At 42.6% G+C, this 281,603-nt stretch overlaps 23 protein-coding genes, 1 long non-coding RNA gene and 1 pseudogene across 47 annotated transcripts; 1 reads left to right on the forward strand and 24 right to left on the reverse strand.

Moving 5' to 3' along the window:
* Nucleotides 1–17,253: 17,253 nt before the first annotated feature.
* Nucleotides 17,254–32,576, reverse strand: hira (histone cell cycle regulator a). The gene is made up of 25 exons (XM_028995840.1): nucleotides 31,994–32,576; nucleotides 31,513–31,575; nucleotides 31,316–31,426; nucleotides 31,125–31,215; nucleotides 30,885–30,979; nucleotides 30,693–30,788; nucleotides 30,235–30,395; nucleotides 29,753–29,920; nucleotides 28,781–28,894; nucleotides 28,176–28,246; nucleotides 27,913–28,018; nucleotides 27,512–27,727; nucleotides 27,071–27,156; nucleotides 26,108–26,275; nucleotides 25,856–26,002; nucleotides 25,079–25,283; nucleotides 24,887–24,985; nucleotides 24,363–24,511; nucleotides 23,468–23,629; nucleotides 22,462–22,520; nucleotides 22,204–22,309; nucleotides 21,713–21,835; nucleotides 21,215–21,378; nucleotides 19,316–19,404; nucleotides 17,254–18,043 (listed from the first exon to the last, which is right to left on the reverse strand). The coding sequence occupies exons 1-25, from the start codon at nucleotides 32,028–32,030 to the stop codon at nucleotides 17,927–17,929; spliced, it is 3,003 nt and encodes a 1,000-aa protein (XP_028851673.1). The 5' UTR covers nucleotides 32,031–32,576; the 3' UTR covers nucleotides 17,254–17,926.
* Nucleotides 32,577–35,407: 2,831 nt separating this feature from the next.
* gak (cyclin G associated kinase) lies at nucleotides 35,408–57,262 on the reverse strand. Of its 2 annotated transcripts, XM_028997289.1 has the most exons (29): nucleotides 56,878–57,262; nucleotides 53,730–53,791; nucleotides 53,577–53,636; nucleotides 53,369–53,483; nucleotides 51,354–51,496; nucleotides 51,124–51,249; nucleotides 47,084–47,173; nucleotides 46,868–47,003; nucleotides 46,681–46,793; nucleotides 44,791–44,866; nucleotides 43,167–43,290; nucleotides 42,319–42,324; nucleotides 41,670–41,719; nucleotides 41,334–41,482; nucleotides 41,134–41,256; nucleotides 40,892–41,025; nucleotides 40,024–40,218; nucleotides 39,784–39,901; nucleotides 39,577–39,656; nucleotides 39,287–39,480; nucleotides 39,033–39,191; nucleotides 38,407–38,820; nucleotides 37,644–37,811; nucleotides 37,356–37,505; nucleotides 36,898–36,984; nucleotides 36,552–36,800; nucleotides 36,170–36,321; nucleotides 35,882–36,058; nucleotides 35,408–35,790 (listed from the first exon to the last, which is right to left on the reverse strand). In XM_028997289.1, exons 1-29 carry the CDS (start codon nucleotides 57,017–57,019, stop codon nucleotides 35,689–35,691), a joined length of 3,894 nt encoding a protein of 1,297 aa, XP_028853122.1. In that variant the 5' UTR covers nucleotides 57,020–57,262; the 3' UTR covers nucleotides 35,408–35,688. The 2 variants fall into 2 exon arrangements, with proteins under 2 accessions (XP_028853122.1, XP_028853123.1); XM_028997290.1 differs by lacking the exon at nucleotides 42,319–42,324.
* A 1,638-nt stretch (nucleotides 57,263–58,900) lies between these two features.
* Nucleotides 58,901–88,529, reverse strand: sh2b3 (SH2B adaptor protein 3). Of its 7 annotated transcripts, none has more exons than XM_028997291.1 (9): nucleotides 88,471–88,529; nucleotides 84,188–84,319; nucleotides 80,980–81,936; nucleotides 67,823–67,924; nucleotides 66,986–67,080; nucleotides 65,005–65,096; nucleotides 64,612–64,826; nucleotides 63,159–63,330; nucleotides 58,901–61,569 (listed from the first exon to the last, which is right to left on the reverse strand). In XM_028997291.1, the coding sequence occupies exons 3-9, from the start codon at nucleotides 81,907–81,909 to the stop codon at nucleotides 61,190–61,192; spliced, it is 1,986 nt and encodes a 661-aa protein (XP_028853124.1). In that variant the 5' UTR covers nucleotides 81,910–81,936; nucleotides 84,188–84,319; nucleotides 88,471–88,529; the 3' UTR covers nucleotides 58,901–61,189. The 7 variants fall into 7 exon arrangements, with proteins under 7 accessions (XP_028853124.1, XP_028853125.1, XP_028853127.1 ...); XM_028997292.1 differs by having other exon boundaries at nucleotides 88,345–88,471; XM_028997294.1 differs by lacking the exon at nucleotides 88,471–88,529 and adding an exon at nucleotides 88,261–88,336.
* Nucleotides 88,530–91,064: 2,535 nt separating this feature from the next.
* LOC114799600 (sesquipedalian-1) lies at nucleotides 91,065–95,439 on the reverse strand. Of its 2 annotated transcripts, XM_028996385.1 has the most exons (4): nucleotides 95,340–95,439; nucleotides 94,501–94,591; nucleotides 93,357–94,150; nucleotides 91,065–93,040 (listed from the first exon to the last, which is right to left on the reverse strand). In XM_028996385.1, coding segments are annotated over exons 3-4 (768 nt in total). In that variant the 5' UTR covers nucleotides 94,124–94,150; nucleotides 94,501–94,591; nucleotides 95,340–95,439; the 3' UTR covers nucleotides 91,065–93,039. The 2 variants fall into 2 exon arrangements, with proteins under 2 accessions (XP_028852218.1, XP_028852217.1); XM_028996384.1 differs by having other exon boundaries at nucleotides 91,065–94,150.
* Nucleotides 95,440–96,873: 1,434 nt separating this feature from the next.
* ddr2l (discoidin domain receptor family, member 2, like) lies at nucleotides 96,874–113,716 on the reverse strand. 5 transcript variants are annotated; one of them, XM_028996878.1, is made up of 17 exons: nucleotides 113,619–113,716; nucleotides 109,582–109,686; nucleotides 109,330–109,432; nucleotides 108,829–109,057; nucleotides 108,013–108,160; nucleotides 106,392–106,497; nucleotides 105,361–105,547; nucleotides 105,088–105,268; nucleotides 104,335–104,424; nucleotides 103,953–104,095; nucleotides 103,644–103,851; nucleotides 102,565–102,809; nucleotides 102,355–102,482; nucleotides 101,593–101,790; nucleotides 100,977–101,211; nucleotides 99,030–99,179; nucleotides 96,874–98,789 (listed from the first exon to the last, which is right to left on the reverse strand). In XM_028996878.1, exons 2-17 carry the CDS (start codon nucleotides 109,637–109,639, stop codon nucleotides 98,655–98,657), a joined length of 2,544 nt encoding a protein of 847 aa, XP_028852711.1. In that variant the 5' UTR covers nucleotides 109,640–109,686; nucleotides 113,619–113,716; the 3' UTR covers nucleotides 96,874–98,654. The 5 variants fall into 5 exon arrangements, 3 of the variants coding, with proteins under 3 accessions (XP_028852711.1, XP_028852710.1, XP_028852712.1); XM_028996877.1 differs by having other exon boundaries at nucleotides 105,022–105,268; XR_003751293.1 differs by having other exon boundaries at nucleotides 98,649–98,789; nucleotides 98,907–99,179; nucleotides 105,022–105,268.
* Nucleotides 113,717–123,630: 9,914 nt separating this feature from the next.
* ier3 (immediate early response 3) lies at nucleotides 123,631–124,671 on the reverse strand. Its single transcript, XM_028996688.1, has one exon. The coding sequence runs from the start codon at nucleotides 124,616–124,618 to the stop codon at nucleotides 124,112–124,114; it is 507 nt and encodes a 168-aa protein (XP_028852521.1). The 5' UTR covers nucleotides 124,619–124,671; the 3' UTR covers nucleotides 123,631–124,111.
* A 3,497-nt stretch (nucleotides 124,672–128,168) lies between these two features.
* LOC114799850 (radiation-inducible immediate-early gene IEX-1-like) lies at nucleotides 128,169–129,242 on the reverse strand. The gene has a single exon (XM_028996748.1). The coding sequence runs from the start codon at nucleotides 129,093–129,095 to the stop codon at nucleotides 128,688–128,690; it is 408 nt and encodes a 135-aa protein (XP_028852581.1). The 5' UTR covers nucleotides 129,096–129,242; the 3' UTR covers nucleotides 128,169–128,687.
* Nucleotides 129,243–133,500: 4,258 nt separating this feature from the next.
* tor4ab (torsin family 4, member Ab) lies at nucleotides 133,501–137,089 on the reverse strand. 3 transcript variants are annotated; one of them, XM_028996590.1, is made up of 3 exons: nucleotides 135,655–137,089; nucleotides 134,478–134,858; nucleotides 133,501–134,313 (listed from the first exon to the last, which is right to left on the reverse strand). In XM_028996590.1, exons 2-3 carry the CDS (start codon nucleotides 134,856–134,858, stop codon nucleotides 133,501–133,503), a joined length of 1,194 nt encoding a protein of 397 aa, XP_028852423.1. In that variant the 5' UTR covers nucleotides 135,655–137,089. The 3 variants fall into 3 exon arrangements, with proteins under 3 accessions (XP_028852423.1, XP_028852421.1, XP_028852420.1); XM_028996588.1 differs by having other exon boundaries at nucleotides 136,266–137,084; XM_028996587.1 differs by lacking the exon at nucleotides 135,655–137,089 and adding an exon at nucleotides 134,962–135,637.
* A 3,028-nt stretch (nucleotides 137,090–140,117) lies between these two features.
* LOC114799905 (RING finger protein 223) lies at nucleotides 140,118–142,893 on the reverse strand. Its single transcript, XM_028996857.1, has 2 exons — nucleotides 142,145–142,893; nucleotides 140,118–141,320 (listed from the first exon to the last, which is right to left on the reverse strand). The coding sequence occupies exon 2, from the start codon at nucleotides 141,266–141,268 to the stop codon at nucleotides 140,699–140,701; it is 570 nt and encodes a 189-aa protein (XP_028852690.1). The 5' UTR covers nucleotides 141,269–141,320; nucleotides 142,145–142,893; the 3' UTR covers nucleotides 140,118–140,698.
* A 152-nt stretch (nucleotides 142,894–143,045) lies between these two features.
* Nucleotides 143,046–150,186, reverse strand: wdr31 (WD repeat domain 31). 2 transcript variants are annotated; one of them, XM_028996856.1, is made up of 10 exons: nucleotides 150,081–150,186; nucleotides 148,655–148,804; nucleotides 147,704–147,833; nucleotides 147,393–147,467; nucleotides 147,136–147,280; nucleotides 146,942–147,042; nucleotides 146,714–146,781; nucleotides 146,459–146,600; nucleotides 145,997–146,159; nucleotides 143,046–145,358 (listed from the first exon to the last, which is right to left on the reverse strand). In XM_028996856.1, the coding sequence occupies exons 2-10, from the start codon at nucleotides 148,699–148,701 to the stop codon at nucleotides 145,198–145,200; spliced, it is 1,032 nt and encodes a 343-aa protein (XP_028852689.1). In that variant the 5' UTR covers nucleotides 148,702–148,804; nucleotides 150,081–150,186; the 3' UTR covers nucleotides 143,046–145,197. The 2 variants fall into 2 exon arrangements, with proteins under 2 accessions (XP_028852689.1, XP_028852688.1); XM_028996855.1 differs by having other exon boundaries at nucleotides 149,870–150,163.
* Nucleotides 150,187–150,359: 173 nt separating this feature from the next.
* Nucleotides 150,360–155,752, reverse strand: poli (polymerase (DNA directed) iota). Of its 2 annotated transcripts, none has more exons than XM_028996212.1 (10): nucleotides 155,618–155,752; nucleotides 155,383–155,502; nucleotides 155,134–155,298; nucleotides 153,952–154,095; nucleotides 153,645–153,881; nucleotides 153,257–153,435; nucleotides 153,060–153,151; nucleotides 152,834–152,967; nucleotides 152,091–152,281; nucleotides 150,360–151,023 (listed from the first exon to the last, which is right to left on the reverse strand). In XM_028996212.1, exons 1-10 carry the CDS (start codon nucleotides 155,673–155,675, stop codon nucleotides 150,427–150,429), a joined length of 1,917 nt encoding a protein of 638 aa, XP_028852045.1. In that variant the 5' UTR covers nucleotides 155,676–155,752; the 3' UTR covers nucleotides 150,360–150,426. The 2 variants fall into 2 exon arrangements, with proteins under 2 accessions (XP_028852045.1, XP_028852046.1); XM_028996213.1 differs by having other exon boundaries at nucleotides 150,852–151,018.
* Nucleotides 155,753–158,926: 3,174 nt separating this feature from the next.
* LOC114799059 (UDP-glucuronosyltransferase 2A1-like) lies at nucleotides 158,927–164,363 on the reverse strand. 2 transcript variants are annotated; one of them, XM_028995217.1, is made up of 8 exons: nucleotides 164,334–164,363; nucleotides 162,107–162,148; nucleotides 161,238–161,989; nucleotides 160,846–160,994; nucleotides 160,590–160,721; nucleotides 160,134–160,221; nucleotides 159,842–160,061; nucleotides 158,927–159,238 (listed from the first exon to the last, which is right to left on the reverse strand). In XM_028995217.1, the coding sequence occupies exons 3-8, from the start codon at nucleotides 161,953–161,955 to the stop codon at nucleotides 158,956–158,958; spliced, it is 1,590 nt and encodes a 529-aa protein (XP_028851050.1). In that variant the 5' UTR covers nucleotides 161,956–161,989; nucleotides 162,107–162,148; nucleotides 164,334–164,363; the 3' UTR covers nucleotides 158,927–158,955. The 2 variants fall into 2 exon arrangements, with proteins under 2 accessions (XP_028851050.1, XP_028851049.1); XM_028995216.1 differs by lacking the exon at nucleotides 164,334–164,363 and having other exon boundaries at nucleotides 161,238–162,153.
* A 752-nt stretch (nucleotides 164,364–165,115) lies between these two features.
* tal2 (T-cell acute lymphocytic leukemia 2) lies at nucleotides 165,116–166,352 on the reverse strand. The gene is made up of 2 exons (XM_028996756.1): nucleotides 166,205–166,352; nucleotides 165,116–165,987 (listed from the first exon to the last, which is right to left on the reverse strand). The coding sequence occupies exon 2, from the start codon at nucleotides 165,978–165,980 to the stop codon at nucleotides 165,648–165,650; it is 333 nt and encodes a 110-aa protein (XP_028852589.1). The 5' UTR covers nucleotides 165,981–165,987; nucleotides 166,205–166,352; the 3' UTR covers nucleotides 165,116–165,647.
* Nucleotides 166,353–168,583: 2,231 nt separating this feature from the next.
* shoc1 (shortage in chiasmata 1) lies at nucleotides 168,584–179,170 on the reverse strand. Of its 3 annotated transcripts, XR_003751266.1 has the most exons (13): nucleotides 176,070–176,140; nucleotides 175,161–175,795; nucleotides 174,731–174,912; nucleotides 174,110–174,173; nucleotides 173,871–173,937; nucleotides 171,840–172,015; nucleotides 171,604–171,715; nucleotides 171,370–171,481; nucleotides 170,796–170,883; nucleotides 170,601–170,732; nucleotides 170,367–170,516; nucleotides 169,551–170,124; nucleotides 168,584–168,858 (listed from the first exon to the last, which is right to left on the reverse strand). XR_003751266.1 is itself a non-coding variant. In XM_028996581.1 (11 exons), the coding sequence occupies exons 1-11, from the start codon at nucleotides 179,134–179,136 to the stop codon at nucleotides 176,026–176,028; spliced, it is 1,659 nt and encodes a 552-aa protein (XP_028852414.1). In that variant the 5' UTR covers nucleotides 179,137–179,170; the 3' UTR covers nucleotides 175,887–176,025. The 3 variants fall into 3 exon arrangements, 2 of the variants coding, with proteins under 2 accessions (XP_028852415.1, XP_028852414.1); XM_028996581.1 differs by lacking the exons at nucleotides 168,584–168,858; nucleotides 169,551–170,124; nucleotides 170,367–170,516; ... (7 more) ...; nucleotides 174,731–174,912; nucleotides 175,161–175,795 and adding exons at nucleotides 176,369–176,665; nucleotides 176,799–176,828; nucleotides 176,919–177,161; ... (5 more) ...; nucleotides 178,637–178,802; nucleotides 178,971–179,170 and having other exon boundaries at nucleotides 175,887–176,216; XM_028996582.1 differs by lacking the exons at nucleotides 168,584–168,858; nucleotides 169,551–170,124; nucleotides 170,367–170,516; nucleotides 170,601–170,732; nucleotides 170,796–170,883 and having other exon boundaries at nucleotides 171,283–171,481.
* Nucleotides 173,246–173,382, forward strand: LOC114800198 (uncharacterized; annotated as a pseudogene).
* Nucleotides 179,171–200,625: 21,455 nt separating the features above from the next.
* Nucleotides 200,626–205,146, reverse strand: LOC114799919 (mitogen-activated protein kinase kinase kinase kinase 1-like). Of its 2 annotated transcripts, XR_003751295.1 has the most exons (15): nucleotides 205,022–205,146; nucleotides 204,792–204,846; nucleotides 204,420–204,521; nucleotides 204,182–204,327; nucleotides 203,976–204,037; nucleotides 203,809–203,864; nucleotides 203,642–203,732; nucleotides 203,478–203,547; nucleotides 203,261–203,392; nucleotides 203,020–203,082; nucleotides 202,654–202,735; nucleotides 202,379–202,570; nucleotides 201,833–202,289; nucleotides 201,209–201,327; nucleotides 200,626–200,727 (listed from the first exon to the last, which is right to left on the reverse strand). XR_003751295.1 is itself a non-coding variant. In XM_028996892.1 (13 exons), the coding sequence occupies exons 1-13, from the start codon at nucleotides 205,036–205,038 to the stop codon at nucleotides 201,984–201,986; spliced, it is 1,374 nt and encodes a 457-aa protein (XP_028852725.1). In that variant the 5' UTR covers nucleotides 205,039–205,146; the 3' UTR covers nucleotides 201,672–201,983. The 2 variants fall into 2 exon arrangements, 1 of the variants encoding a protein (XP_028852725.1); XM_028996892.1 differs by lacking the exons at nucleotides 200,626–200,727; nucleotides 201,209–201,327 and having other exon boundaries at nucleotides 201,672–202,289.
* A 16,884-nt stretch (nucleotides 205,147–222,030) lies between these two features.
* Nucleotides 222,031–223,495, reverse strand: LOC114799822 (uncharacterized). Its single transcript, XR_003751281.1, has 4 exons — nucleotides 223,436–223,495; nucleotides 222,888–223,346; nucleotides 222,532–222,650; nucleotides 222,031–222,066 (listed from the first exon to the last, which is right to left on the reverse strand). It is a non-coding gene; the product is annotated as an uncharacterized LOC114799822 (long non-coding RNA).
* A 6,660-nt stretch (nucleotides 223,496–230,155) lies between these two features.
* Nucleotides 230,156–232,415, reverse strand: LOC114799603 (uncharacterized). The gene is made up of 5 exons (XM_028996390.1): nucleotides 232,338–232,415; nucleotides 232,151–232,246; nucleotides 231,292–231,825; nucleotides 231,018–231,203; nucleotides 230,156–230,907 (listed from the first exon to the last, which is right to left on the reverse strand). The coding sequence occupies exons 1-5, from the start codon at nucleotides 232,351–232,353 to the stop codon at nucleotides 230,156–230,158; spliced, it is 1,584 nt and encodes a 527-aa protein (XP_028852223.1). The 5' UTR covers nucleotides 232,354–232,415.
* A 1,988-nt stretch (nucleotides 232,416–234,403) lies between these two features.
* On the reverse strand, nucleotides 234,404–235,474 carry LOC114799979 (calmodulin-regulated spectrin-associated protein 1-B-like). The gene is made up of 3 exons (XM_028997008.1): nucleotides 235,372–235,474; nucleotides 235,152–235,270; nucleotides 234,404–235,047 (listed from the first exon to the last, which is right to left on the reverse strand). The coding sequence occupies exons 1-3, from the start codon at nucleotides 235,385–235,387 to the stop codon at nucleotides 234,745–234,747; spliced, it is 438 nt and encodes a 145-aa protein (XP_028852841.1). The 5' UTR covers nucleotides 235,388–235,474; the 3' UTR covers nucleotides 234,404–234,744.
* Nucleotides 235,475–237,187: 1,713 nt separating this feature from the next.
* Nucleotides 237,188–240,610, reverse strand: LOC114799605 (mitogen-activated protein kinase kinase kinase kinase 5-like). The gene is made up of 13 exons (XM_028996391.1): nucleotides 240,597–240,610; nucleotides 240,367–240,421; nucleotides 239,995–240,096; nucleotides 239,737–239,882; nucleotides 239,553–239,614; nucleotides 239,386–239,441; nucleotides 239,219–239,309; nucleotides 239,055–239,124; nucleotides 238,838–238,969; nucleotides 238,597–238,659; nucleotides 238,231–238,312; nucleotides 237,956–238,147; nucleotides 237,188–237,866 (listed from the first exon to the last, which is right to left on the reverse strand). Exons 1-13 carry the CDS (start codon nucleotides 240,608–240,610, stop codon nucleotides 237,561–237,563), a joined length of 1,371 nt encoding a protein of 456 aa, XP_028852224.1. The 3' UTR covers nucleotides 237,188–237,560.
* Nucleotides 240,611–252,863: 12,253 nt separating this feature from the next.
* On the reverse strand, nucleotides 252,864–255,544 carry LOC114799606 (calmodulin-regulated spectrin-associated protein 1-B-like). The gene is made up of 5 exons (XM_028996392.1): nucleotides 255,450–255,544; nucleotides 253,483–253,571; nucleotides 253,264–253,382; nucleotides 253,045–253,159; nucleotides 252,864–252,991 (listed from the first exon to the last, which is right to left on the reverse strand). The coding sequence occupies exons 1-5, from the start codon at nucleotides 255,542–255,544 to the stop codon at nucleotides 252,864–252,866; spliced, it is 546 nt and encodes a 181-aa protein (XP_028852225.1).
* LOC114799745 (mitogen-activated protein kinase kinase kinase kinase 1-like) lies at nucleotides 254,761–257,153 on the reverse strand. 3 transcript variants are annotated; one of them, XR_003751265.1, is made up of 7 exons: nucleotides 257,060–257,153; nucleotides 256,819–256,881; nucleotides 256,453–256,534; nucleotides 256,178–256,369; nucleotides 255,633–256,088; nucleotides 255,277–255,390; nucleotides 254,761–254,796 (listed from the first exon to the last, which is right to left on the reverse strand). XR_003751265.1 is itself a non-coding variant. In XM_028996577.1 (5 exons), exons 1-5 carry the CDS (start codon nucleotides 257,101–257,103, stop codon nucleotides 255,783–255,785), a joined length of 687 nt encoding a protein of 228 aa, XP_028852410.1. In that variant the 5' UTR covers nucleotides 257,104–257,153; the 3' UTR covers nucleotides 255,425–255,782. The 3 variants fall into 3 exon arrangements, 1 of the variants encoding a protein (XP_028852410.1); XR_003751264.1 differs by having other exon boundaries at nucleotides 255,277–255,395; XM_028996577.1 differs by lacking the exons at nucleotides 254,761–254,796; nucleotides 255,277–255,390 and having other exon boundaries at nucleotides 255,425–256,088.
* Nucleotides 257,154–266,064: 8,911 nt separating this feature from the next.
* LOC114799608 (paraneoplastic antigen Ma1 homolog) lies at nucleotides 266,065–268,042 on the reverse strand. Its single transcript, XM_028996394.1, has 2 exons — nucleotides 267,155–268,042; nucleotides 266,065–266,193 (listed from the first exon to the last, which is right to left on the reverse strand). Exons 1-2 carry the CDS (start codon nucleotides 268,040–268,042, stop codon nucleotides 266,065–266,067), a joined length of 1,017 nt encoding a protein of 338 aa, XP_028852227.1.
* A 4,431-nt stretch (nucleotides 268,043–272,473) lies between these two features.
* On the reverse strand, nucleotides 272,474–275,271 carry LOC114799609 (calmodulin-regulated spectrin-associated protein 1-B-like). The gene is made up of 4 exons (XM_028996395.1): nucleotides 275,177–275,271; nucleotides 273,225–273,313; nucleotides 273,006–273,124; nucleotides 272,474–272,901 (listed from the first exon to the last, which is right to left on the reverse strand). Exons 1-4 carry the CDS (start codon nucleotides 275,269–275,271, stop codon nucleotides 272,599–272,601), a joined length of 606 nt encoding a protein of 201 aa, XP_028852228.1. The 3' UTR covers nucleotides 272,474–272,598.
* Nucleotides 274,183–276,837, reverse strand: LOC114799589 (mitogen-activated protein kinase kinase kinase kinase 1-like). 2 transcript variants are annotated; one of them, XM_028996368.1, is made up of 7 exons: nucleotides 276,787–276,837; nucleotides 276,546–276,608; nucleotides 276,180–276,261; nucleotides 275,905–276,096; nucleotides 275,360–275,815; nucleotides 275,004–275,117; nucleotides 274,183–274,523 (listed from the first exon to the last, which is right to left on the reverse strand). In XM_028996368.1, the coding sequence occupies exons 1-5, from the start codon at nucleotides 276,828–276,830 to the stop codon at nucleotides 275,510–275,512; spliced, it is 687 nt and encodes a 228-aa protein (XP_028852201.1). In that variant the 5' UTR covers nucleotides 276,831–276,837; the 3' UTR covers nucleotides 274,183–274,523; nucleotides 275,004–275,117; nucleotides 275,360–275,509. The 2 variants fall into 2 exon arrangements, with proteins under 2 accessions (XP_028852201.1, XP_028852200.1); XM_028996367.1 differs by having other exon boundaries at nucleotides 275,004–275,122.
* Nucleotides 276,838–281,603: the final 4,766 nt, after the last annotated feature.

Consider the following 281,603-nt stretch of genomic DNA (forward strand, 5'->3'; position numbering starts at 1 on the left):
TGGTGATAGGTGCTTTGGCCATTCTGCTTCGCCATTCAGACAGCAGAAGCTCATACGACTGGATCTGGAATTTCTCCTCTTTTGTCCTCATAAGGGTAAAGGTTACACAACCTCGTGTCTGCACCAAACATTGTGGTTGAATGGTGTTGATGCCATAATTTCTCGCTCATTTCTATAAGCATCTCTCCTCCTCATTAACATTTAAACCTACAGACACTGAAACTGTGCACTCTGCTGGAAATCTTATTGTGGCTGTAATCCTGTATTAGAGGTGCACTATAACCTCCTGTATTAGAGGAGCACAAAGCAAAAAATCACTCACAGGTCTGCCTGAGAACACATTTACATTTACATTTACGGCATTTGGCAGACGCCCTTATCCAGAGCGACTTACAACGTGCTTTCAAGTTACCATCGATGAAGAGATCAATTCCGGTTCACTAGGACCCCAACTATGAATACATCTATTTAATTCACTCTGTTGTAGATTCTGTACACAAAGTTTGACAAGAAAATTACAATTTAATCTAAATATTCTTTAAAGAGGAAGGTCTTGAGCTGCCGTTTGAAGGTGCTCAGTGACTGAGCTGTTCTGACCTCGAGGGGAAGTTCATTCCACCACCGAGGGGCCAAGACGGAGAAGAGTCTGGATGAATGTTTTCCTTTTACCTTCAGAGATGGAGGGACCAGGCGAGCAGTACTGGAGGCTCGGAGTAGACGAGGTGCAGTGCGAGGTGTAATGAGGGCTGTGAGGTAGGATGGTGCTGCTCCATGTTTGGCTTTGTAGGCCAGCATCAGTATTTTGAACCTGATGCGTGCAGCTACTGGGAGCCAGTGAAGGGAACGTAGCAGAGGGGTGGTATGGGAGAATTTGGGAAGGTTGAAGATCAGTCGTGCTGCTGCATTTTGTATGAGTTGTAGAGGTCGGATGGTACATAGAGGTAGACCAGCTAGAAGGGAGTTGCAGTAGTCCAGTCGTGAGATTACTAAGGACTGAACCAGTAGTTGGGTGGCCTGGGTTGACAGGTAAGGGCGGATTCGTCTGATATTGTAGAGAAGGAATCTACATGAGCGGGAAAGATTGCTGATGTGAGTTGAGAAGGAGAGTTGGTTGTCTATTGTTACGCCAAGGTTGCGGGCTGTTGCAGAAGGAGAGAGCTGCGAGTTGTCTAGGTAAATAGCAAGATCCTGATGTGGTGAAGAATCTGCTGGAATGAATATTAGTTCAGTTTTGGTGGGATTGAGTTGGAGGTGATGGGCTGCCATCCAAGACGAGATGTCTGTTAGACATGCAGAGATTTTGGAAGCAGCATGTAGATCAGAGGGAGGAAAGGAGAAGAGGAGTTGTGTGTCGTCAGCATAGCAGTGGTAGGATAATCCATGTGAGGAAATGACCTCACCAAGTGATCTCGTGTAGAGGGAGAAAAGGAGAGGACCTAGCACCGAGCCTTGAGGGACACCAGTGGAGAGTCTACGTGAGGTAGAGGTGGATCCTTTCCAAGTCACTTGGTAAGATCGCTCATCAAGGTAGGAAGCAAACCACTGCCATGCTGAGCCCCGAATTCCAAGCCTCTTCAGGATTGACAAGAGAGTCATGAATAAAGAATTACCAAGACCTCCCCAAACAGCAACTTCTCCCAATAATCCAAGAACAGTTTGGTGAAGAACAATTCCTTTAACAACATGATGGAACAGCGTTAGGCCAAAGTTATGAATAAGTTACTTGGGGGAAAAAAACTGAAATTTTGGGTCCATGGATTGACACTCTCCAGATCTGACAAAGTAAAAGTGCTGATTATGTAGGAATGGGTTGTAATCAGTCAGGATTTTGGCCCAGAAGTTGCCATGGTGAATTGCAGAGGTCTTGAAAAACAAAAAAAAGGGCCAACGCTGCAAATATTGCATAAACTTGATGTAATTGTCAATCAAAGCCTTTCAAACTTATATGATGCTTGTAATTATACATAAATACGTCACAGAAACAACTAACAAAAAGATCAAAAAACACTGAAGCAGCAATCGGGTGAAAACCAGTATTTGCATCATTCTCAAAACTTTTGGCCATGACTGTAAATAAGAACCAGAACCTTGCACCAGCACCAGTGTAGTGGACATTGGTTGTGTGTGTTGTACCCACACATGACTTGCATTATGTGTACTACTGTGCTACTGTGTGTTTTCAGTGTTTCTGGTCAATATGCCGTGCTTTTAAAAACAATTTATTAAATAAGATTGTAAAACAAAAATAAATGCTGCACCAAATTCTTGAGAAGACTGAGTTCTTGACAAGACATAAGCAAAAAGGATTTCTTGACATACTCATTAATCTACAGAATTAGCTGCATTTTTTGTGTAGGTAACCTGCAAAAGGAATGCTTTTTCCCACTCATATGAACAATCACGTCAACATGAGCTATTAAAAGTGAAGTGATTGTCACTTGTGATACACAGCAGTACAGAACACGGTGCACACAGTGAAATTTGTCCTCTGCATTTAACCCATCACCCTGTGTGAGCAGTGAGCAGCCATGACAGGCGCCCGTGGAGCAGTGTGTGGGGACGGTGCTTTGCTCAGTGGCACCTCAGTGGCACCTTGGCAGTTCAGGTTTCGAACCGGCAAACTTCTGATTACAGGGCCGCTTCCTTAACCGCTAGGCCACCACTGCCCCTGTGTTACACCATCACCCAGCTAGTGCCGGTTCACTTGATTATTGTGGAGCATCACTGTCGCTCTTTAGGCTTGAGTGATCAGGAGAAGGCATTCTTTTCTCTCGTTTAATCACATTACTATATTTCTGTCGCGGCCACCAGAATCAGAATGTTGGAGGAGATGAGGAACCCCAGTGCAGTGGAACGCAAGGAGGCAGGTTAGTTCCCTCCGAGTTACTCTGCGAACGTGACCCTGCGTCGAGAGGCAATGATGCACTGAACCGTGTACGCTGGTCCCCCGTCGACGATGCGTGGTGGCGGCGAATCCGGTGGATGAACCGAGGATCGGACAAAGGGCTTCAGCTAGCTGACATGGAATTCCAGAAGGACACGGATGGTAGGAGGGAGCTGGAGATCGTAGGGGAGGGAGTTGTTCCGGCTGAGGATCCGAAACTGTAAGTAATAGACTCAGTCCTGAGACGGAGGTCCTGGGTGGACAGCCACACTCTCTGTCCCACTCGGAAGTGCAGTCGGCGGTCGTGCTGGGCTGACTTCCTGTGGGTGGTGCTGAGGAGGGCCGACCGCGTTGTTCTCCAGGCGTTTTGGCAGCCACGGATCGTCTGACGGGCCGAAGAGACCCCACCTGCGGGCACCCGGCAAATGAAGGAGAGGGTCTGTTGACGTCCTGGATGGCCTGAGAGGACAGAGAAGTGGCCCCAATGCAGTAGATCAGACCAGCAGGTGTTGGGGACGTACAGGCACCCTGGTAGGGTGTTAGCCGGGCCAGGGTCTGACGTCTGGGCCACCCAGACCTTAGTCTCCAGGGACCACCGGAGAGGACCTAGGATGCGGTGAGGTGGGAGAATGGGCTTGGGGTCGGGAGCGTGCTGTCGGGACAGTGAGTCTGCCTTTTGATTTTTGGAACCGGGACGGTAAGATAGCTGGACGTTAAAGGCTTGGTGAGAGCAGTAAGGGGTGCTGAAACTGTACTGTAGCCATGAATGAAGCAACGATAGAAATTTGCAAACTCAAGAAACCGTTGCAGCTGTTTCAGCGTCGTGGGTAGGGGCCACGATGCCACTGCTTCCAGCATCTTGGGCTCCATGGCCACACCCTGGGGCGAGATGGTGGAGCGCTGGTGGAGGGTGCATTTTTCCAACTTACAGTTCAGTCGGTGGGCGAGCAATCTCTTCAGGACTGCTCTCACATGTTGGATGTGGGATTCCAAGGTGGGTGAGTAAATAAGAACATCATCCAGATAGGCATACACCCACCGTCCCAGCATGACCTGGAGAGCATCGCTAATGAACTGCTGAAAGACGGCGGGTGCATTGCACAGTCCAAAGGGGATGACCAAGGATTCGAAGTGACCAGTGGGGGTGATAAAGGCTGTCTTCCACTCGTCGCCCTCTCGGATGCGGATGAGGTTATAGGTAGAGCGTAGATCCAGCTTGGTGAAATATTTTGCCCCCGAGAGGGCGTCAAGGGCAGTGTTAGTCATGGGCAATGGTGTTTGGTTTTTGATGGTGATTTTGTTGAGGCCACAATAGTCCACGCAGGGTCTCAGACCACCATCCTTCTTGGAAACAAAGAAGAACCCTGTCGCGGCCGGGGAGGTCGATGGGTGCCAGCCGTCTGGACTGCCTACTTCCTTTGTCTTCCCCAGACGAGAGGCACTGGGGGCATGACGTCAGAAACAGCTTCCGAGTCTTTTCTCTCCTCCCATTTTTCTCCCGCATCAGGTGATGTCTCTGAAACTTGGTTTAGGCTGTACTGTATTTTTCTATCTTTTCCTCTCTCATTTTGGTTTTCTCTGTAACATTGGTACCTTTTTACATACAATATTCACATTTAACTGCAATAATAATTTACTGGTGTTAATAAATTAGAAACTGTTCATCTTTTAACCTCTATTGTGCCATGCCTCTTTTTGTCAGGAAACATCAAGTTGGAGTGGTTTGAATACAGTGCTTTTGTGTGTAGAGAGAGAGAGTTTTTTACTCCATTCTCCCTAGTTTTTTACAATCTCGTCGCTGATTTTTGGGGCCAGTCCTTCATAATATATCATCCCTGAGGGCGTGGGCATCCAGCGGAGTTTTTGCAGCCAGGGTCCGGAATGAAGCGGTGAATTGGCTGACAGACGAGGAACCCTCGCGCAGATGATATAACTTCGATGCGACGTCTTCCACACCGTCCGGATGGCAAAATGTGTTCTTTAACTCCTCCACGAACGAGGGGTATGTCAACGCGGGGCAATCTGTGATCGGGAGCTGGGGTAACGGTGAGGCTGCAACTCGAAAATCAGAGACAGAGTGGTTAGGAGTGCCTCGCCGCTCCCCTCGGTCCCGTTCCAACACTCCGGGAGGGGCAGACTGGGTTCAGGAGTCGCGGGGGGGAGAAGACCCTGCGCAGCGTTTGCCACTTCATGCTCCCGGTGCACGTCAGACTCGCGTCCGAGTTACTCTACGAACGTGAACCAGCGTAAGCCGCAACACCACACGGATGTTGTTGTTCGCGTTAGGGTACAATAGAGGACGGGACAGGACGAGAGGAAAGAGTTCAGGAGAAAAGGAGTCGATCAGGGCAGGAACGATCTTACAAAGTGGCGAGGAGAGAGGAGCCGAGTCGTGATGACGCATCTAACCAATTTATAGGATTCGCGTTTCCTCATTTCCATGTTACTCCCAGTCACATGATGGAATCATGTGACAATTTCAGTTTCTGTTTCCTGTATCTCCCACAGTATTGCCTCACTACGAAACAAGCATGTCTCCCCTGAATCCTAAAGCCTGTTACTTACCAGCCAATCAAAAAAATGGCAATAGCAGCATTGTATCTGGGTAAAATGCAACATAACCGTCATTGAAAATGCATCCTGGAATGAAATGAAACATTCAGAAAATGTTGTTGACCCCAATCACAGGCCCTCTGAGCATCACTTCAAGCAGGGAGAAACTTATGTTCTATTTTAATGTGACAAATTCACAACTTGTTTGCCACAAACAATGACAACTTGACTGCTGAGAATGTTGCCTAGATAATTATCATTACTTTTTCAATGCTGAGTGTCTGTAACATATTCTCTGCACCTTCTTTGCTACTTTCTCATTGCCATTTCTTTGTCCTCCTTTTCATAAAGAAAACAATGTTTATAAAACGAAGAAAATAAGTAAAAACATTAAATTAAACAATTTGACATAATTTACATTTATGGCAGTTAAAAAAAAGTGCTCTTTCTTCATTTTTGGTTACCTCACCCGTAGCCCCTCCTCCTGGATGAAACCAACCAACAACAAAACAATATACAAATTAAACCTTCAATATCATAAACAGAAAAAACTAAAACACAAAAATACACACCCCAGAATATTTTCCAGCATATGCTAAAAACACAAAAAATAAAAGTTCTTGTCAGTTCTTGAATATCAGCAACTCTGCTCCCCCAGCACCATTGTGGAATCTGACCACAGGTCTGTGTAAGCTATTGCCACAGTGAGCTCCCTCTGGACCACTCAAGCTAACTGTGCTGCTACCAGGGCTGCACAGAGCTCCAAGCAGGTAATGGAGAGTGAACTTTTCGGGGCTACTCGGGACCGAGCCAGGATGAATGACGGGTGCACTCTACCCTTGGGGTCTGTGGTCCTCGTGTAGGCTACAGCTCTGTATGCTTGTCTGGAGGCATCTGTGAAGACACGTACTTCAGAAGTGACACCATCCATGAGAAGGACATTGGTGCATGGAAAGTTATGGAAAGGTAGGGACTTGAACTCAGCCTCCCAACTGGACAAATCATGTAGTAATTTCATGGACAAGTCGGTGTTGTCGCAACCTCGCCGTTTGTCCCACAATTGTTGGATGATGAGCTTTGCACAGGTAGCTGTAAAGGGTAGCAGGTAGCTGTAAGGGTCATACTGGGTTGCCAGGACTTTATAGAAGTTCCTCAGGGTTGGGGCTTCATAGACCACAGGACGATGTTTGTAGCTTAAGGAGTCTGACTTCCAATTCCAGCTAGACCAGCAGATAGGATCTATCTTGGGAAAACCACAGTTTCCCTTTCGACCCTCCCCTCGGAAGGTAAGTGGTGGAGGATGGTAGGGTCGTTACAGGCCCATTGCCTCAGCTTGAACCTGAGGCAATCCCTGAGCCTGTCCACCAGAAGCTTGGCCTCCTCTGGTGAGCAAACACTCTGCAATCAGTTGTTGGCATAGAAACCATTCCCTTCAGAGAATCTCAGGTTGTTGTCTGGATGGCTGTGGTCAGCATAGATGGCACAGCAAGGACTGCAAGTTGTGCCAAAGGGCAGGACCTGCTTTTTGAATATTTTTTGGGCTTCATCCGTCTTCAGATCACATCACAGGAACCTTAACAGAGGGCACTCAAAGAGTGGGATGAAACTCTTCCGTTGTTGATGTTTGCTGTTTGTGATACCACACAAGAATCGCTCGGTTTTAGTCCTGCTGATCTTAATTATGGACCCTCGATTAGGGGACCACTAAAGGTGTTACGTGAGCATTGTCAGTCAGGACAACCTCAATCAAACAATATATTGGAATATGTTTGTTCTTTTCAGAGAAAGACCCGATGTTTTCACAGTGCTGCCCATAGCGCACTGTCGTCAGCTCAGAGTAAAATGAAAAAGCGTCATGATCGCAAATTCGTACCACGATCTTTTCAGCAGGGAGATCAATTCTAGTTTTGTTACCTATCGTTGGCTCTGCACTTCAAGCAAAATATACTGGTCTATATGTCACTGAAGCTTAGCGACACTGATTATGTGTTTCGTACTCCTGATAGAAGAAGGAAGATGTGGGTATGTAATTTAAATATGTTTAAACCATATGTGTTGAAGGAATCGCTGACAAATCATGTTGTACCAATGGCCTATGGGACCATGCACCGATTAGGCAACATGCTTATTGCATCAACCCTACCAAGAGCGCTGTGATGCAGGCTGAAGTCGATTATTTGGTTAGCCATGGACTTGCCGTGCCTTGTGAGAGTGCATGGAGTTCTCCATGCATATTGGTTCCTAAAACAGACAACTCATTCAGGTTCTGTACTGATTACCGGAAGATGAATGCAGTGACAAAGCCTGATTCCTTTCCGCTGCCTCAGATGGAGATCTGTGTGGATAAGGTTGGCTCCGCTCGCTTTGTCAATTAGCTTGACCTCTTAAAGGGCTACTGGCAGGTGCCTCTAACGCCCAGAGCTGCAGAGATTTCGGCCTTGTAACCTCCCACAATTTGTTGCAAAATACTGTGATGCCATTTGGTCTGAGAAACGTGCCTGCTACTTTTCAACGTTTAATGAATAAAGTTTTAGCCAATGTGACAAACTGTGAAGCTTATCTCGACAATGTTATTGTGTATTCCAGAACTTGGCCTGAACATGTGGAGACGCTGCGTACCGTATTTACACGATTAGAGTCCGTGTGTCTTACCTGGAACTAATCAAAATGTGAATTCGGTAAAGCCACAGTTACCTATCTGGGAAAACAGGTGGGTCAGAGGTAAGTTCGTCCACTTGAGGCCAAGGTTTTAGCTATCTCGGACTTTCCTACACCTACCACTCGAAGGAAGTTGCGTAGATTTTTGGGGATGGTTGGTTATTATCAAGGGTTTTGTTGCAACTCCTCAAATGTTACTTTTCCGCTTTACTAACTTACTTAAGAAAGACAATGAGTTTATAAGGTCTGAGGATTGTCAACAGGCTTTCCAACATTCAAAGGCATTGTTATGTAGTGAACCTGTATTGATGTCGCCAGATTTTCAAAAAACCTTTTAAACTTGAGATAGATGCAAGTACCACTGGAGCTGGTGCAGTACTTTTGCAGAAGAATACCGAAGGAATTGATCACCCCATTTGCTACTTCTCGCAAAAGTTTCTAAAACATCAGCTAAACTATAACACTATTGAGAAGGAGACACTAGCACTACTTTTGGCACTTCAATATTTTGAGGTTTACATCGGGTCCACAATTATTCCTGTTGTCATGATCACTGATCATGACATGTTCACCAACTAACGCATCCTTCGATGGTCCTTGTACTTCCAGGGGTTTTCCCTAGAGATATGCTACAAGAGAGGACTGGACAATGTTTTGGCAGATACCTTATCATGTGCTTATTCGAGTTTATTTTTTTTATGAAGAAAAAAATCCACGTCCTTTGGGCCGTAGAATGATTTGGGGTGCTCTGTGTTGTGGGTGTTTCCTTTTTAGGCTGTCTGTTGGGCGGAAATTTGGATCATGGTTCCGCCCGCCAATTCCTTCGTCAACTGGCAGCCAATCAACACACAGCACCATTCCAACCACCACTCGAGGCTTGTTGTTGTGGAGCCGGAGGAGGAAGCAAGAGGAGAGTTTTGAAGTTTTGGATTATTGTAGAGTTGCAGATAAGCCTTTGTTTTGTGTTAGTGATTAGAGTGGTTAGTTGTGGCTTTATTGTGTATTTGTATTGTCTCTCTTTTCATGGTGTATTTTTCCAACTAAACCATCTACAGTGGGGCAGTGGTTACCTAGCTGTTAAGGAAGTGGTCCTGTAATCAGAAGGTTGCTGGTTCGAATCCCAACCCGCCATGGTGCCACTGTGGTGCCACTGAGAAAAGCACCTACACACTGTTCCCCGGGCGCCAGTCATGTTGGCACTTGCTGCACCAAAAGAGGGGAGGAGAGGAGAAAGACTATCACCAGTCGACCATGCACTTATACAGTCATTTACCAATAACTCCACATGGCGTGCATAATTTTCTAAATGTCCACAAACGGGATGTCTAAAGAAAAGTCCTGGAGCCTTTACAATATACCCCAACATTCAGTCAACTCTGTCACGTCCATGCGGGCATGACACGGCGGGTGCACGGAGAGTAGGACAAAGAGTGACGAGGAATGAAGGACGCTTTCATCTGACATCACGAAACAGGGGTTTAATAGTGAATCACAGGACAGGGGAGACATCCGAGACGTTGACATGGGTGAACACGGAATATAACATTAAAGACCTGACGGCGAACAGAAACGAACAGGGCAGCTTTATACATTTGACACAGGTGAGAACGATTAGGGAACATATCACATGACAACAGGATCCCGGACCGGAGTAACCCCTTTTCGGACCGGATCATGACAGAATCCCCCCTCTTATGGCGGGCCAGACAAAGCAGTCCATGAAGGGGGGAGGGAAGTCCAAACACAGAGTCTGAATGGTTCGAGTGGACAAGAGGAATCGAATGGAATCGATTCGCGTGAACAAGGATAGAAAGGATGAGATGAACAGAGAGGAATGATAAATGACTGAATGAATGAGTGGTCCGGTATTCCAGATGGACGATTGGCGGTTCTCCAGCGCAGACGGCTTTGGGCCAGTTTGGTACCAGAGCCCGGACCGGAGTAACCCCTTTTCGGACCGGATCGTGACAAACTCCCTGATTCAATCTCTTGGGTCAATCTCTTGATTGTTGCATAGTTCATTCTACATCCAGCCAAGGCTAATCTACTGTTCCTTCCTGTAACTTACTGTAGCTCGTTGGCTAAGATATAGTAAGTTAGTTAGGTCTAATCATCCTTTGTCCTTGCTTCTTTGCAACATTTTAAAGCAAATACGCAGAGGTGTATCTTTCCAGAGGATTTTAAAAACAGGAGTCTAAAGACCTTAACCAGTCAGTTGATGGTTACCTTGGGATCATCGCAAATAAACAGTCTTGGTAAAACCGTAATTTTTATTGAGGCAACCTTTCCCATGAGACTTCCATCTGGCCAGATCATCTTCTACCCTCTTTAAAAGTGGGATGTTGTTTAATTTAATTATGTCTGCCTGCCTAGATTAAATGTTAATACCAAAATATGATATACTTCCAGATTGTAGTGGGACGAAAGAACAATTCTGGAAGGAACAATTAATCAGAAGGAACCACGATTTCTAACGAATAGTCTGATATTCTTGAGTAAGAGTTTATTAAGACTTCATGTTCCACATTCCTGCATTTAATGCCTGCTAGTGTTTTTGCAACCAGTGAAGGGGAAAGTGGACAAAAGTTAGGGCCACCAAGGTTACACTTAACTGTCACGGTGGGGCTGGATATGGCGATGAAGGAGGACACATACGCACGATTACACGCAACAGGGGTTTAATACAAACTACACAGGACAAGGGAACATCAACATGCACAATGACCCGACGGCGAACAGACACAAACAGGATAGCTTTGTACAATTATATAAATATACACCAGATGAACACGATCAGGGAACATTACACGAGACTAACATGGAACTCCGGTCCAAACTCCGGATCCGGAGTAACTCCTGCCGGTCCAGATCATGACAGTAATCCCCCCTCAAAGGCACTACCTCCTGGGAGTGCCCCACAAAACGGTCCATGAAAGGGGGGGGGTGAGTCCATAAGGACGAGTGGCGGCTGTCCTGCACCGGCGGCGTCAGGCCTGGGCCAAAGCACGGCTTGTCCATGGGGGACCGGCATCCTGTCTGCCGTCCGCAGGCACCTGTCACTCCGGTCAGTCTCCGGCACGCCCCGCTGGAAAGTTCGCCGCCTTCCTTGTCTCGGTTAACGCCGGGAGCACCTGAACTGCGTGACCGGTCTCCGCGACCCCACGGTAGCTTTCGTAGGCCATCAAAGTCTGGTCACACGGATTCGTCGGTACTCCTCGCCTCCGGAATCGCCAGGGGGAACATGGACAGCGTGACAGATCCTCTCGACCCCATGGAGTAACAAGCACCTTCCCACCCAGATACCTATCATCCTAACGGCTCACATCCTCGCACCCGTACAATGGACCCTACTCCAGACTGTAACAACAGAACATGCCAACAAGCCTCCTCCAACCGGACCCACGTCCCCATGGTCGTCCGACCACAGGTCCTGCACTGGGGACACCACAACTCTGTCGCTGGGCACCCCGGTCAACAGCGGACCCAAGAGATAATCCAGCGGGTGTTCTGGTGCCCAGAGCAGCCTGCCCGGTCTCACCCCATTTCCTGGTGAAAACATCTCATCCTCGAAGAGCTAGCCCGGAACCAACAAATCTCATCTGTCCCCCTTTGAATGCCTCCACCAGCCAGGCAACACACCAGGATTCAGGTTTGATAGGGAAAAGGTAGAAAACTGCTTCCCTGAAACATGAACAGAGATGTGTCAAGTGAATTTTTTTTACTTGATTCCTTGACAACGCAACTGTTCTATGTGTAAGTGAGCTGTCGCCAGGTTCCTCGTCGGTCTTGAGAGAACAAATGGAGAGGGACACTGACTGAAAATAGACTCTCTGAGTGAGTTAGTTCTGAGCACCGCCATGCTGGCATGTTCCGGGTCCTTCGAATTTGCATTGCTGTAAACTGTACGTTAGAAGACAATGTAGGAAGTGATTAACCCAATCACAGTGTAGCATGAAGCGGTGAGGTGAATCTCACCTCGACTATACAAACATGTGAAACTGATAATAGGAACACCCACCAATGATCACGTTCACGATGGCACTCAGTAGGGGAGTGGTAAATGACTGAGGGAACTCAATGACTGTGTCAATGTGAAGCAGGGACGTAGCAGTCCAGTCTTCACCTGCGCCTCCATCAATGTAAGCCAAAGTAACAATACTAGTGGTCTCATGAATAAAGGTACAGGTCTATTTACAGTGTGGTACTGTCCTCAAAATGTAAACAAAAGGCCATCATAGGCATCAATAAATATACATATTTACCATCCAATATACAATATATAAACCATACAGAGAACACTTACACATTAACAAAATATCAAGAGCACACAAACCCTCACCCCCTACATCAAACGCACATTTCCCAAGCTATCCTATAAAGGCACCATTCTCCAAAGGTGCATTTTGGTTGAAGCGTCTGTGAGCAAGGGGTGTTTTTAAAAATGCTATCAAAACTAGCATTCATTACATTTCTTTGGGGATTTGACCCTGTTTGAGAGTTAATTGCTTGGCCATGCCCAAAACGTAATAGCAAACCTCACACAATATAGGGTAATAATGTTTGATATACAGTACAGGCCAAAAGTTTGGACACACCTTCTCATTCAATGTGTTTCTTTATTCTCATGACCATTTACATTGGTAGATTCTCACCGAAGGCATCAAAACTATGAATGAACACATGTGGAGTTATGTACTTAACAAATAACTGAAAACATGTTTTATATTCTAGTTTATATTCTTTGCTCTGATAACTGCTTTGCACACTCTTGGCATTCTCTCGATGAGCTTCAAGAGGTCCTCACCTGAAATGGTTTTCCAACAGTCTTGAAGGAGTTCAATACCAGAGGTATTTAGCACTTGTTGGCCTCTTTGCCTTCACTCTGCGGTCAAGCTCACCTCAAACCATCCAGGTCTCCACTTTTTGTACATAACTCCTCATGTGTTCATTCATAGTTTTGATGCCTTCAGTGAGAATCTACTTATTTTCATGGTCATGAAAATAAAGAAAAAACATTGAATGAGAAGGTGTCCAATCCTTTTGCCTGTACTGTACAGGTTGTCAGTATGCTTCAGTACGATTCACATTAATTGCCGAAAAAATGGCTGAAATGAATAAATAAATAAATTCCTCTTCAAGACAACATCAAATAAATTTTTGTGTGTCCAACCATCTGGATGCAAAGGCAAAAAAGTAGATTTTCGGACTAGAATAATAATTTTTTTTGGGAAGTGACCATGCAGAAAGTAAAACCCTTCAAATCCCAAATAACAAAAAGAAAGTCTCTAGCGCCTTCTCCACGTTCATCCCTTCATTGCTTACTAGATTTATTGGATTCTATCTCATTCTATCTCTCACACCAAATTCACTGACACTTCGCATCACAGCAAAAGCATGAATCATAACTTCAACTGGATAAAGAATAGCGGGGTTATTGCACTGTGGCGGAGCAACAGTGCAGAGGGGAACGCTGATCCTGCTTTTCGGTTGTATGAGGAAACGTCCTGGTGGACAATGATGGACTAAATGAAGGAAAGCACGCGTCTTCCTCCGGCAGCTGCCGGAACGTGGGGAACGTGTTAGCGAAAGCACAGTTGGCACCTGGACACCCCGGGCCTGCCCCGTTTCCTTCCCGGTGTTCAGTCACAGCCCCCAGAGAGCGAGCAAGAGGAGGAGACGGAGGGGGTCCAGGCATCTGATCTTGCTCCAGCTGGGGTCTTTTTCTTTTTCTGTGGACTGCGCTTCGACTCCCAGGTGTTCAGCCTCTGGTGCGAGGAGCACATTGGAGCACCGAATTAAGATGGTTGTTTTGGCCAGAGGATGTTTCCCGAGGATTAGGAAATAGAGACGCCTAAATGGTTCCATGGCACTGCAGGACAGCAGCTGAGGGATTCTTCTTCACTACCTACATGACCAAAATGTTATCAATCAATCGCAGTGCTAATAAGTTGCTTGAGGGGAATAAAGAAAACATAAAAAGGTCATTTTTGCAATTCCAGTCTGAAGTGCTGATTTTGATGCACAATCGCTCTAATTAAACTCTAATGTCTAATGACTGATAGGAGACCGGATGCAAACAGAGGAAAAGTGGGACATGTTACCGGTGCAAACCTAATCCTAAAATACCATATTTTGTCCTTTATTTGACAGGATATCAGTTAAGGCCAGAAAAGATGCAGTCTTATGCTCTGTGTTGTAGGAAATAAGAACACTATTGCTGATTATTGGTGCAAGAACTTTTTACTGTCCATCCTTTGCCAAAAGAACATGTTGTCTTTCTCTCCACGATGTTGCTACCTTTTCCCTTATCCCTAGCTTTTTAACTTCACAGAGGAGTTTACTGCTTCCATGTACATCTCCCATTTAGCATTTGGCACTTAGCTGATGACCTTGTACAGAGTGACATACAATCAGTAGTTACAGGGACAGGGAACCAATGGTAGGAAAAGAATTACATTTATTACAAGACATACAACCATGTTCACATTTCCAGAGTGTACATATGTAGTGTGACTTCAAACATCTTGATCGATTATGACTAGCCCTTCGGCTAGTTTAGTAGGCTAAATGGATATGTGATTAAAAAAAAAAAAAGAAATCAGCAAAAATTGCAGAAAAGAAAACTTGGAAAATGTGGATCTTCAATGTGAACAATTTCTGAATGTCCAACCGTTCCATATTCATCTCTACAAGTAATAATGTGCATGTATAAACACCATGGGACCATGCAGTAAGAATGTATTACGTCATTAAAAGTGCAAAAAAAAGTGGACCTTGTGATGATGCTAGAAGAAACAGGTAGACAAGTAGCTTTATCCACAGAAAAAAAAATATTGAAGCCACTGCACTGTATAGTCGTTAACAAAGATCCAATTTCTGGAGATGGTTCTCTGCTGGACGCACTGGAGGACTTCACAAATTAGATGGCATCCTAAAGAAGGAAAATTAAGAACTCAGCGAATCGCCCCAAATTTCTTGTTAGAATTTTTTTTATTATTAATTTTGTACATGTTTATGTCTTTCTTCTGAGTGCCATGAGTCCTGACGTTAGTGATGAGAGGTATTATGTTTGAGGGAGAAGACATACCCTTGTCCACATTAATGCTTCGCAAGATGCCTTTCTAGCAGAGCCACCTACAGAGCTATGCAGTGGATTACAGCCAAAGGTGAAGTCACGTTCAGATATGTGGAGGTGGTGCAGCATCTCAGATTTCATTTAAAAGCACCTTCAAAAGATACCTTCATATCTGTTTAGCTTAGCCTTCTAATAGTTGTGTTTTAATCTTGCTTTATTTTATTAATTTTTGATCAAGATTTGTAATGTTTTAACTTCTCATTTGTTGTGTTTTGCACCTTGTAAATCCATTTGCATGAAAGGTGCTATGTATGAGGGGATATACACCTCTAGCAAGCAGGGAGAATGACCTGTTGGGGTTTTTTTTTGCTCTTTACTTCTCAAATAAATTTTTTCCCCATTGCTTTTCTATAAAAAGATAGATTTTGTTTCTTAAATTACTGTGCTCAGATGAAGTCCTCATGAAAGCCCCGCTGACACTGTCTTGCCATTTGGATATTGATCATGTTTGATACTTACAGACCTTTTGCTTTCACCTCCTGTGAGGCTTAAAGCTCCATCTTGTAGCTGCTGTAATGGGTTCAGAACAGGACCTGACAGGGTTTTGTTTCTACCAGGGGGATCTGCGCTTTTTTTTCGGTCCAGAGCAATCTGGTGCATCCCTGACAAAGGCAATGGCCGGTGCAACCGTGTTTACCCATCATGACAGCGACGATGCCGCTCCGCCCGCCAGGTGAAGAGGATTGTCGGTCCAAGGCCCGATCCTGGCCATCTCATTTTGTCCACTGACACTAGTGATAAAAGCCTGGAGGGGACATCTGTCGGCCCTCGGACCAAACGCTGCGGGGTGCTTTCCCCCTTTGCCACTGAGCGGTTAGAGGTTTTGAAAGTGAGTATGCCAATACCTGCCAACCTCTTCTCCCCTTTACATGACCTTCAGAATGACGTCTTTGTGTTTAAAGCTTGCTGTGCGGTGGCGGCTGAGGAGGCAAATTCCCACCCTTTTCTCCCTTTCTGTACAACATCAAGCGGATTCTGTTCCACGGCAGACTGTGCTGTTGGTTTTTATTGATCTCATAGGGTGCCGTACCACCTCAGCTATTTGTACGGCTGTTGTGGTGGATGAAAGTTAAGGTTCTTGGGTGCTGGGTGAAGTGGGAATGCTTGAAGATAAAACTAAAAGCCCCAAGTGAGCCCCAAGCAGGCCTTTATTCTGAGGCATGTCTGATTCAATCTAAGTGCAGCAGCATAAGTACAATGTACAAAAGAATGTTGTTTTAGAATCAAGACCGTTTCTGAATTGTATTACACTAATTCACAAGACGTTTTCTGTCATCAACTATATTTTTGTCAATGGGCAAGTGGACATTAGAATAGCATTCTTAAAAGCAGTGTTTTTTGTTTTTTTTTTTAAAACCTTTTTCTTGTTTTGCTAATTGAAATTCTGATGGCAAAGTAGGACTTGTTTAATTTTTTGACATAGCTACTTCTGGCAAGCTTGAAAAAATGAATAATTCAAAGAGTGCCCTACAAAGTATGTGTTCCTCAAAGTAGGAGCACACGCACACGCACACGCACACACACACTTATTGACAGGTGAGTCAGTGCCGGCTGACCTTGTCATGAAGACCTTTCCTTGTGTAGAAATATTCAATATGGCCAGTTTCTGTGCAGCCAATTGTGACTCTCTACTGCCCCCTTGTGTTAACAGTATAGAACAGTTGCCCAGAAATAAGTGTCCCACGGCACCCTCAAACAGAATTAATATAGCTTTTATTCCATCCTTCTTTAAGGCTGAACTATGCCCTTTCTTTGGCATTATTCCATAAGGTACCATTACACAGCAAACTGTGCGATAAGGGTTGATAAACTGTCATTAGATGGCACAACAATTTACAGCCATTTTATAAAATAATAATAATTTAGTAAGTTAGTATCAACAAAAGAAATGCTTAAAATCTCATTCCAGTAACTTAAAGTATTACTTGATTAATTAAAACTTTACCGTAAGGGTTGAGAATTCAATGATACCAGATACAAAATATTAACAAAGAAAAAAAAAAAAAAATCAAATGCATTGAGCATCAGTCAAATTATTTATTCCCCCTATGTGTCCTGCCCTTTATTTTATAGAAAATGGAAAAAAAGAAATTGCCTTATACAAACATTTACAAATGTCTACCAGAGAGAGGCTGTACAAAGGGAAAAGGGTAGGGTCAAGTCTTTACGCTGGGGAGTCTTTCCCCGCAAAACATGGCTGTGTCCATCCATAGTGCCTCTCTCCTCTCACCTTCAGTTGAGTGAGAGCTCAAACAAAACAAAAAAAAAAGCCATAACAAAAAAAAACTAAATAGCAGATTTCTACATGCGGCCATACCAGTGTAGGGCCAGACAGATGTCAAGGAGAAAAGCGGGATGAAGAAGGGCACCTTGTCCACCTCGTAAAATCATTAACACAGAAAAAGGACATTAATGGCACCACAATTTAAAACATAATATTAGACAAATTATTTATTTATTATTAGAAAAGAAAAACACTTCATAGGTTTGCACTTTTCCTACTAGTGTCTCATTATTTCATCACCAGAATTTGGTTAAAGCAGTTTGTGTCCATCCTATGGACCATGTTTCCTTCGGGGAACTGTCTGCTATGAGGGGGAGGCTGGCGTTCCCAGGGATCAGCAGGGGGAACAGCGTGCCACTGGCTGGCGGACTGACTGGCCTTTAGGGAGGATGTACAGGGGGCTAGAGAAGTACTATTTGTTGCGAAGAAGCTCCAGTTGGTCTTGGTACTCGGTGAAGAGCCTCTGGAAACGGAGGTTCTGTCCAATTACAGGCAGCACTTCCATCAACAAGTCTCTCTTCCGAAGCCCCTGCAAAACAGCGTTAAAATGTCATGTTATGTTTCTCACCCAGTCAGTGGTATAAAGCAGTAAGTAGTAAAATGTAGATGGTCCAACCGTATCTACAACCACATCTAAACTAGAGTAGAGAGATTGCTTAGAGAACGACAAACAAACAGAATATATAGCAGGAAATAGGCAATGAGGCACTGGGTTAATGAAGCTAAACCAGCAAACATCTTTCGTTTTCGTTTCGTCTTCCATATAAATCAGTCCTGGCTGAGTACTTGGTTTGAAAATTCTTAAAAATACATCCTATCTTCTGTAGACGTCCTACTAAGTCAACAGAGGAGTGGGTAAGTGTGGAGGTGAAAGGTAGAGTATGTGTATGTGTGTGTGTGTGTGTGTGTGTGTACGCGTGTGTGTGTGTGTGTACGCGTGTGTGTGTGTGTGTGTGTGTGTGTGTGTTCACCTGGTGTCAGCCAATACTGCGTTAAACCTCTGACCCTAGCCTCCCTGTCCAGCACTTAGTTTCTGAAGGTTTTGCTGACCCAATCAAAATGCTGCACAAGCCAAAGAAATTATCAATTATGGCAGGCACTACATCTAAATCTCTGTTCCTCCAAATCTCCAAAGTTTAAGACACTTACACAAGAGTAATTTCTACCATCATACATCAGTCTCTGAACACGTTCCTGTCTCTGAGGTATGCTGGACCTCATGTCTTAGTTTTCAGTGTAACACACTACCCCAAAAGGCAGCTGTATGCCTTTTTAATATTATCTAATAAATTCAATTTGGCATATGTGGAGACTAATTGAGTACTGACTACTGAAAGACTAACTAACAGTGTTCTTCCAAAGACAAATTGGATATTTCAGATATTATTTTCAGACTTGAAGGACTCAGAATTTCCAGTATAAATAACATGTGGTACCATTCTCAACATAACAGTGCCGCCCGCTCATGTTGTAGTCATGTAGTCAGCAGATGCATCAGTGTTGGTGGGATCCATATCACAAATTCGTATCAATGTTGGCCAACAGCTCTCATGTCTCCTGAAACTGTCTACTGAAGGAAGTATACAAGATGCTACACACAACAACCACTGGACTACAGCATCATACATTGTGTGGACAGTAGGCCAGTGTGCACAAATTACAATTGTGAACATAAAAACAAAACAATGTTCTGACCCATTTTCATTTCATATACTTGTTCCACTTGTCTCATCTAAATTTGGACGTGCACCTCAGCCTACATTTTCATGGTGTGAATGCATTTGAAAATCAAAAGGCTTACCAGCACATTGGGCTCCCAGGCGCTGCCGCTGGATTTATGGACTGGTCCCAGTAAGTCTTTACAGAGCTCACGCAACCTCTGCTCATAACCTGCAATGCCATGCAACACAGACCACTCAAGCACATTTACGTTCACTCTCACAAGGTTACAGACTCACAGCTAAATAGGATTATTTAAGTTCAAATATATGATTAGCAATTTCAACACTCAAAGCCTGCACCTTAATACACGGAGGCAGCGGACACAACACGCTTCCTGCACATTTGTTGCTTTTCGGGAAGAAGTTCTCAGGTTTCACCAAAAAAATTGTGATCCTGGTCCCCAAGACCGAAACCACAAATAAAGCCCAATGTCCAAAATGACAGTCGTGGCCAAAGGTTTTGAAAATGACACAAATACTGTTATTCACAAAGTTTGCTGCTTTTGTTTTTAGATCTTTTGTCACTTGTTTCTGTGGTATATTGAAGTAGAATTACAAGCATTTTATTGACAATTACATCACATTTATGCAAAGAGTAAATATTTGCGGTGTAGTAGTACTTGTACTTTTGTATATTGCAACAGCAATAAAGGGTTCTTATCATCATCATCATCATCAACCTATGGGCCAAATCTGGACTGATGGCAACCCATTCCTTCATAATCAGTGCTTTGAGTTTGTCAGAATTTGTGGGGTTTTGTTTGTGGTCAATCCTCAAGAGACAGGTGGACAAATTCTTAATTGGATTAAGGTCCGGGGAGTTTCCTGAACGTGGACCTAAAATTTCAATGTTTTGTTCCCCGAGCCACTTGGTTATCAGTGCCACATCATGCTGGAAAAGCCATTGTTCTTCACCGAACTGGACTTGGATGGTTGGGAGAAGTTGCTGTTGGAGGATGTTTTGGTACCATACCATTCATTGATTTGTTCTTAGGCAAAATTGTGAGTAAGAATGGTCTCTGAATGCTTTACTGTTGGCACGAGACAGGACTGATGGTAGCCCTCACCTTTTCTTATCCAGACAATAATTTTCCCAGATGCCCCAAACAATCAGAAAGGGGCTTCATCAGAGAACTTTACTTCATCCCTGTACTTTTTACAGAATATCAGTATGTCCTTGATGTTTTTCTTGGAGAGAAGAGACTTCTTTGCTGCCCTTCTTGACACCAGGTCATCCTCCAAAAGTCCTCTCCTCACTGTGCATGCAGATGCCCTCACACCTGCCTGCTGCCATTTCTGAGCAAGCTCTGCACTGGTGGCACCATGATACAGAAGCTGAATCCTCTTTAGGAGACGGTCCTTCTTGCTGGACTTTCTTGGGTGCCCTGAAGCCTTCTTCACAACCTCTCTCTTTGAAGTTTTTGATGATCTGATAAATGGTTGATTTAGGTGCAATCTTAGTAGTTATGACTACTTGTGTTCCCTTACAGGTAAGCATGGTCACAGAGGAAGAACAATGCACAAAGACCAAGGATCACCCTCCTTTTAAAGCATCCAGTCTCAATCAGCGTGACAGAATGATCTCCAGCCTTGTGCTCCTCAACTCTCACTTGTGTTAGAGAGGATCACTGAAATTATCTCAGCAGGGCTGAAATGCAGTGGAATTCATTTTATGGGATTAAGTTCTTTTTCATGGCAAAGAGGGACTTTGCAATTCATCTGATCAAACTTCATAACATTCTGGAGTTTATGTAAATTGGCACAATAAAAAATGGAAGCAGCAACTTTGACAGTATGTGTCATTCTCAATATTTTGGCCATGACCGTAGTAATCAGTCATCTAGTATACGGGTTTATTTGCCATCGGAGCTATAGGAAAACTCAACCTTAGTCTTTGTCCTCAATTCAAAAAAGTAATAGGAAAAGCTCATACTTATTACACAAGTTTTTTTTTTTTTTTTTTTTTTGCACAGTCTCACCCTCATTGACCAGGAAGCGGGTGTATATGATAAGCCAGTGCCGGTACTCAGTGCTTGAGCTCAGGGTGAGCGAGGAGGAGAGCTGGTTCTCCAAGAATGCCAAGGTCATGCCCTGCTGCAAGTGGTGGGGTGTAGAGGAGAGCCTGGTGGCCAGTCGACCCGCACTGCGAACACAACGACAAAATGGTAAAATTTATTCACAATAGAATGAGTTTAAAATGTATCAACTAAAATTAATCATTACATTAACATTCTATATTACTATAAACTACACAAACACAATTTTTATATATTTAGGTTATTTTGGGTTTATTATGAGTGTTCTATAATAGTGATTTCTATAGCTGAACAGCAATATGAGGGTGAACATTTTTAGTCACCATACCAGGTGAGTTCTTATGAAAATATTTGATATTGGAATTTTGTACACTTAACACTTGAATATCACGGTGCCTAAACTGACAGTAAATGATTTAAGAATCAGGAAAACTCCTCTACCTGATATTGCGGCCCTGCATAATGGATAGGGGTCCTGTAGTGCCCATTGCATCCTGGGAGGTCAGGCAGTTCCTGAAGTCTGCACACTGCACCAAGGAATCCTGCTTATCAGCGATCAGGTTCCTGAGAGGGGAACACCGCATTTAAAAAGCAGGGTTAATACACCAAATAATATAAACACTCGTTCTTCTTAAAACTAAATAACCTAATGACAGCTAAAACTCCTAATGACAGCTGTAAATGAACAGTTAATTGTGTTCTTTGTGAAACTGTGCATGCCACTGAACATTAAAGCTGCATCAAAAGAATATTTACTTTAATAGTGGCTTACTTTACACAAATGAAATGAATGATAGTAAGATTCAGGTTGACTTGGATTATCATTGATTTGGATAATGAATAAACATCTCTTGGGAGTCTTATTCATATTTTCAGTAAGAGATTTGAATGGCTTATTTAGCCTATTCAAGCCTCTAAGAGCCTGACTGTACCAAGTCTCCAAGGAAGAGTTGAAGCAGTAGGATTTGCCATTGGAGAGGCCGATGACAGGAACTCCCTGCTGGGTGAGCAGCGTTTGGGTGATGGTGATGTCTGCACCTGCCAGAGAAAGATGAGGAAAAGGAAAAGAAAAAAGAAAATCGGAAATTCAGGAACCATCTGGAATATTGGTGGAGTGCAGAGCAATGCAAAGATGCAATTCCTCACATAAACATGGACTGACAAATAAGAAAAAAAAATTGTGTTCTCACCTGAAAGCACTGTATGCAGTGACTCATTTTTGACCAGCGCAATCTGCTTCTGTACATCCCTGTTCATAAAGAAATGAACCATGAATAACAAGTAGAATAAAATGTAGCAACATAGCAGTAACAAACACTGGCCAATAAAATAACTAAAATAAATGAAACTGATCTGTAGACTTGTATTTTAAATCGATAAATATATCATGATAGATTAACGTCGTTTCGATAATGACTTTTCCGACCCTCGCTCCTGTGACTACTCTCGCACTGCAAAGTTGCTCAAGTTTGTTGTGGCTGGAACAAATTAAATATGCATACCAGCACACTACTTGTCACCACTTGTGGATAATATCCCACATAACAATTCTGCATAGCTCAAGACTACACTTTTGCTGTAGACTTGTTCTCAAGCCAGCAATTCCTCAAAGCTTTTAGGTACAGTGTGTGCAACAAAACTTCACGGTTTTCAGGCCTCTGTAATTTGGAAAGCCCTTGGGAAAGGGTTTTAAATGTCCAAAATTACATGTACAATCAATTACCAGTTTATGCAAAACTGTATTCATTTCATATAACAGAATACTTGGTGCAGACACATTTTGGACCAGATCTCCGTGCTCTTGAGCGCTCACCATCCACCATATAAAGTGGCTCTTTAACAGACCCTTAAAGTCACCCATAAAACTGCCCTGTGAATTTAAGTGCCAATTTTAAAAAAGTAAATCAATAGCAATATTTTGCAGTATTTTGTACAATCCATTTTACCCTCTGTTTTAAAACACCCAGTGATATTGCCAGAACCGTACTATTTCTTTAGAGATTTATGACCAATATCTCTACATATCTCTATCATGTTTTTTTTTTTTTTGAAGATTAGATAGAGGCACCAATCGCTTTTATAAAAAAATTGTGAAAAATAATAATACAATTTATTTACCCAGTGCCCCAAACCAGTTGTGTCTGCAGCATTGTGGCTTAATGGACTTAATGTAAGCTGAGAAATTGAAGTCCTCACCAGACAGACAGTGTGGCTGCAGCAGTCAGTGCCATGACATAAAAGCCAGAGCAGTGCAGGCTGGACACTGGTGCTGGGAGAAGGATGGAAGGGATCAGCTTCCGTCCACATGCAGAAAAGATGGCGAGCGTTCGGTCTTCACAGGACACTGCTAGAAGATCACTACAGACATGGAGAGAGAGAGACCCAACGCAGTGAATTCTCAACATGCATCAGCTTTTGAATGAACTGAATCAAAAGTTAAATACAGCAAACCTTCCACAACATAATTGTCCTGTTAATGATTATTAACATAATAATTAGACCTCCATGATGAGGCAATGAATTTTACAACCAATTTGCCTTTTAATGCAGCCCAATGGAGGCAAGGCTTACAAGAACTCCCATGATAAATAAAAGGGAGGGGGAAAGATGGATCTTTCTAAAATTTACACTCTGATATACTGATCATGTAGAAAATATATTTCTACAGCTGTTTCAGTATTTTATTATGATATAGCCAAAAAACAAACAAACATAATTTGCATGAGAAGAGTTCATTCCAGTCTCAGGAATACAATAGCTCTATATTGGTATAATTCTTACCCATTCCCTTAACCCATCCCCATAATTGCACTCTCCACAATTAAATTATTTTATTTGTTGTTAACCATATTCATACATAAAGAAGATTCATTACACAAATGATATTGCAATAAAAAATTGTTATTTTTATAGCAGCTATTATGAGATGCTCCCAGTCTGATTTATCATCATCCAATCATTTTTTGAATGGGTTACCGTTTTTCAGAATCTATTTTTAAGAAAGCAATTTTGTGTATGGCCGTCTCACACATGAACAGCTACTCTGATAGAGAGCAGAGCCACGACCCCACCCTTTCACTCAGAAACTGACCAGCTTCCTGTGGCAATGGTGATACGACTAGGCAGCAGGGCATCCCATTCTCGGCCATCCCTACAGCAGCGAAGCTGGCTGAGACGTGACCCGGACACTGTAGACACTTCATTCTCCACCTCTAAATATACAGAGGGCTCTGCACACACCTGAACATAACAGCGTGTATTAAGTCAAAAGAACATGTTTGTGCATACAGACAAGATTATATTTGTGCAAAGATTGTACCTAAGCCTAACCTAATTGGTCAGTTTGGACTGGACTTCAGCATTGACTTTTTGAACAAATCCCAATTACCAGTCTTTTTTTTTTTTTTTTTTTTTTAACAATTCAGACAAGCATGAAGGATTTTCACAGTAAGTGGAAAAATACAATGATCCTCATAACAGCATTCCGTGTGTGTATAATATACCTTTTCTTCTACCACAATAAATACCTAAGTACTGTTACATTTTATATCCATTATAATTAATAAAAGAATGCAAACTGATTAGAGAAAAATTATGTAGTCAGAAGCCACCGACCTGTGAGGTGAAGGACTTCTGTACAGAAGGTGTGGGGAGACGGAGCAGTGCCGCCGGAGCTGCCACTCGCGAGGGTTCCTTCTCAGAGATTACCGGGGTCTGTGTGAGCCGGAAACAAAACAACCTGAGTGTAAGGTAGCAGGAGGTAAAAATGAGCACTGAATGAGCAGACAGTTAAATCTCCATAGTTACCGGCTGAAGAGACTGAGGCATGGGCATCATCAGCTTGGCATCTTTCCTGGGTCGTCCTTTTTTCCTCTTCTCCACCACCTCTCCCCCATCAATTTCAGTCTTTCTCTTGGGGATGGCGAGAGCTTTTGAAGCAATCTTGTCCTCACTGTCACTACTTGTATCTTCCTTGAGTTTCGAGTCTTTTAAAGTGCTGATGTCTTTGACTCTTAATATAAAAAAATTAATAAATAAATAAATAAATAATAATAAAAAAATAATAATTTAATGGCAATTTAATTGACCATTTACAAATAGATCTTTGGCAATAAACCTAAATGCATGAGAGGGGACTAAAATACTAGTGGACATTCAAAATACATCTAGTATATAGTTTACTGGTGGGATTGGTGCAGATAGACTTTTATGAGACAAATTAAAGTATTTCCTGCAAAAAAGTTGACAAAGTACTTTAAAACTAGACTAAAATTATGAACGGAAAAAATAAAGGCCATTTCAAAGAATAAAGAAAGTCTAAATCAAAAATAGCTCACAAAATTAACATATGCGAGTTGTTTTCACAGTAGGGACTAACAGTTGAATAATAAGTGAGTTTTTCCTGCTGCATGGTTATGGGTGTGTAATGTAGCAGTTGTAATTGTTGCAGATGTTGTGATTTATGTTAAATGCACCTTAAATTGCAGCTTTACATAATCTGATGTTGTGATAATTAATATCTGCTTAACTCCACAGGTTGGTGGATACATTTCTGGCTAACAATCAAGATAACAAAATGAATACCTGTCGAGAGGAGATACCCCAGCGGGTGACGAGGATATTGAAACTCCTGGCGTGGCCTTTGACCTCTCAGTGAATCGTGAATCTAAAGCTTTCATTGGTTCGATCTTGGTGGCTGAGGTGAACAAGTTTACAGATGATGTGCCAAGACTGAAATAAGAATTTTCAGAAAGAACAATGATAAGAAACAGAAAAGTTAGATGTATCTTCATGGTGACAATGCATATTGCACACAGAGATACAAGATTAAGGTACCCATCCTTGTTTTCCTCCAAGGTTTTTCCTGGTGATGGATCCTGTCCTGGCCGTAGTCCCAGAGAGTTTGCAGTGTTGGAGTCTGATGATAGTTGAGGGGTGAGCTGGGTGGACATAGAAGAGCCAGGCATGATGGGAACACTGTTGAACAGGGCAGGAGAAAAATCCCTGCAGAAACAACAGGAAAAGTGAAATTCTGAAAACAAAAAGCAAATTTCCACACATGATTAGTCAGAATAAAGCAAAATAATGAGTTCTTCAGCTACACTGACAAGTTTGTAAGACTGCAATGCCATTCCTCCGCATGCAAAAAAAATCTAAAAATCATTAAATGAGGAAACAAATGAGAAAACAAAATTTAGAGGCATAGCAAACATGACCGCAGATTTACATGGATCAAACCTCCAACCCCTATAACCTTTCAATTATACATAATACTGTGCCAGTGAACCAGATTGTTTTAAGAACATGAATTAAAATTTTGCATTTATGACAGCTATGGAACGCTGACGCTGTCGCACAAGAAACAGGGAATGACAACATGCCCAGACCTTAGGATCAAAATAGGAACTATTCTTAATACATGAAGAATAGCAGCCACCAGTGGCTGAAATGAGGCATCTGTTTCTGAAGTCAATTTAAGTGGCTCTTCAGTCAGTTAGATGACATACCAAACCCCAAATGCTGCTAAAAATGGTTTCATTCATTTCATTTGAATGTTCAAGAAAATAATGTGTAATAAGCACACATTTTAGGGTACATTAACTTCATACAGAAACAGTTCAATTTCAGAAGGCTGGTGGAGCTACAGTGCTTGAATAAAGGAAGAAAAAAAAAGTAGACTGTATGCAAGTATTTCTGGCACTTGTATTCAGGTCAGCTACGTCTTTACAGCAGGTGTGCTGCATTAAAAGCACAATGCTGTATTGTGCCTTTAGTGTGTGGAGTGTGTTTATGCCTTACCCTGTGTCAAGCTGTGCAATGCACAAGGGAGTGATCCTCCTTCTGCCATCTGCTGTTCGAGTTTCCACCTGTTTTTTCAGCAAATTCTGCAGGGAGAAAAGACAAAAGGGACTAACAAACAAAGCACAAACTCACAACCCCCAATAACAGCACATCAACAAGTGGTCTAATAAAACCGTGGGAACGGCATCGATGCTGGGCTTCACAATAATGGTCCGGCCCTTCTAGGCAGTTAGAGTAATCATTTCATATAACATCCACTAAAAATGGTTATCATGGCATTTCACAACAAATAACACTGTATTTATGAGTGATACACACAGGGGACATTGATTGGTTCCATTATATGAATATTATAAGATTCAAATACCTAATAATAAAAAAAGGTTTCAATTTAAATAAATAAATCTGATTCATGGGAGAAACAAATGTGGAAAATACCTTTCGAATGTCCTCAAGGGACTCTCCATTGACTACATTGGTGAGTTTTGGCGTTTGGCTCTCATGACCTGGACCAGAGACTGCGTTGGCATGCTCTGCACCTTGCCGTTCCTGCTGGTACTTCAGCATCTCTGGGTTCTCTATGACTGTTGTGGAGAGCTGGGTCTCCATGGTGATGGCCAAGCTCTTGCCATAGATGTTCTGGTGTATGGTGTTCTACAAAGAAGGAAATTCAAAAATTATAAATAAAACACCTTAAAAAAAAATCAAGCTCTGATGACCTGAGGTAAGGGCAAAAATCAAAAAAAAAAAAATGGCAGGTGAAAGAAAATGAACTGAATAGATGGAAAGGAAGAGACCATATACATTATGTGTGGGCCCTAATTTTTTTTCTTCTTTACCTTCTCCTCCTCACTCAGAGGGTCCCCAAGTTCATCCTGAGAGAAATCCAAAAATGCCACAGTGCCATCCATGGAGCACACTAGGATTCCCAAGCCATTCAGAATCCTGAATGACAAATATCGCATTTGGATTAAATGCTTTGTTGCATAAAATATCTAAAAAACATCTTACTGGCTAGATATCACTTCAGTCACATTCCCCCAGCAATATTTTTATATTTGTACAACATTATTTCATTTATTATTTCAATTCAGACACTCACCATGTAATATCCATGATGGATTTGTCAAACAGGTCGTGGATCACTACCAAGGGTCTTTTTAGCGAGGTCAGCTGAAAGGTCATTCACCCATCCATACATTACACACACACACACACACACACACACTTAAAATAAACATCTTTCCATTTAAATGATTCTAAAATCCAAGGAAACTAATTACGGGAAATTTGTGTTCCCCGTACTAGTGCACAAACATTCCTGGTGGATGAGAGGAACTTATGGAACAAGGACAAAAAAAAAAAAAATACCCTCTGAGGATAGAATTTCAACTGACTGAATTATGACACTGCAAAAGAAGGGCAACCTCAAACAGTTGCTTGTTGAATCCCTCTACCGCAGTGTTTGAGGTAGCACATTTTCAATCGCATCAGCATTAGCACTTGCTGTTCAGCACAAACGTCATAAGAAATCACTCTAGAATTTGATTGAAAGTCCTCCACTTGATTGAGTCACAAAAACGATCAGTAGATTTGTCTACTCTATACTGACTGAACATTTTATAGTCTTTGAGTCATGACATCGCATATCTGTAGCTGCTAACAGTCTGAACTTAGGAAAAGAATGAGTCTGAAGTCGTGTCTTACCCACACAGACAAAGAGCGGTCTTTACTCCCCACCGCGCAGCAGCAGTACGGGCAGCTGCCTTTCTGCGAGCTCCCGTTCTTCTGTTTCTTTTTAAAGATCTTGGGATTAAATTTCTGCAACAACAGAGCATAGCATAAAGTGTGGTTTGGTGACACCGAACACAAGCACAAAAAACAGAACTGGGATCCTAAAGTGAACATAGATTAAAGTAAGGCCAGGATCTCACGATATGATAAACAGGTCACAATATGATTATAATTTGTGATACTATACACACTATATTGTTCACTGAAAATGTAAAAACCGAGCTGAAATTCAAGATGCTGTGTACGATCTGTCATGTTATGCAATTTCACTCTGCCTATAATTTTAAGTAGCCAGCGGCACAGCGCCATCTACAGGAGTGGAGGTTGTAGTTGCACGCTGATTCTCATCTCTGCTGACCTCACTAAAGCAAAACGCTCGACAGCACCACCCGGTGGACTACATTTAAAATACAGATGTCCCTGTATCGATACACATCACCACGTAAAATATTTTTTACTGATATTTTAACAATCCTAGTTTAACATACTAGCATGCTAACAGTGCCACCAGAGGCACAATTTTTTACATTATTTGTTCCAGAAAGCTGTTGGTTATGCAATCGTTGGCTATACAGTATTTGGCGACTGTGCACAAAGTTAGGAAAAAAAAGTTCAATTTCATCATATCCATTCATAAAATACTAGCAACAGGCTAATTTAGTAAAAAATGGCACTAAATAGTTATGCTAATTAATTACTCACTCAATCTTAAAACTAATTTTATACTTTGTACATATATTCAGTGGTAATTTCATTTATTAATTTACTTACGTGCATGTTTTGCACAAGACAAGGTTTACAAAAAATGTAGATATGGACATATCTTCCACTATAAATAAAATAATAATAGTACACCAAAAAAAAGTAGAGCTGTTCAGTACTGACCACAACTGTGACTGCTTTCCTGTGACCAACAAAGTCCATGTTGGTCTTCCATCCATCCCTTTCAATAATCTGAGCTGTAGGTCCTGAGTTATTCATAGCGTGGGCAGAGACAATGTACTGACCATCCGGGGACCAGCTAAGGCGCAGAACATGAGTCGTTCCACCACACTGAAGAGGTAAATTAAGTCATTTGATTTTTAAAAATCAAATAAAACCTAACACTTCTATTACTTGTTCTTGTGCACTCAGAACAAATCATTAAATAAAATATATTATTTCACAGTATGCACATTAGCCTAAGGTATACATCATTACACCTGAAGATTAAAACACTCAAAAATATTAAATGTGTGAAGGTCAAAACCAGCAAATAGCTGGCTGATTCAGTCAAGTACAGTGCACACTACTTTAATTAAGTTAATCCTTAAATCCAGACATCCGTGCAACTCATGTGACGCTGAGGATTTACCCTGGAGTCTCACCTCATTGAAAGGCTTGGTGATGTTGGTCTCGAGCTGCCAGTCCATGGTCCTCCAGACCTTCAGGCTGTGATCATCAGCCTGGGAGGCAATGTACTTCCCTACAGGGTCCCAGGTGAGTCCTTTTACAAGCCCAGTATGTCCCTTCAGTGATGTAACAATTTCTGGGGAGAAATTATAAATGAAAGATCATGTTGCTTCATGCAGTCTTTCTAGAAAGAACCAAAGTGTGCTGCTTCCTCAAGGAGATCACGCTGCAAGCCCTAGCAACAGCATATGATTGGCCCATTGATGTTTTCTGAATCTCTGGAATGCAACTTCCCTCCCTTTTTCCCCAGCCAGTTTGCTATTCGGCATCAAAGACTAATTAGAAGACTGGATTAGCTTGCGTTTAAATGTAAAAAAAAAAAAAAAAAAGAAGAATAAATACAAGTTTTTTTTGTTTTGTTTATTTTCCCTACCTGGGAATTTGCGAGCGTTCCATATGACAATGGTGTTATCCACACTGCAGGAGGCCAACCACATGTCATGAGGAGACCAAGCAACGTCCATTACATCTGAACCCACGTGAAACAAAGCGTCAGCATCCATTTTTCACATTTATAACCCCATTGAAAAAAATATAAAACTTCATGAGCCATTTCAGGACTTGCCTCCTGTGTGATTTCGAAGAATTGTCACACATCGCCACTGTTCCACATTAGCCAACTTACTGCTGGACCCAAAGACAGTGCTGGGACCTATAAAGCTGTTTAAGAAGACAAAATGAACATTGACATTTGCCTATTTAAAAGAAAAAAGCATTTTACAAATTACATGCTGAATGCGCAGAAATGCTCAGAATCAAGGGGTTAGCAAGATTTACAAGGCAGAAAAAAAGCGCGCTGACGTACGCTGCTCGTTTCCAAACCATGACGAGCTTGTCGTCTCCCCCTGAGGCCAGGTAAAGTCCATTGTTTGACCAGCGGACACAGTTTACGCAGGCTGCAGGAAGGACGAATACAGGTAATCAACTAAAATGCCTGATGTCAAGACTAACACCAACAAAACACAAAGAGAAAAAAAAAAGTGCGTGGACGCATACCTAAGTGATTGTCCATTTGGCAAAGCATCTTGGGGACGTTCTCGTTCTTCTCGTCCTCCTCTCGGAGCACAGGGGCCATATTCCATATGACCACCTTCCCCGAATCGTCCCCTGTTGAAACATGCAAAGCACCATGAACCGTGGGCTGGATTTATAGCGCCCACATTCACATATAAAATGGTCCCGAATCCAATTACCTTGACCACCTGTAGCAAACTTGGTTCCATCCGGGTGGATGTCGACTGAAAATATTGGTTTGCCTGAACAAAAAAAAAAAAAAAAAAAAAAAAACACGGCAAAGTTAGCGGAGCAATCTTGCTAAATAAGGTAAGAAATGTTTCCCGATGTTCCGCAGCCATGTAAAGAATGATGATAATAGTGCGGGGAAAAAAAAAAAAAAAAAAGTCTCCGTTCGCGCTACATTGTTGCTGCTACGTTACTTCTGGGTCTGGACGGAACCCGCCTCGGTGGTTTGGCCTTTGCTCCAGTCCCAGTAATTCAAGACGCGCCGCCTGTCCGCAACTTCAAAATGGGTCCCGGGGTCCCCGGGCTCCTCTAACGTCGACCGAGGATGCCCCCTTCCACCCTCCGTCCCTCCCCAAAAAAAGAAAACAGCCCAACAAAAGCGCGAGTTGAAGCTCGGATTCCAGCACAACGCCGCGCCGCGCCGCTCCTCACCATTGTGATTGACCCAACTCGGCTTCAGCAGCTTCATTTCTGCCCGCCGCCGCGAGGGCTTTTTCGGTGCCGGAGTCGGTGCGAGACTTCGGGGCTCTCAGTGGAACTCCATTACTCTCCTCCTCCTCCTCCGCCTCCGCCTCCTCCAACCGGGGGTCTGTGAGGACAGTCGGTAGCGCAGGAGCCGCGACGGCGGCGGCGGCAGCAGCAGCGGCGTCGGCGGCGGCGCAGGAAGTATCCGCTCCGTCCGAGTTCCTCCAAAAACAAGAGTGCAGGAGCACAGATCCGCGCCCGCCCGCCCCGCCGGCCGCAATAAAGGTCCGCGGACCGGGCCGCCGGTCCACTTGTCGCGTCGGTTCGTCGGGCTGGAACCTGGCTCATAAGCGGGCTGGCTATCCGCAACAACAAAATATAGAACGCGTGAAATTATTCCCTCGATGAATAAATAATTACCGAGGGAAGAATAATAATTCCAATTAAAATTAAAAATAAAAAAAGAAAAGAAAAAGTTGAGACTTTTCGCGTGGACTCGCCAGCGCAGCCGAACGTTAATCGGCGCCCGGAGCGGCCGCTTCTGTCCCGAAAACGTCTTTTAAAAGTCGGAAGATTATTTTGACGCGGCGGCGGAAGCGCGTCGGCTTTTGTTTTGACAACCCGGAGCGGAAGTCGCGTGCTCGGCGGAGCCCGCCCGCGTCTTTGTGCTTCTCTTCCTCACATGATCCTCGCCTTTTTCCTTATATGATCGGAATACTTTGTTTCCGAGATGATTATAAAAAAACACGAGGTGACTGGAAGATGGCCGCACCTGTAGGGCTTTAAAAAAAACGTGCTTAGTTTTGTTATGTAGTTTAGACCACATAGGCTAATCCTTTGTTAGCTAGCGTGCTAGTTATGCGTTTTTTATTTGGTATATTAATTCAACATATTTTGTAATAGGCGTGATTTGGTTCACTGGCAGCGGGTAACCGGCCGTGTGCGGTGGTGTTTGTCGGTGATGTCTTTGAGCTACTGCGCAATCTGAGAATTGTGATGAATGGGCGATGCCCATCGCTCCCTGAGGCGACACCACCAAGCCCGGCCGAGCTCACCTCGGAACTCCCGGCTCGACACACCCTGCCATTTCGTAATGGGACTTCGCTGCCCGTTTTGCTACAGTGTGAGGACATTGTCAAGTTTAGTTTCGACGTGCGAATTTGGATTGACGGTGACACTTCCTCCCATAATCATGCTTCTAGAATGGAGCCCTACAGACCGTTCTCATGATGAAGATGAATGTACCAAATATGCATGAAAATGACTACATTTTAGGCATTATTTAGTTCACCAGTTTTCAATACAGTACATAGTATCACTAGAGGGCTTACAATCAGCAGTTACAGGGACAGTCCCCCTTGGAGCAACTTAAGGTTAAGTGTCTTGCTCGGGGACACAATGGTAGTAAATGGGATTTGAACCTGGGTCTTCTGGTTCATAGGTGAGTGTGTTACCCACTAGGTTACAACCACCCATATCAGAAGGTTGTAGGTTCAAATCCTGATCTACCAATGTGCCACTGAGCAAACCACCATCCCCACCTTCTATAACTGCTCTGTGTTTCACAATGACAATCACTTCGCTTTCACATTGAGAACAGCTGATCCCAACATCAGACACTTATTCAGTTATGTCTTCTCAAAGGTTTGCCGGTTCCACTGAGGTCCCCTTGATGAAGGCACCATCCCGACACACTGCTTACTAAGGGTGATGCAGGGGTCACATTTCACTGGGAGCTGTCACATATGACATCTAATCACTTTCTCTTACCATGTGGTAAGAACATTAATAAGATAATGACAAGGCAAACAGATTTTTGTCATTTATTAATCATATCACACATGGGAAATGCAATAGAAAAAGAGGGGGGGGGGGGTTACATAAAAGTACTGGTGACCAAAAGTTTGATTCTTTTCAGTCTTACGTCCTATGCCCGGCCAGTTCATTTACTGTAAAATACAGTACACCTACAAATCACTGATTCTCAGTTAAGAGCAATACCAGCATTACAATCCCTTATAGTTTGCCAATATTTTTTTTTACTTAAAAAAAAAAAAGGCTCCAAACTTAATTTCTTCCCCAGAAACATAGGTCTTGGAAAAATATTTGCATCCTGATGGATGTAAAGTCTTCTTGCTGCCACTCAGAACACTTGCAGGTTGAGAAGTCTTGACTGATATGTTCTGAAATGGTTTGTGATGGTGCAATAGTGTCTTTAAATTGCACATTGATCACTGAATGTAACAGTATTGCTGAATTACTCCAAAGCACAGACACCTTGCCATGAGAATGTTATACTGCTCATTCCAAAGGATGGTCTTGTTATGAAAATCCAACATGCTTCCCGGAATGTCTAGTCTTCAGTAACACTGGATTTGCAGAATATTTAATCATGCTTCAAATAAATTTGAACAAATTTGAACATTAATCCTGATCAATGTTGTACCACTCCATTTGCATTGATGAAATTCAACCCTCTTTAACCCACTTCATTTTCATTCGACAGCCAAGACATTTTACAATCCCAACCCTGATTCAAACAATTACAAACATTAATTCGCTAGTTGTTCTGAATTTGTTTAAGCCTTTTTTTCTTTAAAATTGATTTAAATCACTTTGATGAAGCTGAAATGTGAGTGGTGCGCGGTGAAACTGACTTCGATCTTAAACTAGGTTGAGAATGAGAACATACACAAGAGTTTACATACAGTCCCAACAGACCTTATAAAAAGCACATTCATGTTAGTGGAAGCTTTGGAATGACTTCAGCTCTGCAAAGTGGCAGGTTTGCAAAATTAGCCTTTTGCCTCTTTTAAAGACATTCAATTGATATATTATTTTAGTTTTTTTTCTTTTCCATTTTAATAATAAACAGCTACGTGTACTTATGCTCTTTTCAAAAATAAATAAGAAAATAGAAGTTTGTGATTGGTCCATGAGGTAAAAGGTTAAAAAAAAAAAAAAAAAGCACTGGAAGGGAAAGATTATTTTGAAGAAAAAAAAAAAAAAAAAATCAACTACACATAAAAATAGCGAACGTGTAAGGTAAGGTTTGAAGTGAAAAGATTTCGGGTGGAAAAGAAAACTGAAGACGTGAGAGAAAATACTCAAGAGGTTGCATCTGCACCCGCCTACCATCTACGCCAAGAAAGCGCTATTTACAATGATTTTCTCAAATTCCAAAGACATAGCAGTGAATAGGAATAGGAATGATTCCCGCCTCCCCTCACATTCCTAGTCCAACAGCAATGCAACAGTGCAAGACGCTTGCTGTGGCAGGCTGAGTGTGTGTGTACTGAAACCAGTCACACACCTTCTCGCTATAGTGTGATCCCCTAATACAGAGGTAATGACGCAGCAGGTTGTCCACAGTCCCAGGAGTGTAACTCACGGTAGTAGTTTATTCATCACAGACTTGCAGAGTTTATTACCAATCAAATGTGTCTGCACTTCTCAGGGTTCCTGAAGCCTGTTTAGATCATTTTATGATTTTCCTCAGACATCTCTAAATGATATAATCCCTTCTGTATCAAGTCTTCCCCACCTTCTTCAGCCTTTCCCAGATAAGGTGGCAGTTTCAGATGTTTTCTGATTCCTCTGGGTCAACAACAGGGGAGACCATGTCCCTGTGTGTAAGTGCCTCTAATATTTGGTTGGTTCCATCAGAAAAGGGCTTTGAATCCTTGGTTCTCAAACTCTGACCAAGCGTCATTCAGTTCCATGAAGATCATTTTAGCATATTCTTCATAGGGCTGACCAGTCGCCTGAGCAGAAAGATTTTAGTATTAACAACATTCCAATTATAAATTACAATGGTTGTGCAGTGTCTCGTAACCTGCCATTACTGCGTCTTACCTTGTCAGGGTGGACCACCAGCACAGCTTTCCTGTATACCCTCTTGACCTGATCAGGGGTTACAAGGTCAGCCATACCTACAGGCTTCCAGCGCGTCTCGCCCTCCCACAGCACAGTGTGCAGAGTGGACAGGAGAGCCCGAATGTTTCGCTCTTTCCCCTCAATCCAGTCCAGGATCTGACAAAAATATACATTATGACAAAAGGTTAAAAAAAAAAAAAAAAAAAAAAGTATAAACAAATGGGGAAAAATATCTTCATGATGGCCCAGAGGGGAGGAAACATTTACCTGGAGTTTCTGAGGATCCATGTCTTTGGACATCTCCTGCTTCCTCATCTCAGCTATGGTCCTGGGACCTTTCTTCTCAGTCTTAGAGCCAGAGAAGCCATGGTTTGAGAGAAGATCACCAAAGTCATCTTCCTTTACTTTGGGCTTTGGGCCTGGACAAAAAAGACAAAGTAATTACTAAATCTTACTCTTGAGATCAAACAGAGATCACTTAGCACAGACCGGTGGATCTTACCGGTGGTTCACTTTCCCACCGAAAAGAAAGTTTCAAAAGTTGAACCAACGAAAAGAATCACCCTCCTAGAACTAATGCGTAGGTCATGTGGATAGACAGTTGGCAAATAGAAACTTCAAATACAACACATCTTGATGCTGCTCTTACCAAAGCCAGGGCCTCGAAGACCCCTGTCCTCTCGCCCTCCAATCACACTAAAGTTAGGGGTGTAGTTAGGTTTGGGGGGCTGGGTTGCAGCTTTTGGTGCCTGAGGCTTTGTAGCAGCACTGGGAGGAATCCAGGGTTTGTCTGAGGCCACTGGGTTTCGGCTTTGCTGCCACTGCTGGCCTCCAGTCTTAGAAGCAGGAGCAGGACCAGACTTGAAAGTAGAACCAGAGAAAGTGCCCCCAGAAGGTCCTGAAGAAAAATATTGGCCTCAGTATATGCCGGAACCTCAGATAATCACAATAATAATAATAATAATAATAAAAAAAAAACTTTTTTGATGTGTTACCAGGCATGGTGGATCCCAGGTTTCCAAGGTCTGCAAATGGATCGAAGCTTTGAGACTTGGTCTTTGAGAAGGAGGACCCCCCTGCAGCTGAACGTGTCATTTGAAAATTAAGAAAAGTATTACTCAGTGTTTTATGAAGGAGATTCAGTAATTATTAGGGGTGAAAATATCGATACAGCAATATATCGCAATATTTTACATGGTGATATTGTATCGATACAGGCACATCAAATATTGTTTTTTTTTTTTTTATTCAATTCTGCGTTAAAGTTGTTTTGGCCGAATTATTAATGTAATCTGATCCACACAGACTGTACACAGCATCCTCTATAGCAGCTGGAATATGTACAGTATCACAATATATCATGATATAATCATATCGTGACCATGTATCATGATACGTATTGTCAGGTCCTTGCCAATACGCATCCCTAGTAATTATGTTTGAGGAGTTGTACCAGAAAAAGAAGGTTTGCTGGAGGTGGCAGTCACACTTGCAGCTGTGCTGCTGCTGCTGCTGCTCCCAGTGGCCCAGCTTTCCCATCCACTCAACAAGTCAGGCTGGCTTGCTGATGAAGTCATCCTAGGAGGCTCTTTGGCCATCTTATCTGTGTATTACAATGAAAACATAATGCTTTCAGGCACTTTTTATAGTCTATATACAATTTTACATCAGAATCAATCAGAAATTGGTGGCATCTTGTTTTATACTGAATTTTAAACTGTACACCCCAAAGGCAACTTACTAAGGTTATAAAGGCTTGGGTTGGAGGAGGATGGAGGGTTGGTGCTGCTGGATGTAGTGCTGGTTGCGGTGCTCTGTGAACCAAGGAGATCTCCAAAAAGGTCCGGTCCAGAGGATTGTTGTGGGGGGACACTGGAGCCCATTCCAAACGGATCAAAGAAGTCATTCACTGGAGAAAAAAAAAAAAAAAAAAAGGAGGACACAAACATTGAGTCAAATCAAGCAATTCAACATTTTTAAACATGATTCATTTAAAATGTATTAAAATATATCAAATATTTTGACTAAATAATTATTAATACGTATTATAAATGAGTAAATAAATAAATGAGTATATTTCATACATCATACCATATCAAGTTGCCACTTGGCATTTTGAATAGCTCAGGGGACTTTTGATAATGACAATCTGATACACTTCTATAAGTACACTTTATTGTATTATTTAGGGTGGCATGGAAACAAGAAATCTAGAAAATATGTTAAATGAAAATGTCAAATGTAAACTCATTCATTCAAATAGGGTGGTAGTAGCCTAGTGGGTAACACACTCGCCTATGAACCAGAAGACCCAGGTTCAAATCCCGCTTACTACCATTGTGTCCCTGAGCAAGACACTTAACCCTAAGTTGCTCCAGGGAGACTGACCCTGTAACTACTGATTGTAAGTCGCTCTGGATAAGGGCGTCTGATAAATGCTGTAAATGTAAATGTAAATGCATTGATGCACTAAAACAATTAAACACCCTTGTTCCTTTTCTTACTATTGTGAGGCTGGGGTGCTGGCTCTGTGTTGCTGGATGTGCTAAAGAACAAGTCACCACCACCATGATGGTCTCCAATCAGGTCGCTGCTGCTGCTGTGATGCGTACTGGGTGCAGAGGCGAAGAGGTCGTTCAGAAGGTCGCTGTTACTGGAACTGGTCTTCATACCACCCTCAACCCCAGACAGTGGCCCAGGTGGGGGACAGGACCCATCCGAGTTGAGGCCCAGCAGGTCTGCTGTATCACTGGGCTGGGTGTCTGCATCAAACAGGGGCTCGCTGGGATCCCGAGACAGGGGTTCACCTGGAGGGCCAGAGTACGAGTAGGAGTCCTCTTCTGAATGGTCACTCAAGTTGTCTAGACTCTCAGGCTGGCCTGACACACTGTCTGATGCATCCTGATGACCACTACCATCTAAAACATGATTAACAGACAAAATGGTCAAATTCTGTTATTATATCTATACTGGAAAATTTTACTTATATTTTGATGTTAATGATGTTAATGATTAAATGATTATTTCAAACAGAACACACAAAATATATGAGTATTTTCCAATAAATCAATCTCTTCTTAGTGTGATCAATAATGGACCCAGTCTTAAAATTAGAAGATGAGAATAATACCATCCCAGTCTAAAGTCTGGAAGAAGTTATTGGCATTTGTGTCGGTGCTCTGAGGGGACTCTGGCTCAGTGGTGGAGCACTCTGGTGTCTGCTCCATCTGAGGAGACTCAGGTTCATAGTAGGCTGTTGACCCTGGTTGCCTGGGTAACTCTGGTTTGCCTGAGTGAAAACCACATAAAAAAATTTATATATATATATATATACACACACACACACACACACACACACACACACACACACAACCTAACCCTCACCAAACTTTGCAAGGATCTCCTGCTGCTCATCACGACTAGAGAAAAGGATCTTGGGATTCAGGCCTTTGGTGGAGAAATTGTCCCAGGGCAGACTTTTGTTGCTTGGACGATCCCGAGGCTCTACCTCTACATCCAAGTTTACCTGGAAGAGGTCGGGATACTTCTCCTGGATGTCACAGGCATCCAGATCATATCTGAGACACGCACAAGATATATGACAGTTCAGTTACTTCACCAATTCTAAAACTACTCTAGAACATACAAAATGTATACAATGAATCCAAGCCTACTTTGCAAACTTCACTGTGGTGGCATTTCGAGGGACAAAGCCTGTGTGAAACTGGATCTGAAACATCTTCATAGAAGCCATCTACAATAATGCAGAAAGTCTAATTATAAGTCATACAAAAATGACTCAGCACAATGAAGATACTGTATGTTTCACAAAAGCTTTTCTGATAATGACAACAAACATGTCTTTGTGCTTCATTTAATACCTTGGCTTGCAGTCGACCACCCAGTGTGGAACGGGCGTGGTAGATGACAATAAGAACATCTCCCTGTACTGTGATATTCAGAGGGATCTCGGCTCGCCCGTCCTCAGTCTTAAAGTCCCTGAAAAAAGGTAAAAAGTTAGTAATATCTCTTACAGACTTCATTTCCCCCGGGCGGTCTTTAAATGTTGAAGTGTGTTAATAATATTCATGAGCATATGAAACCCATTTTGAAGGACCCACTTCATTCTGTCGTACTCCTGAGAGGTGGTGGCCACGCGCTCATCTCCCACATACACCTCACAGAAGGGCCGACAGCCATTGCGCTGCTTATTGAAGAGAGGTACAGGAGTCATGATGATGGCCCGGATGAGGATGGGTTTGCTGTGGGGGATGATTGGCTCCTCAGCCATCATATCGCACATGTACTCAATGTACCTGGAGTTATGACAGAAAAAAATATATATTTAACAAATAAATTCAAATCATGTCACATTAATAACTTTTACTTACGTTTAGATTATATAACAATGAAAATCAAGAATCAGAAAATATTAGACAACCGAGGAATCTTAAAATGTAGCTCAAATAAAAATGTGTTGCTCAAGTTGGGTTTTTTAGCTTCAGAGCACTTTGTGAGATTATTTAAAATTAATACGAGTTCTCCTAGCCTGTCTATGGTCCTGCGGTGGCTAGAAATGGTGATTTGGTCATTCTGCTTCGCAATTCAGAGAGTGGCAGCTCAGACGGTCGGATCTGGAATTTGGATTTTTTTTATTCTGGAAAAAAGGCGACACAACTTCCTGTTGGTAAATGGTGTTGATGACGTAATTCCCTCGACTTCTATAGGCTGCTCTCCTCCTCGTACCACCTCTGACCTCCACATTAGAATTTAAAGCTACAGACACAGAAACGGCGCATCCTGGGAAAATCTCATTCGACACAAAGTCTGAATTTCAGAAAGAGACTTCAGATACAGTTTTATTGGACCACTAGGACCGATATAGAACCAAAAAATAAAATCATGTCAGGGGACCTTTAAAGAGCAGAGCAAACATTTCAGAAGAAATGAAGATCTCTCTCTCCCTCTGGCTGGCTATCACCACAGTACCTCTTATGAGAGGGAGCGATACCCGGTGGGCAGCGCTTCATGCTGAACATGTACACGGCTGCTTCCGCCGTGCTGAAAAGACGACAGAAGCAGAGGAACGAGCAAACGGCTACTGCTGAAGCTGCCCGGCCATCCTGAAAAATATATATAAAACGTGTGCATAACCCTTCCACAAAACCAGACCCACTCTGCTCTATTGTAAGAGTAATAATGAGCAGTACAACCATTAAACCTCAACGTACGAGGCAGTGGACGATGCAGATGTTCCTCTGGTCCTGTTTAAGCCACTGGTGCATATTTTTGCATATGCTGTACAGGTTCCTCAGGGTAGGAGCACGCCTGGCCTGCCAGCCACACTCGGACACCTTCACAGGAAAAAGAGGTTCAGACACAATATGGTGTAAATCTAAGCCCCAGAGCATGAGTTCAAAAGAAGACGCACCCGATTATGGAACCTAGAAGATCGGTACGATCGTTTGGAGAGGTTGTAGACAGCATAGTGTCCGGCATGACGTGAGTCCAGGAACAGGCGTACTTCTTCTATATTGTTCTTAATGGCCGATTCCACTCCTTCAGCTGGGAACGACATAACTGTGTGCATACACACACAGAAACACACTTAACACACAAACTCAAGAGATCAAAGAGTTTAATTAAAAAAAAAAAAAAACTCATTCTCAAAATCCACATCTATGCTATGTTTCATTTCATCCTAGTAAAACAGAAATTGATTTTAAAGTGGTATAACAGGAACAAGAAAAAAAGAGAACAAACATACCTCCTATTCTGGAGGTAATGTAGGAAATGTCCAGATCTCCTTTGGCGTAACTGCAAATGTAAACATTTTTATACGTTATTAGGACATGTACATTTAAAAATGATGTAGTTTAAATTAGGGCTGGGCAAAGCTGCTCAACATAACACAATATATATTTTTACATTTATAATATTCAATTTTCAACTTAGTTAAATCAAAAAGTAGTTTAAGGACTAATAATAATGACATTGTATAAATTAACATTATTTAGCGTATTATTTATATTCCTTTTTATTTTCACTGAATTTAAACAACATTTGTGCTCATCTAAACTAATCATAGACAAATCATATTTTACTTTGTTGCCCAGCTCTAGTTTTTTTTATTTTTTAACCTAATATATTAAACATGAATTCACTAACTCCTACACCTACTTCAATTCAAGCAAAAACACAACTCGGACATAGACAAACGGTTTTAGTGTAGGTGCGTTGCATTTATTTCAGGTGAAGGCTGAAGCAGCATCAAGCCGTGGACATAACTTAGCCTTGGTGTGAGTAAAGGGGGCGGACAAACACACACACACACACACACACACACACACACAAAATTTATATATGGCACACTGAAAGCAATAGCAAAACACACACGTGGGGTGTCCCATAGTTACCTGGGGCTAGAGGACGAAGTTATAAAACCATAAGATGAGTATCAGGAACAGAATGAATAGAACAAAAAAAAACAACAACAAAAGAAACATGAACAACCAAACACAAAAGGTATGGAACGTGGTAAACAGGTGGGGAGGGAAGAAAATATAAATGTGGGTAACGGGGTTTCAGAACATAAAATGGTATGAAATCTTGCAGATGACTGCATCTCACAGAGAGATGATGGTTATATAAAAATCACCAATAACTGTGCGTGTCTCTCGAAGTAGAGACTTTCTTTATCTTTGCCATTCATGCCGGTGAATGACACTGTCAGTAAAGGCAGCGACACAACAAAATAGCTTAAGGGAAACAGAAGTGTGAGCAGCAGGGGTGGATAAGGCCTTTTAGAGCAGATTACGAGCGGCCAGAAGACAACTCTCAACTGAGGTACGCGGACGGGCGCCTTTCCTGGCAGCTACAACATTCAAGGAGCCAAAGCAGGTCGCAGATGGCAAGGTAACACATGTCAGTATCCAGGGGGAGCCACACACGCGTCCAGAGGCAAACTTAAAGTGACGGCCAGAAGGCCGATTCGCGGCCCTGTTCTTCTGTGTGTGTGCGTTCAGAGCACATACAGTACAGTACAGTACAGGACATTCTATTGCTGGAGATGCACGAGAAAATACATACGTTGTTCCCATTTATTTGAATTTAGAAATGGATGGTTTTCCCACTAGGTACCTTTACCACTAGTGCACCTGGCTCACAATCAAAGTGCACTACTGAAAAAATTACAATAAATTTACATCCTGCTGAAGCAAATACACAGCTTTACAAAGAGGAGGGGGGGGGGTTGCTCACCCACCTTGCAACAGATTGGATGACCTTTGAGGAGGTATCTTTGATGTTTGTCAGGAACCGCTCTGTCCCTCCTTTCAAGATGTCTAGGAAACCCCCACCTGACTGGTCACTGTCCAGCCCATACACTCCTAAAGCAAAGAGCAAACATGTGAGGAAAGCAACAAATACTGAACGTAATCATGCCAGGGTTAGATCTTTTTAATATTAACTCAATAGTGACCATTTTTCAACATCTACGCTGGAAACCCTGCTGGGAACTACAGCTCACAGAACTGAAGAGCTGTAATTTGTCACTTCCCCAAAATCGATTTGCCGTAATGAACGCCAGATGGTTGAGCACAGACCAAAAATTAGGAAGAAAAATAAATAAATAAAAAAATGCTTGAAGTGCCTTCTTCACTGCTAGACTTGAACAGCAGGTTTAACACGATTTAAGTGCTGAAAAGAAAGAAGAGAGAAGGAACGGCAGCGGAGAAAGGCGGTGATGCCCCGGCGCCACAGGGATCAGGTCAGGTTGGCCATATGGACGGCAGGTAAGGCGTCTGCCTCGTTCACGCTCCGGCCGGAGCCCTCGGACTAACCAGATTACCGGCGCGCGTGACTACTCCAGCTGTTCCTCGTTAGCCTTCAGCCTGGTAACCACGGTCCTGCCGACTGGAAGTGAAGTGATTTTCAGCACAGCACGCGGTGAACACAACGAAATGTGTCCTCTGCTTTTAACCATCGCCCTGCCCTTGGTGAGCAGTGGGCAGCCATGACAGGCGCCCGGGGAGCAGTGTGTGGGGGGCGGTGCTTTGCTCAGTGGCACCTCGGCGGTTCGGGATTCGAACCTCAGTATGGATTAGAGGTGTTGAAATGAACCGTATAATCGATGCAGAAGTGGACGATTCTGCATGGATTACATCGTACTGATATAAAAAGGTATAAAAGTAGTCCCGGTAGTGACTGTGGTGGCCTGATCTACAGAGTACGGCGCTGCTCGGGGAGGAGTTTCACGGTGGTGGCCTTGTTCTTGCACCGCAGTCAAAGTTGAAGTTTGCTAGACCGCTGCGCGCTGTGACGTATTTTCGCGCAACCAATGGAAACGAAGCTGGCTAGTGTTCTCTCTGCTCTTCCGAAGTACACACACCAAGCAGGAATTGAGGGAAAGCCAATCTCTGAGTGTGCAGAGATCTACAACACAACATCATCTTACCGGGAGTTTAGAAAACCACACAGATTTCCGCGGTGCTGCTGTGCTCGTTCTGAGGGCGGCTTTAGATCGTGTAGTGGAGGAAGCTCAGGTGAAGCATGCAGAGAAAGGTGTTCTACCGGTACATGCGACTGTTACACGGTGAGTTTTTCTGCTCATTGTAGCAAATCAAAGCGTCCACACAGTGTACTCATGTGAAAACGTAGATCATTTATGGGATGCATTGCAAAGCATCGATATTGAGGCACTGATAACCATAATCATAATCAAATCATGAGACCAGGGAAGGTTCACACCTCTAGCATGGATATATAAAGTATTTGAAGATCCTTCATGTAAATATTCCCCAAGATACAAGCTTCTAAACACAGAAACACACACACAGGCGGCCGCACGTACATGAAGTAAACACACATACACGTGGGCATGCACTCACCTGCATTATGGATGTTGTTGATCTGGGCCGGCAGTTGGGCCGCATTGTTGCCGTAGCCGCCGTTCTGCTCCAGCAGCTGTAGGGATTCATAGCCATCGTAAGCAGGCTTGAGGCAGTAATACGGGCTCAGCAGACTCATCGGGCCAGGCGGCAGAGGAACCAAACGCGCGAGTCGAGGTCCGATGTTACATTTCCTGCCGCGCCGTCAGGGCGAACCGGGGGGAGAAACCTTCACTACTGTGGACAGAATTCACCCAGCCCTCGTCTAGCAAGGGGGGTGGACATAATCTTCCTAATCCTGAGGGAAACCCTCGCTTAACCCAGATCAGCCGAAATCCGCCTGTGCCTATAGAACGGCAGCCAGTGGGACGCGGCCACGCTACGATCACTCACCCACAACACGCCGGCTAGTGCTGCTAATGCCGCCGGTATAAACCGCTACAGTAGCGACTGCGACCAAAGACAATTATCCCTGTACTGCCTCAGCACGCTGCGTTCAGCACGCTGCGTTCAGCTCGCCGAACTGGGCTACTTCGCAGCCAGACGCGAATAGCACGACTTCGAACAACCGCAACTACTCCATCACTATTTCCTAATTCTCTGCTCTAATTCTTGACACTTGTTCACAGTCCAGTCTATTTTCTTCTCTTTCCTGTCTCCAATACATTACTCCCTGCCTCCCTCCCTCCCTCTCTCGTTTTGTACTGATGCCCCCTCCCTCCGCTATGTGACATCAGTGGCCATTAGACCGGGAATGAGTTGCAGAGTGACTCAAGCGGCCATCAGAAGCTCCTTTGTTCCAGAGAGAGAGAGAGAGAGATGCTGGCAAGGAAGAAGTGAAGAAAGGAGAGAGAAATGGAGGAATGGAGAGGGGGCTCTCAATGGAGAACGTTGTCACCCCGAGATGACTGCTGCTCCTCGAGCCTAAAGGACTGGTTTGTTCAGGGTCGGAGAGGACCAATAAAGCCTCATTGAAAATGAACCAGTGCAACAAACTCAATATGCTACTGAGACTCGACCGTTCCCTCGATCGGCCTGCCAGTCAAAACAAGAGGATGCTACAATACCAACCAAGCATGTTCAAAATCGAGGATTCACCCAGACTTTGCTCAAAGATCTCAAATAAAACATAAAAACAGATCCAGCAGGGGTGTTGAAATTCATCTTATAATCGATGCATCGCGATGCAGATTCTGCACTGATGCAGTGCAGAACGTAATCGATTAGATCATGATGATATATAAGTAGTGACCATGATGATATAAGCAGTGCTGGTAGTGTCTGTGGCTGCCTGATCTGTGTACAGCGCCGCTCCGGGTCGGAGTTTCATTCTATGCAGCGTGGCACTCGGCGAGGGAAATTTGTTGAACTTTGACCGCCGTGTGCCGTGACGTAGTCCGTTCAAATCAAAGTGGGCTAGTGTCTGGTCTGCTCATTCGAAACACGCACAAAGCGGGAATGGAACGCTGATCTCATTAGTCTCTCATCTTTTTCAAAGATCTAACTGGGAGTTTAGAAAACCACGCCTGAGCTCAACTTGCATTGAAAACCTCGCAGCGAGTGCAGCGCATGCCGCGTTCATTCTGAAAGCGGCTTCACATGAGCAGAAAAGCTGTCGCCGTTCAGTCCGTCTGTGGCGTCAGGTGAGCGTGGACTGAAAGGCGACAGCTTTTCTGCTCATTGGAGCAAATAAAAGAGTCCACAATGGTGAAAGAGACCTTAAATCTAGTACTTGAAAACATCATGTGAAGTAATGTAGAAAACTTTATGGGCTGAATCGCGATGCATCGTCAATCGAGGTATTAATAATCGTCATCATAAGACCAGTGAAGGTTCACACCTCTAAGATCCAGTAATGCGTTGTATTTGAAGTAGTGTGGCGAGCGTTACCTCTGTGATGGGGGATTTAGGATTGACATTTCGGGCAGCAGCAATCTCCTGAAGCTGGTTCACCACCTCGTTGATGGACAAACGTTCCTCTGGGTTGATCTTCAACATGGAACCTTTTGTGACAGTAGTAACCATTGAACTACACAAAACTCTAAATCAAAAGAGCAGAACGCTGAAGGATACTCACGAATGAGATCATGAAACACCGTGTATTTGGCGTCATTCTGTGGGATGGAGTATTTGCCGTTGACAATCTGGAGCTTGGCACCTTCCTCAAAGGGGTGCTGCTTGAAGCACAGCAGGTACAGAATGCAGCCCAAGGCCTGTTGGTGACGCGTCGTGGTGTCAAGCCGAGAACATTTAAATTGCCAATGTCACACTGCAGTGCAGAAAGGGAGCTCACCCAGATGTCCTGCTTCTCGTTAATCGGAAAGTTGGAGTAAAGGTCTATCATCTCAGGCGTCCTGTATGCAGGAGTAGTGTTTCTGGTGATCTGGGAGGAAAGTAAAAGTCATCCATTTGTATGGAAAATTACTGAACGGTGTGACGCGGCGGCAACATAACCGCGAAAAGGAAAGGACGGTTAAATTTGCTATTTTTCATGTTGCCACAGCAACGTGCTCCAGGCTTCCAATTCACAGGTGGCAATAGACTCATTCAAAAGGGTCTGACAGAAAACAGCAAGCGCTGATTCAATTAATCACCGCATGGTCAGGAAATGATCAGCCAGCCTAATGTGATTAATACGACCTCCTCCGGCCATTGAGCCTCCAACTTCAATAACAAGTAGCGGTAACTTCAGCTCCAGGATTTAAACAAGTTAAAACAAGAACGAATGAAGGGATGACATGGCATCATTTTTACCGTAATCTTTATTGTTATCGACTAAAGCCTGCCACTTTTTAAATAAAAGATGTTAAATTCCCAAGTTTGTGTGTATAGAGAAAATACTGATGATGTTTTAATAAAAGTCATATGAAAAACTGCAATGAAGCTCAAACTTTTTGCTAATGATCATTAAGCAGACAGTAAACTATATTTTGGATTCCAAACAATAAGACACACACACAAATTTTAACAAAACAATGCCTGTTAACTAGAATCTAGTCACATGCCACAAACATTTGGTGCCATGTGTGCTTTTTTTTTTTTTTATTTCATTATGTTGTTGTTTTCGAATACCTACTATTCCTCTTCAGAGACCTGGCAACACTGCACATGCCACTCATAACCAAAGCAAGCAGTCAGCGGAGACACACGCAAGCAGGACACAGGATGACACGCAAATCCGTGAAGCGCTCCATATTTTTTAAGGGGCAGTGGTGGCCACTGCGGTTAAGAGACAGGCAGGCCAAGCGGTTAAGGAAGTGGCCCTGTAATCAGAAGGTTGCCGGTTCAAATCCCGATCCGCCAAGGTGCCACTGAGCAAAGCACCGTCCCCACACACTGCTCCCCGGGCGCTTGTCATGGCTGCCCACTGCTCACTCAGGGTGATGGGTTAAATGCAGAGGACAAATTTCCCTGTGTGCACCGTGTGCTGTGCATCACATGTGACAATAACTTCACTTTTAAGCACATATAGCAGGTTTGTGCTATTTCAAAAGCTATTCATTCATTTGTTCGTTCCTGGACATTTAGAATTTTGTTTTCTTATCAAATATCTAAAAGCCAGCTCACATAGCCAGCGTTTCATGTAGGGGTGGGTGATACACCAACTATACCCAAAACATTCCGCAATATAATTTGCAATATAGTAAAATTATTAGGATTCCTGAGTACAAACGCTCAGTGTAAAACAGACAGTAGTGTGTGGGGACGGTACCTTGCTCATTGGCACCTCTGCAGTTTATACTATTTTACTATTTATAATAGTAAAAGCATGCATGTCTGCATACTGCACTCTTTACATGTCCAGTGCAGCAGCGTGTTAAAGTGAGCAGGACTGATATAATCAATCAGGGACGGTCCTCGCCCATTTGATGCCCTGGCCGAACACCCGCTCTTACATGGAAATCTTTTATTTCTGAAACCAATAAAAAAAAAAAAATCCTGGATGTAAGCCTCGATGGAGTCGACTATTCGAAAAAGGAGATTCTTCAGCATTGTGTTTTACTTTGTGAGCCGGTTATTACATGCCAGCCGCCCACTCCCTCTGAATAGAAAACCAATCGGTGGCCATGCAATCATGATGCCAGGGCAGCATGGGTGGACACACGTGCAAAATAAATTAAATTGCAGATGCCCATGATGCCGCCTCTACCATGATGTCGCCCTGGGCAACCGCCCATGTTGCCCATAGCAAAAACTGCCACTGGATGTTATCATGCCAACCTATGGCATAAGAAATTTTAACAGTTTATTATTAGTAAGCTTATTATCTTGTAAAAGAATCCCTTATCTTGTAAAAGAATCAAGAATCGTGGATTTAAAAAAAAATTATTGGGACAATTAAAAACTAACAAAAGTTTACGTAAACAAGCCCCGTCCCCTGAAATCATTCACACATTTTTCTTCTGAATTTATTGAAAGATAATTCCTATAATAGCAAATGTAGAGTGTCTACTACACTTCTGTCTATTACAATCTGTAGTCTCACTTTCCAAGGTTTCTCCTAAGCCCCTCCAGGCTTCCACGGGTATGTCATCCAGACCAACAGCCTTTCCATTCTTCCTCATTTTCCTTCCTCCCTCCTATCCTTTATCACTCAAACCTGCTGCACATCTTTCCCAGCTTGGTCCATATGCTGAGCCAGAGGGTACAGATCCTCTTCTCCCTGCTTAGTGCACAGCCTCTCACACAACACGCCTGACTGTCCCACTTCTTCTGGATGCCGTCTTCCGCACCACTTCCGCAGTAGTTGTCCAACTGCAGTAGGGCTGCCACTATCGACTATTCAAATATTGAGTATTCCATTCCAATTGATTAATCGGATAAAATGTACTTTTGCGTTTTAAACAATATTGATCATGCATTATGTAACATGACAGGCCTGTTTAAATGACCAAGCAATTGGCTGTTATTCCTCATTTTTATTAACTCGAGTGTCAACTTACAACAAATAATTACACAGTAACATGAACTTACTGTGGGGGGGGGGAATTCATTTATTTCACAAATTAAGCCTATTTGTTAGTGTAACAGATATGTCAGCATGTCAATATAAGCAGAACTATGATTTCCTCTATGTTCCAGCAGCAGAGAACAAACACCCTTTAAGGGTGCTGAGATGGCTGGAAGAGCTTTGCCCGGATTGGGTATCTTGCTGTCTCTCTGTGTCCGTGGACGCGGGAGGGAAGGAGAGATGAGGGGTGGATGACGAGAGCCTAGTCGTGGCCTAAAAATGCCTAGTCACTGCTATCACATAACACAGGCTACTAATAAATCATACCAATAATCACAAATAGCATGCGTTCTAGCTAGCACTAGTCGGAGATCGGCACTAGTCGGAATCAACTTTTACTCCCTGACTTTACTGCGCCCTGCATTTTATCACTTTCTCAGTGATGTGACAGCCTCATTCTCAGGAACTCCTAAAAGTTCTGGCTATGTAGATATTTATTCTTTTGATATACGTGTCCTGTTTGTTCCTTGTATTGCTGTAACTGGAGCAGTGTCATCTCATCTTTCTGTATACTGGACTGTACTGTACATAGCTAGGATGACAAAGCGTACTTTGACTTCATGGACAAACCGCCACCCTATGCTGTATATCTACGCTCTCCCCGCTCATTGCCTCGCAGTCTCCTTCAAAACGTCTCCTCTTGCAAAGGATAAAATCATCCTTCCCAATAACATCTACCTCATTTCTCCCCACGGGAGAACCATATGAAACCTCCTGCAATACTTCCTTCTCTCCAGCATATCAGCCCCTACCCTTCCTTCTCTCCTCCTTCCTTCATACACGCCTGCCCTCGCCCGCTTATCATGACTGGATCAGTTGGGAATATATATAAGAATTAATTCATTTTTGTGCCACTAAAGTGTAGCCATACATGCCGCTGCCTTCTGTATTTTTTTGGAAAACACAAAATTGCACAAATATCCAGCGTGTTTTGCTTTGGTGAGCGCTGATACTGACGGGTTATCTTTATGTCCGAACAGTCAAGTCGCGTCAAAGTATCGGACTGTATAGTGTGCGCACATAAAACATGAGCGTTGCCTTTTTATCACATGCGATTAAATCGAACAATTTGTGTGTTCACCAAATGACAAGAAACACATGAATATGCCCGGCTTCAAAGAAAATTACAAATAGGACAATAAAATAAAATCACTAAAAATCACTGTATTTTTACTTTTGATACATAATAGTATTAAACTTTTACTCAAGTGCATCCATTTTCTTAAAATGCCATAGAGAACCTGGAGTGCGGCACAATCCTGTGTCCTGTGGACACTGTGTCAATCCACTGCATGCTGTGCTGCCTAACTTAATATTCTTACCTCATCCTCCACCATGGATCTCTTCTGGGCAGACCAGCTGTAGTCTGGGTAATGCACTATCGTCGTAGCACTGCCAAAGTCGCATAACTTTATAGTGCCCTGGTTGCTGATCAACAGGTTCTCAATCTAGAAAGCACAAACACACATGCAGTCGCAGGAGGGATAAAATGTAGCAAGCAGGTCAGTAGCGTTGGTGAGAGGGGTGGAGGTGACATTAGTGAACACCTAACCTTAAGGTCCCTGTGGACAATGGGAGGTTTTTGTTTGTGCATGTGCTGAACGGCCCGACATGACTGGTAGAAGACCTTCAGAACTGTGTCACATGACATGGACCCCTTCAGCTCCACCCTCTTGATAAAGTCCACCAGCTGGCCTATAGGAAATAATGAGGGGTGGGAAGTCAGAGAGCAAAGTCAGAACTTTGCTAATCATGCAGAAAAACTCAAAATTCAGCAAAAAAAAAAAAAAAAAAAGTATGTCAGAAGAACTTCCTGCAAATCGAAGTATACTCTTCATAATCTGTACACAGGGAGCACATTAATGTGACTAGAAGAATACAGAGTATTCCACATTACACACAGGAAGGGGAAAAAAACTGCCTGCCTAACACTGTAATGCTGTACTACTCCATTATGTCACATACTATTAACCGTGCATGGAATGCATACAATCCTGCTTGAAAACCGGACTGACCACACATGCACTGCAGTAACAATAAATCAGCAAGAGAATTCATCTAGAATTCAGAGGCAGAGAACAAAGCAAATTTCAAATTTGGAGAGTTCAAAGCTGAGGAGCAAAAATGCATTATGCCAATAAATAATGGTAAAGCCTTAAATTATGCCCAAGACTCACCCAATACTAATGTTGTTTTAATCAAGAGATATTAAATCAGCGAATCTTTATAAAGTGATGGAAACTATGAGATGAGATGCAACATCCTGTTGCTGGTCATGTGACAATAACTATATTTAAAGATAGTGCTGCACAATTAATCAAATTGCAATCGTAATTGCGATGTCAGTCTGTGCGATTACATGAACGCAAAAAGATGCGATTTAAATGATTAGTGCATGGATTGAATCGGCAACATATCACTCATTCTCTCAAAGTATGCGAGCTGACTGAAGTCTCACTTCAGTCGAATGTGACGTGTTTGGTCACATGACTTTCAATTCATGACTCACATAGACATATGGGTAGACGTACGTCAACATCGCCGCCATATTGCGATAGGCTCTGCTGTGGAGTGAAGCATATACATGTCTATGGAGAGAAGTGCATAAAAATGCCTCACTCTTGTGCTGCTTGGGGCTGTACAAACTGCTGTACGCTCCAAACCAGATCCCGGGGGATTACAATATTGAGCTCAATAATTGCAATATGCCTTTTTTCCCCCCAAATCGTGCAGCCCTATTTAAAGATATCATGTAATATTATTGACGAATAAAAATTATACTAAATTTGGTTTCACAAAATTAAAATGTCTCAATTTAATCTACAAAACTGAAACCAGACGTTATTTGGATGCTCTTGCTTAACAATGAAGTGGGCAAAAAACAGAACGTGGGCAGAAACGCGGCCATTGAGTCCATAAGATAATATATTAATAAAAATAATAATAATAAAAAGAAGAAGATATCCTTGTTTTAATTATTAAATGGTTTTGACCAAAAGGGAACTAAGTTTTGTGCACTATGCGCTTCTACTATATTGACTGGGTTAAACAAAAAAAAAATTAGTATGGATGTGACTAAGACTAATAAAACTAAAATGACAGATGGACATAAAGACTACACTAAAACTAAAATTAAGACAGGGGTAGTTAATACCTAGCCAGAGTGTCATAAGGGCATAATTAAGTGACAAATGAGCACCACTGTGAGCACTACATAATGACAGTCAGTGCAGTGACTGATAAAAACCTCACACTCTGATAGAGATAATGCCAGGTTCCACGGTAGCCTGAAAACTACCTAAATGAACTGTGGGTTGGACGCTGCCATATATTGAAATCAATAACATTGCTTTTAAGAGTTGACAAAAGTCGAGTATTCATGCTTATTCCTAAACCCCAAAAACTGCAGCCAACCCATTCCCCAATGACACTGCATTGTATCTGAGCAGAGCATGGTACGAAATATATGAAAAACCAAAATATCAGCCGTACTGGTCGCTTCAGTACACCTTTAGGAAACTGCCCTTATCTACCTCAGCCACAAGTGCAGCATGGGGGCATCAGTACCTTTACACAGCTCTGTGAGGATGAGGAACTCTGCCTGGCCAGTGTCAGACTCCTCCTTGCTTATAGACGCTGCGGAGCAGAACTGCACCATGTTGGGGTGACCAGACAGCTTTTTCTGCATTCATTTGAAGAAAGAGGTGGTTAGCACAGTGCAAACACACCCCTGCTGGTAAGAAACAAGCTGCTAATTTCAAGACAATGGATTTACCATAAAGCAAACTTCTTGAATAATGTCTTTATTCTTCTCCTCTTCATTAGACAGAAGCCTCTGCAGATAAAAACACAGACAGCAAATGCTTATAACACAATAAAAACATGCTTCTTCATCATTGACTTTAAATGTACGGGTGATAGAACATACCTTCAAAGCATATTCTTTACTACTCCCTATATCCTGGGCTTCATACACAAACGCGAATCCACCTGAAAAGTCAATATAGTTATACAATACTGCATACTATAACACAGAACTTTGTTACATTTTCTATAAATTTACAAACTGGTGCAACGTTGTATTGCAATATACATTTGAAAATTACACAGTTTGCGCCTAAATGGATGTAAACAATGAGCTCAACACAACATGGAATGAAACCCTACACATATTCTAAAAAGTTTAACCAAATTGCCAGAAAAATGTGAGCTCCACACGGCTAAATAGTCTGAACCACGGCGCACCACCATAACTAAACACACTATTGTTACCAATAAACCCTGCACACATTATAAACTTTTTTTTTTGTAATAAATCAATAAGAAAATATGTTGTAAGAACAAAAAAATCTGAACTAAATGCTTCCAGCTATTTTCCTGACATAAACCCACCTATCTGCAAATACAATGCAAGAAAGGAGATTTTATAGGCATTATAGCTCATAAATACCATTTTAAATATTGCTATTATTAGCCTACATTAGGTGTGGTCAAGCATCTGTAACTTTAGAACTTTAAACATCAACACATTTCAAGTTTTAGTAAGACATGAGACTAAATAGTCAAAGATTGATTCATATTAAAATCATTCTTAGCATAATTTGTTCTTATAACCAATCAAATGATCCTTGAAATGTCACAGTCCAAACAGATGAGTACGGTATGCAGCGCAGCAGCCCACGAAGCACAGCGCAAACAGGATCAGATTAGCTCACTGAGAGGAAACCAGTTTGCCCAGGACTATCGGAACATTACGCCTCACACACAGGGCTGAAAGTAGGTGGGGCGGGGCGGGGTCCTCAGGTGGCGTTAACATCCCAGTCACCATAAAAACTGGTAAATCTACGACAAACAGTATTCAATGCGCTGCGTTTTTTGGAATGAAACTGTTCTTTTAAGTTCTTTCACAGACACTGCTGAACACTGAGAAGAAAGAAGTCTATCCCACGAGGAGCGGAGCCAGATAATCAGATGTAGTCTCAAATTATTACAGGATGCTCCAGTAGATAATCCTCCTGAGGCTATGAGGCACATCAGAAACAGATTTCAGTAGACGTCCTCAGCAGAATGAATAGATCACGTGGGGAAAAAATCTCATCTTAACATTTTGGCAAATGTACATACATAATTCAAAATATGCAAATATGTTTAACCTCATATGTATATCTATAGATATCTATCTGGATTTGTTTACTTGACGCATGTTCACTAATGTTCACGAAAGATAGTCTGGTTATTAGGGTTGTTAGGAAATTTTGATACTGCTATATATCACAATAGTTTACGTGGTGATATATCGATACAGGGACAATTTTTTGTATACAAATTTCTGTTATATTGTTTTTGATGAATTATTAACGAAATTTGATCCACACAGATCGTACACAGTACAGATCTTGTATATCAGCTCTGTATTATGATATAATCGCATCGTGACCCACGTATCGTGATACACATCATAATCATATTGTGAGAACCTTCCTAATACACACCCCTACTGGTTAGATTATAAAGCAAAACCATTGGGGATCAGGGTCCCCAAGTCTCAAAGCATTTCACAAAATAAACAGTCAAGCAAAGCTGACTGAGCGTAACAACCCAAGTTGTTCATTAACACTGCTGGAACTACGTATGGTTTCTACAAAGGGAAATACTCTCCCCATCATGCTGAGTAAATTCCACTCTGGACTTTGGAGCATGTGTGACTCACGCATGAACTGTTATTTCTTAACATTTCCTTAGGTGATGAAATGCCTTTCCTCCCCAACGTATTCAATAACTACACACGCGGTTATAATAAAACTGAAGTGAATTTTGTTCAAGGGTTCAGAAATTTTATGCAGATGCAGCGTATTCTGCATATAGTGCATAGCTACAAGGAAAAGCACTGTAGGCTGCTTATGCTGGTGAAAAATTAACATGAAATAACGACCACTGCATGGATGCCTACAGGAAAATGGATGGAAGATAACTTTCTTTCAGTACAACCATGATTTTTTATATATATATATAATTTTTTTTTTTTTTTACATAAAATTACAGAATAAAAGAGCCAAGCCTAATGCCACCAGAGCAAGAGCAGTATTTATGGCACAATGCAGCAATAATATTTTTCTTTTAACGGGTATCAACCACTGATCAGCTGGTTTTGGGTAAAACTGGACATGAAAGGGAGTATTGTACACTATATATGAGGCCAATAAATTAAAGAGACTTAAGGCCTCCATAAAAATATTTTAAAAATATTAATGAAAGACTATTGACATATGTATTGACGCATGATCTAATGAAATGAATGATCTAACTGGAAGTGTCAAATGTCATGTTGGTGTTGTAACGTGCAGCACAAGATGGAGCTCATCCGATGAGAGACGGTGCTGCTTTTCGAGGAAAAAGTCGGGCTGGGCTTTTCATATCCTGTTGATTCGGCTTACGGTAAGCAATGTTACTTTAAAATCAGCTTTTACGGTTAGATTTCGACTGAACTCTTGGCAAAAACTACCTGCAAGCCGAGCAAGGAGTGGTGGCCATCAGATAAAACACACTCTTAAACCAAAACCACACATGTTGCATGGCAGCATTATGTAAAAGTGTGTGATATATGTGTGCGTGTGTGTGTGTGTGTGTGTGTATGTGATGCTATGTCACTGCTACGTTCACTGAGAGTGATAGGGTCTTCACTTGAATTTAAATACTCTCCTGAAAGACGCCCTGCTCCAGAATTCCTTACTTTTCCCAGGTCGGGATGCGACGTCAGCACCTGTCCGTCGACTCCTCTGTTGATGTGTTTTGCTAACCGGTGCTAGGCGGACTAGCACGTCGAGGCTGCTAGCCAGCCGGTTCCTCGCGGCCCGGTCGTTTTAAACTTTCACTACCGACGGAAAGCGTGGGGACGAACTAAATTCGCGCAGACAGCGTGTATTCCAGCGAACCGACGGGGCATTTTGTACGTCAGTCGGCAGCCGCCGGCTGTCGGTCGTGGTTAGCTCTCCGGCTAACGCGGCTAGCTGACAGGTTCGCCGCGACGACGAGAATGCGAACAGCCGAGAGAGACGCGTACACGGGAGGGTTCTCACCTTCCGCGATGACGCGCTTGATTCTCAGCTTCATGTCCCCAAGCTCCACGGTCTGCCCCACGAAGTCGTTCTGGTCCCGGCTCGCGGCTCCGCCAGAGCCGGGCCCCGCCAGGAAATCGAGCGCCGACTGGAAGAGGGACATTTCGCCCGGAGCGCTCAGTGCAAATCGAACCAGCGGCGTTCAGCAAGTCCCCGGTCCGCCTCTCGCACACCGTCCGCGGCTGTGATCACGGGCCGCTCAGCAAGCGACGGCATTTAATTGATTCTCCCTCGGCGCCGCCATCCTCTTCCTGGTGGTGTAGGGTGACCATAGTCTGTCGGAGCGTTTCCGTGAGCGCCTGACGTAGCAGTGATGCCATCCGAGATGTTTCCACTGCCGAGGCGAGCAGAGAGCCAATGACAGCGCCGCACTCTCAACTTTTCTCCCACAGTTTAACCTGTTCTTTTATCCTACATCTGCCGCCCATTACATGCTATTTAGTCGAGAGTTCAGTGGTTCTGCACAACGTCAGCCTGTTTTAGTAATTTTACACTAGGCAGTTTTATTCCTAATAATTCAGCAAACAAAGACACAACAAGGGAGTGTATAAACTGTTAACTGGGGATATACATTGCAGCCATGTACATTAACAATGATCTCCTGGTCGGCACCACTAGAGGGAGCCAGAGTGCAGCCAGTGGTACCACGCCTTGAGAACCAAGGAATTATGTCACTCCTTCGGCAGCATAGCATACCAACAGGGTGGAGTCAATTACCCTAACAGGGACACACAGCTTTTTCCAAATATCTTTTAAATATTTTAAACAAACTGACCACTTTAAATGTAAGCATAATATAATTATATAGTTATCTCAAAGTCTGTTACATATATTTGGCAGCAAATAAACATTTTGTTGATGTGACAAGGACCAAATTGTGATAGCAAAAAAAACAAAATTCCACTCTTCTGGAATGTACCAAAAGATGACATAGAATAAAAAATTGTGAAAGTGAAGTGGTTGTCATTGTGAAACACTGCAGCACAGCAAACGGTGACACAACAAAATGTGTCCTCTGCGTTTACTCATCACCCTTAGTGCGCATTGGGCAGCAGTGTGTGGGGATGGTACCTTGGCTGCTCGGGATTTTAACCTGCAACCTTCCAATTATGGGTCTGCTTCCTTACCCGGTAGGCCGCCCACTGCCCCACTGTGACAGGGTCAAGGCTCGCTGATGCATATGAGGAGCATCAGCTGTAGCTCAGATTCCTGAAGAAGGTCAACAATGTCAGTCACCTCATATGTCAGTGCTTGTACAGTTAAATATAAGTAGAGAACATAGTTCACAATTGCCTTGTACAACCCTCTCATCAGTGGTCATCGGTAGTTCTGACCTCAGTTGGAATGTTTTCATAAGTTGTTATAAATGGTGGACCACTCTTCATCAAGCATGACACTGACTTGTTTAATCAATACTGCTTTAACAGCTTCCCAAAGACCACCATCAGTATGTATACTAGTATAATTTCTTCCCTATCATCTCAGCAGGGGTCCTTGTGTCAGACACTAAACTTTCAGATCACAATATTTACCTTTAGATTTCCTAACTCAAAATGTCATGATGTGGTGATGAATGATTTTAAGGATTGGAATGCCAGACCATTATACAAACAGGGACCTTAATGACATTGCATTAAAATACTGTAACATAGAGTCCCTTTGCAGCTACAACAGCTTCCATTGTTCTTGTAAGACATAAGATTTTGGCCTGTTTCTGTAGGAATTTATGCACATTTATCAGAACAGATATGGTCAGGCACTGATGCTGAATGATCTCTGATTCAATTCATTTGCCATGGTCCCCAGCAGTTACAGACCCCCGCTCTGTGATCTTACATGGTCTTTCGCTTTGTGGCTGTTGTTCCTACACACTTCCACTTGCCAATAATAGCACTTATATTTGATCAAACAATTATCACAATAATATTTTCTAACATCTTTTCACCACTAGAGGGAAGCATGGACCAAAAAATAAGGTCTGAAATGGTTTTGAGAAATTTATTTTTAAAATTACAGATATACAGTTGGTATAATTTAAATGCATAAAACTATGTAAAGTATTACATATTTGTCTAGACAAAAAGCTTTCTTTTGTTGGTTAAACAAGCCATGGATGAGCAGTTTTTACAGTGGTAATCTAGAATAGACAGTATAGGCTTTCCAAGACTCCAGAGTGTATAATGAGCAAATTAACACAGCTGAAGCATCTAGCTCTTCTACAACACCAGCCAGTAGTGAAATGAGCATTACATTACATTTTTGTGTTAAAAAATGCATTTTAAAAAATACCACTTTTTAGCATCTCAAAAATATATATCATTTTTTATTATTTTGCAAAAAGTGTTCATTGATCTAAATGACATTCTGGGTCGATTATAAAATGTGCTGCATTAGGAAAAATAAAACCCTGATAACACATAATTGTCATCAAGTGCAGAATCTGATTGACAATTAATGACCGACATTTGGAATGTAATTGTAAAAATAATCCTGAATCCACAGCCACCCCTACATGCTAATTTGTGGGTCAACAGTTCTTTGCATTGTGAAACAATGAAAATGAGGTAGTAATACACAGGTACAGTTAGCAAGTTTATCCAGAAAACAGCTGCAAACCTTTGTTAATGCATACGAAGGGGCTGTGAACCGAACAAAAATTCGGAGTGTCACAAAAGAAATAAGAATATGTAGTTAGTTTTTTTTGTTGTTGTTTTTTTTTTTTTTGCTGTAAAAAAAGCTGGTAACCTGTTGCTTCCAGACAAAACTTCAAAAGCACAGAAAAGGCCAGATGGTTTCTGGGGCTACAAAATATTTGACCAAAAAAAAAAAAAAAAGAAGCAAAGTTAAATGCTTTTGTTCGAGTCATTCTGGCACTGAATTTGCATAACTTGACCAACAGCCGTCATTCTCAGACAGCCACAGAACTCTTTCTTTGCCTGATTGCATCTCTTTGTTCAACACAAATTCAACACTACTCACGCAAAAAAAAAAAGCCTAATGCCAAAAATAAGTCAAATTGCGTACAACAGCAGCATATGTGAGGCTTGAGCAACATATTTCTCCACTGTTGCTTCCTTCTCAAGCAAGATTAGGGGGTTGAAGTACAGTTTCCCCTCATCAAAATAGATAAATAAAACCATTGAATCTTGACCTTAATGAAGAATCCTTATTAGATCTGGATTATGTATTGCTAAGAGAAATTAGTTTGGAGGAAAGCCCCCTCTTGTCAAAAGCCTGAAAGCTAAAAAAAAAAAAAAAAGGATGCCTGCATCAATTTTCATGGGTTTATTATTAATTTTTAAAAACTTTTTATAGAGGACACAGAGAGTGGTTTCAAGTTCTGCTCTGTGTACAGCAATTCTTAATTAGAGATAAAGATGAATGCTATGAATTGGTTGTGGGCCGCCATGAACAGTTATTGAGATGGCGCATGGCATGGGTGGAGTAATGTTATATTTTGCAGCAGTGTTAGTGTTCAGCGACAGAAACAGACATTTGCTGTTACATATACATACATATTCAAAAGACTAGTGCCTGAAGCAACTTTTGGCTATAATTTAACAAAGATACAATGAAGAAGTCCATAACAATGAAACAAAAATTTTCAACAAGACTTGTTGCAGCCTGAAAGTTAAATAAACTTCGTTATTACTTCTTAAATAATCCATCAATATGGCTTAATAGTTTTTTTATGCTCATTTGCAATGTTTATTCTAATTGCCACTACTGCCCTGGCTTGACAGAAATCGCTTAATTGGCTTAAACAGACGCCAAGGCAAATCAAGTTCAGTCTTGTTTTGCTTTGGGTCTCTCTGAATTAACTTTTAAAAAAGGAACCTGTGTATTACTACAGTTGAAATTTAGATACACTTTAAAGCTAAGTGTATATGTATATTCACATTAACGTCTGTCTGTGAAGAGAAGTGGGGTGCTAAGCACTGGATTCGGGCTCTTGTTCATCTACACCCACTTCAAAAGACCTCAAATATGCATGTATTACTATATTAAGTGAGGCTAATATTAATAATACTATTAATAAAGCTAATAATTAATTGCAAAAACAGAAAAAAAATACATTCATGGAGACACCATGTCGATATCAGACAAGGGTAATATACCATGTCTGGCAGATTCTCATTCATTCAACTATACACACATACACACCACACACACACACACTGGCTCTCGCTCCATCTTATGCCAATCCTTGTGGGCTTCATTCCCCACATGAGGGTACGGGCTGGTCTCAAGTGCTTCTCCCAGCCCCCACCTGTCAGAGGAACATATACTGGTTCTCAATAGCTCTCTTGCGCCCCCTGTCCGGAGGTTCCAGTTCATAGTCAGAGTCTCTCTGATGGCGGAGAGGGGGCAGGGGGTTGGGGTGGCGCTGCAGCATTGGCCGGCGGCCCACCGATTCACTGCGCCGCAGTGGCGGTGGAGCCGGCAGCCGCTCAGGTAAGGCTGGGGGATGTGGTGGAGGCTGGTGCGTTGAGGAGATGGTGCTGGAGGAGGGCGTGGATGTGCTGGTGGTGGTGGGGTTGAAGGAAGAGGGAAGCAGGCGTGGACCGCAGGCTGTCGCACAGAGAGCCAGGCTGGGCTCTGAGCTCCAGCGGTGCAGAGAGAAAGGCACAGGCACAGCTGCTGAACAACTACCTACACACAGAAAAGAGGTGTAACACAAATAGAACAGTCAACACTCACCAAATATACGCGTGAATATGTGTGTTCGACACAGACAAAGTGGACTTAAAATCTGTTGGAGGTTGCTGTAACAGAGCTGAGGCCTGTTTACCAGAACTAAACACTCCAAAACAGCCACATAATGGTAACTTATTAATGATTTTATTGTTTTCCTAGGGAATGAACAATATGTTAGTTCTGTAATTGCACCATCCGGCTAGGGACAAGCTGGCGTTGTTTGTTAATGGGAAAGGACTGTGGGGAATTTTAAATAATTCCAGAGTGCAGGGGAAGGGGCGGACCTAATAGTTTACAAAGTGGCCTTGAGGTGGGGGAGGTTTATTGGTAAAAGATAAAAATGATTTAATGTGATGCTATGTATTCGAAATGTTTTTAAAATGCAAAGTAATTCATTATTGGGTGAATGAGCAATTTGATTATTATGAATTTTTTTTATTTTTGAATGTAATTTTTTTTTAAGATATTTATTGTCTGTATAAATGGTTTGGTTCAGGACCATAAAGGCTGGCCCAAGTTTTCAGTCGATATAAAAGCAAATGGGAGGTTAGACTTGACAATTATTATTTAGATTTTCAAAACTGTATTCATTGAAGTTTTTGGTTTAAATGTTGATCAACTGAGTCTGCCTCCAATCGGCATCCACCCCTGTGTCGTCTTCCCTGCCACCATCACTGCTCAGCTGTCCTGCACAGGGGGACCTTCGTGCCACACAAATTACATTAAATGAAAGAAGCACGATAAAGAATGACTGCATCATTTCTAGAACACTTGTTTCTTCAAACTCAGAAATAACTGGTAATCACTGTAATAATAGGATTGCATGTTCAGGCCATGGATCCATGGCTAAAAGTATAAATTCTGTGTGTATAGTAAACAGAGCACATGCTTGATTGCAAATTCTCAGTTCTCTCTGAAGTTCTCAGAAGCTTTTGAAACCACAAGCCAAGAACAGGGAAACAGCACATCCTGAGCAGCTACATCTGCCCAGTTAACAGGCAGCTTGCCCATACATTCTCATGCTCCACAGTCACACGACAACACATAAAAACAACAAATGCACGACACGTGACAACAACGAGACATCACTTCGGTGACACAGCACTGTTAGGGTCTGGCCTGCTTCCACTTTCTATCGCCCACAGTCTATCAACCTTCAGGATCAGCCAGCCAACTGTGTGCCACCTGAACGCCACTCAACTTTTTTTATTGATACAGTAAGAAATTTGAGCAAACAATGGGCTGAGTATTAATTGACATGCACCGATTTTATTCTTTGTTTATTTATAAAATAATTATCAAGAACATGAACTATAATGCAAGCTTCTTGAAAAGTAATAAACTTGGAATAAAAAATTATGCTTGAATGATGGATGTTTTAATGCTGACCAAAAAATTTAAACTAAAACTTGGGCAAATTCAACTTCCACAGAAAAAAAAACAAGCATTTCCCTTATCTGATCTAAGACTGTTTCTGTTCGCTGTGACTGGACTGCAAATGAACATGGGTGACCTTCTCTGTGTTTTCGTCAGTGTGCCCGTACCTGATGAGGCTGAGGCAGCTGCCACGTAGCTGGACAGCGTGACGTCACAAGCCGTCCCACATTCCAGAGGAATGGGGTAGAGGCGGAAGTGACTGAGCATGTCCATGACCGAGGTGAAGCGCAGATGCTGAACACGACATTGTCCCCACTCCGTCAGAGACAAGCGTAGGTGCTGCACATCAAGGCAGAGACAGGCAGCATTAAATAAATTTAAATATGAAATGTGATCATTTTTATTATAAACAGTTACAATCTGCTTACAAATTAGACGCTAGTACTTACTTCATAAAACTAAAAAAAAAAGAAAGTGAAGTGATTGTCATATGTGATACACAGCAGCACAGCACACAGTGCACACAGTGAAATTTGTCCTCTGCATTTAACCCATCACCCTGAGTGAGCAGTGGGCAGCCATGACAGGCATGGGGGACAGTGCTTTTGCTCAGTGGCACCTCAGTGGCACGTTGGCAGATCAGGATTCGAACAGTCAACCTTCTGATTATGGGCCCGCTTCCTTATTCACTAGGCCAACATTGCCCCAAGTTACTAGTTACTTAAGTTTTTTTTTGTTTTTTTTTTAAAGGGTAACACCATTCCTTCCATATTACCATTAAAATATGAGTAAACAGCACATGCAACCAAACTTACAAAACAATCTGAGGTCTATTCATTTGTGTGTATGTATGATATAAATAATGATTCATTCCTATATAGTTAGCGACACTATACTCCTACAATATATAAAAGTACAGTAATTATAATAATAAAGTCAGTCATTCTAGTAAGAGGACCATCCAATCTAGCTGTTTTTTTTTACCAAAAGGTTCATAGTAAGTAGTTGACTAAATCAGCCTGTCTATGGTCCTGCTGGAAATGGCGATAGGTGTAAAGAGTGCTTTGGTCATTCTGCTTCATGGTTCAGAGAGAGGCAGCTCAGACAGTCGGATCTGGAATTTGTCCTGTGATGTCCTCATAAGCGGCAAAGGTTACCTGCCGTTTCTCATGCTTTTTACGCCCAGAGAATTTCTATAGGCCATTTTCCTCTTTGTCCCACTTCTCTCCTCCTCATTAGCATTTACATTTACAGCATTTACCAGACGCCCTTATCCAGAGCGACTTACAATCAGTATTTACAGGGACAGTCCCCCCCTGGAGCAACTTAAGGTTAAGTGTCTTGCTCAGGGACACAATGGTAGTAAGTGGGATTTGAACCCGGGTCTTCTGGTTCACAGGCAAGTGTCTTACCCACTAGGCTACTACCACCTTGTCAGTAGCATTTAAAGCTACTGACACCGAAATGGCACATTTCAAGGAAATCTCATCGTGGGACTGGCTAAAACACATTGGTAGTAAGTGGGGTTTAAACCTGTGGTTTTGTGGCCTTCTGGTCTTCCACCTATAAGCTACAAGCTTTCAATTCAATAAAAGGAAAGTGGCTTGGCACTTCACACACCTTGGCCTTGCCCTGGTAGTTGAATGTGAGGACGTAGTCTCCACGCCGGGTCTCACTCTGTCGCACTAAGAACACTCCATGCCCCTCCTGTCCTGAGTTTTGCACCAGGTGAGCAGCCTTCACCCTGGAGATCGGGCCATGGAACCAAGGGTGCGACATCAGAAAGTGATCTGTTTTATGATACACCTGCTCTGACAAGGAGATTGTGGGAGAGGCTGCAAAGGACAAAAAACATTTTAGTAAACCAACAATTCAAGAGTTTACATCCAGCAAGAGCAAAAACTCATTCACTATTAATTCATCTACTGAGGTGTGAAACTGGTTCAGTGTAGCACAGGGCAAAGCAAGATGACCCCAGGATGATTCTGATATGAAGCTCCCCTCAACACGCACCCTGGCTTGCAGACTCTGAGCTCCCTCTCCTGGCCCCTGCTGTGGAATCTCCCAGAGGGACATTTAGCAGCGCCAAATCCACACTGTCGGACCTGAGGGAGACAGACACATGCACAAATGTCATGCATGGGATGCACTGAGACACGCAGGGAAAAAGCTGATCCATTTAATCAAACAAAGGATGCAGGAGAAGATGTCAACAATGAATCATTTTATAATACTTTGGTATTACAACTTGAGTTTTCAATGGTCCAGGGGGGGTAAATGGTGTAAATGGTGATACAGATACGGACTATGCTGCATAAACGCTGTATATGAAGTGAAAGGGAAAGTGAAGTGGTGAGCGGTGGGCAGCCATGACAGGCGCCTGGGGAGCAGTGTGTGGGGACGGTGCTTTGCTCAGTGCCACCTCAGTGGTACCTCTGCAGCTCGGGATTCAAACTGGCAACCTTCTGATTACGGGGCCCCTTCCTTACCCGCTAGGCCACAACTGCCCTCATATGGGACTCGCATCCTGTAATGTAAATGTGTCCAAGCTGAGGCTGCCCAGTTCCTGCTATACCTGCTAACCTCACCTGTGCACTGGGAGGCTCTGCCAGAGAACTAGAAGAACTAAACATTTTGCCCCCCTGTTGGCTTGCTGTAGTGGAGGGGAAGGGAGTACACAGTGTTGGCCTCATGGGATAATATACAATAATACCAACTAGTTTTTTTGTTGCGCCCCCTGGATGGATGGCGCCCAGAGCATTCGCCTATATTGCCTATGCCACGGGCCGGCCCTGATTATTGGACACAGTAAACATACCGGTCGTACATACGCTTCATCATATTTCCTCTTCTTCGCTTTAAATGTTATAGTTATTAAATAAATGGTTCTAGACTAGTATACAGCTGTTGGTCAGAACAGGGACATGGTGTAAACGTGCGAACAGGACAGTAAAGGTTGACACCACAGGGAGGTCTACAGGAAGTCAGAATAAGCGAGGGAGCCGCAGAAAGAAAGGAAGCCAAGCCCTCGAGGAAGAAACAGCGAGGGAAGGAGGGAGGAAAAGAAAAAGGAGAAAAGCCAAAAGAGAGGGGGGCAGGGAGAGCAGGGTGTAGAGGAAGCGGCCGGAAGGGTTAGGCTGGGAAGTCGGGCTTGTAGTTCTTGGAAAAGCTAAATGTTATTGTATGTGATACCCCCAACACACAGACACAGAAAGAGAGAGACGAAAAGGAGGGCAGATGAGATCCTGCTGAATTGCTGACTTCAATTCTCAGTAATCTGAATAACAGGAAGGCATCTCTCTCTCTCTCTCTCTCTCTCTCTTCATACTTGCAAAGATGTTACTTTACATCACGCAGAGGAAATGAAACTCCATACAGACACACATGAAGGAGCTCATGGCATGCATATATTCACACACTCAACACACACACCCACCCACCCAACACCAGACCTGCCTCTCCTGTGTCTGGACCTGTGGTTTAGAAATTAAACGTTGTTTTCATAATCCGTTTGAGTGATTAGCTGTATGAGGCCGGTACACTAACAAATGACTAAATGTCTCCAAGGTGTGTGAGTGTTACCTTGTGCACTGAATATTTCTCACAGTGATGCTTATCTGCAAAAGATGATGCTCAACTACAAAAAATATTTCATTACAAACATTTTACCGAGGTTTCCACATAAACATAAGAGCGCGCGTCTGTGTGTGGTGGTGTATACGGCCCCACAGGGTCTGTAGGCTCAAACATGGCTCTCAGTGAGAACGTCTGGCTTCAGAACAGAGCACGTCTGAGGAGAGGAAGCCTGACCGAGAATTCCAGACATCTGCAGAAATGCGAAAGGTCCTGAGATTCCCCTACTGAGGCCTCCCCCACACTTCCGCCTTCTCAGAGATCACACAAACTTTTATCCACAGATGGGATCGCTGCGTGTGTATACACACGTTCATAGGTGCAGACAGTCCACATATGCTCATAATAAATGATCACTTACCTATTATTAATACATTCTTTGATTTCTGTGGTCCAAGAGCTGACCTGCTGGTCGTCATCCGTCTCAAATATTAAACTGCCTGGATAGCGATTAACCTGCAAAGATTTGACAACCGAATTTTCAACCAAACAGAGCAGTTAGAATAGACAGAGGCAGTCCCACCACCTTCAAAGCGACAGGGTCGGTGCAGAACTGTCACACAGAACAGCAATCCATTATTATTCCATTCTGAACATGCGAAAGCGCTGCATGATGCCGCTTTGTCTCTGTGGTGAAACATACCAAGCAGTAACGAGAACTGCTGATCCTGACTATTTCATGGCACGTTTGCACTTCTACTGCAGATCGTAGTTTCTACGGATGTAGAAACGGTTCAATTCTGGACACGACATATCATAAAGCCAGACTTTACTGTGGCGTTGCATATTCTGTATTATGGTTGTCCATACTTAAATCCTTGCTGTTGCTCACTAGCAACACTGATCTGCTGAAATTATGGGCCGAGTAATATATTTGACCTTAAACTGCAACAGCAACAATGCAACATGTAGTGATCTTAAACTGCCTCGGACACCCTAAATATATTGTGTGTATTGCTGCTGATTGGCATGCGTTTTGAGAGATTTCTATATATTTACTTTCGCAGCATTTGGCAGACGCTCTTATCCAGAGCGATTTACAGAAGTGCTTTAAATATCAATCATTGAAATATCTGGTTTGTATATTTTATTTTACATACATATGATTTTTTAAAATGTAATATTGCACTGCTGTCTAATACATTTCATGGACGCGCCATTGTGTACACTGTGTAAAAACTTTCTACGTGTTGCTCACCTTTAAAACGAAAGTGTTCATGTTGTCAGGCATCTCAAGGCGGTTGCAGCGACGAATCTCCAGGATGTCTGTGCAACGTAAGGTCAGCTTTGGACTTGAACCCTGTGGAGTAGAGGTCATCAGGTTAGAGCTTTCAGATTTGGAGCTCAGACGTTCAGCACTGATGCAAAAGGGGGGAAAAAAAAGTATTAAAAAATCATCAACTGTGCCATGAACCAAACAATGCAATTTACAGCACAAACACACATTCTTTCCTCCTCAAAATTAAAATCATGATTATCACCTACGATTTCATCAAATGCCCCATTTTTGTATATATCGCACAGATCAGAAAAACTTAACTGATTGCTACTTAATTTTTTTAATAAGAACATAGATAAATTAAGATTTAGCATTTTTTGGTAAAAAAAAAAAAAAAAAAAAAGCTTGATTCAACCCATAGACCTTCTTTCCTCCCCACATTCATCTGAATCAAAAGCCGTGGCTGGTTTTTCACTCATACCGAAAGTCACATGTTGTAACGTGTTCCTGATTAATAAAGATTATAGCCAATACGAAACATCAAACTGCGGATTCTCCTACGCAAGCAGTTACTTTTCACAGTGTTCCCCATTTCCGCCGGTGAGCCGTGCATGAAACAGACTCCCATGTGTCCCCCAGCTGGGCGCGTTGCAGGATCCGGCGGAACAAAGCCCCCCTTCGCCTTCCCAAATGTGTATTACTACTGGGATTACTACACAGAACGCCTCCGTGTGGAAATAGAGGGGGGAACACATTCCAACCCATGATCCCTAGCCTTTCACCTCCGCCCACACGCTCTCAGACTACACACACAAGGACAGAAGAAGAAAAGCATGTCAGATGAGACAGGAAATGGGAGAACAGACCAAGAGACATACTAAAAAGAAAGGTTAATATCCAGAACAAAAAACAACATCAAGGAGTGGTGCAAGGAATCTTTATGTTGGATGGTTGCTCTTTCCCAAAAAGGCTCACAATTTTTTGAAAAATGTACAAGTAGTAAAACCAAGTCAAGCAACAAAGTAATTGTGAATTAAAAAAAAAAAAAAAGAAAAAAAAGATGGATGTATGGAAAGTGACGTATGCATTAAAATGTTTTTTTTTTTTTTTTTTTTTTCTCCCAGGCATGCTTTAGACAGGCCGAGTGTAAGGAATTCCTGTGATCCCATTGGTCAGGTTTCAAAACAAGTCCATCCATCCACTCCATCCTCCCAACCCTCCCTCTTCTCTGTCCTCCTGAGTGGAGTGAATACCGCACATTCATTCTTAGAACACTTTGCCAAACTGTGTTGATCGTTAAAAAAAAAAAAAAATCCCCTCACTCAAACACCCAACACACACACACACACACACACACACACACACACAGCACAGCGCTGTGCCAAACCAAAACACACTGCCCTCAACACCATGCCATTTCTGCAGGTCTCTACATAATTGCTGTTAAATCCGCGGCTCCTAACTAAGAACACTGGTTCCAACCGTTCCTGTGATGCACAATGGGGTCTTAATGCTCGGTCATTGCAGCAGAAGTTGAGTAGATTAACACCATCACCACCAACAGCATACATAATGAAAAACAAACAGTTTTGGGGGGAAATTTTTATATACACACACATGCATACACACACACACACACACACACACACATATATATATTGCTGAGGTGACTTCAGCAAGATGTCAAAGTGGTAGATGAGTGATATGGAACACACCAAGGTGTTTCTCTTTTAAACATATGAGAAAACCTTCAAGCAGCTATTTGAAAAAAATTGCTCATTTTAAAATCTTATTGCTTTAAAAAAAAATTGATAAGTAAAACAATGCAGACTCATATAAAAAAAAAAAAAAAGACCAGAAACCGATGTGCGCCCAACCTGACTTCAAAGACAAATCGGATCGGGATTCATGCAGATTAATAAAGTCAGCGTACAACAAAGCATACCATGATCCAGCTTCCTCTTCGTCGCTGCTTATGCGGCAGCATGAGACCGCTCCTGGTGCTTCATGCAGAAGAATCTCATTTAAATGCATTGCTCAGGCACCTCAGCACAGATGGAGGCAGAGGGTACATTACAGCGCAGAGCACGGCTGAAGCCGGATAAATGAAACTGCAGAATTCCAGCGGGTCACTATCACACCATGGAAGGAGGCCTCCGGTCCTCATTCCTGACATGTTTACCATATTTGGTTGGAATTTCCTCGTTTCAGGACAAGACCCATTTTCATTTGAATACACAATAAACCCGAGGTTAGCCAGCCTATATTGAACCTGTCTTAATCACATCGAGAACTTTCTTTCTCGTTTATGATGGAACATTATGATTATAATGGACCTAAAACCTAATCTGAAATTATGGTTAAAAAAATTTATTATTATTTATTAACATTCATTTATTTTAAATATATGCCCTTCCCCATTCATTTATATGTAAATATAACAACATGACCAAGGTTTTTATATTTATATCTCTCTCTCACTCTCTCTCTCTCAATGGCTGGTGCACTAAAAGACATCAAACACCTTACACTCAGTACAGTGAGTGCAGTGAGTGCAGTGATGCTGTTCCTGTGCCTCATTTACATTTGTTTTAACACAAAGGTCACTGTAATGCCACATTCAGTTCAGCAGTCCACATGATCTTTTCATGCACATGGAAACCCAAAATCCAGTTTGGTTGAGGGTGGTAAACATCACTTTCCAGACAGACCCCCAGGTGATGCTCAAGCACCTGCCCTTTTGGTCTAGGCCTAGATACTAGGTCATGGCATAAATTAATGCATGGCAGTAATTGAAAGAGGTTGTTTTTGCCATTGTGATACATTGCAGTACAGCACACGGTGACACAACGAAATGTGTCCTCTGCATTTAACAATCACCCTCTGTGATCAGTGGGCAGCCATGACCTTGGCCTGAACCGGTTTGAATTTGTCTCGGCCCTGTTTGGTCTGTGCCGTGTGTGTTTTTTCCTTATAAGGTGACGGAAGTGCCGGGATGGAGCTGTGCACCTGATTACTTGCTGCTCTTCTAACCTCCTTCCCTTACCCCACACCAGCCCAGCCCCGCTGGTAAAAACTCACCTTTTCTCTGCAGCTTTTAGTTAGAGCAGAGTAAGGATCGGTGTTTATTGTAATTTCTATTACTTTTTTTGTTTAATGCCCTGTGGTTATGTTTTATTGCTTTTTGTCCTTTTATTATTTTATGTTTAAATGTTTTATGCTTACTTGCATTTGTTCTTAGCTGTCCATTTTATGTACACATTACCTTGTACAGCACCTTGGTACACTGGTTGTTTAAAGGTGCTCTAGAAATAAATTGAACTTGAACGAAACCTTAAACCTTAACTTGTATTTGAAAACATCATTTGAACTCATGTAAAAAATGTACGGGATTCATCGATAATCTTTATTATCGAAGTGAGATTAGTCAAGGTTCACACATTGTGATGAAAAACCCAGACAGTCCTAAAAACAATCAAAAAGACAACATAAAAGATATCGTCTGGACACCCGAGCTTAAGCCAAAAATCGGCTTAATAGGCTTTCACTTAGGTCCACGGATTTCTTATGTCTCTTTATGTCACTTCTGGTACAAAACGTGCATGCTCCATGAGTTCTTTGATTGGGCGGGGGAGTGCGAGCGGTCTGCTTTGATGAGGCAGAGGAGTGAACCTCGAAAGCAAAGTACAGTGCTGTCTGTTTAACAGTAACATTAGGATTCACACTCTACGTACAGGACATAGTGATTCGCTACGTGACACATGGAAGAAGCAGAGATAAATCGAGTATATTCTATATCGCCCGCCCCTGTTTTGGAACTTAACTCTACATATACAATCCAAGACCAGAATCAGAATCCACATAACCAGTGGTGAAAGTAGTTTCACACTCCCACACACAAACACACTATGAGCCTTGACCATTTAAAAATGACTTGATAGACTTGACACAGAAACCTTGACATGTTTGAATGTGAGCGGTTCTCACAGATATTTCATTGAGGGAAATTCATTGAGACGCTCGCTCGCTCGTGCGCAAGCAAAATAAATCATTTCCCTTTGTTACGCCTCGCCACTTTTGCTTTTAGTCATACTTTCAGATGTATGTTTCACCATTAGTCAGACTTCTTTATTATAGTTCTACTAAATTGCCAATACCATCAAGGGAAAACAAGCATTTTTATTCATTTTCCATGGAAGCTTTATTCCATGAAAGATATTTGTAACAACATTTATTGGTTTAAAAAGATCCTGGACAAAACATTAACCTGATAATGAAGTGAAAGTGAAGTGATTGTCATTGTGAAACTGCAGCACAGCACACGGTGACACAACAAAATGTGTCCGGGGGGACGGTGCTTTGCTCAGTGGCACCTTGCAGGTTTGGGATTCAAAACTGGAATCGGCAAGCTTCCGATTATGGGCCTGTTACCTTACCTGCTAAACCAAACCACTAGGCTGGGTTATAAATTGGTTTCATTGATCAGTTCGATTTTCTCCTTTAACACTATCTAAAATAAAAGCACGATTCAGGTCATACAGGTTACATTTCATAAAGATATGATGGCCATATGAGTTCATCCATATGCTAAAACCAGTCAACGGCTAATATGAGAGGGGAGTGCTGGCCTGGCGGGTAAGGAGGCGGACTCGTAACAGAAAGGCTGCAAATTCAAATCCCAAGACCACTAAGGTGCCACTGAGGTCCCCGCTACTTGTGCTACTGGTCACAAACCATTACACACCAAGAAAAATGGGAGCTAGTTTCTCTCGAAGATGCAGCACATACCTTCAGCCATGGTTTCATCAGACCACAGGCAGACTATAAGACACTTTGTATCCTGCAGGTGTCCTGTAGGTGTCTTGGCATCTTCCCTGACCACTTGGTTTTTCACCAGTTTTGGAGGCATGTCCAATTCTTGGCAACATCACTATTGATCCTTCACTTTCTGAGCTTCACTGTGTTGCAGAGATACATTTCAACAACGCGGTCCCTTTAATCTCACGCTCACTAATAAACAGTGTAATGGATGGCAGGTATGTACCCAATGAAAAGGCACTTCAGCGAACCGTGCAGACTTCAGCTTATTGTACGTTTTTTTTTGTTTTCAACCGAATTGTACAGGTTATAGGTCACATAGGTCAAAAGGGGAAAAAATACTTGCAGTTTTAACAGCGGTGTGTACTTTTTACATTGCAGCAAATATATAATGCATTAGAAATTGCAGGATTACAAGAAACTGCACGAAAAAAAAAAGCTTATACAACAAAACCACCCGTTTTTAGCAACGTCATCATTGCAAGTTTGCTCGAGATTATCTGCCCTTTGATCAGTCTATTTCTCACCAGCCATTCCTGGAATCACACGTTCATTCAGAAGCATGTCAAAGTACCACCAGACAAAAAGATAAACCTTTGACGAACTACAAGCGTAGAGCCACAGGCTGATTCATACTGGTAAAAGATGGTTTGATACGTCTTTCGGCGTCCTTCCCTTCTCCTCGTTTATTTTTAAACCCTCTTTTGTGGTCCTTGGCCCAAGTCTGCAGCGTGAAATAGTTAGCGCCGATCAGTATGACCTTTAGGGCTGCTCTCGAAAGCACAACCGCGGTTTCACACAACGTGTGGAGTTTGCGCTGGTGAGAAAATAAAACAGAAAAAGGCAAGGAGAGCGATGAAAAAAAAAAAAAAAAAAAGTGCTTCCTGTTTCTGTCTTTCTTGGTAACTATGAGTCTCAGGTATCTGGTACGGGTAAAGTTGAGATGTTGGCAATGTTGGAGAGCAGAGGGGAGGGAGCTGTTAAAGAGACGTTCATGTGTATGGGATAGGCCTGGAGATAGCAATGTTCATGTAAAAAGGGTCTAAAATCTGACCGCCAGGATTCGGTGGGGAATGTTTGCGCTTCTGTGTGCTTTTTGATGTTCTTAAAATCTGTTTCTTTTTCCTGTAGGTATATTAGAACAATCTCGGCAAGTCTACCCTGAACAGGATTCGAAAGCTCCCAGCAAGCAGCGAAACAGGCATAAAGACCATATATATACATACACACACACATATATAAAATATTCATATATGATATACATATGTGTTATATATATATATATGAGAGAGAGAGACAGAGAGAGAGAGAGGTGTGCTGTGCTGTGCGTGCCTACATGCTCAAGCCCCGGTTTTATATATACACACACACACACACACACACACACACACATATATATATATAAAATATTCATATATGATATACATATGTGTTATATATGAGAGAGAGAGAGAGAGAGAGAGAGAGAGGTGTGCTGTGCGTGTCTACATGCTCAAGCCCCAACAGCGCGAGCGGAATCCGTCTTCACATAGGTCGAGCATGCATCCTGTTTACGGGCAAGAGACGGTGAACCACAGCACAAGCAGTAACACAGAGAGGCTGAGGGAGAGATAGAGGGAAGACGAGCGGCACGGAGGGAGAGAGACTGAGCCTAGGGGCTTTCCGTGGGTGGCTTGGCGAGGTCAGGTGCTGCCGTGCTGCGGTTGCAGGCCTGTGCACAGAAATCAGCAATGCCCACATATTTTATGTACATGCTTAGGTAATGGCGCTATACCTACAGACACAACACAACACATTTACCCACGTACATGCACAGTCATGCATTCGTCTGTCTGCACGGCAAGCCACTTCAAACCTGCTTTTGGTTCTTCTAAAGAACTACAGAACTGTGCTCAATAGACGCTAACAGAGCCAACTCAGCCCGGCAGAAATGTGTCTTTCGATGAACAACTTCAAGCAACCACAAAGCCTATCTGGTGAATCTGTGTTGTGGCGACTGGTCCTGTAATCCATTTAAAACAGAACACTGACAGAAGCTCCATCAAACCTGACAACAGCATCGGAACAAAATGGCTGACCAAAGTTCCACGGGCAAAGTAACAAAGGAGGGCAAAGATGAAAGATGCTGGATAACTGAAAACAGAGCATTTTTCGTTGAAACTGCGGTGTTTAGTATTTTTGGCCCATTCAGAAAAAAATTTCAATAAAAAAAAAAAAAAAAAAGTCCACTAGCTTTTATTTAGTTCATGGGAAGCACAGGTTTCCAGTCATGACTATCTACATGTGTGTGGATGTTAGAAGTGCTGCAGGGAGAAAACGCCGACATCAAGCGACACCCTTTTATTTAATGCAATACATACCTCATTTGGTAATGATCAGGGTGATTTCGAAAATATGAAAGCTCTATGCTCAAAACCATGTCTATATTAAAAGCTAGTTAGCCTCACTCATACTGAATGTGTACGTCCTTGTTTTGTAGTGTTTGCTAGCATTTTCATTTATTACAGCATAAATAAACATAATTTGTTAAATTTGTCACTTGCCATCTCATTACACTGAAGTACAAATGATTTCAACATATCCATGTTACCATTGCAGTCATGCCTTGTACAGAAGCTTCCCATGTCATCATCTCAAGGTCCCCCGATCGCGCTTGCGCTAGTACAGTAAGCCTTGCAGTTCTCAATTACAGTTATTACTTATTGCTATAGGAGTGAACACGGGTGTGAAGTGTTTAACCAAACTATTAACCATTAAACCACAAAGCACTGAGGAACAGGGACGCAACGATTTAGTTTGTTGTTTGTTGAAGAGCCTTTTCGTTTTGGGTGGGGGTATCGGACAGCAGAAGGGCACAAAACATTTCCACAGTTATCAAAAAGTGGAAAAAATACGGGACAACAGCGACATTAATAAAAAAAAAAAAAAACTGAAGAAGACATGGTTTAGTATGCACTTTGGTACAGTATGTTCTTGATCCAGAGGAGGTAAAAGAACACATATGTAACTTACTTTCTTCTTTATTAAACAGTGTCTTTCTAAAAGTATAGTCTTTAAAAAAAGCATTTTAAGACTATTACGAAAGTAATTACTAATAAAGACAAAAGGGGGCGGGGCTTCTGTTTTACTGACATCACATTCTTCTTTCATTTTGAAAAGATATTACTTATTACTTACTATGTTAGTAGAGCCATTTGTGCAATCAGTCCATGATCATGTGACATCCAGGAAGAACATTTCAATTGCGCATACCAAACTAAGACAGTTCAGTACAAATACATGTACAGCTACAGCCCTAAAAGTGACACAGTGGAAGTCTGCGACTAAATATTTTTTACAACAAAAAAAATTAACACTTATAACCTTTGCCAGTAACAGTCACACAATGCCATTGTTTTGATGTACAGATTTCACAGATTTTCTAAAACCATGCGAGTGCTTTGAACCAACTACCCACATGTGGAGGGTCTTAGTTTTGGGGTTTGATGGGGTTGAAGTGCCTCGGTAATGCAGAACAGATGGTAGGAAGCGGTTTGTCAGAATTAGAATTAGAAATATTTTCCATCACAAGGGTTGTAATGAGTGAAAAAAACAATAAACCCCTACAAAACAAGTGCTCAGAAAATGACTAAACCAAGCAGGTGGAACGAAGCACACAAAATCCAATATATATGAAATGTGATTTATGGCACATTTTTAAATGAAGAGACAAATAATAACAGAAAAACTTTCACTAGAAATACATCCCATTCTGCATCCTTTATGGCTAAAAGCCTGGCAGTCACTTTATTTTTATTACATGTGATGCAGAGAACACGAGTCTGACATTGCAGATAGTTTTTTAAGTAAAAACTTAAATCAATTCAAATCTGTAAATCAGTGAACCATCTACAGTCTACATGAAAGGATGCGGCTGTTGGATGATGGTCAAATTGTGATCACAACATCTCAAACGACAGCCGGGTGCATGGGCCTGATGTATCATGGGATGCATGTATTATATGAAGGAGAGTCAAATGATCCGGAAAACACCGTTGGGAAACCGAATTGGCTGACGGCAAGAGGATCACATACCGTGACGCACTCCAAAAGTTGCTCAGGAATGGTTCAAGGCGCATACCTGACCATCAGATTCCACAGATCTCATTCCAAATTGGCATCTATGGGAGCTTTTGGAAATAGTCTCTTTCATGAAAGCTCTACAATGCTATTCATAGGAAGGACCGCCAGTTAACATCTTGGTACCAGATATCACAGGACTTCTTCATAGCTCTGTAGCTGGAGCAGTTTTGGTGGCACAAAAAAAAAAAACTACACAGTATTACAAGATGCCAAACCAAAAGATTAAAGCAAATAAAACAGATTAATAGATTTTTCAAATTGTTGATCACTACCCTTCAGTTCTTCACATCATTTGAGATACTTGACACCCTGACCCACCTAATACCATCATATAAATTATTGATTTTTTTTTTGTGTATCTTAAAAATGCATTGCTTTGGCTTTTGTATATGCCGACAATATCCAAACTACAAAATAATCGGTCATGGAACTACGCAGCTTTTCACTCTGTTGGCCTTCTACTAACAAGCTTCATACGGCACCCACCTGGGATGCATTTCAAGACGTTCTCACATATGCTTAGCACTTGCTGACTATTTTTACTTCACTCTCCCACCCGATTCCCCAAACCACTGGGGTGCCTGGAGTGGTCAGGTCATCTGATGAACCACGCAGGTCATCTGATGGCTCAAGCAAATGAGAAGCAGACGGAAATGGCACTTTTTGGCTCAATGTTTTGCCTGCCATGCTCTTTAAAATGTGCCTTCATTTAATAAACAGCCATTAGTGTCACACAAAACACAACTCCACATGTGGACACATCTGTTCAAAAGCTCAAAGGCATGGACTCATTAGACCAAATAACAGATCTGAACTGATCTGACGTCCACTCCCTGTTTTTCTTGACCCAAGCAAGTCTCTAATTTGCGGTGCCTGTGTCAAAGTGAAGGGCTACATCAATGCTCTGCGCTCTCCTCAACGCTGTCACTCAGCAGCTGAACTAAAGACACTCGGTTGAAGGGGGAAGCACAAAAAAAGTGGAATTTGCCTGGCTTTATAAAATGTATTTGAACAACCAAAATCATACCATTTTACTCAAATTTTGACTCCAAGCAAATGGGCTTGATCAGTTCAAATGACACCCTCTAAAGAGAAAAGACTGTGTATTCCTATCCTTTGCTATGTCATCGTAAAGTTTAAATTGCTGTTATTAGCAGGTCAAGTCATGTATGGAGATGTACAGTACAGGCCAAAACTTCGGACACACCTTCTCATTCAATGTGTTTTCTTTATTTTCATGACCATTTACGTTGGTAGATTCTCACTGAAGGCATCAAAACTATGAATGTGGAGTTATGTACTTAACAAAAAAGGTGAAATAACTGAAAACATGTTTTATATTCTATTGAAATGGGTCTTCCCAGAGGTGTTTAGCACTTGTTGGCCCCTTTGCCTTCACTCTGCGGTCCAGATCACCCCAAACCATCTGGACTGGGTTCAGGTCCGGTGACTGTGGAGGCCAGGTCTCCACTTTTTGTTAAGTACATAACTCCACATGTGTTCATTCATAGTTTTAATGCCTTCAGTGAGAATCTACCAACGTGGTCATGAAAATAAAGAAAGAACACATTGAATAAGAAGATGTGTCCAAACTTTTGGCCTGTACCGTATGTGAATGGCAGATCATAAAGTAATTTATTGATTTAATTGATGTGGGGGGGAAATGGTTGTGTGGCAGATGGAGCAATTACAGTTTAATTAACTGCAGCTTGTTTTATACTAGTATAAAAGACCCATAATGTGTTCGGTTGTCAAATGGGTGTACGCTTGGTGCCAGTCTACATTTACATTTACGCCATTTATCAGACGCCCTTATCCAGAGCGACTTACAAATCAGTAGTTACAGGGACAGTCCCCCCCTGGAGAAACTCAGGGTTAAGTGTCTTGCTCAGGGACACAATGGTAGTAAGTGGGATTTGAACCTGGGTCTTCTGGTTCATAGGCGAGTGTGTTACACACTAGGCTACTACCACCACTGTAAGTCTAAGAGGTGTGAGTCTTCACTGGCCTCATGATTCAATTAGATTACGATTATCGATGCATCCCATCAATGTTTCTACATTACTCCACATGATGGCCTTGTTTATACGGACGTCTGAGACAGGCGTTTTTCTGGCGTTCATGGAGTCAGGTGAGCACAGACTGAACGGGACTGTTTTTTTGCTCAATGGAGCAAACCAAAGAGTCACGAGGGCGTTAACGCTGCATTCAAAGTTTATTTCCAATAATTTCTACAGAAATCTCGACTAAAAATAAATAGGGAAGAATGTACGGCAGTGAAATGACAATTGAATGCAGCTGCAAAGCACAGCAAAACGCATTAGCCGTTCAGAGGGAGTTAATTTCGAATGTCCATGTGAACAAGGCCAAAATCCTACCTCCACTGTATCCACACCCACCATGTTTTTAAACTAGAATTTTTTGCCACTGCCAGAAAATTAATAAATAAATCACCAAGCAACGTCATTATTACATAATCGATCATATTCTGCACTGCATTGATGCAGGATTGTCAATGTCTGTATTGCGAAGAGTCTGTAATAATTTCAAAATCCCCTACAGCCCAATTTGCCAAAAAATTGTCAATACTGCACACATCCGTTTTGTCTAGCTAGCGTCAGCAGCAAATGTGAATATTGCATGAATAGAATGACAACTTTTTTTTCTCTGCAGGAATTGGATGAGCCGCACTTAGTAACTTCTTATGCCACCAACATGATTCTACCGATATAAGGAGGGAAGGAGGAAAAAACTGGGAACTTTAATATACTGTGAAAACATACAGTGACAAATACAAAAAACTAAAAATCAAAAAAAAAAAAAATTCTGATGATCTTTCAGGACAGCAACACCTCTTCAAGCACCTATTAAAAGTTACACAGATATTCCTGTGAAATCTGACAAAAGATAATCTAGCACATTTATCTGCTGTGCACATGCAGTCTTTAAAAGTTAGGACTTCCCTGCAGCAAACTTTCTCACGCACAAAAAAAATTATCAGCCAGAGCGCAGCTTCCTCCTTCTGCGAAGTGACCCGACTGGCGGTGCTATTGTAGTTCAGGCATACAAGCCAAAGTTAGATTTCTCAATTTCTGCAGACAGGGTGCAAAAACGTGCAGAAAAGATTCCCTGCAAGCAAGTGCACACAGCGCCATCGCACAAATAACAACACAGGCTAAGCAAAAGGTGTGTCATGTGTGTATCATGTGTGCAAGTAAGCCAAACAGTGTCAGTAAAGAAAACATGAAAGGGTGTGTGTGTGTGTGTGTGTGTGTGCGCCATGCTCTACTGTGTCCCTTCCTTTTAAGGCTATTCTCTGGAACTCTGCACCGCCTTGCCAAGATTCCTTAACTGCGAATCAAAGTTCAGCAGTGATTCCTGAATGCAAAATCCAACCTTTACTTGCAGATAATTATGAGGCCAAGGACAAGTGGATGAACAGCGCAGATCAGCACATTAAAGAAAAGCTCTTCAACATGCAACCGCACACAATCAAGACCAGACCTGGGCTACAGCACAAAAGCACAGTTCCAAAAATGTATCAACGAGCCAGTGAACTTGGCCTAAAAACAATACCACAATCATTTTTCCCCCCATTTAAAACAGGAAGTGAACTGTGCAAAATGTGTGACTGACCGATCCACGATAGACATCTCCACCCCCAGGCCAACTTGGAGGAAAATCAAAGCATTTTTAAAAAGGGACTCAAAAGGTGAGCTACGACATATATAGCATTTTACCCTCGACTAAAAATTGAAGCATGAGGGTGCAACTTGAAATCACAGATGCATGTGAGTTAATAAGGGCCTCAAGCCTCAAGTTAATGAGGGCGTTAATGTGGGCGTGTCCCTATGGAAGATAAACAGCCGGTAAATGCTGAATCTGAGCATTGTGACATCTCGCATTTAAATGCTGATCTGTCCCCGGACTGCTACGCAAGCTTGACTTGTGGTGTGCTGACTGTGCACACCTATGCACTCACATCTTATTTTGGCTGTTTTGTTGCAACCTGGCTTGGCATAGACATTGTTTCTGGCCATCTTTCTAACGTACTCTTATGAACCGAATGGCCGTAAATATTGCCAATAGCCACGAACTCACAGTATTCAAATTGGTGACCTCAAGAATGCATACATTTAAAAAAATAAATAAATAGTCTGTAAGGTTGTGTAAAGTTCAAAAGATATCATTCTTACCTTAGGGGGATCATAAAGTTCCAGCTGGTATCGTTCAGCTGTAGGACTGTCTTTGGTCCTCCGTACCAACAGGCGGCAGCGCTGCCAGCTTGGCTGTTTGTCAGAGGTAGTGTCGTCCACCACCAAGTACTTAAGCTGGCCTTCTTTACACGGACCCCTCAGTTCTGGTCTCTTAACAAAACTTATCTTATTTGCCAGTCTGTCAATGATGTTCACTGTCATCTTTGTGTTTGCCGTCACATGTGACGGGGCAGAGGCTGTGGACTCCGGACAAGGATTGTGGACCGCTGCCGGAAAAGATCCTTCCACAGTCCCCGGGCTGTCCCCATTGCCTTTGGATGGATCGTCCTGCCTTTTCTTGAACAAGTGCCTCACACTCCGACGGATCTGGCGGACGGAAAAGTGAAAGACTTCATGACTGGGTGGAGGGGAGTACCGTCCAGACACGGGGTGGCGCACCACGGGCAGCTCCTCCTGACTGTGACAACGGAGGCATGGTGTGGTGTCGGCAGGCGGGCAGTGCAGAGGACACTCCTGCTCCACCGCCACGGCCACCGGCTCGGCCTTGGGCCCCAGCACGGCTGAAGAGCCAGGCCGAGGTGCTCTCCGGTAGTCCCGGGTGAAGGAGGCAAGGCGCAATCGCCCGGTCACACCAGGCCCCTGAGATGAGGCCAGCAGGGCATGAGGAGAGCTTGGGTTCTGTTTGGCCACCTCACTGCAGAAGTGCTGCTGGAAGAGGTCGCTGAAATGCTTGGAGAAGCTGTCTGGTGGGACCACATCTTGGTCGGCACGTTCGGAGGCGAAACGTTGATAGTGCTTGGCAAGCTCATGGGCGGTAGCAATGGCATGCAACTCACAGAACTCCCTCCAGCCACAGGATTGCAGAGTGGAAGTTGTGGTCGTTGCCTGATGGATAGTGTTGCCATTCATTGCATTAACCAGCACAGCTGAGAAACCCTACGAGAAGAGGAGAGTGATCACAAGGTTACATCATAAATGTAAAACCAAAAGGAACATTTCAATAAATTAAAAAAAAAAAAAAAAGAAAAGACACAGTAAAGTACACAGGCAATGCATGTGCTTGGTAAAATGTAATTTTATCACAACAATGAATAAAAAAGGAAAGAAATCTTGTGTAAAAAATCTGTATAAATTAACCACCAAAACTCATTACATTTTGCAATGCTGAAGCAAGCACTCCAAAAAAATAATGCACACTGCAGCAAATTATCCGACGTATGACGCTTGCACTTTAAAATCTTTCGTTCACGTCATAAATAATGTGTGCATCATGTGAAGAACCTCTGAGAACAACATTTATACCTATTGGTATACATTAGGTGAAATGAGCGTATTAAACACGTAACAGCGGTCTTGTAATACCACTGTTTACCTGAAGAGGCAATAGTGAGAAACTGTATTATCATGTCGGACTTTTAGGTGCCTTCAGTCCAACCTGGGCATCATGTGCAGTCCCTTATAATTCTACACGAGCACTTCAAAAGAATTTAAACGAAGCATAAAATAATTACTTACACTCTGAATCTCATCCTTTTTTTTCCCTTCTTCTTGATCGACATTTGCTTTTCAGAAACAACCTTTGAAGACCAGTTGTGACATGATGGGCCTTCATATGCGCATATCTGATTTGCAGTCTGACCTATATCTGAACACTTATATAACATGTTCTTCCAGGACACCAACATTTTGAAGAAAATAGTTTGTAATGTGTGTGCATGTGATAGAATGATGACCGATTGTGTCTTGTGTCTCATTCAGCATGGTCCCATGACCGTTACAGCAACTTAAAGACTGCACATTAATTAAGTCCGATATTAGTTAACCCCAATTCATACTCAAAAACATGTCTGGTGAGCAGTACAGTTTTCAAATGCAGCATGCAAAGAAAGCAAAGGCAACGCCTCGACGTTTCTAATGACGTCGTTTCAACAGAACATTGAAAGAAAAATGTCTGTGGAAGACGGCCTTTGATGTAACAGTGAATGAGAAGGCTCAAAATAAGGAAGCTGGACTTTCTGTGGTTTTCTTGAGTCACCTTCTTCTACAACAAACCCAATGCCCGAATTCTCAATCTACGCCAATTAACGCGGCCTCCTAACGCATTCATTAGCTAGCGGAGGAAACGGGCGGTCTGCGCAGGCCCTGACTCACACCTGGGCAGGAGGACCTTCCCAGCAGACACGTTGAGACACAAATGGAAGCAATCACTCAACCCAATCTTCCCACATCCTCTTTAATGACACACTTCCCAGTAAGCACAGTTTTCAATTACGCTCGTGTATTTCCAGGCAATCTGTTTGCACTCTGCACTCTTTTTTTTTTTTTTTTAGGGAAGTTAGAACTTACCGCCTCAAACTAAATTCTGAGGTCTGTGTCTATATTTCACCTTCTGGAGAGGAACGAACCTACAAGAAGTGACTGTTTCGGCTCCCTGAGGGGTGTTTTTCTGCGGAGGCATCTGTAAAACAGACGTAGAAGGACTCACGTGCCACATCGCCGCCCCTCGCCGGACCCCCCCAACCAATTCCCGATCCTCCTTACTTCGCGTGCTCCTAGTGGCTGTCCCGCCCCCCTCGCCGGCCCCCCGGGTCACAGCTTCTATCAGCACTGCCAGCCCGGCCGTGACTCAGCAAGCTTCAGAGCTGCCGCGCTCACTTCCTCTCCAACCCCCCACGCCGCCGCCCTGCGCCACATCATGCCTTTTTTCCGCACGACGTCTGAAGGTGCGCACAAACACGTTTCTGCCCGGGAGACTTCACGCCAGCTGCCACACGGGTGGAGCGGCACACCACAAAGGTCATCTGTGGCACAACCGGAGCTGGAGGAACGCTGGTCCTGTTTATATCTCAGATCCTCTCTCGTCAAGACACCGCTGTGGTGCTCAAAGGTAAAAACCACCCAGATGCCACAGGTAAAAGTGGTCCCAGGAGATATTAACTATCACCAGCATAATAAACGTCAATGCCGTGGAAATGACTAAATCAACTTTATTACATGTGATCTACATTCTGGGACTAAAGTCAGTTCATTCACACCCCACAAAATCCCCGGTGTGAATAAACCCCGGGGTTACCTTTGCAGACCCTACATTGCTCCGGAGGGACTGTGCCTGTAAATTAGTGACCGCAAGTCACTCTGGAGATGAGGGTCAGCTACATGAACGAAGGGGAAGGTAGATATTACTCACCGAAGTCAGAGCCGTACGAACGCTCTTAGCAACAGCCTGTTAAGTGTTCGGTCCTTCGGTTGATTGACGAATGAGTCTGACAGCACAAGTGGGCACCAGGTTTGCATGGCCTCTCGTTTTTTGTCTTTGGGCCTGCGGACACAAAACCGGCGTTGAGGACGGAGAACAAAGCCGACCCATTCACGGTTAACACAACATGTGGACTGATGGCGCTCGGGCCGATCAGCAAACAAAGGGCCGGTGTGGGCCGCGGCGCTGGGAAAGGAATTCGGCAGGTCTGACGGCAGCCGTGCAATAAATCTGAGTCACAGCCGAAATCTGTGATGGCTCACGGTTCCTCTTTTTCCCTATCGCTCCGCTTCTGAAAACCAAGACTATTCGGATCCCATTCATTCACGTCTGATCACATTGCAATTTGTGATCCATCCCATGACACAAGTGTTGTAATAACAGCCGCTAGAAATGTAATGTTCTTTGAACGGTTATTACATAATAGTTTTATTGCCTTCATTTGGTTTGGAGATCATTAAGATATGAAGCGTAACCAAAGTCGTCCCACTCTTTCCCACACAACAAACGAAACGCCTGGACGATTCTCTACATGATGCACGAGACATTTTGAAGTTACTTTATCCCCATAACTAAAGGTGACAACTTTGAACAAGTGTGACATGAATGTAGTACTTGCCGTGCCTTATCACTGGGTGGTTTAATATAAAATTATGACAAAAGCCATAAAAGCAGTTTGAAAACTTGCCATGTGACGCGCGGGACACAGAAAGCTAGTCTAACAACTTTTTTTTTTTTTTAAATACATTGCAACTATCACAGAAATCTTTTTAGCATTTTGGTTTCGTTTTCCAGAGAATCGCCTGCATGCGCTTCATGGTCACTGCAAAAAATCTAAAAAAAATCGTCCCCACGCACAACGTGCTGAATGCTTGATCGAAATAATGTCACAAAAGACAAGGCTGAAGTAAATAAAACATATATTTCCCAACCAGAGTGACCAAGAATGCAGGCAGCAATCTCAGGAACAGGAAGCCCTGCCCAGCCCTGCCAACACAATCCCCCTCTGGTCATGCAGCGGCCTCGCCGCGAGCCAAGACAACCAGACAAAGCGGTCAAATAAACACGCCTTCACCAGCACGACGGACGAGCAGGACGTCAGCCGCCGCCAGCAAACAAGGACGTTTCACTGGAGACTGGAAGAATATCGCAGTTGTTGGCCGTTATGAACAATAGCGATGCATCGCGATAACAAGCAAACCAACCGTACATACAGCACCTGGTTAATAAAATCAAATCGCCCAACACTATATCTGATGTGAAACTGTCAAGCAAAGACAACAATGCAGCATATAGGAATTAGAGAAATGAGGCGTGTTGCAATAACATGGAAGTGCCGCATTACGCGCCGAAAAGAAATATTGCAACACCGCTGAGGAGGCGGAAGAGAAACCATTAGGACAGAAATTACGTTTCTCTCCACAGAAGGACATAAGCATTATACACAAATACAAATGCTTATACGCATATGTATATATATATATATATATATATATATATATATACACACACACACACACACTTTAATATCTACAGTTAACATAGAAGCCAGATTATTCCTGACACTGTTCTATTAACTATTTATAATAGAATCTGACTTACAAAATATTTATTTATATATATGAGTTTACAAAAACTTTTTTTATTTTTTATTTATGCATTTATGCACAACTTTAGACTACTGTGAACACTTGTCCTATTTAAGTTATATGTGCAGCTCGGAGTTATTTTACATTTTTTTAAAAAACTTAAAAATATGAAGGATTATTATTAGATAACCTCGGGGTCGGAGTAATCAACCGGATAGATGTAGCCTTCCTACCACCAGAATTATGGCAATAACTACAAAATCGAAGCCAGAAAGTGGTGCGACCAAATCAACCTCCCTAGAGGTTTCGTTTTTTTTATTATTACTTTAATTTGAAAATTCCCCCAACATAAACACATGCCAACCACGTCACACATCCGCCCTGCTCCCTCGCCGCATTGTCCACGCACTGTTTACCTTCATTATTGTCTCGTAGTGCGCTTGCCTTAGAACACAATAGCAAAAAGTCGCTCGCTAACTTGGGCAGAGAACAAGAAAAAAAAAAAAAAAAAAAGCCTCCTCGCAGCTTCCTGACTTTCCAGCCAGAGGAAAGGCCGACGACAGCCAGACACAGTCGACTCGTATCCGCCACCAGCGTTTCAGCCCATGGAAATGGGCCGAGAGCGTAACTACAGGTCAACGGAGCAGCGAGAGGGCACGTTACATTACACCTCGGCCCCATCATTACAGGCCTGAAATTATGTATGCATGTGTGCGCTTCTGTTGCCATCTACCAAGCCACTTCCTGTGTGTGTGTCTTATGTGTTTCTCTATACTTCGTCCCCTTCCTCTACATTTCACAAGAATACACTGAAATATACACACGCACGCACACACACACACGCACAACAACAAAATCCTCCTGCAGACTCTGCACGACGGCCATTCAGAGCGGGTTTGAAGGCGTGGGGGAGGCTGCGTAGGGGATGATAATGAAGGACTGAAGGGGACGCCAGACAGGTACCATTTAGGTGCTCCTGCTGGTACAGGCCTTCACTTGCACCATAAACCCTGCGTCCACTGACAAAAGAGAAGGAATTTGCGTGCTCACCCACGCAGCGGTCGCACGGCAAACCCCCAACACACATCCCGGCGCATCAGAAAGAACCCGCAGAAAACTACGGGAAAAGGCCCGGGCGGCAGAGCACACTGCACCACGCGTCAGTTTCAGAAAGCCTCGAATTAGAACCAGCAGAACTGAAACTGGCCACGCCGGATTGCCCAACTCATCCCAACTCCTCCGAACTTTCAATAAAAACTGAACTCGATATCCAGAACAATCAGAGATGTGACGCGGCCCCACCCAGAGACGCCATCGCCGTGTCACTCTTCTGTCCCCGAAGAAGGTGGCGTGGGGGGAGGGGGGAGCTGCCCTTTTTAACACTACCATCACCCATCATCCACTAAAAAAGCTCTCAATGTACCAATCTGGTGATAATCATCATCGACTTGGATTAAATCCGAGATTCAGTACAGTTTTAACATTAAATTAGGAGAGGTTTTACACTAAACACTACAAAAAAAAAATGATATTCATTGCCACATTATGATACATATAATATTACTACTAAGTATTAAGGAAAATGTGCAGTCCACATTCTTAAAACATTTTTATTCTATAGTACTAATACATTTGTGCTACTGTACTATATTAGTGGGTAAGACACTCGCCCGTGTCTCCAGGGGGACTGTCCCTGTCACTACTGATTGGAAGTCGCTCTGGACAAGGGTGTCTGATAAATGCCATAATTGTAAAATATATTTGAATTGAAAAAGTTTTAGCAAATTAATTTAAAAGTATTAGTATCAATAAATAATAACGCTGCCTAGGCGTACTAAAATATGTATGCATTTCTGCTATGCAGGTTAAAAGCATCTCAACAGCACAACACACACACACACACACACACACACACACCACTTGGCATAATGCACAATGCATACATTTCAAACTAGACAGACTGAAGAACACGAGACTTCCTCATTTCTACTCAGCATGTATGCAACTTTACAGAAACAGAAATAATTATCTTCATTTATGTTTTTTACATTGTTACTCGGGACAGAGTGATCACGCACAAATGCAAAGTGAACGGAGCAACTTTTTTATTTATTATTTATTTAGTTGGTTTAACTAATGCAATGCGATGGACGGGTAAAGTTAGTGTTGTTTCTTATCCATAAAACCCCCAGATCAGTCCGGTCTGCGCGGTCCCACGGCGAAAACGTGCGTTTTATAACGGTGCCCACGGAACACGCAGTCGCGCAGGGGAGAGGGATGCTGGCTGAGAAAAACTTCAGCTCCACAACAACCGCAAGCGCGAAACCGCCACTCAAACAAGTACATCACGAAATTAAACCAAGGAGAAGAGGAAGAAAAAAGTTGTTTTAAAAAAAGTTATTTTTTCTTTTTTACTTTTTCACTTCCAACCAGTCGCACTGTCAAGCTGCCGCGCGACTCCGCCAGTCCCACAAACACGTTATCTGAACAAGATCAGACCTGTTCGGCGGCTAAATGAAAACGGCCGGTCCCGCGTCCACGACCGTCACACGCGGCGAGCGCTCTCTCCACACCGGCGCCGCTCCTCCGACGCGCTGGGAAGGGGGGCAAAAGCCGACAAGTTACCTGCTGCGCAGACGCCCGTTACGCGCGGCGACATAACGCGAGGACGGGCGGCGTCTAGCGACGGGACAGGAAGTGGCGCTGCGACCTGTCGAAATAAAAGGCTCCTCACGGCTATATCACTTTTTTATATGTTTTCGACTTTCGACAACAAATGACAACAAATACATTAATAATATAATTTAATACTTACGCATGTTTCGTAGGTTGATTGATGAACGAGCCGCATTAACAGACTTTTATTTTTACACAAACCGGAAGCACCGTCGTGTTTGATGTTGGTGAAGGGACGCGTGTTCTGCTCCTTTCGCGCTGAACTTGGACCAACTTTTCTTACATTTACGTTTAATAATCGCAATTGTACGTGAAGCTTCATAACTCTGAAACCAGAAACCACGGCTGCCCCCCTGGAAATTCTGCGAATAATATTATAAAGTATTATTTCAATTATCGAATAAACAATCCTGTTGCACACCTCACGAAGCGTGTCAGAATTATTATGTTATTTCACGTCCAGCTAATGCATTACATTTACTTTTATCCAGAGCGACTTACAATCAGTAGTTACAGGGACAGTCCCCCCCTGGAGACACTCAAGGTTAAGTGTCTTGCTCAGGGACACAATGGTAGTAAGTGGGGTTTAAACCTGGGTCTTCTGGTTCACAGGCGAGTGTGTTACCCACTAGGCTACTACCACCACGCGCTTGTGCTTTAGCTTTAGCCACGGCGACATCTGGTGGAACAAGACATGTGGGGCCACCTCCATTCTTTTGAAGTGGAAATGGCTGCGAATTTTACTGGTAATGCAACATGGACTAAATCGTAGGACTTCTGTCCAGCCGACACGAAACATTATGTCTAAATGAATTCAAGTCCCATAGAATTCCCACTGTTCCAAATCTAAGGGTGTACGATCATGACCAAAAGTTTTGAGAATGACACAAATGCTGGTTTTCACAAGGTTTGCTGCTTCCATTTTTATTTTTACATAATTTACATAAACTCCAGAATGTTACGAAGTTTGATCAGATGAATTTCAAAGGCCATCTTTGCCATGAAAATGAGAGTGTTGAGGAGCACAAGGCTGTAGATCATTCTGTCATGCAGATTGAGTTAAAAGAGCAGACAACTCGAAATCATTGGCCTTCCTCTGTTAACCATGGTTACCAGCAAGGAAACCCGGTCCATCATCATTGCGCTTCACAGGCAAGGATATTACTGCTACTAAGATTGCACCTAAATCAACCATTTATCAGATCATTCAAGGAGAGAGGTTCAAGAAAATCCAGCAAGAGCCAGGACCGTCTCCTAAAGAGGATTCAGCTGCGGAATTGGGGTGCCACCAGTGCAGAGCTTGGCCAGGAAACTCCCCGGACCTTAATCCAAATGAGAACTTAATCCTCAAGAGGCGGATGGACAAACAAAACCCCACAAATTCGGACAAACTCCAGGCATTTTTTATGAAGGAATGGGTCGCCATCAGTCCAGACTTGGAATGGCAGAGATCTTTGGGGGGAAAAAAGGGCCAATCCTGCGAATATTGACGCTTTGCTTAAACGTGATGAAACTTGTAATTACTTGAAAATGCTTGTAATTACACTTCAATACACCACAGAAACATGTGACAAAAGATCTAAAAACACTGGAGCAGCAAACGCTGTGAAAACCAGTTATTTGTGTCATTCTCAAATCTTTAGGCCACGATTTAAGGTGTTAAGCTCATATTGCACCTTGACCAGAATGTTAAGGAGATGTGGTAGATGGTTGTCCAGCAGCAAAGTCTTTTGGAGACCTGTTCTTAGTTTTTCTCTGTTGGCTTGGCTCATTTCCTAAACAGAAATTACATTCTTAAAATAATAAGATAATTTGGCCAAACAGTCTTACAGTTCTGCACAACATTAGAGCTCATATCTCCCCCAAAACGGTTCACACATGCTTCAGAACTAGATTTATTTCCCATCTAGTCAGTACCATCAAAATTTCAAAGATTTTTCAACACTGTGTGCTGTGCTGCTGTGTATCACGTGTGACAATCACTTCACTTTGATAGTTGCTTTGTCTCATTTGCATTCACTTAGTGATTTTGCCAAAATAACCTGGATAGTTCAGCACAACACAGTGGATGATGTCAAAATGGCTGCATGTTTTGTCACTGTCTAACAGAACACAATTATATATAAAACTGAAAAAAGATGATTTTACAGTAAGAAGGGCCATGGTGGTGGCCAGGTGGCTAAGGAAGTGGACCCGTAATCAGATGGTTGGCGGTTCGAATGCTGAACTGCCAAGATGCCACTGAGCTGGGCACCTTTCCTAGCTGCCCACTGCTCCCTAAGGGGATGGTTTACTGTAAATGCAGAGGACACTGTGTGTCATAGCATCCAAAGTTTGACATTTACATTTACGGCATTTATCAGATGCCCTTATCCAGAGCGACTTACAATCAGTAGTTACAGGGACAGTCCCCCTGGAGCAACTTAGGGTTAAGTGTCTTGCTCAGGGACACAATGGTATTAAGTGGGGTTTGAACCTGTGACTCTGTAGTCTTCTGGTTCATAGGCAAGTGTGTTACCCACTAGGCTACTACCATCCCTACATCACACACACTGCACCATTTTTATTTACACACATAAAGTAACTTTCATACATTAGAGTACATAAAAAGAAAATGGATACAGTATTCTGTAAAAAAATATATATGAACAAAACAAAATTATATCTTGTCTCCAGTAAATAAAGTTTCACAACTACACTTTCACTGGTTGGTGTCATCACCCCCCTCACCTGGCCACCATCTTCATCCTCCTGGCCATCCACGCTCTGTTTGGCCATAGAGTTTGCCTTGTGGTGCATCCGCTACACTCATCCCCTGTGATGTTCATACCCTCTTCACCTCCAAGCAGAAAAAAACTCCTCAATCGGATTGAGGACGAGAGAGTATGGTGGGAGTAGTTTTATGAGCATCCTTGGATGGGTAGTAAACCAGGCCCTGATGAGAAATTCACATTGTCCCACACAACCACATAGTGTGGTAGGTGAGGCCCTTCGAGACCTCTCTCGTTTTCTGGGACCAGATCAGTACAAAGATGGAGCTTTCGAGTGTTGTATGGGCCTAAACCGGGGATGTGTGTGTGGCCACGCCCTTCTCAGATATTGCAGCAAGCATTGTTAAATGGCCCCCTTGCTGGCCAATAATGCTACGACCACGTCTGAGGCCCTTGGTATTTGTCCATGTTTTTTCTGTTTCAAGAAATGAGCCAAACCAAAGCAGAAAAACTGTAATATAAAATGCACAGAATCAAAGGAACATCACAACTGTTCAAATATTGTTTAATTTGACCTCTATGTAGAACTTTTGCTGCTGTAATTGTTCAAGGCTTTGTGCTAATGAATGCTTTCTTTATTTCTCTCTCTCACACACACACACAAACATGCCAGAAGATAAAACTCCATGGTCTGCATTTTAATGGTACCAGGCACCTTGTGCATGATTAATTCTTTTGTTGGTGCTGGTTATTGCCCTTAACATAGTAAGGGCAATAGTAAATTCCTAAAATGTACAAATAAACAAATATTAATTGCTGACTTAATAAAATGAATTCATTGTGTCACTTGGACAGGGGCACAAAACAACTATAGTGTTTACAACAAATTGGCACCTCTAGCTTAATTCCTTTTCAGCCAGACAGGCGTACAATACACTTTAGCAACACTTCTTGACAATACTGACGTTTAAAAGGAAAAGTGCATATTATGCATTGACTTGGCAAATGGAGCTTGTGTTGTTGTCATGTATATTTGTGAACAGGCAAAACTTGCCGAAGGCAAACCAGGGCACACCAGGGCCTCAGAGTCGGAGAAGAACCTAGGACAAGGCCAGCAGAGCCCAGCAAGGTCTACAATACCCGGACAAATGTCGGACAGTTCAAGGGAGCTTACGGCCACTCGCAACCAGAACACTATTCATGATGACAATTTGAATTCCATTCACTAAGCACCCACATGCAAACATTTCTCCTTTTGGGTCAGATTTCATATTTGTATTTATGTGCAGTAAAGCACCTTGAGAATATTGTAGGCAAACAGACTTGTGATCTGGGACAAAATGAATAGTCCATTTAAGGTCCTTCTGGGTCGAGCGGCATTCACCCACACAGCTTGCTGCAGTTGTTTGTTTCCTGGTTATTTTCTGACTTAAGACTAAATGTGCACTCTTAGTTCTCTGCATCAGTGCCACCTCTGATCAATACATTCAGACACACAAAGGCCATCATTATGGATGTGAAAATATGCATCTGGACAGAAGTAGCACACATTGAGACTATCTGCACCTATTAAATGAAAAGGAAAAACGCACGTGTGCATGTCTATGAGTGACTAAGGCAGCCGAAGAGGCGCAGTTTTAAGGGATACAAACTGTGTACACCTCTGCTTAGCCTGGGGTGCACACTTAGCATGTTGTTGTGTACCAAGTTTACAAGTGTGTAAATACTGTTCATTGCTACCTTACACCAGGGTAAACAGATGGAACAGATGTAAACAGATGAGGTTTATACCTTGGTGTCAGAAGCCTCTGCCAAAAAAAAAAAAAAACAATTATGCAAGTCATTTACAGTCATACAGTCAAGAGTATGAGTGATACCAACAAATTCTAATAATTAAAAAAGTTATAAAAGTGTACAAAAATGCTGAAAAAGATGGTTGTAAAATGTGCAAACTGAAAATCTCCTGGCTTAAGTACCATAAAAGTACCATCATAGAAAGTCAATAAAACTGACTGATCAGCGCTGGATTTTTAATCTTAAATCCTCATCGCTGATGCAAAAGGACGCAATCCTTATTGGTTCTGAAGCCATTCAGTTCGCACTTTTGCCACTTCCATCCCGTACCAGTCATGAAGTTTTGAAAAGCACTCGGTCTCAGGTGACACGGGGCTCTCCAGAGATCCAGAACCGCCCCTCCGGCGTGGGGGAAGGGGAGGTGGTCGGAACCCGTCCCCTTTACCCTCCCAGGGGACACTGAAACCTTCTGCACACCCGTTGGACATGCAGGGGGCCTTATTCCAGGCCACGCCGTTCTCCCTCGCGGGGCCTGTGGTGAGCTGCATGTCTTCTGCCTGGTTCCAGGTGACGGAGTTTGCATGAGGTGCTGTGGAGGCCAAGGACTGGCCGCTTGACGGTGGTCCCGTGGTGGAGGATGCTGCAGGTTTGGAACAGGCTGTCAGTGCTGGAAGGAGCGGCTTCCTGGCAGACTTGGGTCTTCCCTGAACTTCATCCAGCTGCTTCTCCAGCTCTCGCACAACCAGGCGCATGTATTCAAAGCTGGCCCGGGACAGGGCCTTTACCCAGGACTCCATGGCTGCCTGGCTGTCTGCAGCCATCTTGTAGACACGAGCCTTGGCACAGTCAAATTTGATGGCAAACGCATACTCCTCAGCCGACTCGCAAAGCTCCACGGTGCAGCCCTCCAGCACGATGACGCCGATCGGCTCCCGGCTCTCCCGCTCCTCGAAGTAAAACAGCAGGTTGCCCTTGAGAATGAACCAGCGGCGATGGTAGGCCGTGTTGCGCTCCCCTTTCTTAAAAAGGAAGCCGGTTTTGTCCGGAGGCGAGTCACATGTGGCGTAGTGGACCACGCTGCGCTCGTTCAGCTTCATCGTGGCAATTCTGGGGCGGAAATGGCGCTGTGTATATTGAAAACAGCAATGGACCATTAATTCAGTACAAAATAAAGGCACACTGACAACAATTAAAATTTAAAAATAGGGAAAATGGATGTGTTTGGAGGCGTGAAATATGGAAACAGAGATAGCAACAAAAAAAGAATAATGAAGAAATTTTGATGGAACCACGAAGGCTCAAGTTTACTATAGATCTGATTCGATATGAGTGAAGACCTGGTTACGTTTTTCCACGACCTTCAGATGTGGTGCAGCTCTCTGCCGAAGCCATTATTCCACTGTCCAAGTAATCCTAGCAAATCACTGCATTACGGCCCCTTAACGGACGCCAGATCGCCGTGAAGTGAACTCACCACTCCTTCAAATCCTTCTGATGAGCCCAGGTCTGGCCAGCGGCTCGCCTTCACCGCACCGCGCCATACCACACCACAGACTGTTCACAGGCTACGTCAGAGGAAGACATGATCAATGGGGAAGAAGGGAACCGTGAGGGTCAAATGACAGTGAGACAAACCGAGAGCCAGTGATTCACCAAAGGCGGACTTTCCAAGCAAGGAGAAAAATAAAAAATAAATCTGTGATGGCACAGAATGAACTTGTGACGATGAATCCCTTGTAATTAACTATTTATAGCTCAATATGTGACATTGGACTTCCCTTCCTTCGTTTTTTTATGTGTGTACTAGACAAATTAACCTGCTCACCATGAAAGAAAACTTTAATGTGTGTTTAATCAGCTCTGGCATGGGTTGCCTTTACTAGTTTGCAGCTCATGTTAACATCTCTGCACAATTACAGAATTTTGTTCCTTAAATTACTTGTTTTTTTTAATTGATGAAGCAGAACCCTGGTTGATATCCTGCAATGTAGTTATTGTTTTTTTTTATATCCTCAGTAGCAGAATTAATATCCTGTATGGATGACAGCCAATAATAATAATAATAATAATAATGATAAGGTAGCCACAAACCCCATTCTAACAGTATTTGGCCTGGTCGGAATTAGACTTTAATCGGCCGAGCTTGCTCCGCAGTGCCAGTGTCCGGGGAAAAAGCCCAACTTTGTTCGGTTTAGCGTAGCTACCCGGCAGGCTAGCGGGCTTCCTCATGCCGCCTAGCTGCGGCTGCAAGCGGCGACAAACCACCGCCGTCCGGGGCACAAACCGGAGCGAACACGCTTCGAACGACCTTACCGTCAGGCCGAGACGTTTTCCGCCGTCTCCTTTCTTCATTCTTCCGAGATTTTTTCCCAACCTCCTCCTCCTCCTCCTTCTTCCTCTTCTTCCCTCCCCGGCCTGGGCTTTGATCACGTGGTCGTCTGCGGCTGGACACGAGACTGCTGGCCTGTGGCGTGGCCATGCAGTCCAGGTAGAACAAATTCAACCTCCCTTTTATTAATAAAATTATATCTTGTTTCACATCTCAGCTCAGGAACAGTGGTGATCTTCAACTATAACATTAAGAAACATTATCTCCTAGAGCGTCGCTTGTACAATCCACCTTCTCACTTCCTTACCTCACCAACAACCTTCAGCACCCAAATTAGTCTAGTTTCAAGAAATGAAAGTGAAGTGATTGTCATTGTGAAACACAGAACATGGTGACACAGTGAAATGTGTCCTCTGCTTTTAGTGGGCAGTCGTGACAGGCGCCCAGGGAGCAGTGTGCGGGGATCAAGGGGACCTCGGTGGCACCATGGTGGTTCAGGACCTCTGATTATGTGGGCCGCTTCTTTACCTGCCAGGCCACCACCGCCCCCAGGGCCACCCCAAGGAAACTACATGCTACTAGATCAGCAAAATTGTCTCTATCTCTACATCATAAGAAGGATTTGTCCATTTTTATCAAAACAGGCTATTCAGATTCCGGTCCGATCTCTGGTCATCTCCAGACTGGACTACTGTACCTCACTCCAGGCTGGTCTTCCTCTTAGCGCTACTCGCTAACCTTCCCAAAATTCTCCCACACCTCCCCCCTGCAGCGTCCCCTCCACAGGGGATTCAGATTCAGAATACTGCTGCTGGCCTGCAAAGCCAAGGAAGGGTCTGCTGCACCCTCCTACTGCAGATCCTCCAGCACTGCGTCACTGGTACCACCATCTCTCAAGGTACCAGGAAAGCATTCATCTAGATTCTTCTCTGTCTTGGCTGCTAGGTGGCAGAATGAATTTCCGCTAGATTTTGAGATCCTAGCGAACCATATGAGGGATTTCAATGGCGGATATTTTGGATCAGAGCGTCTGCCAAATGATGTAAATGCAAAGAACGTCCAGAGAACGAACATTCTGAACGACAGACTCCTCCAAACTATGCTTCAGAATCTACACAGAATGTACACGCTGTCTACTCAAGATGAGCTGCAAAACGATGTGTGCATGAATCCATTAGCTAGCAGCCAAATATTAACCTCAATTAAATTAAATATTAACCCCATTATTTGGGGTCACGAAGCACCGTTGCCTCACACCTCCAAGGTTTGAATGCTCCAGGTTCTCTGGTTACTTCATACCACCCAAATGACTGGCGGTCCCAAATTGGCCAGGTATGAGTGTGTGTCCCAGGATGGCACTGCCCCCCCTCAACATTGAGTGGGTGTACTAGAGGCCATCTCTTACTCAGATGCTGTTGCAATCCACGAACACCCATCATGATTTAGGTAAAGACATTTTTAATTTTTTTAATAAAAGAAGAACAACACAAAAGCAAGTACTATAGGGAAAATGTCCTCCTTAGTTCCCAATATATTACTATACAAATTTATTTTGACTACAGTATGTACATGAGAGCCACATACATCTACAAGAGCTTGAAGAAAGAATTATACATGGAATAATAAAAGTAAAGGGTGCGTTCATGATAGACATTTTATCCAAACATACTTGTGTAAGTGCAAGTATCTCTTTCTCACTCTCACATGCACACACACACATTACAGTCACACAATAACTTGGATCCATCTTTTGATGAGGGGTATTACAAAATTCTGCACAAGCCTACAACAGAGAGAAATGATTTTTTTTTTTTTTTAGCTACACCTCCAACCAGTACAATGTTGTTTTGTTAGTACAGTTCCAAGCCTACTAGTCAACATTTCTATCATTTACCCTTACAGAGCAGCAATACTTGGAAACACATGCCACAGGCACCAGCCATTGAGAAATAGATGTATAAATGTGCTCACACATCCAATACGAATTCAATCAAAAGCATATAAATGTCCACAGGCCTTCCCTGTATTCACTGTAGCACGTAAAACGCACACAAGCATGGATGCAAGCATGCTCAATCGCTTCCTTCTAAAAACCAGCATCATCCTGAAAAATAATGGAAAAAAAAAAATACACAGAGTCCAGACACCGATGGCTCACAAATGCACCTGGAAAACTGGGTTTAGTGGTTTACTATTCAAGTGTGCATTCTATAGTGCACCACAAGGCCTCTGGCACAAAATCCCCAGTATTCCACATCCCAGACAGAGTGCTATGGGGGAATGTTGCGAACACCTACTCCAGATGACCTCACTTCTCAGCCTTTCCAGTCTTTTTGTACATCAAAGGCAAAAAACAAAAGTTTCAATTTGTTAATGCCATATATTTTGCATTTGACTTGAACTACAGTATGGGCCCGAAAGCATCATAATGTAGATGTTTATAAATGGAATGAAATGGAATAAGAGCATTTAAAAAATTAAAAAGAGTGAAGGAAGAAAATACTCAGGAACCCTCCATAGGTCCACCATGTCTCGGAGAAGTCAACAGATTGATCTGTGTTGTCTGAGCTATACTACAGCATGTGAAAAGGTGAAAGCCCAAAAGTGCAGGCACGGAGCGGAATAACACACGGTGGAAAAGCCCATAATGCAGCCCATGAGAGGAGAGATAGTGCACTCAATTGCACATCAGTCCATTGTGGCTCTGAACCCTATCCTCAACGAGGGCTTCACTCTACAGTGACAGTAGTTCTGCTTGAGCCAGGGGCACTTTCCCAGCATAGCATCATCCTAATTAACCTGCATAACATTCATATAAAAAAAAAAAAAAAAACAATAAGTGTATTACTCCAGTGTGGGGGTAAATATGTAACAAAGAAAAAATGAAATAAAAAAACAAACAAACAGCAGTGCTTTACAAGACTCAACCACAGGCCCTAAAACAAGGCACTCCTCCAGTTGTTCATTTAACTTAAAATTTAGGCTAAAAACCTATTTTGTTTTGTTTGTTGGCATTACAATCTGTAGAGTGAAACAAATAATCAAAAATGAAAATGAGAAAACAAAATCAGACATACATATTAGTCACATGCCTGATTTATACGAGTGACACACGTCAGTCAAGTGTCCATGGATTTCTAGCATCAACAATCACTGAAGAGAGCGACAGTGAACTCCATTTTAAGCTCCTGTGTGTTGAAGCTACATCGGGGCTGTTTCGTCTCCTGTTCTGTCCCACTGTCTGAGAAGGGAAAATACTCATAGGACCCTCAGCAGGAACCGTGGGTTCTGACCCAGCTTCAGTGGGTAACGTGCGGTCGCAAGGCCTGGTACAGGCAGTTGAAGGAAGGTCGATTGCTGATGTCTCGGCTCCAGCAGCGCATCATCAGCTCAAACAGAGAAGGTGGACAGGGTGGTGGGGCAGAAAGAAAAATCTGAAAAGATACGAGACACAAAAGATTATTCCTTACAAACAATGTCTACTTCAGGGGTCTCAATGTTCCACCACACCTGGGCGGTGGTAACAAGGAGAGCGGTAGAATCAGTAGAACCTGGTCTATTCACTTCTTCCAGTCCTCTCAAAGATGCCAAAAGTATCTACATCTGTCCAATGCTGGCTGATCTGTTGGGACCAGTGGCATTTATCTTTCAAGTGAGCATCTTGGCTGTCCAACCTGTCTCCCCTGGCTCCTGAAGAACTCTCCAGAGTTCTCAATGACTTGTTCATCTGTCAGAAGGCTGTACGGCTGCTCCTTGCACAAGGTGAAAATCTCCCACAGGGTTACCCCGAATGCCCATACATCACTGGCAGTGGTGAACTTTCCCTGAGGATGAGAACAGCATGCCGTTAGCCACGACAAACACACACATGTGCACACACACACACACACACACACACACACACACACACACACACACACACACACACACTAATCCATAGTATTAGGAAATGCATGGACACAAGGATCCTCACTGGAGGTATTCGGGTGTTGCAAGCTACTGCCCACATAAGAGCGGATGTAAATAAACCACGGTTAAACATTTACATTTAAGGCATTTGGCAGACATACTTATCCAGAGCGACTTACAACGTGCTTCCATGTTACCATGGATGAAGTGATCAGTTCTGGTTCATTAGGACGCTCAACTACGAATACAATCTTTTTATTCACTCTTGTTGTACATTCTGCACATAAATTAGACAATAAGAAAGTTACAAGTTAATTAAATATTCTCTAAAGTCTTGAGCTGCCGTTTGAAGTGGTCAGTGACTGAGCTGTTCTGACCTCGAGGGGAAGTTCATTCCACCACCGAGGGGCCAAGACTGAGAAGAGTCTAGATGAATGTCTTCCTTTTACCTTCAGAGATGGAGGGACCAGGCGAGCAGTACTGGAGGCTCGGAGTATACGAGGTGCAGTGCGAGGTGTAATAAGGGCTGTGAGGTAGGATGGTGCTACTCCATGTTTGGCTTTGTAGGCCAGCATCAGTATTTTGAACCTGAATTTGGGAAGGTTGAAGATCAGTTGTGCTGCTGCATTTTGTTGTAGAGTTGTAGAGGTCAGATATTACTAAAAGATCCCATGACATGAAGACTTCACTTTGCGTAATGTTATTTAGCATTGAGCCTGTCCATGGTCCTGCAGTGGCTAGAAATGGTGATAGGTGTAAAGAGTGCTTTTGTCATTCTGCTTCGCTGTTCAGAGAGAGGCAGCTAAGACGGTCGGATCTGGAATTTGTCCCCTTATGTCATCATACGGGGAAAGGTTTCCAAAATTAACCGCTTAGTAAATAGATTTTTTTTCTGGAAAAACGCTGACACGACTTCCTAATTGCGGCAAACATTGTGGTTGACATTGTGGTGGAATGGTGTTGACAAAATTTCCATGAATGCCAGCTCAAATTCTATAGGCTGCTCTCCTCCTTGTCCCGCCTCCTCCGTTTCCTTACCCGCTAGGCCAACACTGCCCCAGCAAGCACTTAAATCTACACACACAGAAACATCACGTCCTTGTGGGACTGGCTAAAAGTGGCTGTAATTCTGGACTTCAGACTTCAGATACAGTAACACAACAATGCCCATACACACATCTAAATAAAAAAAAGAAAAAAAAGAATTCACCACAAGAAAAGTTTGGAACGGCTCAGTCAGAGCCAAGACTGCCCTCAAATCTTACAGACTTGGAACACTTTTACAATGTGCCATGATGACAGACATGTTGTAATAAAATCAAGTATCCAGGTTTTTGTACGTTATTTTTACGTATTCAGTTTAACGGTACATATATTAAGCGCATGAATGAAACATGACTTTTGCAAGGTGTGTTCAGTTAACTATTTGAATCACTGTGTACAATAAAATGTACGTTAGAACTACAAAATCGAACCGTCAACTGTCTGATTGGAGAGGCTTCGTTTCCTTACCCGCTACGCCAACCACTGCCCTGCAGTTTAATTACATGTAGTCCACTTCTCCCGACATAGCACAGTGTGTAATGTGATCGCTATATTATATAAAAGGTCGGGACGTTGATATTGTGAGATACTAGAATGCCTCTCAGCCAATCACGCGGCATAGCTGTAACTCCCGAAACTGTGCGCATCAAGCACCACAGCTAGCTCACCAGCAGAATGCTCTCCCAGGCCATCCAGCGAATGGGCAGCACGGCCCTGCCCTGGATGCGATAGTAGTCACTGCTGTAAAGGTTGCGGCTCATGCCAAAGTCGGCGATCTTGATGGTCAGTCGCCGGTCCAGGAGGCAGTTGCGAGTGGCCAGGTCCCGATGCACAAAGTTCAGAGAGGCCAGGTATCGCATGCCCGATGAGATCTGCGCAGACATGTGCAGGAGGTCCGACATGCTGCAGGACAAAATGCATTCAAACGTTTCTGAGGGTGATACAGCTGAGCACTAACAGCCAAATGCAAAAAATGCTCATTTGATGCTTAAAGCTTCTGCGTGATCTAAACCCTACAGCATATTGATCAGTCTGAATGTTCCGCCTTATGTTACTATTCTCTTGAACTGCATTTTTCTAAGAAAATTATTTTCTGGTATCATCAAGCTCTTCAAAAGAAAGTTACTTTTTTTGCTTCCGTGGTTCAGTTCAGTGTCATCACTCTGTCATCAAGGCTGAGTGACAATTAAATAAATGCGTCAGAGTGGTAATACTGGAAATGCTGTCACTCTGACACCACAAAAAAAAGCCGGAAACAACTGACACTTTTTGCACGGTCCTGACCTGACAGAGGGAATATTGTTGGCGTGTGTGAGCGTGCTCTCCATCTCCCTCTGTGACAGGAACATGTTGAGGTCACCGTTCTCCATGTACTCCGTCACCATGCACAGGGGGTCGGAGCTCACACACACACACAGCAGCCGGATGATGTTGGGGTCCTTGAGCCGGGACATGATCTTTATCTCTTTCAGAAAGTCATTCCTGGGAAGAGCAGAGAACCAATGGACCCACGATTCAGTTCCATGGCACGTTAGATCGTTCAAAGTCAATGGGAAGCCCATCCATTGATGCCTTCAATATGTACGTGTGAGCACACCATTATGGCTGAGCCCCACACTTGTTTCTTGTATGAAAAAAATGTATAGTCAGCTTTAGTCTTAAGAATTCATTTTTCATTATGTGTTAAATGCTTAGATTTCTTAAATTCTTGTAATTGATTGACAGTCCTGCATTTAGTGAAAAAATGAGAGATGAGTCAGAGAGAAATGCTTTCAAATATGCTGACAATGACAGTATGATAATTCATAGTTATATTTGTCTGTGGTTATGCAGTATTACTGTTGACTCACTACAAGGTTAAAAGTTCCAAAAAAGTGGTTTCGTGTTTTGGTTAGTAATGTAATTAAGTAGTGGAGCGAAACCCCGTTACAATGTCACTAGTCACAGGTACCAGCGAAAACTTCAGGTTATAAGTAATATTATGACTTTCTTCAAACATATATATAATAATAATAATAATAATCTTTTCTTGAGTAACTTGCCCACCTGGCGTTGTTGGTGGCGTCCGGTCTTAGCTGCTTCACCGCGACGAGCACCGGCCTTCCGTCCCACTCTGGCAGGGGGGTGTTCTCTCCCAGAAACTCCAGCAGCCCCTCGGCCTCACACAGGTGGACCTGAACACACAGCGTCCAAAATGATATAAATACGCAGATGTTGCGGTGACTGGACATGCAGTTGATGTGAGTGCGTGCACACCTCCCCAAACTGTCCCTCTCCCAGCTTCTCGCGGAAGTGAAGGCGGTGACGCGGGAACTCTCCCACCGAGATGTCCTTCCTCGTGAGCGAGTCGACGGTGACTGCAGGAACGGCGTACATGTTGCTGCCGGTCACGCCCTGCAGGCTCACGATGTCCGTCTCGGCGTAGTGCGGTACGCTGCTCTGAAAACACTGATGTGGCGTGCACTGGGTCACGTCGGGCTCCGCATAGCCGCCTCCGAACCCTGGGGGCAACAAGGCCAAAAGGTGTTAAAAACTGCATTCAGAGACTTGTTAAATATTCACTTTTGATTATAGGACAGACAGATTAATCCTAAATTATCAGTACAGGCAATGATGAAGAAAACAGAAAACGAAGGCATTCGTTCCTCTTACCACATCACCCCATGGGGCATTTCTCAGCTACTGAGATGTGAAGCAGTGAAGATCATAGACAGGATTACTGAGTGCAAAGGCAAGAAGGCAGAGAAGTAAAATGTAAAACCAGAAGAGAGACAGGAGGGATTGCATGCATTCAGTCCTACAGACTTTGCAGGGTTAGGTGTACAGTAAAAGTGCAAGACATACATATATAGATTTTTTTTTTTTTTCGGGGATTATAGAATTCTTCCCCGTATTACTGCTGCGTTAAGTCCCGTTTGCAGTGAACTATGTGGTGCAACGATGCACCGTGGGAATAATGGGGTACCTTAAAACGGGTCTGCTGACTGTTTTTCTGTCAAATGACAGTCACGGCCAAGTGGGCCCTGCTGCAGGTACTATATTTCACTATGATACCCTTCCCAACTAGATGTCGACTGGTGGGTAGAGAGTGCATTCTGTCTTTAATTATATTTATGTTCCATTTGGCATCACCCGATCCCCTGCACCAGAAACCCTGTTTTTATTTTAATCTACGGTGAGATCTTCAACCCCAGTGACTGAACCACAGCCAGGGCTGGGCGAAGGGATGTCTAGACACTCCGGTTTAATTTAAAAAGGTGGTTTCACTTCTGGGATCGTTTAATTATCGCGCACGCCATCGCTCGCTTCTGTTCTCTGATGCGCTCTCGCCTCACCTGAAGCTTCGGCACTCTGAGACAGCTCTGGCAGGTTGTTCCTCGGCACCGCCGGGCCCTGGTATTGAGGGTCCAGCAGGAATACGCGCTCATAGTGGGGATCCATCTGGGAGACGCGAGGGGGGACAGGAGGCGACTGAAGGACGATGGTGTCGCTGCTGGAGGACAGACGGACTGTCTGCTCCTCTTTCAAAATGCGCCGCGGGGCCTTTGAACAGTGAGCAGAAGACTCTAAGATCCGAACCCTTTAACTGGCTGTAATAAATGATAGACGTGGATAAGAACAATGGCTAAATGCTGCCGTCCTACCTTTTCTAGCACTTTACAAACATACTGGCACCAGAGGATGAGGAAAATGATCACCACCAGCAGAAGGATGATGGTCACAAGGCAGCCAATGAGAATTGAGGTGCTGTTGTCATCAGTGGAGGCGCCCTTGTTTGGCGTTGTCACTGCAAAACCGCAGAAGCATGACACAAATAGCACAGTACAATAGCACATACAGTAACATTTGAAGTATTGCATTACACAGCACTTTACACACAAGTGTTCCATACTGGCCTGAATACAAAATTAATTACATCACCCATTACAAATAAACATACTGGGCACTGTTTTTTTTTTTTTTCTCAATTTTTTGTCAATGGGACAGTTTTTTTCAAGCGTGTATATTTTCAGACATATATAATACCAGTGTCCAGTGTAGTTCGCATGGAGCTGTCCTCCGTGGGATGGGACGAGGTTATGACTGGTGGGCTCTGTGTGGGGATTGCACTGTTTACTGAAAGGAGAAAAAGACCCAGCATGAAGCACCCTGCACTTTTTTGGGGGACAATCTTTTATTGGGTATTGTTCATCAATCAACACAAAATGGGGTGTCAAACATCACTCACTCACATTCCTTAACTTCTTAACACTAAGAAGTAGTATTAAGCCCGGAGCCCACCCCAGGGACTCAACCAGGGTGGGGTGACAGTGCGGGGCGCACACACACACACACACACACACATACACACACACATCAATCCACCTTGTATCTATGCCTTTGGACAGGAGGGAACCATACTGAAGTTAACGGCACGTTAGTTGAGCGTTCCAGAAATAAAATGTAGAGAAAAATTCAGCGTCACTTTAGGGTGAGCATGTTAAATATGCCCTTTTGATGAATATTTGTGCGATGTACCATAGCTTCGTGCTTTTGCTGTTGTGTAAATTGGCAGTACTACCTGGCCTATGTTCACACACGGTTCCCACTGACAACACAGTCATAAGAAGGACGTCAGCGGAACCATCTGTTGCGATGGCCACAGAAGGCACAACCAAGTTATATGGCTTGGGGCGCTTGGCTGGAGAACGTCACACCTGCTTCCCATCTTACCCGACCGAAAGGAGATTTCGCTGAACATCATCCACACGTCTGCGAAGAAGAAGCGACAGCGGAGACCTTTGGCAGTGCGCCAGCCGAGAGGCACCGTGACGTATCGAGCGCTGGGGTTTCTGTCGTCCAAAACGGTGTGGAACTCCACCGGCTCCGCCTCCCAATCGGCGATGAGGCGTGGCTTGAACCAGCACGACACCGAGGAGAAGATTTTCACCCCCCGGGAAAACATGTTGTTGCTGTGGACCTGTTGAAGAGGGACAAACGTGAGGTCAATCGATGAAAACGGCAAGTGGATTCCAGGAAACAGCATTTCTGCGAAAAAAAAAAACATCTGACCTTCATCGATGTGAAGTTCCTCATCCTGTCAAACACAAATTCCACCTCCACATATCCAGGGCCCAGGCTGTCATTGCTCCAGCCCACATAGTCATAACCTGGCCACACGTTGTACTGATGTGTCTGGAGGAAGTCGTCCTGGCCAGTCACTCCGTCTGTCAGCTGACCCAGACCCCCGCTCAGCCTCCTGTGAAGGACGCCGTTCCGCTCAGAACAACATAAATGTGCCCACACAGTAAAGCTGTCTTAGTCATCAGAAGGTAGTACTGCCTAACACTTACACACGCACATGCGTACACATTGCACAAACAATACAAAAATGTATAAATACATTATAATTTTTCTTCGTCTAGCACCTAACAATCTCCGAGCATGCTCTTCACTGACAAGTTGAGCCTTATCAGGGCTCTTAGTTTGTATACTTGATATTCTATAGAAATCGAAGGAGAATTGCTGGTGTCTTCCTCTTGTAAGTCGCTTTGGATAAAAGCGTCTGCTAAATAAAGTAAAGTAAAGATGCCAGTGGCAGCTGGACAGACAGATGACGTCTCCTTGATCTGACGTGCAGCCACCTACTGATCTTGTCTTCAGTGAGGTCAAGGCAACTACAGACCCGCTACCAGTCATCAGTGGACAAACGACTTTCTGAACGCTAACATCGCTCTCAGTTGTAATGAATCAATTAATAGAGAATAAATTATTCTAATATACAAAAACTATGACACTGGAAAGAGTGTAGTAGTATATATTTTTTTTTTCTTAAAAAAAAAAAAAAAAAAAAAAAAAAACATGCAGACCATCTATGGAATTCTCTAAAAATTTCACATTTGTGATGTGACCCACTCAGGAAGTAAACAGAACGCGGCAGCGTAAATTGATCCTATTAACATGTTCATTTTTGGAAAAAAAAAAAAAGTGTTCTGTACATGCAACGTTACAAGCTGTATAATGAGATGTACAATGAACAGTGCTGGAGACGTAGCTTTATGGTTCCAACGCTCTGCTAGTCCCCAGTCGAGGCCATACCGTACCTGCGTTCCAGGACCCCGTCGTAAGTGGAGTCATTAAGAGTTGCGATGGGATGGCCAGGAGACGACAGGATCTGCCCTTCCGGGGTGCTGTATGCGATCAGTCCATCTGCAGCAAGAGAGAGAGAGAGATGCTTATTGAGACATTACTCATTCCAACGCAGTCATTTCCGTGACTCCAGAAGGGAATATTGTTGTTTTGACTACACCGAGTCTAGCTAACTACTCGGTGGCCGCAGCTCTGAGCCAAAAGAATTGTGCAACAGTTTAATCATGTCATTACTCATAACAAATCCTACATGTTTACTACATAAGTGAACCACAAGAGGGCGGGGCACAGTCCACTGTGACATTGTCTCAGTATAATGCAATGCGTACAGCAACACACACCCTTGAAAATTGGAAAACTGTGAATTTATGATTTCACGCTGATTTTCAGCAATGAAGGTGACAACAAAAGCAGCAATTTTGTCACTGGAGATGTGTTACCTTACACCCATATGGAAGCAATAACAGAAATGCCACAGAACATCTGCTTATGACTAAAGTACGAAAGGCCTGTTTGTACTATGGACTAGTGTTGTACTCAAGACCAAGACATTGCCGAGACTTGAGGGTACCAAGACCGAGATGCACTAAGGCGAGACCAAAGCTGGTTGAGATAGAGATCAAGACCAAGACCGAAAACAGACGAGGGCTAGAATTGACATCACATTATTCAGATCAACTGTAGAGAAAAAGGCGTGGCTGTAAAGTGTCATTACTCGTTAAAATTCAAATTCATGTTATTATTTCAATTATATTGTCCATATGTCTCTCAAGATCTTAAAACACTTTTAAATATGTTTTCTTCTTTCTCTTTTTTTTTTTTTTTTTAATAAATAATTTAGTCTAAATTAATCTACATCTCTAAAAACACCTCATTCTGGAATGTCATACGATGAAAATACTGCTGCTCTTGCACATAGACACGGGATTGTAATCTGAAACCGAGACAAGACCGACACCAAATAGCTTCGAGACCAAGACCACAAAAATTTGGTCTCGAGACCAAACCGGTCTTGAGAACTACCGGTCTACCACGAACTTGATATTATACTCTAATTTCAAACTCGAAAGAATATTTTTACATACTTTTTAATAAAGTTTGAACACACACACACATTTTCCCCATTCATCAGGTTGCTCTTGCTTTTTACATTACACGTTTAAAGTATCTCGCGTGTAAACACTGGGTCCTCCAGGTAGCCAGGGGAGCGGCTGCCTTCTGCAATGCCTGTTGAAAATTGTTGTAGTCTGACGCCGATTTCCGTGACCCGGCACATGCAAAACATGAATTTAAGTATCCATACCAGTTCTAATTGATATCAAAAATTGATACTAAATTTTAGCATCAATTAGCATCTTAGAATCAATGTTTTGGCAACATTACTATGAACTCAACAGTCGTCTTTGAGTATATGTGCATCTTGGTTGAAACATTTCACAGAAGCATCTAACAGGCACAACGGGAGGGTGGCCGTCCCTCACGTCTGTTCAGCCGCTCTATCACGCACTGATGCAATTAGTGCGTGTCCCCAAAAACCCGTTTATTTATCGACTGCACTTTTCTATTCGAACTCACCTGTCCAAGGGCACCCATATAGCTCCACTCTCATGCACACTGTCGTGCAGATAGCCGTGACGGGGATGATGCGCAGGTACCGCGCTATGACCGGCGGATGGAGGTCCTTGATGACTGAGGTGTAGGCATTATCATTGCCCTCAATTATCTAAGGGAAGAACAGGGACAAATTTTATTTTTTCAGAGCTGTGCTGCTAAGACGTGACAGGACTTGCCCCCCAACGAAACGGTAGCCATCAGGGAAACCCACAGAACAATCTGAACACGGGTTTTTACGCTGATGTGCCCTGGAGGATGTTGTGAGGTCGTGGAAGTGCATTGTGCAACTCGCTGTACTTTTAAAGCACATTCCGAGCAAACGCCTTTAGCTTTATCCATATTCGAAGCGCGAATAATTAATGCGGCGTGCGAACCTCGTTCACCGGTGTGCGGTCAAGACATCACTTGTTGGTTATCCCATGTCGCGAAGAGGAGACACTAACTCCCCTTTCTGCTGATCTGTAATTATTTCTGTCACCCAGAACACGAACGCTAGCTTCTCCGATGTTGCTTTTATAGGACGAGCATCTTGAAATGACGTCTCCTTCCCTCTCCTTCTAGACGGTTAAGTCCCACTCCCGTCCCCTTTTATTTACACAGAACAACTGAGTCAGAAAAGACATAAATGTTAATACGCTCCTTTTACTACACTGATGTCTCAAAACACACCGATTAAAGAAGCAACAAGCGGTTTTTGGCGAAATGCTTTTCTTAGACGTTAATATAAAGTCCCTGTAATCTGTACCGTGGCATAATTTTAATATCCATCCGTGTTACCTTTTTACCAAGCCGGTTCGTCCAGGATATCCAGACGCGGCCATCACGACTGTAGTCCAGCCGATACATGCGAGCAAACTCATTGCCAGAGCTGCGGGCGTAGCGCCCCTGGGTGCCGACCACCGTTACGAACGTCAGCTGACGCAAGTCCAGCTGCAGGTACTGGACATCTGCGGGTTCCAGAGGGCCAGCCGGGCACCATGCCCCGTCCCCTTCCTCCCGGTTGAGTCTGTGACGAGGGACAGAGTCAGGAAAGCGAGGACAAAGACAGGAACTAAATGAAACCCTGAACATTGTTCTTCCGCCGCTGAGCGGTCAAGCAGTGCTATATATACGAATATACCCTGACGCTCCCTGAGGCTAGACAAGCAGAAGATTGACGATTGCGATAAACTTTAGCTCGATCTCGGTGATCAGCGTTGGGCATTTTTCACAATCACGGCAGGAAATATGGCAGAACTTCCTTGGTTTCGTATGTTAATAAACTCGTTCACAACGTACCTTGCAAACTGCGGCCCTGTGGTCTCATACCATTGGCTGGATGCACTGATGTCAGTATCTTTGATCCTGCCATCCTCCATGCCAAGAGGGTAGCGGCAGTGAGCTGCAAGACATCAAGTTGAGAATGATGTCACCGTGGCAACCAAGCACTTGGAAACCAGAAACAAGATGCGATGACAGGATTACAGGAGAAAAATGGAAAAAGATATATATGAACGTATATCGCTGAACATGAATATCTCAGACTCTTACCTGGATCTATCTGAGCATTGGCTTTGGTTTGTAGGACCAGGAGTAGATAAAGCAGCATGGCGAGCCGTGGACGTCTGCAAGCAGACTTGGACAGAGACTACATCTCTGATTTAAAAAAAAAAAGAAAAAAAAAAAAAAAAAAAAAAGAGAGAGAGAAATAGAGAAGATTATTATTTTAAAAAAAGGAAGAGAAAACAAGAGCTTAAGATGGGGGGGAAAGAACAAAAATGTAATTCTGTTACAACATGCTGCTCACCAGCATTTGCTCCCTCATAAAACATACGAGCATTACAATGAAAAATGTTTCTTTTGCTTTACAGATCTATTTCACTTGTGGTGTGTTTAGTAAAATTCACACTTTTTAATTTCTGGCCAACATTATGGAGTCACCAGGGAGAATCTGAAAAACCATTTACGCTGTGACATTTAACGCGAACTCAAATCTCTCCAATAATTGCAGCTCTTCAGATAAATTTGACTAATAAGCATAGCTGTCGCATGCATAATATTTATTTCACCCCAGAGAGAGTGGTGTGTGTGCACTTTTTTGATCACTCTGACTCTGAGGTGAAATCTCTGACAGGTCTCACAGGATCTCAAGCAACACTTCCCATCGTTCCTTGTTCTCGAACACAGGAAACTTTTCTCTGTTTTCCCCATCCCCCACCAACACCCCGCTCCCTCCTTCTCTCCCTCTCCCTGGTTTTCATTGCTGCTACGTCCTACCACTCCCCTGAGGCCAACACTTCATATATAGGCCTAGACGAAAACCCAGGACGTTTTGTGGCTCTGTGGGACGCTCTAATGCCACCTCTGGTGCCAAAAAAATATATATATATACATTTTTCATGGTGAATTACACGTAGAAGCATCCCACGACTAAGCCAGTTCAGCTCGCCATGTCTGACGGCTGCAATATTCTAATTTGCCCGTTGCATGACGATATATTGCAGGCAATTGTACAACGTTACTCTCCCTCGTTCCAGCTCTCGCCCTCTGGTGAAGATCAACTCGCTAACCAGCCTGATAAGACGACGTGGGAACGGCGAGGAAGTAAAGGGGGGGTGGTCCGGCGAGAGCTCGGAGAGAGTCACAGCTGGTTTATGTAATTTTTGGCGCAGGCCGGGGCCTGCTCAGCAACCGGATTCCTGTATTGTTGCTCATCTTTCCAAGGGGCCGCATGTGGCCAGCAAGCAGCAAAACAAGACGCCAACAACCAGAAGTTCGGCTGCACAAGCACACTGGAGCCAAAAAAAAAAAAAAAAGCGACTCGACCTCCATCTTCAGCCAACAGCCCCCTGCGAGGGGGCCAAGGAGCTTAACGCGCTGACGTTCCAAACAGAGCACGCGCCAGGCAAGTAAAACACGGACCTGCGAGGGAAAAGCACCGGCACGGCCCCTCCGAAAGCGCCCGCACCCTCCTCATTATGCGCAGCACATGGTTCTCCGGAGGGGCCTGGCGCCGCAACGCGGTCCCAGCGCGGGGGCCAGAGGAGCGGCGCACACTTACAGGCATTCGTCGCGGCCATGCGGCAAAAAAGCACCCTGGTAGCAGCCATGTACCAGAAACACACACACACACACACACACACACACACACACACACACACACACACACACACACAGGGAAATTCTGCAAATTTCCAAAGGCAAAGAGAGTTGCATTAACCTATTAAATAATATAATATATATAGCCCGTTTGTGATATTGTGTGTGGGCTTTTTTTTTTTTTTTTTGCGTCGTTCGTTTTTAATGTATTATTTGAGACACACAAGCCGCCTTATGTGTTAAATACTTGGCCAATAAACCTGATTCTGATGTTATTACAACTTCATTTTTGCTTAAAACATCAACTGTGCACCACAAATAGTCATTTTCACGTATCCAGAATCAGAATGTAATTACATTTACGGTATTTATCAGACGCCCTGACTGCAGCTTACAGTCAGTAGTTACAGGGACAGTCCCCCTGGGACACAAAGGTAGTAAATTGGGTTTGTGCCCCTGACTTTGTGGTCTTCTGGTTCATATGGGGAGCGTTTAACCTGCTAGGCCACCACCACCACCCCTATGTTAGGAAGTAAGCACCCCTGTATTATAATGGACTTACTAACTTAGGGGACATAGGGGATAACTGGTACATATCGATGAATCAATTTATATTCTGAAATTGCTGACTGTACCACGCATTGCATTATTTTTGTTTTGATTAATATTGCTATACTAAACCGTTTGTTGCTGTTTGACATTGACGTCTTGCATGTTCGTACCAGTGCCAATATCCAGCCTGGTTCTGCACAGGCATGAAGAGGGCCTAATATGAAGACGAGAGGTCTGTAAACGGTCCCAGCCTGGTCCCACCGGCTAAACAACATTAGCATTTTCTTTTTTTTTTTTTTTTTTGCCTTAGTCTTGCACAACGAGGCCCGAACGTGCGATCTGCTCAAAGTCATCTGGTCAACAGTCAGACGTTGCCGACGGAGGAACTGTAATTCGTTGCACCTTTTTCTGTGACAACATCTGGAGCTAGTCAAGTCCGAATTACATGGAGTCAGAAGGAGTTAAACGCAAACACCACCACTTTTTTCTCCGTTTAGTCCACAATTGAAGCCCCGAAGTCTGATGAGAAAGCAGCGATCGTGACAATCCACTGCAAACACCTCTCTGTGGCAAATCCAATATTTGGGGTAAATATTACAAGATGTGCAACAGAACGAGTGTGGAGCAACCGGTCATATATGTGTAAACCATCACAAGCATTACTGGGGCAAGCATTAATAATTCGTAATATTGCTGGTTACTACTGTGTGTATGTATTCTAATGACAGAAAAACACCCCAAAAACTCCTAGTGTTGTGTGAGCTGCACAAATCTGCTGGAATGCTGCAAAAACGTGAATATTGCCTGTTGTATGTCCATAACCTGTCCACGCCAAATAGCGCGCCTTTGCTTGCATGACTGTAAATGATTTAAATGACTGAAAAACATGACTGATCACATGACTTGAGAAATGTATGAGGTGTTTTATGGTTTATTAGACTACCGTTCATTGCCCGAGTATTTCATTCATGCCGTCTGCAATTGTTGAAACTGTTTGTCAACTAACGGTGACCATTAAAAGGACCTGAAATTAAGTATTTGACTGCTTATATTGCTATAAAGAGTCCTACATTATAATGAATAAATCATGTTTAAAAGGTATTTAACTGGTACATGGGTAAATTTTTGGGATTTGTTTGTTTGGTCCAAAAGACATCAGACGGGCTACATGGTTGATGATGTAAACGACTCTGGAAGCTGGAAATGTCCCTTAAATGACGGAATTATCTGCACACGTGTCAGTCACTTTCTAAGCTTCATTCGTTATTAGAAAATCCTTTAGAATGATCATAGTAGAGCTGTGTCTATTAAATAAGCTACAAAACAGCAGAGTATCACAGTCGAAAGACAAAAACATTCTTAAACGACCCTAAACTCGTGTACTTGTGGCGTTAGTGAACTAAATGTGGGTTTTATCGATGTATTATTGCAGTTATGGGAAAGTTCACTTCTTGCCGTCTGTATCTGTGAATGATGGTTGAATAAATATTAAAACGGTTTTACGAACAGATTTCTGCACCCGATCTTTGGTACCAGAGGGTCCGCTTGACTTCTGTCGCACCCAATCAATCAATCAATCAATCACTCAATCAATCAATCAATCAACAGAATGACAGAAATCTGACCAGTTACGCTGACATGTCGCACTACGTTGACCACAAAAAAATGAGACTCCGAAAAAAGCAAGCGTGCAAAAAAATATATATTATTTTGCATATTCGCCCGTTCTAGAGACGAGCGCAGTAGAACCCCGCAGAACCCTGCCCCCCAAAAACCCTCATTCTGGACCTTGGAAAGGAAACCACTGATCGCCGCAGAACTTTACATCCTTCCCTCACAAGCGGGATCCGAACGCGATTCCTCGGCTGGAACAAAGAGGCCAGCGCCACCTCCACCATGCCCGGCCCGCAGCGTGCCGTCCCCGCCTGGCTCATTACCTGAACTCGGGGTCCGGATGCGGTTCCGACGGCTCAGTTCGCGGTTCGGATCATGTTCGGATGTAAACGCGCCGCTGTGCGCTCTCAAGGAAGGAGGGAGAGAAAAAAAAAAAAAAAAAAAGTTTCAATGTGATTTTTACATCACATCCCGCTTCCGGCCGCGCGAGGAGGGGCGCAAGTCAACCCCCGTCCGGTTTACGGACTCGAAAACAAGCTGGATTCTTATAATATATGTATAAAAAATTACATATATATAATATATATATATATAATGCATTAAAAAACAGTAGATGACCACATATGGTGAATATACGGTTATCCAGAAACGACGGTTTCTGAAACGATCCGCCTGTGATCCGGATATATATCGATCTGCGAATTGTATGGTTATTGTGTAGACGGGGTCATTGCGTGCGTCGTCTGAACTTTGCCGGGTGATCAGACGTCGAGATCTTCGCGAGTTTCGCTCCTGACCAGCAGGGGGCGGCAGCCGCATCAGAACAGGCAGCAGGTCCCTTCTGACCTGGGCAGCTGTAGAAAAAAAGGATTTGAGTAGAAAAGTTACAAAAGAATAATAAATGCTCAGTGATAAAGTGTGGCATAACGGTGTACTCCTCTGATGCACTAGATGCTGTGCTATAGCTTTATTGCTTCTTTAGCTCATGCGACTGTTCTCAGCTGGACTCAATTCGTTGAAACCGGATTTATAATAATCAGTGAACCCTTCAAAGCCACAGTTACAGTTTTCCATTGAAAGTGACTAATACGGTTTTCAATAGGAAGTCAAGACTAACTGTTGTTGATGAAGTTCCCCTCTACGCGTATGCGGATTTTCCGCCATTTCCAGCGACCAGAGTCATTTACAACACGAAGAGTGTCTGGGCTGGAGCTTTCACATGTTTCATGTCTTTTTTAATGTACTTAAATGAACTTTCGTCCCTAATGCATCCAGAATCTGCTCCAGAAATCCACTTGACGCTTTTCATTGGAAGGGAGGATTTTTAATGCGATGCAACAGAAACTGTGGGCTGGAACTGTGCTGGAGAAGGTGATGCTGACACAAAATGACTAAGACCAGTCTACAGGAAGGCCTGATCTAGTAAAAAAATGGACCATTTGCCAGCTATTAATGATTAAGCTAAGGTAATATATTAAAAAGGAACAATGTTTATATTACTGCTATTATCACCATGACATATTTATTTTGCTGATGAGTAATGGGGAATACAATTTGTCATGCAGCAAATCTCATGACCTTGTAAATGAATTGTTCAAATATATAAATTTAGCTGAAAATATTATCCACCTTGACCTCCACTAACATGAGCTCACTGCTTCGTTCCCGCTCACCCAACTTCTGATCCCTATTAAAAAGACTGTAAGGTCCTTCCTAGTGTTTGTAGGCTATGGGCTCCTGTTCCCATTTTACATACTCCTGCTTGCATGGCTGTGTTACACTCCTGAAATATGCCTGGGTTCAAGACCGATATAATACCGATGGCATCTGTCATGCAGGTGAGTGAAGAGGGGGTTTTAATACTCGATAGACAGAAATCTAAAAGCAGAATGCTAGAACCAAGGCAACATATCCATAAAGTCCTAACATAAAATACTTAAAATATTGGTTAGAATCTGTCAAAGAACGTTGCCTACTGGGTGAGGATGTTACAAACTCGTTTTTTAAGCAGCTCACTGTAACGATTAATTAACTGATGAGCTCTTAGTGAAAGTGAAGTGATTGTCATTGTGTTACACTGCAGCACAGCACACAGGGGCAGTGGTGGCCTAGCCGTTAAGGAAGCGGCCCCATAATCAGAAGGTTGCCGGTTCAAATCCCGACCCACCGAGGTGCCACTGAGTAAAGCACCGTCCTCACACACTGCTCCCCGGGCGCCTGTCATGGCTGCCCACTGCTCACTAAGGGTGATGGGTTAAATGCAGAGGACACATTTCACTGTGTGCACTGAGTGCTGTGCTACTGTGTATCACAATGACAATCACTTCACTTTCTTTCTTTCACACACGGTGACACAACGAAATGTGTCCTCTGCTTTTAACCATCACTCTTGACAAGCAGCGTGTGGGGACGGTGCTTGGCTCGGTGGCATCACCGCCCTGCGTATTGTATTAATACACAATACAGCAGTCAGGAGTAAGAGGATTGCAACAATTTGTATTTCACCCGTTTCTTGCGAATCGTATGACAGCATCATGTGCTGAGTGAGGTACATGTCTGGCATGCATGACGGTGACACTCCTTCCTGTATGGCCACCCTGCTCATTTACAACTTACTTCACAATCACAGAAAGGTCAAAGTATTCGTTTTTTTTATTTGTGCACCGTAAGATTAAAACATATATATACACATACATACATATATATACACACACATATATAGATGACGTACGCCATCTGAAATCTATGCTCGGGTTCCATTCTCTACATTATGGACAGCACGACTGCAGTAATACGTACAGGTTGTCCTCATCTGCGTGTTTACCCAGTAAAGCGCTGATGTGAAAGTGTGAGGAAGCCGTAGTCGAGTGCTGGTATGTTCAAGTAAAACGTCATTTATAAGTATAACCCTGGCCACGCTTTCCCAACGGTAGCGGTACAAAAGTCATTCAGACCGCACCAGCTTCTGAAAGTAGACGTGCACGTCAGCGCTGATCGTATCCAAGTCTAAAACCCCCCTAGTTGTGTTCGCAGCGGCTCCCGATGAGTCAGTTTTGATGTGGTTTACATTGCTCTTCGTCTGACAGTGACAGACAACGTTCAAGATGTGCTGATCAGAATGTGAGGCCTTTTTAATTCCCCTCTCACCTCCCGGCCGTGATGTCATCTTCTTATGTCTGGTTTTCCCGGTTTTCCTGCTGTTTCTGTGTCCATCGTGTACAAGTAGAACCTGAGTGTGTCTAGTCCTTGCGCCTGCATTAGTTCTGTGTTCCTGTTTTGTCATTAAATCCCTGTTTTGCTTTGGAAGTGTACGTTTGCGTCCTCCCTGCCCTGCGCCGCTGTGACAATCTTGTCACAATTAATAATAATGAAAGTGGATAACACTACATAACACCACAAGCACAAGGCCAATAGACGCAAGCAAATGGGTGGAATTGTTTTTGAAGCGTTACAATGATCAGGACAGTCGTGTACAACTGATCACATTTCAAAAGAGCTTCTTCTTCTCTTCACGGTCAAAGCCCAAGCCTGTAACAGTAGGAATCATTTGTAAGGTTGACGATCCTTTCATCCGCGCGCAGGGCGTGCTCGACCTCCCTTTAGCCAGCGTTAAATTACAGGAGCCCACGTATGAGCTGTAATCTCAGGCGCGGTGTGGGTGTCACCCGGTCAGGAGCTGATGCTTCCTGGGAGAGGCCGGCAAGGTGCACAGAGGGCGACAGGACACATGCTGCTCGATCCTGGTCTACTGAAGGAGATTTTCATGTAAAGTGAGTGTTTTTGCCATTGGGATACACAGCGCAGTACACTCGGCATTTAACCACGAAAGGCGCCCGGGGAGCAGTGTGTGGGGACGGTACCTTGATCAAGGGGACCTCATTGGCAGTTTGGGATTTGAACCCACAACCCTTCGGTTAGTCCACCATTGCCCTCCTACTTATAAGACTACTCATGTTCAATCAACATATTAGTTTCAAAGCCTGGAAAGACTTTGCACTGGTGGGAAAGTAAAAGAGACAAGAGTCAAACAAACCTAAAAAAAAATAATGCACAGTAAAGCATGTTAATTCTATCATAATTATATTCACTGTGAACATTCTAATGCACACCCAGGCAAAACAATGAAAAACACGTAAAGAGTGTTCAAATTTTACTGTGTACTCACTATGTATTTTTTACCTGGAACATGCCACACAATGCCCAACGTTCTTTATCTGAGAAATGAGTGCATCAACAAGTTTCAGCAACCTAAAGCAACTTTGGTACATTCTCCTCATTTTCCCCTGTCAAGGTGACACAGCAAGGAAACAGGACTGGACTTGCAGAGGCTGTTGCTTTTTAAAGAATGGGACCAATGATGAAAACTCGCAGAAATCCATTATAGCTGTGTGGGCGAAGGGGAATTCATGTTAATGGAAGTCAGAACAGGGACTACTGTTTATGAAATGTATGAAAATGAAAACTACGATTCCCCACAAGGATTTGATGAAACTGGAGGAAACAGTTGCCATTTGTGCAATGTTCTACTAGTTTATCCAGTTTAATCTATTTCTAACCAATCCCATAAAAAAGAATTCTTGTGGAACCTCAAATTAGCATTCTCAAAATAACATGGACAAATTTCGAAATCACCATTTTTCACAACAGAATGACATTTTTCATTGATTTCAACAAATGAAAGAAAGAAAGAAAGAAAGTGAAGTGATTGTCACATGTGATACACAGCAGCACAGCACACAGTGCACACAGTGAAATTTTTCCTCTGCATTTAACCCATCACCCTGAGTGAGCAGTGGGCAGCCATGACAGGCGCCCGGGGAGCAGTGTGTGGGGACGGTGGTTTGCTCAGTGGCACCTCAGTGGCACCTTGGCGGATCGGGATTCGAACCGGCAACCTTCTGATTACGAGGCCGCTTCCTTAAGCGCTAGGCCACCACTGCCCCCTAAATGGCAACTGTCTTAGTACATGTCTCAGTTCATCTATGCAAATGGTTATGTACAAGTAGAGTACAGATAGCACAATGAGCCCACATTTAGCACATTTTCCAAATAAATAGATGTTGCTGATCTAAACTGATTAGTTAATTATCAGTCTAATTGTTGTTCTCTCCAAAACATGTCGGCATGGTTTCATTGCGTAAGTCATCATATGCAGAATAGTCTGTTCAGTTGTCAAAATTAGTCAATAACATAATCCCATGAACACCATATATGAATTCCTTGGAACATTTGATCAGTTCGTCCTCAGTGACATGCAGCAATTTTGACTAGCAGTTCTTGCACAATACCAAAGGGGCGCTGTATTTTGGGGGGCGCTGACTATTTAGCTGAGAAAGGAAATGAGTTTTGAGAGAGATGTGAGTTTTTGCAGGTGATCCATGGTGTGGTGCTGAACCATCCAGGTTATTTTGGCAAAAGCACTAAGTGAATGCAAAGGAGCTAAAGCAACTGAGAAAGATCTTTGAAATTTTGATGGTACTGACTCTATATGGGAAAGGAATCTGGTTTTGAAGCATGTGTGAACAGTTTTGGGGGAGATATGAGCTCTCAAGTTGCGCAGAACTGTAAGACTGTTTGGCCAAATTATCTTATAGTTTTAAGAATGTAAGTTCTGTTTCAAGAAATGAGCCAAACCAACAGAGAAAAACTGTAATATACAATCACAAGCTGCACTGTTTGTATGGTGGATTACACAAATGAGTTAAATCAATCACCTACTGAAGCAAACATAACATTATGATCTAATATTGAGTAAATTCCCTTCCAATAGACCTCTGCTGGTAATTCAAAACCTATTTTACTTTGAACATTTCACCTGTTTAGCGCTGTCTGTCTACATTGTTGTCTACATGTTTTTTGTTAAATGTTATTCTTGCACTGCCTGTGTCCCCTGTTTGCAGCCCAGTTTGTCGGTGTCGCACACGTGCACTTTAAGTCAGTATGTAACTTTGTCTATTTGTTCAAATGTTCTGTATATATAGCTGAAACGACAATAAAGCTCAACTTCAACTTCAATAGCAGATCAGTAGCAGATCCATATATGTTGCCTCCATGGATCTGACTTTTTTTCCAGCACAAACAATCTCGAGAATTTTGGCCCATTATCCTCCTGAAAAAGTGCAAAACCAAGTTTTCCTGCAGAACACTGACCAATTATAAATTATTATAAATATGAAATGAACGCGGCCTGTGTTGGGTTCATCCGAGGCAGATGAAAATATTCAAACACAGACAGTGCCATGTGACACACGGTTCACAACCAAATTACACCATATTTTATTTCCATTGTGTTAACTGTCAAAGGCATCTCAGTCTCTTGCCCACACTTTTCTCTATCATAGTTTAAAATATGCATTATAGAAACCTTCAGATGCTTATTTTGTGTGTGTGTGGGTGCGTGTGTCTTACACCACACCCTGTCATCAAAATCAACAGTTTCCTTTCTAGTGCTAGCTTTTAACACATTCTTTCACACAATTGTGTGGATGTCTTATTATTTTTGATTTTCTAATTGTTTGTGGTGGCTGCGAATATATGAGAATGTCTGTAATGTAGGGCGATGCAACGCAATGCCTGCCAGTGAGTTTCATGTGAATCACCGTCAGCTTGTCATCATTGGACATACATGAGAAATTTCGTAACACTCAACATTTCCCCGACATTCAAACCATTCCAGTCATTCTTTAGACAGTTCTTCGGGACTCTTTGATGCAGTGATTTCATTCTTCGCTCTCGGTTTAGTCACTGTGGCACACCTTCCTGCTCAGGGTGTGGATGGCAATCCTGGGCACAATTCCATTCTGAGGATGACTTCATGTACAATAGTGGCTGAAGTTCTGACTTCAGCAAATGCCGCTGCGGTTCAATGGCTGGGGTTTAATGAATGGTTATTTCTTTTGGTTTACTGCTCAGCCCATTTTTTAAAAAGGTCAGACTAAGGCTGTTGACAATGAATTGCTTTTCAAAGTTATTGAACTGTGCACTAGTCTGCAGTGCTCACGGCATGTCTACCGGTCTAGCCCATGGTTGCAAAACGACCTTCATAAAAGTCATCCTTGTTTAACTCAGCCAACATGTCACTCCTAAAATACCTATTCTTAGGCATTTGATGAATGCCGTGAGTCATGGGATGTGAATGCAGAGCAAAGGCAAAAGCAAAAGCTGTGAGTGAATGGTATCTGGTATCATTTGGCCTTTGCCTTCCATCCAATGAACAAAGAGAGAGTACAGGGCCTGTCTTAGACATCGTTATGTTGATTTGTCCTGTTCAGCATTAGCAAAATCCCTTGATCAAGCAGTCTTGAGCCTCCTCTCTTCAAAAAACTGAGACGTGCTCCCACACTTTTTTCAGTTCTGACTCTTCAGTGGTGGAATACTGAACACAAAACTTCTAAATTACAAAGAAAATCCTTACTTTATGTGTATTCTTCTGGCTGTACTTCATGTTTTTCATTGTAAGGTTGCTTGCACAATAGGGCTTGTGCAGGTACAGTACAGGCCAAAAGTTTGGACACACCTACTCATTCGTTGTGTTTTCTTTATTTTCATGACCACGTTGGTAGATTCTCACTGAAGGCATTAAAACTATGAATGAACACATGTGGAGTTATGTACTTAACAAAAAATGGAGACCTGGCCTCCACAGTCACCGGACCTGAACCCAATCTAGATGGTTTGGGGTGAGCTGGACCAACAAGTGCTAAACACCTCTGGGAACTCCTTCAAGACTGTTGGAGAAGCATTTCAGGTGACGACCTCTTGAAGCTCAATGAGAGAATGCCAAGAGCATGCAAAGCAGTAATCAGAGCAAAGAAAGTAGAATATAAAACATGTTTTCACTTATTTCAAGTACATAACTCCACATGAGTTCATTCATAGTTTTGATGCCTTCAGTGAGAATCTACCAACGTAAATGGTCATGAAAATAAAGAAAACACATTGAATGAGAAGGTGTGTCCAAACTTTTGGTCTGTACTGTATGTAATTTATCTGAGAGTTTCTGTTATACAGGTATGAAGATCAGATAAGTACTACCAAGCACTGATGTATGACGCTCATATCCTTATAAAAAAACTTGTATGTCCTTGTCCATATTTTTATATTAAATTAGAAATCAGTATGTATGTAGTTATCTTAAATGCACTGGACAGCATAGCAAGAAACTTTTAACCGTGTTTTTTAGCCATTCGTCATCCACAGGAGCCCAGTGGAGAGAGTGGACAGCTTCCGAAACCTCGGTGTCTACGTCATGCAGGACCTGTCATGGACCTGTCACATCAACACTGTGGTGAAAAAGGCCCGGCAGCGTCTCTATCGCCTTAGACGCCTGAGAGACTTTAGACTGCCCTCCAAGGTGCTCAGGAACTTCTACTCCTACTTCTACAAAACTAAGAGCCCTGTCACGGCCAATACACCTCCAGGCCACCAGAGAGCGCCATACCAGCCAGGGAGATGGCAACCCGGAAACGGAAGCGAGAGCGGGCAACGCCGAGTATAAAAGACAGGTGACCGCGAGGAGACGCGGCCAGCTCTTTGAGTTGAATTTATTCCCAGAGACGCTAGCCTTATTTACCCACGCCCGACGGATTATAATCCATGACCACGACCTTTGCCTGTCCCCGACCTAGAACTTTGCCTGCCCCTCTTGTGACGATGATCTCCGAACAGATTCTGCATTGTGACCTTCGCCTGCCATTGACCTTGAGTTTGCCTGCCCCCTTTTGCTAAGACGATGTCCCATGCTACCCCACCTTCCTGCCATCCCAGACGACCTCCCGTCCAGCCTCCTTCCCCGCTAACCCCCACGGAGGCAGAGTTCCCTCCCCTTCCACGGCCACACTCCCGTTCCTACTCACCTCCGGCCTCCCTATCACCGGCCAAGTGCCTCAGGCCCTCCTCTCCAGCTTGTCCAGTGTCCTCTCCCAGTGCGTTCCAGAACTTGTCAGGAAAACATATATTACACATATTTTATGTTTAAAAACATGAATTTGTAATATTTGGTTATGTTTGCAATATTTGCATATTGGTTCACTTGAATACTTGCAATATTTGCAATATTGATGTCTATAGCAGTCGCAAAAGCCTTTACTGCATATCATACCGTGTATGACTGTGTATGTGACAAATAAAATTTGAATTTGATTTAATTGGCCTTTGGTTTCATGTAGTCTAGAAAAATAGCTTTTTTTGGAAACCACAAGGTGGCGATATAATATCTACAGGAAGTCTAGGTTGATTTTTTTTGGCTTTGCATGTTGAGAAAGACTCAGATTTTTCCTAAAAGTCCTTGTGGGTCTTTATTTTTCGCTGAAACTTGTTGTTAATCATTTTAATATGTCCTTATCATCCCACGCTTACAAAAAAATTCTCCTTATATCGGTGTGCTACCATGTTCACGACTCTCTTTTCACTTCTGAGGGTGCACGTGTTCCGCCTCCATGTGCGTGCCTTAGATCCAAACACAGATTCTCTCCCGACAAGCGCCGACAGGCCCATCATCCTTCCCTGCCGGCGTGCCTGGCTGCTTAGAGCTTTAGTTTCCTCTCCCAGAATTCCCTCTCCAGCCGTGTGATTCAGGCTGGAGGAATGCGGCGAGGGAAGGAGGGTAAGAAAGGCGGGGCAGGGGAAGGTTGCGTGTGCTGGGGGAGATTTTTTTCGCTCATCCGGTTTCAGTTGGTTACAAAGTAAACCAAGAGGAGCACTAAAGAGGAAGTGCGGGGTCAGGACTTTCCCTGCTTTCAGGAGTTTCCTCCGGCATGTGACGGGTTTCTGGAGGCCGCAGGCTCCAGCCATCTGTCATGAAGGGTCGAATTACCGGGTATAAACACATAAATAAGATCTTTAAACACAAATGAAGGATAAACAGATTATTTAGATCATTTCTCACAAGTTGGGCAACTGAAATCGTATGATGATTCATCTGGGTTATAATGGTGACGACAGAAAGGATGTAATGAGGTTCTTACTTCCTCTGCTAGTTTAATCTGGGCATTACGCAGGCACACCCCTACGTTGCATGTGACTTGTTTGTTAAGACTACCAGGGTCCTGCTGGTATGAAAGGGTCCGGAAAACCCATATTCATAAAAAAACGTCACATGTGTCACCCATGACCTCGGACTGACCACAAGTTCTCTTCTTAGTATTCTTCTAAAATTGTTAACGAATGTATTATTATATATAACTATTATTAGTCATTTTAGTATTAAAAACATTAAAAGCTACATGTAGAATGTAAATGTAACCTTCTAAGATATTATGAGCTATGCTACTAACATAATATCCTCATGATAAGTTGTAATATTCTAATAATAGCAATATGCAGACGAAACAAGCATTCAGAATAAGCAAAGATGCATTTCACACATTTAATGTTGTATACAGCAATTACAATAAATAACACGCTGAAAGAGACACATTAAATAAATAAGCACATAAATAAATAACTACAATAGGTCTTCATTAAATAATACAAGGTTGTGGGCTATTGTGATTAGTGTTGGTTCAAGTAAAGTCAGCGGTGCGAACACTAGCTGAAAGGCACCTAAAGTTGGTCACTACTCGGCCTGGTCCCAGAGGTCCACGTTTCTTTTGTCATTTCCAGCGCAGGTGGACCTGGGCTTGGAGCTCGAAAAGGACCAGGATGGTCGGACGACCAGGTACCGGGTTCGAGAGCCAGCAAGGTCACTTTCAAGTGTCATTCCAGTGGAGGCCGTGCCAGTCCACTCGGTGCCTGTCCCTTCTGCTCAGTTCAAGTTAGTCTTTCATCAGTGCAACTCTCGGGGTCCCCTGGACCTGCTCTGCAGACGCTGGGCGCTTTAGTTGTCGCCGCCCAGCGTGTGGTAGACTGGGTACAGGAGGGCCACCACGTAGCTGTTCCTGGTGCTCTTCTCGTACAGCTCCTTCACCTGCTCCTCGCAGGTCGGACACGTCTCGTTCAGCAGCTCCATCCAGTCCCCCGTCAGCCGCCTCGCCTGCTCCTCCGCGGACCGGAAGGGCAGGACGCGGTACCGGGCGAACGACGCGTCGCCGCCGGGCGCCTCCAGCAGCTCCGCGGCGCACTGGCCGTCGGCGGCGGCCTCCTCCGTCCAGATCTGGAAGAGCACCACCAGGCAGAGGACGAGCAGCCAGCGCTTGGCCGGGCTCTTCTCGGCCGGCGGCAGGTGCCTGCGCACCGTGGACGGGTACAGGACCCGCGTGGGCTTCCTGCGCGGACGCGGCGGCGGCGGCGGCGCGGCGGGGACGCGCTCGAAGGTGAAGATCTCCGGCTGCGTGTTGCGCGCCGCGGCGCCGAACACGACCTGGCTGTCCGATCGCGCGTACATGTCGGCCGGGATTTAATCTGCTGTGCGTGGCAGTGACTTGCAGCGCAGGTTTATATAGTCGCTGCTTTAAAGTCACTTTTTCAAGAGACGCCCATTAAACCAAAGCCACTCCCAAAGCGTCAAATTGCACAAAGCGGAAAAAAACTGTTTTTCAAACGATGCGTTTCCTAGTTGGACTTTTTTTATGACTAAGGTTGTGCAAATCGGACACAGCTTAGGCAGCGAGCAAAGTAAATTCCTAGTAAAGTTGTGTAAAAAGCCATTCAGGGTTAATGCATCATTGTTTTCGACGTTAGACGTATTGAAGGATCTGCTGGTGACGCCAGCCTCACTGCGACATGTCCTCATAATAAATAAAGGAAATACATAAAAATAAACCGAATAATCTCAATATTCTTTAGCAAACCGCTCTCCAGTGTAGAATCTATCTGTCTGTCTGTTCGTCCGTCTATCCATCCAGCTATCTATCTGTCTGTCTGTCCATCTGTCCATCTATCTATCTGTCCATCCGTCCATCTATCTATCTGTCTGTCTGTCCATCTGTCCGTCCACCCAGCTATCTATCTGTCTGTCTGTCCATCTGTCCATCCGTCCATCTATCTATCTATCTGTCCATCCGTCCATCTATCTATCTGTCCATCCGTCCATCTATCTATCTGTCTGTCTGTCCATCTGTCCGTCCACCCAGCTATCTATCTGTCTGTCTGTCCATCTGTCCATCCGTCCATCTATCTATCTGTCCATCTGTCCATCTGTCCATCTATCTATCTGTCTGTCTGTCCATCTGTCCGTCCATCCAGCTATCTATCTGTCTGTCTGTCTGTCTGTCTGTCTGTCTGCCTGCCTGCCTGTCTGTCCGTTCATCCGTCCATCCAGCTATCTATCTGTCTGTCTGTCTGTCTGTCTGTCTGTCTGTCTGTCTGTCTGTCTGTCTGTCTGTCTGTCTGTCTGCCTGCCTGTCTGTCCGTTCATCCGTCCATCCAGCTATCTATCTATCTGTCTGTCTGTCTGTCTGTCTGTCTGTCTGTCTGTCTGTCTGTCTGCCTGTCTGTCTGCCTGCCTGTCTGTCCGTTCATCCGTCCATCCAGCTATCTATCTATCTGTCTATCTGTCTAGTTCTTTTTTCATTTTGTAAGCGACACCAGGAATCTCTGTAGTTTATAGGTAAGTAAATAAATGAGTGCTGAGAGCTTATTTGATATCTTTATGATTAATAACTCTCCTGGGCGGTTATTGTTTTTTTTGGAAACGTGAAGTGTGTGAACATGAGAAAAGAAACGCACGCCACAAATCAAGTCTCTGATGTCACCGCGCATGTTAATTCAGGGCCGATCGTCTGCTTTTTCTCACCGTCCAGCTCGGCATGAACAAGGGCCGAGAAATGGCGGTGATGTGGAATGCCCGCGCGCTGAGATGCCAAGTCGAGGTGTGCTGTGTTTGGTTTAGGATGTGTCTGCGTGTGTGAGCAATTTGTCACCTTTGCTAAAATTACACCCATTGCGCCCGCCTGAACTCTACAACAGCGCCTACCCGACTCATGCCGGATTTGCGGCACTTTACGGTGTTATGGTCGGTTTTCGCTTTGCATTGATTGTTCTGGTTTACTGACCAAAGGAACCATTCTTTCCATGCAGATCAACAGCGGGATTCAGAGGGCAGGTCAGCATTCTGGGAAAAAGAAGCTTCTGGATCGAATTGCGTACGGCTGGAGGGATGGAGGCGACCATGAGCTGATTCAGGGCGACAAGCGGCAACGGCGGGATCATTAGCAGACATCGGCGACTGTTGTCGGGGGATCTGGGTCATTGTTGTCGGGGATCATTCCCAATCACACGGAGCGCTGTGATTGGCTTGGCCCGGGACCATGAACCGTGTGTACGTGCAGTTCATCACACTCATTACTGTTCCTACACCCACAAAAGAGCACGACTTCGGTTTCTTCAACCACATGACAACTCGACAAATTACCGTGCAGTCGATGGTTTTGTGTCGTGGTCCAAACTTCTTCCCCCGGGACTTGCACGTCGCCTTAAAGGAACTAAACTCAACTGAATCTTCTTCCTTCTAAGCAGATGAGCCACATGCCATTGCTGCAAGCACACATTTATTCAAGCTATTGTTAGCTATACACACACACACACACACATTTTTGGCATGTCTTGGCACCACTTCCATTTTTTTCCCCCCGTGGCGGAACGTGAAAGTGTGACCTTTCACTTAACAATGCACCGGCGAACAAGGCTTTCAGCACTCAAAGCGCGGTGACATCAAAAGAATGAAGCTAAGATGGCCGGTGACGTCGAGCGGCTGAACTGTATAGCCGTGACGCAGCACCACATTGTATAGAATATACCCTCTGTTCTGTAATACTCATTCTAATCTCATGGACGTAGATCAGTCCCGGAATCTGTCCCGGAATTTGGGATCTGCATTCGTGACTATGGTCATGCCTACCCTACCCCTGCCCCGTTGCTGGGTGGGATAGGAACAAACTTAGCAGATACAAGTTTGTGTGCGGTGACTACACACCTATTCACGGGTGACAGAACGGAGGAGAGAGATAAGGATCTTGGGCGTTGCCGCTGACGACACCGCTCTGGCTCTGGACGATGGGACGGTTGGTGTCCCAGGCAGGTGTTCCGTGGCTTGGCGCCACAGGGAGACACTTTTATGAGACAGGTGTGAAAATAAACCTGCACATGATGTCACTGCCACCTGCATTTTTTTTGGGGGGGGGGGGTACCCCAGTGAACTCAGCGATAAACACGCAGTAAAGCGGAATGAAGGAGTTAAGTTGCGAAGGATGCGAAGTGGTGCCCAGACGCCAGGAGCTCACTGCCGGAAACGCGTGGGGATTGCCTCCACGGCTGTTGTGACATTCATGTTTGTGATACTGTGCCGAGATTCCCCTCGTGGCCACAGGATTGCAAGAGTAGGTGTAGGTGTAGAGTGGGCAGGTAGGTGCAGATAATATAATGTAGGCACGAGTTTATATTCCTTATTGAATCATAATTACTGTTATTCACCTATTTATATGAACATGAATGAGTGAGATCTTTAAAGATGTTTAAAGATCTTATTTATGTGTTTATCTAGATAGAAATACAAACGTATTTAAAATATACATTTAGTATTTGTTCAAATTTTTTGCTCTAAAAGTAATAAAAAAAAAAAAAATAACAGGGGACTTGTGTTAGTAATAGTGACTTATTTAGTAAATTGTATATAATATACATTACTGTACTTTCATATACTAGATTTACATTTGCAGCACTAATCAGACGCCCTTATCCAGAGCGACTTAACAGTTACAGGGACAGTCCCCCCTGGAGACACTCAGGGTTAAGTGTCTTGATCAGGGACACAGTGGTAGTAAGGTGGGTGTGTTATCCACTAGACTACGACCACTATGACCCATATACTTCATATAATATATTCATATATAGTATTACTGATTATATTATTTTGATTTGTATGCATTATTTATTTAATTGATCAAAATATTGCTAATGAAATAGATAAAATAATAATAATAACTCAGACCATACAGTGTAGTTCAGAATTTTATTGCAAATCTCAGACTTACCATAAAAGGAAGCCTTAACAGACACAGATAAAAAAAAATAAAAAAGGTTCTGTTATCTTGCGGTTGCATCACAGAATAAACCGAGCAGCATTCGATCTGTGGAGGTCTTTGTACACTCATGCGTTGAACTGTTGTCGCGTGTGAGAGCGGATCATACACGGCTCATCATAATCACGTCTGCAGAATGAAGTCATGGTTTCTGTGTGCGTACCCCCTTCCCCCTGTCGCCCGTCCGTACGGTAAACCACGCGCCCGCCGGCAACGCTGCAGCGGAGCAGCTGAGACACGCGCATAGCCAGACGCATACACACACACACACACACACACACACACACACACACGCTGGGCCTCTCGGTGTGTTTTCACTTTTCAGTTACTCATCAAATGGCAAAGTCTGCTGCCCCTTTAAACTCCCAGCACTTTCCCCTCTTCTCGTCAGTGACGGGGTGGTTCGGCCGAGCCGGCCCACCCCCCCTCCTGCCGTCAGCAGTTTACTGTACGTGCCGGTGGGCAGTAGAAGGCCTGACCTCTCGTTTTCTCTCCCCCTGTATCCAGCAGGGCTGGCACCGCTCCGATCCAGGCCCGAGGGGGCCAATGGCACGCGGCCCTGGCGCTGCCGGAGGTCGCCCGGGGCCGGGCGGGGTCCTTGGGGCTGCGGGCTCCCTCCTCGGTGTAGATCTGCAGGAAGAGCAGCAGGGAGAGGGCCAGCAGCCAGCGACGGGCGGGGTCAGGCCGCTCTCCGGGCACGGTCCTCTTCACCAGCGGAGGGTACAGGACGCGGCGGCGGATGCGGGGCCGGGCCGCCGGAGGCCAGGGCTTCTCTGGCGTCGCTTTGGCCGTCCTGGCGGGGATTCGCTGACTGCAGACACAGTGCCTTTCGGACAAACACATGCTTCTGGTGCTTGCAGTGGAGCAGCGGAGGACTGGATTTTCAATGCAACTTCCAGGCTGTGCTTGTTGTTCTCCTCTGCAAGGACTTCTCCTGCTTTAAATAGAGAAGTGGGAGTGGTCAGGTCACCTGAAAAACGCAGACACCGCCTAGAGTTCATTCTCCTGCCAGCTATTTTTGGAGACAAACAAGTCAACCTTTTCACTCTTTTAAAACGTGCTACTCCCTTGCTGATAACCGCAGCAACTTGCTGCTGGTAACCGCCGCTCATTAACTTCATTACAGTCTGCAGGACATCTCTGCTCAGGCGATGGAGCGCGGAGAGGTCAGGAAACCCCTCACCACTTCCCGCACAACCTCTGTAAAGTTGATGCTGGGAACCGACCCCGTGTGTGTGGGCAATGAACTAAAGGAGGAGACTTTGGTGTCCTCACTGGGAAGAAAATGTCTTTTGGGACCGCATTGCGGTGCTGCCTACAAACTGCTTTGGGTTTGTGTCCAACAGACCACCGTGTCATTATGCAATTTATTCATTCTTTCCCTGTCTTTTGCAAGAGGCTAATAACATTTCAAACACTACAAAATGCAGATAACGAAATGCAGATAACGAACAGCAATATTGACGGGACGAGCTACATCCACAGCAAATTTTCTGCAAAGAAAAGACCCTTCACTGGCAGCCTGTTGGATCCATTAACATTAAACGTTTATTTTTAATCAGTCAATGAAAAAGCACATGAAAAAATACATGGATATTTTTATATAGTTAGTTCTTTTTTGCCAACCTGTCTGAATTTTAGTTTAGTCTAGTGTTTACGTCAAGCTGTAGTTTTTATTAGTCTTGGTCTATACTCATTTTAGTCTAGTCAGGTTTCGATTAGTGTTGTTTTTGTCAACCAGTGTGTGGGGACGGTGCTTTACTCAGTGGCACCTTGGCGGCTCGGGATTTGAACCGGCAACTTTCTGATTACGAGGCCGCTTCTTTAACCGCTAGGCCACCACTGACCAACGACAAATGCCCAATGCTGGAAATATATCATGTAATATTGTTGACGAATAAAAACAAGTCTAAATGTGGTTTACAATATAAAAACTGTACAGAATAAAAACTAAAAGTATTAGTTTAGACAAAATGTTATTTCCTTAATCGCACGCATGCATGGAACCGATCGGGCAAGTGGTACGGATTGGGTACTGACACGCGTTGTTATCTTCATGCAGCGTTTCCCATTTCTCCCATCCAGTCGCACAAATGATGTCACTTCCTCAATTCCCATTCGTGTGTTATCATTTACAATGAAGTGGAAAAGAAAACAGAATGGAAGGGATGTAGCGTATTTTTGAGTATATAAGGTAACAACAATGTAACAGATAGATAACTTTGCTTTGACTAAAATGAATGTTTGTTTTTGTCTACCCTACTAGGTTCTTGAACAGGGTTCAACAGAATTGCATAACCAAAAAAGAGACTAAAATACATTTTTCATTGATTAAAATGTCATCAGTTTCCCTTAACTAAAATTAGACTAAAATAGTCATGGATAATTCTGAATAAAATAAGACTTTAAAAAAATAAGTGTTTAAAAAAAAGTCTTTAAGTCTGAAACTTGACTAAACTAAAATGAGTATAGATGTGACTAAGACTTAATAAAAACTAAAGTGACAGCTTGATGCAAAGACTATATTATTCGGCTTCTGTTTTTATTTTCATGGCGCAGCGATTATTTCACATTTCATCGCACTTCAGTAGGCTTGCTCTGTATTGTACAAGCTCGCCCTGGCCAGCATACCATATTATCCCTGACAGAGGAACATTGTGAACATTGGAGGTCACCCAAATCCTCAATATTTCTATAATAAATGAGTGTGCCTGTAATGCGCTGCAGGCTGGCATAGGAGCTGACTTTCAAATTGAAAAGTGGGGATAATAAAACATGTGCGAGGGGAACCTTTCAACCCCGGTTAGGAATGCGAGCGGCGTGAGTCAGTCATATTTTATAACTTGTTTGCAAGCATGTTTACACTGCAGGTTACACGGCCGCTTTATTTATTTATGCGAGGCGGGGATGATCCTGAACACCCCCACTGCAGGTGCTCACAGCAGCGCACCCCGCACAAACACACTCAAACTCGGCCGCTTCCTGTCGCCGCTCGCCGTTTTGTTAGGAAGAACCTGACCCGGACGCTGGCCTTTTCCCTACTTCTTCCTACTCCTTCCGGGGTGCAGCTGGATGCAGCCTCTGAAGGGCTTTTGGGGAAACTAAGGTAAGGCCTCCAACAATCAAGTCAATTACGGGCTGTCATGCCTCTGAGTGAATACCATCCTTCGGGAAACACACCTCTGGCCCCATGAGTCAATGTCAGGATTTGACCGCAAAAGCCAGAGAGAAACGTGAAGAATGTCTCGCTCTTTTGATCAGCTGGTATTTTCACAGTATATTACTTTTTCGCACGCAAGCGAGGACCGCAGAGAGGACGGCAGCCGCTCATCATGCCTTTCTAACACATCTCTGCAATTAACTTCATCCTGGCTTTCAGTCTATAGTCTATAGGCTTATTTGCAAGAGTCTTCACGCTCAAGACTATTATGGTTTTACATAACATTTGGCCTCTGGGCCTTGAAATCCCTAGAACACATTGAGGGAACGCGTTTATGTATGGTAAGAAGGTACACTCGAGGTCAAAGGGATGAACTCTTCAGAATTTAATGAAATGTCATTATCAAGAACACTTCAGGGACTGTTCTTGCCCTGGGTGCTTAGTGAATGTAAAAGGAAATTCTGTTTGTGTGGGTGTGCAATTGGCTTCCGCGTGTCACCTTCGCACAGATGAGATTGTGATCGCCACTGTGTGTTTCATCCGCAGCGTTAGCCAGATGCCATATCGCACAATCGCAGGTATAGAAGGAATGTGATGCTGCTGATTGATGGACATGTAATTTACCATGCACCTTAGACAGCAAAAGCTATTTACCATATGATGACAGTCATTTTTTATATATTGTCATGATCCGGTCCGGCCGGGGCTACTCCAGGTCCGGAGTTTCATGTTGGTCCTGTGTTAATAATTCCTGATTGTGTTCACCTATGTATGATGGTATTTAGCTGTTATTGTTTGGATGTTTCCCCGTCCTTCTTCCTTCTTCCTCGCCATGATCAGCCAGCGTGACACACACACACACACACAGGCCAGGTCTCCACTTTTTGTTAAGCACATAACTCCACATGTGTTCATTCATAGTTTTGATGCCTTCAGTGAGAATCTACCAACGTAAATGGTCACGAAAATAAAAAAAACACATTGAATGAGATGGTGTGTCCAAACTTTTGGTATATCAGTCATCGTTATTGTTGTCACTGAAAGCAGTTTTTAAAATTCAATAAATGGATTTTAACACACTATTTTATGGCTTTTCATATAATGTCTTCCTTAGGAGTTTGAGCAGTGGAAACCACGCTGGTCTTGTTTTTTTGCCATCGCGTGTGTCTTCTGCTTTGTCTCAAGGCCATGCTGGAGTCAATAGTGCAGGCAGACAAGGACAAGGTTGGTCTCTGTCTGTCAAAGAGCTTTTGGTCTGAAGGCAGAAATTACCGGCTGAGGTTAAGGGAACGCGTTAAGGTGTGGCGCCGCTGTGACCCACCACAACGGAGAGCTAGCATGACAACGTTCCCAAACAGCAACATGCGGTGTCATGGTGTTGTTATTTCATTACACTACAGCCAACACCATCTTAAGGATGAAAATACATTAGAACATGTTGTACACCCCGAAAAGCATACACACGGCAATTAAAATGGCTTGAACAACGGCAGAACAACACTGTTCTGTGGCTGTGCTCATACAAATTGCACGAAGAAAAAAAGGAACATGGCAAGTTTCAAAGCCGGTAAAAAATTGTAAATAACATTTGGTGCCTCATGAAAAAATAACAGTATTCTGTACCCTGACACGCTGGGGGACACGCTGTCCAGAGACGAGAGGACAATGACCTGCCAGACAATGACCTTTCTGTGCAATGATCTATTATGGAAATATTAATTCATAGTATTTGCCTGAATGACTTTTGGTCAAATGTAAACAAATATAGAAACTCAAATCAGCCATAAAAAATTTGATAACAAATCTGATTCTAGATTTATTTGTTCACATTTTTTCGTTTATTTATGATGCCCTATCCTAAATTGTCCTAATTATTATTTTTTTTTTGTCCTTCACAGACCAGCACAAAAAACCCACTTGCTGGTGTAACCTTCATTGAAGACAACCTTCAGTCAGTCTGGTCATAGTTTTTGATAATGGTTTTGTAATGTGGCGCTTTATTTTAATCCAGAATGAACAGCGGAGAGGGTTTATCATTTATTCTTTATTCGTTTCAGATCATCTCGCATGTCACATGAACACACATCTTTACAAGAGGTTGACCTTGGCAACAACCTGCTTGCAGCCATTTTGTGAATACTTCTTGTCACCGTCTGAGTAGTAAGAAAGCTCCCCTGCCAATCGTTCTATGTGACTCATGTCAGCGTAGAAGCCCTCCTCTGTCATTTCCTCCAGGAAGCATTCCACCACGTGGCTTTTCTCCAGCAGGGTCATGGGCACCACCTTCACCTCAGCCCATAGTGGGTGCTGTTCAGACAGCTTATTCTGGAGAAGAGCACCCAGCTCTGAACTCGTACTGGAGTTCTTCAGAGCATGCCTGATGATCTCCTCCTGGCCCAGGCTGCTAAGGAGCACATATATAACGTTCAGGCACTCGTTGCTCTGCTCTGGCTGCAGGAGCTGATGGAGGACATCCAGCATAGGAGGCTGCATGAGCTCCACTTCATCTAAGACGATGAGGGGAATCTGCTCCTCATCCTCAGCCCGGGCGGCTAACTCTGCCATGTGTGCTGCTAACTCGCTGGCACACTGGCCTGCATTCTCCTGCAGGGGGCAGTTGTGTAAGGTAAAGTACTGCACCACAAGGTCCTCCCCTACCATGGAACGGAAGTGGTTTGCCAGGAGACGCCCCAAGTGGCTCTTTCCTACTCCGCTGGGCCCATGAACAGAGAGGGCCAGAGGTTTATTGTGAGAGTAGGTGGACAGGTAATCCAACAGGATCTCCATCAAATCCTCCATGGCTCTCTTCTGGCCAAAGACCTCCCTCCTCAGGGTTTTCTCCAGACCCTCCAGGTCATACTTCACAATGTGGTCATCCAGGTTCTCAATGGCATTGTAGACCTAGACAATGATGCACAATCCTTTACTATGAAAACTAAACCACAGAAAGAAAAAAACATTTGGACAAGTACAGAATAGCATGGTAAGTTAGATGGTCAACAGCTCTACACATTTCAACCTATGCTTGCTGCAGGGGTTCTGGATGAAACAGGGAAATGAAATACCTGGAGGAACACAATGACACTGAAGAGAATTAGAAAAACTTTGGCTTGGCTCCGATCGCAGTTTTTGGGAACGATTTTGCGATTAGTGCTAGGGAACAGCACACCCGTTGGTTTCTTCCTCTTCCTCCGCAGGCCATTTCTTTGTAGGACCTTATCAGTGAAATTCTCTGGGGTGGCGGACTTGCCTGCTGGTGCAAGACCATCCATTCGACGTTTCTTTATGGACTGGTATTTATTCTTGATGCGCATAATGGCCTTCATCTGGGGAGAGAAAATGGATGGGCTTGGGGGCAGAGGTTCCTCGATGTCTTCCTTCTCTTCCTCCATATGACCATCCGCTGGACTGTCTAGATGAATAGCTGACAGTGGCGTTTCCTTCATCTGTGAAAGAACGAAGATATTTTAAGTGAAAGTGAAGTGATTGTCATTGTGAAACACTGCTGCACAGCACATGGTAACACAACAAAATGCTTTTAACCATCACCCTTGGTGAGCAGTGGGCAGCCATGACATGTGCCCGGGGAGCAGTGTGTGGGGACGGTGCTTTACTCAGTGGCACCTCGGTGACTCCTGTAACTATTGATGGTAAGTCACTCTGGATAAGGGCGTCTGATAAATGCTGTAAATGTAAATGTAAATGTAAGGGTTGAGGATGTTGCACAGTGCATGATTGTGCCCATGGAATGACTTCAGGACAACCACAACCTTCATACACTTGGATAGAACTGTCAAGATCCACGCTCATAATTTTTACGTAATCAAACCAGCATCTGCGTGAACTCTGTAACCGACTGAAGGCTGGCTTGATGCCCATCCTTCAATGGCACTAAATAACAGTCACATAATGTCAGATTTGTTAATGATTCCTAATGTTGGCCAGTCACTTTCCCACACTATATATAGATATGAAGTTCCACAATAAATTAAAATAAATAAAGGCTTGAGAAAGAGACTTCTTCGTTTCTGCTTGTTTCTGCTTCTTTGCACATTTTAGAGCACATTATTTGGAAATCTGGGGACTCTGAAGGAATAGCATATGACAATCCAGCAGCCATTCTGTTCCTGTGTACTGTGGAATGGGGCTTTGCCACTGCAGTCCTGCAGTGACCCTTCCCTCCAAGGCCACAGTTTATCCACACCATATCCAGTTCGTTCAGCCTTTTCATTTATCACCAACCTGCACCGGTTTCCATCATTGCTAGATGGACATCGTTCATGGAAGACAACACTGCAGTGACACATCCATCTTAACTGGACCAGACCCAGAGGCTGCCGTTTCCTGAATTTTTCAACATGCACAGCCACTGTCGATAGTGCGAGAAGAGTGAGAGAAACAGGAAGTAGACAGGCAGCTATTCACATGACGCCGTGTTGTACCTTTTCTGGGACAGTTATGCAAATTAATGGTCTCATTATGCAAATGAAGTTCAGGGAAGGCTTTGAGACAGGGAGGAAAATGTGTCAAGAGGGAAAAACTGACACAGAAGGAGGCTTTATTGAGAGCGGCGATGTGCATATTCTGTATGAATAGCACATGTTCAATGTTCCAGCTTGGGTTTAGCAGGTGAATTATATGCACATCTGAGAGAGTTTCATTGGTATTAAAGGGGTACATGAGAAAGAAGTGTGAAAAAAAAACTCTTCTGAACTGAACTGAGAGCTGATGTAAATCTAAGGTAGACGGAAAGATGAGCAGTAAAAAGAACAACCTTTTGAACAAGATAGTGAGGATGAGGGGAAAAAAGGACGAAGGTGGGGATGCAGGGAAGGAGGCATGCAGTCACCTACCTTGGCAAAGGCTCCTGGGGTTACCATCGTCCAAAGACTTCTGTCGTGCGTTGGGTGAAGTTAGGTGACACAGATGCACTCTTCCAAAAATCTGCTTGTGTGTTTGTGTCCAATGAGGCTTGTACGCCCCCCCCACCTCCTTCACCTACACTCCACTCTCACCCCTCCTTTCCCTGTCTGTGTGTAGGGATAGGCTCCACCTCTGGTGGATGAAGCCATAATAACAAACACGTATTTATTGTTCAACGCTTTGGAAGCAAGTAAGGCGGAACAGCTTTACTACTCTTAGTAATATAACCATTTGTAAGCCACTATGTGAATATATTACGCACTGTTTACGTTGGATTTTATATTGACTGAAATAGTAAGAAAAACACTGAATGAAACATTTTTTTAAATGTTTCATTCAATGTTTTTCTTAATATTTCAGTCAAATGTTTCAGGTAAACATTTATATAATAATTTGATGTGGATTTTAGGTCCACTGAGCTGGTTTGTTCCTATATGGTAGTCTATATGTGGTCTACTGTGTTTAACCTCAATGTGATTCAGGTCCTATTACCTTGAGATTCATTTAAAGTGATTCACTTGACTGCCGTCCTAACTTGGAAAGAGGCCGTAACCCTCTGCCATGGGAAAAGAGGGATGAAAGATACACACGCACCGGTTTGTCCAAGAATGAATCAGGGTTGTTTGAATGGCCTCTCACTTTCCCTCAAAGCCCCAGTCATCAAATGTTCTTCCCAGGCAGACAACAAAAGTGCAGTGTCCTGTTTGGTCTGCTGGTCAGAGTGGAGCTTCATTACTGGAGGGGCAGGCCAGGACCTCCTGATGCATCCAGGGCCATGCAGCCCTGAGTTTGAACTGATTTTAGAAGTGAAGTGATTGTCACATGTGATACACATCAGCACAGCACACGGTGCACACAGTGAAATTTGTCCTCTGCATTTAACCCATCACCCTGAGTGAACAGTGGGCAGCCATGACAAGCGCCTGGGGAGCAGTGTGTGGGGACCGGGATCGGGATTTGAACCGGCAACCTTCTGATTACCGGGCTGCTTCCTTAACCACTAGGCCACCATTGCGGGGAAGGACGAAGGATAAAATCTCTTGCTTGTGACGTAAAACTAACCAAGGAAAGGCAACGACATGTCAACCATCATGTGAGCGTGGGGACTACTGCAATTTACTTTTTTCTCTGTCATGGTATAGTAACACTGTTTCACCTTATAACAGAGTAGATCTTATAAAGGTGTCTGCAAGAGTCACAAAGTGGGATGGCGAAGGGAAGGAATGAGGGACGGAGTGAAACGAGAGTCAACGAGAGTGTGTGTTTATGGGGTACGTGCATGAACTTGTGCCCTATGTATGCACGTTTACATGAGTGCCATGGTAACATTTCCTGCGATGGTTAATCATCAAACAAGGACATACCAAGTGTGTTAACAGTTATTTCACCCTGACTGTCATAAATAGTCATACAACCACATTCGGCAATCAGCACAAGATCATTCATTACAACTGTTGTTATAGGTAGAGGGTAAGGACTAATCGGCAGTACTTTTAAAACAACGGGAATTATGCATTCATCATTAACGTTAACAGATACATCACATAATCAAAGACATGTCTCTCAGGAGACAGCTCAGAGAAAATCACAGTTTACTCCTCCCTTTATTAATTTTCCAATGAAAAAAAAAGAAAGACATCTGAATTCCCAGAATGCCAAATTCCCAACACCACATCCCACGCCTGTAGCAGCTGTATGATTCAGTCTGCTTCTGCACCAGGTCACAGTCTCAGCTAACGCACCCACACCACACACACACATTTAGATGCTTTCAATGAAATCTACAGAAAGAATTCAATTGAAGTCATTACTAAACATGTCCTCCAAACACACACTCAGTCTTTGGCTTTATGAATGTGCATCAAATGATATGAATGTATGTTTTTTTTCCAGTGTCCGAGGAGGCAAGTGGATGAGGGTAGAAACAAGGTTCCATTGTCTCATGCATTAACCCGCAGGACCTGAATGAAAAGTTTTGTGAGATATGAATCAGGACGTTTTGCTGTGCAGAAGCTCTAAGATGCAGAAACGATAAGAAAGGTCTCTTCTGCTGCGGTTTGTGAAATGTTTATCTCCAATCTGAATGACTGTGACCCTTAATGGAAAAGGAAACCTAACAAAGCTAACACGCGCCCCACTCTCGTACACACTTTGATGTATAAGGTCAGCGAGTGAAAAGATCTGTCATGTGGGTGCGAGGTCAGTCATCATGACAGACAGGTATGTGCTTTATTTATCTTCATAAGACTTCTGACAATCAGTAACTGAACACAAATGAGTCTCTGGCTTCGTTTCGTAATCTGCCTGACCCCAGGTCAAGCGCTGCACTTCCTGATTCATTCTTTATGGGGTTTTTTTTTCTCTTCTTGTTGCACAGTAGTGAATTTTCCAGCTGAGTCAAATACCAGCCTCTGTGTCATCATTCGAATCTTTAAATGATTGTAGCATCGTGCGAGGTGGTCGGCGCTGGTGTGGTCACACAAGCCTGGCCCAACTGAGTTACATTAACTAAATGTGCCTGCAGTACTTTTCCATTGCGTAAGCAGGCCATGAGCCTGAACCCTCCTGGCCTTGGGAGGGCTGCATTTCACTCTGCTTTGTGATTATAACGCCATCTTGTGGTCATTTGATCACAATTGCGAGATTGAAATGGTGCTGTTAGGTACTGGTACTGTTTGGTACTGTTAGCACCGGGACGTTTCATGTGTCAGGATTACACACCTCAGATGCATTTAAAACAAATGTTCAGAATAGCACCAAATTAAGATGTAAGATTATTTCAAAATTCCTTTCCATATCAAAATTGGAATTTTCTGAGAATAATCAGACTTGTTTGACAGCAAAGTGTAAATGCATAAAAAAAATCAAATCTAAAAATCATATTGGATGAAGTAACCTCTGCCGAACCGGCAGAGCGTGGGCATGCCGCAGAGCGAACAAAGTTCTGTCCTCTTCGCTTTCAGACTGACTACAAGGTTTGGTGCTGAATGTGCCGCGATTGCTCAGGGGCTCAGCGCAAAGAATAAACGTGGTTTTCTAAACTCCCGGTAAGACGACAATGTCGTGTTGTAGATCTCTGGAGACTGTCAACATCAGCTTTCCCTCCATTCCCACTTTGTGTGTGTGTGTGTGTGTGTTTCAAAGGGGCAGAAAAAACATGATCCTGCATTGAAGTTTGGATTCTATTGGTCGTGCAAAAAAAAAATGCCGCGCAGTGGTCACCAAATTTCAACTTTGACCTCGGTGCATGCACAAGGCGGGCAAGTGGCATGCTGTGCCAAGCACAGTGCAATATGCCAGTAAACAGCATATTGGTTAACTGTTTACTTGCAACATTTGCAATACTGTGGTCTGTAGCAGTTGCAGAAAGCATTTCACTGCACATCATACCGTGTATGACTGTGTATGTGACAAATAAAATTTGAATTTGAAAAAAAAAAAATTTGAGCACGGCAGCCTTGTGCAGAAGAAGAATGCCACGTTCGATCTGAAAGCGACTATAGCCCACCCGCATGGGTGGGGTACTCCAATCACCTTGTGCTGATGTCGCTATGTGATAGACAGAGTCCATGGAAAACGGGGTATCAAATATTATCATTTATGTGCTTTTAAAAGTGTGATTTCTTCTCAGATGTGGCTTCATATGCTTTAGAAACAATGTATATTTTGTACATTTATGTTTTTTTCTTCAGAAGAAATGTCTGCTGGTCGCATTTGTTTGTGTTAGAAATGTTGTGTTGCTGTGGCTTAAACAAATTTATGTATATTCATGTATATTCTCGTTCTCTGAGCAAATTTGAATTTAATGGAAAATATCAGGCATCCTGGAAAGTGAATATCAAGACTTGTTTTTCCCGATCCATTGGGAAATACCAGATGATATTTCAAACTACAGTTACAAATCATGACAAATCACAGATTTAAGCATTTTGCAATTAGCTCAATTAGCTCAAAAAGTAAGGCATTAAAGCAATTAATGTAAAAAAAAAACAAATGTAGTCCTACTGATGTAACAGATCTTTTAAATGAAAAGAGCACAAGACGCACATGATGAACCTGTATTATAACCCATATAAAATTCATTGTCCAAACATCAGAAAATAACTGTAGATTTGCATGGAAAAAGACGGCCATCATTTGCATGGAAGAGCATGGAATGGAAAGTTCCCTGGGTACAGGCCGATGTTGCAAGTCTTGTTTGTGGCGTTTTGCATTTGTGTATAAGCACACTCTATACGTGACACATTTCATATGGGCATAGCAGTCATGTTTTTGCATCTTTTGTGTTCCATGCTTCCAACCATGAATTCCTTAATAACCAGCAGTTGGCCAGGCACATTCCGGTCTCGGATATCAAGCCTCCTCACCTTGGAATCATCACAATTATAACCACAGTGAAGAGCGTCATAAACACCACCAATGTGCATGAGAGCAAGGCTCGGCACACTGGCTCTTTAAACAGTCTCCTCAGCGCCGCGAAGAAACCTTGCCTCTGACTCGGGTTGGTGTCCCTCCGTTGCGGCACGCCCACGTCTATAGACTGACTGACGGTCGGAGACCCGTCCTTGGGATTCTTGACCAGCAGGCGACCTTTGGTCCGGCTGAAGCGAATGCTGTAGACCTTCTGCATTGCATCTGGAAGGCAGGAGAGCACAGCAGGGTCTGTGGTCAGCTTGGGCAGACCCAGGTTGGGCAGGGGCGTGAAGCTACGGCACAGGGGGCACTGGATGCTATTCGGCTGGGACGATTTGACATTCATCCGGGCAAGGCACTCCAGACAGAAGGTGTGCTTGCAGCCGAGCATTTTGGGAGTGCGAAACACATTGTCAAATGTGCTGAAACAGATTGCACATTCCAGGTCGGGGATGTCCTCGCTGGTGGAGGGTGGCGGGGGTGAGGGCAGGTATGGATTCATGTCGGGAGGGTTGGTCATCTTCAGCAGAGGACAGTGGATTCAACACACTAAGCTGGATCCTTGAGCCAACCTAAAGAAGACGGTACAGTGTTCTTGTTATTTGGTGTAAATGTGCATGTCAAAACTTGTCACAACACTGCAATATTGATCGATTTACTTTGAATAAATCTATAAATGCTCAGCAATGGCCACCAAATAATCATTGCATAAATACTTTGTAATATTGCACTAGGCTTTAATGCATTTAAGATTACAGAGGCTGGCACTGTTTCTGTTGACAGTTCTATACCAATTTGACTTGGAAATCCAAGTTTGCTCATACATTGCTCAATCATATCCATGCCTTCCAGACCACCATGCTGGGCATAGAGATGTGAGTGAATATTATATACACATGCTCATCGTAATTACTCTTTTTCATGGGATTGTATATTGTTCAACATAAATGTTCCTTATCAGATAACTATTTCTGTATAGCTATAAAACACATGCCTGTGAAAATCTCCTCTGTGTACATTCATCAGGCCACTAACCTCCAGTCAGCAAATGTAAACTCCTGCACACCACTGTGCCTCAAGACAAATCATGCAACATTAGCCAGGCTTGTCATTAATAAAATACTGTAAATACTGAAATGTAGTTCACAAAAATCCTTTTTTGAGGCCTACAGATTTTTGGGTCCTACTGTTGTTCTGACATTGTGTTCCTGACATTTTAAAATGCTTATAGTAACCTCTTTGTATGCTAACATCACTTCACTAATATGTGATGAGTCCAATACATAAGCAGTCTCTGACTTATCAAATTCAAATCCATATTTTTTAGTATAAAATTTTTAACAAACGTTAATGTTGACTTAAATTCACAAGCCATCACCCAACAGTTCCAACTCACCAGCCTTGTAATGTTCTGCAGGTAAAGCCATGGGTGGCATGTGCTGCTGAAGGCGAAACGTTATGGACGGGACCCACAGCAGGCGCCTCGGCAGTGACGCAGCCCGCCTCGATATCTGATGGCTCACCAGCTGCCTGCTCTGGTGCAGCATTTGAATACTGGAATATTATGAGGAAAGCGATATGGCCTAGTCAAATGATGAGCTGTGGGAGGTTATGTCTGTAATCTCATGAGGATCTGAAAGTGGTATTGTACGCATATGTACTGCATCGGACACACAGCAAATATCTTTACTTTGTATTCTGCAATGTTAGATCAGTCAGGTCTTGTTTCCTTAATTACACAGGTGATAAAAATATGGTTATTTAAAATAATGTTAATAAAGAAAATATTAAAGAGGCCCTTTTTAAAATACAAATTGTTAGGACAAATAGATTTAGTAATATGTATACACAGGACACAGAGGTAAAGAAGAATTATGGGCTACAACTTCTAATGGGCACGTTTAAGTTATTAGGAGTCTTGAATCTCTTCAGCATTAAGTGTAAGGCGAAATGTAATATTTGTTTTTGTATATGCTTTTTCACATTAACAGATGTTACATTTTTGTGTAAGAAATATCACTAACTCTATTTGACACCAGGGTTTGCTTATATTATAACACATTACAGAAATATATATATCAACCTCTATATCAATAACCTTCTCTGACTAGTATGTTCCCCAGTCTGAAAGGTTTAAACAGAAAATGTGACTGAAGCTCAGTCACCAAAAATAAATCAGTTTTACGGTTCAAACAAAACAAACCCTTTAGTCAGGCTGCGTATTGTGTGTTTATGTTTCTGTGCGTGAATGCATCCGAACCGCAGAAGTGGGCGATGGAGGAAACGTGAAGACTTGAGTCAGAAAGAGGCTTTATTTTCTAAAATAATTTACCGCAGAGTATATACGCATGACAATCACTGACAACAGCACTTGAGCCAGAGCCTTTTCACACTGGGACAACAGTTAGTCACAGTAAAACCTCCGTCATGGGAAGATATGATGGCGCAGAACAGCGTGACCTCAACACTCCAAACACCATCACGCGCAGATAACAAAACGGAGGCGCATTACAGCACTGGCTTGTGTGGGAATATTTGCTATACTGGCCGAAGTAAAAGCTCTTTTAAAAAAAAAGTTTTAAATTCTTTGGTCTGAATTTGACCGTGTGACCATGAGGTTAAAACACTAAAGGTCAGTGGTCCTGGCAGCTAAATATAGAAGATCGTATGGCCCAGAACATAAAAAGATGCAAAGATACATGGGTACAGTCTTTAAGTTAGGTCTGTTGATTGGGAACACAATAGTAGTAGCAGGACATGTAAGAATTCACTTATGGGGTTACACGAGACTTAAATGACTTGTGCCCCTAGAATAACCACATAGTTGGGGCAGTGGTGGCCGAGTGGTTAAGGAAGTGCCCCCGTAATCAGAAGGTTCAAATCCCGCCAAGGTGCCACTGACTGGGCACTTGTCACGGCTGCCCTCTGCTCACCAAGGATGATGGTTAAAAGACAATCGTATTGTTTCCAGCCGTCTATCCTTTTCTAAAACACATTTCATGTGTCATATGGGGGAAAAATTCTCTTGCATAAGACCAGAACATCATTATAGCTGACTGATCTTTAAACCCCCAAAATTCCACATTGAGAATGAGGCTGTTTCCAGTGGTGAGAACCGGAAGGACATAGATCACATTTAATTCAATTTACAGGAAGACCAAACTAAAATTTGATAGAAACAGGCATGAAATTAAAGACCTACCTAATAAGACAATATTTTATCATTTTTTTCTATATGTTAAAGTGGCGGCCGTAAATAAGTGCTCAGTGTAGTCCCTTTTCTATAAAACATCACCGATGACACTCATTAATAAAGCTTTAACTTGTAAAGTACAAACTTTCAGATAAAAAAATGATTTGATGCTGTTTCAAAACGTTTTTCGAAGAAAACATTAGATGCTTAGATATATAAGTGTAACAGGCAGGTTTGGAAGCGTATTGTAAGAACATACACTGTATGCATAGTCGATTGTTGGCGGTAGCCTAGTGGTTGAGGCATTTGTCCCTGAGCGATACACTTAACCCTGAGTCAGCCAAATTATAGTCATGCGATATACAGTTAAAGCTTATTTCATCAAAATAACCACCCTCACCTTTTTTAGAGAAAAACTCACTTGTTCACAGTATAATTTCTGGCAATTTTGGTAAACAACTTCCTCCCAGTTCCTTTCCAAGTGTGCAAAATGAATGTCATTGCGCTAAACACAGACTTGATTTGACCAATAGTTTTAGCCTTTGTGAATAAATGTCTTACAAAAGACTATAAAATATTGCTTTGTTTGAGGTATTTGTACTGTTTTCTTGTAATAACAAGAAAAAGCAGAGTATTGTTTCTGTGGGTCAAATCTCTGGAATGTAGTGTAATTTACATTTCATCTTCAAAATGCACTCAAGTTCCTATATTTCATACCCATTACCTATTCACCAAAAGCTAACAAATATTATAATTGTGGTGGGCTGGTGCCCTGCCTTGGGAATGGACTAAGTAGTTAAGGATTGTGGGTGAGTCAGAGAGAGCAAGTTGAACTGAACTAAGCTGTATTGTATAAAGCAGAATAAGTGCCTTTTCCGCATCACTATAAACTTTTGCAGCTTAGCTGGTTGACAGCTTCCTCATCTGACTCGATGAAGTTGCTGGATATGTTACATTCATCTGGACGGTTTCACCACATGCCAGATTAACCCCTCCAAAGTTCCTGCACTTCCCACTCCTTCACTTCCCATAGAGTAGCAATAAAAAGAGGAAGTCTGTGGGCGGCCTTCTGTTAAACAGATCCCTGAGTAAAACCTCAAAAAGCTCCACCTGAGCGTCCCAAACACAGGACCAAAGAGCAACATTGAGGTCATTTTCTGTCTGACAGCTCATTGACTGACTGTCAAGCTAGTGGCGTGTGTGAGTGTGTGTGCATTTCTGTGCGTGTATATGCAGGCCTGCAAGATGTGTGGGGCTCAGAAACGGGCCACTTCCTTCATGTCCAAGCTGCTGGCAGTGCCCAGCTGTAGAAGGTGAAGTCCAGTGTTGAAGCTGGCACAAAGGAGCCTCCCTGAGTCACACGGCGCCAAAGATACCAAGGGACCAGAACCATCCAAATTCAGAGTGTGCACACAAGCTACAGGGAGAAAGAATGAGGATAAATAATATTAATAAAGAAATATGTTTGACTAATTAACCTAGACCTGGTAGTGTATGAGAATATCACAACCCATTTGAGGAAGTATGTGTACATGTGGTAGCATATTGAAACCCACCTATCAATCACATCAATCGGGTTCAAATCAAGTTCAGAGAAATATGCAAACATGTTACAAGAAATGTAACATCTTTTATTGGTACTTCACACCAAATTTGTTAGAATTTTATGACAAAAATTATATAAACATTTTCTTTATGGATTTATTATTGGCTATGGCTATTACCTGAGTAGAGAGTAGGTCATGTAGGTATTATCTTGTAATTCCAAAAAGTCATTCACCAGTGTTCACTCACGTATAGCTTGCAATATTAAATACATTTATATTCTTATTTAGAGAAATGCATAGAAATGAATAGTATATTTCTCAGAATGCCTTGTCTCTTTTCTGACCACGTTGTGTTTAACTTCTCGTCCTTTGGTCAGAAACTGATGAATAGTATAGTGGATGGCTGACAAACTGCGCAGGATCGAATGTCTACAGCCTGTAACTGTATGCGTGTTGTACATGGACCTTCATAAATTAGCCAGTGTGTGTGTGTCTAAGTGCTTATCACCTCCAGTGTTTTGATCCCAGATTTTAACGGAGGAATCGTGTGAGGATGAGGCCACCATGGCCGCTCGGCCAGGGATGGGAGGTAGGAACACACAGCAGGCAGTGGTCTGGAGATGCCCTCTGTACTCTACTACCTTACAGCCGGGCTGTCTGAGGTCCCATAGCTGGAGATAGGGGGAATGAGAAGAAAGTAAAGTTAAAAGTGGTACGATCCATTTAATCATCTATTCAGTTACACCTATTCTTCTTTTCCTCAAGAGCAAGGCGATACAACATAATCCAAAGAGATCTGATTGGCCATCCCAAAACCCTGCTACAGAGATCAGGTTCCTCACCCCTGCCTTCTAGAAGAATAGAGTGGTGGGTGTTTCTGTGAGTGAGGCTCCAATAGCTTGCAGTAAGGTGAGAACTTGTTAATGAACACGATAAGTGAGCTTCTACCACAAACACCCAACGGACTCACTGTGGCTTCGCAGCCTTGTCCCCCAAAGCCATTGCTACTGGAGAGTAGGTGGTTGCAGTTAGAGTTGATGTCACAGTGAGTCTGGATGTATTGCTTTGCTGGGAACGTGTTGGTCACTTGCCAGGAGCGGCTGTCCCATACCCTAAACACGGTCGCATATAGATCACGGTCGGCACATGGACGGTCGGTTACAACTCAAAACACACAAATCAAATGTTTAAAGTATATCAAATTCATTGAATAGCGATTTCCTACCTTATAGTTTTGTCCTCAGATGTCTGGACAATGGAGGGGCTTCCTGGTACCCAGCATACGTGAGTAACCTTGGTGATAATACAATAAAAACTGAAATTGATCAGTACACAGTAAACACTGTTGAAATGTGCAGAAGCTGCTTTCATTCGTTGCCACTCTTCTCAAGGTGTGACATAAACCATCTGAACTGAAATTGTACAGAGCCTATGATGGAGAGATTCAACTAACAAGGTTCCTGGAGATGGTGTTCCGCTGAAGACACTCTCCAGTCTCGATGTCCCATAAGCTCATAGAGTTGTCTCGAGACCCTGTGCACAGCTTTGAGCCATCTGTTGACAAAAAAAAAAAAGTTGATTAATGGTGATAACAGGAAGGACACTTCCATTTACAGGCCTCTGCACCAAGCTGCAGTCACTGTTTACCTGGACTAACCGCCACCCCATTGACAACCAGTTCATGTCCACAGAACTCCTGAATGGGCTCTTGTCCATGTCCCAGGTCCCACATGAGCACACTCTTGTCCCGTGATCCACTAAAGATCCACGTGCTACCCGGAAAACACGCGACCTTGAGGAGGACAGGAAGCACCAGCACGTAAACACTAAACCTCCTCGCCGCAGCACAATCGTAACTCCGTAAATATAAAACCACTGTCATAAATAAGCTGGAATTGGGTTACCTTGGTGACCTCCCTGCTGTGACCTTGAAAGGACTGACACAGCTTTCCTTCTTTCCAGTCATACACAACAACTACCTAAAATGGACGTCAATAATAATAAAGAACGCAAAATGTTTTTGAACGATCATCAGAACATCAAAACTACAGATAACCTTATATAGTCAGTCAGTCCAGCTGATGGGAGATTTTTCAAGCAACCAAACTATCAAGGATGTACGGCGGTCAAATTGGATAAAAATAACTATTAAAAAAAAAAAATATATATATTTTAAATATTATTTTTTCATTATTATTATTCCAGAAGCTCCCACCTGATCGCTTCCTCCAGACACACAGAGCTCTGTGTTGAGGCTGGAGACGCAGTTGATGGCCCCGGAGTGAGCGGGCTCGTACTGTGCTACCTGAGATCCAGACACGCCCTCGGTGCCGTCCCTGCCCGCTCTGCAAGGTAAATCCATTCAACAGCTATAATACTCCAAATAGCTCCTCACCATGTATTTATTTTCAATGTAAAAATTCAATGGAACAGACAAGGGGGTCACTGTGAAAATCACCAGTGACATGAGGCGAGAACCCCGATGTGTGTGCAAGACAAAGAAGTTTTCCAATCGCCACGCTAAACAGGGGACATCAGATGTTCTCAGTTTCTTATGCGTCAATCTACAGTACAGGCCAAAAGTTTGGACAGACCTTCTCATTCAATGTGTTTTCTTTATTTTCATGACCATTTACGTTGGTAGATTCTCACTGAAGCCATCAAAACTATGAATGAACACATGTGGAGTTCTGTACTTAACAAAAAGTGGAGACCTCCACAGTCACCGGACCTGAACCCAATCCAGATGGTTTGGGGTGAGCTGGACCAACAAGTGCTAAACACCTCTGGGAACTCCTTCAAGACTGTTGGAGAACCATTTCAGGTGACGACCTCTTGAAGCTCATCGAGAGAATGCCAAGAGTGCAAAGCCGTAATCAGAGCAAAGAAACTAGAATATAAAACATGTTTTCAGTTATTTCACCTTTTTTTGTTAAGTACATAACTCCACACGTGTTCATTCATAGTTTTGATGCCTTCAGTGAGAATCTACCAACGTAAATGGTCATGAAAATAAGAGAAGACACATTGAATGAGAAGGTGTGTCCAGACTTTTGGCCTGTACTGTACATGGGTATAAATATATATATTTTTGTTATATGGCAAGAATAATTCTACATGTGCATCTATAACATTGATTTTGTGATTGTGATTGGAAATGTCTCACCTGTACAGGTCCGAGCGGCGGCGGAATTTACTCTGGAGCTTCCCCATGTCGCCCCTCAGCACAGCCGCAGGCCAGTAGCTCAGCCAGTCTTGGACGCCACAGATGGCATGGGCAGAGCACAGTGCTCCCTCACAACCATGCAGCCAATGCCTGAAGAGATCAAATACAAAGATTTATTACCAGCAGCATTAAAAAAGCTATTGATTATGTAGACCTGATTATAAAAAGTGTCATTGCTGAATAAAGCTGGGCTACACGTCAATAAAACATTTTGGTAACAGGCACAGAAGTCATCATGTGGTGTACTCCTAGCACAAAATATATCTTACTGATGTTTCTCCAGCATAAATATGGTGATCAGCTATGAATTGAATACAAAAATGACACTACAATGTTTTTGGAAAGCAATTAAAATCAAATGCACTAGATACTGTACTAGTATGAATTATTTATCTGTGCCTCTGTATAATAAAGTTCCATGTCTATTAACAGACATCAAAGGACAGACAGATCAAGACAGATATATATGTATGTATGTATGTATGTGTGTGTGTGTGTGTGTGTGTGTGTATATATATATATATATATATATATATATATATATCACACACACACACACACACACATAGGGACAGTCCCCCCCTGGAGCAACATAGGGTTAAGTGTCTTGCTCAGGGACACAATGGTAGTAAGTGGGATTTGAACCTGGGTCAAAACCAACTAGTCGAGGCGAGTGTGCTACCCACTAGGCTACTACCACCCTAGACAGATAGATAGATATAGACAGACAGATATATAGAGATATAGATAAAGACAGACAGATAGATAGAGATATAGATACAGAAAGAAAGAATCTTTCTAATCCCACTCACAGTGTGTGATAGTAAGTGTTCAGTGGTATTTGTGAGTATCAGTTGAACAGTCTGAACACTCTGCCTACGTGTTGTACAGGCGGCCAGGACGCAGGCTGGGAAATCCTATTACAGTGAATTACTGCCACATCGCATTAAGCCCGTGCATCCAGATGACATTTCGTCCGACATTTATTTCATTTTTTTAAAGGGTAACTTAAAAAAAACATCATGCACCCTTAAAAACATCGGAGTTGTTGAAGTGGGAGAATAATTCTGCGGCTCGTGTGGTAGAGAAAGTCCTGCAGCTCGCTGTATGATGACAACTGGATCAATTGTGGCTTAGACCAAAACAAAAGCTTACCGTCAGGTAAGATCTGCCCTTAATCGCGGGCAGCGGGGTTCGGGGTCCATGAAACGCACTCGCGATGTATGACGACCAGCTAGAAATCAGTGCGCAGCGAGTGCGTGAGACGTCCGGCGACCCACCTCGTCCAACCGCGACTGCGCAACCCTATTCGCAGTAGTGAGGAAGCGAATCAACTAGTCGAGAGACGAGCCGGGGATTTATTTACCCTCGGCAATGCTGAACGGGAGCCCGCGGCGCCCCGACATCGCGCCCGCTTCCTTGGCGACGCGTTCGCCGTTACTAGGCGAAAGGCGGTCACGTGGTGCGCGGCAGGGGGCGTGGCGTCGACCGGAAATAGGCATGAAGGACCTGCCAGCAAAGAGTCAAATTTGATCGGAAATAAAACCGATTAATTCTCTAGATTTTTGTTTGTATTTACTTGATAGCCACAGCGAATACACAAATAAGTGGGAAATCAACAGAAGACATAAAAAAGCCATTATGATTATGTTCATAACATTTTTATTACATATGAAATAAGCAAAAGCATATTAGGTATTTTAAACAAGTGCTCAGTTGGGTTTAAAGTATTTCAGTAAGTTATTTGCCTGACTGGGTTGGCCAGTAGTTTTCTTTTCTTTGGTGCTTCCACCTTTCACCACCTTTTTTGAAGGTATTTTTAGAACGGGTTTCTGTTGCTTCCACTCTGACAAGAGTTCCTGCTGCAGATCTGGCGGCAGCTCAGAGAACACACGGGGATCGACGTTCGGGGGGCAAGCAGCGTTCACTCCCAGAGAGGACGGGCGTGGGACGTTGAGACCCTCAGTGTCTCGTGTGCTGAGTGGATGGTCATGAAGGCTGCACATTGCCCCAGGTCTGCTTTCAACCGGTGGGATGTGCTGAAACACCGCCGTGTGAAAAGTGGGAATGATCTCCTTCTGAATGTGCTCAGGCAGGAGACTGAAAACATCTGGGTCAACATCTGCAGGCAGACGCAGAATCCAGTTCTTCCCTCTGCCTTTGTGAAATGTTGTAGGCTTTAGCTGCATTAATGACGTGGAAGCTGTGCTCTCGAAGTCTCTGTTGTCAGTTGTTCTCTCCGTTCTGCAGTTCATATGCTCCTCTGGCAGAGTGACACAAGGTTCAGAAGCCCTGAGGCTCAGGCTTTCCTGGACAGAAAAGAAACAGCACTTTAGGGCTCTTCAATCATGGTCGAGGCAAAGTAATCAAACGTAATCACACAAATCCTAATCAATAACTAGCATCACTTTACAGTACCAGTCAAACGTTTGGACGCAAGGTCTTGCTTTTTTTAAATTGTAAAATAGGACTATGAAATAACACACATGAGGTTAAGTAATAAACAAGGCAAAACGTTTCTTCTCTTCAAGTTGCATCTCTGCAAATCAGGGATTTTTTTTTGCTGTGATGGCAGCATTTCACCCTTGTGTCTTCTCTCCACCACCTTAAGTCGGACAATGGGGACGGCTTCCAACAGCACTGAAGGTTTATGCTGAACACTTTCTTTTCATTTACCGGTGTTAATTAGCATCTCATCAAGCAGCTTTTGATGATGAGAATAGAGAACAAAGCAGCCATGAAGGTAAAAAGAGGCGACTCTGAAGATTCATCAAACATACTTCACTTTCTCCTCATACAACAAATACAAAATAAGTTTCTGGCATTGGACTCTTCTTAGTCTCCATAACTGCCACAGAGTAGTAATTTTAGACTGGTAGTGTGTATCTACAAATAAGCTTGTTCATAATTAAAAAAAAATTTTTAAATAAATTGTTACAGATAAACTAACCGCACAATTGTTAATAGGAGTTGAAAAATCTTGTGAGAAAATATCAGGAAAAGTCTATTTTCAGATTTCCTGTTGAATATGAACTGTGGTATCTAATATACAGTGCGGTCACAGCGAAATACAGGTCAGAGTTGTGTGATCCAAGTGAAACATTATTCTCTAATGCAATTCCAAGGAAGAATTAGAAAGTAGTCACTCAAAATCAAATTCACATATAAGGCCAGTTTCACCAATGCAGAGTAATTTGGATTAAATGTTAGCCCACTGTCCAATAAAGAACCTTCTGATGGGACATTTTCATTTTGTAAAACAGGTAAAACATTTTCAACATGAAACGGAAGAGAAAAATAAATAAATAAATAAATAAATAAAAACAAACAAAAAAAAAAAAACATTCCTTGCTGTACTTGAACTGACTCGCGTTACCTTTTTGTCTTGTCGACTAGGTGACTTGGCTGTGAAAAAGGACTTAATGGAGCCTTTGGTGTCCCTTCTCGACAGCAGATTGCTGAAGCACACGTTCATTAAGGTGAGATGAAAGGGGGCGCTGGTGTCAATTAATTTGTGGAAGAGCTTAATGCCAATACTGACAAGTTGGGGCAAGGCTTCGGAACTTCCTGTCAGTGAAAAGTACAGAACATAGAAGCTGATAACTATGATAAACCAGGAAATCAGCAAGAACAACAAGTAAAAATAAAAATCAGGACAATGCCATTTTTACAAAATACAGTCGTTTGACCTACATTTTCATTTATGGCATTTGTAAGTCGCCCATATCAAGGGCGACTTACAATCAGTAGTCACAGGGACAGTCTTCCTGGAGACACTCAGGGTTACGTGTCTTGCTCAGGGACATGATGGTACTATGTGGGGTTTCAACCTGAGAATTTGTGATCTTCTAGTCCAAACACCAGTACGTTACCAACTAGGCTACATGTACCTTCTATTCTTAGAAACTTTATTAGAATAATTGTATACGGTAATTTCTCTCATTGATCAATAATCAGTTTCTGACCAAAGGAGCAAATATATTACTTGTGTGTCACTCATGTGGTAGTGAGTGGCCCATCACCCGTAAATGCTAACTCTATAACGCTACACACAGAACCTAGTGCTGAGAGACTCTAATGAAGAGGACAGCAACAGTATCTTCTTTATATCAGTGGTACCTGAGATGACCTTCTGTCCAATGTGAATGGGAATGGGGCACTGTCTGCTCTCTCGGCTGAACCAGCGATCGGTGGATGAAAATCTCCTGATGGTCAGTCTGAAGGTGGACGGTTGCCTTCCGTCTTTGTGCATCCTGGAAAAAAAAAAAAAAAAAGAATTCAGTTCTTGGTGGCATGTAAGAGAAGCAGTCTTTCATAACATTTCACTGACTGAATGAACACTTGCCTCTCTAAAAGACTTGTCAAAAGATCCTCCAGTTTCTTGACAGTCTCAGTTACTGTTGATATCTCCTTAAAGGAGTCCTCATCACTAAGGGACTGGAGGCCACACAAAAAAATCCAATGTGAGTATGAACCCATCAAACTCCAGCTCATAAGTACAATATAAAGAACGTAAAAATGGTTAAATTATTCTACGATTACCTGCGGAGGACCAGATGGGGTAACGGGGGACTCGTCTATCCCGTGGGCCAGGTTCTGGATTCGCTGGGCGTTTGCTTCCCCGAACTCCTTTGCAAGGGCAGCCAAATGGAAAACCTGCAGGTCCCTTACAGCGAGAAGCCCCAACGCTTTCAGCTTCTCTCCCGTCCTGTACCCTATTCCTGCAGACGATAAGAATAGCCATTCGCATTTTCGTCATATTTTCCAACTTAATGATTAACAATATCAAAAATACCAAAATGAATAGTCATTCTTTCCCATAAATTTACTATTGGGAGTCTAAAAAACACCTACGGTTCATAATGTCAGACAAAGCACACAGTAACCATGCGGCATCTGTGATATAAACAGCAACTGGAACTTCTCGTACCGGGAATCTGCCGCAGTCCAGTAAGACTCCCTATTATGTCTCCAGTGTATTTCGGCAGCAGGGTGGTTTGTTGGTTTGGCTTGTGGGCGCCCGACACCAGCTTGGCCAGCAGCTTGCTGGATGCAATTCCTGCACAACTTGTGAGCCCCAGCCTGCTGTGGAGGGCGCCTCGTAATTCTGCGGCGATCTGCGAGCCGACGGCTAGTCTGGGGTACTCGCTGGCTCGGACACCTGCAGCTACGAAACGAAAGCTGGAGTCTTTCCGCTCCGCCTTTTAAGCTATTAAGATTCATCGCGGCTCAGTTACCTTGACAGTTGTAGACATGGCCACTGAAACAGTAATCAGTGACTGGAGCTTCTCTAATCTTGCCGTTCACAATCTCAGTAATGTCCATAAAGTTCTCATCAAAGCCCAACCTTTCCACCAGTGGACAATAGGACATCAACAGCTCTACAAGACAAGACAATAGTAGGGGTGTTAGAAAATATCGATACAGCAATGTCACAATGTTTTACGTTGTGATATTGTATTTATACAGGCACATCAAATATCGATATTTTTGTGTACAAATGTAGTCAACTGGGTGGTGCTGTCCAGCATTTTCTTTAGGTCAGCAGAGATGAGAATCAGCGTGCAACTACAACCTCCACTCCTGTAGATGGCGCTGTGAAGCTGGCTATTTAAAATTACAGGCAGAGTGAAATCGCAAAACATGACAGATAGTACGTAGCATCTTCTATATCAGCTCTGTTTTTACGTTTTCAGCAAGCTGTAGAATATCGCAATATGTACAGTATCACAATATATTGTGATATATTCGTATCGTGACCCGTGTATTGTATAGTGAGTTCCTTGCCAATACACACCCCTAGTCAATAATAAAACAGAGAATAAAAAAGTGCAAAACTACATAAAGCTTACAAGCAGTCATGCATTATCTTAGTAAGGTTAGCAGCGAACCGACATTCAAAGGATTTCGCTGGATTTTCTCTTACTCATTAAACAAAAACCTAGAAATCTCCACATTCACAAAGTCATGTATGTATGTGAACACACACACACTTTAGTTTCTCAATTGCTGCAGCCGATAAATCGTGAAAAAGCAAAATAATTCAGCCAGTCCAATTTTTTGACTGTATGCGACGTTTCAAAATAAAGGTTCCTAATGGAAAGACAGGGGATGGTTTAATATACGTTAATATAGTTCCTTTCAGCTTGGGGTCAAACTACGTGTGTAAATCCGTGTACATCATGCACTGTCACACTTGATAAAAAAAGCCGTAGATAACAAGGTTAGACTTTTATTTTGAAACGTTGCATAATGCCAAAAGCGCATTTTCACTATTTATCGTGCTGCACGCAACGTGCTTGTGTAAGTTCACAGGCATGGAATGAAGTGAAAGTGGAGACTTCCAGGTTTCTGTTTAGAGAAAAACCAGCCGCAGAGCCGTGAACGTCTGTCGCAGGTTCGAGCATGACGTCCATCACCTGTGACTTTGTAGGACGTCTCCCTGTAGTGGGTTAGGTCCTCTCCTTTGACCAGCACCAGCTGAGGACATTTTTCTTTGGCCGCTGTCACCGACATCAGCTTGGTCACCCCGTACTCCCGAGCCACATAGTTACAGGTGACAACGATGTACTTCTGCTGCACACCTACAAAGTCGGCACATGACGCACGTCAAACGTGTGACAGCCCACAACGGAGGAAAACGCCGAGCGCTGTATGACGCCAGTCACCGAGTGGCACGTCGCGCAGCGCAGGATTTCGGACCATTTCCACCTGAGCGTAGAAACAGTCCAGGTCGAAATGCAGAACGACCCTCCGCGACCCGTCGCTGCAGCCGCCGCCGGTGGACGCTACGGGTTTGGGAACAAGCTACAGGTTAGAATCGACGTATTGGGACATTTCGGGGGCTTTGAAATGGAATATCAGTTTTTTTAGGGACTCATGGGTTGCGCCTCCGGTCCTTACCGGGTGCAGAACTACCGGAACTGGTGTCCCAGTCCGCGTCATCTTCATCTTCATCCATTTTCAGTAAAATGCAGAGCTCGGGAGCGCACGTTGTTCACCCTATTGGCCTTTCTTCGCGTCTTACCAGCGGCTCACGCAGCGCGCTGCTCTACCGCCACCTGGCGGCTCGGAGGGAATCTACCATTAACGAGAACGCAGAACAAACGGTGGTTCCGGCGTGTTATTGTAAATACTATTATGCACACGTGCTTTAAAATGTTACTGTTTCTGTTAAATAGTATTTTAATATCCGTGTCTGTAAACGAGTCATGCACCAAGACAAAACATATTCATCATCGACCACTGGATTAACCATCCATAATGGGCCTTGCTTTCTGATATTTGCCTTCCTTCTGTCGCCTTCACCTTGCTCTCTGTGCACCGCATTCGTGTTCTATGCAATTTACATTTATGGCATTTGGCAGTTCTGGTTCACCAGGACTCACACCATGAATACAGTCGTTTTATTCCCTCTGATGTAGTTTTTTTTCTTGCATAAATCAGACTACAAGAAAGTTAGTCTAAGTTTTCTCTAAAGAGAAAATACCTGGAGGAGAAGTTCATTTCACCAGCAAGACAGAGAACAGTCTAGATGAGTGTCTTCCTTTTACCTTCAGAGATGGAGGGACCAGGCGAGCAGTACTGGAGGCTCGGAGTATACGAGGTGCAGTGCGAGGTGTAATAAGGGCTGTGAGGTAGGATGGTGCTACTCCATGTTTGGCTTTGTAGGCCAGCATCAGTATTTGGAATCTGATGCGTGCAGCTACTGGGAGCCAGTGGAGGGAACGTACAGGGAGTGCAGAATTATTAGGTAAAAGTATTTTGTCCACATCATCCTCTTCATGCATGTTGTCTTACTCCAAGCTGTATAGGCTTGAAAGCCTACTACCAATTAAGCATATTAGGTGATGTGCATCTCTGTAATGAGAAGGGGTGTGGTCAAATGACATCAACACCCTATATCAGGTGTGCATAATTATTAGGCAACTTCCTTTCCTTTGGCAAAATGGGTCAAAAGAAGGACTTGACAGGCTCAGAAAAGTAAAAAATAGTGAGATATCTTGCAGAGGGATGCAGCACTCTTAAAATTGCAAAGCTTCTGAAGCGTGATCCTTAAACGATCAAGCATTTCATTCAAAATAGTCAACCGGGTCGCAAGAAGCGCATGGAAAAACCAAGGCGCAAAATAACTGCCCATGAACTGAGAAAAGTCAAGCGTGCAGCTGCCAAGATGCCACTTGCCACCAGTTTGGCCATATTTCAGAGCTGCAACATCACTGGAGTGCCCAAAAGCACAAGGTGTGCAGTACTCAGAGACATGGCCAAGGTAAGAAAGGCTGAAAGACGACCACCACTGAACAAGACACACAAGCTGAAACGTCAAGACTGGGCCAAGAAATATCTCAAGACTGATTTTTCTAAGGTTTTATGGACTGATGAAATGAGAGTGAGTCTTGATGGGCCAGATGGATGGGCCCGTGGCTGGATTGGTAAAGGGCAGAGAGCTCCCAGTCCTACTGCCAGTTTCTGGAAGACACCTTCTTCAAGCAGTGGTACAGGAAGTAGTCTGCATCCTTTAAGAAAAACATGATTTTCATGCAGGACAATGCTCCATCACACGCGTCCAAGTACTCCACAGCGTGGCTGGCAAGAAAGGGTCTAAAAGAAGAAAAACTAATGACATGGCCTCCTTGTTCACCTGATCTGAACCCCATTGAGAACCTGTGGTCCTTCATCAAATGTGAGATTTACAAGGAGGGAAAACAGTACACCTCTCTGAACAGTGTCTGGGAGGCTGTGGTTGCTGCTGCACGCAATGTTGATGGTGAACAGATCAAAACACTGACAGAATCCATGGATGGCAGGCTTTTGAGTGTCCTTGCACAGAAAGGTGGCAATATTGGTCGCTGATTTGTTTTTGAATGTCAGAAACGTATATTTGTGAATGTGGAGATGTTATATTGGTTTCACTGGTAAAAATAAATAATTGAAATTGGTATATATTTGTTTTTTGTTAAGTTGCCTAATAATTATGCACAGTAATAGTCACCTGCATACACAGATATCCCCCTAAAATAGCTAAAAATACAAACAAACTAAAAACTTCTTCCAAAAACATTCAGCTTTGATATGAGTTTTTGGGTTAATTGAGAACATGGTGGTTGTTCAATAATAAAATTATTCCTCAAAAATACAACTTGCCTAATAATTCTGCACTCCCTGTAGTAGAGGGGTGGTGTGGGAGAACTTGGGAAGGTGCCGCTGCTTTCTGTAGAAGTTGTAATGCTGTGGCAGGTGCCAAATAGTTACTGGCTGAAGATCTGATCATATAACAGCCCTACTGCTGCCAATGACGTCCCTGAATGCACGTCCCTGGTCCCACTGGGATCCCGATCATTTCTGCGCTTTGCAGAAAGGCACGCAAGCTGGGCATTCCTTCAACCACAGACTGTGCCAACATGCCTTGTCCATGGTGTGGCACTTTCTTAAGTTTAGACACATGTAAAATACATGACATGTAAAATACATGATGTGCCAAGTTTATGACCCTGTAATGGACTCAGCCATCTTTTATGGTGTGGTCTGCTGGGGAGGTAGCATCTCCGCTGGGGACAGAAAGAGGTTGAACAGGCTGATCTGGAGAGCCAGCTCTGTTCTAGGATACCCCCTGGACCCAGTGGAGGTGGTGAGTTACAGGAGAATGGTGGCTAAGCTGTCATCCCAACTGGACAACATCTCCCACCCCATGCAGGAGACCCTGACAGGACTGAGCAGCTCCTTCAGTGGCAGGCTACTGCACCCACTATGTGGGAAGGAGAGGTTCAGAAGATCTTTTCTTCCAACCACTGTCAGACTCTATAACAAAGACCTCACAGTTGACCACACACACACAGACAAACACACACAACTCAAATCATGTAATTATCAACTGTACAGGTGTACCCATTGCACTTTACCCATTACTTTTGCCATTGCATGTGTGTAGATCTCAATTGTACATTTGTAGATATATACATATACATATTAATTTTTTTTGCTGCTATTTACTATTTGCTATTTACTATTTGCTGCTATTACTTCTGTTTCTATCCACTTTCTGCCGTAACAAATGCAATTTCCCACTTGTGGGACTAATAAAGGTTGATCTTATCTTATCTTTCCCTAAAAAATACAGTTGGTGCCATTTCTCCAGAATTCTCCAGGTTTTTATTCAGTGACAGGCAGTATGAGAAATGAAACATGAAAATCACATGAAATCACCATGGGCAAGAGCAACAACAAAAAAAAGATTAAATTATTCATTCTTTTTTATGCTTAGAGTTAAATGCTGAACAGCACAGTCGGATGCTAAATTTGCATATTTTAACGAAGATAAAGAGCACTACTCCCAGAATGGCCAACAGAAAGGCGAACACATCCAAACAGTGGTACTGATACCATGTGAGGTCATGGGCTTGTACCCTTAAATGTTTGGCCCCCTTGTTACGCATTAAAAATTCAATCCAGAACACTGCTTCCTCCAGTGGCTTAATGGGCCGGTCGTGATGAATTTTCGACAATCTCAACGCATTTTTCTTGTACCTGTGGATCAAATATATTGTAAATTTTTTCCCATTCCAACCAACTCTTTGTAAGAATCATGAAATAATCCCTGGACTTTATATTTTTGTATTTCTTTAACATTTTTACAAGCTATGCCATCGCAAACTGGACTATGATCTATGGACCTGGCAGTAGTACCTTAACTAATAGATAAGATTAGAATATTTCACAGCACAACACAGTATATTTTTTTTATGTATGTACTGATATTTTTAAAACTCACATCCACTATCTTTTTCCAAACTATGTAGTTGTATATTGAACTATTTTATTATAGATTCGGCATATTGTCAATGAAATTTTTTTTTTGCTGCACTAATCTTGTACTTTTCGCTTTCTGTCATGACAAATAAAAAATTCCCACTTGTGGGATTAATAAACAATCATCTTATCTTATCATCTCTTATCTGGTTATATATTACTTCAAATATGTATTCCTTAATTCCATTTTTCATATATAATCTAGGATGTAAGTAAATACATAAACATATTCTGCCTATTTTTTATAATCTTCACATTACACACACATTGTATAAGAATGATTTTATTTCAATTCTGATTTTAGAGGACCAAAACACTTACGAAGGGGTTCTGATCACAGCATTTAGTGCTTCCACCAGGTCCTTGGTTTGCATGGTGTTGTAATCCATGATGACAGCTGCTCCTTTGGATTTCAGGTGCATCATGTTGTCCGGTTGGTCGGCAAACATGGGAATTCCCACCATAGGGACCCCGTGGTAAATAGCCTCATATATTCCATTGGTTCCACCATGCGTAATAAAAGCCTTCATTTTGGGGTGACCTGAATATCCAAAAAACATGGTCTGCATTTGGCCTCAAAGTAACAGATTTAGATTTTGAAAAAAAAACCTACCAAGAAGGTCATTCTGTGGGATCCAGTCATAGATTCTGGTGTTTGGTGCAAGAGTGTCCGGCTTATCGCCACTGTGCCTCCAAAAGACCTGTTAAGCAAAGACAGAAACTACCAGGATGGTAGGGTGGTAGTAGCCTAGTAGGTAACACACTCACCTATGAACCAGAAGACCCAGGTTCAAATCCCACTTACTACCATCGTGTCCCTGAGCAAGACACTTAACCCTGAGTGTCTATTGTTTGTAAGTCGCTCTGGTTAAGGGTGTCTGGTAAATGACTTGACCATGAAACTGACTCTAAACTCATGCTGACATCATCTTCCCAACCACATGTTAAATTTTTGTGACAAATAGGATGTGTATAAGTGTATTGTGGGTAAATGTATATAATAGCTTTCTGACTGATTTGAATTGGTGACATAGAAATCACTGAAATTCAAAAACCACAGTGAACCAACCTTCTGAGGGATCTGGCCCAGAGCGGAGGCGATCATGTTGCTCTTCTCTTTTGTGAGGTTCTTGATCATTGATCCCAGGGTGAACGCCACAATGCCATCATCTCCTGAACTCTGTGCAAATTCCTCCATGTCCTGGTGAAGGTGTCGTTTCATTAATGATACGCAATTACTACTACAAGTACTTCTGCAAATAAGACAAATAATGGTAATTTTTTTCATGCTGATTTACAGACTGCGCATCATTTTTTGGGTTTACCTTTGGTAATGGTTTGGCAGGCTTGCAGTGAATTCCTCCTACAAACTTAAAATTAGGAAGGAAAGGGTGGGGATACTCAAAGTCCCAGAAGGTCCTGATCAACCAGAGATCAGCCTTTCCCATTTGCTCACAGAACGATGTTGGCTTTCCTGTTAGAACATGAAGCGAGATTGTGCAGAACATGCATGTGACCAAAATATGCATTTCATCAATTTTCAAGCCACTTGTATGTTTGATAACCTTCTCCAGAAACCATATTTCAGGATTTGAAATGCTCATTCGAAAGATTCGAATACTGTGAAGAAACTGGGCACCGGTTTGGTTTATTAATTGACCAGAAATTTAACGAAGGCTTCAAATAGCAAATATCAGAGCTCTCAGCTCAGTCTTACCCAGAATTTCACTGAAATATGCATCATAGCGCCTCCAGGTCAGGACAGCAAGGGCGTCCTGAGACATGTAGAACAGCAAGTTTAACAGTCTCTCGGTGAAGCTCATGTTGTCAGTCATTTTTACAATGGCCGCTGGAACGAAGGACGGCGGCGCCGGAAGCTGGCCGCAGAGCCTCTCCATAACGTTGGCGATGGAGAAGCGCAGGGAGTAAACCAGGGGGATGTCCAGGATTTCTGCCACCAGCTCACTGCAGGCGAAAATTGGGTCGGCCAGCAGGACGTCGAACTTGCTCTTCCTCAGCTCTTCCATGAGGGAAGGCGACTTCAGTAATCCATCGCACATTCTCACGACAAGGCCCGTATCTTTGTCCATGAGCTTGTACAACTTCAGATAGATCTCCACGTAGCTCAGGTAGTCCATGTCGTGCAGGGAAAACTGCAGGAACTCGTCGAAAAACTCCTGCTGCTCCTCGTGTGTGATGGACACGTTGAACAAGTGGTGCTTGTAGCGGGAGTAGTCCTTGGGATTGATGAAGAGAGTAGCATTCTGGAACAAGACGGTGACGCCGTGGCCCTGGTCCACCAGGGAATCCAGGATGGGCTTCAGGTTGATCCAGTGGCTGCCCTCAGTGTGCCAGACCAAAACATTCCCGCCGTTCACGCTCTCTGCCGCACACAAGCACAGGAAGAGGCAGAGGAAGCCCTGCCTCGGCTTCATCCTTGCGCACGGACTGCCGTGTGGCTCCACAGCTCTCCAGCCCATCCAGGGTTATGTAATCATTTACTTCAAATCTGGACCTTTGATCTACAGGATCAGGCTGATCATTAGCAGTTTTCATATCAGTCCTGTATGTTCTCAATGCACCTACAGAAGAAATACACAGGGGACATTTCGCAAGCAGCCAAAGCAACTCACAAAATATCACGAGATAATGTCACTCTCATCCATCTCTTTAAGGATCATTCTTACAATCTTCTTATAATCACAGTCACATGACCGGGTGCGGTCTACTGCACGTTAACAGGTTATCGCAAAAGCTAAACCTTTCATTTGCTCACCGTAGTTTTTTTTGCAACAGCCATGTATAAAATTGAACGTGTATTAAACATTAATGCGAGGCACTGGAGTCACAAAAATACGCCAAAGAGAGTCAAATTACGAGGTCAATTTGCCACGAAGCTAAGTGAGCGTTAACATCACCAAGGCCGTCTTACCCAACCTCGATATGTTCGCCCTGGTGCTTCAGCCTAGTGCCCGTGACCCCAGCACACCAATGGCAACATTTCACGTTATAAAACGTCACAATTCCACACCCCCACTGTGGAACATGTCCAGCTTTACGTGATTCCAGATGCACAACGACACCTGCATGCTCGTTTTTTTCCTGGAGGGCTCTTTTATCAAAACCTTAGACCCTTCCATTTTGGGATTTAAAAACATATTTAATAATTATTCATGAAGGTCTGACAATAGAATAAAGGGGAAAAGGGTGTAAATGGGATTCATTCTTTAGACTAAAACGTCCTATAATTTGCTAAAACTATGACAAGTGTGTGAAAGAGAACCATTTGGAAAGTTACTCAAATTTTTAAAAAATAAAACTTGTCACTTTGACGGTAAATTAAGCGGAAATAAAATTTAGTAGAAATTAACCCATCCACTGGGGATGCATGTTGCTGTGCGCTTCTTGGCGCATCTCGGTCCCAAGCTCCGGTAAATGTGCGGACAACCAGACCGGCTGATCTGCTGTGACGACCCCTAAAGGGAGCAGCTGAAGGAGGAAGAAGAAGAATATGGCTCATTCTATGGGCTGAATCAGCAAACCTAGATTCACATTCTGACTTATGCGTGTAAATATTTCATCTGCTCGTGCCTGACTTCGCGCCTCTGGGTGCCTGAAGAAAGACTCGTCCGCAAGAATCATCATCTGAATCTGTCCTTCACTCTCCGTCTCCAACTTCACGTAGAGATTGTTCACACACATAAAGTAAACAAGTAACACGCTGCGTTAATTATAATCGTTAATTTTACTCTATGCAGATCCGGTTGTGTACTAGGTTCAGTGCGAATCCCTATCATGCCGGCCGCTCACATCACAAGCAACCGAACTTTCCACACGGCCGGTCCCTGCACCAAAATGTCTCCCAACCATGGCTCCCTCAGCGTGTGTTACAGCATATTGCTTTTTGAAGTATATATTTGCCTAATCTGATTAGAATGTGCGATTGTGGCTGCAGTCCCATAAGAAAGTGCTTCAGAAGAGAGGGTGCTGTCCAGCCAACAATGGGCTCCCCCTACACCCAATGATCCTGCACCTGCAGCCCAGTCTGGGGCGGCCTCTTCTGCCGAGGCCAGATAAAACTTGAGTGACAGAGACGGGAGGGGGGCTACGGCTGAGGGGCTGACGGAGCAGTGGGAATATTTTAACATGCATGGTGTCAATTGGTTTAGGAGGATAAAGAGCTCAGGGCCCAATCGGTTGGCGGCCGCTTGCAGAAATTCTTTTTCAGACGACCTCAGCCTGAGAGAAAGGCTTCCATCACTGATCTGGGCCACGGCGATAACAGATTCAGACAGTGTGCTAGACGCAGATAAGGAAATGTGGCTCTCAACAGATGATTGCTCTTATACTTGGAAGAGAATAGTCAGTGAGCAAAATGTACATGGATGGAGAGCTGGGCTGAATGCAAAACGGGGGGGTTTCTGCAGTGCGGCTGCTGATAAAATGTTGTTTTTTCGCATTGTTTACATTCCACTTTACGGTCATCTGGAAAAAAAAGATGGCTAAAAGCAGTTTTGCATTTGAGCAAATTTGGGGTACAGCATGAGAATATCTGCCAGAATTTCTGCACTTTACAGGAAAAGCAGCGTTTAAATGCAAACTATTCAATTTTCCTAATCAAAAACAGTAGGTTTCAAGAAAGAGAAATGAAGCAAGTGTTTCCATGACAACACATTTAAAACCTCATAACCACATATTCATGTTTCACTGGCATTTGCCAAAACTCAATAACGTATTGCATTCCATTGCCTTTTTATTTTCATAGGGTTCAAGGAATAATGTAAGGAATAATGAAAAGCGAATTTTAGGTCACCTGTTCGTTCCCAGCAGTCCTGGCCGTATGTTCAGCTGTGCGCAGTTCTGTTGTCTCCACCCTGGAGGGTTTAACTGTGGTGGGACAGATTAAAACCACCGCTGTGTTTACTCTCCTCCGGCGCCTTTACTGCAATCAGTCAGCCGCCGGGCCAGGCGTCCCCCAGAAAATGGCCAATGAATATGCATTGCACATTAAGAGCGCTAAATAAAAATGTGACATTGTCTGCTGACGAGATATAACCACATTTCTGTCTGAAAGCATTCAGAAGGAACTAAAAAATGAGACGCTAATCCAGTAATGATCCATGAGATATGTCTATTAATATGTCATTTAAGAACTTATTTTAATAGCTTCAGTAAACTAAATGAAAATTGTGCCCTCTCCAATTCCAAAACCCCCTTCTGTCCGGATCTTAAGTGTCCATGTTCAGGCGGAGAAAAGGTGTTGAGCTGTTGACTCCAGGGTGACCTGTGACATCAGGCCATAAGTTAAGCTGTCCTTTTATCCCTGGCCTTAAGGACACTAGTAGGGTCATCACTATGGTCACGACCCTGAGGCTCCAGCCCTGGACATTTAGCCGGACAAAGTAGCACAGAGGCGATTGTGGCTGGACCTTGTGTGATTTTTGTGAAGCCTGAGCACTGGGTAAATGTTGCAAATTATGGTAAGAGTTGTAAAAAACAGAACAGTGAGCAATCTGTGTGTTATGTAATATAGTTTATTTTTTTAAATGCATTAAATAAATTATAATATGCATTACAATAAATAAGAATTCACACAAACAAAAGACAAATATACCTTAGAGAAAAATAGGATTTTCTAAAAACAAAACAATAAATAAACACAAATAAATACCATTGATGAGAAATAATATTCTTTGGCCAAAGATCTCCTGTACAAAAGAGCAGGTAAAATAAATAGTCCTTGTGTTGGTCCATCATTTTGCAGGATTGTCAAACGGACCAGTCCAATCCCCGCAGTGTAATAATCACACAAGGGACATAATAAATTTAGCCTTTCCAGATATCAATTTTTTTCATGGCAAACCGCAAGAAATATCACTTTAAAACACTGTTAAGGGCTACATTCATCATACGTACCGTCAACTAACACATGAACAAAGAATCTAATACCTAAATATATTATTTTCATGTTTTAAAAAAGGAAAAATAAGATTCTGTTGATTTCTGTTGCGTGTCCTTTCAGTAGACTTCAGTTTGTAAAAGATGTCGGAGAGAAACATGGTGGTTCCAGCGCAGTCCCAGCATCCCCTGCAGGCCCCTCCATCTGACCCAGGTGACAGGTTATTTCCTACCACGCCTCTGTACTGTCACAGCTGGAGCTGGGAGAGGGCGCCTCCGTGTCGCTGGCCAGCCAGGTCCTGCTGCCCTGCAGGCTCTCCACGTTGCCCCTGAGGATGGTGAGGATGGAGGCGGGCGAGTGGCCGGCCGCCTGTCCGCTCTGCGTCTCCAGCAGCTGCACCAGGAAGTTGATGTAGCGCATGGCCAGGCGCAGGATCTCGTTCTTGCTCAGCTTCTTCTCCGGTGGGTGAGTGGGTATCAGTTTACGGAGCTCAGCAAAGGCCGTGTTCACGTTGTGCTGCCTCCAGCGTTCCCGTGAGTTGGTGAACACCTTCCTGGTCATGACGGATCTGAACAGGCACACATTTTACAATAAGAAAATGCAGGTATGACAAAAAAAAAACAAAAAAACTAAACAATACAATGAAATATAACATATATAACTCATAATAGCTCCATATTTATCACAGCCTGTTGTATTTCAGGGACTGCTGGATCTGACATTTACGGACGAAACGTTTGAATGAAGAGTGGAGTGATAAAAACCGAGCCCAGGCGTAATCTCACCTGTGTGCGTTGCAGATTTCAGTTGGCGTGCAGACGTGCGAACGTCCTCTCCGCTGGTCATAGGGCGGTAGAACCGGGTTCAGAATCCGCCGCAGTCCCAGGCTCCTCTTGTCCGCTGCAGCGCTGCACGCTTTCTGAGGAGAGGCTGAGGGGCAGGGCCAGCTTTTAGGGGGTCCCTGTGTGTGACGTGTGGTGTCAGTGAGCCCCCACCATCTAGTGAGCCCCCACCATCTAAAAAACAGAAGCCTGATGGATGCTTGTATCCGAACACAGTGGCGTTAAACATTTTAACATTGTGTTAATACCCTGCCTAGCCTGCCAGGGGTCTTATGTAAAACCCGTGGCAAATTGCTCTTTGTTGGCCTGGATGTGTTAATGCTGCAGTGATAGAGTCGTAAATCCGAGGAGCAGGAAAAAAAAGTTAAATTTTTTTTTTTAAATGTCAAATTAAAGACTAGTCAGAAAAAAAGAAGGAAAAAACCAACACCTTTTATTTTGAGGGGTTTTACTGTGTGTTGGTTTGTATTACATTTTAGGAATAATATGAATATAATGAACGTTGTTTTTTGGTTTTTTTTGGAGTGCCATAATAGAATTTATATAAATTGTTTTAATATTTTTGAATTGAATAGTCGCTTTTGGAATGAATTTTGTTTAAGATAAATAAATAACCCCCATCAATAATTTGCTCTGATCGTATCACAGAATATACAGGTGCCATATGCAGATCGACAGTTTCACAATGTCGGTTTTGTCTCAGCCGTGATAATCTTGTTGGCCAGTTCCATGGGCCACACATAAATTAGTGAATGTATGGGAAACAGGGGCTGTACCCTACTGTGTGGGTCAGCCACCTCTTCATAATCGCCGGACAGAAATCCCAGCAGCACCCTCCACCCGCCCAACTCCCTCAGCCTCCCACTTCCAACCACCCCTCAGATCAAAAACCAGTGTCCAGTTAAGCGATTGTTGCCGTCCTTTTACACCCTTCAAGTGTTGTTTCAAAGACGCAGCCTTCCATAAAAACATCTTTTCTGCGCGGAATGAGCATTTACATAATCCGATTAGGCCGAGGATTATCCGCTGGACCGCAGAACAGTCCCAGTGGGGCTGGGCCGAATTAGTCCCATTCATGAGTGCTGCTGCACTTCCAAGGGTCCTGCACCTGCAGAGCTGCTGTGTGCTGCTTTTCAGGCCCGGCCGAGGGATCCGACGCTAAACTCAGCGCCGCTATCCGCATACGGCCACAGTATAATGCCCTAAACGCACGCCTGCAGTCGGCCAGTAGCGAACCACAATTTGACTTTACACATCGCCCCATTCGACTGTTCGACACAGGTTTTGTGTTTAGCATTTAGGCATTAGAAGGAATCCAATAAAACATGTACGGAAATTAATAACAGGAATACTGGGATTAACTTTCTTTCTTTTTTTTTTATTATTTCACCAGAACACTGTGTCAACTAAAGAATCAAGTGAAAGGCTGTGACCTCATGGCAGTTGCTCAAGAGAAAAAGGGCAAATTTAAAGGTTAGGTTTGAACAGCCTGTTTATTCTCACAATGTGTCTTCCCCTGGCAATAGCAGAAAAGTGTGTCAGGGTAATTACAGGGCCATTACGCCAATGTTTATCTAGCACACACGCCTGGAGTCACCTCCATATTTCACACCCACCTTTTGTGCGGGTGCCACCAAAAAGTGCTTTTTTAAAAGGTGTTTTGTTCTGGTTGCCTGGCCGTAAAAACCCAGCCTGGCCAGCAACAGCGAACGCCGTGGAAGAAAAGGGCTGATGGGTATTTATGGTGCCGGTTAGCGCGGTGACAGAGGGGGGTGCGACGCTGGCTGAAATCAATGCCCCAGGGGTCCCTTTTGTCTCTGCCTCATTCCAGTGAGGGGCTTGCTGGAGTCTGCTGGCTTGTGGAGATAAGCACTCTCAGCACGCTGAGAGACGGCGATAAGGGGATCGCACCGCTAATGAACAACCACCATTCCGGCGCCGGGCCCACTGGATCTGAGGTCTGTGTAACACACCAGGCAAAAATGTACAAAATTGTCAAAATGAAAATTCAAACTCACTGAAGAGTTTTGAAGACAAACAGTCAGATGAGTTCTCAAAATTTCACATTTATTAATCATAAAAGGGTTACAGTCCTACAGTTTTGAATGAACATTCCCTTTTGCCAAAAAGTGGTGCTTGTATGCACAGAAACATCACACCTTCACCTTTTTAACACAAACCACTTGCTTACTGACAATGAGGTGAGACCACAGATCACAAAAATCGAAACACGGACAGCAATGATGCTACCAGGCTGCACTTGAAGGCTGTAAGATAATCAGAAGATGCTAATAATTAATTAAAAGAACAGTTAGAAACCCACAACCAAGAAATAAAAATACATAAAGATGTAAGTAACATTTGTAACTGACAAAATTATGCAGTTCATCAACATGAATGATAAAATATGTGTTTTGCTTGGTGACGATGACGCTTCAACAGTCAAACAGTTTAATGTGTTCCGTGTTGTGTATTTTAGAGGCGCATGTTCAATAATCAATAAAGAGGCCTTTACAAAAACGCAAGTCTCGTCTGTCCATCGATACGACCAGGAACTTTCTCGTAAGCAAGCTTGCCTTTTTTGTTCAGTGGAAAACCTGGGAACATAAAACAAGAAATAATTATGTAACACTTTCTTTCATTCTTTACTATTTTAATGAGTAACTAATATGTTTATTAACCAAGAATCTGCCTGTCATGATATATAAATAATTGGTGTATTTACATTAAATTGACATTAATGTTGGTTAAGCAAGCAATCTATTAATCAGCAAATATAGCACTTGGTTATAGATTCCTAATATTGTGTTGCCAATGACAATAAATGGCTTGATTATGAATATATTTAAATGTTGTACAAATTTATATATTAAATAGAGTACGCTTGAATTAAAGCACTGATAATCTACTGTATCCGCATGTCTGAATTGCTGGTTGACGTGGTCCCTTGTCACCTGATGGTCATATGGGAAAACAGCTTTACAACTATCAATTTTCATCTGTTTAATTGTGTAAATGCTGAAGAGTGAACATGCTCCATCCACGTTATGTGTTCGCTTTTAACTTCATATAAATAATGCATGGTCACACTGAGACCAGCATCGAGTGTTTATTCTGTACATTTACTGTAGATTGGAGCGAGTCTTTTTTTATTCAGCATAATCCTATATGGTTTCAATGCCTATACACTCTTATTTTTACTCTCCCAATTTTCTTTGCAGCAACCACTTTTTTTCTCATGGCTAAAATTCCTCTTTCTGATCCATATGCAAGGTTCCTAAGGTTTTACCTGTCCATGTGATTTCACTCATCCTTTTTCTCTCCATCCCTGCCCTGAAGCCTGAGCTGCAGGATGGAGAGGAGCTGAAGTGGCTCCTCCAGGGTGAGGAAGTGTGACAAGTCAGTGGGTGAACAGAGCTCAGCAGGGGAGAAGGTGTATTGTTCTGGAACTCTGGTGACAGCTGAGGTACAGAACTGGGACTATAGATTTGTGTCTCCCCTAGCCTGGGTGAGTAAACCTGCTGAGCTGGTGACATTCTTCTCATCCATTCCTTTGCTGTAATACTTTCATCTCCACCTGTCCACTGGTGGCACCCAAGCCACTCTGACGGCACCTCAGCGCTGCGGAAATCTGCCTCAAGATCGTGTCCCAACACTGTGGTCTCCTCTGGGAAGTGGGACTCCAGCTCTGAACATGGAGACAGATGGGTGTAGCTGTTCCGGTGGTGGAGATGTGACATCTCTTTTTCTTCCTGAGGTCCCTCAGAGCTTATGGGCCAGAGATCAGAGGAGGATCCTGCCTCGTTCAGGTGCACGTCAGGTTCTGAATTCAGGATGTACAAGCTTGTGATGTCACTGAAGAACTGAACACATGGTCACGAGATCAAATTAGAACATGCTGAGAACACTGTGTGTATGTGATGCAGGGGACAGACTGGCCCCAACTTGCTTTTTATTTTAACAATATATATACATATTTTACATATACGATACAATGCTGCATAAAAGCAAATGTAATTAAAAGTGCAAATGAAATAAACATTTCTGAACATTATTACATTAATACTGACATGTTGTTCACTGAAACTAGCAGGACTGTTTTCACCTTAATGACTTTATGTGGGACCTCAGGCAGTAAATCCTGCAGCTCAGTAAATGAAGCTCCCAGAAGCCACTGCAAAGATGCAGCCCTTTTCAGCATCAGTTGGGCAACCAAGGGGGTTATACAGGGGAACAGCAGCAAGCAGCTCTCCTCCTGCGCACAAATTGACCTTTCAGGAAATCAGGGTTGAACGTATAAAAGTATGACAGAAGCACAATCCTGTTCTGTGGCTCATACATCTGAGGGTAAAACACTCAGCCATTCCCTGTCCAGCCAGCTCAGCGGGTCTCTTTCTGAAGACATCATTGAGTGGTACGCTATATGATAAATAAGCGAGGCCATGTCCTCCTCTTCTGACACAAAGAAAACCTTGGGAGCACAGGACACGTACAGTGAACATCCAGTCCAGCCTTAATTTTTATCTGGCAGTACCTTGACATCCAGGTCTTCAGACTTTGCTCCAAAGAGTACAACCGCTGAGTAGGTCAAAACCAGGTTGTTGTAAATTTCAGTTGAGATACTAAAACAAATCAAGAATACAAATCTTGCAGAACTTCTGAACATGTCTGTTCTTAATTCATCATACCTTATTTACATCATCATAACAGCTAAAATCATTTTTATCAGGATTTTCAGCTTGTAGAATAGCGCACACTGAGCATTGAGTGGTAGGGACGTGGAAGATCAGCCAGCAGCAGCTGTACTGAAGGGACAGAACCGTCAGACGCATCACCACAGTCTCACTCGCTCCATTTATCAGCAGCTCTGCTAGATCCTAACACACCCACACACACACACACACACACACACGTACATACACATAAACAAAACCATACCATGCAGACACAGGAATAACACCTCAACAACATATAGAAAACCATATTAATATAGTTATTATTCTAATCTCATTCTTCATAAAACACATCATATTGATGTACACACATTAACCAACAAATACACACAAAAAAATGCAAACAATTCCTTAATTATATATCATCCATGTTACCTGAATGAGAACAGCGGTGCTTTCATCCACTGTAATTACCACATAACTGTGAGAAGCTTCCAGCATCTGCAGCGATGGTGACAGTCTCCTCTCTATGACTGTGATGTTAAACCTGCAGAATGGACGTATTATATATGATTGGGATTATAAATATTTGTAAAAAAATAAAATAAAAAAACAGATCATGCTGTGTCTACAGTGAACTAAATGTCACTCTCTCATTCAGGGACTTACACTGATTCCAGCATCTGCAGCAAATGTGAAAGGTTGACCAGCCCTTCAGTCACAAACAGCACAAAGGGGACATTTTTCACAAATGGCAGCGGAGAAGAGGTGATTGTGGGGTCTGTTTCAAAAATTAAAGTTAATGTTAAATAGAGTTAATATATATGCATAATTGTAATACATTTTAAGAGATTGCAGGCATTTAACATTATGTCATAAAATCAGAATGAAACCAGCTGAATAACCAGAGATGGGGCTGACAGTGGTGAAGGCCATGTGACAGATGTTCATCTGTCTGCAGACAGCCGTCCAGCGTGAGGACTCCACATCGTCATATTCCACCAGCACAGAGAAGCAGTGCCAGGGAAAGTCCGCCCCAATGTGGCGGCTGCACACCACCAGGCAGCTGCTGTATTTCAGACTGTGGGGTGTGTATTAAAAGGTACAGAGTTAATTCAGGTGATCTACAGGAAAGCCAGTGTGTGTCAGAATACTAGAATTTCATACTCAATAGCAATACCTGATACTGTATTCCATTTTCAATACAACAAAACTATGAGATACTGTTTTAGAACAATAAATAAGAACAATACCAACAATAACATCAGAAAACACTATGTAGTTAACTAAGGTATGGCTAATATTTTAACATACTTTTATGATGTGCAGAAAAAAATTGTAGTAGATTATATGAGGTAGAACACAGTTGAGAGGTTAAATTAATATAATCTATTAACGTTGAAAGTGAAAAGTTATCTGTTATATTTGTCCTCTGCTTTTAACCCCATCACCAATTGTGAGCAGTGAGCAGCCATGAAAGGCGTCTGAGGAGCAGAGTGTACATTCTCAAGGGTTACCTCAGTGGCGCCATGATAGTTGGTGGATTTTCACCTCTGCCCTGATATTTTTGCACATTGCTAAAGGTCCCCTGGCATGAACAATTCACTTTATGAGATTATTCACTTTATGAGATTATTTCCCCTAGCCTGTCTACGGTCCTGCAGTGTCTAGAAATGTATAAAGAGTGCTTTGGTAATTCTGCTTCGCCGACAGAGTCTCTTTACACATGTCGTCACAAGGGGAATTTTTTTTTCTGGAGAAACGCAGACACGACTACCTTCCTGTGCCAAACACCGTGGTTGGTGAATGGTGTTGACCAGTCATTTCCGCGAATGCCCCCTTACTGTTATAGGCCGATCGCCTCCTCATTAGCATTTAAAGCTACACGCATTGGTTGAAAGTGGCTGTAATTCTGCACCAAGGCTGAATTTTGGAAAGAGACTTAGTATTAGATATAGTATTAAGGAAGAAAAATACTTCCTGTTAGCTATGTACATATGTACGTATGTATCCTGCATTATTTGTGTTGTTCTATTGTGCACATACTCAAAAATTTACAGAATGTAACAGATGACGATGTTAAGTTTTCATTCACTTATTTTGTTTTGCAGCCTGAACACTGATCCCTGGTGGTAAGGAGTACACACACTACAGATTGCAATCCACAGTACAGACGCAAGTATATCAGCACAAACGTTAACAGTGCAACTGTGTATGAATATGTATACGTAGCTCACTGTATATTTGTGCCTTAAAACCTAGATAAAAGCAAAAACCGTTGTTCTTGTCAGGAGACTTTAACGTTATTCTTTTACTTACCTGGCAGGGGAGATACCGTGATCAAGAAGGTGGTTCACCCAGGGCGAGGTTCAGCCATTACATTTCTGTTGTGCTGACCCCTGTGAATTCCCCAAATGTGTGATTTTTTTTGGGCAGTGGTGGCCTAGCAGTTAAGGAAGCGGCCCCGTAATCAGAAGGTTGCCGGTTCAAATCCCAATCCGTCAAGGTGCCACTGAGGTGCCACTGAGCAAAGAACCATTCCCCAAACACTGTTCCCCGGGCGCCTGTCATGGCTGCCCACTGCTCACTCAGGGTGATGGGTTAAATGCAGAGGACAAATTTCACTATGTGCACAGTGTGCTGTGCTGCTCTGTATCACAAGTGACAATCACTTCACTTTACTTTTTACTTTATTATTAGTCATGATCATGTATACCAATAATTTGGCTATCAGCTAATTTACATTTACATTTAAGGCATTTGGCAGATTTACAACATGCTTCCATGTTACCATCAATGAAGTGACTGCTAATAGTTAATTGCTAATAGCTAAACAGAATTCTAATGTGCCCAGTTTGCAGCAACACCGTGTGACGGGGCTGGTAATATCGATGCTGCTGCAAATGAATTTTTTTTAAACAATACAGAAGTCTAACCTCTCCATCACTCTCCTGCAGTCCACAAAATTGTTATTTTCAGCTGGAACCACAGCATATACGTCACCTGACATATACACATTTATTATATGAAAATGATGCAGAGATGGACAATTTGACACACAAAATACTTTACAATACAATGGTTGTAATGGATGGTTGTCATAAATAAAACATCTAAAGATTTAGATCAAATCTAAAAATGATTTTATTTCCATACAAAGCTTTTGTTAATTTACCTGAAAGTTGAGTGATGAGCATCTCCCTCAGCGGGTTAGAGTCCACTGTGATCACCACAAGAACCTACCAAGAAGAACAAGGACCAAGGATAAAGCACAATAATGGTACAAAATTATGTAGTTTTAGCTGTTTCTATGTTGAAGTATCTGAAGCAAAAAAGAATAAAAAATGTGATGAAATACTGCTCAAATATATCAATGACTGATCAAATATTCTACAAATATATTGATACCTCCAAATAAATAGATTCTAAATAAATACAGAATTAAAAAGAAATACAGAATAAACAATAATTGGTGCCAATTACTTGTCAGCTTCAAATAATATCAGAGACAGTTATGACTGGTTCTTTTTCATGGAGGCATACCAAATATGTCTGCATTTCGCCATGTCTCTTAGACCTTCTCTATTTTTGTATTTAAATCCAGACATGAATTCTGTCACAAATTTATGGTAAAATATTTATGAATTTTCCAAACTGAAAGAGTGTCAGACGTTAGAAATGTAAACTGATGAGCCCTGAGGCATTATGAATGTATTAAGGCTGTCATGCATCATGCAGAAGACTAAACATTTTTGCCTGATTACATTTTTGGTCAGTGTTCAGAAAGTGGTCCTACCTTGGATGGAGGTTTCTGAGTTCCAGAAGCCTGCAGCCATGCTTTCATCTGGTGCTGAAGCTCCTGCAGTTTTGGGTTACACTCTTTGTTCCTTTGGCTCAGGTAATGCAGGACCTTGAGCTTTTTTGCTAGCTGGTCTAAAGATACGCTGGAATTGTCCTCTTTAGTCTGGAGTAGATAATCTACCAAAAATAATGTATACTTGCAGAAAAAATAACTCTTAAACCATCTAACACACACCTTATAATTAATCATAATGACCTGCAGAGAAGAGAGCCAGAATAATTTGAGGTATTTCACTTGTATTTATTACAAGGTCTATCTTTAATTCCATATATTTTGAAAAAAAGATGAGTGGGTTCAACAGTTAGTTATATATAGCGAGTAAACATACAAAAGAATCTCTATTTAAACAAAGTGTCTAACTTACCAACAGCAGTACTGACGTCGATTTTAAGCACCAGCTCCTTCACCATCACCAGTGTGTGTAACGTAAATACCTCGTGATATAAGGCCTCCTGACCTGAGACAGAACATATTATCAGCTTGCAGTATCACTATAGTTCTGTTGTGGTTGAAATTAAGCTCTTGTTTATTGTTAATTTAACCAAAGACGTTTTACACGATTCAATATGATTACTGAAAATGGTGAATTTAATGTCACTGCCTGCATTACAGCGCCTCCTGCTGGAGATTAGGTGTTTTGTTTTTTCTTTTCTTTTTTTTCTTTTTAACCATACGTCTTGAGAATTGCCACAGGCATGAGTCAGAAAAAAAATGTCTTGTTGAAGCAAATTGGCAGATAACCAGTTACAGATCTACTTTAAATGTTAATATTTCCCCCCTCCACTGAACAACAGAACTCTCAGCCCTCAGACATGTTGGTTCGATGACCTGGCCGGACTCTCTGCTCTCTCTCCTGCTGACTGAGCAGGAAACGGCTAAAATCTGCGCTCATGCAGCCGAAATCTCGACAGCTGCTGGTTCTGAGGCCCAGATCCCTCGCTCTGGACAGGCAGCGCTCAGCCAAGACACACAGCTCCCGCAGGGCCTGGATCTGACTCTCTGTACAGAAGCACACCCGCAGAATAACCATGTACAAAACCACAAAAACACTGGCAAGGTTTACTGTCTAAACATGTGGGCAACTGCTTACTATATTAACATATAGATCCAACCTTACTCATTAGAATCATTAGCTCAGTACAAACAAACATTAGGTAAAGACAAGGATTAGGACAAGAGGTTTGTATTGTAGGAAAGACTGTTTGCTGCAGATTTTGAGATTTAAATTATCATTCATCTGTGTGTCTAATATTTAATCTGATGCTACACATACCTGAAGCTTCGACTGGTATAACACCAGTGGTATTTCTGTTACCCTCACAGCTAACAGCATCAACATTGCAGCTTTCTTTCGACTTTAACTGGGGACTTTTAAATGTCACTCCCTCTGTAGGCATCTGCTCTCTCGTTTTCTGGCTCTCTGGGGAAAAAGACACAGTCACCCCCACCAACAAAACCAAGAATTAACCAAATAAAGAAACTTTACAAGGGAACCTGGGAGCCTGAGGCTGGCTTTAACACTCGTGCTATTTTCTTTTTGTTTCTCCAAAAAAATGTCCTCAATTGTTTCACCTGAAATGTTGGAGATGTTTTGTTGGGGGAGATTCTGTTGAATCCGCAGTGCCATGAATGAGGACAAAGGGTCTAAGTCATCCTGGCCTTTGAGGAATACACTTTGACAGACTTTCCTCACTCGTGTGCTGGGGGCGACTTCAGATTCTATTCTGGTGAAATAACTCTCAGGAACACAATAGATATTGTAAGGATGTTCTTCTCCATCCACTCCCTCCTGTTGGTCCTGTAGGTTTTGCACTACAACTGGTGACACTTCCATCTGATCAGACTTATCTTTATGCTCCACTTTTGTTTCTGTAAAAAAAAATCACCAATTCTAATGATCTTTTATGCATTTTATATAAATATGTGTGCATGCATCCCAATCCAAACTGAACTAGTATGCATAAACATGAATTAGTAAGTACAGAAATCCCAATACACTAACCTACAGCTTGTGAGGCCTTTGTTAGAAGCTCTGTTAAAGACACAAATATAACTTTAATATTAAGTGTATATTCAATTTGTCTCATTTATAATGAATTTCTATAGTACATGTCAATTTCACCGTCAATTTGCATGTGAGAGAGAGGTAAGAAATCCTCTCTCAGAAAAGATCCCCCTTTCTCTGTGACGACTTTGTCAGCACTCATGTTCTCAGTGAACTCAGAGTGACCTCTGACCAAACACTCAGATTCTAGAAGGTGAAGCTGTGACTGGACATTGATGGAATCAGATGATTTGATGCCTAGAAGTCTTGAGACTTCTGCAATTGGTGCATTACACAGAGCGGGTATACATAGCAGAGGTTCTGTCAAGAGAAGACAGGGTGAATTCATGACAAAAGTAGAAAGCAGTAGAGAAGATCTTTTCCTATATTCCTTAAAAGCTATGAGCATGAAATGATTTTTAAATTGTTAAAACGTTCAATAAGATGTCTCTCACCAGCCAGTACGAATCTGGCCACAGAGAGATGATGTTTCTCCGACATCCACACTGCATGCTCTATATTCCTTTTTTCATCTTCTGGCAAGAACTGCCTACAACACAACAATCACACCACAAATTTGAGGTCCTCTCTTACAATAAAGAAAGTAATAATTGCTAATAATAATTAATAATAGATAATAATTATCTAATAATTGCTGTAACAAAGCTACAAATCACAGAACTGATATTATTATACATAATCATTGAATTATTACTGATTAGCAACATACTGTCCAGTTCAGGTGAAATGCAATTTGTCAGCTATCATAATTGTCTATATATTTTTCTATATTTATGTGTGTACGCTGTCTGTTGTGTTGCTGTACTAGGTGCGCAATGTTTTGCACATTGAGATTGGATAAACTGAAACTTTCATCCAGACCAAATCAGAAGGTTGCACTTTTATAGCATTCTGGCTGTGACCCACTGTCTGCTGCCTGGAGATAGCTGCTCTATCTGAAGCTCAAAAGAAGGCAAACGGGCTAGAAGACTCTCTGGTCTGTGAGGTGGGGACAGAGTGAAATCCATCTCCAGATCAGCATAAGTCCTGCAGTGCCCTGAGGGAAATAAAGTACGCCCTAATCAGGTCCATCACAGATATAAAACACTGATCAACAGTCCTACACTATCTTTCAAGGGACTTTGTATCAATGAAATGCCTCAACACCTCAGAGCCTTTACCTGGAGCACTGGGATTCAGCAAGCTGAGACTCTCTAAGGTTGGTGTGATAGAAGTTTTAAAGTCAGGAATTTCTTGTAAATTTCCTGCTGGGGGTGCTGAGCAAGAACAATACTGTTAGATTGTTTTATCTGAACAATCAGACTCCACTTGTTATATGACATTTTAGCATAAAAAAAAAGATGTTTTCTCACTTTTGAATATATCCATACAAGTTGTCTGGTCCTCTACTAGCGCTGGTCCTATGTTTAGCATATGGGTCAGGTTTGCAACAGATGGCCTGTGAGCTTCCGTCAAAGGAAAGTTGGTTTCCACTTCCACAGGTAACATGAGAGACTGTAAAGATACAGAAATAATACATTTTACATGTACAACCCAGGACAAGAATAATACTTGGTTAAGTTTATAACATACAAATAATACCTCTTCCGTCAGCAGTGGCACTTTAGTGAAGTCCTCAGTGAATTCTGGCATTAACTCTGTTTGGACTGGTTGGACTGAACTTCCATCGTAAAGGACAAGGTGTCTGCAGGACCCAGGAGCACAAACACATAGAATGAAATTATGAGGATTTCTAAAGACATGTGTAATGATTTAAAAAATAAGAATGTTTATACCCAAACATAAATTCCTGTGACAAGGCACCAGCCTGTGAGGCCAGGAGAGGATCTGGTACAACAAGTGTTCGGCATCTGCTCAAAATGTTCTGCAGCTCTGGTTTCAAATCCTTCCTGAACTGGACCACTGGGTCTATGAACAGCACTTCCTCCAATATGAAGTGAGCTAAAATAAAACAGGAGAAATGATCAATCCATGTGTTAGTACGATTGATCATTGATTATACTAACTGCAAATCTAAATAGCATCAAAATCAATATGTCTTATACATTTAAAAAATCCTCAGAGTAAAGTCCACTGCTGCCTACAAAAAAATGAAAAATATATGCTGACCTTCATGATTTTTGTACATCTTTTTTACTGAAGATCTACTGAAGGCCTCATCCAATGGAAGACATTTCCCTCTCTGGGCCATCAGCCAGAGAGCTTCATCCTCAGACAGACAGGCTTGTGAAGCAGGGTTTGAACTGGGAATCACCTCCAAAGCGCCCTCTTCCATCTGGGTCACAATTACAGCAAACCTACATTACAATTAAATACATAACAGTAGTATTAAAATACAGTATTTTACTTGACTTGACTAGTCTAGATTAATCTATAAAATACATAACACAATAAACATACTATACTACAGCAGTAGTACTTTAGACTTGGCAAGTCTAGATTCATCCATAAAATATATTACACAATAAAGTACTATACTGCAGCAGTAAATCTTTACACTTGACTAGTATAAAATACATTACACAATAAGAGTAAACCTGCGATTGGAAAGCAGCTGTAAAGATTTGACTGTAAGGTCTCCATTTCCTACCTCTCCAAGGAATCCATTGCTTGCACTTTAGATGAAAAGTCATCCAGTACTGATCCGGTGATGGGCAGTTTGCATGCTGAAATGACATATTGTGTACTTTCGGATACCAAAATGAGTTTTACCATTAATTTGCCGTATGGTCAAGACAATGTGGGTTCTAGAACTTGTATGTTCTATTCATGTATGTGAAGTGTAAGTGATTGTCATTGTGAACCAGCGAACGGTGACACAACAAAATGTGTCCTCTGCATTAAACCCTTAGTGAGCAGCAGTGTGTGGGGACGGTGCTTTGCTCAGTGGCACCTTCATGGTTCGGGATTCGAACTTCTGATTGCGGGTCCGCAAACACTGCTCCAATTTTGTCAAAGCAAATAGTGTAGAATTGAACAAAATGCCTATAATTTCTCTCTATATATATGTTTTTTACCGTCTGACCATGGCCTTCGGTAGGATGTATCAGGAAGGGTCCCAGAGTGTAAATAAGGGACATGGCTGCTGAAGTGGTACGGTACTGGCAGAACCAGGCAGCTCAGGGTCAACCTCTGTTTGGCAGAAGCCTAATAAACGAGAGCATACAGCATGGCGTTTCCACCGCAGTGCTAACAACTAAATATATCTTTAAAATCTCCCATTGTACCTCAAGCACATAGTCGATCGCTCTGTACTTTATGACTGAAAACATCTCAGCCCGTGATCTTCCTGATAGGGAGGAAACAATAGCATTTTATCCTCAAACGTGACTATATATATATATATATATATATTGTTTATGCTGAAATAAATTGAGTTGTACGGAAAAGGAAAACGTCAAAGGTTCATAAGAAATGCCTGCTAAAACGTCGCCAGCTAGCGAGGGGAGAAATAAACACACACTTGGCATTAGCTGGTCGCTATATGACCGATATTTTATCAGCTAAACAAAAGTAATCTATGAGAAGTACGTAACAAAGCACGGCTGCACGACAAGTTCTTTAGGTTTGTGTCCTACAACGATGCTGAAGACGCTTTTTTCCTGCTTTCCACCTCCAGACCTCCAGCAAGCGCCGCTCAGGCGACTGTAGTTCCACTCGCCGCCTGAAGGGGGCGTCGCTGGCCAGGTTTACGGTCACATCAGCGGCAGCTTTATTTACTTTATTTTACTTGGCAGACGTTTTCAAAACAAAAGCTTTTAACTGTATATGATAAGTGTCTTCCATAAAGTACATTCCATTTTATTATGTTGTATGCTGTGATACATAAGAAACAGTTATGTAGGTAATTGTGACTGCTGGATTTGTAGACAATAAACATTACGTACATACTATAAATGCTTAGTAGGTTATCCATGGGTAGCAGAGATTATAATAAAATACATAGAAATAAACATAAGTGTTGCGTTTTGTATTTGAATTTGAACTGTGAAAAGTCATTACCTGAGTTATGGATCGAATCACATCATGAATAACGTTGGTTTAAGTTGCCTTGTAAGAAGTGGATCTATTACGAATGCAAGGACATTTACTGACTGCGCACCTGTCTGTCCACATGGGGGCAGGCGAGGGGTGTTTTACATTTTTTAAACCAGGATGTCGGCAAGTAAACAGAAAAGCCGCTGCTTTAAAGGCGAGATCGATTTAACTTCGTCCTGTGATCCGGTGTCACCCCCAGGGGATTGAACGTCTGCAGTGTCACTTTTCAGCGCCAATTACTGACTTCTAGGCCAGCCTGAAAACTTTTCCCTGTTTCACCTGCCATCTAAGCGCGATACCAGGCTCAAAAGTTCATTTATTTATCAATAAGCATGGATCTTACCAAGAACCATACCAATAAAGTGATAAATAAAGTGTGCTGTGCTGCAGTGTATCACAAGTGACAATCACTTCACTTTACTTTAAATAATTAAATAATTATCCTTATCATCAGCAACAAAACCCCTAATCTGATCTGGAGAAGACTGGCCGAGAATTTGTACATCATGGTACGCACGTTTAAATGGCTGTCATCAGTGTCATATTTTATCTCTAATTTGAATGTTGCGAGAAGCTGTACATGTTGTACATCATCTTTGTTTTTCTGTGTAGATTTGGATAAAAATGAGCTGGAGGACATGGCCCTTCATGAAACAGAGGACACTAAAGTATTTCAGAAGTTTAAAGAGAGGACGGCCATGGAGCCACACCAGGTTACAAATCAATTAGTGCTATATTATTATATCTCGGGACGGTATCCCCAATAAGAGGGTTTGTGACAGTGCAGTAACTTCTTGTCACCTTTTGAGGTGCACAGCAGTAGTACTAAGCAGCACAGACGGATACTCCTGCAATAAAGAAGTCTGGATCAGGAACATCAGGGCCAAAACGGAGAGACTCGGGAGGAGCTTCTGTCCTCAGGCCGTGATGCTTCTCAGCCTGGTCACGTCACCTCAACTTTTAAACCGCTGACAGAGGTCTCCACCTCCATGTCGTGTCACTCATGTTTATAACTACTGTTTATTAGGACCAATTTTTTATGTCCATTTCTTTATGTTTCCCTTTCAATTGAGCTTCTTCTTTGACGCTCCTCCTGAAAAACAAGTGCACAGATGTACGAATGTGCATGAATTATGCTTAGTGTGTACGATGAGAAGAAAAAAGGAGTGTTTTATTGTACAAAGGGTGGGAGGGTTTAGAAACTGGACTTGATGGTGCCGTATGGTCTGCACTACGTTCGGATTTGCTGCTTTGTGCTGGTTGTGGTGAAGCGGGTCTTAAAAAGACGTGTGGTGATGGCAGTCAGTTCTTTGAGTTGAATGTTTTTTTTTAATTGCACAGGTTTTACGGTACTGCAGGGGAAGTTTCCCTCTTTGGGCGTCGACCGATAATCAGCCAGATGAAGAGAAAATTCCCAAATGTCCATGTGGCGCCAAACAAATTTTTGAGTTCCAGGCAAGTTGTGTCAGTGAAACGCGAGGCCTGAGCACAGAAGCTGCAACCGTTCTTCTCACTGGAGTTCTTCTGCTCAGCAGGTCATGCCGCAGTTACTGAATGATCTGAAGGTGGATAGCCCTGGTGACAGCGTTGATACCTGCACTGACAGCTGAGTTCTGGGACATAAATACGGTCCGGAATTCGTTTGGAAACAAGATTTTGCCGAGGATCGTCTGTAGTAAAATTGAAATCATTGTTTTTGGTCATTGCAGAGTTACAGGAATTCTGGAATGATGAATTGTCGCATTTTATGTGCAAGCCAGGGGATGTCCAGCATGTTGTAAACAGCTTACCAAGTCAGTTCCAAAAACCGGACAAATAAAATAACTGCAGCCATTAAGAAGAATGTTTGAATCAAGAGAACATTTTCTTTAAATATGCTGGGAACAATATCTGCACATGACGACTGAAACATGAAAATAAGGATGTAAAACTCGGTGTTCGACAAATGACTAAATCAGGGAAAATTGAATATACAGAATAATTAAATGCACCAAATATTTTGTCCAGCATATTGTGTCTCTTTCAAGCAGCAATACATTAAATGCAGAGCAGCAATACTTCGAAAATAAATAACAGAACAATGCTTCAAGATCCTATCATTGAATTGGTAGTAGGCTGGTAGTAGCCTAGTGGGTAACACACTCGCCTATGAACCAGAAGACCCAGGTTCGAATCCCACTTACTACCATTGTGTCCCTGAGCAAGACACTTAACCCTAAGTTGCTCCAGAGAGACTGTCCCTGTAACTACTGATTGTAAGTCGCTCTGGATAAGGGCGTCTGATAAATGCTGTAAATGAATTGGGAAGATTACATCACTTTTTCCTACTTCGTCCTGAAGTGTGATGTTAACATTTTTACACATTTACTTGTTTGTAGGTGTTTGCACGTCTGTATTACAGTGTTTCCCAACCCTGGTCCTGAAGCAATGTCTTCCAATGAGTTTTAACGCCAGTCCGACCTTAATTAAGATCAGGTGTTAATTAATGGCCTATGTCCTGGCAGATGTTCCTCCAGGACCAGGGTTTGGAAACACTGCTCTATTACATGTGTAGGCTCTTCTTCTCGCGTGTGTGTTGCTGAGCTTGGCTAGTTGGAATGACATTGTTTTATTAATATTTAGATCATCTGTACAGTCATTGACCTCAGTGTATGATGCAAAATACACAAACTGATTGTATAAATGTTTGCGTATATACCTCCATACACTCTTAATTGCACGTTATCAATGTCCAGATTTCATTCTTGTAACATAAAAAAATTTATTACTCTTAATACCTTGTTGTTACACTGTGACACTAAAGTGATTGTGTACAACAAAATATTTTCTGTTTATTATATTGAAATAGAAAAATTGTAGTTGTCACCACGATGACAGGACGGGTCGGGTGGCAGCGCCCTCTGCTGGTGGTGGGTCACCAAAGTATCCGCTTTATCTGGATGAAATGTTTTTACAGCCGCTGCAGCAACTTTACTCTGTAATATTTTTGCACATCTCTGCGCCTTTTGCACATTCTTGCACATGTTTGTCTTGTCTTGTGTGTCCTGTTTGAAACACCCAACATATCCAGTTACATGATGTTGTCCAGTATGTCCTGTTCAACCTGTTCATTGTACAGAAAAAGTTTACTTTTCTCTTATTGAGAAACCTATATAGTATTTAAGCTTTAGTTTAGTTCGTATAAAAAAGTAGAAAGAAAAACTGACAATAAACCAATCTTGAATCTTGAAAAAGGGAAGGAACCCTGTAAACTGGGGGGGCACTACTATGTGCCAAACTACCGCTTTTTCAATCTACATCTACTGTTACATCCAATCCTGTTTTAATACACACTGTAAAGATGTGGAATCAGCTTAGGCACCATTTTGCAATTAATGATCTCATGCATTCTACACCTACAACAAAAAAATGTACATTTCCTCCTTCAATGATGGATGAAGCTTTTGATGAATGGTCTAAATGTGGCATTCACTCACTTTGGGATCTTTATATTTACAATTCCACCAACTGCTTCCTACAGAAGTTCTCTGATGACTGCAATAGTTGGCCTCATCACAAATGGGGACGACAGGGAGTACAGAGAACTCACCAGGGACTTGGTGGACTTATGCCAGCAGAACTGCCTCCAGATCAACACTGGAAAGACCAAGAGCTGGTGGTCATACTTCCACAGGCACAAACATCTTCCACTACAACCACTCAACAATGAGTCTAACACGCACACACACTCCGCAGCTGCGCCGAATCGTGCAGTCCAGAATCCCGCAAACACGCCCAAGTCACCCTCCGTAATGCTCGGCAACAAACTCCGCCCAGCTCCCGGCCAGGCCGTATGAATGGAAACGTAACAGAAGAGTAGGCGCCGTTCCCCTCTGTCCAAACTTCCTTCTGGCGTCCGCCGCCGTCGCTATACGACAATCCCGCTGCAACACAAACACAGTCGGGCTGCTAGATGGAATGGATGGAAGTCCACAGACAATAGCGCGTAAAGCCTCTTCAGGATAGACAAGAGAGTATTGTGGTTAACGGTGTCAAATGCTGCAGAGAGGTCGAGGAGAATAAGAACCGATGACAGTTTTGCCAATCTGGCTGCATGTAGCATCTAAGAAACAGCCAGAATGGCCTTCTCAGTAGAATGGGCTGTTCTGAAGCCAGACTGGTTAGGATCCAGGAGGTTGTTCTGTGACAGATGACGTGATAGCTGATTGTAGAAAGGAATGAGAGGAGGGAAACTGGTCTGTAGTTGTTGATATCTGTAGGATCAGCAGTGGGTTTCTTTAAGATTGGAAGAACCCTGGCTGTTTTAAAGGCGGATGGTACATGACCGAATGTGATTGAGCTGTTTATATTAAGAAATGAAAGGGATGAGGTTAGGAGAGATAGTTTGGAGTATTGTGGAAGGGATAGGATCTAGTGGACAGGTGGTTGGATTGCCTGTAGCTATTCATCTAATGTAAGCTTAGAAAATTGATTTAGAGCAATTGTAGAATCTTCAGAGGGCAGAGTAGGATTTGTGGTGGAGAATGTCTCACAGATTTGTTCAATCTTTCCTGTGAAGAAGTTGGCAAGATTATCAGCAGTTAGAGAAGATGGGGTTGGGGGAGTCGGAGGGTTGAGTAGGGATAAGAAGATGTTGTGGAGTTTTTGAGGGTTGTGGGCAGATGCTTCCAGTTTTGCCTTGTAGAAAGTAGTTATAGCAGCAGTAAGGTTAGTGGAAAATTTGCGTAGAAGATACTGGTAATACATTAAGTCTGACTCAAGCTGTGATTTCTTGTATTTTCTCTCAGCTGTTTGTAGTACTTGATGTGTGTAGCAGGGACCTCCATTTTTAATTTCCTCCTTGTAGTTTTCTGTAGAATGTACAGCTGCGATCCCTAGCAGTCATCATTGTGTTGCATAAAAAGAGCTTCACAGGAAGAATGTTGCTGCTTCTACGATTGCACCTAATTCAACCATTAATCAGATCATCCAAAACTTCAAGGAGAGAGGTTGTAGCGGTTGTAGCAGGCTTCGGGGTGCCCAAGAAAGTCCAGCTAGCGCCAGAACCGTCTCCTAAAGAGCATTCAGCTGCGGGATCGGGGTGCCACCAGTGCAGAGCTTGCCCAGGAATGGCAGCAGGCAGGTGTGAGTGCATCTGCATGCACAGTGAGGCCAAGACTTTTGGGTGATGGCCTGGTGTCTCTCTGCAAGAAAAGTATCAAGGACAGACTAATATTCTGCAAAACATCATGGGATTGGACTGCTGAGGACTGTGGTAACATATTGTTTGCGGTATCTGGAAAAATTATTCTCCAGAGAGGAAAAGGTGAGCGCTACCATCAGTCCTGTATCATGCCAACAGTAAAGCTTCCTGAGACCATTCCTGTGTGGAGCTGCTACTCATCCAAGGGAGCGGGCTCACTTGCCTAAAAACTTTGAACAAGTGAGACTAGTTCTCTGTGTCCCGTGCATCACATGGCAAGTTTTCAAACAGCGTCTATGGATTTTGTCATAACTTTATATTAAACTACTCAATATTAAGGCAAGACAAGTACTACATACTACATACTAAACAATTGTTCGTAGTTCTGACCACTACTTATGGGGACAAAGTAACTTGCGTTATCATAATGTCTTGTGCATCATGTAGAGAATTGTCCTTTAGTTAAAAGGATCTTCTATAATAAGACTTCAGATTTAAAGATATCAATAGTCACATTTATTATAATAAATAATCTTAACAGCTTTTACAGAGAATTAATATAATTCCCTGACTGTCCAAACATAAAACAAATAGTGAGGTGTGGAGGAACATAATTTTTTTACATTTACGTTTATCACATCCTATAGTCCTAGTCCATCATTCACACTCAAATTAAATCTGAAATCATGCTTTTAAATCTGTCGGTTTATAGCGTTTTGATTACAATGTTTATCAGACGCCCTTATCCAGAGCGACTTACTCTCAGTCCTTTCTGATTTTCAAGTTGAATTGTTCAAAACGTACTGAACAACTTTACAGCTTCTTAACATTATTTCTCCTTTTGTTGAACAGATTGAGCTTGAATCTGAAGAAATATCTTATTCTCCCCAGGAACCTCTTTGGGTTTAGCCGAGCTTTCAGTGGTGATGGGTCATGTTTCACATTTCTCAGAATGCTGTGCTGTAGCAGAGCCTCGGCTGACGGCCTCTTCTCTGGCTCTCGGATTAGGAAGAGTTGCAAAAAACTCTTCATTGCTGCAGACCATTTCTTCTACTTCAGCTTGGGGGGTTCCCTCTTACCCAGCCAACATTGTGTAACATCCTGGAAAAATTGGAGTGGCTACGTGTTCTCCGCCAGTTCGAGCAGCATAATGCCCAGGGACCAAATGTCACATTTCTCGTTGTAGTGCCCGTTTGCGGTGACTAGAGCCACCTCTGGGGCCATATAATAGATGGTGCCGGCTATTCCACTAATATGATTTCCGCTCATCATTTTGGCCATGCCCAAATCGCCAACCCTCAGTGTGCCATCAGCATCCACAAAAATGTTGTGTGGCTTGATGTCCCTGTGGACAAAATTGTTCTGATGGATGTGGTGGAGGCCCTGTAGAACCTCCTTGGCTACAAAAGCAAGCTCATTTTCATCAAAGCAACCGGTTTTGTTGAGGAGCTGCTTCAAATCTCCGCCTGTGTAAAACTCCATGAATATGTAAAAAAGGTTCTTCCAGTAGAACTTTTCAATCAGCTTAGGAATCATTGGGTGTGCTAGAGTCTCCATCAATTCCCACTCTAGTAGGCAGCCCATGACCTTCTGGGGAAGGCACTTCTGAACTTTGACTGCGACCAACTGGCCAGTAAACCGGTTCGTGGCTTTGAAGATTTTGCCAAAAGTGCCCTGTGCTATGGGCTCCAGGTTAATATCGTAGACAATAAATGGGGATATAATACGAATATTGTGCATTTGGAAGATGTCGAACATCCTCTGTTTGTCCGTGTCTTCGGACATTTCCATTATTTGTTCCTCCTCGGCCTCCTGCGGTACCTCATCCTCCTACGACGGAACCTCACCATCGTCTGCACTGACCTGCTTACTCGCTTGCTCAGCGTCCATATCAGATTTAATCTTCGACTGTATTACGTTCATGTCCTCACGCAGCTCATGCATATGCGCCATTAATGATTTGAACTCATGCATTTGACTTTCAAGCCTGCACCTCATATTAACCACTTCTTAAAAAACCTAATGGATTTGGTGATTTTAATTTTTTTTTATCTTTGAAACTTTTTTTAAAGTCTTATTTATTTAAATAGAGCCCATCACGGTGGAACTATTAATTTTAACTTCCTGATTGACCATTATTTTAATCTTTAGTTAAATAATATTGCCTTGAAATAATCTAGGTTCACATCTTTTTATATACGATCTTCACTAAAATTCATGAATTTATAAAGAATTTGTAAAAGCAAAATGTAATTAGGTCTGCCGATCAATTTAAAAAAATTGAATTGTTCTTCAATGTACTCTTGATGAAATGATCAAGAACGTTTTCATTTCATTCAAATACTTCATTCAAGTATTTTTATAGCTCAGCGTATTCTTGTACATTTATTAAGAAGAACAGATTATCCCATTAAATTTACTAAACTGAAATAAAACAACTTCATCTCGAATCTTGAGTGATTCTGAAGACTGTGACCTCTGACAGGCGACCGTGAGCTTCTGTGCTGCTGAGCCTTGGCGCTGTGGTTGCCCAGTGGTGAGGGTGTTGGGGGTTCGGGGCGTCTGCGAGCGGCTGCTGGGACTGCTGGTGGGCGTAGGCCGGCCTATCAGCAGGTAGGTGGTCTTGGTGTTGAGCAGAGGCGGGCGCCTGTAGAACCTCCATGGCTAAAAAAGCAAGCTCCTTTTCATCAAAGCTCCTGTTATTGAGGAGCTGCTTTAAATCTCCGCCCGTGTAAAACTCCATGTATATGTAAAAAAAAGTTATTATAGTAGAACTTTTCAATCAGCTTGGATCTTTGGGTGTGCTAGAGTCTCCATCAATTCCCACTCTAGAAGGCAGCCTTCTGGTGAAGGCACTTCTGCTTTGACCTCTTTGCTTTGTAGGCAAATTGAAATGGGTCCAGGTCTGCTGGCAGGCAGGCGATGGATGTGACGCCGCACCAGTTTCTCAAAGCACTTCATGATATCAGGTGTGAGTGCCACTGGGCGGTAGTCATTCAGACTGTTCGTGGTGGATTGTTTTGGCAGAGGAACAATGGTGGAGGACTTCAGGCAGAATGGGACAGTGGCCTGTGACGAGGACTGGTTGAAAATCCTGGTGAAAATCCCTGCTAGTCTTTCGGCACTCGTCCCGGCACACCGTCGGCTCCTGCAGCCTTCCTCGGGTTCACCTTCCTCAGCTCCCGCCGTACCTCCCACTCCTCCAACGTGATAGTGTGGCTGCAGTGGACGGGCGTCTGTGGTGAAGCTGCTGTTGGTGTCGCCTCAAAGCTGGCAAAGAAGGTGTTGAGCTCCTCTTCCAGAGAAGCGTTACCGCCGGTGTCTCGATCCTCTATCCTTCTGCTGTATGCTGCCTTGGCCTTTTGGATGCCTCTCTTCTGATCATCTCTGGCGGTCCTGTAAAGTGTCCTGTCCCCAGTCCTGAACGCAGCATCCCTGCCTTTCAGCAGCCTCTGGACCTCCCTCGTCATCCACGGCTTCCTGTTGAGATAAATCGTGTCTGTCCCTGGTGACCTGATGTAATCCAGGAACGCTGTAGCGTGGTCGTCCAGGTCTACCCTGGACACACACACAAACACGCACATGCGCATACACACGCGCACACACAACCTCTGTTATTTTGTAATATTCTCCATTAACGCACCGTTCCATTTTACACAATTTGTTATTCATCTTTCATTTCACTACTTTATCGCTGTCTGTCTCATTGTTGTCTACATGTTTTTTTTCGTTTGTACTTTATGTCAGTTTGTAACGTTGTTTCAATGTTACATGTAGCACCAGGTTCTGGGGAAATGTTAGACGGTCTGACACGTATATATCTGAAATGACAATAAAGCTCAACTTCAGATTGTGTTGGTCCACTTCCATGAAGACTCGGGGTGATCGGGGCTCTTCTCTCAGGCAAGGTTTATGGGTGCATATGTGGTGGATTCGAAGTTGAATGAGACCGAACAGGAAACAGAAAACTGGAGTGTGCCATATCAACATGCTGAAAAGCTACGTTGAGCGAGAGAACATAGTGGTACAGGACGAAGCTGCAGAATAGTGAAATTCTGCACGATTTAGAAGCTCATCTGTCCCACAGACCGCAGGCAGGTTATTGGGTTAATTCAGCCACATGCCGCTTTGTTCTCTGACACATCTGGAGGTACGTCTACTTGTTGGAGAACGAGCTGGAGTAGTCCATGCCTACTGGTCCATAGGCCTGATGGGACATTTCTGTTCTGTACTGATAACTGAAAGGTTGATGCGATCACTAAACCAGATTCATTTCCATTTCCTCGATTGGAAGACTGCGTAGACAAGGTTGGTGCAGCCAGAGTTGTCATGAAATGAGACCTTCTGCAGGTTACTGGCAGGTTCTGTTGACTCCTTGTGCTGCTGGGATCTCCGCCTTTGTCCCACCTGATAACTGTCTGCAGTGCTCGGTGATGCCATTTGGGTTACGCAATGCGCCTGCTACCTTCTATCACTTAATATGTCACTGGAGTCCCTTGCTGTTATTGAGGTTATTGAGATGATATTATAATCTATTCATCCACCTGGACCAGCACATTGAGACATTAGAACTTTAAGCGCCTTCAGCCAGTGTAACTAACCCTCAAGCGACTGTGACCTACTTAGGAGAAGAAGTGGGTCAAGGTCAAGTTCGACCCATGTAGGCCGAAGTTCAGGCTGTCATGAATTTCCCTGTCCCCAGTTTGAAACAGCAATTGCGCTGTTTGTCTTTTTTGGAGAAGGCTGGTCGGTGACTGCTGTTGTCTTGGTGGGTCCATGGCGATTCTTTGGGGGCTGATGTGGAACCCCAGGAAGGAAATTTCTGCTGCGTGGTTACTCTTGGGAGCATGGTTGACGTGGGGCTGGCTTGGACGAGGGCATGTGGGCGTGGTCTTAGTTCGAACATGGGTGTGGTTGGGTTTGGGGGCGTAGCTACTGCCATCTTGGACCGGGAAGGTGAGCTTGGGCAGGGATCATGGCTTGGGACGAGAGCAGCTCGTGGGTCTGGCCTGTCAAAGTTGGACACTGGACGAGCTGGGGAGGAGGACCGGAGGTGTTTGGTCTGTGAGGGGGAGACTGGCGTGAGTAAGGACTGGAAGGAAGCAGTGGACAGACCGCAGCGCGGTGGGGAGGGAGCTCAGGCTCCGTGGGAAGTACCGGGGCAGAGGAGAACAGGAAGACAGCTGGTTTAAGGACAGTTCGGGTGCGTGGGCTGGACGGGAGGACGTCTTGGGCGGTAGGAAGGTAGGGGAGCATGAATTGGCATCTTAGCAAAAGGGGCAGCCAAAGGTCAGGGATGGGCAGAAGTTGTGGTCAGGAGGTTCAATTCGTAAATCGATCGTCGTATCGGGACGGGCAGGCAAATCTCAAAGTCAGGGACAGGCAAAGGTCTGCGTGGGAAAGCAGGCTAGCGTCTCTGGCGCTCTCTGGTGGGCTGGAGGTGTATTGGCCGTGACATTAAGGTACTTTATCATAATTAATAGAAACACTAAATTAAAGGAGTTTATCTGCGGAAACCATTAGTAGTACAAGACAATTGTTACTACTAAGCAATCCTGCAACTGAGCTTATAGACAGTAAACAAAGTCACGATTCATACCTTCACAAAACAATAATACTCTTGATAGAAACCACACAAGTGTTAATACTGAACAATCCTGCAACTGAGCTCATAAATAGACACCATTACATAAGATAAACTTCAAGCACTCTGAAGACTAATTTGACTCCATCTTCACTTTAAATCATTTTACAGTGTATTTAATAATAGTGAGCAATTAATCTAAATATGTTTAGCTTCTGAACATGGCTTTTATCATAATAAATAGAAACACTAAACACATAATTAATAGAAACACTAAACTAAAAGAGTTTATCTGCTGAAATTATAGAATTGTATTTTTATTTTAATTACTGAAAATATTGATTAAATGTTTTTTTATACCTAGAACTGGCCTTTTAATCAAGGATTTTTGCATGTTTAATACTTGGTTTAATTTTTTTCCCCCAGTTTATATATTTTTTAAGTCTCTGTCCTCAAAAATTAATATTAAAATTTTTTTTACTACTAAGCAATCCGGCAACTGAGCTTATAGACAGTAAACAAAGTCAAGATTCATACCTTCACAAAACACAATAATACTCTTGATATAAACCACACAATTGTTAAACAAAATCCACTCTTACCTGCCTGCCTACTTCTATATTTACCTAAATTCCTGTTTTCACACTGACCAACCTCACCTTTTTTTACTGAAATACATATTTACCTACATCAATCCTGCAAATGAGCTCATAAATACAGTAAAAAGGGTCACAATTCATGCATTCACTAAACACAACATTACTTTTGATTGACAATTGTTAATAAAACTCAAACCTGCAACTAAACTTGTAATAAACAGTAATCCTTACAGAGCTTGTTACCTGCATATCTACCTACATACTTCAAGCACTATGAAGACTCATCTGACTCCAACTTCACAAAAACAATAAATACACCCTGCCTCTAATTCACAATTCAGAATACCCGGAAATTATAATACTACAAAAAACACAATATTACACTTAATTGACACACAATTCCTGCAAATGAGCAAATAAACAGTAAACAAAGTCATGATTCATACCTTCACAAAACACAATAATACTCTTGATAGAAACCACACAATTGTTAATACTGAACAATCCTGCCACTGAGCTCATAAATAGACACTAAACATAGTTGAGATTCATACTTTCCATAGACACCATTACAAAAGATAAACTTCAAGCACTCTGAAGACTAATTTGACTCCACGTCACTTTAAAATCACTAAACTCTTCACACTAATTCTCACTTCAGGGAACTCAAATCGAAAATACTACACAAAACACAATATTAAGCCTAATTGACAAACTACTGTTAATAATACACAATCTTGTTAATAGCCTAAAAACAGTAATTAAAGTCTAGATTCATACCTTCAGAAACACAATAATACTCTTGATTGTTATTAATACTAACTACACTCTTAACCCGGATTTTGTCTAAACCAAAAAATGTAAGCAGTCATCACGTATTCTTTATTGTTTTTTAAAAAAAAGTTGTCACTGCTAAAAAGTATTAGTTGTTTGCACTATTTAGACAAATAATTGACTACACTGATTAAGTTAAGAAGACATCACTCAGTATGTTACGTTTTTGAAAAGGGGGAGGGGCTTTTTGAAGCGGGTCGCTTGAGCAGAGAGCTGCAGCTGCCTCGAGAGACGCTCCAACGGTTAATTTTTGAAAACAACGTGAATCGGTGAGTTTATAAAGAGTATTATCTGCAGATATCTTTCTGAAAAAAAGTGCTAACCCAAAATATGGACCGATGTTGAACTCTAAAAAGATGACAAAGTGTTAATGTGCAGATAGACGCTTTTTTTTTCTGTCGGTTCATGGTTTAGATATAACGTTAACTTTTAATTCAGCTATTTTTGTCATTTCATATATCGTAACATTATCCAGAGTGTCTTTGTATGCTCACAGTTTAGCTGCAACGTGTTTATTTCGTTAACTTTGTTATTTTTTTCTTCTGGTTCGCAATTATGCATGTAACGTTAAGAGTCCATGCATGTAACTTACATGTGCTTTCCATGTGGCTAATGCTAGCGTGTGTATTTTTTTATTTTAAACTAATTGGAAAAAATGCTACTTTAAGTTTTGTATTAGTGATTTTTATATAGCTGTTAACTTAGCGAAAATTGGAATATACAAGATCATTACTTGGTTCCTAACTTTTACAGTGGAATTTTATCTGCTACTTTCTCTAAAAGTTAGCTTAGCTCTGTTTTCACAGGTCCATGTGAGAAGATGCAGTGGAAGTGTAAGTTTTGTGAATTTATATGTGACAAACGGGGTTACCTATTAAAACATTATAGGTTAAAACATGGAAGTTACAGCAGAACTGTTCCATTCCCTTGCCTACACCAAGATTGTTTGTGCACATTTAACTCCATTAATGCACTTAAGGTCCACTTGTCTAAGATCCACCCGAAAGCCCACAATCCTGAACTGTGTGAAACTGGCCAAATAACTTTTCACTGTGAGTTGTGTGATTTTTATACTCAGGAGGGGGATTTGTTCACTCACCTGCGCAATGCACATTTAAAAGTTAATCACAGAGTCCAGTGTCCATATAAAGTTTGTGACTTTCACACTAATGTGTACTCCACATTCAATGCACATAGAAGTAGAAAACACAGAACAGAGAATTGGAGGATGTTCAGGTCAGAATTAGTCTCTCTGTCTGGTAATGTACCTGATGAAATGGCCCAAGTAGATCTTATGCCTCCAAATGACTCCTCTGATTTAGAGGACAGTGATGATTCCACTAATGAAGAGGTTCATGATTTAGGGGAGCAGTTGGAGTACAATCTTGCAGCTCTTTTTTTAAAGATGCATACTGTGCTTCACATTCCAGAAAGTTCCATACAAGAGGTAGTACAGCAGCTTGTACAGATATGTGAACTGTCCCAACCACTACTGCATAATTCAGTCAAAGAAATTCTCAAACAATACACAAATATAGATGATTCAACTGTGAGACAGTTAGTCAGGGCTGCCTCAGACAGCAATGTCATAACAAGATTTTGGGGCAAAGAAGGCTCCTTATCAACCACTAAAAGGAGAGCAGCATATTTGAACAAAACATTTACAGTGGTTAGGCCAATAGAATATATTGTTGGTAAAGATAGTGTGGTGCTGTATATGTTCCGATAAATGAAATGATCCAGAAAATGCTGAACAGGGCAGACATTTTAGACAAGGCTCTTACACTACATAAGCCTGTGCCAAATGTGTACAGTACATACAGAGATGTCGGAATGTCGGACAGCTGTTGACACAGCTTTTACAACAAACCAAGGTTGGTGCATTGTGTACTTATTTGATGCATTGTTGTTTTTTTTAAATTAATATAAGTAATAAAAACATGTCACATTAAGTGATACTGTAATGGTTGCCCAGTACAATCAAATTTGTACTTTACTGATCATGCTTTCTTGTAGATCATTTCTTATTATTCTGTCTTTTTTTTTATTCCACTACCCAACAGACTCAAGAGCCAACTGATATTAGAGCAACGGTGCTTAGAGGTCTGCCAATTGTCCGTGGTGACAACCCCACTGACTTCTTTAAACCATGTTCCAAGGGTATCTTGCACCAAACTGCATAATGATTTTATTAATTCATAGTATTTGTATGTGATAAACATAACCATTAAACTTAAACCATTAAACACTGAGAGACTAGTAATAGATCATTCAACCCTTTTTCTAAAATTATCATTTACTTGCATTTACATGTCAGTCAAAACCCATAAGACTTTTTATGTAAATAACAAATTTTAATTTTTTAATTTTTTTTTTTTTGTTTTTTTTAAGCATGAGGCATTTCTTTCCCTACATTAAACTGCAACTTAAAGGTTTAAAAAGGTCATAAGTGCATCATAAAATAAATTCATGTGAATTTATTTCTGTGATGCAAAGCTTAATTTTCATCAGCTATGACTCCAGTCACATGATCTTTCAGAAATCATTCTAATATGATAAATTTATTATGCGAATTATCAATGTTGAACAGTTGTTCCGTCAACCATTTTTGTGGAACCTGTAATTCTTTTTTTTCAGGATTCTTTGTTCAATAACAAGGTTATTGTAAATTGTAAAAACATTTTGCAATATTACTGTTTTTTTTCTGTATTTTTGATCAAGTAAAGCCTTGATGAGCATTAGATACTTCTTTAAAAAGCATTACAAGTCTTACTGATCCCAAACTTTTGACCGTGTGTGTGTGTGTGTGTGTGTGTGTTGTAACGGGGTGAAGAATCACACAAGGTATTTGTGATAAATATATATATATATACATATATATATACATACATATTTGTTCTGAATATATATATATATATATATATATATATCTCTCACAAATACCTTGTGTGATTCTTCACCCCGTTACAACACACACACACTACACACACACGGTCAAAAGTTAAAATATTATTATTGTTTTTTTTTTTTACTAACCCTTTTAATGAAGAGTTGAAAAAGCATTCATAACTAATTCATACATTAGTTTGCATGTGTCAGACTGTTTAACATAATTAATAGTTATTTAATGACTAATGTCTTGAATGTGTTCTGTTAGGACTCTGCTGATGATCATGTGTTCCAAGACCTTGACCATTTAAGATTGTCATCGAGGTAGAAGTTGTGATGGAAAGCATTAAAGACTTGCCAAAGGCTATATGCCTTCTCTTTGGACTTACGTATGCACTTCATCTAAACTACCCCAAACCAATGAAGAACACATTCTTCATTGAACTCCAGTTCATCCAACAGGTACTTCTAATGGTGGGCCACACTGACTTGAAGCCCAGGTTACAGACATTAAAGAACCAGCTTGCAATTTAATTTTGACAGGAGTGGCTGTTTACTGTTCTTGATGTGCACAATTAATCTCTGAGGTGATTCTCTTGTTTCAAATGTCCTTTCATTGCTGCAAGTTAAATTAAACCAGTTAAAAGAGAAAGAGGTTAAAAGAGAAAATAAAGAGTTAAATTGTACCAGTTTTCTGTGGTAAAAATGTTTAAAATTCACAGTGGTCATCTTTGTTTTAAAGAGTTGACTCAAGTTTTAATGCTTATCCAGTTTGAATGCATGTTTAGCCATTCAGAGGGATATGGCATATTGTTGAATACTATGTGTTCATGTTACTGTAAGCAATTTGTACAGTTGTTGACTAGCAAACAAGAATTGCATGTCAAAAATGTTACTTGTCTTTTGTATGACAAGTTCATATATGGATGAATACACTGTACTGCCTGTTTTTATGAGCAATAAAAACATTGGAATGCGGTTAGTTTATTTCTTTAACTAGTATTTCTTAATTATAAGGCATTAAGTAATATAACATCAATACTTCGAATTAATATTCAATAAGATTTTGTAATATAAATTGTACACCAAAAAAATTGTGTGAACTAATGGTTTTCAGTAAAGACTACTAATGCAAACCTGATTTGTCTACTGCACCCACTAACATTTTAATGTTTATAAAGCTTAACCTGTTTAGTTTTAGATTTGTAAAAACTAATCTTGATTAGTGCAACGGGTTTCCACGCAAATTTCTAGTAAAGTCAACTAATTCGGGTTAAGAGTGTACACAGTTATTAATACTACACAATCGTGCAACTGAGCTCATAAATAGACACTAAACACCATTACATTAGATAAACTTCAAGCACTCTGAAGACTAATTTGACTCCACCTTCACTTTAAAATCCCTAAGCCCTTCACACTAATTTACAGCTAAATTATAGTATTAATTTGACTACACAGTTATTAATACTACACAATCGTACAACTGAGCGTATAAATGGACAGTAAACAAAGTCGAGTTTCATATTTTCCCATAAGAGACCAATTCAAAGATGGACTTCAGGAACTCTGAAGACTGATCTGACTTCACCTCCTCTATAAATCTCACAGCCTTGTCCCCTAATTCACCTCTTTTTTAAAGTCTGTCCTCCACCTGACCTGGTTGTTTTTCCTGACGTCGCGTCTCGTAATTCTACCTGATTCCTCGGTCGTGAGGGCTCCTCGTGTACGGCTGGGAAATAAAACCTGCTTTTTTGTGAGGTGAAACTGGGTGTTTTACCTGTCCAGAGACCGGACGGTTAGTTGGAGGGAAGTCCTGACGGTTCTGGTGGTTCGCCGTAAAAATACTTTTTCGAACTTTTTTTGTTATTCTTACCACGACTGTAACCAGGACTCGTCTCCGTAGGTCGCGCGTTCCTATTTTTCGCCCATGAATCCTCGCCGTCGTGCACGGGGGGTCGCGGGGATCCTGTTATCCTCTTCTCCATTCGGTCCTCGCTCCTGCTGCTCCTGCTGCTCCTGCTGCTCCTGCTGCTCCTGCTGCTCCTGCTGCTCCTGCTGCTCCTGCTGCTCCTGCTGCTCCTGCTGCTCCTGCTGCTCCTCTTCCGAAGGTGACTGTTCTCGGTTTGATGAATAGCGGAACGCGCAGGTATTTATAAAGTTGAGTGATGACGTCATCATTTTATTAGCCAATCACATGAGAGCTCCAAAAATCTGATTGGACAAAAATAACGAGGGTAATATCTGCAGAACAAATTGATCGAGATGAAGATCAAATTATAATATGTAAAGTAACGAACATAACAAGAGGTAGTGGCAGCGCGCCAAAGGTAACATGCAAAAAAAAAATATATTAGTGGTGGGCCGTTATCGGCGTTAACATGCTGCGTTAACGTGAGACTCTTATCGGGCGATAAAAAAAAATATCTCCGTTAATCTATTCACAAAGTTGTGTTGGGAGCTGGGTCTATACTACGCAAGCTATTGTACCGGAGTTAAATGGTAACACTAGATTTATAAGTATATTTCTTCTTTCTTGTGTCTTTTAGTTTCTTATTTCCTAAAGACTTTTATTTTGTTTTTGAGACCCGGTTCAGGTCTCTTGGACACATGGCGTGAGCTGTGAGAGGTGCGTGGGGTTTGTGTGCAAAAAGTTATTTCTTTCATTTTAATTTATGTACATATTAGGAATATTTTGCATGTGTGTTATTTTGTGAATATTTTTTTATGTTCTTTTAATACTGTATATTGTAGAGAGAGGTGCAGAAACACGCGATGTTCTGGCGCTTTTTGTACAGAATACACTTTGCACAGAAAATCTCTTGGGTGTCAGCTCATCATTTGTGGTTCAAGAAACGAAATCAGAAGAACCGCTACACTATGATGACTTTCACCTTGATATTTTAGCGTGGATGTATAACTAGCCGAATTGCACTGTAGGGGGCGAGAACGAGTCTTCGAACTGAGAAATTACCACATCAAACGTGACGTGGTAACATGGATGCAGCTATTTAACTGAATAAACAGTTGGTAAACACAAGTACATCTTATTGAACATAATTTATTTTCATCACCAATTATCATAGTAGAACAGCTTTCTCAAGCAGTTTGTGATATATTTTGGAAACAGGAGATGAGCCCCTGGTCTAATGCGCCACCTGGCTTGAGAAACCCGTTCTCAAAGACTTACTTTTAGTCAGTATTTGGGTAGCGCACATATTCTGAATGCCTTCGCCGGAATTCAAATGAACCATTTTAATCTAGATTAATGTAGATGTCACGGGTGGGCTGGACATGGCATGAAGGAGGACGCATTCGCACGATCACGCGACAGGGGTTTAATACAAACTACACGAGACAGGGGAACATAAACACGCACAATGACCCGACCGCGAACAGACACGAACAGGATAGCTTTATACAATTATATAAATATACACCAGGTGAACACGATCAGGGAACATTACACAGGACAAACATGAAACTCCGGTCCGGACTCCGGATCATGACAGTAGATAATCTAGAATCTAGATTAATTCCAAGATTACATTGTGTATAAATCACAGAATCTGGACCCACTTCAGTTTAATATTACATTAATATTACATTAATATACATATTAATTCACAGTAATTTGAGTAATATTCAATTTGCATTTTAGATTTATATTATATCTATATACATTATAACAGCCAATCACATGAGAGTATACCTGGATTTTTACATTTACATTTACTTTACAGCATTTATCAGACGCCCTTATCCAGAGCGACTTACAATCAGTAGTTACAGGGACAGTCCCCCCCTGGAGCAATTTAGGGTTAAGTGTCTTGCTCAGGGACACAATGGAAGTAAGTGGGTCTTCTGGTTCATAGGCGAGTGTGTTACACACTGTGGTACCTACCTGCCTCAAAACCACCAAGATCATCCCAGTGCCAAAGAAGTCAACTGTGTCCTGCCTCAATGATTACCGGCCCACAGCACTCACACCCATCATTATGAAGTGCTTTGAGAGGCTGGTTCTGAGGCACATGAAGACCCAACTTCCACAGAATCTGGACCCACTTCAGTTTGCTTACCGGCCAAACCACTCCACAGAAAATGGAATCTTGTCTGCCCTTCAAACAACCCTCGCCCACCTCGACAAAAAAGACACTTATGCCAGAATGCTGTTTATCGACTTCAGCTCAGCATTCAATACTGTCATCCCTCAGAAGCTTGTAATGAAGTTGGATCTGCTGGGAATAAGCTCTCCACTCTTCAGATGGATCTTGCAGTGAACTTTTATATTATACAGTCCGTGCTATTGTCTGTTGTTGCTCTCATCTTGTACTGTCCACTTCCTACCATGACAATGTAAATTGGACTAATAAAGGATCATCTTATCATATCTTATCTTATCTTAACAGAGCCACATTTATACACAATAACCAGTCAGTATGTAACAGTGGAAGAACAATTTATTGCACAATTTCAAATAAAATTATGTAGTTAATTACACTGAAAAAAATGTTAAATAATTGTCAGAAAGGGAAATTCAATACAGAACTATATACAGTTTTAATAAGATCAACTGAACATACAGCAAAAATATACATAAAATATACACAATGAAATTAAAATATTAACAATAATTTGCAAACAGAGCAGAGGTATTCTTTGTCCACTGCTGGAGTGCTGACTTGTGCCAGTGTTGGGGCGCACCGAGTATACAGAGGTGTAGGTGTTTCTGGGTACATCCTGCAACACACAGCCAGAAATAAAAACAGACATGATCAGAACCCATACGCAACAAATCTATATTTCTCAATATATTATGTGACAATCAATTTTGTGTGTATTCAAATACTGTGAATTGTGAATATATGTTGATAGATTCTATAATATATTTTATATGTAAGCAATATATAAATGTATGAAATAGAATATATGACAATATGAAAATGCTGTTTTCATATATTGAATAAATAGTATAACATTGTTATACTATTTAATATATTATTATTTATACTGAAACATTTTCGGTGGTGTTCCTACATTAAATGAGATTATATATTAATAACAGCATTGAAAATATATGGGGAAGTTTCTCATATATTGAAATATATTTACCAATGTAAATATTGCAATATAAATTTGAGCGTATAGCAATATACGTTTGTTTCGTAGGGGAAACATCACGGCAGAAAGAGTTTGGGGCGGGACATGACAGGGAATTTACCTGTTAGTTTTAGTCAGCAGGCCAAATGCCACCCCATGTTGTTCTGGTGAGTGGCTCTCAGTCCCAATCTGCGTCTCCTCCTCCTCCTGGTCCTCGGGAATGACTGTCTGCCTGCTTTTCTTGGAAAGAATTCACAGAGAACAAATTACTATGAACACTGTATTAGTTCCTACTGAGAACAGGTTTTGGATGTTCTCTTGTTTTCTTCCAGATTTTTCTGGACACAAGACACACAACAAACTGGACCATATGAGAGAACAATTTGCTTTACCTCCACATGCAAAGGTATAATTTTGGTAATGATATTCAAATCATCCACCCCACGTCCACAGAACCTTCTTTCCTTCTGTCAATTCTACTATCACAGTATTATAGCAGAACCAGAGGACGGGACAGAGGACCTGCTCAGAAGAATAAAAGCAGGTCTGGACCATTTTAGTCAGCAGACCAAATGAAACCCCATGTTGTCCTGCTGAGTGTCTCTCAGTCCCAAGCTGCCTCTCCTCCTCCTTCATCTTATCCAGCAGCGCCACCATGAGGCTACAGGATTACTGAATGTGTGTAAGAGTTTGAGGTTTATTCCTTGCTGAATGTATTTTTATGTTACACGTAAAATATTCTCACCAGTGATGGTTTTATCAGGTGAAGATTTTAAGTTGAACTTCTGGTTGACGTCACAGCTGCTAGAAAAAAAAGCACAAAAAAATGATCATATTTACATTTACATATTTTCATGCTAATTTTTCTGTCTCCTCTGTAAACATAAGAAGCATCGTTAGTTATTCCGGTAACAAGAGAGGCGGCGGAACAATTTTGGAATATAATTTAATAAACGTGTCAGGCGCTTGCGGAAGCGGTGGCGGCGGCGTGGACGCTCAGCCGGCACTGCGCAAGGTGGCCTGTAAACCAGTTCTTCATGTTGTGCTGGAGGGTCACTGGAGCAGGGCAGTTGTCTCGCAGGATCTTCTTGTCCTTCTTTTGGTGTGACTTGTGGTTCCTGCTGCTGAGGAGACTCCAACCGTGAAGTACTGTCCAGGTCCACATCTGAAACGATTCCAGGCTCAGCATCTCTGGAGGCATCCTGCAAAACACACCAAGAAATAGAGTCAGTCATGCTCCAAATAATCACAGCAGAAAGAGTTAGGGACAGGGACACAACGCTGTCTTTACCTCCAAGTTGACATCGTTTCTGCTGTCCTGTGGGCGGCTGCAGTCCTTGCCCTCCTCCTCCTTCTGGTCTGGGGGCTGGTTTTCTGGCCGATCGACTTCTAGGGAGGCCGGTGGGTGGAGGTCCTGCTTCAGCCAATCAAGCAGCTCCAGCAGGAGACTGCAGGATAAGTGTGACTGAGCCACAAATGTGTGCTGCACAGACACAGAAAACGTGAGGAATATCGTCACTGTTACACTCAGACTGTGCTGCTGTGATCACATGAGGGAAATCTTACTGAGAGCAGCTCCTCTGCACTGGGTCTGTTCTGAGCTTTCTCCTTCAGGCAGGCTTTAAGAAAGCTGGCGAACATCTCGGACCTGATGAGAGAAAAGTCAATGTTATCTTACACATACATACATGTAGACACAACGAGCCTCTTTTTTGCCTCTTTGCTGACCAAAGAGGTCGATATTCAGACTCTCAGTTAAATTTGAACATGAGCTGTAAAGGAAAATAAATAAAAGTATAAAACCCAGTGTGTGTGTCTGTTAACAAGAAATGTTAATAAGAAATTGCATGTTATATGTGTACGAGAGCCCATTTTGTAGGAGCAGGGATTCTATCACTAATGATCAACAGGGTTCATGATGGACAAACTCACCTATATTTTTCGGCCTTTAGTGTTGGTGGCTTAAAGTGTTCAGATGATCTTTCTGCAAAAAGCCTGTAAGGAAAAACACATGAACATGAAATGAGCCACCAACAGGGACTTTTTTCATGTGACACTTGTGTTAATGTGAACGTGTGACTTGAATGCAAGTGTTACTCAGTGTGTGTTATGTGTGTTAAGAAGATAGAATACGTGCACGTGTGTGTGGGGTGGTTTAAGGGCTTGATTTTACCTGTCGACCTTCATATCGGTATTGGGAGGTTTCTTTTCTGCCATTTCAATAGCAGTGATGCCCAGTGACCAGATGTCACAGAGACAGTTGTAGGGTCCTTTGGTCACGGCGACAATCACCTCCGGGGCCATCCTATACAATCACAAACATATAAGCACACAAGGTCTGGAAAAGAGACCAACACACTCAGTAGTTCCTTCCTCTCAGGAGGACTCACCAGTGGGGAGTACCAGAGACATTTCTTCTTCTGTCCATGTCGCTGAAGTTGATTCCTGATCCCAAGTCACCTGTAGAAAGAAATGAGAGAACATTACACTCACTTTACATAAGTTCTTCTCTCTGTCAGTATAATTGGAATTGGAGGACCAGGGCAATACTCACCAATTTTTATTGCACCCTGCCTGCCAACCATGATGTTGTCGCCTTTCACGTCGCTGTGGATCACCTTCATTTGGTGCAGATAAGCGAGTCCCTGAAACACACACTGTTAATCAAACACTGAAAACCAGATGAATGTCTGTTGAGTGCGAGTGTTCATGTGCACTTACCTTCAGTGTCTCTCTGCACACAAATGCTATTTGGTGGTCACTAAAGGCACCAGCTTCTATCAGTACAAACAATAAGCAGTAATCAGGATAAGTAGGCCAGTAGATCACACAATGAAAACTCCACAGTCATGTTAACACACATCATATGCACATAAGTGCTGCAGTACCTTTGTAAAGATGTTTGATGGAGCCCTCGCAGTACTCCATGCAGATCCACAGGAGATTGTTTCTATAATAACAAAACAATGATTTCATTTATCTTCAGATGTAAACCAGCCACCTACATCACTCGTTACATTTCTCCATCACTTCACCCATTTCTCTCCCTCCCTCCCTCCCTCCCTCTGTATTTTGCCCCGTGAGTGGGTCTTACGCTATGAAGCTGTCTTTGAATCCCACAATATTGGGATGACGGCGTCGCTCCAGAATGTGGGTCTCTTGCAAGCGCCGTTCTGGGTTCTTTCCTGGAAACCGAATCATCTTCACAGCTAAAAGCTCCTGTGTCTCTTTTTTCTTAACCTGCAAAATAAGAAGTAAAGTAAATCATAATCACACACACACACACACACACACACACACACACACACACATATTGTACTACTTTAAATGACCTTCCACACTCTGCCAAATGATCCTGTCCCCAGGATCTGAAGAATTTCCATGTTGTTGGTGGTCATCTTCTCCCTCCGCTGCAGAGCTGCTGCGATTGCTGGCTGTAGAAAAATAGTACAGTGACAGCTTTAACATCTCTGATTTTTAACAATGTGTGGACATGCAAAACAAGCACATTTCTAAAGCTTGCAAGATGGTCAATTAGAGGATTTCACAATGTCTCCCATGCCCCAATCCCTCAATATTTTTGGTGAAATTTGTGCTGATTATAAATTCCACTGGTGCGAACTTTTTAACATTCATATGCAGCCCAAAAACTTTGTTCAAGTCCGCAGAATAAAATATGATCATGAAGCCATGAACAGACTGACCTGCTGGTGCTGCTCCGCTGACGCCCTCTGGCGGTCGGTGGTGTTCCGTTCTGCTCTGAGGTAAAGAGAAGAAGAAAAGTGAGCAAAACCTTCATATTTACACACACAGGTTATGTCGAGCGAGAGTCCAATGTCTGTGTGGCTAGTTAGTTAGTTGTAGCATTGCTAACTAGCGACTCCCCCTTTTTGTAGTAAAATAAAACAGGATTCAAGTGTAAATTCATTCTCACCTCGTCGTCTGGTGCATCGCACAGTAGCCGCGATGACTATGTCGCTCCAGCGTCCTTCTCTTTCGCAGTAAAGTCGAAAAAAACGCCAAACTCCGAGACGAACCGAGTCGGTCGCGTGTGTCTCTCTGAGCATGCAGAGTGGGAAAGCTACCTTTCCTGGCAAAAGGGGGGATAATCGTTCCCAGAATTGATAAATAATTATATTATCTGCTCCGTGGACGGACAGATCAAGTAATTGTAACATTAATTCTGCTACAGTCTATCCCAAAATCTAATCTAAATGTTTATTATTAATTATAACCTGTTATAATTAATTATAGATATTTCCTTTTGAGCGAATTCGTTACAGGTGCTAGACGAAGAAAAATTATAATGTATTTATACATTTTTGTATTGTTTGTGCAATGTGTATGCATGTGCGTGTGTAAGTGTTAGATTTGTCTGTAATATTTTTTGAACAAGAGGGTTTTCACCTGCTTCTTAAAAGTGGTGATAGTCTCGGCTAGTCGTGTGGAGGAGGGCAGGTTGTTCCACCAGCCAGGGACAACAACGGAGAACAGACATGATTGGAATCGGAGACCCCGTGAAGAAGGAATTTTTAGTCTCCTTTCGTTTGCAGATCTGAGAGAGCATGCAGGGGTGTAGCTAGGTAGTGAAGATGGATGAGGCCCTAAAAATATGCAGTCCCAGGGTCAGGGATTGCCTCAGGTTCAAGCTGAAGCAGTGGGTCTGTAACGGCCCTACCATCCTCCACCACTTACCTTTCAGGGGGAGGGCCTGTGATTGGGGTCAACAACATTTTCTGAATGTTTAATTTCATTCCAGGATGCCTTTTCAATGATGATTATGTTGCATTTTACCCAGATGCAATGCTGCTATTGTCTATGCCTTTTTTATTGGCTGGTAAGTAACAGGCTTTAGGATTCAGGGTAGACATGCTTGTTTCTTAGTGAGGCACTACTGTGGGAGATACAGGAAACAGAAACTGAAATACTGGGAGTAACACGGAAATGAGGTAATGGGACTCTCAGTCCCATTACCTCAGTCATTGATTTGACATGCGTCATCATGACTCGGCTCCTCTCTCCTCGCCACTTTGTAAGACCGTTCCTGCCCTGATCGACTCCTTTTCTCCTGAACTCTTTCCTCTTGTCCTGTCCCGTCCTCTACTGTACCCTAATGCGAACAACAACATCCGTGTGGTGTTGCGGCTCACGCCAGTTTGCATTTGCAGAGTAACTAAGAGGGAACTTACTTGCCTCCTTGTTTTCCACTGCAACGGGGTTCCTTGTCTCCTCCAACACGTGCTCACGTTCTGATTCCAGTGACCGTGACAGAATGACTGAGCCGACTGTGACTCCCTCCGAATTCGCTGCTTTGTGTGATCGGGTAGTACGGGGAGAGCCTCATCGAATGTCTGTCGGTCATGAACCGAAGAGCGGCAGTGATGGTGTAACATGGGGGCAGTGGTGGCCTAGCGGTTAAGGAAGCGGCCCCATAATCAGAAGTGCCACTGAGCTGCCACTGAGCAAAGCACCGTCCACACACACACTGCTCCCCGGGCGCCTGTCATGGCTGCCCACTGCTCACTCAGGGTGATGGGTTAAATGCAGAGGACAAATTTCACTGTGTGCACCATGTGCTGTGCTGCTTTGTATCACAAGTGACAATCACTTCACTTTTAACAGCTCATATTGACGTGATTGTTCATACGAGTGGGAAAAAGCATTCCTTTTGCAGGTTACCTGCACAAAAAAATGCAGCTAATTCTGTAGATTAATGAGTATGTCAAGAAGTCCTTTTTGCTTATGTCTTGTCAAGAATTCAGTCTTCTCAAGAATTTGGTGCAGCATTTATTCTTGTTTTACAATCTTATTTAATAAATTGTTTTTAAAAGCACAGCATATTGACCAGAAACACTGAAAACACACAGTAGCATCACTATGGCCAAAATTACACATAATGCAAGGCATGTGTGGGTACAACACACACAGCCAATGTCCACTACACTGCTGCTGGTGCAAGGTGCTGGTTCAACAGTAATGGCCAAAAGTTTTGAGAATGATGCAAATACTGGTTTTCACCCGATTGCTGCTTCAGTGTTTTTAGATATTTTTGTCAGTTGTTTCTGTGACATATTTAAGTATAATTACAAGCATCATATGCTTTTGAATTATATCAAGTTTATGATCTGGAGAGTGTCAAGGCCATGAACCTAAATTTCAATGTTTTTTTCCCCCAAGTAACTTATTCATAACTTTGGCCTAACGGTGTTCCATCATGTTGGAAAAGGAATTGTTCTTCACCAAACTGTTCTTGGATTGGTGGGAGAAGTTGATGTTTGGGGAGGTCTTGGTAATTCTTTATTCATGGCTGTGTTCTCAGGCAAATCTGTGAGTGATTCTTTGCTTTTAAAAGGTTTTAGTGCTCCTCTAATACAGGATTACAGCCACAATAAGATTTCCAGCAGGGTGCACCGTTTCAGAGGAGAGAGGCTTATAGAAGTGAGTGAGAAATTATGGCATCAACACCATTCAACTACAATGTTTGGTGCAGACACGAGGTTGTGTAACCTTCTTATGAGGACATAAGAGGAGAAATCCCAGATCCAGTCGTATGAGCTTCTGCTGTCTGAATGGCGAAGCAGAATGGCCAAAGCACCTATCACCAGTTCTGTACACTGCAGGACCATAGATAGGCTAGAGAAACTAGTATTAATGTTAAATAATCTTACAAAGTGAAATTTTCATGACATGGGACTTTTAAATAGATAGTTGGAATGAGGATGACTATAGGGAATGGATAAAAAAATTAACTAATTTGCTATAAAGTCCTAATCAGCAAAACAAAATCAAATTTGATTAATAACAGAACTCATTACCAAGCGGAGTTGCACCAATTTACAGGCTAATTACACCAGGTGCAAGATCACAAGAAAGGAGAACACATACGCACAACTTATGACTTAGTAAGTAATAGAAAATTAAATTAAAATTTTAATGACTGGACAACAGCATTTCAATTTTTATGGTGAAGTACCAGTGTTGGCCTAGCTGCCTGGCTTCCATAATTGGATACACTGTTTTTTAGTGTTGCCTGTTTCTTCCCTATTTCAGTGTGTGAACAACAGCACCGTTGTGCGCTGCGAGTTTGTATAGTATGTATGGAAATACATAATACCCTAGCAAGTATAGCTGTTTTTGAGAAATGTATTTTGATTATAAATGTATCATGAATATAACTGAGTAGTGAGTGTTTAGACATGTCCAAATTCTTAAAAAAAGTATTTAAATGAAGATGATATATTATGGTACCAAGTACATTTATATTGTATAATTTTAATGTAAAATAAAATAAGCAATGAGTCATTTTTTATTGACAGATTTAATACTGCAGTTTTTCTGCATATAGTATGAAAACATTATATAATAAGAAGCCTTTATGGGAAGCGGAGAACAACCCATACCAGGCTAAAAAAATACAAAAGGCAAGGATAATTTGGTCTTGCCTCAGTTCTGTTCAGCGTATTAGACACATAATGAACGACATGTGTGGTCAATGCAAGAATCCTTTGTGAAACGGAAAGAGAATGGGCACTCTACATTTATGGGGCGTTGGAGATTGGTAAGGGGACGGCAACCCTTCCCAGGCTACAAAGATAAAAAGAAAAGAAAGGGCAAGGATAATTTGGAGCTGCCTGTGCTATTGGAAAATTCGTTGCCTGTTGGATGTGTGGCAGGAGTCCAAAAAAGAGAACAATCTCCTATGGAGTGCATGCTTTGTGTCACAGCGAAAACATCTTCTCTCATAACGCAAATGGCCTCAAGACTCTAATGTCCTAGAGTCCATAGTCGACACACCGAAGCAAATATAAATGAGGGGTTCTGTTCGCAGTGTTACACAGATAATGAACTATGCATGTAGTCAATGTAAGAATCCTTTGTGAAACGGAAAGAGAATAGGCACTCAACATCTATGATTAGCAGGAGATTGGTAATGGAGAACTAACCCATAATAGGTGAAGAATATATAAATGACTAGGATAATTTGGAGCTGCCTGTAGGGAGTACGGCTAAGGAGTGCATCATGTATATGAAAAGGCGCTCTCGTCCTAGAGTCCATGGTCGACACATTAAAGCGTTTATAAATCGGAGGTTCTGTTCAAAGTATTACATACATAATGAAAAAAGCAAAAACGCAAGAAGGCAAGAAGCCTTAGCGAAACATAAAGAGAAGAGGCACTAAACATTTATGATGTGCAGGGGATTAGTGAGTGGACAATATTTGAAAAGGCGCTCGCGTCCTAGAGTCCATGGTCGACACATTAAAGCGTTTATAAATCGGAGGTTCGGTTTAAAGCATTACATACAGAATGAAAAAAAAAAAAAAGCAAGAAGGCAAGAAGCCTTAGCGAAACGTAAAGAGAATAGGCACTAAACATTTATGATGCGTAGGGGATTAGTGAGTGGACAGCAAATCACACTGAATCAAGAGGAGATGTGTCTGTTATATAAACAAGCATTGCCCGTGGGTTACTTGTCTCCCATCACAGAGGCTGACCCGTCCCCCACGGACTGGATATCTAGCATCACAGAAGACAATAGTCTATAGCCCACTTTGTCTTATGAGCAACCATTGCCCGATGTTTACATGGTTAGCATCGAAGAGAGGGACCCATCCCCATTGGACTCAATAGCTAGTATCACAGAGGACAATAATACAGAGCCCTGTATGTTACATGAACAAACATTGCCCATGGGTTGCATGGATAGCATCCCAGAGAGGGACCCATCCCCCTTGGACTCGATACCTAGCATCACGGAAGACAATAATCCAGAGCCCTGTCTGTTACATGAACAACCATTGCCTGTGTGTTGAATGGCTAGCATCCCATAGAGATGACTATCCTCCATGGACGGGATTCTTAGCATCTTGGAGGACAATAAAACAGAACATATGTTTCAGTTCATGAAGAACATTGTTGGCTTGTCACAAAAATGAACCAAAAAGCTCTCTTTGCTTCTCATGCCGCAGAAAAGAGCTCTAATTGGGCTTGAAAAGTTAGTCCTGATCAGGCCAAGCCCAACAGAATCAGACAGGACAACTACAATTGGGGGAGTCGGAGTGTTGAGTAGAGATAAGAATATGTTGTGGCGTTTTTGAGAGTTGTGGGCAGAGGCTTCCAGTTTTGCCTTGTAGCAGCAGTAAGGTAAGTGGAAAATTTGCGTAGAAGATACTGGTAATACATTAAGTCTGACTCAAGCTGTGATTTCTTGTATTTTCTCTCAACTGTTTGTAGTACTTGATGTGTGTAGCAGGGACCTCCATTTTAATTTCCTACTTGTAGTTTTCTGTAGAATGTACAGCTGCGATCCCTAGCAGTCATCATTGTGTTGCATAAAAAGAGCTTCACAGGAAGAATGTTGCTGCTTCTACGATTGCACCTAATTCAACCATTAATCAGATCATCCAAAACTTCAAGGAGAGAGGTTGTAGCGGTTGTAGCAGGCTTCGGGGTGTCCAAGAAAGTCCAGCAAGTGCCAGAACCGTCTCCTAAAGAGCATTCAACTGCGGGATCAGGGTGCCACCAGTACAGAGCTTGCCCAGGAATGGCAGCAGGCAGATGTTACACACCAGGCTACTACCACCAAACAAGAGCATGCAGGATATGTGAAATGCAGTGAACAAACCTGCAGTCACGACGGGTCACGAGAAAGGGATCCTCGTGACAGTAAGTCACGACAGTAAGTCACGACCAGCTAAAAAACAGGGTCCTGGAGTTGAGACAGTGGTGAACGAAAACTGCAAAAGGTCGTGAGTATGTACTGCTAAGCGACAAAAGTATTGTGGTATGTGAGTATGGTTGTGTATTGTGGTATGTGCTATGTGAGTATGGTCGTGAGTATGTACTGCTAAGCGACAAAAGTATTGTGGTATCTGCTTCCCAGGACAAGCACGTGCTCCAGAGAATCCCCAGCCCCCCCACACGCCGACATCGAATCCATCCCTGCATCTTATCGTGACCTCGCTGAGGTCTTCAGCAAACAGCGAGCCTCCACCCTGCCTCCGCACTGTCCTTATGACGTCGCCATCGACCTCTTACATGGGGCAGTGCTGCCTCGTGGTCGGCTGTTCTCTCTGTCCACCGCAGAGAACAGGGCGATGGAGGATTACATCGCGGAGGCCCTCCAACAGGCTTCATCCGGCCCTCCACCTCCCCTGCGGCCGCAGGTTTTTTTTTCGTTAAGAAGAAAGAGGGGGGTCTCCGCCCCTGCATTGACTACCGGGGGCTGAACAAGGCCACCGTCAAGAACCGGCACCCGCTTCCTCTCCTCTCCACGGCATTGGATTCCCTCTCCCGGGCCTCCATCTTCACCAAGCTGGATCTGCGCAGCGCCTACAACCTCGTGCGCGTCCGGGAGGGGGATGAGTGTAAGACCGCCTTCATTACTCCAACAGGACACTGGGAGTACCTAGTGATGCCGTTCGGGTTGTGCTGTTCTCTCACAACGTGGTCCAGACAGGAAGCTCCATCCGTGTTGCTTCTTCTCCCGTAAGTTCTCTCCCACTCAGCAGCGTTACGGGGTTGGCGACCGTGAGCTGCTGGCCATCAAGTGGGCTCTGGAGGAGTGGCGGCACTGGCCACCAGAACCTGATCCACATCCACTCAACCAAACAGCTCAACCCCCGGGAGGCTCGTTGGGCTTTGTTTTTTGAATCTTTCGATTTCCAGCTGGCCTACCGTCCTGGATCCAAGAACACTAAGGCAGACGCCCTCTCCCGGCAATTTTCTTCATCTGTCCCGGATCCGGACCCCATCATACCTGCCGAGCGGATCGGCGCGCCTCTTCGTTGGCCTCTGGAGGACTCCATCCGGCGTGCGCTGCCTGGGGAGCCGGCTCCTCCGGAGACGCCACCTGGTCGTCTTTATGTTCCCTCCTGCTTCCGCCAAGAGGCTCTGCTTTGGGCCCACTCGTCTCCACTCTCGGGGCATCCTGGTCCGGCCCGTACCCTTCGCCTCCTCCAGCGCGCTTTGTGGTGGCCCTCCATGCGGCGAGACGTCCGAGGGGTCCTGTCAGGTGAGCAAGTCAGGTGACTGCGAGGAAGAGCGAGGATTGGTTAGGACAGGAGATAAACAGGAAGTCCTGGCGCCTGCTCCTCGCTCAGACATCGTGTTTAATTCATGGTCCATGAGCTCTCACCTGTTTCCCGTATCAAGTCCTCTCCATCTCCGGTACCGTGAGTTCCTCCATCTCTTCAGCTCGCGAGCTACTGTTATCGGCCGGTTTATCGTAACGCCGTTTCCCCGGTGGGATTCCGCTTTTAGCGCTCGGGCGTTACAACAACAATCGCGTGTGTCTTCCAACCTCCCGCGGCTCTCTCCGCATTTGGGTCAATCCCGCACGCTACAAGGGCGTACCTCTCTTACGATTGTCTGTGTGGTTACACGCCTGACAGCTGGATACAAATCGTGGGAGTAAGGGATTGTTTATTGTATTCTTTGTATTTTTTATGTTTTTATAGTGTTTGTAATTAAAGGTTTTCTCATGGGAACTAACATTTTATATCCTTTTTTGATAGATAGTTGCTGTAAAGCTGCTGAGTTGTTGGCCATTGTTTTATGGATAATTATTTTATTATATTCTAGATTTTATCGATTAATCCTTTTTAAATCTTTGTTTTTGATTATTTTATCGGTCATTTATTCCGATATTTTAGGATTTCAGTTTAGTTATTTTTAAGTACCTTGCCGAAGCACCAGTAATCCATAAAAGAGGACTAGGTTGGGTTGTCACCATATTGTACTATTTTATGTGGAAATAACTAACAGATTATTTCACATGGAATGATTTAATTTTGATTGTCTTATTGTGTGTTTTATACTTACATTTACCCAACTTCTCTTTTGAAACTGTGTTTTTAGATATTTTACATTGTATATTGAACCCGACTCTACATTAAAGAATATTTGATAACTTCAGAGATGTCTTGGCCCAAACCAATTTGCAGCTCTAGTACAAACTACACAAGTAAGTAAACAGTGTCATGCAATGGGAACAGAGACAGTGACAGGTTATTCCCTTTCTATTTAATCAGAATCAACCTAGAATCTATGCTTTGTCATAGTGTTCTTCCACTTCTTTAAATAGGAATTTAAATTCTTTAAATAAGAACATCTGTATGATACCAACGACATTTAATTGAAATCGGTTTACTGTAAAACATAAATAATGAGTGATACTTTATTGAAAAATTTAATGCTGCAGTATCTCCGTATATAGTATGAAAACATTCAACGAAAAAAAGCCCTAATGGTGAGTGGACAACTACCCATACCTGGCTAAAAAGATACAAAAACCAAGGTTAATTTGGAGGTGCCTCTGTTCTGTTCAACATATTAAAAACATACTGAACGAAACGTGAAGCCAATGCAAGAAGCCTTTGAGAAACTGACAGAGACTATGCACTCAACATTTATGGGGCAAAGGAGATTTGTAAGTAGATAGCGACCCTTCCCAGGCTACGAAGATATAAATGGTAAGGATAATTTGGGGATGCCTGCGTGACTAGAAAATTTGTTACCTGTGGGATATACGGCTTGCATTTAAGAAAAAGAACGATTTCCTAAGATGTGCATCCCGTAAGTCACCGCGAAAACAGTTTCTCTAGAGTGCCGGCAGCCTCAAGGCTCTCACGTCCTAGACCATGGACTCATGGTCAACACATTGAAGCATTTATAAATAGGAGGTTCTGTTCATAGTATTAGACACATAATGAACTGCGCGTGTAGTCAAGGCAAGAGGCCTTTGTGAAACGGAAAGAGAATAGGCACTCAACATTTATGATGCGTAGGAGATTGGTAATGGAAAAGGATCCCATACTAGGCCAAGAAGAAAGAGGAAGATCTCCTAAGGAGTGCTTAATGCATGTCTCCACGAAAACATCTTCTCTCATAGTAAGGGTGGCCTAAAGGCTCTCACGTCCTAGAGTTCATGGTCGATACATTGAAGCGTTTATAAATAGGAGGTTCTGTTCAAAGTATTAAACACAGAATAAAAAAGCAAAAAGGCAAGAAGCCTTGGCAAAACGGAAAGAGAGCAGGCACTAAGCATTAATGATGCGTAGGTGGATTAGTGAGTGGACAGCAAATCAAACCGGATCAAGATTACATGTGTCTTATATAAAAAAAACCATTGGTTGTGTGAGGGACCATGGAACGAGGAAAAGGAGATCTTTACTGAATACAGAAAGCTACTGTGACAAGCCTCAACACACCGTAATCAAACTAGTATCCACAACCACATTCACAGCATTCCGTGTCTTTTCCAGCTCTAATCTTTTCCCAACATTCAAATAGAACAGCTAAAACAAATTCCCAACTGGCCAGTTCCAACCCCCCCAACACACAGGTTACAAATACAGAGACCTAACTAATACACCGACAAACAAATCCTTAGCTAAGTCAACCCCCTCCCTTTTCAACAGACTCCTTGTGCTCTCTCCAGGACTCATCTTCAGCAGTTGTGCAGTCATGTGTCTCGGTCCAGGACAGGAAGTCACCCAGGTAACCAAAACAGAAACACACCAGTGTTAATTAACTTGCACTGCTCAGAGGACGGGCCCACCCTCAGCCAGTGCAGCACTCACACCCAAAACACACATAATTCAATAAACAATACATCACTACGCCGATCACAATTGCATGGCATCCACATTCATAATGAACTGGATACCTAACATTTACATTTATGGCATTTATCAGACCTCCTTGTCCAGAGCGACTTACAATCAGTAGTTACAGGGACAGTCCCCCTGGAGCAACTTAGGGTTGTCTTGCACAGGGACACAATGGTAGTAAGTGGGAGTTGAATCTGGTTCATAGGTGAGTGTGTTACCCACTAGGCTACTAGCACTTCATTATGACAGTTTTGAATGCTGAGCTGAAGTTTCTGCTGTCAGTGATTTTTTTTGTCGAGGTGGGAGAGGGTTGTGTGAAGGGCAGACGAGATTTCATCGCCTGTGGAGCGGTTTGGCCGGTAGGCGAACTGAAGCTATCCAGATTCTGTAGAAGCTGGGTCTTCATGTGCATCAGAACCAGCCTCTCAAAGCACTTCATAATGATGGACCACATCAGATAAACACGTTCAAGAGGCTGAAATGAACCGCGTTACGATGAAACGTGTTACTGCTGTACACGGCCGTTGGGCCGATAGTAATAGAGGCAGGACACAGTTGACTTCTTTGGCTTACCCCAAGCAGTCAGGGCTCTCAATGCACTGCCATCATCAGAACGCTGTGAAACTAAACAACAATACACTTCCAGCCTTATGCATCTGTTTTTGCACATCTCGCACATGTTTGTCTTGTCTTGTGTGTCCTGTTTGAAATATCCAACATATCCAGTTACAAGCATCCTACATGATGTTGTCCGGTTATGTCCTGTTCAACCTGTTCATTGTACAGAAAAGTTCTACTTTAAGCTTTAGTTTTAGTTAGTATAGTTTGTTTAGTGTGTTTATACATACAAATATTTCTTTTATGAATGCATTATGGGGGGCGGGGGTCCTGTGTGAAACATTATTTCAATATACTGTATACTGTTGTACTAACAATAAACAGATCTTGAATCTACTGCTTATAAAATTGGCATCCCACTGCCAACTTAGTGGAGAAGCAGGAAAGCAGAAACGAACAAAGAAACAAAAAAGGAAACCATATCCAACTGAGCAGAACAACTAAAGGAACAGATCAGGGCTCTGCTCTCAGGCAAGGTTTGTGGGTGCATATGTGGTGGATTCGAAGTTGAGTGAGACCGAACAGGAAAAAGAAAACTGGAGTGTGCCATATCAACATGCTGAAAAGCTACGTTGAGCGAGAGAACATAGTGGTACAGGACGAAGCTGCAGAATAGTGAAATTCTGCAGGATTTAGAAGCTCATCTGTCCCACAGACCGCAGGCAGGTTATTGGTTTAATTCAGCCACATGCCGCTTTGTTCTCTGACACATCTGGAGGTACGTCTACTTGTTGGAGCTGGAGTAGTCCATGCCTACTGGTCCATAAGCCTAATGGGTTCAGTACTGATAACAACAGAAAGGTTGATGCGATCAACAACTGAAGGTTAAGTGTCTTGCTGAGGGACACAATGGTAGTAAGTGGGATTTGAACCTGGGTCTTCTGGTTCACAGGCGAGTGTCTTACCCACTAGGGTACTACCACCTTAGAACTTTAAGCGCATTCAGCCAGTATCACCAACCCTCTACCTCGCGAAATGTAAATTTAAGAAAGTGAATGTGACTTACTTAAGAGAAGAAGTGGGTCAAGGTCAAGTTTGACCCATGTAGGCCAAAGTTCAGGTTGTCATGAATTTCCCTGTCCCCAGTTTGAAACAGGAATTGCACTGTTTGTCTTTTTTGGAGGAGGCTGGATTCTATCTGGGTTTTTTATCAGAACTTCTCAGATGTGTTCTGCTGTTAACCAAGCTGCTTCTTGGCGGTGCAACCTTGGTTTGGTCTCAGGACTGGAAGGAAGAGAAGGGAGGAAATACACGAGACAGACGCCCTGTTCGCAGTAGCAGTCTACCCTGCACTTCTTCGTGGCCGCTCTGCTTTGTGTCAAGGATTAATTTTACATCTTTCTGTTTATTAAAAATTGGTAAAATGTTTGTAGCGTTTTCCTCCCTGTTTCCTGGACCAGGACTCTCTTGATCAATAAGAATTAATTATATTGTCTTCATATATGCTGTTGTGAATTGTAGTTGTGAACATCACTTCAAGGTGACTTTTACAGATTGTTTCAGAAAAGACTGCAGAATAAACTCCCCTGAATAAACAGTAAATTCCCCTCCTCTTTAACAGAGACACATTTAAACACAATAACCAGTCAGTGTGTAACAGTGGAAGGACAATTTATTGCACAATTTCAAATAAACCAAACATACACAAATCCTGATGATCAGGTCAAATAAAACTGTGTTTCATAACACAGTGAAAAAAATGTACAATAATTGTCATAAGGAATCTATGAGCATTCAAAAAAATCTCAAACCAAAATCAACATTTCATGTATTTAAAGACATTCAGATTCATTCATATTTAAATTGAATATATAATATGGGTCAAATATAATTTCCCAATATATAAATTTATGCTACAGCAATTAATTAAGCAACAGCAATATAATTAAAATAATTTAATTCAAATTCAAAACGGAACTACGTACAGTTTTAATAAGATAAATTGAACATACAGCAAAAATTTAAATAAAGTATAAAAAAAGGGCATTTCAATACAATAAAATAAAAACAACAGCAGTGGACAGACCGCAGCGCGGTGGGGAGGGAGCTCAGGCTCCGTGGGAAGTACCGGGGCAGAGGAGAACAGGAAGACAGCTGGTTTAAGGACAGTTCGGGTGCGTGGGCTGGACGGGAGGACGTCTTGGGCGGTAGGAAGGTAGGGGAGCATGAATTGGCATCTTAGCAAAAGGGGCAGCCAAAGGTCAGGGATGGGCAGAAGTTGTGGTCAGGAGGTTCAATTCGTAAATCGATCGTCGTATCAAGCAAATCTCAAAGTCAGGGACAGGCAAAGGTCGGCGTGGGAAAGCAGGCTAGCGTCTCTGGCGCTCTCTGGTGGGCTGGAGGTGTATTGGCCGTGACATTAAGGTACTTTATCATAATTAATAGAAACACTAAATTAAAGGAGTTTATCTGCGGAAACCATTAGTAGTACAAGACAATTGCTACTACTAAGCAATCCTGCAACTGAGCTTATAGACAGTAAACAAAGTCAAGATACTCTTGATAGAAACCCCACAATTGTTAATACTGAACAATCCTGCAACTGAGCTCATAAATAGACACTAAACAAAGTTGAGATTCATACCTTTCCATAGACACCATTACATAAAATAAACATCATGCACTCTGAAGACTAATTTGACTCCACCTTCACTTTAAAATCACTAAGCCCTTCACACTAATTCACACCTAAATGATAGTATTAAGTTAAATTTAAAAAAAGATGTACGGTCACATGATTTATTCATCAAATCATTTTACAGTGTATTTAATAATAGGCAGCAATTCTGTACAAAAACAGAACGCAATAATACTCTTGATAAAAACCACACAATTGTTAAATGAAATCCACTCTTACCTGCCTGCCTACTTCTATATTTACCTAAATGCATTCCTGTTTTCAGACTGACCAACCTCACTTTTTTTTCTGAAATACATATTTACCTACATCAATTCCTGCAAATGAGCTCATCAATACAGTAAAAAGGGTCACAATTCATACATTCACTAAACACAATATTACTTTTGATTGACAATTGTAATAAACAGTAATCCTTACAGAGCTTGTTACCTGCGTATCTACCTACATGCTTCAAGCACTATGAAAACTCATCTGACTCCAACTTCACAAAAACAATCAATACACCCTGCCTCTAATTCACAATTCAGAATACCCTGAAATTATAATACTACAAAAACACAATATTACACTTAATTGACACACAATTCCTGCAAATGAGCTAAGAAACAGTAGACAAAGTCACGATTCATACCTTCACAAAACACAATAATACTCTTGATAGAAACCACACATTGAGTTAAAAAAAAATCATCTAAAGGTCTTTAGCTTCTGAACTTATTCATGGCTTTAATTTAAGGTATCTATAAAAATTAATCTTTAAAAAAGGTATTTCTCTTTACTTCTTATAAGCGGCCGTTTAATTAAAGTATTTTATCATAATTAAAAGAAACACTAAACTAAAAGAGTTTATCTGCTGAAAATATAGAACTGCATTTTTATTTTAATTACCGAAAAATATTGATTATATGTGTTTTATTTCTAGAACTGGCCTTTTAATCAAGGATTTTTGCATGTTTTATACTTGGCTGTAATTTTTCCCCTCAGTTTATATATTTTTTAAGTCTCTGTCCTCGAAAAATAATATTAAAAATTGTTACTACTAAGCAATCCTGCAACTGAGCTTTTAGACAGTAAATAAAGTCACGATTCATACCTTCACAAAACACAATAATACTCTTGATAGAAACCACACAATTGTTAATACTGAACAATCCTGCAAATGAGCTCATCAATACAGTAAAAAGGGTCACGATTCATACATTCACTAAACACAATATTACTTTTGATTGACAATTGTAATAAACAGTAATCCTTACAGAGCTTGTTACCTGCGTATCTACCTACATACTTCAAGCACTATGAAGACTCATCTGACTCCAACTTCACAAAAACAATCAATACACCCTGCCTCTAATTCACAATTCAGAATACCCTGAAATTATAATACTGCAAAAAACACAATATTACACTTAATTGACAACACACAATTCCTGCAAATGAGCTAATAAACACTAAACAAAGTCACGATTCATACCTTCACAAAACACAATAATACTCTTGATAGAAACCACACAATTGTTAATACTGAACAATCCTGCAACTGAGCTCATAAATAGACACTAAACATAGTTGAGATTCATACTTTCCATAGACACCATTACAAAAGATAAACTTCAAGCACTCTGAAGACTAATTTGACTCCACCTTCACTTTAAAATCACTAAGCCCTTCACACTGATTCACACCTAAATGATAGTATTAAGTTAAATTTAAAAAAAGATGTACGGTCACATGATTTATTCATCAAATCATTTTACAGTGTATTTAATAATAGGCAGCAATTCATCAAAAGGTGTTTAGCTTCTGAACTTATAGAACATGGATTTCAATTAAGGTAATTATAAATATTTAAAAAAGGTATTTCTCTTTACTTTTTATAAGCGGCAGTTTAATTAAGGTATTTTATCATAACTTATCATAACTCATAGATTTATCTTAGCAAAAGGGGCAGGCAAAGGTCAGGGACGGGCAGAAGTTGTGGTCAGGAGGTTCAATTCATAAATCGTCGTATCAAGAATGGCAGGCAAATCTCAAAGTCGGGGACAGGCAAAGGTCGTGGGCTGGAGGTGTGTTGGCCGTGACATTAAGGCATTTTATCATAATTAGTAGAAACACTAAATTAAGTTTATTTATAACACTAAGTTTATCTGCGGAAACCATTAGTAGTACAAGACAATTGTTACTACTAAGCAATCCTGCAACTGAGCTTATAGACAGTAAACAAAGTCACGATTCATACCACTCTTGGTGAACAGTGGGCAGCCATGACAGGTGCCCGGGAAGCAGTGTGTGGGGACGCTGCTTTGCTCAGTGCCACCTTTGACGGATCGGGATTCGAACCTACGGGAGTGTGCTGACCAGCTTGCAGACATCTTCACAGGTTTCTTCAACACATCGCTGAGTTCAGCTGTGGTACCTACCTGCCTCAAAACCACCAAGATCATCCCAGTGCCAAAGAAGTCAACTGTGTCCTGCCTCAATGATTACCGGCCCACAGCACTCACACCCATCATTATGAAGTGCTTTGAGAGGCTGGTTCTGAGGCACATGAAGACCCAACTTCCACAGAATCTGGACCCACTTCAGTTTGCCTACCGGACAAGTTAGGCCTCATTCGTTTTGTAACTCAATCTATGGAAACCGAATGAGATTTGCTGGCGTCTTCTCCTTGAAAGTCGCTTTGGATAAATGCGCCTGCCAAGTAAAGTAAAGTAAAGTGTATGGACATTGAGGCTCTGGAGAGCTACTGGTACCTTGGTGACTCGCAACTCTGATGCCCTCTACAGGAAAGGGCAGAGCAGCTGCTGTGGAGGCTCAGGTCTTTTGGGGTGAAGAGCTCACTCTTGAAGACTCTTTTATGACTCTGTTGTGGCCTCAGCCATCTTTTATGGTGTGGTCTGCTGGGGAGGTAGCATCTCTGCTGGGGACAGAAAGAGGCTGAACAGGAGGGCCAGCTCTGTTCTAGGATGCCCTCTGGACCCAGTGGAGGTGGTATTGACAGGTGAATGGTGGCTAAGCTATCATCCCTGCTGGGCAACATCTCCCACCCCATGCAGGAGACCCTGACAGGACTGAGCAGCTCCTTCAGTGGCAAGCTGTGGCACCAACGATGTGGGATGGAGAGATTCAGAAGTCCTTTCCTGCCAACTGCTGTCAGGCTCTACAACAGCTGACCACACAAACACACGTACTTCTCTTAACTGCAATATGTCTATATCTACCTACACAACCAGTACACCATCTCCACTTCTCTTAACTGCAATATGTCTATATCTACCTACACAACCAGTACACCATCTCCACTTCTCTTAACTGCAATATGTCTATATCTACCTACACAACCAGTACACCATCTCCACTTCTCTTAACTGCAATATGTCTATATCTACCTACACAACCAGTACACCATCTCCACTTCTCTTAACTGCAATATGTCTATATCTACCTACACAACCAGTACACCATCTCCACTTCTCTTAACTGCAATTCTTCTGTATCTACCTACTTTGTACATATGTAACATCTTGCAAAAAATAAATGTATATACACACATATTTTTACCACTCACATTCACTGTTTTATACTATTCTAGGACTATTTATTTAATTGTTTGTACAGTGAACATTTATATTATACAGTCCGTGCTGTTGTCTGTTGCTGCTTGTACTGTCCACTTCCTGCCATGACAATGTAAATTGGACTAATAAAGGATCATCTTATCTTATCTTATCTTATCTTAACAGAGCCACATTTATACACAATAACCAGTCAGTATGTAACAGTGGAAGAACAATTTATTACACAATTTCAAATTACATTATGTGTGTAATAACACTGAAAAAAATGTGAAATAATTGTCAGAAAGGGAAATTCAATACAGAACTATATAGAGTTTTAATAAGATCGATTGAATATACAGCAAAAATATACATATAAATAAAATATACATTTAAATACAATGAAATAAAAAAATTAATAAGAACACTTTACAATTATTTGCAATCTTTAGACAGTGCAAACAGAGCAGAGGTATTCTTTGTCCACTGCTGGAGTGCTGACTTGTGCCAGTGTTGGGGTAAACAGAGGTGTAGGGGTTTCTGGGTACATCCTGCAACACACAGCCAGAAATAAAATCAGAACCCCTCCGCAACAAAACTATATTTCTCAAAATATTATGTGACAATCAATTTTGTGTGTATTCATATACTGTGAATTGTACAAAGTAATATGTTGATATATTCTATAATAATATATTTTATATGTAAGCAATATATAAATGTTGACAATATATAAAAATACTGAAAATACTGCAATTATTGCTGTTTTCATATATTGAATAAATACATTGTTATACTATTTAATATATTATTATATATACTGAAAAATGTACAACATTAAATGAGATTATATATTGAAAACGGCATTGCAAATATATGGGGAAGTTTCTCATATATTGAAATATATTTACCAATTTATTGCAATAAAAATTCTAGCGTATAGCAATATACGTTTGTTTTGTAGGGGAAACATCACGGCAGAAAGAGTTTGGGGAGGGACATGACGGGAAATTTACCTGTTAGTTTTAGTCAGCAGGCCAAATGCCACCCCATGTTGTTCTGGTGAGTGGCAGTCAGTCCCAATCTGCCTCTCCTCCTCCTCCTGGTCCTCGGGAATGACTGTCTGCCTGCTTTTCTTGGAAATGATGACAGAAAACACTATTACTATGAACACTGTATTAATTCCTACTGAGAACCAAATGAAACCCCATGTTGTCCTGCTGAGTGTCTCTCAGTCCCAAGCTGCCTCTCCTCCTCCTTCATCTTATCCAGCAGCGCCACCATGAGGCTACAGGATTACTGAATGTGTGTAAGAGTTTGAGGTTTATTCCTTGCTGAATGTATTTTTATGTCACACGTAAAATATTCTCACCAGTGATGGTTTTATCAGGTGAAGATTTTAAGTTGAACTTCTGGTTGACGTCACAGCTGCTAGAAAAAAAAACACAAAAAATGATCATATTTACATTTACATATTTTCATGCTAATTTTTCTGTCTCCTCTGTAAACATAAGAAGAATCGTTAGTTATTTCGGTAACAAGAGAGGCGGCGGAACAATTTTGGAATATAATTTAAGAAATGTGTCAGGCGCTTGCGGAAGCGGTGGCGGCGGCGTGGACGCTCAGCCGGCACTGCGCAAGGTGGCCTGTAAACCAGTTCTTCATGTTCTTCATGTTGAGGGTCACTGGAGCAGGGCAGCTGTCTCGCAGGATCTTCTTGTCCTTCTTTTGGGGTGACTTGTGGTTCCTGCTGCTGAGGAGACTCCAACCGTGAAGGACTGTCCAGGTCCACATCTGAAACGATTCCAGGCTCAGCATCTCTGGGTGCATCCTGCAAAACACACCAAGAAATAGAGTCAGTCCTGCTCCAAATAATCACAGCAGAAAGAGTTAGGGACAGGGACACAACACTGTCTTTACCTCCAAGTTGACATCGTTTCTGCTGTCCTGTGGGCGGCTGCAGTCCTTGCCCTCCTCCTCCTTCTGGTCTGGGGGCTGGTTTTCTGGCCGATCGACTTCTAGGGAGGCCGGTGGGTGGGGGGTCCTGCTTCAGCCAATCAAGCAGCTCCAGCAGGAGACTGCAGGATAAGTGTGACTGAGCCACAAATGTGTGCTGCACAGACACAGAAAATGTGAGGAATATCGTCACTGTTACACTCAGACTGTGCTGCTGTGATCACATGAGGGAAATCTTACTGAGAGCAGCTCCTCTGCACTGGGTCTGTTCTGAGCTTTCTTCTTCAGGCAGGCTTTAAGAAAGCTGGCGAACATCTCGGACCTGATGAGAGAAAAGTCAATGTTATCTTACACATACATACATGTAGACACAACGAGCCTCTTTTTGGCCTCTTTGCTGACCAAAGAGGTCGATATTCAGACTCTCAGTTAAATTTGAACATGAGCTGTAAAGGAAAATAAATAAAAGTATAAAACCCAGTGTGTGTGTCTGTTAACAAGAAATGTTAATAAGAAATTGCATGTTATATGTGTACGAGAGCCCATTTTGTAGGAGCAGGAATTCTATCACTAATGATCAACAGGGTTCATGATGGACAAACTCACCTATATTTTTCGGCCTTTAGTGTTGGTGGCTTAAAGTTTTCAGATGATATTTCTGCAAAAAGCCTGTAAGGAAAAACACATGAACATGAAATGAGCCACCGACAGGGACTTTTTTTCACGTGACACTTGTGTTAATGTGAATGTGTGACTTGAATGCAAGTGTTACTCAGTGTGTGTTATGTGTGTTAAGAAGATAGAATACGCGCACATGTGTGTGGGGTGGGTTAAGGGCTTGATTTTACCTGTCGACCTTCATATCGGTATTGGGAGGTTTCTTTTCTGCCATTTCAATAGCAGTGATGCCCAGTGACCAGATGTCACAGAGACAGTTGAAGGGTCCTTTGGTCACGGCGACAATCACCTCCGGGGCCATCCTACACAATCACAAACATATAAACACACGAGGTCTGGAAAAGAGACCAACACACTCAGGAGTTCCTTCCTCTCAGGAGGACTCACCAGTGGGGAGTACCAGAGACATTTCTTCTTCTGTCCATGTCGCTGAAGTTGATTCCTGATCCCAAGTCACCTGTAGAAAGAAATGAGAGAACATTACACTCACTTTACATAAGTTCTTCTCTCTGTCAGTATAATTGGAATTGGAGGACCAGGGCAATACTCACCAATTTTTATTGCACCCTGCCTGCCAACCATGATGTTGTCGCCTTTCACGTCGCTGTGGATCACCTTCATTTGGTGCAGATAAGCGAGTCCCTGAAACACACACTGTTAATCAAACACTGAAAACCAGATGAATGTCTGTTGAGTGCGAGTGTTCATGTGCACTTACCTTCAGTGTCTCTCTGCACACAAATGCTATTTGGTGGTCACTAAAGGCACCAGCTTCTGTCAGTACAAACAATAAGCAGTAATCAGGATGAGTAGGCCAGTAGATCACACAATGAAAACTCCACAGTCATGTTAACACACATCATATGCACATAAGTGCTGCAGTACCTTTGTAAAGATGTTTGATGGAGCCCTCGCAGTACTCCATGCAGATCCACAGGAGATTGTTTCTATAATAACAAAACAATGATTTCATTTATCTTCAGATGTAAACCAGCCACCTACATCACTCGTTACATTTCTCCATCACTTCACCCATTTCTCTCCCTCCCTCCCTTTGTATTTTGCTTACACTATGAAGCTGTCTTTGAATCCCACAATATTGGGATGACGGCATCGCTCCAGAATGTGGGTCTCTTGCAAGCGCCGTTCTGGGTTCTTTCCTGGAAACCGAATCATCTTCACAGCTAAAAGCTCCTGTGTTTCTTTATTCTTAACCTGCAAAATAAAAAGTAAAGTAAATAAAGATCACATACCATCTTATAACACACACTGCACACACACACACACATATTGCACTACTTTAAATTACCTTCCACACTCTGCCAAATGATCCTGTCCCCAGGATCTGAAGAATTTCCATGTTGTTGGTGGTCATCTTCTCCCTCCGCTGCAGAGCTGCTTCAACTGCTGGCTGTAGAAAAATAGTACAGTGACAGCTTTAACATCTCTGATTTTTAACAATGTGTGGACATGCAAAACAAGCACATTTCTAAAGTTTGCAAGATGGTCAATTAGAGGATTTCACAATGTCTCCCATGCCCCAATCTCTCAATATGTTTGGTGAAATTTGTGCTGATTGTAAATTCCACTGGTGCGAACCTTTTAACATTCATAAGCAGCCCAAAAACTTTGTTCAAGTCCGCAGAATAAAATATGATCATGAAGCCATGAACAGACTGACCTGCTGGTGCTGCTCCGCTGACGCCCTCTGGCGGTCGGTGGTGTTCCGTTCTGCTCTGAGGTAAAGAGAAGAAGAAAAGTGAGCAAAACCTTCATATTTACACACACAGGTTATGTCGAGCGAGAGTCCAATGTCTGTGTGGCTAGTTAGTTAGTTGTAGCATTGCTAACTAGCGACTCCCCCTTTTTGTAGTAAAATAAAACAGGATTCAAGTGTAAATTAATTCAAGTGTAAATTAATTCTCACCTCGTCTGGTGCATTGCACAGTAGCTTCGATGTCGCTCCAGCGTCCTTCTCTTTCGCAGTAAAGTCGACAAAACGCCAAACTCCGAGACGAACCGAGTCTCTGTGTTTTGAGGCACTGAATACAGGACTCTGTGTTTTGTGTACAGTAGTCATGGTAACCTGTCATGTCATGTTGGCGGTGTTGTTTTTAATCAAATAATTTTGTCCATTTAGCATCTTCAGTCCACTTTTTACTTAACCGTCAAATTAGAACTTGTGCTTTAGCGCCCTCTGCTGACACAGTTTTATCATGACAGTCGATGAATAAAACCAGGCGCTGGGGTCATGACGGATATATATATACACTACTCGCAATAAAATAGGGATATTGTTATTTACATGAGTGCTTTTCCTATTTGTTCTGAATTTTAATGTAATAAGTAAAAGTTCCCTTTGATATTAGTAATAATGTATGAGAAGAAACACAATTTTTATTAGTGTAATAAACAGTAAATTCCTCTCATCTTTAACGTTTAAACACAATAACCAATCAGTGTGTAACCGTGGAAGGACAATTTCACAGTTTCAAATAAATCAAACACACACAAATAATTTATTTTATGCCAAAATAAAATTATGTTTTATAACACAGTGAAAGAAATGTGTTTAAAGACACTCAGATTAATGGATATTTAAATTAAACATGTAATATATATATATATATACACTCCCAACTTTTCATGTTATTGACCAGACACATTTCCTACTTTAAAAATAATGTTGAGAATAAGAACCTTTTTTTTTTTAATCTGAGGTTATAACAGTTGTGAAGTGCTCCAAACAATGTGTGAGGCTTCCAACTTTGCTATGTAGAAAGCAGTTTTAGCAGAGGTGAGGTTAGTGGAGAATTTGCATAGAAGATTTTTGGTTTGGACAGAGATGATCCGTAGAAAGGCAAAGTGAGGAGAGGAGAGAGTTAGTGGTCAGGAAAGAGTCAGAGGTTAGAGGATGTGTTAACACCCGAGTAGGTAACACACTCGCCTATGAACGAGAAGACCCAGATTCAAATCCCACTTACTACCACTGTGTCCCTGAGCAAGACATTCATCCCACAGGCCATCAGACACCGGAACACTTAGGGACTTTTTACTCTGGACTGGATGTAACATCAGACGAATCCACCCTTATCTGTCAACCCAGGCCACCCAGATACTGGTTCAGTCCTTAGTAATCTCACGACTGGATTACTGTAACTCCCTTCTAGCTGGTCTACCTCTATATACCATCTGACCTCTACAACTAATACAAAATGCAGCAGCACAACTGATCTTCAACCTTCCCAAGTTCTCCCACACCGCCCCTCTGCTACGTTCCCTCCACTGGCTCCCAGTAGCTGCACGCATCAGGTTCAAAATACTGATGCTGGCCTACAAAGCCAAACATGGAGTAGCACCATCCTACCTCACAGCCCTTATTACACCTCGCACTGCACCTCGTATACTCCGAGCCTCCAGTACTGCTCGCCTGGTCCCTCCATCTCTGAAGGTAAAAGGAAGACATTCATCTAGACTCTTCTCTGTCTTGGCCCCTTCTTGTTGTCTGTCTTATGTACAACCGAGTGAATAAAAAGATTGTATTCATAGTTGGGGTCCTAGTGAACCAGAATTGATCACTTCATCGATGGTAACATGAAAGCACGTTGTAAGTCGCTCTGGATAAAGGCGCCTGCCAAAAGCTTTAAATGTAAATGTAACGTTGTTTAAATGTGACATGTAGCACCAGGTTCTGGAGAAACATTGTTTTGTTTCACTATGTACTGTCATGTATGCAGCTGAAATGACAATAAAGATCAACTTCAAGTATAAAGTATTTGCCTTCAAATAATTTTACTTTTGATTCTAAAGTATGTTGGTTTATTGTGGCTGTAATGTCTAATTTTATCCAGTGTCCTTGGCTGTTTGGTGCCCTAGGCAGGGCCCACACTTTAGAAGACACTTTACTGCACAGATTCTGTTTGTTTTAGTTTTTTTTCTGCGATTTCGCAGAACCCAGGAAAAGTTCATTATGACATAATGAACTTGGATTTTCAATATTAGGAATGAAATGTGCTTTATTTGGAAGCAGCCCGTCCCCTTCCCATTTACATTTACATTTACAGCATTTATCAGACGCCCTTATCCAGAGCGACTTACAATCAGTAAGGACAGTCTCCCTGGAGCAACTTAAGATTAAGTGTCTTGCTCAGGGACACAATGGTAGTAAGTGGGATTTGAACCCGGGTCTTCTGGTTCACAGGCGAGTGTCTTACCCACTAGGCTATGACCACCCTCACACCCTTTCGATAGGTGTTAGACTTCAGCCCAGCAGCACTACAGAGGACCTCATGCTCACGTCCCACATATGTGGGTGTGATAGAATTTAGAGTACACAACGACGCTCCTTATTCGAATTGTCTGTTCCACCTTAAATACTGCTCAGGAGACTACAGTAGGATTTATTTTACATGGAAATGTCCATGTAAATCATAGATTTATGTGCTGAGCAAAGTTACCAGGTCAGTTTTACAATAAAAAAAAAGTTTTGGGCCAGAGTCGATACTATTTCCACACATCCTATTTTTACCTTAGAAAGCATGAAAACATTTAGAGCCACATGGAAAATGTTATGCGTCTTGCAATGTTCGACAATGTGAATATCATTCCAGAGCTTAACAAAGGCAACAGGATAGGGATATGGCAATATAATGAGGAGGCTGACAAAAACCAACACATTTTGTAGAAGATAACAGACTGTATTAAGTTCTGTGGTGCCTTTGAGCTTGCTTTTCCATGGCATTTTCAGAGAGCGTGTGGACTCTATTGGATCGTTGGATGCTGTAGTACACAAACCTCTGCAGATTTTCACTGTGTTTAAAGGGTAGACAGTGCAGACTGAACCTGTGGGCTGCATGTTCCCAGTTGTGAGGGAGCAGATCCTTGATGACACAAAAGAGTAATCAAAAAACATTTACATTTACAGCATTTATCAGGCGCCCTTATCCAGAGCGACTTACAATCAGTAGTTACAGGGACAGCCCCCCCCCTGGAGACACTCAAGGTTAAGTGTCTTGCTCAGGGACACGATGGTGGTAAGTGGGGTTTGAACCTGGGTCTTCTGGTTCATAGGCGAGTGTGTTACCTACTAGGCTACTACCCCCCATTGTGAAAAACGTGCACGTGTGAAGTAGATATGGGTGAAAACAAGTGACATAAAACACAGACATTGTTTTTTGCTTTAATTTTTTTATCCAGAGTCAGAGTGCGTCTGATAACTGACGAGCAGCAGTCACCAGGAGCCACTTTTTCTTAGTTCAGTTATGTACCCTGATCAGAAAATAGATAATAAGTTGACATTTATCTGCAAATCATTAATTAGTAGTACTTGACTTAATAGGTAAGACATACCTAGCATGTATTGCAGAGTGATCAGAAATTTTACACTTTTTGAGAAATATTGTATCATATATGAAGTCTTTGCACTTCCTGATGTAAGAATGATAATATTCTAAATATAATATTTCATTTATGTCAGTCTCAGGCATTATGTCAATCATCAGCTGTGTGTGAATATACTGCATTTTTGTGCTATGTTTTATCGCTTTGTCCTCTGCTTGTTTGTGTGAGTTTGCTTCCACCGTTCTCTGGTCCACCGGCCCTGGTTCTCCACCACCTCGTGGAGGAGATCAATAAACGCATACTCGTTGTCCAGCAGCAGATTGTCATCTCCAGGGGATCGGGAGCCACCTGTAGGGGGAGCCAGTGAGCCTGAGCCGCTGCATCGCCCGTTTGCTCCGCCCTCTTGCAGGGGGGTGTCTGTTTGGGCTCTTGCCCTTTCTTCTTGGTTTGTTTGAGTTCTTGACCCACATCCTTCTGTTATAGACCCTCTTTTCCTTGACACTCCTGTCCTCAGTCTCGGTCTATCATCAGGCTCAGGATGATCCTGTGCAACTTCAAGCTGCTTCACTGGTTCAAAGATAAACTGGCCGTTGTCTGAATCTACATTGTAGTCTACTTGGAGGAGTGGATCCTGCTGAAAGCCGGGTCTGAAACCCCTCTCAGCTACTATAACTCGATTGTCTTCTCTCGAGGACAGAGCATTTGATGGCAAAGCTGTAACAGAGACTTGAGGATCTGCTGTGATGTTCCCAGGAGGACAGCAATCACATCAGTGTTAAACTTTGGCAAGAAAATGAATCTAATCACGTCCTTACTGTCTGAACTTTGTTCTTTTATTAAGACTGGCCAGGTCGCAACTCTACGAACAGACTTCCGAGGTGCCAGACCACTTCCATCATGGCAACGATGATGCTTTTTAGATTCTACGTTTTTCATAGCCGTTTTTGTATCAATAGTGAGGTAGGGCAAGTTTTCCATGTCCTCTGGAGAACTGCGGTGTCCCTGTTCCAACCTTCGTTCAAACATACTTTCTTTTTCTTCTGCAATTTCATCTTGAGGTATTTTTTTCTGGAGTGCATTTTCATTCTTCTCCTTCTCAGTCCTACTTTTATCATCTGGTGATAAGCTGTGCAGTCTTGCTTCAGTTTCTCTGTGATCTTTGTGTGGATTTCCTGACTTATCATAGTTCTGACTGAGGAATTCTGTTCTGGAGAGCACTGGGCCTGCAGATTTAGACCGGTCTCTTATTCTGTTGCTTTGGGTCAACTTGACTGAATCCATGTGATGGCAGTCTGTTACTTGGGATTCTACAGCATGTATTGGTGGACCACGGCAGGGATTCACTTGTTTCTTCAGATATTTTCTACAATAAAGAGCTGAAAGGACACAGACGCCACACACCAGGGCACAGAGAGCCACTGGGGACAAGTTACTGTCATTTGCCTTAATACGGTACCATCAACATTTCAATCACCTCTTAGACGTATAAAGTGAAATATATATATTGAAGTCATAAATCTTTACTCACCGATGAGAAAAATAAGTCCTGGGTATCCAATAGTTAACCCCACAACTGGTGTGTGTGGTGTGGTGCTTGGCACAAAGACATCAAGTTGCAGACATGAGATGTTCCAGACTGGACGTCCCCTAAGCACAGCTGGAGTCGAGCAGGTTACTGCGGTCTCGTTCTCCAGACAAGAGGCGTTCTGTAAACCTTCATAAATCATTTCATGCATTTTAGAGTGTTCAGTGTTTTGGGTTCATTCCTTAATGTGGATCAGTATAAATAATGATAAGTTCACCTTTCAAGAAGACAACAAACTCCCCAAAGAGCAACCTTCCACAGGAACAGTCCCAAGGATTTCCATCTAGGCGTACCTTGGTGAACTTTAAGTGGTTCAGGGCCATTGGATTCAGATGCATCAGGCGGTTGACTGAAAGGTCTAAATGGGCTAATTTGTGGAGAGCACTGAAGCTTCCTCGAGAAATGGTGTGAATGTGGTTACGAGACAAATTAAGACTGATTAGGCCTGTGAAGTTGGACAGATCTGCCTGATCTACAGCCTCTATACTGTTGTTGTACAAAGTGATATTTTGTAATTTTTCGGGGTGGCTGAACCATGTGTGGTTTATTTTTGCCAAGTGGTTTCCATCCAACTTTAGGTTTATGAGCTGCTGGAAGGCATGAAGGGCTCTGGGGGACATGTCGGTGATCCCATTGTTGGTCAATGTGAGGCTAGTCACCGATGATAGAGAGTCGCTGTTGAACACTGTGGAGTTGAGGTGACCCACATTGTTCATGAAAAGGACAACAGAGGTCATCCCATCAGGAAAGCCTGTAATGAAATTAGTTATTCAGTGTGTCCATGAGAAATATATATTAGTCTGATCAAACACTGTATTCTCTGGTCAAACATTGTATATATACTTATGTTGGCCAATATTTATGAATCACGCGTGTTGGGGGGGGGGGTATTTGCTGATACTAAAAACACATTTACAGATTTCTTTTTTTTAAAATGCCGTCATTTATGATCAAATTTGAAAGTCGAATAGAGCGATCTTGTAATTCCCACTTACATATTGACTGGTACGCTGTATCGGCATTGTGTTTGAAATGTTTAAGTGTCAGATTCCAAATATCTTTTGACAGGAACTTACTTGATGGAACCTTTGTACAGACAAAGTCAACGGTCAGCAGCTGACACTCGGAATGTACCACATCTATGCAGCCCCACATCAGGAGAACAAGGGCAACTGGGAGAATACAATTTAAATGATATTTATATCTACTGTCTATCAAATTAACCTGGCACCTAGAAATGTGATAAAGCAGGTAAAGTCTCACCCCACATGGTGTCCATATCTGCAGCGGCATGTGAATAGTTCCAGAGGGACAGGAGCTAAGAGTCGACCAGTTACCAAGATACAGGTTTGTCTGCTGCGGCTTTACCAGGGATACAGAGGTCACTACAGAGATGTTGAACTTGTGGTGTTACAGTTGGATGATAAAGGCAGGGACGGTTTAACACAAGCCCACCTGGAGTTAGAACCACCTCTTCCTGCTCATCCTGAAAGAAAACAGGTCCAGCACTGACTAATACTTAAGATTGCGCTTAGATTCTGTCAAAATGGTCTCTTGCTGGGTGGAATTTCATATCTGGGTCACGGATCAGACCCCGCACACCGCTGCAATAATGGTCTTCATTGCTGACAACATACGATGAACAGTCTTCTCTGCTCAGAGACTCTGTTCAGCGTAGCTGACGACATGAAGCTGCAAATAAATATGAGTGGCAGACCAAAAAAAAAAAAAAAAGGAAGGAATGAATATGGGTTTGACGACATATTTATTGAATTTCAGTGCCTCTTGTTAAAATAAATAAGTGGTATGGTAAAGAAATAGTAGTATGACCAAGCATGGAAAGTACAGTATTAAAAAATTGTGATCAATACCAATACAATCTTTTAGTGAATATAAAACACCTAAAATACAAAAAACTGCAATTAAGTACACAAGAATGCAGCAAATCATTAGAAATCAAGTTTTCAAAAGCTTCATTTGGAACCAGTAGTTGTAGTCGATCTCCAGGGCCATCTTTCTTGGCCCTTGTCAGTGTTGCCGCTTTTTTAGTGTTTGGTTTTATTAAACGTGTTTCTGAATCAAATTGGACCTTGCGTTTTAACGAAGAACTGACAAGCCTTCGCTTCGTCTGTTTTTCTATAAGCCACGTAGGTTTTGTGCAGGCCCATGAGCATGGGAAGAGAGAGCTGATTTAAACCAAACCTTCACAACATCTCTTACAATCGAGGTGCTTAATATTTCAGCTAAATTTCAGATACTTCATGAGCGTTCTCGACAAGCCTGGTTCAGGGAGCCCTTTGCTCAACTCAGCAGTCTGAAGTCACTTATGTCAGTGCTTTAACTGAGTGCTTTAAAAAAAAAAAAAAAAAAAAAGGATAAAATGGAACACAGAAAAAGAAGGAAGAAAGGAAGGAGGATGAAGTGGCAGTTTACCCCTTTTTTCCAGCAATGTTGTCATCTGTAAAATAATTACACAACAATTGCAAATATGTTTTCCATTCATGTATATATTAAATACTGTCATTCAAATGGCTTACAGCGACACACTCTTTGAAACAGAGCACGCTGCTCTTTGCAGGGATGAGGGTGGAAGGGAGAGAGAGTTTAAGAGAGCAGGCGTCTTCTGCTTGCACTGCTTGGTACAGCACGAGGACAATGGGGGATGAAGTTGACCACTTCACAGGACAAAGTGCCCAGTGGAGAAACAAGATTAGCAGTAACATCCGATTCGTGAAGGAGTAGGAAGGAAATCATAAAAAGAAAGAAAGTGACAGAGAGAAAGACAGACATGGGTAACAGAGCATATTGTCAACAGGACCATCAGTTCTCTACAGCTGCTCTACGGCTGATGAGCTTCTTAAAGCGTTCCATGAAGATGACAATAGTCAAGTACCATGACGTGTGAAGGCCAGCGTACGGACGTCTGAGGCTCGCCCCAAAGACGCAGCAGACATATCTGAGCAGCACGTTTGGGGAGACAGTGAGGCAAGTTGGCAATACTTTTTGATTTGTTTCTGACAACATTTACATTTACAGCATTTATCAGACGCCCTTATCCAGAGCGACTTACAATCAGTATTACAGGGACAGTCTCCCTGGAGCAATTTAGGGTTAAGTGTCTTGCTCAGGGACACAATGGTAGTAAGTGGGATTCGAACCCGGGTCTTCTGGTTCATAGGCGAGTGTGTTACCCACTAGGCTACTTCCACCCTTGGAGAAGATTTTGACTTGATCTGAGGACCAAGAGCAGAAGGTGAGTCCAGGCCCTGCAGGCTCAGTGTAGTCCAGAAAAGACACAAGCCCTCTGTTTCAACAAAAATAAACCAGGACATTCGACAAAGCCTTGAAGACGAGAGGGTGGGCTGCGGCAGAAGAGACGAAGATGGAGACACCAGTGCCAAAACCAATAAATACTTCAAGTACCAAGAAATATACCACATTTACAATAAAAAAAATATTAAAATAATCACCTTCTTCATCACCACCACATGCTGCACCAGTTTGCATCAATAAACAAACCCTTAATGATTCATCAGATCAAGAGCCAGGAGGTCCATTCACTCAAGCAACCAAAGAGTCAGTCCAGCTCACACCACTTTTTAGAATTTGTTTTTGTTCAAAATAGTTTTTTGCAGGGCACAGGTCCAAACATCCTTCATCTCCTCTCAACTCATTTCCCACTCATATTCTTCTTGGGCCCAGCCGGTCTCTTGACCTGCCACAGGTGGTTGTGGATGGTGAGGGCATCCACGCTGACAGACACCGTTTTGGCAGGGATGACTGTGAACTGCTTGCGGTCTGAGCTGTACTTGTACAGCTTGTCAATCATTTTTTTGCTGATGTTCTTGGGCCCGGTGCCTGTCAACTTCTGGATCTCTTCCGTGTCAGGGAAGTAGGAGTAGAGAGCTCGGAACTGACAGCCACCATCACGGAACAGGATCATAAGGTGGTTTGATTCACACTTTTCTAGCTCCTACAGAGAAAAACAACCCTTCTGTGACAAATGCGTTAAGCAGCATTTAATTGAAAACTAACGCTTTAATGGTGGGTGCAAGTGGGATGCAAGTGACAACTCACCTCGAGGATTGAGTTTTTCTGAGCTTCATTTACTTTCCCAGCCAAACAGCAATGAGAGATGGCATTGTGAATGATTGGCTTGTTTGATTTTGCACTTGGTTCCTTGAAAAGTTTTGGACCTAAAGAGAGAAAGTGGGGAGGGTGCACGCATTAAAAAAAACAACAAAAAAAAAAACACCATCAGTCGTTACGAGTGAGGAGCCTTTGATTGAGCTTTTACCAGTATATTCAGCCATGGAGGTGGAAGTTATGGAAGACGCAGTTGAGCCATTGTCCCAGTCCCTCTCAGTTGTCCGGCTGGAGTTGCGGCTAAGGCCAGGGAAAGACTCAGGTCTTTTGGGGTGAAGAGCTCACTCTTGAAGACTCTTTTATGACTCTGTTGTGGCCTCAGCCATCTTTTATGGTGTGGTCTGCTGGGGAGGTAGCATCTCTGCTGGGGACAGAAAGAGGCTGAACAGGAGGGCCAGCTCTGTTCTAGGATGCCCTCTGGACCCAGTGGAGGTGGTATTGACAGGTGAATGGTGGCTAAGCTATCATCCCTGCTGGGCAACATCTCCCACCCCATGCAGGAGACCCTGACAGGACTGAGCAGCTCCTTCAGTGGCAAGCTGTGGCACCAACGATGTGGGATGGAGAGATTCAGAAGTCCTTTCCTGCCAACTGCTGTCAGGCTCTACAACAGCTGACCACACAAACACACATCCAATACACCATCTCCACTTCTCTTAACTGCAATATGTCTATATCTACCTACACAACCAGTACACCATCTCCACTTCTCTTAACTGCAATTCTTCTGTATCTACCTACTTTGTACATATGTAACATCTTGCAAAAAATAAATGTATATACACACATATTTTTACCACTCACATTCACTGTTTTATACTATTCTAGGACTATTTATTTGCTTGTTTGTACAGTGAACATTTATATTATACAGTCCGTGCTGTTGTCTGTTGCTGCTTGTACTGTCCACTTCCTGCCATGACAATGTAAATTGGACTAATAAAGGATCATCTTATCTTATCTTATCTTATCTTATCTTATCTTAACAGAGCCACATTTATACACAATAACCAGTCAGTATGTAACAGTGGAAGAACAATTTATTACACAATTTCAAATTACATTATGTGGGTAATAACACTGAAAAAAATGTGAAATAATTGTCAGAAAGGGAAATTCAATACAGAACTATATACAGTGTTAATAAGATCGATTGAATATACAGCAAAAATATACTTATAAATAAAATATACATTTAAATACAATGAAATTAAAAGATTAATAAGAACACTTTACAATTATTTGCAATCTTTAGACAGTGCAAACAGAGCAGAGGTATTCTTTGTCCACTGCTGGAGTGCTGACTTGTGCCAGTGTTGGGGCGCACCGAGTAAACAGAGGTGTAGGGGTTTCTGGGTACATCCTGCAACACACAGCCAGAAATAAAATCAGAACCCCTCCGCAACAAAACTATATTTCTCAAAATATTATGTGACAATCAATTTCGTGTGTATTCATATACTGTGAATTGTACAAAGTAATATGTTGATATATTCTATAATAATATATTTTATATGTAAGCAATATATAAATGTATGAAACAGGATATATGCAATTACTGCAAAATACTGCAATTATTGCTGTTTTCATATATTGAATAAATACATTGTTATACTATTTAAGATATTATTATATATACTGAAAAATGTACAACATTAAATGAGATTATATATTGAAAACTGCATTGCAAATATATGGGGAAGTTTCTCATATATTGAAATATATTTGCCAATTTATTGCAATAAAAATTCTAGCGTACAGCAATATACGTTTGTTTTGTAGGGGAAACATCACGGCAGAAAGAGTTTGGGGAGGGACATGACGGGAAATTTACCTGTTAGTTTTAGTCAGCAGGCCAAATGCCACCCCATGTTGTTCTGGTGAGTGGCTCTCAGTCCCAATCTGCCTCTCCTCCTCCTCCTGGTCCTCGGGAATGACTGTCTGCCTGCCTTTCTTGGAAATGATGACAGAAAACACTATTACTATGAACACTGTATTAATTCCTACTAAGAACCAAATGAAACCCCATGTTGTCCTGCTGAGTGTCTCTCAGTCCCAAGCTGCCTCTCCTCCTCCTTCATCTTATCCAGCAGCGCCACCATGAGGCTACAGGATTACTGAATGTGTGTAAGAGTTTGAGGTTTATTCCTTGCTGAATGTATTTTTATGTTACACGTAAAATATTCTCACCAGTGATGGTTTTATCAGGTGAAGATTTTAAGTTGAACTTCTGGTTGACGTCACAGCTGCTAGAAAAAAAAACACAAAAAATGATCATATTTACATTTACATATTTTCATGCTAATTTTTCTGTCTCCTCTGTAAACATAAGAAGCATCGTTAGTTATTCTGGTAACAAGAGAGGCGGCGGAACAATTTTGGAATATAATTTAATAAACGTGTCAGGCGCTTGCGGAAGCGGTGGCGGCGGCGTGGACGCTCAGCCGGCACTGCGCAAGGTGGCCTGTAAACCAGTTCTTCATGTTGTGCTGGAGGGTCACTGGAGCAGGGCAGCTGTCTCGCAGAATCTTCTTGTCCTTCTTTTGGGGTGACTTGTGGTTCCTGCTGCTGAGGAGACTCCAACCGTGAAGGACTGTCCAGGTCCACATCTGAAACGATTCCAGGCTCAGCATCTCTGGGTGCGTCCTGCAAATCACACCAAGAAATAGAGTCAGTCCTGCTCCAAATAATCACAGCAGAAAGAGTTAGGCACAGGGACACAACACTGTCTTTACCTCCAAGTTGACATCGTTTCTGCTGTCCTGTGGGCGGCTGCAGTCCTTGCCCTCCTCCTCCTTCTGGTCTGGGGGCTGGTTTTCTGGCCGATCGACTTCTAGGGAGGCCGGTGGGTGGGGGTCCTGCTTCAGCCAATCAAGCAGCTCCAGCAGGAGACTGCAGGATAAGTGTGACTGAGCCACAAATGTGTGCTGCACAGACACAGAAAACGTGAGGAATATCGTCACTGTTACACTCAGACTGTGCTGCTGTGATCACATGAGGGAAATCTTACTGAGAGCAGTTCCTCTGCACTGGGTCTGTTCTGAGCTTTCTTCTTCAGGCAGGCTTTAAGAAAGCTGGCGAACATCTCGGACCTGATGAGAGAGAAGTCAATGTTATCTTACACATACATACATGTAGACACAACGAGCCTCTTTTTGGCCTCTTTGCTGACCAAAGAGGTCGATATTCAGACTCTCAGTTAAATTTGAACATGAGCTGTAAAGGAAAATAAATAAAAGTACAAAACCCAGTGTGTGTGTCTGTTAACAAGAAATGTTAATAAGAAATTGCATGTTATATGTGTACGAGAGCCCATTTTGTAGGAGCAGGGATTCTATCACTAATGATCAACAGGGTTCATGATGGACAAACTCACCTATATTTTTCGGCCTTTAGTGTTGGTGGCTTAAAGTGTTCAGATGATCTTTCTGCAAAAAGCCTTTAAGGAAAAACACATGAACATGAAATGAGCCACCGACAGGGACTTTTTTCACGTGACACTTGTGTTAATGTGAATGTGTGACTTGAATGCAAGTGTTTCTCAGTGTGTGTTATGTGTGTTAAGAAGATAGAATACGCGCACATGTGTGTGGGGTGGGTTAAGGGCTTGATTTTACCTGTCGACCTTCATATCGGTATTGGGAGGTTTCTTTTCTGCCATTTCAATAGCAGTGATGCCCAGTGACCAGATGTCACAGAGACAGTTGAAGGGTCCTTTGGTCACGGCGACAATCACCTCCGGGGCCATCCTACACAATCACAAACATATAAACACACGAGGTCTGGAAAAGAGACCAACACACTCAGTAGTTCCTTCCTCTCAGGAGGACTCACCAGTGGGGAGTACCAGAGACATTTCTTCTTCTGTCCATGTCGCTGAAGTTGATTCCTGATCCCAAGTCACCTGTAGAAAGAAATGAGAGAACATTACACTCACTTTACATAAGTTCTTCTCTCTGTCAGTATAATTGGAATTGGAGGACCAGGGCAATACTCACCAATTTTTATTGCACCCTGCCTGCCAACCATGATGTTGTCGCCTTTCACGTCGCTGTGGATCACCTTCATTTGGTGCAGATAAGCGAGTCCCTGAAACACACACTGTTAATCAAACACTGAAAACCAGATGAATGTCTGTTGAGTGCGAGTGTTCATGTGCACTTACCTTCAGTGTCTCTCTGCACACAAATGCTATTTGGTGGTCACTAAAGGCACCAGCTTCTATCAGTACAAACAATAAGCAGTAATCAGGATGAGTAGGCCAGTAGATCACACAATGAAAACTCCACAGTCATGTTAACACACATCATATGCACATAAGTGCTGCAGTACCTTTGTAAAGATGTTTGATGGATCCCTCGCAGTACTCCATGCAGATCCACAGGAGATTGTTTCTATAATAACAAAACAATGATTTCATTTATCTTCAGATGTAAACCAGCCACCTACATCACTCGTTACATTTCTCCATCACTTCACCCATTTCTCTCCCTCCCTCCCTCTGTATTTTGCTTACACTATGAAGCTGTCTTTGAATCCCACAATATTGGGATGATGGCATCGCTCCAGAATGTGGGTCTCTTGCAAGCGCCGTTCTGGGTTCTTTCCTGGAAACCGAATAATCTTCACAGCTAAAAGCTCCTGTGTTTCTTTATTCTTAACCTGCAAAATAAAAAGTAAAGTAAATAAAGATCACATACCATCTTATAACACACACTGCACACACACACACACACACACACACACACACACATATTGCACTACTTTAAATTACCTTCCACACTCTGCCAAATGATCCTGTCCCCAGGATCTGAAGAAGCTCCATGTCGTTGGTGGTCATCTTCTCCCTCCGCTGCAGAGCTGCTTCAACTGCTGGCTGTAGAAAAATAGTACAGTGACAGCTTTAACATCTCTGATTTTTAACAATGTGTGGACATGCAAAACAAGCACATTTCTAAAGCTTGCAAGATGGTCAATTAGAGGATTTCACAATGTCTCCCATGCCCCAATCTCTCAATATGTTTGGTGAAATTTGTGCTGATTGTAAATTCCACTGGTGCGAACCTTTTAACATTCATAAGCAGCCCAAAAACTTTGTTCAAGTCCGCAGAATAAAATATGATCATGAAGCCATGAACAGACTGACCTGCTGGTGCTGCTCCGCTGACGCCCTCTGGTGGTCGGTGGTGTTCCGTTCTGCTCTGAGGTAAAGAGAAGAAGAAAAGTGAGCAAAACCTTCATATTTACACACACAGGTTATGTCGAGCGAGAGTCCAATGTCTGTGTGGCTAGTTAGTTAGTTGTAGCATTGCTAACTAGCGACTCCCCCTTTTTGTAGTAAAATAAAACAGGATTCAAGTGTAAATTAATTCTCACCTCGTCTGGTGCATTGCACAGTAGCTTCGATGTCACTCCAGCGTCCTTCTCTTTCGCAGTAAAGTCGACAAAACGCCAAACTCCGAGACGAACCGAGTCTCTGTGTTTTGAGGCACTGAATACAGGACTCTGTGTTTTGTGTACAGTAGTCATGGTAACCTGTCATGTCATGTTGGCGGTGTTGTTTTTAATCAAATAATTTTGTCCATTTAGCATCTTCAGTCCACTTTTTACTTAACCGTCAAATTAGAACTTGTGCTTTAGCGCCCTCTGCTGACACAGTTTTATCATGACAGTCGATGAATAAAACCAGGCGCTGGGGTCATGACGGATATATATATACACTACTCGCAATAAAATAGGGATATTGTTATTTACATGAGTGCTTTTCCTATTTGTTCTGAATTTTAATGTAATAAGTAAAAGTTCCCTTTGATATTAGTAATAATGTATGAGAAGAAACACAATTTTTATTAGTGTAATAAACAGTAAATTCCTCTCATCTTTAACGTTTAAACACAATAACCAATCAGTGTGTAACCGTGGAAGGACAATTTCACAGTTTCAAATAAATCAAACACACACAAATAATTTATTTTATGCCAAAATAAAATTATGTTTTATAACACAGTGAAAGAAATGTGTTTAAAGACACTCAGATTAATGGATATTTAAATTAAACATGTAATATATATATATACACTCCCAACTTTTCATGTTATTGACCAGACACATTTCCTACTTTAAAAATAATGTTGAGAATAAGAACCTTTTTTTTTTTTTAATCTGAGGTTATAACAGTTGTGAAGTGCTCCAAACAATGTGTGAGGCTTCCAACTTTGCTATGTAGAAAGCAGTTTTAGCAGAGGTGAGGTTAGTGGAGAATTTGCATAGAAGATTTTTGGTTTGGACAGAGATGATCCGTAGAAAGGCAAAGTGAGGAGAGGAGAGAGTTAGTGGTCAGGAAAGAGTCAGAGGTTAGAGGATGTGTTAACACCCGAGTAGGTAACACACTCGCCTATGAACGAGAAGACCCAGATTCAAATCCCACTTACTACCACTGTGTCCCTGAGCAAGACATTCATCCCACAGGCCATCAGACACCGGAACACTTAGGGACTTTTTACTCTGGACTGGATGTAACATCAGACGAATCCACCCTTATCTGTCAACACAGGCCACCCAGATACTGGTTCAGTCCTTAGTAATCTCACGACTGGATTACTGTAACTCCCTTCTAGCTGGTCTACCTCTATATACCATCTGACCTCTACAACTAATACAAAATGCAGCAGCACAACTGATCTTCAACCTTCCCAAATTCACCCACACCGCCCCTCTGCTACGTTCCCTCCACTGGCTCCCAGTAGCTGCACGCATCAGGTTCAAAATACTGATGCTGGCCTACAAAGCCAAACATGGAGTAGCACCATCCTACCTCACAGCCCTTATTACACCTCGCACTGCACCTCGTATACTCCGAGCCTCCAGTACTGCTCGCCTGGTCCCTCCATCTCTGAAGGTAAAAGGAAGACATTCATCTAGACTCTTCTCTGTCTTGGCCCCTTCTTATTGTCTGTCTTATGTACAACCGAGTGAATAAAAAGATTGTATTCATAGTTGGGGTCCTAGTGAACCAGAATTGATCACTTCATCGATGGTAACATGAAAGCACGTTGTAAGTCGCTCTGGATAAAGGCGCCTGCCAAAAGCTTTAAATGTAAATGTAACGTTGTTTAAATGTGACATGTAGCACCAGGTTCTGGAGAAACATTGTTTTGTTTCACTATGTACTGTCATGTATGCAGCTGAAATGACAATAAAGATCAACTTCAAGTATAAAGTATTTGCCTTCAAATAATTTTACTTTTGATTCTAAAGTATGTTGGTTTATTGTGGCTGTAATGTCTAATTTTATCCAGTGTCCTTGGCTGTTTGATGCCCTAGGCAGGGCCCACACTTTAGAAGACACTTTACTGCACAGATTCTGTTTGTTTTAGTTTTTTTTCTGCGATTTCGCAGAACCCAGGAAAAGTTCATTATGACATAATGAACTTGGATTTTCAATATTAGGAATGAAATGTGCTTTATTTGGAAGCAGCCCGTCCCCTTCCCCTTTCGATAGGTGTTAGACTTCAGCCCAGCAGCACTACAGAGGACCTCATGCTCACGTCCCACATATGTGGGTGTGATAGAATTTAGAGTACACAACGACGCTCCTTATTCGAATTGTCTGTTCCACCTTAAATACTGCTCAGGAGACTACAGTAGGATTTATTTTACATGGAAATGTCCATGTAAATCATAGATTTATGTGCTGAGCAAAGTTACCAGGTCAGTTTTACAATTAAAAAAAAGTTTTGGGCCAGAGTCGATACTATTTCCACACATCCTGTTTTTACCTTAGAAAGCATGAAAACATTTAGAGCCACATGGAAAATGTTATGCGTCTTGCAATGTTCGACAATGTGAATATCATTCCAGAGCTTAACAAAGGCTACAGGACAGGGATGTAAGAATGGACATCGCGGGAGCCTGCTTTGTCTTACATAACAGATGTCTGCAGGGGGAAGTGTAACATTCCTGTGTCGACGGTTGTGGGTGAAGATTCGACACCCCGGTTTTTACATGTCTTTTGTCCGACGTCAACGTGCGAAGTATCAGCCGTCAGGACCGCCCACCCTCTTTGTCTTCACCAAATGGGAGGCACTGGGGGCGTGACATCAGAAACAACAGGTTCTGATTGGTCAGTGACAACTTCCTGTAGGCCAGTGACAACTTCCTGTAGGCCAGTGACAACTTCCTGTAGGCCAGTGACAACTTCCTGTAGGCCAGGGGTATAAATGTCTGCACACATGTGGAAAAGGGAGCTCTGAGCTATCTTGCTCAGGGGGGTTTCCCTCTCTTTCCCTTCTCTTTCTCTTCTCCCTCTTTACTCTTTCTTCTCATGTTTACTTTCTCTGTAACCTTGGTACCTTTTTACATTCAATATTCACATGTAACTACAATAATTATTTACCGGTGTTAATAAATTAGAAACTGTTCATTTCTAACCTCTGTTGTGCCATGCCTCTTTCTGCCAGGTAACATCAAATTGGAGTGGTTGAATACAGTGCTTTGTGTGGAGGGAGAAAGAGTTTTTTCTACACACTCTATTCTCTTCTCCACACCACATGGTCTTCATAAATGTGCCTTTTTACAAATGGTGATCCCGACGTGATACCTTTGCTCGGATGTGGATCTGTGACCGTAAGTCTCTTTTATCTGAATTTTACTGCATAGGGAGGAATAGAATCTATGTGCTTTAATTTAAATAAAAAGGATCTACATATCCTAAAAAGCCCGGGACCGTAGAAACCGAGGCATTTCTAAATCCAGATCCAGTCCGACAAGGTATAAAATGAACATAGACTAATTACTGTATCACTTACAATGTGGCATGTAGATATGGCTGGCACAATAGATGAACCCACAAACCAAACTGTAACCAGTAATAACCAGGATTTGTGACATTTTAGATTACTGGTATTACATTGAACATCATAAACCATGTCCCACGGTGAACAATTTGATAATAACTGATCAGGGATTGGAAATTGCACTGTTAAACTTAAATGTTTTTATTTTAAATTCATGTTCAGTGTGATCAACATGTTTAGGATCAGAATTTAAATTTATGTGAAACTGTTTCTCTCTCTGAACACCTCAACAATGCCATAATCTCAAACAATAGCTTTTAGTGATAAAGGTGTAATTCTCTAATCACATGGCAACAAGCGGGATTTTATTTGTGTTTATTTTTCCGGCCACTGTTGTTGATTGAACTTCGTTAAGCCGATGCAAATTCGCAGAGTTATGAATTCCCTAATAAAGGTGTAATTCTCCAATCACATGGCAACAAGCGGGACTTTTTTATTTATTTATTTGTGTTTATTTTTCCGGCCACTGTTGTTGATTGAACTTCGTTAGCCGGTGCAAATCCGCAGAGTTATGAATTCCCTAATAAAGGTGTAATTCTCCAATCACATGGCAACAAGCGGGACTTTTTTATTTATTTATTTGTATTTATTTTTCCGGCCACTGTTGTTGATTAGACTTGATAAGCCAGTGCAAATCTGCGGAGTTATGAATTCCCTGATATCATTTTAAGCCTCCCACTATATTTACATGTTTTTTGCATTACAGTATCTGATCATTGTTGTCATTTGTTTTTCTGGTTTGGTTTTAATGTACGATGAACACTGTTTTTCTACATGCACAATCTGTATGCAAACCTCATCACACTCCAGACAAAGAACCCAACCAAGTGTGAAAAGCCCTGGATCCAGTTGAATATTCTATGTATGCTGCTGTGTTTGATCTATGCCAAGAAGACAGGTTTCCCTACAAGGGTGACCTCAGACGCCTGAGGATCACAAAGGACACAGAACCACAACTATCGGCTACATTTGAATTCCCGACTGACCAGGAAGCAAGCAGATACACAATCATGACCCAATTGTGATCCCCATGGACCCTGAATACTCGAGTGCCCCAGGGGATCAACCGGCCGTCTGTAAGAATGGACATCGCGGGAGCCTGCTTTGTCTTACATAACAGATGTCTGCAGGGGGAAGTGTAACATTCCTGTGTCGACGGTTGTGGGTGAAGATTCGACACCCCGGTTTTTACATGTCTTTTGTCCGACGTCAACGTGCGAAGTATCAGCCGTCAGGACCGCCCACCCTCTTTGTCTTCACCAAATGGGAGGCACTGGGGGCGTGACATCAGAAACAACAGGTTCTGATTGGTCAGTGACAACTTCCTGTAGGCCAGTGACAACTTCCTGTAGGCCAGTGACAACTTCCTGTAGGCCAGTGACAACTTCCTGTAGGCCAGGGGTATAAATGTCTGCACACATGTGGAAAAGGGAGCTCTGAGCTATCTTGCTCAGGGGGGTTTCCCTCTCTTTCCCTTCTCTTTCTCTTCTCCCTCTTTACTCTTTCTTCTCATGTTTACTTTCTCTGTAACCTTGGTACCTTTTTACATTCAATATTCACATGTAACTACAATAATTATTTACCGGTGTTAATAAATTAGAAACTGTTCATTTCTAACCTCTGTTGTGCCATGCCTCTTTCTGCCAGGTAACATCAAATTGGAGTGGTTGAATACAGTGCTTTGTGTGGAGGGAGAAAGAGTTTTTTCTACACACTCTATTCTCTTCTCCACACCACATGGTCTTCATAAATGTGCCTTTTTACAGGGATATGGCAATATAATGAGGAGGCTGACAAAAACCAACACATTTTGTGGAAGATAACAGACTGTATTAAGTTCTGTGGTGCCTTTGAGCTTGCTTTTCCATGGCATTTTCAGAGAGCGTGTGGACTCTATTGGATCGTTGGATGCTGTAGTACACAAACCTCTGCAGATTTTCACTGTGTTTAAAGGGTAGACAGTGCAGACTGAACCTGTGGGCTGCATGTTCCCAGTTGTGAGGGAGCAGATCCTTGATGACACAAAAGAGTAAACAAAAAACATTTACATTTACAGCATTTATCAGGCGCCCTTATCCAGAGCGACTTACAATCAGTAGTTACAGGGACAGCCCCCCCCCCCCGGAGACACTCAAGGTTAAGTGTCTTGCTCAGGGACACGATGGTGGTAAGTGGGGTTTGAACCTGGGTCTTCTGGTTCATAGGCGAGTGTGTTACCTACTAGGCTACTACCCCCCATTGTGAAAAACGTGCACGTGTGAAGTAGATATGGGTGAAAACAAGTGACATAAAACACAGACATTGTTTTTTGCTTTAATTTTTTTATCCAGAGTCAGAGCGCATCTGATAACTGACGAGCAGCAGTCACCAGGAGCCACTTTTTCTTTGTTCAGTTATGTACCCTGATCAGAAAATAAATAATAAGTTGACATTTATCTGCAAATCATTAATTAGTAGTACTTGACTTAATAGGTAAGACATACCTAGCATGTATTGCAGAGTGATCAGAAATTTTACACTTTTTGAGAAATATTGTATCATATATGAAGTCTTTGCACTTCCTGATGTAAGAATGATAATATTCTAAATATAATATTTCATTTATGTCAGTCTCAAACATTATGTCAATCATCAGCTGTGTGTGAATATACTGCATTTTTGTGCTATGTTTTATCGCTTTGTCCTCTGCTTGTTTGTGTGAGTCTGCTTCCACCGTTCTCTGGTCCACCGGCCCTGGTTCTCCACCACCTCGTGGAGGAGATCAATAAACGCATACTCGTTGTCCAGCAGCAGATTGTCATCTCCAGGGGATCGGGAGCCACCTGTAGGGGGAGCCAGTGAGCCTGAGCCGCTGCATCGCCCGTTTGCTCCGCCCTCTTGCAGGGGGGTCTCTGTTTGGGCTCTTGCCCTTTCTTCTTGGTTTGTTTGAGTTCTTGACCCACATCCTTCTGTTATAGACCCTCTTTTCCTTGACACTCCTGTCCTCAGTCTCGGTCTATCATCAGGCTCAGGATGATCCTGTGCAACTTCAAGCTGCTTCACTGGTTCAAAGATAAACTGGCCGTTGTCTGAATCTACATTGTAGTCTACTTGGAGGAGTGGATCCTGCTGAAAGCCGGGTCTGAAACCCCTCTCAGCTACTATAACTCGATTGTCTTCTCTCGAGGACAGAGCATTTGATGGCAAAGCTGTAACAGAGACTTGAGGATCTGCTGTGATGTTCCCAGGAGGACAGTTGTCTTTACAGCCAGCAATCACATCAGTGTTAAACTTTGGCAAGAAAATGAATCTAATCACGTCCTTACTGTCTGAACTTTGTTCTTTTATTAAGACTGGCCAGGTCGCAACTCTACGAACAGACTTCCGAGGTGCCAGACCACTTCCATCATGGCAACGATGATGCTTTTTAGATTCTACGTTTTTCATAGCCGTTTTTGTATCAATAGTGAGGTAGGGCAAGTTTTCCATGTCCTCTGGAGAACTGCGGTGTCCCTGTTCCAACCTTCGTTCAAACATACTTTCTTTTTCTTCTGCAATTTCATCTTGAGGTATTTTTTTCTGGAGTGCATTTTCATTCTTCTCCTTCTCAGTCCTACTTTTATCATCTGGTGATAAGCTGTGCAGTCTTGCTTCAGTTTCTCTGTGATCTTTGTGTGGAATTCCTGACTTATCATAGTTCTGACTGAGGAATTCTGTTCTGGAGAGCACTGGGCCTGCAGATTTAGACCGGTCTCTTATTCTGTTGCTTTGGGTCAACTTGACTGAATCCATGTGATGGCAGTCTGTTACTTGGGATTCTACAGCATGTATTGGTGGACCACGGCAGGGATTCACTTGTTTCTTCAGATATTTTCTACAATAAAGAGCTGAAAGGACACAGACGCCACACACCAGGGCACAGAGAGCCACTGGGGACAAGTTACTGTCATTTGCCTTAATACGGTACCATCAACATTTCAATCACCTCTTAGACGTATAAAGTGAAATATATATATTGAAGTCATAAATCTTTACTCACCGATGAGAAAAATAAGTCCTGGGTATCCAATAGTTAACCCCACAACTGGTGTGTGTGGTGTGGTGCTTGGCACAAAGACATCAAGTTGCAGACATGAGATGTTCCAGACTGGACGTCCCCTAAGCACAGCTGGAGTCGAGCAGGTTACTGCGGTCTCGTTCTCCAGACAAGAGGCGTTCTGTAAACTTTCATAAATCATTTCATGCATTTTAGAGTGTTCAGTGTTTTGGGTTCATTCCTTAATGTGGATCAGTATAAATAATAATAAGTTCACCTTTCAAGAAGACAACAAACTCCCCAAAGAGCAACCTTCCACAGGAACAGTCCCAAGGATTTCCATCTAGGCGTACCTTGGTGAACTGATTAGGCCTGTGAAGTTGGACAGATCTGCCTGATCTACAGCCTCTAACTGTTGTTGTACAAAGTGATATTTTGTAATTTTTCGGGGTGGCTGAACCATGTGTGGTTTATTTTTGCCAAGTGGTTTCCATCCAACTTTAGGTTTATGAGCTGCTGGAAGGCATGAAGGGCTCTGGGGGACATGTCGGTGATCCCATTGTTGGTCAATGTGAGGCTAGTCACCGATGATAGAGAGTCGCTGTTGAACACTGTGGAGTTGAGGTGACCCACATTGTTCATGAAAAGGACAACAGAGGTCATCCCAACAGGAAAGCCTGTAATGAAATTAGTTAAGTCAGTTATTCAGTGTGTCCATGAGAAATATATATTAGTCTGTTCAAACACTGTATTCTCTGGTCAAACATTGTATATATACTTATGTTGGCCAATATTTATGAATCACGCGTGTTGGGGGGGGGGGGGGGGGTATTTGCTGATACTAAAAACACATTTACAGATTTCTTTTTTTTTTAAATGCCGTCATTTATGATCAAATTTGAAAGTCGAATAGAGCGATCTTGTAATTCCCACTTACATATTGACTGGTACGCTGTATCGGCATTGTGTTTGAAATGTTTAAGTGTCAGATTCCAAATATCTTTTGACAGGAACTTACTTGATGGAACCTTTGTACAGACAAAGTCAACGGTCAGCAGCTGACACTCGGAATGTACCACATCTATGCAGCCCCACATCAGGAGAACAAGGGCAACTGGGAGAATACAATTTAAATGATATTTATATCCACTGTCTTTATCAAATTAACCTGGCACCTAGAAATGTGATAAAGCAGGTAAAGTCTCACCCCACATGGTGTCCATATCTGCAGCGGCATGTGAATAGTTCCAGAGGGACAGGAGCTAAGAGTCGACCAGTTACCAAGATACAGGTTTGTCTGCTGCGGCTTTACCTCCTTAGTAATCTCACGACTGGACTACTGCAACTCCCTTCTAGCTGGTCTACCACTATGTACCATCCGACCTCTTCAACTCATACAAAATGCAGCAGCACGACTGATCTTCAACCTTCCCAAATTCTCCCATACCACCCCTCTGCTACGTTCCCTTCACTGGCTCCCAGTAGCTGCACGCATCAGGTTCAAAATACTGATGCTGGCCTACAAAGCCAAACATGGAGTAGCACCATCCTACCTCACAGCCCTTATTACACCCCGCACTGCACCTCGTATACTCCGAGCCTCCAGTACTGCTCGCCTGGTCCCTCCATCTCTGAAGGTAAAAGGAAAACATTCATCTAGACTCTTCTCCGTCTTGGCCCCTCGGTGGTGGAATGAACTTCCCCTCGAGGTCAGAACAGCTCAGTCACTGAGCACCTTCAAACGACAGCTCAAGACCTTCCTCTTTAAAGAATATTTAGATTAAATTGTAATTTTCTTGTCAATTGGTTGTCAAACTTTGTGTACAGAATCTACAACAGAGTGAATTAAATAGATGTATTCATAGTTGGGGTCCTAGTGAACCGGAATTGATCTCTTCATCGATGGTAACTTGAAAGCACGTTGTAAGTCGCTCTGGATAAGGGCGTCTGCCAAATGCCGTAAATGTAAATGTAAATGTACCAGGGATACAGAGGTCACTACAGAGATGTTGAACTTGTGGTGTTACAGTTGGATGATAAAGGCAGGGACGGTTTAACACAAGCCCACCTGGAGTTAGAACCACCTCTTCCTGCTCATCCTGAAAGAAAACAGGTCCAGCACTGACTAATACTTAAGATTGCGCTTAGATTCTGTGAAAATGGTCTCTTGCTGGGTGGAATTTCATATCTGGGTCACGGATCAGACCCCGCACACCGCTGCAATAATGGTCTTCATTGCTGACAACATACGATGAACAGTCTTCTCTGCTCAGAGACTCTGTTCAGCGTAGCTGACGACATGAAGCTGCAAATAAATATGAGTGGCAGAACAAAAAAAAAAAAAAAGGAAGGAATGAATATGGGTTTGACGACATATTTATTGAATTTCAGTGCCTCTTGTTAAAATAAATAAGTGGTATGGTAAAGAAATAGTAGTATGACCAAGCATGGAAAGTACAGTATTAAAAAATTGTGATCAATACCAATACAATCTTTTAGTGAATATAAAACACCTAAAATACAAAAAACTGCAATTAAGTACACAAGAATGCAGCAAATCATTAGAAATCAAGTTTTCAAAAGCTTCATTTGGAACCAGTAGTTGTAGTCGATCTCCAGGGCCATCTTTCTTGGCCCTTGTCAGTGTTGCCGCTTTTTTAGTGTTTGGTTTTATTAAACGTGTTTCTGAATCAAATTGGACCTTGCGTTTTAACGAAGAACTGACAAGCCTTCGCTTCGTCTGTTTTTCTATAAGCCACGTAGGTTTTGTGCAGGCCCATGAGCATGGGAAGAGAGAGCTGATCTAAACCAAACCTTCACAACATCTCTTACAATCGAGGTGCTTAATATTTCAGCTAAATTTCAGATACTTCATGAGCGTTCTCGACAAGCCTGGTTCAGGGAGCCCTTTGCTCAACTCAGCAGTCTGAAGTCACTTATGTCAGTGCTTTAACTGAGTGCTTTAAAAAAAAAAAAAAAAAAAGGATAAAATGGAACACAGAAAAAGAAGGAAGAAAGGAAGGAGGATGAAGTGGCAGTTTACCCCTTTTTTTCCAGCAATGTTGTCATCTGTAAAATAATTACACAACAATTGCAAATATGTTTTCCATTCATGTATATATTAAATACTGTCATTCAAATGGCTTACAGCGACACACTCTTTGAAACAGAGCACGCTGCTCTTTGCAGGGATGAGGGTGGAAGGGAGAGAGAGTTTAAGAGAGCAGGCGTCTTCTGCTTGCACTGCTTGGTACAGCACGAGGACAATGGGGGATGAAGTTGACCACTTCACAGGACAAAGTGACCAGTGGAGAAACAAGATTAGCAGTAACATCCGATTCGTGAAGGAGTAGGAAGGAAATCATAAAAAGAAAGAAAGTGACAGAGAGAAAGACAGACATGGGTAACAGAGCATATTGTCAACAGGACCATCAGTTCTCTACAGCTGCTCTACGGCTGATGAGCTTCTTAAAGCGTTCCATGAAGATGACAATAGTCAAGTACCATGACGTGTGAAGGCCAGCGTACGGACGTCTGAGGCTCGCCCCAAAGACGCAGCAGACATATCTGAGCAGCACGTTTGGGGAGACAGTGAGGCAAGTTGGCAATACTTTTTGATTTGTTTCTGACAAGTTTGGAGAAGATTTTGACTTGATCTGAGGACCAAGAGCAGAAGGTAAGTCCAGGCCCTGCAGGCTCAGTGTAGTCCAGAAAAGACACAAGCCCTCTGTTTCAACAAAAACAAACCAGGACATTCGACAAAGCCTTGAAGACGAGAGGGTGGGCTGCGGCAGAAGAGACGAAGAGGGAGACACCAGTGCCAAAACCAATAAATACTTCAAGTACCAAGAAATATACCACATTTACAATAAAAAAAATATTAAAATAATCACCTTCTTCATCACCACCACATGCTGCACCAGTTTGCATCAATAAACAAACCCTTAATGATTCATCAGATTGTAAGAATGGACATCACGGGAGCCTGCTTTGTCTTGCATAACAGATGTCTGCAGGGGGAGGTGTGACATTCCTGTGTCGACGGTTGTGGGTGAAGATTCGACACCCCGGTTTTTACATGCCTTTTGTCCGACATCAACGTGCGAAGTATCAGCCATCAGGACCGCCCACCCTCTTTGTCTTCCCCAAATGGGAGGCACCGGGGGCGTGACATCAGAAACAACAGGTTCTGATTGGTCAGTGACAACTTCCTGTAGGCCAGTGACAACTTCCTGTAGGCCAGGGGTATAAAAGTCTGCTGACATGTGGAAAATGAGACCGCTCTGAGCTATCTTGCTCAGGGGGGTTTCCCTCGGAAGCCGGAAGGCTTCTGAGACCTTTATCTTCCCCTCTCTTTCTCTTCTCCCTCTTTACTCTTTCTTCTCATGTTTACTTTCTCTGTAACCTTGGTACCTTTTTACATTCAATATTCACATGTAACTACAATAATTATTTACCGGTGTTAATAAATTAGAAACTGTTCATTTTTAACCTCTATTGTGCCATGCCTCTTTCTGCCAGGTAACATCAAATTGGAGTGGTTGAATACAGTGCTTTGTGTGGAGGGAGAAAGAGTTTTTTCTACACACTCTATTCTCTTCTCCCACACCACATGGTCTTCATTGTGTTTTTTTACAAGATCAAGAGCCAGGAGGTCCATTCACTCAAGCAACCAAAGAGTCAGTCCAGCTCACACAACTTTTTAGAATTTGTTTTTGTTCAAAATAGTTTTTTGCAGGGCACAGGTCCAAACATCCTTCATCTCCTCTCAACTCATTTCCCACTCATATTCTTCTTGGGCCCAGCCGGTCTCTTGACCTGCCACAGGTGGTTGTGGATGGTGAGGGCATCCACGCTGACAGACACCGTTTTGGCAGGGATGACTGTGAACTGCTTGCGGTCTGAGCTGTACTTGTACAGCTTGTCAATAATTTTTTTGCTGATGTTCTTGGGCCTGTCAACTTCTGGATCTCTTCCGTGTCAGGGAAGTAGGAGTAGAGAGCTCGGAACTGACAGCCACCATCACGGAACAGGATCATAAGGTGGTTTGATTCACACTTTTCTAGCTCCTACAGAGAAAAACAACCCTTCTGTGACAAATGCGTTAAGCAGCATTTAATTGAAAACTAACGCTTTAATGGTGGGTGCAAGTGGGATGCAAGTGACAACTCACCTCGAGGATTGAGTTTTTCTGAGCTTCATTTACTTTCCCAGCCAAACAGCAATGAGAGATGGCATTGTGAATGATTGGCTTGTTTGATTTTGCACTTGGTTCCTTGAAAAGTTTTGGACCTAAAGAGAGAAAGTGGGGAGGGTGCACGCATTAAAAAAAACAAAAAAAAAAAAACACCATCAGTCGTTACGAGTGAGGAGCCTTTGATTGAGCTTTTACCAGTATATTCAGCCATGGAGGTGGAAGTTATGGAAGACGCAGTTGAGCCATTGTCCCAGTCCCTCTCAGTTGTCCGGCTGGAGTTGCGGCTAAAGCCAGGGAAAGACTCAGGTCTTTTGGGGTGAAGAGCTCACTCTTGAAGACTCTTTTATGACTCTGTTGTGGCCTCAGCCATCTTTTATGGTGTGGTCTGCTGGGGAGGTAGCATCTCTGCTGGGGACAGAAAGAGGCTGAACAGGCTGATCCGGAGGGCCAGCTCTGTTTTAGGATGCCCTCTGGACCCAGTGGAGGTGGTATTGACAGGTGAATGGTGGCTAAGCTATCATCCCTGCTGGGCAACATCTCCCACCCCATGCAGGAGACCCTGACAGGACTGAGCAGCTCCTTCAGTGGCAAGCTGTGGCACCAACGATGTGGGATGGAGAGATTCAGAAGTCCTTTCCTGCCAACTGCTGTCAGGCTCTACAACAGCTGACCACACAAACACACATCCAATACACCATCTCCATCTCTCTTAACTGCAATATGTCTATATCTACCTACACAACCAGTACACCATCTCCACTTCTCTTAACTGCAATATGTCTATATCTACCTACACAACCAGTACGCCATCTCCACTTCTCTTAACTGCAAAATGTCTATATCTACCTACACAACCAGTACACCATCTCCACTTCTCTTAACTGCAATTCTTCTGTATCTACCTACTTTGTACATATGTAACATCTTGCAAAAAATAAATGTATATACACACATATTTTTACCACTCACATTCACTGTTTTATACTATTCTAGGACTATTTATTTGCTTGTTTGTACAGTGAACATTTATATTATACAGGCCGTGCTGTTGTCTGTTGCTGCTTGTACTGTCCACTTCCTGCCATGACAATGTAAATTGGACTAATAAAGGATCATCTTATCTTATCTTACCTTATCTTAACAGAGCCACATTTATACACAATAACCAGTCAGTATGTAACAGTGGAAGAACAATTTATTACACAATTTCAAATTACATTATGTGGGTAATAACACTGAAAAAAATGTGAAATAATTGTCAGAAAGGGAAATTCAATACAGAACTATATAGAGTTTTAATAAGATCGATTGAATATACAGCAAAAATATACTTATAAATAAAATATACATTTAAATACAATGAAATTAAAAGATTAATAAGAACACTTTACAATTATTTGCAATCTTTAGACAGTGCAAACAGAGCAGAGGTATTCTTTGTCCACTGCTGGAGTGCTGACTTGTGCCAGTGTTGGGGTAAACAGAGGTGTAGGGGTTTCTGGGTACATCCTGCAACACACAGCCAGAAATAAAATCAGAACCCCTCCGCAACAAAACTATATTTCTCAAAATATTATGTGACAATCAATTTTGTGTGTATTCATATACTGTGAATTGTACAAAGTAATATGTTGATATATTCTATAATAATATATTTTATATGTAAGCAATATATAAATGTATGAAATAGGATATATGACAATATATAAAAATACTGAAAATACTGCAATTATTGCTGTTTTCATATATTGAATAAATACATTGTTATACTATTTAATATATTATTATATATACTGAAAAATGTACAATATTAAATGAGATTATATATTGAAAACGGCATTGCAAATATATGGGGAAGTTTCTCATATAGTGAAATATATTTACCAATTTATTGCAATAAAAATTCTAGCGTATAGCAATATACGTTTGTTTTGTAGGGGAAACATCACGGCAGAAAGAGTTTGGGGAGGGACATGACGGGAAATTTACCTGTTAGTTTTAGTCAGCAGGCCAAATGCCACCCCATGTTGTTCTGGTGAGTGGCTCTCAGTCCCAATCTGCCTCTCCTCCTCCTCCTGGTCCTCGGGAATGACTGTCTGCCTGCTTTTCTTGGAAATGATGACAGAAAACACTATTACTATGAACACTGTATTAATTCCTACTGAGAACCAAATGAAACCCCATGTTGTCCTGCTGAGTGTCTCTCAGTCCCAAGCTGCCTCTCCTCCTCCTTCATCTTATCCAGCAGCGCCACCATGAGGCTACAGGATTACTGAATGTGTGTAAGAGTTTGAGGTTTATTCCTTGCTGAATGTATTTTTATGTTACACGTAAAATATTCTCACCAGTGATGGTTTTATCAGGTGAAGATTTTAAGTTGAACTTCTGGTTGACGTCACAGCTGCTAGAAAAAAAAACACAAAAAATGATCATATTTACATTTACATATTTTCATGCTAATTTTTCTGTCTCCTCTGTAAACATAAGAAGCATCGTTAGTTATTTCGGTAACAAGAGAGGCGGCGGAAACATTTTGGAATATAATTTAAGAAACGTGTCAGGCGCTTGCGGAAGCGGTGGCGGCGGCGTGGACGCTCAGCCGGCACTGCGCAAGGTGGCCTGTAAACCAGTTGTTCATGTTGTGCTGGAGGGTCACTGGAGCAGGGCAGCTGTCTCGCAGGATCTTCTTGTCCTTCTTTTGGGGTGACTTGTGGTTCCTGCTGCTGAGGAGACTCCAACCGTGAAGGACTGTCCAGGTCCACATCTGAAACGATTCCAGGCTCAGCATCTCTGGAGGCATCCTGCAAAACACACCAAGAAATAGAGTCAGTCCTGCTCCAAATAATCACAGCAGAAAGAGTTAGGGACAGGGACACAACACTGTCTTTACCTCCAAGTTGACATCGTTTCTGTTGTCCTGTGGGCGGCTGCAGTCCTTGCCCTCCTCCTCCTTCTGGTCTGGGGGCTGGTTTTCTGGCCGATCGACTTCTAGGGAGGCCGGTGGGTGGGGGTCCTGCTTCAGCCAATCAAGCAGCTCCAGCAGGAGACTGCAGGATAAGTGTGACTGAGCCACAAATGTGTGCTGCACAGACACAGAAAACGTGAGGAATATCGTCACTGTTACACTCAGACTGTGCTGCTGTGATCACATGAGGGAAATCTTACTGAGAGCAGCTCCTCTGCACTGGGTCTGTTCTGAGCTTTCTTCTTCAGGCAGGCTTTAAGAAAGCTGGCGAACATCTCGGACCTGATGAGAGAGAAGTCAATGTTATCTTACACATACATACATGTAGACACGACGAGCCTCTTTTTGGCCTCTTTGCTGACCAAAGAGGTCGATATTCAGACTCTCAGTTAAATTTGAACATGAGCTGTAAAGGAAAATAAATAAAAGTACAAAACCCAGTGTGTGTGTCTGTTAACAAGAAATGTTAATAAGCAATTGCATGTTATATGTGTACGAGAGCCCATTTTGTAGGAGCAGGGATTCTATCACTAATGATCAACAGGGTTCATGATGGACAAACTCACCTATATTTTTCGGCCTTTAGTGTTGGTGGCTTAAAGTGTTCAGATGATATTTCTGCAAAAAGCCTTTAAGGAAAAACACATGAACATGAAATGAGCCACCGACAGGGACTTTTTTCACGTGACACTTGTGTTAATGTGAATGTGTGACTTGAATGCAAGTGTTACTCAGTGTGTGTCATGTGTGTTAAGAAGATAGAATACGCGCACATGTGTGTGGGGTGGGTTAAGGGCTTGATTTTACCTGTCGACCTTCATATCGGTATTGGGAGGTTTCTTTTCTGCCATTTCAATAGCAGTGATGCCCAGTGACCAGATGTCACAGAGACAGTTGAAGGGTCCTTTAGTCACGGCGACAATCACCTCCGGGGCCATCCTATACAATCACAAACATATAAACACACGAGGTCTGGAAAAGAGACCAACACACTCAGTAGTTCCTTCCTCTCAGGAGGACTCACCAGTGGGGAGTACCAGAGACATTTCTTCTTCTGTCCATGTCGCTGAAGTTGATTCCTGATCCCAAGTCACCTGTAGAAAGAAATGAGAGAACATTACACTCACTTTACATAAGTTCTTCTCTCTGTCAGTATAATTGGAATTGGAGGACCAGGGCAATACTCACCAATTTTTATTGCACCCTGCCTGCCAACCATGATGTTGTCGCCTTTCACGTCGCTGTGGATCACCTTCATTTGGTGCAGATAAGCGAGTCCCTGAAACACACACTGTTAATCAAACACTGAAAACCAGATGAATGTCTGTTGAGTGCGAGTGTTCATGTGCACTTACCTTCAGTGTCTCTCTGCACACAAATGCTATTTGGTGGTCACTAAAGGCACCAGCTTCTGTCAGTACAAACAATAAGCAGTAATCAGGATGAGTAGGCCAGTAGATCACACAATGAAAAGTCCACAGTCATGTTAACACACATCATATGCACATAAGTGCTGCAGTACCTTTGTAAAGATGTTTGATGGAGCCCTCGCAGTACTCCATGCAGATCCACAGGAGATTGTTTCTATAATAACAAAACAATGATTTCATTTATCTTCAGATGTAAACCAGCCACCTACATCACTCGTTACATTTCTCCATCACTTCACCCATTTCTCTCCCTCCCTCCCTCTGTATTTTGCTTACACTATGAAGCTGTCTTTGAATCCCACAATATTGGGATGATGGCATCGCTCCAGAATGTGGGTCTCTTGCAAGCGCCGTTCTGGGTTCTTTCCTGGAAACCGAATCATCTTCACAGCTAAAAGCTCCTGTGTTTCTTTATTCTTAACCTGCAAAATAAAAAGTAAAGTAAATAAAGATCACATACCATCTTATAACACACACTGCACACACACACACACACACACACATATTGCACTACTTTAAATTACCTTCCACACTCTGCCAAATGATCCTGTCCCCAGGATCTGAAGAATTTCCATGTCGTTGGTGGTCATCTTCTCCCTCCGCTGCAGAGCTGCTTCAACTGCTGGCTGTAGAAAAATAGTACAGTGACAGCTTTAACATCTCTGATTTTTAACAATGTGTGGACATGCAAAACAAGCACATTTCTAAAGCTTGCAAGATGGTCAATTAGAGGATTTCACAATGTCTCCCATGCCCCAATCTCTCCATATGTTTGGTGAAATTTGTGCTGATTGTAAATTCCACTGGTGCGAACCTTAACATTCATAAGCAGCCCAAAAACTTTGTTCAAGTCCGCAGAATAAAATATGATCATGAAGCCATGAACAGACTGACCTGCTGGTGCTGCTCCGCGGACGCCCTCTGGCGGTCGGTGGTGTTCCGTTCTGCTCTGAGGTAAAGAGAAGAAGAAAAGTGAGCAAAACCTTCATATTTACACACACAGGTTATGTCGAGCGAGAGTCCAATGTCTGTGTGGCTAGTTAGTTAGTTGTAGCATTGCTAACTAGCGACTCCCCCTTTTTGTAGTAAAATAAAACAGGATTCAAGTGTAAATTAATTCTCACCTCGTCTGGTGCATTGCACAGTAGCCGCGATGACTATGTCGCTCCAGCGTCCTTCTCTTTCGCAGTAAAGTCGACAAAACGCCAAACTCCAAGACGAACCGAGTCTCTGTGTTTTGAGGCACTGAATACAGGACTCTGTGTTTTGTGTACAGTAGTCATGGTAACCTGTCATGTCATGTTGGCGGTGTTGTTTTTAATCAAATAATTTTGTCCATTTAGCATCTTCAGTCCACTTTTTACTTAACCGTCAAATTAGAACTTGTGCTTTAGCGCCCTCTGCTGACACAGTTTTATCATGACAGTCGATGAATAAAACCAGGCGCTGGGGTCATGACGGATATATATATACACTACTCGCAATAAAATAGGGATATTGTTATTTACATGAGTGCTTTTCCTATTTGTTCTGAATTTTAATGTAATAAGTAAAAGTTCCCTTTGATATTAGTAATAATGTATGAGAAGAAACACAATTTTTATTAGTGTAATAAACAGTAAATTCCTCTCATCTTTAACGTTTAAACACAATAACCAATCAGTGTGTAACCGTGGAAGGACAATTTCACAGTTTCAAATAAATCAAACACACACAAATAATTTATTTTATGCCAAAATAAAATTATGTTTTATAACACAGTGAAAGAAATGTGTTTAAAGACACTCAGATTAATGGATATTTAAATTATACATGTAATATATATATATACACTCCCAACTTTTCATGTTATTGACCAGACACATTTCCTACTTTAAAAATAATGTTGAGAATAAGAACCTTTTTTTTTTTTTTAAATCTGAGGTTATAACAGTTGTGAAGTGCTCCAAACAATGTGTGAGGCTTCCAACTTTGCTATGTAGAAAGCAGCAGAGGTGAGGTTAGTGGAGAATTTGCATAGAAGATTTTTGGTTTGGACAGAGATGATCCGTAGAAAGGCAAAGTGAGGAGAGGAGAGAGTTAGTGGTCAGGAAAGAGTCAGAGGTTAGAGGATGTGTTAACACCCGAGTAGGTAACACACTCGCCTATGAACGAGAAGACCCAGATTCAAATCCCACTTACTACCACTGTGTCCCTGAGCAAGACATTCATCCCACAGGCCATCAGACACCGGAACACTTAGGGACTTTTTACTCTGGACTGGATGTAACATCAGACGAATCCACCCTTATCTGTCAACCCAGGCCACCCAGATACTGGTTCAGTCCTTAGTAATCTCACGACTGGATTACTGTAACTCCCTTCTAGCTGGTCTACCTCTATATACCATCTGACCTCTACAACTAATACAAAATGCAGCAGCACAACTGATCTTCAACCTTCCCAAGTTCTCCCACACCGCCCCTCTGCTACGTTCCCTCCACTGGCTCCCAGTAGCTGCACGCATCAGGTTCAAAATACTGATGCTGGCCTACAAAGCCAAACATGGAGTAGCACCATCCTACCTCACAGCCCTTAGTACACCTCGCACTGCACCTCGTATACTCCGAGCCTCCAGTACTGCTCACCTGGTCCCTCCATCTCTGAAGGTAAAAGGAAGACATTCATCTAGACTCTTCTCTGTCTTGGCCCCTTCTTGTTGTCTGTCTTATGTACAACCGAGTGAATAAAAAGATTGTATTCATAGTTGGGGTCCTAGTGAACCAGAATTGATCACTTCATCGATGGTAACATGAAAGCACGTTGTAAGTCGCTCTGGATAAGGGCGTCTGCCAAAAGCTTTAAATGTAAATGTAACGTTGTTTAAATGTGACATGTAGCACCAGGTTCTGGAGAAACATTGTTTTGTTTCACTATGTACTGTCATGTATGCAGCTGAAATGACGATAAAGATCAACTTCAAGTATAAAGTATTTGCCTTCAAATAATTTTACTTTTGATTCTAAAGTATGTTGGTTTATTGTGGCTGTAATGTCTAATTTTATCCAGTGTCCTTGGCTGTTTGGTGCCCTAGGCAGGGCCCACACTTTAGAAGACACTTTACTGCACAGATTCTGTTTGTTTTAGTTTTTTTTCTGCGATTTCGCAGAACCCAGGAAAAGTTCATTATGACATAATGAACTTGGATTTTCAATATTAGGAATGAAATGTGCTTTATTTGGAAGCAGCCCATCCCCTTCCCCTTTCGATAGGTGTTAGACTTCAGCCCAGCAGCACTACAGAGGACCTCATGCTCACGTCCCACATATGTGGGTGTGATAGAATTTAGAGTACACAACGACGCTCCTTATTCGAATTGTCTGTTCCACCTTAAATACTGCTCAGGAGACTACAGTAGGATTTATTTTACATGGAAATGTCCATGTAAATCATAGATTTATGTGCTGAGCAAAGTTACCAGGTCAGTTTTACAATTAAAAAAAAGTTTTGGGCCAGAGTCGATACTATTTCCACACATCCTATTTTTACCTTAGAAAGCATGAAAACATTTAGAGCCACATGGAAAATGTTATGCGTCTTGCAATGTTCGACAATGTGAATATCATTCCAGAGCTTAACAAAGGCTACAGGACAGGGATATGGCAATATAATGAGGAGGCTGACAAAAACCAACACATTTTGTGGAAGATAACAGACTGTATTAAGTTCTGTGGTGCCTTTGAGCTTGCTTTTCCATGGCATTTTCAGAGAGCGTGTGGACTCTATTGGATCGTTGGATGCTGTAGTACACAAACCTCTGCAGATTTTCACTGTGTTTAAAGGGTAGACAGTGCAGACTGAACCTGTGGGCTGCATGTTCCCAGTTGTGAGGGAGCAGATCCTTGATGACACAAAAGAGTAATCAAAAAACATTTACATTTACAGCATTTATCAGGCGCCCTTATCCAGAGCGACTTACAATCAGTAGTTACAGGGACAGCCCCCCCCCCGGAGACACTCAAGGTTAAGTGTCTTGCTCAGGGACACGATGGTGGTAAGTGGGGTTTGAACCTGGGTCTTCTGGTTCATAGGCGAGTGTGTTACCTACTAGGCTACTACCCCCCATTGTGAAAAACGTGCACGTGTGAAGTAGATATGGGTGAAAACAAGTGACATAAAACACAGACATTGTTTTTTGCTTTAATTTTTTTATCCAGAGTCAGAGTGCATCTGATAACTGACGAGCAGCAGTCACCAGGAGCCACTTTTTCTTAGTTCAGTTATGTACCCTGATCAGAAAATAGATAATAAGTTGACATTTATCTGCAAATCATTAATTAGTAGTACTTGACTTAATAGGTAAGACATACCTAGCATGTATTGCAGAGTGATCAGAAATTTTACACTTTTTGAGAAATATTGTATCATATATGAAGTCTTTGCACTTCCTGATGTAAGAATGATAATATTCTAAATATAATATTTCATTTATGTCAGTCTCAGGCATTATGTCAATCATCAGCTGTGTGTGAATATACTGCATTTTTGTGCTATGTTTTATCGCTTTGTCCTCTGCTTGTTTGTGTGAGTTTGCTTCCACCGTTCTCTGGTCCACCGGCCCTGGTTCTCCACCACCTCGTGGAGGAGATCAATAAACGCATACTCGTTGTCCAGCAGCAGATTGTCATCTCCAGGGGATCGGGAGCCACCTGTAGGGGGAGCCAGTGAGCCTGAGCCGCTGCATCGCCCGTTTGCTCCGCCCTCTTGCAGGGGGGTCTCTGTTTGGGCTCTTGCCCTTTCTTCTTGGTTTGTTTGAGTTCTTGACCCACATCCTTCTGTTATAGACCCTCTTTTCCTTGACACTCCTGTCCTCAGTCTCCCCTCTCAGCTACTATAACTCGATCGTCTTCTCTCGAGGACAGAGCATTTGATGGCAAAGCTGTAACAGAGACTTGAGGATCTGCTGTGATGTTCCCAGGAGGACAGTTGTCTTTACAGCCAGCAATCACATCAGTGTTAAACTTTGGCAAGAAAATGAATCTAATCACGTCCTTACTGTCTGAACTTTGTTCTTTTATTAAGACTGGCCAGGTCGCAACTCTACGAACAGACTTCCGAGGTGCCAGACCACTTCCATCATGGCAACAATGGTGCTTTTTAGATTCTACGTTTTTCATAGCCGTTTTTGTATCAATAGTGAGGTAGGGCAAGTTTTCCATGTCCTCTGGAGAACTGCGGTGTCCCTGTTCCAACCTTCGTTCAAACATACTTTCTTTTTCTTCTGCAATTTCATTTTGAGGTATTTTTTTCTGGAGTGCATTTTCATTCTTCTTCTTCTCAGTCCTACTTTTATCATCTGGTGATAAGCTGTGCAGTCTTGCTTCAGTTTCTCTGTGATCTTTGTGTGGATTTCCTGACTTATCATAGTTCTGACTGAGGAATTCTGTTCTGGAGAGCACTGGGCCTGCAGATTTAGACCGGTCTCTTATTCTGTTGCTTTGGGTCAACTTGACTGAATCCATGTGATGGCAGTCTGTTACTTGGGATTCTACAGCATGTATTGGTGGACCACGGCAGGGATTCACTTGTTTCTTCAGATATTTTCTACAATAAAGAGCTGAAAGGACACAGACGCCACACACCAGGGCACAGAGAGCCACTGGGGACAAGTTACTGTCATTTGCCTTAATACGGTACCATCAACATTTCAATCACCTCTTAAGACGTATAAAGTGAAATATATATATTGAAGTCATAAATCTTTACTCACCGATGAGAGAAATAAGTCCTGGGTATCCAATAGTTAACCCCACAACTGGTGTGTGTGGTGTGGTGCTTGGCACAAAGACATCAAGTTGCAGACATGAGATGTTCCAGACTGGACGTCCCCTAAGCACAGCTGGAGTCGGGCAGGTTACTGCGGTCTCGTTCTCCAGACAAGAGGCGTTCTGTAAACCTTCATAAATCATTTCATGCATTTTAGAGTGTTCAGTGTTTTGGGTTCATTCCTTAATGTGGATCAGTATAAATAATGATAAGTTCACCTTTCAAGAAGATAACAAACTCCCCAAAGAGCAACCTTCCACAGGAACAGTCCCAAGGATTTCCATCTAGGCGTACCTTGGTGAACTTTAAGTGGTTCAGGGCCATTGGATTCAGATGCATCAGGCGGTTGACTGAAAGGTCTAAATGGGCTAATTTGTGGAGAGCGCTGAAGCTTCCTCGAGAAATGGTGTGAATGTGGTTACGAGACAAATTAAGACTGATTAGGCCTGTGAAGTTGGACAGATCTGCCTGATCTACAGCCTCTACACTGTTGTTGTACAAAGTGATATTTTGTAATTTTTCGGGGTGGCTGAACCATGTGTGGTTTATTTTTGCCAAGTGGTTTCCATCCAACTTTAGGTTTATGAGCTGCTGGAAGGCATGAAGGGCTCTGGGGGACATGTCGGTGATCCCATTGTTGGTCAATGTGAGGCTAGTCACCGATGATAGAGAGTCGCTGTTGAACACTGTGGAGTTGAGGTGACCCACATTGTTCATGAAAAGGACAACAGAGGTCATCCCAACAGGAAAGCCTGTAATGAAATTAGTTAAGTCAGTTATTCAGTGTGTCCATGAGAAATATATATTAGTCTGTTCAAACACTGTATTCTCTGGTCAAACATTGTATATATACTTATGTTGGCCAATATTTATGAATCACGCGTGTTGGGGGGGGGGAGGTATTTGCTGATACTAAAAACACATTTACAGATTTCTTTTTTTTTAAATGCCGTCATTTATGATCAAATTTGAAAGTCGCTTGTGTTGAATAGAGCGATCTTGTAATTCCCACTTACATATTGACTGGTACGCTGTATCGGCATTGTGTTTGAAATGTTTAAGTGTCAGATTCCAAATATCTTTTGACAGGAACTTACTTGATGGAACCTTTGTACAGACAAAGTCAACGGTCAGCAGCTGACACTCGGAATGTACCACATCTATGCAGCCCCACATCAGGAGAACAAGGGCAACTGGGAGAATACAATTTAAATTATATTTATATCCACTGTCTTTATCAAATTAACCTGGCACCTAGAAATGTGAATAGTTCCAGAGGGACAGGAGCTAAGAGTCGACCAGTTACCAATGTAGCGCCCCTAGCCCAGCCAGGGATACGCTCCCTGGGTTCCCTCTGAACCTCAGTATTTAACTAGTTAAACTATTGTTAAATTTTGGATATGCTAAATTTCTCCCACCACTTACCAATAAGGAAAACCACTAAATACACAAATTAACACACCACAAGTATTCTAACACACACAAATAATTTACTAAATATATTTACATATTACATTACTGATCAGAACATGAACAATTAGGTCAAATAATATTTCACTCAACACATATATAACAACTCAAAAGTAAAAGTCCTCGAACACTCAATAACTCAAAAAGTCAATAGTTGAAATAACCCGGGTACCCCACACTACTCGTTGCAGGCCTGAGTCGCTGCTCGGGTGCGTGGTAGCCGAAACATAAAATGGCTGCTTCACTCTCGCAGAGCAATAAACCAAAAAAATACCAGGTACCTCCTTACTCCGTCAACCGCTGAACAGCATGAAGGAGCCTTCTTAGGATCGGTCCTGGTGTCCAGCAGAGCTCGCTCGGTCCGGGCCTCCGCGTTGGCGACCTGACGTCCGCGTCTTCCCTTCCGTGACCCGCGTACCGCGTCGGATTCACCGCTCGGTTTTCGCGATCGTAATCAGTCTATAATATCCGCTATCGTAATGGGTCACTATCCGTTTCCCACTAGCGCAATATGTTCCGGAGGGTATAAATACATGTGCTATGTATATATTTCAACCGGACTTGCAGGTAACTTTACTGCACCTCGCGTCCGTCCTCCATCCTTCTTCTCTCCCTTCTCTTCCGGTCTCTCCAACCAATCACCCTACGCTCACACACAGTAGGCAGGTAGTACACACATTACCGAAAGGAAATACTTTACATATATAAAAAGTTAATTAAATGCAAATACAACAATTATTCCTCCATGCAATAAATAAACAATAAATAAACACCTTATCCAGGCATTTATCAGTTCTATAAAATAAATAAAATAAACATCAACAGAATAAAATATCAGCAGGGCTACACTCTCCCCCCTCAAAATGTCAAGATGTCCTCATCAGACATACCATAACCTTAATAGGGTGGCATGAGGTGTATCTTACTGACTTGATCCTTTTTGAATCACTACACCCCGGTGTACTATTGTCAGCGGCTGATCAATACTTTGTCCGGGTTTGTCATAGGTCAATCTAACAACTGGTTTAGTTTTTCGCCTTTCTCTGAATAATGGAGGTATATTCTGAGCTTCGTCCTCAGATTCTCCTGATTTTTCAGATTCCTCTTCTATTGGAATGTCCAGTACTTCAGACACTTCCAGACCAGATGAATCCATTTCAGGTCCATTTTGCATTTCTTGATCCAGAACTTCATGTGATTCTTCACCACCCTGAATCTGTTCCGTTTCTGTTGTTCCTTGAGGCAAAGAATGCAACTCAAATGGTATTGATCTAAATTCAATGTAAGACTGTCCACCCTCAGATTCTTCCGACGATTCTACTCCACTTTCCTGATTCTGGATTTCAGTATCTGGACATTGTTTTTTCTGTCGACGTTGTCGATGGGCGGAGTTCTGAGATGCTTCAGTCACCTCTACTGTGGATGGAAGTCTCACTGCCTCTCCAATAGGTATTGGAGCATTAATTCCAAGGCTCCGTATCACTTCAACACCTGCGGTGTCTTCGCACAACTTAGCAAGCCGTTGGAACAGGCTAGCATTTGTCCCAATGATCACTGGAGTTTGATCAGGTCCCCTGGGACCAGGACATACTAATGCTAAAACAGCTAGAGTCTCTGGTTCTCCCAGTAGCGCTTGGGGGAATTCCATGGTAACCACTATATAACCCTTGTAGGGGTAGCTCGACTCACTTAAGCCCCAAACAGCAAGTCCAGTCACTGGGAGAATAGGAACATATGGGAGATGTTCCCGATGCCAGGACTCAAAGATTACAGTGACCTGTGACCCGCTGTCAAGCAAGGCGTCACAAGCATGACCATTGACCTTCAGTGGTACAATGGTAGAAGGTCCTACAAGTCCATCCGGAATACAAAGGCCATTATTCTGATGAACGGCACTTCGCTTCACTGAACAGTTAAGGTTACTGTTATCACCGTGGACAGTAGATTTTAGCTTGTTCTTTGTGCCTTTTATGGATCTAATCAACTTCTGAATGACCAAACGCTGGTTTTCCTCATTGTGACATTTGTTAGCAATGTGTCCTGCACCCCCACATCTGTAACAAAAATATCCATCACTTTGCTGATGGTCCTTTGGCACAAATCTTGTGGACTGGGGTGACTTTATGCCTGTAGCAAAAGTTGTGACCTCAGTAATCTCTCTACCACTATGGTGTACTTTGTTTTGTAGTTGCTTCACCTGCTTCTTCAGAGCAGTGATTTCCTCATTCGGACAACTATCAACAACTGTGTCCGGTGGAGAATGAGCCTTTAAGTCAGTGACTCCAACAGTACTGTCGTTCTTCACTATGGAGCTTAATTGTGTCTTAAGATCCTGAAGCTGCCGTTTTAGTTCTTGAATGTCTGTCTGTATAGCTGGCTGTACATTAACACGCTTGTTATGCACCGATGTGCTCAGCTTTGCCCGAGAATCTTCATATTCTTCCTCCGTGCGTATTTCACTAAGTAATTGTAGAAAATTAGGCGGATTGCTTAAACGCTCTCTTAGTCTTAGTTGCAGAAGCTTCAAATCAGCACGTGGATCAGCACCTCGTAGCAGTTGTTCCACTCTGACTCTGTCCTTATCTGCGAGTGAAATTCCTCCTTTCTGTAGTACTTTGCTTAAAGGTTTTTCAAGCCTCCTTACAAAATCGGAGAGTTTCTCACGGGGCAACTGTTGCATGAGTCTAAAAGTGAAATATAGATCTTCACCAGATTCAGCACTTCCAAATGCACGTTCCAGAGCATTCACATAGTCTCTAGAACTGAGGTCGGGTGCATCATCCCGAGCCACTTTAATTACTTCCAAAGCAGGTCCTCGAATGCTTTCCATTATGCGACGTTTCTTTTCCTTGTCTGAACAGTCACACTCGGATATCATCAGATAGGCCTGTTCATTCCAAAGATCAAAAGATTCCTCACCCACAGGTGTAGGAAAAGTCCCAGAAAAAATTCGCAAACGTCGAAAACTTCCACCATCTGAAGATGTCTTCCCTATTCTATCCAGCAGATCTCCCACAGCACGGAGAAGAGAAGTAGGAGCAGGACTCTCAGTGTCAGTGGAGAACATAGCTTGGACATCAGACATAGTCTTACCTTCAGACTGGAGTAATAGTTTCAATTTGGTAGAGAACTCATCTGCGTCTGGAGCATCATCACATGCTGTAACTACCAGCCAAGGGACAGCATCTGGATGTGGCCAGATCTGAGGTGGCACGAGCTTAGCATCGATAGATTCTTTGCATTCACATAGTACAAAAAAACGCTGGAGGTTACTTTTAAAAGTCTTACCTCGTACTCTTAGTCTTCCAAGACATTCAATGGTGTGCAAAGTCTCCTCTATTTCAATTACTTTTACATCATCAGAGAGTACTAACATCAAGGCATGTGTTTCCGGGAGTTCTTCACCTATGCACCAGTCACTAAATTCCTCTCTGAACTGACTTGTGTGTGCCATCTTAAATGTTCTCGGTGTAAATGTGTTCTAAGAATGTGTGACAGTGTGTATCACAAAAACATGTAAAAGAAAGTAAATTAGTAATAATCCTCAACCTCAGAGAAATGTGGTAAAATATATATTAGAACAATTAGCAATCCAATCCCAGCGGTGCCTCCATTTTTATGTAGCGCCCCTAGCCCAGCCAGGGATACGCTCCCTGGGTTCCCTCTGAACCTCAGTATTTAACTAGTTAAACTATTGTTAAATTTTGGATATGCTAAATTTCTCCCACCACTTACCAATAAGGAAAACCACTAAATACACAAATTAACACACCACAAGTATTCTAACACACACAAATAATTTACTAAATATATTTACATATTACATTACTGATTAGAACATGAACAATTAGGTCAAATAATATTTCACTCAACACATATATAACAACTCAAAAGTAAAAGTCCTCGAACACTCAATAACTCAAAAAGTCAATAGTTGAAATAACCCGGGTACCCCACACTACTCGTTGCAGGCCTGAGTCGCTGCTCGGGTGCGTGGTAGCCGAAACATAAAATGGCTGCTTCACTCTCGCAGAGAAATAAACCAAAAAAATACCAGGTACCTCCTTACTCCGTCAACCGCTGAACGGCATGAAGGAGCCTTCTCAGGATCGGTCCTGGTGTCCAGCAGAGCTCGCTCGGTCCGGGCCTCCGCGTTGGCGACCTGACGTCCGCGTCTTCCCTTCCGTGACCCGCGTACCGCGTCGGATTCACCGCTTGGTTTTCGCGATCGTAATCAGTCTATAATATCCGCTATCGTAATGGGTCACTATCCGTTTCCCACTAGCGCAATATGTTCCGGAGGGTATAAATACATGTGCTATGTATATATTTCAACCGGACTTGCAGGTAACTTTACTGCACCTCGCGTCCGTCCTCCATCCTTCTCCTCTCCCTTCTCTTCCGGTCTCTCCAACCAATCACCCTACGCTCACACACAGTAGGCAGGTAGTACACATATTACCGAAAGGAAATACTTTACATATATAAAAAGTTAATTAAATGCAAATACAACAATTATTCCTCCATGCAATAAATAAACAATAAATAAACACCTTATCCAGGCATTTATCAGTTCTATAAAATAAATAAAATAAACATCAACAGAATAAAATATCAGCAGGGCTACACCAAGATACAGGTTTGTCTGCTGCGGCTTTACCAGGGATACAGAGGTCACTACAGAGATGTTGAACTTGTGGTATTACAGTTGGATGATAAAGGCAGGGACGGTTTAACACAAGCCCACCTGGAGTTAGAACCACCTCTTCCTGCTCATCCTGAAAGAAAACAGGCCCAGCACTGACTAATACTTAAGATTGCGCTTAGATTCTGTCAAAATGGTCTCTTGCTGGGTGGAATTTCATATCTGGGTCACGGATCAGACCCCGCACACCGCTGCAATAATGGTCTTCATTGCTGACAACATACGATGAACAGTCTTCTCTGCTCAGAGACTGTTCAGCGTAGCTGACGACATGAAGCTGCAAATAAATATGAGTGGCAGACCAAAAAAAAAAAAAAAAAAGGAAGGAATGAATATGGGTTTGACGACATATTTATTGAATTTCAGTGCCTCTTGTTAAAATAAATAAGTGGTATGGTAAAGAAATAGTAGTATGACCAAGCATGGAAAGTACAGTATTAAAAAATTGTGATCAATACCAATACAATCTTTTAGTGAATATAAAACACCTAAAATACAAAAAACTGCAATTAAGTACACAAGAATGCAGCAAATCATTAGAAATCAAGTTTTCAAAAGCTTCATTTGGAACCAGTAGTTGTAGTCGATCTCCAGGGCCATCTTTCTTGGCCCTTGTCAGTGTTGCCGCTTTTTTAGTGTTTGGTTTTATTAAACGTGTTTCTGAATCAAATTGGACCTTGCGTTTTAACGAAGAACTGACAAGCCTTCGCTTCGTCTGTTTTTCTATAAGCCACGTAGGTTTTGTGCAGGCCCATGAGCATGGGAAGAGAGAGCTGATTTAAACCAAACCTTCACAACATCTCTTACAATCGAGGTGCTTAATATTTCAGCTAAATTTCAGATACTTCATGAGCGTTCTCGACAAGCCTGGTTCAGGGAGCCCTTTGCTCAACTCAGCAGTCTGAAGTCACTTATGTCAGTGCTTTAACTGAGTGCTTTAAAAAAAAAAAAAAAAAAAGGATAAAATGGAACACAGAAAAAGAAGGAAGAAAGGAAGGAGGATGAAGTGGCAGTTTACCCCTTTTTTTCCAGCAATGTTGTCATCTGTAAAATAATTACACAACAATTGCAAATATGTTTTCCATTCATGTATATATTAAATACTGTCATTCAAATGGCTTACAGCGACACACTCTTTGAAACAGAGCACGCTGCTCTTTGCAGGGATGAGGGTGGAAGGGAGAGAGAGTTTAAGAGAGCAGGCGTCTTCTGCTTGCACTGCTTGGTACAGCACGAGGACAATGGGGGATGAAGTTGACCACTTCACAGGACAAAGTGACCAGTGGAGAAACAAGATTAGCAGTAACATCCGATTCGTGAAGGAGTAGGAAGGAAATCATAAAAAGAAAGAAAGTGACAGAGAGAAAGACAGACATGGGTAACAGAGCATATTGTCAACAGGACCATCAGTTCTCTACAGCTGCTCTACGGCTGATGAGCTTCTTAAAGCGTTCCATGAAGATGACAATAGTCAAGTACCATGACGTGTGAAGGCCAGCGTACGGACGTCTGAGGCTCGCCCCAAAGACGCAGCAGACATATCTGAGCAGCACGTTTGGGGAGACAGTGAGGCAAGTTGGCAATACTTTTTGATTTGTTTCTGACAACATTTACATTTACAGCATTTATCAGACGCCCTTATCCAGAGCGACTTACAATCAGTATTACAGGGACAGTCTCCCTGGAGCAATTTAGGGTTAAGTGTCTTGCTCAGGGACACAATGGTAGTAAGTGGGATTCGAACCCGGGTCTTCTGGTTCATAGGCGAGTGTGTTACCCACTAGGCTACTTCCACCCTTGGAGAAGATTTTGACTTGATCTGAGGACCAAGAGCAGAAGGTGAGTCCAGGCCCTGCAGGCTCAGTGTAGTCCAGAAAAGACACAAGCCCTCTGTTTCAACAAAAACAAACCAGGACATTCGACAAAGCCTTGAAGACGAGAGGGTGGGCTGCGGCAGAAGAGACGAAGAGGGAGACACCAGTGCCAAAACCAATAAATACTTCAAGTACCAAGAAATATACCACATTTACAATAAAAAAAATATTAAAATAATCACCTTCTTCATCACCACCACATGCTGCACCAGTTTGCATCAATAAACAAACCCTTAATGATTCATCAGATTGTAAGAATGGACATCACGGGAGCCTGCTTTGTCTTGCATAACAGATGTCTGCAGGGGGAGGTGTGACATTCCTGTGTCGACGGTTGTGGGTGAAGATTCGACACCCCGGTTTTTACATGCCTTTTGTCCGACATCAACGTGCGAAGTATCAGCCATCAGGACCGCCCACCCTCTTTGTCTTCCCCAAATGGGAGGCACCGGGGGCGTGACATCAGAAACAACAGGTTCTGATTGGTCAGTGACAACTTCCTGTAGGCCAGTGACAACTTCCTGTAGGCCAGGGGTATAAAAGTCTGCTGACATGTGGAAAATGAGACCGCTCTGAGCTATCTTGCTCAGGGGGGTTTCCCTCGGAAGCCGGAAGGCTTCTGAGACCTTTATCTTCCCCTCTCTTTCTCTTCTCCCTCTTTACTCTTTCTTCTCATGTTTACTTTCTCTGTAACCTTGGTACCTTTTTACATTCAATATTCACATGTAACTACAATAATTATTTACCGGTGTTAATAAATTAGAAACTGTTCATTTTTAACCTCTATTGTGCCATGCCTCTTTCTGCCAGGTAACATCAAATTGGAGTGGTTGAATACAGTGCTTTGTGTGGAGGGAGAAAGAGTTTTTTCTACACACTCTATTCTCTTCTCCCACACCACATGGTCTTCATTGTGTTTTTTTACAAGATCAAGAGCCAGGAGGTCCATTCACTCAAGCAACCAAAGAGTCAGTCCAGCTCACACCACTTTTTAGAATTTGTTTTTGTTCAAAATAGTTTTTTGCAGGGCACAGGTCCAAACATCCTTCATCTCCTCTCAACTCATTTCCCACTCATATTCTTCTTGGGCCCAGCCGGTCTCTTGACCTGCCACAGGTGGTTGTGGATGGTGAGGGCATCCACGCTGACAGACACCGTTTTGGCAGGGATGACTGTGAACTGCTTGCGGTCTGAGCTGTACTTGTACAGCTTGTCAATCATTTTTTTGCTGATGTTCTTGGGCCCGGTGCCTGTCAACTTCTGGATCTCTTCCGTGTCAGGGAAGTAGGAGTAGAGAGCTCGGAACTGACAGCCACCATCACGGAACAGGATCATAAGGTGGTTTGATTCACACTTTTCTAGCTCCTACAGAGAAAAACAACCCTTCTGTGACAAATGCGTTAAGCAGCATTTAATTGAAAACTAACGCTTTAATGGTGGGTGCAAGTGGGATGCAAGTGACAACTCACCTCGAGGATTGAGTTTTTCTGAGCTTCATTTACTTTCCCAGCCAAACAGCAATGAGAGATGGCATTGTGAATGATTGGCTTGTTTGATTTTGCACTTGGTTCCTTGAAAAGTTTTGGACCTAAAGAGAGAAAGTGGGGAGGGTGCACGCATTAAAAAAAACAAAACAAAAAAAACACCATCAGTCGTTACGAGTGAGGAGCCTTTGATTGAGCTTTTACCAGTATATTCAGCCATGGAGGTGGAAGTTATGGAAGACGCAGTTGAGCCATTGTCCCAGTCCCTCTCAGTTGTCCGGCTGGAGTTGCGGCTAAAGCCAGGGAAAGACTCAGGTCTTTTGGGGTGAAGAGCTCACTCTTGAAGACTCTTTTATGACTCTGTTGTGGCCTCAGCCATCTTTTATGGTGTGGTCTGCTGGGGAGGTAGCATCTCTGCTGGGGACAGAAAGAGGCTGAACAGGCTGATCCGGAGGGCTAGCTCTGTTTTAGGATGCCCTCTGGACCCAGTGGAGGTGGCTAAGCTATCATCCCTGCTGGGCAACATCTCCCACCCCATGCAGGAGACCCTGACAGGACTGAGCAGCTCCTTCAGTGGCAAGCTGTGGCACCAACGATGTGGGATGGAGAGATTCAGAAGTCCTTTCCTGCCAACTGCTGTCAGGCTCTACAACAGCTGACCACACAAACACACATCCAATACACCATCTCCATCTCTCTTAACTGCAATATGTCTATATCTACCTACACAACCAGTACACCATCTCCACTTCTCTTAACTGCAATATGTCTATATCTACCTACACAACCAGTACACCATCTCCACTTCTCTTAACTGCAATATGTCTATATCTACCTACACAACCAGTACACCATCTCCACTTCTCTTAACTGCAATTCTTCTGTATCTACCTACTTTGTACATATGTAACATCTTGCAAAAAATAAATGTATATACACACATATTTTTACCACTCACATTCACTGTTTTATACTATTCTAGGACTATTTATTTGCTTGTTTGTACAGTGAACATTTATATTATACAGGCCGTGCTGTTGTCTGTTGCTGCTTGTACTGTCCACTTCCTGCCATGACAATGTAAATTGGACTAATAAAGGATCATCTTATCTTATCTTACCTTATCTTAACAGAGCCACATACACAATAACCAGTCAGTATGTAACAGTGGAAGAACAATTTATTACACAATTTCAAATTACATTATGTGGGTAATAACACTGAAAAAAATGTGAAATAATTGTCAGAAAGGGAAATTCAATACAGAACTATATAGAGTTTTAATAAGATCGATTGAATATACAGCAAAAATATACTTATAAATAAAATATACATTTAAATACAATGAAATTAAAAGATTAATAAGAACACTTTACAATTATTTGCAATCTTTAGACAGTGCAAACAGAGCAGAGGTATTCTTTGTCCACTGCTGGAGTGCTGACTTGTGCCAGTGTTGGGGCGCACCGAGTAAACAGAGGTGTAGGGGTTTCTGGGTACATCCTGCAACACACAGCCAGAAATAAAATCAGAACCCCTCCGCAACAAAACTATATTTCTCAAAATATTATGTGACAATCAATTTTGTGTGTATTCATATACTGTGAATTGTACAAAGTAATATGTTGATATATTCTATAATAATATATTTTATATGTAAGCAATATATAAATGTATGAAATAGGATATATGACAATATATAAAAATACTGAAAATACTGCAATTATTGCTGTTTTCATATATTGAATAAATACATTGTTATACTATGTAATATATTATTATATATACTGAAAAATGTACAATATTAAATGAGATTATATATTGAAAACGGCATTGCAAATATATGGGGAAGTTTCTCATATAGTGAAATATATATACCAATTTATTGCAATAAAAATTCTAGCGTATAGCAATATACGTTTGTTTTGTAGGGGAAACATCACGGCAGAAAGAGTTTGGGGAGGGACATGACGGGAAATTTACCTGTTAGTTTTAGTCAGCAGGCCAAATGCCACCCCATGTTGTTCTGGTGAGTGGCTCTCAGTCCCAATCTGCCTCTCCTCCTCCTCCTGGTCCTCGGGAATGACTGTCTGCCTGCTTTTCTTGGAAATGATGACAGAAAACACTATTACTATGAACACTGTATTAATTCCTACTGAGAACCAAATGAAACCCCATGTTGTCCTGCTGAGTGTCTCTCAGTCCCAAGCTGCCTCTCCTCCTCCTTCATCTTATCCAGCAGCGCCACCATGAGGCTACAGGATTACTGAATGTGTGTAAGAGTTTGAGGTTTATTCCTTGCTGAATGTATTTTTATGTTACACGTAAAATATTCTCACCAGTGATGGTTTTATCAGGTGAAGATTTTAAGTTGAACTTCTGGTTGACGTCACAGCTGCTTGAAAAAAAAACACAAAAAATGATCATATTTACATTTACATATTTTCATGCTAATTTTTCTGTCTCCTCTGTAAACATAAGAAGCATCGTTAGTTATTTCGGTAACAAGAGAGGCGGCGGAAACATTTTGGAATATAATTTAAGAAACGTGTCAGGCGCTTGCGGAAGCGGTGGCGGCGGCGTGGACGCTCAGCCGGCACTGCGCAAGGTGGCCTGTAAACCAGTTCTTCATGTTGTGCTGGAGGGTCACTGGAGCAGGGCAGCTGTCTCGCAGGATCTTCTTGTCCTTCTTTTGGGGTGACTTGTGGTTCCTGCTGCTGAGGAGACTCCAACCGTGAAGGACTGTCCAGGTCCACATCTGAAACGATTCCAGGCTCAGCATCTCTGGAGGCATCCTGCAAAACACACCAAGAAATAGAGTCAGTCCTGCTCCAAATAATCACAGCAGAAAGAGTTAGGGACAGGGACACAACACTGTCTTTACCTCCAAGTTGACATCGTTTCTGCTGTCCTGTGGGCGGCTGCAGTCCTTGCCCTCCTCCTCCTTCTGGTCTGGGGGCTGGTTTTCTGGCCGATCGACTTCTAGGGAGGCCGGTGGGTGGGGGTCCTGCTTCAGCCAATCAAGCAGCTCCAGCAGGAGACTGCAGGATAAGTGTGACTGAGCCACAAATGTGTGCTGCACAGACACAGAAAATGTGAGGAATATCGTCACTGTTACACTCAGACTGTGCTGCTGTGATCACATGAGGGAAATCTTACTGAGAGCAGCTCCTCTGCACTGGGTCTGTTCTGAGCTTTCTTCTTCAGGCAGGCTTTAAGAAAGCTGGCGAACATCTCGGACCTGATGAGAGAGAAGTCAATGTTATCTTACACATACATACATGTAGACACGACGAGCCTCTTTTTGGCCTCTTTGCTGACCAAAGAGGTCGATATTCAGACTCTCAGTTAAATTTGAACATGAGCTGTAAAGGAAAATAAATAAAAGTACAAAACCCAGTGTGTGTGTCTGTTAACAAGAAATGTTAATAAGCAATTGCATGTTATATGTGTACGAGAGCCCATTTTGTAGGAGCAGGGATTCTATCACTAATGATCAACAGGGTTCATGATGGACAAACTCACCTATATTTTTCGGCCTTTAGTGTTGGTGGCTTAAAGTGTTCAGATGATATTTCTGCAAAAAGCCTTTAAGGAAAAACACATGAACATGAAATGAGCCACCGACAGGGACTTTTTTCACGTGACACTTGTGTTAATGTGAATGTGTGACTTGAATGCAAGTGTTACTCAGTGTGTGTTATGTGTGTTAATAAGATAGAATACGCGCACATGTGTGTGGGGTGGGTTAAGGGCTTGATTTTACCTGTCGACCTTCATATCGGTATTGGGAGGTTTCTTTTCTGCCATTTCAATAGCAGTGATGCCCAGTGACCAGATGTCACAGAGAAAGTTGAAGGGTCCTTTGGTCACGGCGACAATCACCTCCGGGGCCATCCTATACAATCACAAACATATAAACACACGAGGTCTGGAAAAGAGACCAACACACTCAGTAGTTCCTTCCTCTCAGGAGGACTCACCAGTGGGGAGTACCAGAGACATTTCTTCTTCTGTCCATGTCGCTGAAGTTGATTCCTGATCCCAAGTCACCTGTAGAAAGAAATGAGAGAACATTACACTCACTTTACATAAGTTCTTCTCTCTGGCAGGGTCATTGGAATTGGAGGACCAGGGCAATACTCACCAATTTTTATTGCACCCTGCCTGCCAACCATGATGTTGTCGCCTTTCACGTCGCTGTGGATCACCTTCATTTGGTGCAGATAAGCGAGTCCCTGAAACACACACTGTTAATCAAACACTGAAAACCAGATGAATGTCTGTTGAGTGCGAGTGTTCATGTGCACTTACCTTCAGTGTCTCTCTGCACACAAATGCTATTTGGTGGTCACTAAAGGCACCAGCTTCTATCAGTACAAACAATAAGCAGTAATCAGGATGAGTAGGACAGTAGATCACACAATGAAAACTCCACAGTCATGTTAACACACATCATATGCACATAAGTGCTGCAGTACCTTTGTAAAGATGTTTGATGGAGCCCTCGCAGTACTCCATGCAGATCCACAGGAGATTGTTTCTATAATAACAAAACAATGATTTCATTTATCTTCAGATGTAAACCAGCCACCTACATCACTCGTTACATTTCTCCATCACTTCACCCATTTCTCTCCCTCCCTCCCTCTGTATTTTGCTTACACTATGAAGCTGTCTTTGAATCCCACAATATTGGGATGATGGCATCGCTCCAGAATGTGGGTCTCTTGCAAGCGCCGTTCTGGGTTCTTTCCTGGAAACCGAATCATCTTCACAGCTAAAAGCTCCTGTGTTTCTTTATTCTTAACCTGCAAAATAAAAAGTAAAGTAAATAAAGATCACATACCATCTTATAACACACACTGCACACACACACACACATATTGCACTACTTTAAATTACCTTCCACACTCTGCCAAATGATCCTGTCCCCAGGATCTGAAGAATTTCCATGTTGTTGGTGGTCATCTTCTCCCTCCGCTGCAGAGCTGCTTCAACTGCTGGCTGTAGAAAAATAGTACAGTGACAGCTTTAACATCTCTGATTTTTAACAATGTGTGGACATGCAAAACAAGCACATTTCTAAAGTTTGCAAGATGGTCAATTAGAGGATTTCACAATGTCTCCCATGCCCCAATCTCTCAATATGTTTGGTGAAATTTGTGCTGATTGTAAATTCCACTGGTGCGAACCTTTTAACATTCATAAGCAGCCCAAAAACTTTGTTCAAGTCCGCAGAATAAAATATGATCATGAAGCCATGAACAGACTGACCTGCTGGTGCTGCTCCGCTGACGCCCTCTGGCGGTCGGTGGTGTTCCGTTCTGCTCTGAGGTAAAGAGAAGAAGAAAAGTGAGCAAAACCTTCATATTTACACAGACAGGTTATGTCGAGCGAGAGTCCAATGTCTGTGTGGCTAGTTAGTTAGTTGTAGCATTGCTAACTAGCGACTCCCCTTTTTTGTAGTAAAATAAAACAGGATTCAAGTGTAAATTAATTCAAGTGTAAATTAATTCTCACCTCGTCTGGTGCATCGCACAGTAGCCGCGATGACTATGTCGCTCCAGCGTCCTTCTCTTTCGCAGTAAAGTCGACAAAACGCCAAACTCCAAGACGAACCGAGTCTCTGTGTTTTGAGGCACTGAATACAGGACTCTGTGTTTTGTGTACAGTAGTCATGGTAACCTGTCATGTCATGTTGGCGGTGTTGTTTTTAATCAAATAATTTTGTCCATTTAGCATCTTCAGTCCACTTTTTACTTAACCGTCAAATTAGAACTTGTGCTTTAGCGCCCTCTGCTGACACAGTTTTATCATGACAGTCGATGAATAAAACCAGGCGCTGGGGTCATGACGGATATATATATACACTACTCGCAATAAAATAGGGATATTGTTATTTACATGAGTGCTTTTCCTATTTGTTCTGAATTTTAATGTAATAAGTAAAAGTTCCCTTTGATATTAGTAATAATGTATGAGAAGAAACACAATTTTTATTAGTGTAATAAACAGTAAATTCCTCTCATCTTTAACGTTTAAACACAATAACCAATCAGTGTGTAACCGTGGAAGGACAATTTCACAGTTTCAAATAAATCAAACACACACAAATAATTTATTTTATGCCAAAATAAAATTATGTTTTATAACACAGTGAAAGAAATGTGTTTAAAGACACTCAGATTAATGGATATTTAAATTATACATGTAATATATATATATACACTCCCAACTTTTCATGTTATTGACCAGACACATTTCCTACTTTAAAAATAATGTTGAGAATAAGAACCTTTTTTTTTTTTAAATCTGAGGTTATAACAGTTGTGAAGTGCTCCAAACAATGTGTGAGGCTTCCAACTTTGCTATGTAGAAAGCAGTTTTAGCAGAGGTGAGGTTAGTGGAGAATTTGCATAGAAGATTTTTGGTTAGGACAGAGATGATCCGTAGAAAGGCAAAGTGAGGAGAGGAGAGAGTTAGTGGTCAGGAAAGAGTCAGAGGTTAGAGGATGTGTTAACACCCGAGTAGGTAACATAACACCCGAGTAGGTAACACACTCGCCTATGAACGAGAAGACCCAGATTCAAATCCCACTTACTACCACTGTGTCCCTGAGCAAGACATTCATCCCACAGGCCATCAGACACCGGAACACTTAGGGACTTTTTACTCTGGACTGGATGTAACATCAGACGAATCCACCCTTATCTGTCAACCCAGGCCACCCAGATACTGGTTCAGTCCTTAGTAATCTCACGACTGGATTACTGTAACACCCTTCTAGCTGGTCTACCTCTATATACCATCTGACCTCTACAACTAATACAAAATGCAGCAGCACAACTGATCTTCAACCTTCCCAAGTTCTCCCACACCGCCCCTCTGCTACGTTCCCTCCACTGGCTCCCAGTAGCTGCACGCATCAGGTTCAAAATACTGATGCTGGCCTACAAAGCCAAACATGGAGTAGCACCATCCTACCTCACAGCCCTTATTACACCTCACACTGCACCTCGTATACTCCGAGCCTCCAGTACTGCTCACCTGGTCCCTCCATCTCTGAAGGTAAAAGGAAGACATTCATCTAGACTCTTCTCTGTCTTGGCCCCTTCTTGTTGTCTGTCTTATGTACAACCGAGTGAATAAAAAGATTGTATTCATAGTTGGGGTCCTAGTGAACCAGAATTGATCACTTCATCGATGGTAACATGAAAGCACGTTGTAAGTCGCTCTGGATAAGGGCGTCTGCCAAAAGCTTTAAATGTAAATGTAACGTTGTTTAAATGTGACATGTAGCACCAGGTTCTGGAGAAACATTGTTTTGTTTCACTATGTACTGTCATGTATGCAGCTGAAATGACGATAAAGATCAACTTCAAGTATAAAGTATTTGCCTTCAAATAATTTTACTTTTGATTCTAAAGTATGTTGGTTTATTGTGGCTGTAATGTCTAATTTTATCCAGTGTCCTTGGCTGTTTGGTGCCCTAGGCAGGGCCCACACTTTAGAAGACACTTTACTGCACAGATTCTGTTTGTTTTAATTTTTTTTCTGCGATTTCGCAGAACCCAGGAAAAGTTCATTATGACATAATGAACTTGGATTTTCAATATTAGGAATGAAATGTGCTTTATTTGGAAGCAGCCCGTCCCCTTCCCCTTTCGATAGGTGTTAGACTTCAGCCCAGCAGCACTACAGAGGACCTCATGCTCACGTCCCACATATGTGGGTGTGATAGAATTTAGGGTACACAACGACGCTCCTTATTCGAATTGTCTGTTCCACCTTAAATACTGCTCAGGAGACTACAGTAGGATTTATTTTACATGGAAATGTCCATGTAAATCATAGATTTATGTGCTGAGCAAAGTTACCAGGTCAGTTTTACAATTAAAAAAAAGTTTTGGGCCAGAGTCGATACTATTTCCACACATCCTATTTTTACCTTAGAAAGCATGAAAACATTTAGAGCCACATGGAAAATGTTATGCGTCTTGCAATGTTCGACAATGTGAATATCATTCCAGAGCTTAACAAAGGCTACAGGACAGGGATATGGCAATATAATGAGGAGGCTGAAAAAAACCAACACATTTTGTGGAAGATAACAGACTGTATTAGGTTCTGTGGTGCCTTTGAGCTTGCTTTTCCATGGCATTTTCAGAGAGCGTGTGGACTCTATTGGATCGTTGGATGCTGTAGTACACAAACCTCTGCAGATTTTCACGGTGTTTAAAGGGTAGACAGTGCAGACTGAACCTGTGGGCTGCATGTTCCCAGTTGTGAGGGAGCAGATCCTTGATGACACAAAAGAGTAATCAAAAAACATTTACATTTACAGCATTTATCAGGCGCCCTTATCCAGAGCGACTTACAATCAGTAGTTACAGGGACAGCCCCCCCCCCGGAGACACTCAAGGTTAAGTGTCTTGCTCAGGGACACGATGGTGGTAAGTGGGGTTTGAACCTGGGTCTTCTGGTTCATAGGCGAGTGTGTTACCTACTAGGCTACTACCCCCCATTGTGAAAAACGTGCACGTGTGAAGTAGATTTGGGTGAAAACAAGTGACATAAAAC

Source organism: Denticeps clupeoides, chromosome 11 (genome assembly GCF_900700375.1).
Source record: "Denticeps clupeoides chromosome 11, fDenClu1.1, whole genome shotgun sequence".
NCBI classification, from domain to species: Eukaryota; Metazoa; Chordata; class Actinopteri; order Clupeiformes; family Denticipitidae; genus Denticeps; species Denticeps clupeoides.

Excerpts from the sequence above, each read along its gene's own strand:
- tor4ab (XM_028996587.1), bottom strand. The coding sequence starts at position 135,291 with ATGGGCATCAAGCCAGCCTTCAGTCGGTTACAGAGTTCACGCAGATGC. Across the intron at positions 134,859-134,961 it reads CTGCCCACTGCTCACCAAGG|ATGAAGGAAACGCCACTGTC; the intron begins GTGATGGTTAAA and ends GTTCTTTCACAG. Across the intron at positions 134,314-134,477 it reads GTGTCATTGTGTTCCTCCAG|GTCTACAATGCCATTGAGAA; the intron begins GTATTTCATTTC and ends ATCATTGTCTAG.
- LOC114799850 (XM_028996748.1), bottom strand. The coding sequence starts at position 129,095 with ATGTGTTTGTCCGAAAGGCACTGTGTCTGCAGTCAGCGAATCCCCGCC.
- LOC114799606 (XM_028996392.1), bottom strand. The coding sequence starts at position 255,544 with ATGGTGGCGCTGCTGGATAAGATGAAGGAGGAGGAGAGGCAGCTTGGG. Across the intron at positions 253,572-255,449 it reads GGGGTTTCATTTGGTTCTCA|CCGCAACTCCAGCCGGACAA; the intron begins GTAGGAATTAAT and ends CCCTGGCTTTAG. Across the intron at positions 252,992-253,044 it reads AGAGATCCAGAAGTTGACAG|ACCGCAAGCAGTTCACAGTC; the intron begins GCCCAAGAACAT and ends AGTACAGCTCAG.
- shoc1 (XM_028996581.1), bottom strand. The coding sequence starts at position 179,136 with ATGGAAGAGGGCGCTTTGGAGGTGATTCCCAGTTCAAACCCTGCTTCA. Across the intron at positions 178,803-178,970 it reads GATGTACAAAAATCATGAAG|CTCACTTCATATTGGAGGAA; the intron begins GTCAGCATATAT and ends GTTTTATTTTAG. Across the intron at positions 178,118-178,213 it reads TTGTATGGATATATTCAAAA|CACCCCCAGCAGGAAATTTA; the intron begins GTGAGAAAACAT and ends GTTCTTGCTCAG.
- poli (XM_028996212.1), bottom strand. The coding sequence starts at position 155,675 with ATGGATGAAGATGAAGATGACGCGGACTGGGACACCAGTTCCGGTAGT. Across the intron at positions 152,968-153,059 it reads TTGACAAGTCTTTTAGAGAG|GATGCACAAAGACGGAAGGC; the intron begins GCAAGTGTTCAT and ends TTTTTTTTCCAG. Across the intron at positions 152,282-152,833 it reads TGGACAGAAGGTCATCTCAG|GAAGTTCCGAAGCCTTGCCC; the intron begins GTACCACTGATA and ends TTTCACTGACAG.
- LOC114799745 (XM_028996577.1), bottom strand. The coding sequence starts at position 257,103 with ATGGCAGAAAAGAAACCTCCCAATACCGATATGAAGGTCGACAG. Across the intron at positions 256,370-256,452 it reads GTGCAGAGGAGCTGCTCTCA|CACACATTTGTGGCTCAGTC; the intron begins GTAAGATTTCCC and ends GTGTCTGTGCAG. Across the intron at positions 256,089-256,177 it reads GAAACGATGTCAACTTGGAG|GATGCCTCCAGAGATGCTGA; the intron begins GTAAAGACAGTG and ends TGTGTTTTGCAG.
- LOC114799905 (XM_028996857.1), bottom strand. The coding sequence starts at position 141,268 with ATGACCAACCCTCCCGACATGAATCCATACCTGCCCTCACCCCCGCCA.
- LOC114799608 (XM_028996394.1), bottom strand. The coding sequence starts at position 268,042 with ATGTCTGATGTCCAAGCTATGTTCTCCACTGACACTGAGAGTCCTGCT. Across the intron at positions 266,194-267,154 it reads TCACTGCTCTGAAGAAGCAG|GAACAACAGAAACGGAACAG; the intron begins GTGAAGCAACTA and ends CTTTGCCTCAAG.
- tal2 (XM_028996756.1), bottom strand. The coding sequence starts at position 165,980 with ATGACCAGGAAGGTGTTCACCAACTCACGGGAACGCTGGAGGCAGCAC.
- LOC114799605 (XM_028996391.1), bottom strand. Across the intron at positions 239,883-239,994 it reads CATTTGGCAGAGTGTGGAAG|GTTAAGAATAAAGAAACACA; the intron begins GTAATTTAAAGT and ends TTTATTTTGCAG. Across the intron at positions 239,615-239,736 it reads TTCAAAGACAGCTTCATAGT|AAACAATCTCCTGTGGATCT; the intron begins GTAAGCAAAATA and ends TTGTTATTATAG.
- LOC114799059 (XM_028995216.1), bottom strand. The coding sequence starts at position 162,000 with ATGGGCTGGAGAGCTGTGGAGCCACACGGCAGTCCGTGCGCAAGGATG. Across the intron at positions 160,722-160,845 it reads CTGCCAAACCATTACCAAAG|GACATGGAGGAATTTGCACA; the intron begins GTAAACCCAAAA and ends CACCTTCACCAG. Across the intron at positions 160,222-160,589 it reads TGGGCCAGATCCCTCAGAAG|GTCTTTTGGAGGCACAGTGG; the intron begins GTTGGTTCACTG and ends TTTGCTTAACAG.
- wdr31 (XM_028996856.1), bottom strand. The coding sequence starts at position 148,701 with ATGGGGAAGCTCCAGAGTAAATTCCGCCGCCGCTCGGACCTGTACAG. Across the intron at positions 147,281-147,392 it reads ACAGCAGGGAGGTCACCAAG|GTCGCGTGTTTTCCGGGTAG; the intron begins GTAACCCAATTC and ends GTCCTCCTCAAG. Across the intron at positions 146,160-146,458 it reads GACAAGGCTGCGAAGCCACA|CTATGGGACCTCAGACAGCC; the intron begins GTGAGTCCGTTG and ends CCCTATCTCCAG.
- ddr2l (XM_028996877.1), bottom strand. The coding sequence starts at position 109,639 with ATGCTGCTTTATCTACTCCTGGTCCTACAAACCAAAGCCAATGCTCAG. Across the intron at positions 105,269-105,360 it reads GGAACTTCACATCGATGAAG|GTCCACAGCAACAACATGTT; the intron begins GTCAGATGTTTT and ends CCTCTTCAACAG. Across the intron at positions 103,852-103,952 it reads TTTGTAAAGTGCTAGAAAAG|GCCCCGCGGCGCATTTTGAA; the intron begins GTAGGACGGCAG and ends CACTGTTCAAAG.
- gak (XM_028997289.1), bottom strand. The coding sequence starts at position 57,019 with ATGTCCCTCTTCCAGTCGGCGCTCGATTTCCTGGCGGGGCCCGGCTCT. Across the intron at positions 47,004-47,083 it reads ACGAGAAGCAGGACATCTGG|GCCTTGGGCTGCATTCTGTA; the intron begins GTGAGCTCCCTT and ends CGTCACCAACAG. Across the intron at positions 46,794-46,867 it reads GGTGTTTCATGATCTCATTC|GTTCCATGTTGAAGATCAAC; the intron begins GTGAGTATCCTT and ends CTGTCACAAAAG.
- sh2b3 (XM_028997291.1), bottom strand. The coding sequence starts at position 81,909 with ATGAATGGCAACACTATCCATCAGGCAACGACCACAACTTCCACTCTG. Across the intron at positions 67,925-80,979 it reads AACTTTATGATCCCCCTAAG|GGTTCAAGTCCAAAGCTGAC; the intron begins GTAAGAATGATA and ends TCTACTCCACAG. Across the intron at positions 64,827-65,004 it reads CTCAGAGTCTGCAAGCCAGG|CCTCTCCCACAATCTCCTTG; the intron begins GTGCGTGTTGAG and ends TGTCCTTTGCAG.
- LOC114799603 (XM_028996390.1), bottom strand. Across the intron at positions 231,204-231,291 it reads GTTTGTTGTCTTCTTGAAAG|GTTTACAGAACGCCTCTTGT; the intron begins GTGAACTTATCA and ends TGATTTATGAAG. Across the intron at positions 230,908-231,017 it reads AGGACTTATTTTTCTCATCG|TGGCTCTCTGTGCCCTGGTG; the intron begins GTGAGTAAAGAT and ends ACTTGTCCCCAG.
- LOC114799600 (XM_028996384.1), bottom strand. The coding sequence starts at position 94,123 with ATGAAGCTGAACGAGCGCAGCGTGGTCCACTACGCCACATGTGACTCG.
- hira (XM_028995840.1), bottom strand. The coding sequence starts at position 32,030 with ATGAAGCTGCTGAAGCCGAGTTGGGTCAATCACAATG. Across the intron at positions 26,276-27,070 it reads ATTGCACAGCTTGACACAGG|GGATTTTTCTCCTGCCCTGT; the intron begins GTAAGGCATAAA and ends TTGTTTCTGCAG. Across the intron at positions 19,405-21,214 it reads CCGCTTCCTGGTCAATGAGG|GTTATGAGCAGAGGTTGCGT; the intron begins GTGAGACTGTGC and ends ATGGCATTGCAG.
- ier3 (XM_028996688.1), bottom strand. The coding sequence starts at position 124,618 with ATGTACGCGCGATCGGACAGCCAGGTCGTGTTCGGCGCCGCGGCGCGC.
- LOC114799919 (XM_028996892.1), bottom strand. Across the intron at positions 204,522-204,791 it reads CAGCGGAGCAGCACCAGCAG|CCAGCAATCGCAGCAGCTCT; the intron begins GTCAGTCTGTTC and ends ATTTTTCTACAG. Across the intron at positions 203,083-203,260 it reads ACCGATATGAAGGTCGACAG|GCTTTTTGCAGAAAGATCAT; the intron begins GTAAAATCAAGC and ends TTTTCCTTACAG.
- LOC114799609 (XM_028996395.1), bottom strand. The coding sequence starts at position 275,271 with ATGGTGGCGCTGCTGGATAAGATGAAGGAGGAGGAGAGGCAGCTTGGG. Across the intron at positions 273,125-273,224 it reads CTCCATGGCTGAATATACTG|GTCCAAAACTTTTCAAGGAA; the intron begins GTAAAAGCTCAA and ends TTCTCTCTTTAG. Across the intron at positions 272,902-273,005 it reads AGAAAAACTCAATCCTCGAG|GAGCTAGAAAAGTGTGAATC; the intron begins GTGAGTTGTCAC and ends TTTTCTCTGTAG.
- LOC114799979 (XM_028997008.1), bottom strand. Across the intron at positions 235,048-235,151 it reads AGAAAAACTCAATCCTCGAG|GAGCTAGAAAAGTGTGAATC; the intron begins GTGAGTTGTCAC and ends TTTTCTCTGTAG.
- LOC114799589 (XM_028996368.1), bottom strand. The coding sequence starts at position 276,830 with ATGGCAGAAAAGAAACCTCCCAATACCGATATGAAGGTCGACAG. Across the intron at positions 276,609-276,786 it reads ACCGATATGAAGGTCGACAG|GCTTTTTGCAGAAATATCAT; the intron begins GTAAAATCAAGC and ends TTTTCCTTAAAG. Across the intron at positions 276,097-276,179 it reads GTGCAGAGGAGCTGCTCTCA|CACACATTTGTGGCTCAGTC; the intron begins GTAAGATTTCCC and ends GTGTCTGTGCAG.